Source organism: Thermobia domestica, chromosome 10 (genome assembly GCF_964235325.1).
Source record: "Thermobia domestica chromosome 10, izTheDome1.hap1.1, whole genome shotgun sequence".
NCBI lineage: Eukaryota > Metazoa > Arthropoda > Insecta > Zygentoma > Lepismatidae > Thermobia > Thermobia domestica.
The window spans coordinates 15,229,247-15,487,607 of NC_137463.1; the positions used below are offsets into that span (position 1 = coordinate 15,229,247).

The 258,361-nt window shown below is 35.9% G+C and overlaps 4 protein-coding genes across 8 annotated transcripts; 2 read left to right on the forward strand and 2 right to left on the reverse strand.

The window, feature by feature from the left end:
* Nucleotides 1-21,323: 21,323 nt before the first annotated feature.
* On the forward strand, nt 21,324-42,950 carry LOC145662307 (metallophosphoesterase domain-containing protein 1). Of its 2 annotated transcripts, none has more exons than XM_081727750.1 (6): nt 21,324-21,475; nt 28,017-28,145; nt 29,618-29,762; nt 35,110-35,377; nt 38,239-38,465; nt 42,214-42,950. In XM_081727750.1, exons 2-6 carry the CDS (start codon nt 28,023-28,025, stop codon nt 42,339-42,341), a joined length of 891 nt encoding a protein of 296 aa, XP_081583876.1. In that variant the 5' UTR covers nt 21,324-21,475; nt 28,017-28,022; the 3' UTR covers nt 42,342-42,950. The 2 variants fall into 2 exon arrangements, with proteins under 2 accessions (XP_081583876.1, XP_081583877.1); XM_081727751.1 differs by lacking the exon at nt 21,324-21,475 and adding an exon at nt 21,483-21,501.
* Nucleotides 42,951-49,897: 6,947 nt separating this feature from the next.
* Prps (phosphoribosyl pyrophosphate synthetase) lies at nt 49,898-143,649 on the reverse strand. Of its 3 annotated transcripts, XM_081727746.1 has the most exons (8): nt 143,525-143,649; nt 137,249-137,450; nt 131,142-131,325; nt 116,572-116,643; nt 68,482-68,705; nt 63,209-63,382; nt 60,143-60,302; nt 49,898-56,362 (listed from the first exon to the last, which is right to left on the reverse strand). In XM_081727746.1, the coding sequence occupies exons 1-8, from the start codon at nt 143,559-143,561 to the stop codon at nt 56,270-56,272; spliced, it is 1,146 nt and encodes a 381-aa protein (XP_081583872.1). In that variant the 5' UTR covers nt 143,562-143,649; the 3' UTR covers nt 49,898-56,269. The 3 variants fall into 3 exon arrangements, with proteins under 3 accessions (XP_081583872.1, XP_081583874.1, XP_081583873.1); XM_081727748.1 differs by lacking the exons at nt 116,572-116,643; nt 143,525-143,649; XM_081727747.1 differs by lacking the exons at nt 116,572-116,643; nt 143,525-143,649 and having other exon boundaries at nt 131,136-131,325.
* Ubc4 (ubiquitin conjugating enzyme 4) lies at nt 137,513-173,848 on the forward strand. The gene is made up of 5 exons (XM_081727752.1): nt 137,513-137,781; nt 150,035-150,187; nt 153,333-153,415; nt 160,069-160,232; nt 167,245-173,848. Exons 1-5 carry the CDS (start codon nt 137,719-137,721, stop codon nt 167,379-167,381), a joined length of 600 nt encoding a protein of 199 aa, XP_081583878.1. The 5' UTR covers nt 137,513-137,718; the 3' UTR covers nt 167,382-173,848.
* Nucleotides 173,849-186,304: 12,456 nt separating this feature from the next.
* Nucleotides 186,305-220,229, reverse strand: LOC145662309 (E3 ubiquitin-protein ligase rfwd3.S-like). Of its 2 annotated transcripts, XM_081727753.1 has the most exons (5): nt 220,085-220,229; nt 213,852-213,913; nt 205,503-205,582; nt 202,253-202,358; nt 186,305-195,007 (listed from the first exon to the last, which is right to left on the reverse strand). In XM_081727753.1, exons 2-5 carry the CDS (start codon nt 213,895-213,897, stop codon nt 193,524-193,526), a joined length of 1,716 nt encoding a protein of 571 aa, XP_081583879.1. In that variant the 5' UTR covers nt 213,898-213,913; nt 220,085-220,229; the 3' UTR covers nt 186,305-193,523. The 2 variants fall into 2 exon arrangements, with proteins under 2 accessions (XP_081583879.1, XP_081583880.1); XM_081727754.1 differs by lacking the exon at nt 205,503-205,582.
* Nucleotides 220,230-258,361: the final 38,132 nt, after the last annotated feature.

Genomic DNA, 258,361 nt, shown 5'->3' on the forward strand with positions numbered 1-258,361 from the left:
GTTTTCCGATAAAATTCAATTATAGTGCAGGGTTCCCACTCGTCCTGGAAATATCCTTGAATTGATTTTGACCTGGAAACATTTTGGAAATGTCCTTGAAAATACATTTCTGTCCTTGAAATTTACAGAAATACTGAATGTCAGATTTTTCATCATTGTCTAATGCAGAGTAAGTTCCATTTTGTGTATGTGTGTATGTGTTTGTTTGTAACTAGTCTCTTAAGACCACTCCTGTAGCGGTACCGAAGTCATGAACTGTACGAAGTTGGAATGAAAATGGCACGCATGATCTAGGGTTGCCAACTGGCCGGTTTTTCATCCGACTGGCTGGAAATATTGCTGTTATTTTGATTAAAGCCGGTGACCGGTACAGACTTCTTACCAACCCCTTTATGACCGTTTTTTCTTCTTTCTTCAAATTTGCATCTAGTTCGAAGTATAGATTTAAAAAGTAACTTTCATTCTGTAACGGTCACCTTTCACCATCTATCAACGATTAATATTTTGTTCATCTGTTTGGAATATTTTAGAGAGATGAGAGGGACTGTATCAGTTAAGATTTGAAATTTACTGAGAGGAATTTTATATTTATTGAAAGTGAAAAAGTACTTCTTAAAGCAATTTCCTGTAGTTGAAGTATAAGTTTAAAGAATAAACTTCATTTTCCGAATCCAAAATTTAATCACGTTAAGTTTAATATACTTTTGTTCATCTGTTTCGATAATTTAAAAGAACTGGCAGTTACTGGTAAATACAATAAAATGGTCAATGCCGGTTTCAGTCTCTCATTTATAGCACAATATATATATATATATATATATATATATATATATATATATATATATATATATATATATATATATATATATATATATTAAGTTTATTAGTGAATGTACTAAAGAAATGCAGAATACAGGAGCTAATACACTTTTGTTCACGATAGAACATTTCCTTCCCGTGGATGCGTCCGAACAGAGATACTTACACCTATATCATAGGGAATTTTGAGGGGGTGCCGGTTTTTTAATTTTCAAGAGTTTGCAACCCTCTATGATCCCCCAGAAATCTGTTCTTGTGACACTGTCTTCTGCTGTTAAACTATCACAATCCACCCCATCAAAGAGAAACATGGTGAGTGCATCAAATGTGGACTTGGTATTTGCAACTTCGCGAAGTATCGTAATGCATGCAAAGAGAATAACTTACTGAAAGAAAGCAAGAAAAAAACCTCCAGTTTAGAGTTGAATGCCAGACATTCCTGTGCAAATTGCTGTTGTGTGTCATACAGAAGAGTTAACTGAAATATAGGCTTGTGAGAGACTTTACATGCCTAGATCCAGATCGTGTTGTTATGCCCCACTACTGGCATCAACAGTCCTGTTTTATTTGTTACTTGTGACTTAGTTTATTTAATTAGTTTATAAGTTATTGTGTTTATGTAATGCATTTCATAATAGTTTGTTTAACTTACCAGTTAGAATTTCTTAGAATTTCCTGAGTTATTTAATTTGTTATGTTATTCTTTATCTGCACCAAAATTACACCTTGTTTAGAATATTCATTAACAAAAGATTTAATTGTCCGAAAAAGAAGAAGAAAGATTTAAGAATTAAATCGAGATATAAAAAAAAAGATTTGTAAAATGTCTTGAATATCGAATTGGACCAATGTGAATTATTTATAAAAGTGATAAATAGAACAAATTTTGAAGCAAATTTAATATAAAAGACCATCCAGAAGTTAGTTTAAAGATCGTAATCCATAGATTGTTTGTATATCATATTTATAAATTGATTATTAATTGTGATGATAGCCCTAACTGCAATGAATATGTCGTATTAGAAAGTTCGTTCTAAGGGCTTAAGCCCTTGTCTTTACCGTATGCCACCCAAAATTTAAAATGTGGAAATAGTAGTCAATATATACATGTAAAACTCCAATTCAAAATTTTAGTGTTCTTCGGCTTCTGTTTATGTGCGAATACCACCTTTTACAATGAATAGAGCATCTGTATATTTTCTCCATGTAATGGTTGATTCTAAAATATGTACATGTCGGCCTGGTATATATAATAAATATTGAATATGTTAAAATAGCTGCCTTCATCATGAAACATCTTATCCGCTTTACTATCAGCAGATTCTTTTATTTACTGGTGCTAAGCATTTTGTTTTATTTGAATTAACATGTGAAGTTTGGGCAAGGTTGTGTTACTTAGAAAAATGATTAATATGAAGTATAAATGATATATATATATATGTTGAATAAATATGAATAGTAATTGTTATATTAAATGATCGAATAATTTTTATAAAATGAAGTTTTAACCTTGTCATAATATGTATAAAAAGAATAAGGATGAAAGTACTAAGCACCTATTTATTCTGCTAAATGACAAGATACCTCTGAAACGCTATGTTAACCGATATTATAAAATTACATGGAGACAAATAAGATTTCTTGCCGATATGTGTTGAATGAATAACTACTGTATGTGTAAATACAGTTTCTAGTAATTCGTACATGGAACAGGTCAAATTTGGATGGCATCTCTATCAATAAAGCTATTATAATTGCATTTGGTTTTCTTTGAATATATATTTTAATGTAAGAAATTAACGATGGCATCATCCACAGAAATTAGTTAAGTCGCGGTGTTCATTGTCCCGCGCGATGTGATTATTTTACAGATGTGGTTACACTTAATATCCTGACACTTACCTGAATCTTCTGTGAAGACCTTTCCACGTCAGAACGCGTGGTGGCGACCCAGGCAAATCAAAATATATATATTAAAACATAGCACGAAGAATGTTACAAAAGTGGTTAAATCTAGTCAAAGCGCATCTCAGTGTGTCATCCACAAAGTTCGTGGTGTCCTTCAGTCACTGTTGCAGAAAAAATGGGCTACACCCAAAGAATGTGACCAGCTGTTTGTTTTCTATGGAAAATTTACTGAGCATTTTAAAGATGCACTTGCTGGGTATAAGTTATATTCTGAGAGGCTGAATTGTTTTTTCACAAAACAATTGGGTGGTTCGGAAGAATTTAAAGATTTTTTGTTAATCATAAAGAAGCTTCTAGTTTTGTCTCATGGAGAGACTGCTGTCGAACGAGGCACGGACGGATAGGGCTACTGGGCGGTGCACGGTGTGCCCCGTTCTGAAGCGCCCCCTAGATGAAGCATATAGAAGAAAATTTCAAACTGAACGGAAAAACCTTTAAATCCAGAAAATCGGTACAATGGAAACCAAGAAACATATTGTGTTTCAAGATAGGCACATACGTAGGAAACAAGTTGAATTTCCGGTTTTCTGAAAGTTTAATTAGGTTCCCCATCTCGACCGTAAACGCAAACACTCCGACGTCTTTGTGTAAGTATAACTTGTTATATATTATTTGCATTTGAAATTAGAGTTTGATTATTTTGAAGATTATTCCAAGAATCTTAAGTTTTTTATACTAGAGAACAGACAATGAACCAATGCCTTCATCGTTTCTATAGGATGGCCTGTAAGTTCCTTCCCATTCATGTATCACACGAATGGAATTTTTTCTGTATGCTGTTTTGCATTCTCGTTCACAACAGTAGTGTAGCGTTATGTTTCGCAATGTATACATTAATATGATGCTGAATGTTGCTTAATTGTTACGTATATAAATTTGAAAAGCTATTGAAAATGAGTTATCATGTAAGAAACAAGACAGCATCCTTATAAAAATACATTTATCGAATAGCTTTGCACATAAGAAGATTGTATTTCTCATCGTAGAAATAATTTCCAAGTTACCAACATCGACATTTTTGTAATCTTTTTTCCTATCTTTTGTTTTTAAAATGAGGTGTCTTCAAGGAAGTTCATCTACATTATATTTCTATGTGCCATATTGAATTGTTTGTTTCTTATACCGTGCATGCGTGTGTCTTCTTGCCTTAATACATATAAATGTCGTTTTGAGCATGGGTTGATTTAGGAATCGTCTGCTGTGGGAGGAGGATCTTGTTGGGGTTTGGAATATCCTTCAGTCGAGTAGGCTCTCCGGGAAATTTACCAGTGGAAATTGTTAATATATAAACTCGACTTTTGAGCATTTTGGTGTATAATTCTCTCTAGCACAACACAAGAGTATCTTTTAATTTTTTTCTGAAAGTTGGCAGCGAAGTAAGTCTCCCCATGGCTATCCCCCGTCCGTAACTACGGAGAAGCTCTCCAGTGGTTTTCAGTCATTATGTAAATAGAAATGCAATCCATCGTTTAGGTAACATACCCTCACTGTATTTCAGCATTTAGATAGCCAGCATGTCGAGTTAAAATCGTAAGAAAACATATCGCCTCTGCTTTTTTTGTTTCACTTCGAACACTGATGAGAACATTTCCTATAAAGACCTTACTTCAATCAACATCACGAAAGAAATGCTGCATCATGCCTACAATGCAAGACAGCGCTAAATGGCAGAGCTAGAGAAAATAACGACTGTTGAAAATGAAAGTCAAGTGCAGAGTAAGAAGAAAAAGGCGAGTGAAAATATACAGCAGCTGCTGAGGAAGAAAAGAAAATTGATGGAAACCAGTGAAGCTTTGGAGATTGAAGCAGGTTGGCAAGATGGCGTAGAATGTTCTACACAATGGAGCGTCATGCTCTTCAATTATTGCAATTTCATTTTTAACAACAATTTCAATTTTGGACATCATTTAGTGCATTACAATTTTTATAGTGATTTACATATTTTTTTGTATGTTCTACGCTTCTGCCTTCCTTTTTACTTCACAAACTAGTATGGAAACATAACTATTTAAAACAGGCAAATTCGTCCATTTTGGAACGGGCCATCTTTTGCAATTATAATAACTACAAAAATATTTAAAACAATTCTAGTGAAGCAGTCAACTTGGCCTTAGTGCTGTGACTTTTAATTATAAAATCTCCCGACGGAGATGAATAGAATAGAATAGAATAGAGATTGAAGCAAACTAGTTTACACATGAAGCAGAGCACAAGTTTTGCTTTACTTTATTGACAAAGTCAAATCCTATCCGTAGGGCATCTTCGCTAAGGAAGTAAGAAATTCTGTCTATAAGTGAGAAAATCACACAAATCCATACTCAGTTGAAAAACTTGTAATATAATTCCTCTTTCCTCCTAATTACATCTGTCACACTGTCACGCAATGATGATGCCATGTACGAAAAATAGATTTTTGTTGTTTGTAAATTTGTTCGGTGCATAATTAAAATGTCATGTAAAAATAATGGGAATACATGTGCTGGATGTGGGTGGATCAGGTGACTAGCGTATAATAGGAGTTGGGAGACCACACACACAAAAAAAAGCACATTACGCTCCGCTTTGTGTATTTAATTATTGTGTATTAATACTGTACTAGTATTAATATTCACTACGTAAGCTACTGTACTTTTCACTTCCTGTTGTGATTTTTGAATCTACAGTTGCAATCCTGTTATACCTTCCTGTGTCGAAGTCCTGGAAAATTGGTGATTTGTCTTGGAAACGCTTTGGATTTTATTTAGAAAGAGAGTGGGAACCCTGAGAGTGTCATAGAACAAACCAGGTACTATAAACCATGTTGGAACATTCTCCAGTTGACACCAAAATCGATCGAAAGCAACATATTTAGAAATTTTGCAAAATAATTACATTGCAGAAAGTCGCACAAATTGACAACGGCTCTACAAGCACCATCTAGCAGGCAAGAGTTAAAAATCCGTTGTCACACTGGACGAGGCATGTTTACCTCAATGGCTAACAAGCATCGGCGCAAATCTGTCTTCAACATTGGGGGGGGGGGGACGGGTAAGACCGTTCCCATATTATATATATAAGCAATGTTCAAAATATTTATGAAGTTGAAAAACAATGCTGGGAAGGATCAGGCAAGGTCTTCAGTGACGTATTTAGGAGGCTGTCGTGCTCAAGCTTCCCCCGAAATAAATTTGCTAGTTTATCGCATCCCACGTACAACAATAATCCTTCTTACCATTTCTCAGAATATCATTGACTTTCCATTTTCTTATGCTCCTTGTTCAGAAATAATACTGTATTTCTCAAATTTCATTCCATGTAAGAACTGCGTCCTTTTGTTCTTTCTTTCGTCCTTTCTCCTTTTCTGTTTCTTTTTCTTGACGATACTTTCTTTCATTTCGCCTATCATACTTTGTCGACCGTTGTTAGTTGTGATTCAAGTTGGCCGTCATCAGTAACACCAAAACTAAGAGGAGTTGATAAGCAAAACTGGTGTTCCACACCAACTTGCGCGGATATGAACATGACAGAACTTTAGTTATTATAACAAAGGAAAAATTATATCGTTTAGTTATTTTTAAAAGAAAAACATGTTTGAATTAAAGAAAATCAAAACGGAGGAATAATTAGCCCGGGAAATTAGGAAGGCCAAGAGGATGCTTCCTTTTTCTTGTATGAATAAAATAAAGGGTTAGATTTACTCCTAAATTTTTGTATTACATCATATAGGATTTATCGGTCTGCAATTCTTGCCATTATAACTTCAATTTATGCATAAAATTAAAATATATCTAATTCTCAAACTCAGGTGGGCAATTGCCCACTTCCTTCCTTGTGTTGGGCATAGCCCCTTGAAACAAAATCCTAAATACACCATTGGTTGTCTTCTACACTGGGAGGTGGACAGATTTGAGGCTTATTCTAGAGAAGGTAGATGAAACTCATATTACGGTAGATAAATCTGATCAACTGTTGTAGAGTATATTATATATTAGGCGATGTAGATGAAGTAGAAGTACATATCAGTATTACAAATCATACGTGAACACATTCTGAAATCTGAAAAAAAATGAAATGAAATCTTTGAGTTTTACGTCTCACGGTTATGCCGGTTAGGCTAAAGGAGACGGTGATTGTGAGAAATGAATAAAATGGTGGAATGAAGAAAGTGGGAGGAAACGGGAGAACCCCGAGAAAACCCACGCACACGGTGTTTGTCCACCACAAAGTTCACTTGGCGGGTGTTGGGATCGAACTCGGGACCCCATGCACCAGAGGTGAACGCTCTACCACTGAGCCACCGCGGCCCCTCTGAAATCTGAATACATGCATATTTATAATTGGTATGTTTCTAATTGGGCATCCACAAAGATCCACGTTAAAATTGTTTTATAATAATATAATAATATAAATGACTACTTCCCCAAAACTATGAAGAAAGAATATCAATTATCTATGACGCAACAATATTTTTGAGCAAAATGATGATAATCTCAATAACATTACAGGAATCATTACAGAAATCTAACTCATATCATATACTCTTTAGTTAACAGATGTAACCTTAAGATTATGGAGAAAAATATCCCAGCAATTGAATTCTTTTCTTTGCTTACGAAGCATCCTCTCTAAAAGAAAAATTGGGACACGCGGAAATACGTAGGAACAAATCATGGTTCGAACTAGCAGAGAAGAGAAACATGCAAAATTACGTTGGCTACAAAATCCGAATGAAATAGCTACACAAAATTTAGTAGACGTCAGGCGGGAAACTTCCAAAACTTTCAGGAGAAAGAAAAGCGATTTTTTGAAAGCTAAAATTTAGGAACTTGAAGATAATAGTAAAAGTAAAAACATTCGGGACATGTATAAAGGGATCAACGAATTTAAGAAAGGCTATCAACCTCGTGCTTACATTAAAGAAAGCTGATGGAACAGTTCTCACTGATACAGGTACGGATTCCATTTGTCACTGTCGGCGAGTCAACGTATAGTGAAAAATCATCAACATACTGATTAATTCGTAGTTGCGCTCGTAGCTCTCGATGCAAGGTGACTGTGAAGAGGTTGAATAATAAGGGACAAAGAGCCGAGCCTTGTGGAAGTCCTTGGGATACTGTCCGAGGTTGAGTATAACGGTGCCCAATCTTCACCGACACCTGTCGTTGAATAAGCCAGTTATCGCTATGTTAGTAATGATCACACATTATATACATGTTATACATATACAATGTGCACACTCTGGCGACACTGAATTTGACCTATTGATGTTGGCACCGTGAGCCGATAGGCCGTTAGTTATCGTCATATATAGAAATTCACGGTAGGAATAAAAGAACAGACTATTCTTAAATTATGACGATTAACACCCCGCTAGCCGTAGGATAAGTTGCCCCAAAATAGTGGTTTTGTTGTCAGATAAATATGCAGTATAGTAATCTTTAACCACAATTACCTAGGAACACACAATTAGTTTGAAGGATGATTCTTTTTATTTCACTTTTCTGAGCGTAGTATACACTTCTGGATATGTTAAGGCTATTAACGCTGCACATTGATACTTCTTGCCTCCCTCTTACAGACCATCTTACCTTTCTCTATTCTCCTTTATTAATACAACTCTCATACGAAATTTGCACTTTTACGTGAATCACACATTTAAAAAGAGTTTGGATCATTTACAGCACTAAATAAGAGTATAATTTACCACTTATGGTATTGAAATGAACAGTCACTATTTTCCGTCCTTCTCTAGCTTTACCCGCCAACGCTTTTTCTAACTATTCCTATTAATACAACAAATTCAGAGTAGCTATCTAGTGTTGCCAAGAGAAGTGTTTTTATCAAAATGTCACAAAATGATTGTTTTATATAGGTCTTTGATTAAATATATAGTTATGAGTTGTCGGATGGCAACAAATGGCGTCCGAACTAGGAATGACTAAGAATCTTTAGTCAAGGACCCTCTAGAACGTAGTATTTATAGGATTTCACTATAAAAGTTTTACACAACACATTATACTAAATACTATTTACAAGGTTTTCACAAGACACACAATACTATTAACTTTGTGCACTTAATTGTCCCACCTGCTGATGGTTGTCTCTGCTTTTTCTAGCCACTTTTGTTTAACTTCCGCTGTCGGTTCCCATAGTCGACAGTTGTCCATTGATTCTAGGGGTAATGTTTTCCCATCCTCGGGATCCCTTAACAATAATACCTTTTCGTTCATCACCTCTCTGCATACATATGGGCATCTATATATATAAAAAAATTCCGTATCTTCGAATCAGGCAAACTGCTTAACAGGTGTTGCTTCACGAAGACTAGGTCGTTCCGTTGTATTTTCTTCCTAGTTTCCTGTGATCGGTTGTGTCGGTCGTTTTCACGGTTGAGCTTGTTCCTTTTCCTTTGACTAGCTATATGGAGTTTGTTATTCCACAAGTTGATCCATTCTTCTATGCAGTCAGAATCTTCCGTAGTTTTGAAGTGTCTTCGAGCCGTAGCGACGTCGTCAACATTTAGCATGAGTGCTGCAGGTGACGTACCCATAGGATTGGAGACACTATGGTTCATCAACCAAACACATTACTGTAAATGTTTGTACCATCGTTGATGGTTGTCACTACAAAGAGTTCTTATCAGCCTCACCAGATCTGTGTTGTCGTTCTCCGTAATTGCTGCACGGATGGTACCTTGTGGTATAATGGATCTTGATATTAAGGTCTTTCATTTTGTCCACAAATCTTTGGCTCTTGAAAACTGGGGCATTGTCACACACTATACTTTCGGGTTTGTCTAGATGCTTCATGTACTCTTCTAGACTTCGTAGCACTGCTGTAGTATTGGCTTTACGATGTGGGTACGTGACTAGATAGCTGGTGAATGCTTTTGTAACCGTCAAGACGTATTTGTAGCCGTTGTACGAGGTTGGCCATGGTCCTACAAAGTCTAGACAAAATACTTATCTGATCGCTGAGGGTATCCACATTTAATAATCTTTGCTAAGAGATGATACTCCGGCTTCACCTCTACACACCTTCGGCAATTACGTATGTGTAGCTGTACGTCTCTTTTTAGATGTTTCCAATAGAATATTTGCATAATTTTTGCTGCAGTTCTTTCCGTACACCAATGTCATGCATCTTCATGATAAGTTTTTAAGATCTTCGGCATCAGACTGTTGGGCGCGAGAATTTTCCATTTGTGAGGGAAATGAAAATCACGGACGTATACTATTTCTTCATCGACTCTGTAGTGCTCTTTGATGTGATCATTGCCTAATCTATGTATGGAGTCATTTTGGATTCGCTCTTTTAACCACCTAATCTTTTCATCGTTGTCCTGAGCAATTTTGACCTCCTCTTGACTTATCTGTTCCGCTTCGTTATGGAATGCTCCAATGGAGTGTACCTGGTACTGCACTTCACCTTCATTTGGACTCACTCTTGATAAGGCATCCAGTCCGATATTTTGCTTGCCTGGGATGTGCACGACTTCGTACTGGAACTGCTGTAGTTCCACTGACCAACGTAAGAGTCTCGAGTTCCATCGTTTAGCAGCTTTTAGAAACCCTAAAGCCTGGTTATCACATAGTATTTTGAACCTACGTCCAGTTAGTATTTTAACCCACTTCCTTACTCCAAACAGTATGGCTAGACACTCTATATCAGATGAATTATAGTTCTTCTCCGCAGGTTTCAGTGTTGGACTCGCATATTGGATTACCACAGTTCTTCCATTCTGTTCTTGTTCTAAGGAATCTGCGATCGAAATGTGAGAAGCATCCGTTCGTAGTATAAATTCTTTATTGAGGTCAGGCATTGCGAGTTTCACTTCATTACAGATTTCCTGCTTCAAACTTTAGAAAGCATTCTCACAGTCTTCAGTCCATATCCATTTCTTTCCTTTTTTCAGGAGTGCATACAATGGTGCAGCCATTTCAACAAAATTCTTTATGAATTTATGCTGGTACTGTATGAATCCCAGAAACCTCTGTACCGACTTGATGTTAGTTGGTCTGGGGTATTTCATGATTGGTTCGATTGCGTCTGCATCTTTCTCTACTCCTTCTGCCGTAATAGTATACCCCAGGAATTTCCTTTTTCGGCTGCAGAAGTTTGATTTCTTTAGGCTGATATTTAGATTGGCTTCTCTAAGAGACGTGAAGATTTCTCGCAATCCTAGGAGGTGCTCTTCAAACGTATCGTGTCCTAGAGAAATATCGTCCACATATTTGATTAAATGTTCACCAATTTGTTGAAAGGTATTACCCTCTGTAAAGCACTTGCTAAGGCTGCTGACCCATTAATATATCCATATGGCACGACTGTGAATTGCCATTGTTGGCCTTCAAATGAAAAAGAAATATATGGTCTGGATTCGACATCCAAAGGAATACCATGGTAACTTTGCACTAAATCCATTTGGGACTGATATTTCCTATAACATAACTTGCTAAAGATATCTTGTATGGGTTCTTCCTCATTTTGTCTAAGATACACATGCCGATTCATTTCTCGCATATCTAAGCACATTCGGACTCTATCCGTACCTTTCTTTGGGACTGCTAAAATTGGATTGGAATGGATCGAATCGCTAGGCTCGATGATTCCTGCAGAATAAAGCTTTTATATCTCTTCTCGAAGTTGTGGTCGATATTTCAGAGGAATAGGATATTGGCGCCGGATGATGGGTTGGTCAGTGGTCACTTCCATTTTGTAAGTGAATTTGTTGCATCTCCCTGGGTGTTCCTTAAGTACATTTCGAAATTCCTGCAACAACTGACTCAGTTTCTTTTTCTCTTCCATCGTTAACGCGTCGGCCTTGTTTACTGTTTGCTGTATCTCATCTGCGGATGGACCTCCACACTGGATTGGTAAATAATTATCCGCCTACAATAACTGTATCCGATATTCTTCCTGCATCCTCTTCTTCATCTTCGTCAGGTACCACAGGTAACATCTTTAAGACTGCTCTTTCTTCGGTTGACATTATATGGACCGATTCGGTTGTGAAGTCTATTATCGTACCCATCTGCTGGAGGGCATCCAAACCCAGGATTACATCGACACTGAGTTGGTTTACCACGAACACTCGAACATTCACTGGCTTCTCAGCTATCATAACTAGAATTTCGATCTGATCTCTTACCCTCTTGGTACGGCCAGAGAAGTCTACAAGTGTGACTTCATTAGCTGGGAGAAGCTGAGGATGTGATACATCATGGCTAACTCTCTTCCACGCAGCATTTGACATTAATGACACTTCATTTCCCGTGTCCAACAAACAGCAATTTCACATTGTTCACCCTGATGTGTACCTTGCAGGTCGAATGAATTAACCGATCATCAATTGACACTCCTTCACTGAGATCATCTTCAACATCACTCTTATCCTCTACATCGTCGTACATGTGTACGCCACATATAAGAAACTTATTATAGCTAGTCCTTGTTTTTCCTATGTGCACACGATTCGGACCTTCATCGTTGCATATATTTAGTTTTCCGTGTGGTGAAAGGGTCGTTCGCATCCTTGATTCGGATTATTTAACGATACTTTTGATGAACACTTTCTGCCTTTCTTCTGGCCTTCTACTGTTCTCTTTTCTTCAGTTTCGTCGCCTTCAGATCCATCACTCTTGAATTTCCTTCATTGAGGTTTGTTACTTTTTCTTCTTCTTCTGAATCGCTCTCGCGAAGAAGCTGTCTCATTATCACTCTTTGATGACTTGTTCCCTTTCGTGACTTGGTTAACAAACGATTTCTGATTATTCTTGTTCGCCGCATTGCTTCTCTCTTGCTTATGCTTCATATCCATGGTTCGTAACGATTCGATCCTTTCGTTCGTAGCGATGAACTCAGGGAAAGTATAAACTGGTCTCACTACTAATGCTTCCTTATACTTCCATGGGAGCAATGCTACAAGATCTGACACTATTTGTGCTTCCGGTACGGTTGGACACAACTCCCTAATTTGATGAAATTTTTCTATTGCGAACTGCTTCACTATTGCATGAGCCTTGTGATTAAAATATTGAGTGCGGCACGTAGTAAGTCAACTCGCTACCACTTGCGGTGATTGGAACGTATTTATCATAGCTCGTGAGAATTCGTATGACGCAAATGGCTTTGGCTGTAGCTTAAACCAGCTTTTCGCAGGATCGTCTAGTAGTAGCGGGATAATCCTTAGCAGCTGTTGTCGGGATAAATTCACCACATCAGCTTCCTCTTCAATTCTACTAAGGGATGACGATACTAATGCTCCGTTGGGCTGGCCATCGAACCTCGAAAACTGCCTTATTTCTGATAGTTTAATAGGTAGTGGTTCTTCACGTTTCACTTCATATAAATCCTCAGCACTTCTTTTCGTGTTGCGTCTCATATCGTACGCATCACTCTCTTCACTTGATTAAATGGAGACCTGTTTCCTCAGTTCCTTTGCATTTCCCGAATCTTCTTCACTTCTGTTCCAGACTACTTCATTTTCTTAGGTAATTCTTCTGGGTCGTTTCTTCTTCCTTCTCGTTCGTCCACTGGAATGTACTCCCTTTCTGTCGTCTGTTTCCTTGACAAAAGACGATTCATTTCGCTTAGTTCTCGTTCCACACGTTAGATCTAAAGGCTGTTCATCACTTGCTTCGCTACTTACAGGACTGGTGTGCCCTCGTGCTCTCCGCTCTTGCGTTGGCAAATAGTAGCCGTGACTGTGAGCGTCCGGCACCTCATTCCGCTTCTCAGCTTCTTTCACCACTTCTACCAAATCTTGAATACGTTCTTGATGTTCTCGCTGGCGTTGTTGAATCTCCTGTATTAGGCGTTCATGTTCTAGAACCCTTTGGGCTTCCTCCTTTTGATGTACTCTTACAGCGGTAACTTCGTCTCGAATTTCCTTATTTTTCTTCCGTAAATCATTTTTCATTACTTCAACTTCAGTATTCACTTGCTCTTGAAAAAGGTTAACTTGTTCCGTTACGCGTGTGACGCGTTCATTGACTTGTTCAAACCAAGCGTGATACGTTCATTTACTTCCTTTATACGATAGTTCATTTGTTCTGTTGCTTGCGCAACGCGTTCATTTACTTGCTCAAACCCGTGCATGACGGGTTCATTCACTTCCTTTATCACTTCCTTTATACGTTCATTCATTTGCTCTGTTCCTTGCGTGACGTGTTCATTCACCTCTTTCAATCCACCTTGTAGCGTGTGCACTTAAACTGCTGTCTTTAAACAATTCTCGTATTATGTCCACATGTGAAGTGGCCTCTTCTTGGGATTCCTGTTCTTGATCCATGTTATTATTATATACCCTGCCGCTCCTTAACTGAATGATGGCGATATAGTATAAAATAGCCTTTCAATAATAATCCTTTCTTCGGTTAGGAGTACTAATTATTATTAATCACACGCTGGCAACTGACATGCAGTCACTGGCAGCCTTACACACTTGCTTCCTTGTTGACTCAAATATTGGACTTATACCCGCTGGCAACCCCCATACTCTTGTTAACATCAACACTCAGTACTTGTTGATAACATAAGCTATGTAATGACTAGCAACCCCTCTGTTCTTGTTGACGAATGCTCTGCAATGTTGAATCGTAATCACTGGCAACTCCTACATTCTTGTTGACACTACTGCATATACATTTCTAACAACGCTGATATCATGTGTACTGGCAACCCTGAGTCTCATAATCTTTCTTTATCGCTATGTTAGTAATGATCACACATTATATACATGTTATACATATACAATGTGCACACTTTGGCGACACTGAATTTGACCTATTGATGTTGGCACCGTGAGCCGATAGGCCGTTAGTTATCGTCATATATAGAAATTCACGGTAGGAATAAAAGAACAGACTATTCTTAAATTATGACGATTAACACCCCGCTAGCCGTAGGATAAGTTGCCCCAAAATAGTGGTTTTGTTGTCAGATAAATATGCAGTATAGTAATCTTTAACCACAATTACCTAGGAACACACAATTAGTTTGAAGGATGATTCTTTTTATTTCACTTTTCTGAGCGTAGTATACACTTCTGGATATGTTAAGGCTATTAACGCTGCACATTGATACTTCTTGCCTCCCTCTTACAGACCATCTTACCTTTCTCTATTCTCCTTTATTAATACAACTCTCATACGAAATTTGCACTTTTACGTGAATCACACATTTAAAAAGAGTTTGGATCATTTACAGCACTAAATAAGAGTATAATTTACCACTTATGGTATTGAAATGAACAGTCACTATTTTCCGTCCTTCTCTAGCTTTACCCGCCAACGCTTTTTCTAACTATTCCTATTAATACAACAAATTCAGAGTAGCTATCTAGTGTTGCCAAGAGAAGTGTTTTTATCAAAATGTCACAAAATGATTGTTTTATATAGGTCTTTGATTAAATATATAGTTATGAGTTGTCGGATGGCGACAGAGTTGTGAATAAAGCAAAGACACACTGTTGGAACGTGGAGATCAGAGACTTATTGACTTTACACTGCACAATTGATCTTCTTTGCTTTCTTCCTCTTCTTTTTCTTGATTCATGCAATTTTCGTTGACTTCATTTTCGGCTCTCTCTAGAATATCACTGAACTGTTCTTCGTTCACATTCTTTTTCAGAAGTTCAAGCCATTTCTTCCTAGTGGCTGGTGTTGGTCTCCGGAACTTTTTTCTTGAAACGTTCTGAAATCCAAGGTATTTACCACTTTGCGGATCTAATTCAAATACGTTTTCACCAACTTTCTTCCACAATAAGTACGGGCCACAGTACACTTCACACAGTTTCTCTATGCGTTTGTACACCAAACTACTGATGTTATACTGGCGTAAGAAAACCAACCACCTTCAACAAGAACTCTCCTCATTCTCTGAGAAACGTTTAACTTTTCATTTCGCAGCTGAATAATTTTCTTTCGTCGTAAATCAGCCGTGACCAATTTTCCATTCCAATGTATGCCTTCTGTTTCGTCAATCACTTTGTTGTTCTGCACAATACCAATGCGATAATGTAAATTCTTCTGGTTTGATGTTAAGGTGTAACTCTGCTGGCGCTATTCCTGAACTGGCACTAATAGTATAATTCAACAACAAACAGGCTTGTACAACATATTCTGGCCATGAAGAATGAGAATCGCGGCACAACACGCGCAGAATTCTATCTAAGTCAGCATGGAATCTTTCGATATTTTCTTATGCGTGGTAAGGTGTAGTACAAGTAGTCAAAATACCATTTTCCAAAGTGTAAATTTGTTTCCAATTTCTAGCACTAGTATGAAAAGAACTTTTATTTGTGCTACTTTCACTTTCACTTACATTTCCTTGTAGGTTAATAATAGGACGGTATTCGTCACATTCCCACTGTAATTTCGCAACTGTAGATGGATCTAAGTCTAACACCTCTGATTGAACAGTCTGTATGGGATTCACACTCACCATGAGGTCTTCCTGAGTTGGTAACATTTGAGATAAACAGTCACTTAATGTGTTAGATTTGCCATTGATGAATTCGATTTCGTATTCATAAGATTGGAGGTCAAGGGACCTCCTCGTAAGTCTAGCATTCCAATTACGCATGCGCCTTAACTGTATCAAGCCTTTATGATCAGTTCGTATGCATATTTTTGATCCTTTCCGCCAAACATGCCTCTTGCGAATGCACTACACGAACGCAAGACATTCGAGTTCAATAATGGCATAGTTTCGTTCGTGTTCATTAAGGATACGGCTCGCATAACACACACTTTTCACATCTATAATTTGGTAACACACACAGGCCAACCCAAGTTTAGTTGCATTGCTTTCGAGGTAGAAGGGTTTATCAAACTGAGGATAGTGTAATTTCACGTCTTTCACTAGTTCAGCCTTTAATAGCTCAAATGCTTTTTGATGTTCTTCTCACTTCCATTTCTTTTCTTTCTTTAAAAGTTCATAAAGGGGTTGAGCGATAACGTCATAGCCTTTGATCGTTCTTGAATGCCACTGAACTGCACCAAGAAATGAACGTAGCATTTTTACGTTTTTCGGCACTGGTAACTTCTCGATTACCACAGCTGATTTCGGATCCTTTCGTATACCTTCTGAGGAGACGTAGTAGCCTAAATAGTTAATTTCGTTTACACCAAAAATACATTTTGATAAACTTAGCGTCATATCCGCATCACTCAACAAACTAAGCACTTCATCTTACTGATGTAAGAATTCAGGAACTGTTTTACAAGCAAGGGCTACGTCGTCCATATACCTGATTAACTTCTCTTGTAATTGCAATGGGAACACTTTATTCAGATACAATTGCAATACAGATGATCCGTTTTTCACTCCGAAAACCATACGTGTCTATTCATATAATGTTCCTTCAAACTAGAAAGCTAAGTATTGCATGGAGTCTTCCGTAATACCACACTATTTATACAAACTGGTAAAGTCAAGAGTTCCTAATACACGTTTACCACTAAATTTAGCAAAGAGGTCAGATAACTTTTCTACACGGAGAGCTGGATTCTTAATGTGCACATTCAAAGCTCTACAGTCTGTTACTGTTCTCAGTGCTCCACTCTTCTTTAACACTACGTGCAACGGTAACAGATGACATGATGAACCAGATCGAATCACTCCCCACTTTAATAATTTGCGGATTTCTTCACGCACTCCTTCCTTGTATTTGTGCGGAATATCGTAAGAACGAGCAACAATGGGTTCACTTGTATCTACTTCTAGACGGTACTGAAATTTATTACACAAACCAGGAAGAGGAGCAAACACCCTTCTGTGTTTCAATAGCAACTGAAATAATTTTTCCTTCTCGTTCTTATTAAACAGCGTAGCGCGTGTAACTGCATCCCTTATTTCATCTACGGTAAAGTATAAATCTGGTGGGAAGTCCTTCATTTGGTCACTAGCTTAATTTGCCTTTACAGTTTCGGCACACACACTGCAAAACACATTCATTGTTTTCGCGTAAAACTCATTAAAGTCCTTTATTTCGGACAACACAACAATAGGGGCTACATAACATTTAATTTCACTAACATTAGCTACAGTGACACTTCCATTACTTTTTTGTATTAAAGGCACTTCACCACTAATTCCTTGAAATTCAACACGCAGGTTACTTCGCTTAAAATATATGACACTGTTTAATTTCTCAAGAAAATTTGCACCAAGTATAATGTTTTTGTACAGCACTGGAAGTACGAGAAATTCAACTGGTACGCCTACTTTTTCGATTCGTACCGGTAAAATGGCTTTTCCTTTCACATTTTTCTTCTTTCTTCCAAGAAAATCACACAAAATAATATGCTCTCCTTTTTGTAAATGTACATTCGTTATGCATTTATAGTCACTTCCCGAAATATGTTATATCGTAACAAGCACAATTCCGATCCACTATCTAATAAAATTTTTGGTTGTCCGTTTAACAAAATTTTCGCTCTCATAGCATTACGACCTAATTCACACGTAATTACTTCCTCTTCATTAATATTATCTACGTCATCGTCCGCTTGCATGTCTTCATTGCACATGTGTGGAAAAGTAATCTTGTTTACGCTACTGAAATCCCTCCCCTTTGCAACGAAATGGGAGGGCGATACTAGTTTAAAGGCATAGTGCTCTGCGGATAAAATCCTCCCTGTTGGTGCGTAAACTGTCGTTGTTGATTGTTAGCGTTGTTCACATTAGACCCTTTGTTAAACGCAGGAAACCAATTATCGTTTTGATTCGAAGTGATCGACGAGTTCTGTGCGGAAGAGTTCAGATTCCACTAACCACAAATAAAAGTGACTGTCAGATTAAACAAAGAATGTTGAAATCGCAAAATTTTCTGTCCGCTAGCGGGTCGATAGCAACTCCATTTTACCAAATACATTTTCCATTTGGTGAATTTCTCCAAATTAAGTAGCGACATCGAAGACTATGTAACGAGGGCTATGATTCAATCGTGGGAGTTCAATATGGGTGCTGGTGGGAAGATATTTACTCAGAATTCATTCTCTTTTTACATTCCCCTTTTTACGTGCAATCACATTCTGCATTTTGACAATTTTTGTATTAATGGAATCCTTTCCTTGTGTTTCATAACAATTCATTTCGGTCCGCCCTACAGTCGTTTTCGTTTAATCTTTTATAGTTGTGTCATACCGTTTGGAATCAGGCAATCGGTTAGTCCGTGCAATCTATTTTTTTCTTACTTTTCGTTCTTTTGCAGTCCTACTGCGAGCATTTAATCAATACTGTTTACATGATCATTTACTATACAAAACCATTTCAGTGGCAGGGTTGATATGTTTTAAACAAAATGTTTAAAACAAGTGTTTAAAACATGTTTAAAACGATTGCTGTTGTTTTATTGTTTGTTTTAAACGTTTTAAACAAATTGTTTTAAACGTGTTTTTTTAGGCTTGTTGGACATGTTTAAAACAACTAAATATCAGATTGAAGAAGCTAATTTAATTTTCTAACAAACAACCCATCCTGCGCAGGATTTGTGCATGGAGTAAATTACAAGCAGAGTTATATTCTTATTATAACAGCAATTACTGAACGAAATTCTGCACATCAGTGTGCGTATAACTAAACCAACAGAAATTCAAGTGAAGTATTTGAACATTTCTTAATTTCCAAGAATAACGGAGGTTAAACACACTATACACTATTCTAAGATCCAAATTCACAAATTCAAAACTTGTGTATTTTTTTATCACTATCATTTCCATAATAATAAGCAGTTCTCACATCATAAGCTAGAAGAAATACTTTGACAAATACAATACAACTCATAGAAAAGAGCAGTGATTAGCCTACAAGGAGCAAATAACATTTTAACTAAACAGTTTTCAAGATACATCTCTATCTGCAACATGGGTAGCTAATAATGATTAGTGTCTACGGCATAACAACACAATTAACTCTAGACACCTGCCAGGGATTTTAACAAAACGGTAGATTCTCATGTTTGGGGTTCTGGTGCCCCCCTAATTATTACAGAGTCATGAGTTATACACCATTGGAAAGCTTATACACCACAAATTCCAACGAGGTAACATTCGTGAAATTCCCACCGTATTCGTAGAAAAAGAAGAAGACATAAAAAATCATTAAAAACTTGAAAATATTGACTTTACGAGGCCCTAGCAACCCTTGCAATCACCCTACGCTGACAAAATGATGTTAATGTGTAGGCCACATACTTGGGACAATAATGTAAGAAATGGTATCCATTGCTGCCATTGCGCAATGAATTCGTTTTATGTAGGAAATATTTTTAAAAAATATGCGCAGAAAAACATTCATTGAATTAGACATTCTCTCTCCTCTCCCCACTATAGTACCAAGTCCATATGCAAATCATTTTTGCTGCACACATCATGTATACGAACAAGGATTATGCTTCTAGACCACTTCAGTGAAATATATCTTGTGTTATATGGGACCGTCCCGAAAATAAATATAAATTAACCAAATTTGACCCCCTCTTCCTCTATAAACAACAAATACACATACAGGTTATTATCATGTAGGGGTCTACTTCATTGCTTCACATACCAATTTTTATGGATGTACCACAAAGGAGGGAGGAATACCCGCCAAAACCTGATGAAAAATAATAAAAAAACAACTTCATCTTCCCTCTCTCGGCCGTACATACGTACTCCCTATATACATAAAATGCAACTGACGGAAAGCTTCATCCCTCAAAAATACTTTGGTACCAAATCATCTTTCTAGCTTAATTAAGGACTGAGCTATTGATGTTTGTTGTAAAAATAAATGTAATTAACGCCAAAAAACTTAAACTCCAAAAATTGGCCAACTTTGCCCCTCCCTGCTGCCCCATATAAGCAAGAAGTACAAATACACGATATTGCCATGTAGTGGCCTACTTCATTGCATCACGTAACAATTTTTATGAATCTATCCCCCAAGAGGGGGAATGGCTCCCAAAAAACTGTTGAAAAACAAAAAAAAAACTATATTTACCCTCCCCCATACACAAAATGCACACCAGAAAAGCTGCATCTTTCAGGAATAAATTGGTACCAAAACCATCTTCCAGCCTTAATTTGAGGTTTAAGACTGAGTCATTGAGGTTTAAAGCCCTGACACAGCAGTTGCGTCAATGGGCGTTTAAAGATTAAGAATGCAGACGACAACAAAGAAACTAAACTGCATATTCTGTGAACGGAGTTCGAGAAATACCCCATTTCTTTCTCCGGAATTGAACATTTGGGCGGATCGAGATTAGGGAATTTCCCGAAATTTGATCCAGCGGTTGAATGTTGATGGCAAGTAATTCCTAAGGCTGTAAAAATGTAACATATATGCCTATTTAGATTATTTGTTTTAAACAAAATAAACATTTTAAACATGTTTTTTGTTTAAAACAAAGTACTTTGTTTTAAACGTTAGAAACGTTTTAAACAAAAAATACATGTTTTAAACATAAAAACGTTCTTTTTGTTGTTTTCTAAAAAACGTTTTTTTTTTTTTAACCCTGTTCAGTGGTAATGTCGACTTGGTTTCATAAGCGCGACTTTAATAGTTTATTTCCTCTTCTGGAAGAAGAAGAAGATGGAGAAGATGATGATTTAACTGTGCTTTTGAAATCGTCTGCTATTTCACAATTTTGTAAGAGAAAACGAAATATGTTGTGTTAAAAACATAGTTATTGCATATTATTTTGAGTTCATACTTTAAGGTGAATATCTTTAGTGTTTAAATATAGTGAGTATTATGGGCTAGATACAGTAACGAACTTGATAAAAGGGTGTGTTATAAACATATGTTAATTATGCATTTCAAATGTCAGATTGTAAGCTTTCGCGGCCAATGTTACGATTTAAGGTAATAGTTAAGAACAGCTACTTCTCATCTCCCGTGCACGAGGATACATCTTACTGTTGCACTACCTAAACACCCTAAGTACAAGGGCAAGAACTCAGTCTATTACCTACTTTTTAACATCCTAGATAGTCATTGAATAATTCCTGAAAGTATGGCGTTTCTCGTCCTTCCCTAAATGGGAAGTACGGCTCCTTAACTATAACCCGATTTAATATATCATATTCTGCATGCTTAATTCGTTTGTCATTACTCGAGCAGGCGGTTCTACCAAATTTTGACACGTTTCTTACAGTTTCAGGTTAGGTTAGAGCTTTGTATTTCTTTCAGGAGAGCATGCACTGAATGAAGAACTCCATTACTGCTCGAAGATTAACTTCAGGAGGGCTCAGGAAATTCATAGAATAGAATATTTATTGTCATTAAACAACATTTGTTGCAATAGACATTGTCAGCATATAAATAAATATATACAAAGAAAGAAAAGAAAAAAAAAAGTTACAATTTACACTTGTCTTCAAATTCGTTGATAGTGTAAATAGAATTACTTACAAGAAAAGATTTACAATATTTTTTTGAAATCATTATCACACATCATTCGTATATGCACTGGCAATGTATTATATAATTTCATTCCTGTATATTTATAACTTCTTTGTGTTATACTTAGCCTAATATAAGGCGTATTTAAGTCATTTTTATGTCTAGTATTATATGAATGGATATTATTACGATAACCTAAACTGCTCTCATTTTCTTTAACGTACATAAGACAACTATAAATATATAGAGAGGGAACTGTCATAATTTGTAAATCCGTAAAATATTGTCTACACGATACACTATCAGTTAAACCCTTTATCGCTCTTATGGCTTTTTTCTGCCATTTAAAGACAGTCTGGGCACCTGGTAAATTTCCCCACAATATTATGCCATACTGTAGATGAGAATGAAAAAAGGCATAGTATGCTGCAAGAAGCATTGTTTCTGTAACTGTTGTTTTTAGTTTACGTAATAAAAATATCACTCTAGATAATTTCCTGCATAAATTTTCAGTATGTTCACTCTAGTTTAATTTCGGATCTAGATGGATTCCCAGTAGTTTTACGGAATGGTGCATATCTACCTCAGTCATATGATTACTAAGAGAAAAATATATAGTCTCTGTTTTAGATTGATTTATATAAAGTTTATTGTGTTTTAACCATATAGATGATATTTCAAGTATTTCGTTGCTTTTATTTTTAAAACTTACTAAATTCTTACCCGTATTTAGAAGAGTTGTATCGTCAGCATATAACACAGATTTGCAAGGTAGGAAACTCGGGAAATCATTTATATAGATAAGAAAAAGTAAAGGTCCTAACACACTACCCTGAGGTACCCCTGCCGTTACATCCAAAAATGTTGATCTTTCGTTAATAATACGGTCAGATTGACGTCTGTTACTAAGATAGGACTTAATCAATGACAACTCAGTTCCCCGAATACCATAATAATATAATTTTTCAACCAATATATGATGTGACACCGTATCGAATTCTTTACTTAGATCTATCAATGTTGCACACGTATTTAAATTATTTTCGAAGCTATCTAAAGTGTGTGATACTACGTTTTCTACGGCCTTAATCGTGTAAAGGCCAGATCTGAATCCAAATTGCGAACTGTGGATTATTTTATTTTGTTCAAAGTACATTGATAATTGACTTTTGATGCATTGTTCAAAAACTTTTAAAATAATTGGGACTAATGATATAGGACGGTAGTTATTAGGATCACTTTTATCGTTTTTCTTATGTATAGGTACTGTAACTGTCATTTTAAGGCAGTCAGGAAAGATTCCATCTAAAAGTATCCAATTGAATAAGTAAACCAAAGGATCAATTATAACATCAATTATTTTTCGAAACAAATTATTAGAAAACCCATAAAGATCTTCACTGTTTGAAGATTTTAATTTGTTAACATTTTGTAAAACAGTACAGTTTGGACATACGGCATAAAAACTACAGGGCGTGTCCACGGAAACAGGGACAAAAATTCATGAAAGAAATATAGTGATAATTTTTAATCAAGTTGTTCTTTTGATAAAAATATAGTTGTATGTGGCTGGCATCATTCATTATTTTTTCAGAGAATTATTATTTTCTTATTTTACGAAGGTTACCTTTCATCTACTAAATTTTAATGTTGATTATATTATACAAGCTTTATTTATTATTACATAGGTCTTGTTTTTTTTCTGTCGGTATCCCAAGTAAAATTTCATATAATTGATGAAACCTTTTCTTAAAGTAAAGTTCAATGTTCAACTTAATTAAACTGTTCTTATTTCAAGTTATTATAAATTTATGTTGCTTATACTTAATAATAAAAGATCGTTGACAAATGTACCGTGAGTAACTCAAATCTCTGCATATTCCACTAAAATAAGTAGTCATAAAATGTAAATAAAAATTTAATATTTTTGCTATAATTAAATTGTGTGTGTCCCTATCTTACATAATAATTTCATGCGCATATCTATGCCAGGACAAAAGAAAATGTACTGAAAAATCACAGGTTCTGAATGTAGGAAAAAAAAAATTGTAACGTGAGTTTCTATGGTATTTTCTTTTCTCCTAGGTTTGCTATATCATATCAAAGGACGATATTTGGTAATTATCTCTATAAATGTGACAGCTTTCCTTTTTTAAAAAAGAAAAAAAGCGGAGCTTTTAAGTTTATTTGTAGTTAGTATTCTTCAAAATATACGTCATTACGTAACGTGAGTTGCCATGGACAAAAGTACCCTACAGTGCATAAAATACGAACCAAGTTGTGCTAGGTGACCAGTAAAAAGCACAAATGCTGTGTAACTGTGTCAGAACAAGGGGACCCAAACGTAAACGTGGGGATGCATCCGGAGTAAGGGGGCGCGTCAGCGATGGGGGTATACGCATAAACGGTAGTGGAAGAATACACACACACAATATTTTCATTATCACGCAAAATTCGTTATGCTGTGCACTACTTATATTCCCACTCTCATTCCTTCAGAAAAAAATGTTTCACATCGTATTTTACCTATAAATTTTCGGTCAATGTTCCGTTAAGAGGGTCCATTGTCTTCCACACGAAATTTGCAATTTCTCCATAACATAATATAAGGTTAGATTAGTGGACCCCTTAACGGAACATGGACCAAATTTTCTATTTGGTAGTTTCTTCTGGGTGAGTGTGCATTTTGTGCAAACACTTATAGGAACCGATACAATACGTAGTACTACGAGCAATTACACTGTGAATTTTCACAAAATGGGTCCAAACTTCCCTAACCCTAAGCTAACCCGACGCTACCCTACTTATTCCTACCTTACTTCATGTTAGCATCATGGAAAAATCACTTGTTCTGCATAAAGTGCATTCTTGCGTTCGTCTGCTCGAGTGAACCCTTTCCCTTGTATTTTTATTATATAATCATTAGTAGCTTAATAAGAACACTTACCTCTTGTGCGAGTGGTCCCTGGTTCCATTCAAGGTCAGTATGTGCCCGTGTGTTATTTTCAGTATTCGGTGCTATCCAGTTTTATAGGGGGATACATTTGTGAAAACTATGGAAGAAACCTGTAACTTGATTTCAAAATGGGTTTTTACAGGTAATCAAAATATATCGGTATCATATCTCTTACATGTTTTATAAGGTAGAAGTATGAAGTGGAAAATGTGCTCTTTACGACGTAGTACTCAATGACAAAGACATGATCAAGTGCAATGCTATGGGAGTGTATGAAGTGATCTTAGAAGTGTCGCAAAGCTGTGCCATACGGAAGGCATGTGTTTGTGTGCCACATAAACTTTTTTTTTTTTTTTTGTATCCTTGTTTATGCGTTCATTCACCGTCGCGAAACATTAATGGGCCTAGTATAAAAAGTGATTTGCCACGTCAAAATTAATCAAATTAAAGTCTTTAACATGTATTTCCCAAATGTTCTGACACGAACCGTATAGTCCAGTGTCTATACAGTCAGTCTTGTTGGTATTTCCGAACCAACGCTGAGACTAACCTATCGTTTCGGAACTATTAATTTCTGAATAGAAATTAATAGGATTGAAACCTAGGAAACGGAATAAAATAATATGCCTTCACTGGGAATCAAACCCAGGAGTGTTATACTTCTCATGTGATTTTGAAGTTACAGTTTTGCTTTGTGTTTGTAAAATTAAGTTTTACTAACTTATTCTTCCTTTTTTTAAAAATATTCTATATACGTTGTCAGTGCTTGTGTATTAGTTTGAATATAAAATTATTTAGCACCGGTAATGTGATAAATTTTGGTAAGTTATACTTCTAGCAGCTTTTCTTATAAATAAAAAATGTTCATATGGAGTGACTAACTTAAAAGTGTGTTCCAAGTTTTGGGTGAATGGAATTGCTAGTTCTACGTCCTACGTTATATCCTTCAGACAAAGGAAATGGATGATTAATGAAAGTGAATTATTACAGTGAAAGAAAACCCGGACAAAATCCACGAACGCAACTTTGTCCTCCACAGATTTACATTAAGGCGCTATGTCCTCCTAACTCTTATAGTGTTTGTTCCAGGTAATTGTTAAGTATTTGTCTTTAAGGTATAGTAAAGACATTTCACTATCATACACACTCAATACAGTTTATCCCAAGATATTGACACTTGCATAAATGTTAAACAAATCATGCGTAATAGAATTTCATGATAGGGTACAGGACATTATAAATGATCCGCAATAAAAGACTAGGCTCTTGTTGGAAGTTAGATGTTACCAAATATGGATCTACGTACCAAGAATGTTTTATACCGTATTAGCTATCGAAGTAAAGGGTGTCGCATAAAAAACGCAACTTTTGAAATGCCCCCAATTTTTATTCTAAAGTAAGTTGGCAGCACTGAACGTTACACGATTTTCATCCGTTGTTTTTGTGGTTAGTAGTGACGGAGCGTCGAACAGCGCATGATCATCTGTTTCTGTTCGGGTAAGAACAGAGCACTTCATGACGGAACTGCATGTTGTCATAGTAAAAACTTCATTCCTACCCGTATAGAAAACAGATGAAAATCGTGTAGCATTCAGTGCTGCCAACTTACTAAAACAAATTGCGGGCGTTTCAAAATTTGCGTTCTTTGTGGAACACCTTTTATAATAATCATAATTATCATCATTAAATAAATTATTATTATTTGTGAATTTTACTGTTGTATTTGAGAACAAGATCCTGAGACGAATATTCGGACCCAAGAGGAACGGGAATGGGGAATGGCGGAAACTTCATAACGAGGAACTACATAATTTATATGGTTTACCCAACATTATTAGGATCGTCAAGTCTAGGAGGCTTAGGTGGGCGGGTCATGTAGCTAGAATGGAAGAAAGTAGAAACCCTTTCAAAGTCTTGACTGGAAGACCAATCGGAAAACAACCATTAGGAAGATCTAGGCGCAGATGGGAGGACAATATTAAGATGGATCTCGCAGAGGTTGAAATACAAAGTAGAAACTGGATGCAGTTAGCTAGGGATAGAAGTCAGTGGAGAGCTTTTGTGAACGCGGCATTGAACCTCCGGGTTCCATAGGCCATAGAGTTAGTTAGTTAGTTAATTGGACTAGACAGTTTAATGTAATCTTCTTGATTTATCCTTCATACAATCCTTGTTTTATCACAGAGAATGATCTGTATTCTTTGATTTAGTTTACATAAAAATGACTTATCTTCTCCAAATATGTGATATATTCGATATTTTGGCGTCTTTTTGTAAACTTTATTTGACTTTTCTAGTATACTGTGGGTGTTTTCTGGTTTAGAATATCCTGTAAATCCTTTAGTTATTTTAGAAATAAAACTATTTATCAATTGTACCTACTTGCTCACTACTCTTTCGACTAACTGTTAGTTTTGTTGCGGTTTACCGGCGAACAGCTCTTTGAAATGTTCACTAATAAGGCGTTAAAGCAATTGTAGAACATTGTGAATTATAAAATTGGATAAGTTATTGGGTGAACTGCATCAAAAGGAAGTTATTCGAAATACTGGGTACCAACTATGCTGTATATAATTGTGAAATAATTGAAGGATTTACTAAATGTTTTAAATAAGAAGACACTTAGAATTTATTACAAGGGTCAGATGAAAATGATAAGGATCCTTGAAATTATCACCCAATCATTTGTCAGTGGAGTACGTGAAGGGAGTGAGTCACTTTTAGGTAATTAAGATGAACTTCTTATGTTAAATTGAGTCAGTTTCTTTAGGAACATACATTTCCTTCTTCCTTTGTTTGTACATTGTTTATGTGCTTGAAAATGACCATATATACCAAAAGTGCCGAAAACTTATCTTTTTTTTTTCAAATTAATTAATTAATTAATATTTTTGTCCAGACGATAATGAAGGTGGAAGTTCATCCCCTGACATCAAACCCAACTGCAGCATGGAAGGAATTAGCCTCGACCCAGAAGGTGTATAGACTTCAGGTGAAGCCACCGAAGACCGAAGTCGGATTAGATAAGGTACGATTAAGGCGATAGCATTCATACGTTATACATAGAATTGATGTAGTTGATTCTCAGATCAAATAATCTCTACTGATTTTTTAAAAGTTACTTTTTCGTACCAATCGAATTGAAGGCTGTTAAATCATTTATTTATAATTTCAGTACTTCCTTGATGTAGATTACATTCCTTGACATCTGTAAGTAATTTAGTATTTATTACCATTTTTTAAGTACAAGGGTGTGAAGATATTCGATAGAATATTTTCATCACATTAAAATTAGTCATTTTTAAACGGCATCGGAAGTATCGCTGTTCAGCTCAGAGACACCGAAAACCGTGGATTCGACACTAATATTGGTCATTTTTGATCATTTTTAAATATCTCCCTGTCTCTCCCTCGTTTAAGTTGCACCATCAAAGTGATATGATTACCATCCCAGGTCCGGACCTCATCTATGTTGAAAATTTGATCGAGATCGGTCGGGTGGTTTAAGGGTAATGAAGTCACAAAGACAGTCAATTTCATTTTCATTTTTTAATATATTTCTCCCTCCTCCCCCTTCCCCACGTTACACCGTCAAAGTGAAATGATGAAAACCATCCCAGGTCCGAATCACATTCATGTGGAAAATTTGATCGGTCGAGTGGTTCAAGAGTTACTAAGTTTTATTTATTTTTATATATAAAAAATCCCAGGCTTGAACCTCATCTATGTTGAAATTTAGATTGAGATCGGTCAGGTGGTTCAGGAGTTATTAACTCGCAAACGTAGTCACTTTCATTTTTATATATATATTTTATTTTTTAGTATATTTCCCCCTCTCCTATGTTGCTCCGTCAAAGTGAAATGATATGACACTCCAGGTCCGAACCTCATCTATGTGGAAAATTTGATGAGATCGGTTGGGTGGCTCAAGAGATTAAGAGTCACTTTTAATTTTATAATATAAATACTTTTTAAACATACTATGAGATAAGTCTGTGAAAAACCAGTTTACGTTGGATTCAACATTAACAAAATAGCAAAACAGATTGAAATGGGGTAGGGTTTATATTCAGAAGTAACATGCCTGGTTTCTCCTGATGGAACCGAGCAAAATCCCTGGTAAAACCTCAATCAGGATGGCTGGCCACTGGATTTTAATCTGTGACCTCCAGAATGGGGAAAAAAGAATGGCAATCACTAACGTAATTTTCTTTTAGTATATCATTAATTGTCGGCATAGGTAAGTGGTTAACGCTGGCATGCAGTAATCAGGAAGCTCCGGGTTCGAAGCGTGAGGCTCAAGCAAATTTTCTTCTAAAAAAGTCACTCTCAATTTCTGCTGTCAGTGTTTCTAATAGAAGATGCCTTAATAATTCTGTGTAAAATCCTGTTAAGACTAAATATCTAAATAAAAGGAAATCTTACTCAGATTATAGGAAACAAAAGTATGTCGTTTTAGCCATTTTTTGTGACTTACTATACATTTAATGTATATTCTAGGTACGCTTTGTGTGCATGAGTGACACGCATTCGTTGACTCCTCATTTGAAGTTTGGCGTTCCAATGGGGGATGTATTCATACATGCAGGCGATTTTACGAGATGTGGAAGTTTGGAGGATGTGGTTGAATTCAATAACTGGTTGGGTAGGTAGTTTCTGATACTACACAATGAACATATATAGGTAATATTCAACTTATTATCTCAAATTCTGAATCTTTTAAAGTTGGAGTTGATAATTTCAATAGCTTGTGTCCTGTGTTTTCATGGAGCATATGGATGAATGGGTGGTATTTTTAGGATAACATCAGTTTAAAATAAATAAATAAATAAACAATAATGAAAAAGGTCCACTTTAAATGATGTCAGAAGAAAAATATATCCATTGGATTTTTTGTTCAAGCATTCTTCGGTATCCACCAATTGATAGTCCCTCATTTTTTAGTACTATCTAGTTTTAGTTGTCAGCTCTTTGGGAAGGAAGTCTGTTGATTATGAGTGAAATTTCTGCTAAGGCATAATTTTCGCTGTGTAATATAATGAATATAAAATATAATAAATACCAAAGATGAACAGATAAACGTACTTATCATTAGTTACGGAAGAAGTCGTAGTGTTACGCTACCATGTAGGACGCAAAATCTACAAAAACAGTTGCATTGCATGATAACCATACGAACAATAGACACGGTGGTGCACCATGTACTGCATCAGGGAAATAAAAATAAAGTGTTCTTTTTTTCATGTTATGATTCAGTATTTTAGGCTACTCGCTTGCATTCGCTTCTGAAGTTCTTACACTTCCCAATGAGTTATCTTTTCCAAGCGTAGGTATGAGGAATGCCAAGAAGGTTCTATCCTCACCATGATAGAAATGATGTAGGGATGTGCAATTTGGTCTACGGACGTCTCCTTCTCTGCATATTCATCTCGTGTTCCCTACATTCATCACATCTATGGATCAGTCAGTTAACACCATCTGTACAAAATCTGCGGAGTTGAAAGTAAACTAGGTTTCCACCACACTAAGGACCTCCTTATCATCTGCAAAACGCCTACTTCGAAAATGTTTAGGGGGCGCGGTGGCTCCGTGGTAGAGCGTTCACCTCCGGTGCTTGGGGTCCCTGGTTCGATCCCAGCTCGCGCCGTGTGGACTTCGTGGTGGACAAGCACCGTGCTAGTGGGTTTTCTCGGGGTTCTCCCGTTTCCACCCACTTTCTTCATTGCACCATTTCACTTATCTCTCATCATCACCGTCTTCTTTAGCCTAACCGGCATAACCGTGGGACACAAAACTTAAAGATTTCATTTCATTTTCGAAAAGTTTCTTCATGTTTGAAAAACAGAAGTATTCAGACACAACCAGGTTGGGTGGGGCAAAGGTTTTCATAGTCATATTGACCCACAAAAGTGAGTATTTCTGCTGTTCGGTGTGGCGGTGCATTGTCCGCTAGGAGCAATACATCTTTCGAGAGCAGACTCCTCTCTTCGCTTTGATTCTGTAATTTTCGCAGCCCGTTCTTATAATTATAGTTTCTTTTTGTAAATAATAAATCAAGATCACACCTTTATGGTCTCGAAACAAGGACAACATGAAATTGTTGAGAAAATGCTGCACTTTAGACGTTTGAGGGAATTGGAGACAAGGTATGTTTTCATGTTTTTACTCATTTCTTTGGTTCAAAGACAAATAGATACACCCATCATTCGTCCAATAGTCACTAATCTGTTTACAAAAACAACCCTATTCTTGTGGTGTAGGTTCAAAATGCGTTGTATACCTTACACACGTTGCTGTTTTTGAAAAGGTGTCAGCAATCGGAGAGCCCACGTTAATACGACGTTGATCATATGTCATATATTATGTCCCTCTACTGATGTTCACTTTCCTAACAATTAATAATCAAACCTCTATCTTCTAACAATAGCTGCTCAACTTTTGCTACCACACTTGGGCTTGTAGTCATTGACTGACGTCCTTCTCTTAGGTCACCCTGTAAACTTGTGCAACCACATTTGAATTCTTTTTCCTGCCGTTTCACTGTGTTATAAGATTGGCATTGCTCGCCATACACAACATACATCTCTTTATGTATCGTTTGGGTCGATTTTTCGTGAAGATTGGGGAATCTAATCAGAGTTCGGTATTTGATTTAGTCCAACATGACGCTACTGTCTAGTTTTCTGACTGTAACATCAGTTCAACAGGACTTGTAAAGACTCAATTTAGTGTACATATTAGTGAGATGCCGACCTATCATTGTGCAGATTTTTACATTATTAGCATATATCTAACATGATAAGGGTGAGAAGTTTCTGACCTTCCTTCATGGTATGAGTGGGAATTCAGAACACATAAAAGGATATCTTTCCCGCAAATGTTTGTGCTAGATTACCGAAAGTACATGGAGTTTAATATCAAGAAGTATGTGAGGAGCATTTAAAGTATCATTATTTAAAGAGACAAATTTGTGTATTTTTATTGCAGACATATAAAATTGTAGTTAATGTCTGGAAAAGTTCCTTTCTTAGAGCATAGAGATCAGTAACCCTTCCTTAAGATCTACAACACCAGTTACAAGCAATCTCTTAGTTAGATTTTAGAAATACCGTTAAAATACTTAAAAATGGAGAAATAAATCCGAGAACATTATAAAAAAACAATAAGATTCCAAATAAAAATAAACAACGCCAAAAATTGGAATGTTTACCATTATGACCAGCTATAACGTTTAACCTACAAGAATTTAGCAGAAAAGTGGAATTCAGTGTTTCCATGAAGTTTTCTGTTAAGCAGGGTTTGAAAATTACTTCACAGGCAAATTAAGTCAGTTGAGTGTTTACGAGATCGATTGCGCGTGCTCTGTAGCATATTTGGAATAACAAAACGGAACATAGAAACTAGAATTAAGAACATCAGGGATGCAAAGTATGAAGAAGCCGCTGTATCTGATTTATCAGAGCATATAACACAACCAATCACAGAATTAAAGGAGTCAAAATATTTCTAAAATCGTCATTTTCCATACAAAGAAATGTTACTCAATCTTTGTACATCCGGTTAAAAAATTTTGCTTCGAACTTGGGTAAAGAACACTTGACAAACAATGAGACTGCATCATTAATAATGACAAATTTTAATTCGACTCAATAATTTTCATTTCATCATAAAATACCATATACAGATCAGTTTCTATTAATTTATGCGAAGGCAACCATTAAATTTTTTATTAAGAAATGATTCAAACAAGAAGGAAGAGATTTCGAAAAAAAAATTGTGAACATTTGATGATAGCCCAGATCTTTCCCTATCTCCAACCGGACATTAAAAAAAAAAAAAAAAAAAAAAAAAAAAAAAAAAAAAAAAAAAAAATGCCAGATCCACAACGAATTTCGATTTCGAGTTTTCAAATCAACTATTTATTGTTTTAGTTTCTTAACACTCAGAAATAGATGCGAATCCGTCGTATTTGTTGTAAATATTTTGTCTAACCTTTTTTTTCTTGTACGTTCAACAAAATAACTGTATTACACACAGTAAATTTATATCTGATCTTGGAAATTGGTGGAGAATGCTTAAAATTATTATTATTTCGTCATTGTTAGGTACCTTATAGAAAATATAGATGCTTCCGTAAACTGTAAACCTTCGCAATCTCATATTTTTGAGTTAAAATTTACCCATTTTATGTATTATTCATTGGTTGCCTGTTTTCCGTGTTATACTCTCTGTCACATTCTCTAATAAGAGAATTTCTTTTCAAAATCCATACCTTTCTTCCTTTTCTTTTGTTTATAACTATGACTGGTCTTTTGTCAAGACTTCGGAGAACCAGTGGTAAAGCTCTCACTTCTGGCGTGAAGAGTCAGTGGTTCGGTCCCAGGCCATATGAGTTTGTGGTGGACAAATTGATGTTCGTGGGTTTTGTCTGGTTTCTCCTGTTTCCTACCACTTTATCATTTCACCATGATCATTCATTTTCATTAATTATCCGTTTCTTTTAGCCGTGGGCAGTTAAATTAAAGTTTAATTTCATTTTCTCCCAACATTTGCCTATTGGTGTATCGTCATCCCCAACTTAGTTTCTTATATCCACTTGTCGAATTCTTTTGTTCGCTTTTTACCTTTCTTTTGTAACATCAACTGGAAACACTGGAAGCCTTCGAATGTGAATCACGAGAAGAATGAAGAGAGCTCAGTAGAGCGTAAAGTTAATGATAAACTATTAGCAGAAGTTGGGAAATTAAGTGAAATTCTTCAGTTTTACGTCCCACGATTACGGTCGTTAACGAAAGGCTTAGAAAAAAATACTGTAATAAAAATGTGCGGAGAACGGGAAAATTCAGAGAAAATCTAATGATGCTAGAGGTGAATACTCTAACACTAAGGCACTGTTCTTCCCTAGCAGAGGTTGGAGCATCTATATATTAAAATGCTATAATAGCAACAAAGCTGCCTTAGGTCCAACTTATAAACTTCGATTTCTAACCTTTGATTTACGGTTGTTTGTGATTTCACGTTTAACAGAAACAAATATTTTAAACTATGTGTGCTTTAAATAAATTATTTAAGTAGATCTTTTTTATATTATTTAAGTAGATCATATAAAGTTTATTTTTTTAAAATTAAGCCTCTGTATTTTAATAAGCATTTTCAGAATGAATCCAAATGAATTTTTGTGCCATCTTTGGAGTTCTTTTAAACTATTCGTTTGTGAGCGTTTATATGTTTGTGGCTAGTCCTGTCGACAATGAGATCTCGGAAACTACAGGCTCTAGAAAGACGACGTTTTCACTGATCGATTGCAAATTTTGTATAGATTGTCCAGTTCTAATTGAATATTTAAAAAAAAAGAAAAAAAAAACACCATTATTTCTTTATTACATTTTTACGTATACACTGGAAGTGTTGAAATTAAAAAAGAAAAAAACTAAAGCACCATATCCTATACATTATACATTCCAACACCACATAATTGTATATAGGGGTTACATACCTCTCAGGCGTTTGTTTCATGGCCAAATGATAATGAAAAACGAAGGATAATCATTTCTCCAGTCTAAGATTAATCTATTGTTTGGAGTGTTTTGCCTAATGAACACCATACGTCAATGACATAATTGTGTGTGTAATGTATGTGCTTGTTACATACTGCATGCAAGAAGAAAGAAAACACTGATCATACATGAATTAGAAACTTCAACCGTAAGTAGGCTTAAATCTTGTAAGCGAGATACTGAAAAAATAATAGAAGAAATCTCCCCTTGATGGTACCCCTTGCCGATTTTTACCAAGACGTCCTGCATTTGTGTCTCTAAAGAGACATGTACAGATGTTGTGAGGAATGACAAGGAGATTCATGTTCATGTGTGAATGATGCGCTGTGTAGAGAGCGCAGGTTCAGCTAGTCTATTAATAAAACTTAAGTAATTCAGCAGAATTTGTGTTCAGTTCCTAAATTCATAGATTTCCTTCTTTCTTTCTCTTTTCAGGAAAGTTGCCTCATAAATATAAAATTGTTATAGCTGGAAACCATGAATTAAGCTTCGATGAAACTTTTTCGAATGACTATAATGTACAGAATGAAAAAGTAACTCATACAGGAAGCTTGATCGATGAAATTCCAGATTTAGGATATCCTCGGGAAGAACTCTCACAAGCAGTTAAAGCAAGGAACGTAAAACAAAAACTAACGAATTGCATTTATTTAGAAGATTCTGAATTGGTAGTGTGGGGATTGAAAATTTACGGAACGCCGTGGTAAGTTTGGTATTTTCCCCCTCGTATAGACCTATTATTTTCCAATGTTGAAAATGTGCTTAAGTTCATTAAGATACGTTATTTGCAATTTACGCTATAATAGTAGGCTTAACCGACACATCATTTTTTTTTCTCGATAGTTCTTAATTTTGTTGAGATTATTTTTTTAACGAATATTGGGATTTTATAAGTTGTTTCTTTATTTTCTTTTATTTTACTATGTTTACTTCATATTCAGATGCCATTTCCTACAAGAAAACAAATTCCTTTGGATGAATCACAAAACTATCTAACCTACTGTACGTCTTCGAATTCGAAAAGTTTATCGGCACTAAAACAGAAGTGTGCCATCCAACTATTTTGTCCGAAATATCCCCATCACGAAGATCTGATTGGGAGACCATTTTACAAGTACCACTTTAGTACATTACTACAGAAAGATTAATATATATACCAATCGAATTCTTTAAAAATATGGGAGAAAATCAAGATGGGTAATATTATTAGTGATGATATGAAGTGTGAAGGTGAAATAAAAGAAAGGATAGGGATGGCGAAAGAAGCCTTTAGGAGGAAGAAAATACTATTTTGTGGGATCTTGAATAAAGAATTTAGAAAAAGACTCATAAAATGCTTCGTGTGGAATGTTTTATTGTGTGGGTCAGAAACATGGATATTACGCAAAAATGATGAGAAACAACTGGAAGCTTTCGCAATGTGAGTGTGGAGAATAATGGAGAGAATTAGCTAGGTCGAACAGAAAACGAACGAGAGGATGTTAGAAATGGTTGGGGAGAAAAGAATAATTTTAGATATTATTGGGAAGAGGAAGAGAAACTGGTTGGGACATTGGCTAAGAAGGGACTGTATCATGAAGGACGTCCTAGAGAGTAAGTGGCAGGTAAGAAAGGGAGGGGGCGAAAAAGACTACAATTAATGGACGATATCAAAACAGAAAAATCGTACGTGAAGACGAAAAAGTTAGCGGAAGACAATGTGGAGCATGGAAACTTCTTAGCTGCTACAAGTGACCTATCAATAATGGCAGAATACCTATGACTTCAGTTCAGGTTAGGCTTGTCCTTTAACTCACTAAGTGAAAAAAATAACTCTAAAAATTAGTTTCGATTACTAATTATAAATGAATATAAATACTTAAGCTACCATAAATATTCTTTGCAGAACTTTATATTGTAATGACTGATATCAAAGCAATTATTCAGAGGCGGCTTTAACGGGTAGGACCAGGCCTACCCAACAACTTTGAAAAACATAATCGTCAGAAAGGTAGTAAATATATTTTTACTGCAAGAGAACAAAGCCAATACATCAATTTTAAATAAAAACATTGTTAATTAGGGCTATATTAATGGTAAATAATTATATAATAAATAGCTTGAACTACAAAGACCATCTCCGAAAATTAGACAGCCAAGGCCATGTGCTTTTTGCGATCTTAATCCTCTTAACGTCTAGGTAGTAGGTAGTTTGTAATAATGTGTATATTTTTTTAACCGATACGTACCCATTAAACTAGCCTGCTTTAAATTTTATTTTTTAAGTTATGCCCAAGTTAGAGCTAATGTTTTAAGGTCTTGATTCATAATTAGATGATCACCCGTACCGGGTTTATCTAACTTACTTACTCGATGGCCTAGGAACCCAGAGGTTCAATCCTGCATTGACTTAGCTATCCTTAGCGAATTGGATCCAGTTTCTACTTTGTATTCTTATTTCCGCGAGATCTATCTTAATATTGTCCTCCCATCTGCGCGTAGGTCTTCTTAATGGTCGTTTTCCGATTGGAACTCCAGTTAAAACTTTGAAAGCGTTACTATTTTCTTACATTCTGGCTGCATGACTTGCCCACCTGAGCCTCCTAGATTTGACGACCCTAACAATGTTGGGTAAACCATATAAATTATGTAGTTCCTCGTTATGAAGTTTCCACCATTTTCCCTTGCATCCGAATATTCGTTTTAGGTTCTTGTTCTCAAACACTTTCACTCTCACGTTCTTTTCTCAGAATAAGCGACCATGTTTCGCAACCATATAGAACAACAGACATGATTATCGTTTTATATATTTTGAGCTTCAATTTCTCGGCAAAATTCGCTACAACAAGGGATTTTGAACTGAATAACAGAAATTCCCTGCTTTTAGTCGACATTTAATTTCTTTATGAATATGTTTTGGTCTGTTAATATTGATCCTAGCATACTGTATTTATTATTCAAATCATAATTATAGATATGTTTTTTTTAATGTTTATATCGAAAAGTATTCAACCAAAGTTCCTCTTTCCATTTTTGTAAACTTCTAAACCTGTCCCTGTGCTGTAGGGAGTGAACGTTGATAACTAACTGGAAGGATTGACCCTGACGGTTTACGCAAACGAAGTTTTGAGGGAGGTATTTGCACCGAAAAGGAAAGAATATCTGATGACTGAAGAAGCTTATACAATAAACTCCTCTATATATACTCATTTACATAGGATATAAGCGTTGTGTGTATATAGAGGTTTAGATTGTTTTAGTGTTTGTGTTTAACACATAGGATCAATGTGAATAAGTTAAAATATTTATTATTACATTTTTTCTGCCGTACTTGTCCTTTCAGGTATGGGGGTTTGGTGGCTTAATGGTACAGCGTTCACCTCCGATGCTTGGGGTCCCTGGTTCGATTCCAGCTTGCGCCTTGTGGTGGACAAACACCGTGCTCGTGGGTTTTCTCGGGGTTCTCCCACTTTTTTCATTCCACCATTTCATTCATTTCTCATCATCACCGTCTCCTTTAGTCTGACCGGCATAACCGTGGGACGTAAAACTTAATTATTTCATTTCATTTTTTTGTCCTTTCAGGCAGCCAAAGTTCTGTAACTGGGCCTTTAATCTTCCCAGAGGAGACGCTTGTCTAAAAAAATGGGACCACATACCGGAAGACACGGATATTCTCCTTACCCATACTCCTCCAGTGGGCCATGGAGACCTATGCTGCACTGGAGTTCGAGCAGGTTGTGTAGAATTGTTGTCTACCGTGCAACAACGTGTAAAGCCAAAATATCACGTATTCGGTCATATACATGAAGGTAGGTATTTTTAGGCGTACAATTAACTCATAAAATATGTATATGAAAGAAAACATACAAATTCGGGCGAAGATGTACACTTAGGGACAAAAATTTCACCTATTTAACTGAGCCTTCCCAGCTGCCAGTTTGTATCCAAAATGCTAAACACAGATATTTGGAAACAGATCAAAAAATTATTAACATTTTTAAGAATGCAAATTTAGGGAAGGAGATCGTTAGTTCGTGGAAATATTGTTACAAATAATTATTTATATTTTCCCGGTAATTTTGTGAGTGCCAATCTTCGGGTAAACAGAAATTTATTTAAAACCTACGGTACTAGATTAAGATAATGTAGTAGGAATACCTGTGTTCAGGAATATGTGGTCAGCATTTTGGATACAAATTAGCACTTGAGATGGACCTGCAATTGGTTTGAAATTGTTGTTCCTATGTAAAAATCTACGTACAGATTAAGTAACGCATACAATGAGAACTTGAACTTAAGTTCTGTAAGAACTGTAGTAAGATACAGTAAGTGTTGAAATAAGTTTTGATTCAGGAAATCTAGGAATTAGGATCAGTAAAACAGCAAGTAAGGACATAAATCACGGATTTCTGTGACGTGATATTTTTATCCTTGCATATTTTTTTTTTCTTTTTACATCTCTAATTAAATAACGTATCTAACGGATCTTACTTGTTATCCAGTATGGTTGCGAAATATGGTCGCTTACTCTGAACGTAGACTGAAAGTATTTGAGAACAAGATCTTGAGACGAATATTCGGACCCAAGAGGGACGGGAATGGCGGAAACTTCGTAACGAGGAACTGCATAATTTATACCGCTCGCGAAGCATTGTTAGGGTCATCAAGTCTAGGAAGCTCAGGTGGGCAGGATAGCCAGAATGGAAGAAAGTAGTAATGCTTTTTTTTTTCTGGAAATCCAATCAGAAAACGTCTATTAGGAAGACTTAGGCGCGCAGATGAGAGGACAATATTAAGATGGATCTTTCAGAAATAGGAATATGAAGTAGAAACTGGATCCAGTTAGCTAAGGATGACAGAAGTCAATGGAGAGCTTTTGTGAACGGAGCATTAGGCCATAGAGTGAGTGAGTGAGAGTTCTAATTAAATATAAACATATTTTTGAGTCACGAAAATGTGCGTTTTATTGATCATACAAATACACAATTGAACCATAGTTTAGGTCATAATTGGGTTCGAAATGATATGAAAGTATATTTAGGCAAATGTCACTTAAATTCGATTTAAACTACTCGCTGAGCAAGACAATATTTCAGGAGGATAAAGAAATAATTGTTTGAGATTTGGAGATGACATGGATCTTATTACGGAATTAGAATCGACAAGTAACAGGATATTGGAAAAAGGAAAAGTTATGAAATAGGATGAAAGTAAAAGGATAAAAGAGACAAAAGAAATAGTGATTGAAAAAGTAGAAATGGAGAAAGGGTGACGTAGATAATATTATAAGTGAATACATGAAAGATGAACGAACAGGAAAATCGAAGGAAGGATAAAAATGGTAAATAGGAAGTAGAGGTTGTAGGTCATTAAGTGAAGAAAAGACTTCTCATTGTTTCGTGTGGAATATATTTTTAAAGAGCAGAATTGTAGACACTTCACAAAGCGAGATAAAATCATTATTTGGCAGGCCATGTGAGGTTGTGGTGGACAGCATTGTGTTCGTGGTTCTTCTCAGAATACTTCCGTTTCCTTTCACATTCTCATTCCACCAAATCTTTCATAATTATTCATTTTCACTTTAACCGTCCATCTCCTTTAATCTAATGGACATAATCATGGAATGATGAATTAAATGACTGGAGACTTTAGAAATGGCGTAGTTAAACAAGATCCCAGAAGACGGATAATTAAAGAAAGTAAGCAGTGATAGAAGAATTAATGGAATTAAGACAATGCGAGGAAACGGGAAGACCCCGGAAAAACCGACAGCCATAATGTTCTCCATGATTTGTTCACATGGCTTGTTCTTGAACCGAGGATCCTTTGCATCAGAGTTGAACGCTTTATTTTTGAACGATTTTTTTAGTTTAACGTTTCTTTTTTTGGATCAAAAGATCTAATATATTTCAATCAAAAATGTTCTTGTAAGCTTTATATCTGGAGAACTACATACAGTGTAGCCAAACCAAAACTATTACTTAACTCAGTATGATGTGCCTACTCCGTAGAAAATACGAAAACTCGATTTAGGGGCCGTTCAAAAATTTTCTAGTCCCTGATTCAAAAACTAATTGGCCACGATCACAATCTTTTGATCCATTTTTTGTATCATTCCTAAAATTCTTTTTTTTTTTTTTTTAATCTAGGCTATATGAGACGTGAATCTATACCTTCCCGTAAGGTCGGAACCTCACATAAACTCGTGACAGGAATAGAACCCGTGTCTATTATGCCAAGTTACGTATATAATCATATAGTCTCGAAGGAGCTCTGAAAAGTTTTCGACTTCGAAATGTGGATGTGGACGAAATTAACAAAGGAAGAGATCCAATAAAGATATATTGGGAATCGTAAGGAAGAAAAGGACAATATGGGAGGCATATAAAAAGATGAAAGATATTGAATTATAATTAGTTTACCTCTGTATCTTTCGTTGTGGTAGGATATTCAAATAAATGGAGTTATTGGATGTTAAAAAAAAAAAAAAAAAAATAAAAAATAAAAACACCTTTGTTGTTGATTTTGCTATTCATTGTAATTTGTTGTTTAATGAAAATTCTTGTTGTCAATTGTTTGCTAATCTGTAAAACTGAACTCTAGTAGTGGTTGTATATGTTTAAATGTGACGGCAAAGTATTCTCGATCAGCTTAAAGTGGAGTTTTCGAAGAGACAGCTACTTGTTATACCGATAACTTTATATATATATATATATATATATATATATATATATATACACGTAATGGCTTCGTTGTTCGATTTTGTGTGTGCAACGCAGACAACCTATTTTATAGGGTTTGTCGGGAGAATAGTAAGTTATTCTCAATTTTGACACATCGACTTAATAGTTTTCAAAATATGCCCCTTCCGCATCAACACAGCGTTTCCAGCGATCTTGACAATCACTGAAGACTCTCTGGAACTGGAATGCTCATCAGCTCCCTCGTTACGGCCTGCACCGAACCTGGTGCCGTCCTTTCATGAGCCTTTTTAGTCGAGGGAAGAGGAAGCAGTTTGCAGGAGCGACATCTGGGCTTTTTTCGGGATCACTCCCGTAATCAGTCTTGATCATGTCATGGGTCTCTCTAACAGTTTTACACAGTTTGACGCAAAACTTCACTGCGTAACGCTACTCTTAACAAACGATTTATTGTGGAAAAGAACAAGGCACTTTGAAAGGGGGTCACCTTAAACTCGATCTACATTCCGTGAAGGCTTGGAGATATTGGTAGCTAAGACCCCCCCCCCCCCAACCAGCACAGTAGCATACCTACCCCCATTTACCACGTTTTGGCGGGAAAGATCAGTCTTACTACTTCCCGGACAAACCCTGTAGGTCTGCACAAGTCTGCTTGAAACAACCTTGCAAACCATAAGACAAACTCAGTACTACTATAAATATTCACAAGTTGAAATGTTTATGAGTAGAAATTATGTTCTGAAAGACAAGAGACTAAAAGGATTACAGTTAGCGTACGGTGTAAAAAAATATATAACTGCTACGTCAGAATTGATGATAATGATGATAGATATATTAAATTATTTTTATCTTTCAGGTTACGGAATTTCTTCAGACGGCAAAATAATCTTTATTAATGCATCAACATGCGATATTAACTATCGTCCGACAAATCCTCCGATCGTCTTCGATGTTTCACTACCTCCAGGCGTCACGAAACAATGAATACTTTTTCATTATTCATTGTGTTTAAGATCTATTTATTTGTTCAATAAGCGCGGACGTTCAAGTCAGTATTGGAACTGTGATACAATGATCGAGTTTTGAGTACTTCAGTTTTGACAATACAAGGAAGAAAAAGGCATTTGAATTTGTAAACGTAACGTATACGTACATTAAAATGCTACACACCCAGTTAAAAAAAGAAAAAAAATGTTTTGTAACTTTTATAGAATAATAGTGTCAAAAGTTTGAATTTGTAATCTCGACTGAATACAGTTGAAGTATGGTGCTTCTAATTCAAAATGGCGGAAGAGTAAATACATATTACTGTTTTTGTACAAGTAAGAAATTTAGTATTTATTTGTCAACAGCAATTTATGAGCGTCTCTCTCTATTGTCTAAATGTTTTACGTGTTTTAGATATGTTGTATGTCGTTTTATAATGTTTTAATACTAGAGTATTTTTCTATAAATAGAAAGTAACACAGCAGTCAATTATTTTTTTAGTGGCAGACGGAAATATAAAACCGTATTGTTAAGTTCTTTCTGTTGTTAGTAAGTAGTAATTTCTTCACTTCTCATTGTACTTTTGTACTGAACAAAGATCTCATTCTTCCGAACTGTTGAGTTTTATTCGTTTTTTAGAATTACGAGGGTGAGGAAATATCTGCAATCAAATTTTATCATTTATTACCACAGTACTAAAATATTTTTATTCATATTTTCCCACATAGTCATCCTGCTTTTCAAATAACCTGATCCACTGTTGCACAAGCTTTCCGGTACTCTGAAAAAAAGGTTTTTTGTTGCGCAACAAGCCGTGAATGCCTGTTGATCGGAGCTGCATCGACGGCCAGGGGCGTCATTTCAGACTTCGCTTGAGGGGGGGGGGGGGGGAAAGAGCACCCCGATATAAGACTTTCACGTTTTGTATTAGTATATAACTAGACAATCGATTAAAGTATATGTATTCCTCACTCTTAGGGGGAAGGACAATTGCCCCATCCTGTCCACCCTAAAATGACACTTCTGTCGATGGCCTGTGAGACTATCTGTAAGCATCTGTAAATGGACTAAACAGATAGTAATCTGGCGAAATCGGGACTGTAAGCAGGATGCTCCAACGCCTCGAAAGCAACGTCTGAAGAGATTGAGCAGTGTGAGCGGCGGTATGTAGACGCGCATTATCATACAACACAAGAACGACTTCTGACAACAGACCTCTGCCGAATTACAGGCTTCAATTTGCTTACCAGCATATCACTGTATCTTTTGCTGTTTATTGTGTTTACACCTGTTGATCCCTTTTCCAGGTAATGTTCCAGGATTGGCCCTTGTGAGTCCCAAAACACTGTGAAAATCATTTTCCCTGTAGAAGGTTCACTCTTGAATTTCTTCTTGACGGGGGATCCAGGCTGCTTCCGTTCTATGCGCAGGCGTTTGCTGTCTGGTTCAAAGTGATGAATTCACGTCTCATCTCCGGTGATGCTTCACCTGAGAAACGCTTTACCTTCGTTAGCATAACGGTCCAGTGGGTGCTGACAGATTCTAGCACGATATCGCTTGTGCCCTTCATCGATTTTTTTTCTGGAACCCATCTCGCACAGACTTTGTGAAAGTTGACCCTGTTTTGCATGATGTCATATACAGAATTATGATTAATCTGCATACGAGTTGCCACTTCAACAACAGTCTCTCGTCTGTTATTCAGAATCAAGGCACGGACCGTTTAATAATGTCATCAGTTGTTGCTATAGCTGGACGCCCTGCTCTTTCCTCAGCCTTCGCGCTCGTTCGACCACTTTTGAACTATTCAATCCACTGGTAAACACTTCGCTGAGGCAACACATTATCCCCGTATTGTGCTGAAAGTCTTCTATGAATTTCCGCTTCGGCTACACCTTTAGACCACAAAAAACTGATGACAGAACGCTGTTCTTCTTTGGTGCATACAGAGAGTGGCGCGGCCATCTTTACTTCTGATGTAATAACACTGCAACCTATAACAGGCGAATCTAGTGGTCATACTCAGCGTTTGGTGAGAGTGCCGTAGAGCCAACCTGAAAAGAAATAGAAAAAACATTGTTGTTAGTTACTGACTTACCCTCGTAAATCTAGAACAGTTGTTAAGAAGGGTAGTTGTTTAATAGGGATTGAGATTTAAATAATAATTCAATATCTTCGCTAAGTATACAACAAAAGTGCAGTACAGTGATATAACTGTGGTAAGAACATTCCTTTAAAAAGAAAAGCTTTGAATTCAAACTCCATTTCCTGATGGGTCAACGGTAAAGCGCTGCCCTCTGGTTCGATCGCAGGCCATGAGAGTTTGTGCTGGACAACATTATATCTGGATTTTTTCGAGATTCTTCCCTTTCCTACCACATTCTCTTTCTACCAAACAGTTAATAATCATTCACTTTCATTAGTTCATCTGTGTAGAAAATTAGAAACTTCATTTTATTTCCTTTCAGCGGCACTAACAACAACGTGGAACTGGATTAACTGCTTAAAAGAAGAAATCAGTTTTAAGCTGCCCTATATGGTACTTTTTTTTTTTTTTGTTTTGTTCGCCATGCCTTTTAGGTTAAAGGAGACGGATGATTAATGAAAGTGAACCATTATAAACAAATTACTAGAATGAAAATGGGAGAACCTACGTGCACAATGTTGTCTCAGGGCTAGCTCTACCATATTTGCAACACGTGCATGTACACTCATGTCCAGAATGATTGTCGCATATCTATAATTGTCTTCTTGTAACAATATAATTTGATAATTTTAATGTAAATAATTAGGCAAAAATTGCTTTGTTGTTTTTAACTATTGGAGTAAATAATTTATGGTAATTAAAAAAAAAAAAAAATTGATAATGATTTTGCAGGGTACGTTTAATACTGATACTATGTATATAATCGGGAAATGTATATTTGTGGTAAATTCCATAGGAAAAGAATTATAAATACGAAAATTAGAATGAGTAAAACAAAATGTTGATAAATGGACAAGAAAATTTTATTTTCGTTTTATTGTTCTTATCTACTGCTCTTTTAACACGAAATTTGCCACATACATGTCTTTGTCGATTATACACATACTAACATTATAAGAAATACCAAGCAAATTCGTTATCAAATTATATTCCTAGAACAACATATTTATAGTCTTGCGACAATAATTTTGGACATGAGTGTACACGAGACGGCAAAATCTGCATAACTATATTAGTTAAAATAAACAGAATTCATGATGATGGTAGTTGAATTTTCTAAGCTGACCTATTTGAATACTACATTTATAAATCACGTTTAGGTCGCATTAGTTTGTTACATAGACAATGCTAAAGCAAATGGTCAAACAAATTCCAGTACGAATTGCTTGATTGTTGTCAAATACAAGAACTCAATTCACGAACAGTAGCGAATACCTATTCCACTTAGTTATCAGTTTTGATATGAAAACTAGCCTTGACTTTGTCACAAACTCCTTGTCACTGAAGGTGGAAACTTTTTTTTTTTTTTAATTTTTCACAGATGTAGAATGAAAATCAAGAAATAAATATAAAAGAGCTATTGTACTGGAATTGCAAACTTTAATCTCAATATTGAATTCTACAAAAAGGATTACAATCTTTTCTCTGCTGCTCTATCTTTCATTAACTTTATAGGTTTATTAGTTAAAGAAAAAACAAACACACAACGAGATTGTATTTGTAGTGTTTAGGCCTTTGAGTGTGAGTGTTCTTTTCCTCTACTTCCTTGTTCATGATGGGGTAGCATACTTAAAATTGTGGCTTTTAAGATGTTTTGTCTGTAGAAAGAGAGGGGGCAATTGCCTCTGTGTTGTCCAGTACGCTCATATGAGCTGGCATCGAACCGGATTCCTCCCACAAGAAGTGAGAGCTCTATCATTAAGCCATCGTACCCCAATGTACATTTTTCTTTAATAATTACTACAGCTCGGATTTCTGTAACAAAAACTCTAAAAATGGCAAAATATGATCAAAAACGTGACGCAAGAAACCATACAATTGGAATACTTGAATTTACACATTTTGAAACTATACATGTCAGATTTTCCGATTTCAAAATAATGTCAAATATTTCCCGTACTTGGAAATTTATTTCCGTGTTGAGTGCATTAGAAAGAAAGAAAAATCTGGTCTTATCATAAGTACCGGTGATTTTAGTTCGTGGCCGAGAGCAAAATCCCGAACTATCTCCGATTGTGCTTATTGTGGATTATTAGTATTTTCTCAGTTCCTACTTTTATGCCCGTGTATTTGAAGTCTCCATCGGATGTGGTGAAATGCAACAAAGAAATTGAACTTGTCTTATTGCAGGGGAGGAAAGAAAGATACAAGCTAAGATGATTTCTCTGTTCCAAGTGCTTCATGCTACGCCAGTTCATTCTGTAGAGTATTCCTTCCAATTCTATTACATACGGACAAGTGTTTGTAAGTGAAAAGGGTTTAAAATAACGTTATATCTTCCCTTGAGGTGAGGAGGAAGCGTTAACCGCGTTCCCATTCTGAAGTCACTGGATGAAATGAACACACTAATAAATCGTGAATCAGACTTTTCTGATCAGACAGCGATGCAGATGAAAATCACTAATAATCAGGGCCGGCGCTAGCATTTTTGTCGCCCTGGGAAGTACTTTGACATGCCGCCCCTTTAATCCGCAAACCTGAATTTGACAGAAGACGTTCAAATGTCACGAAAAGTAAGTAAGATGCCTCATTTAAAATCATGTATGAAATGGAAAAGTAAACAAAAAATTGAACTACCTCCCTCGAATGCTTAAATGCTGGAATTTAAACGACTTCATACATGACACAATATTCAGTATGTTCGATTTCGCTGTATATCTGTGACAAACAGCTGCGCATACAGAAAATAAAACAAAAAAATATGCTTAAGTCACGACTAAAAATTTTAATTTTTAGGCTTATTTTATATCAAAAGGTGTTTCCAACAGAGTATGGAGCATGAAGATAATATAGTGAATCAGATATTAGTGCAAAATTAAGTGATTAGTCTAAGCATTATAATGTACTAAAACACAATAGAGATACATAAATTTAACATATATTAATTGAAACTAACTTTTCTTGCTTTGATATGAGCAAATTCCTTTATCACATCCGTGTAGTCCAATGTTTCAGTCAAATTCGTGTTCTATTGATATCATCGCTAGACCACTCAACCGTGTTTCAGGTAAGGAAGAACGTAGATAGTTTTTAGGAAGCTTAAGTTTCAAAAAAATTCTTTCTCCACCTGCCATGTTACCGGTAAGGTTAACAAAATCCTAAGTGCAACACTGACATTGGGAGCTGAGTCATGTTCCTTAATTAATTTTAAAGTTTCTTTTGCTGAACTTTTAGGCTTAATTACAGCGGATAATAACTTCAGTTCGTCTTTCAAATCACTGGAGTTATATCTTTCGATTCTTCGTGTGTTAAAAAGCTGGCAAGTTTAGTACAGTTTTCAGACAAAAGTTCAGGTGCCATATCTTTAAGATTACTTATATGGTAAAGAAAATCGAAATACTCGCTGTGATGTTTAAGTTGCTCAAACCTTTCTCTTAAAGCTAATACAATCGCGTCTAGAACTTTATAGTAGAAATTGATCTTGTATCTTGTTTGTGGATCTTCAATAGCTCCATCCTCTGCCTCGTACTGAAACTGTCTCTTCTTTCGACTTCGAGCTTGCACTGTATTACTTATTCGTGGATCATCCATATCTAATGTTGATGCCAATTCCATCGCATCAACTAAGTAAGATTGAAACTTTGCATCATTTCTGCTCCTCTCAAATTGCTCAGATATATTTTCAAGAAACCTGACTGCATCCAACATATGAAAATCAACGCTTTGGACACTTTTATGTTTATGTGGAGTAAAAAGTGACATCAGATAACGAGTGAGCAGAGGAAAGGAAAGTCACGCAGCTGGTTTGCCATACACAGAGCATTGTGGGCGACCATTTTATCTGTTCTACTGTTGTTACTTATTTGAAGTAAGGCATCATAAACCTCCCCTATTTGATATCTAAGTGGAGTCAGAGCATCAATTCGGCTCTCCCACCTTGTGGTGCTTAATGGCTTTAAAGTGAGACTGTTAATATGTTCCTATAGTATGGCCCAATGTTGAACTGACGCTGAAAAAAGTCAAACGTTTTTAACTAAAAAAAAAAAAAATAAATAAAAAAAAGCCCATTGAGATGCTGGAGGCTAGAATGGCCTGTCTCAAGAGGGAGTGTACGTTTTGCATACTTAAGAGTGGAGCGTTAGAATATTGTTGAATAGAATATATATATATATATATATATATATATATATATATGACACCTTGATAATCGTATCCACCCTAGCTGAAAATCTTATCTACACCGCTACAAGGGAAATATTGAACGAGACACCTGTGGCTAGTAGTTTGATAATTGAAAATGAAGAGGAATGCTCTGAATTCCCTGTGGGAGCATTTTCCTGAATGTGAGTGAAGTGAAGTAAAGTAAGTTCAATTACATTCTCAGGTAAACACAATTTTATTTTTCCATGCGGGCCTATTACGAAGCATTACATTTTGATAGTATTCTTTTCTTTTTCAAATTTCGCCGCCCATTAGACTTGCCGCCCTGGGCGGTGGCACGGCTCGACCCCCCACCCCTCGCGCCGGCCCTGCTAACAATCCAAACTTTCCACTGGAAAGGAGAAAATAATGGGTAACGGACAGGTTAAGCATAACGTATTTTCGCCAGTATTGGTTTCCGCTGGCTTCTACAGTCGTTATCTGCAAATGGAACTTCAATAATCATTTTTACATGTACAAATATAACGATAAAGAGAATTAAAATTTTTGTTTTAAGTTTCTAAAAGAAGGAACTCTAAAAAGCAATAGACCAAAGATAAGCAACGGAAGGAAACTTGTTTACATGAAAATAATGTGAGACATACACCGGCCTATGCGCTCTCTCTCTATCTGCGAATTTTTCACTTTTGAGCCCTCCATTTTTTTCGCGTCACTCTCAACGTTCCGGAGATACTGGCCGAAAATTGCCGATTTCCGGAGATTTAAGGAGTCATATCTCGGGAACCGTAAGTCATAGACAGATTATATTTTGCGAGAAAGAGAATGTGAAGATACAATGATTTACTTTTACATGTAGGAACAATCACAGTTATCCCTTCCTGCTCCATTCTTTTTAAGTTCGTTCTGGCAATGCTCTAGAAGCATTCTAAGCTGGTTATTGCTTGGAACAAAGATATGAGTTTTAGATCCGTGCACTGATTTAAAAGCTGTTATGGCAAAATCACTTGCCTCATCCATACTCACAACATTGTTGAGCATGCTAGCAGGAAGTCCTTGATGACATTATCGATGGCTGTAGTGGTGATTATTCTGCTGACTGCAACAATGGAAATGATAAACAATGACAGTGAACCGAAAATCGAGAAGAAAAGGCTGATCGGTAAAGGAAACCAGCTGTTACATCTAGTCTTCAGTCCGTATAGTTCAATCTGAACACACGTAATAACACAAATAAAACAGGGATAAATATGTATATCTAGAACTTTATTTCGAAATTTTTGCTTAAAAATATTTACTCAGAAAAAAAAATGGTCTTACGATATTCATGTTCCAGCCAAGTAACCCTCTTTTATGCATCTATTACTTTCTCGAAAATACTAATACTGCATATTCCAGAAAAAAGAATAAAACATCTCATTATACACCATAAATGAATTGATTACACTTTTGATTGATTACTTACATCATAATTGTCTCATGGACATACAGGATATTTATATTGTAATAATTGTATATTATTTCAGTTTTACCATATAAAAATAAATTCACCATAAGGTTTACGAAGAGATTCTAAATAATGAATGTAAGTTTTTTTTTCTGTACACACACATATATATATTTATCCATATATATATAATATAAACTTCATTGCAAAATGCTTTTCGAAAGCTCTTTATATATTTCTTTTTATCTATAAATTTACATATTTGCAGCAAAAGTGCCTTTATTTTAGGCCTATTAATTATAATCTGTACGCTTTTCTCGTGTACGGTTGTTCACTACCACCGCATCGTACGTGGCACTGAATATCACCAAACTCATATATATAATATTTTTCATGCACTACCCTAGCTAACTGCTTCCAGTTGGTCACAAGGAAGCGGGATGAAGTTAGATTTATATCGAAGTTGCACCATCCGAGTGTACTTTTTTAAATCAATAAAGTTGTGTGTGCAAAGTGGACTAATTACAACGTGACAACAAAATTCCTCGTATTTTAAAAAGGAAAGTGTTATGAAAATTTTAAAAATAAAAACACTTCCCTTGGGCCGGGTTAGAACCCATGCCAAAAACGATTTCCATTACTAGCATGGTCGGCTACGAGGAGCAGCAGCATTTGGTATTTGATTTCTGCTATATGTATGCTACGTGGCGAGAAACGGATAACTCCAACCAATCAGAACCGTGAATGGCTAGGGTTCGAGCGTGATTAAAATATGTGTCTCTCCTCCGTGTTAGTTTTATTTCTTTATTTTTACAGGAATTTCACTTGCTGTGGGAAGTTTCGGACATAAAGCATCATCAAAGCACACGCTGACAGATAAATTATACCAGTGGAAGGGTTGGTTATTGGGGTCTTTTGGGTTGTTACAAGGACAGTCTTTGAACTTCTAAACTGTACATGAGAAAAACGTTTCTACTATACCACTTTCTTAATTTTTAAAAAAATGCATCACAATTTCTCATTTTCTCCATGAGGATGTTCATATGCTTAGATGCAACTACAGAATCTTCGCAGAATACATATTTAACAATATATCTTTAGTGTTTTACACCATAGGTTGCACTGATTTATGGATTACTTAAGTTTGTTTTACGATCGGTTTTATCCTTCGTACAACTTTTGAAGACATTACAGAGCGGACATGTATTTTCTGTTAGTATATATATATATTTTTAAAGAACAAAGTACTTTGAAGTCTGTTACATTGCAAATCCAAACACTTGACTCGCAATCTACAAAATAATGTTTTTTCAGTTGCTTTAAAACTATTTTTTTTTTTTTCAAAATTATAAACACTTGTACATGGATATGCTGATTTTGAGATTTTCATAACTTAGTCCTACTTCATAGAAGACATCTTTATATATTTTATCATGTATCAATCAGAAACATACAGGCGCAACTAAATTACACTATTTCATATTGAAGCGCATTATATGCTGATAAATTTAACAAATTTTGACTATTTCTCAAAAAGCTACGGAAAAGAATCTTCCGTAGGAATTCAAAATAGGCTTTATTTTAATCGGTAAGCTTACTATGATCTATGACATTGTTTTCTAAAATAAGTCAGCCATACAATCGTTGACTACTAAGTCCTGAAAGTAACTAGTCTCTTTTTTTAATTTTAAACAGAACAACGTTCGAAATAATGCATAAAAATATGAATCTTTCAGTTGCATAATTTGAAGTGTACCTAACCTAACGAATTTTTTCATAATCTAGACTCTAGTGTCACTATATTTTGAAAGAAACATTTTTTTTTTTTTTTTTTTTAAAAAAAGCTATAACTTATACTATAGAAGTTGCACAACCAGTCAATTTAATGTCAGATATGGCTGCGCTGGAATTATTAACTATAATATCAGAGTTCATTAAAAACATTGCAAAGCAACTAATTCTAAATAGTGAATGCTTTAAAAGCATAATGCCCTATTGAAGTTGGAAATAAAATTATTTTTTTAAAAAAAATCCAGAGTATGATTTCGCTTACTTATTTTAATTCTCATTTGTTGTACAGTCACGAACATTAATAAATGGAGGTTGGAGCCATAAGAAATAATGGCTTTAGCCTCCATTTATTAATGTTCGTGACTGTACATATATATTTCATGAATAACTAAGCACCTGGAGTATCTTTATATATAGTATTTCCATACAGAAAAACTTGGCTAATATACTACTAATTAATTTGCATGCAACGCTAATGTCATGTGTTTTGAATATCATTTTTAAGTACAAAATATTCAATAGTACAAGATGGATTTAAAACAACGAATATCAATGGTATATTAGATCAGGAAAGTAGCCAAGATTCTATATAGGAATCAATATTCAAACATATCCATACTGACTTATCGTAAATCTGCACCTTAAGAGCCAAAAGCATGTAAGTCACAAAATAAAGGAAATTTCCAAGACAACACAAGAACGGATGATTTAGAATTACCAGTATATCGCTGAAGGATTGACTGTATGTCGAAAAAACGGCCTATTTCATCCAAAATCTGTATTTTAAAAAGCATCACATTACAATAACAATTCATCATCATACCAAATATGCATACTTTAGGGACATCTGTATTAACTCGTTGAATTTTACGAAATGCAGGATGTGAATAGAATAAATCTCAAGAGTTTCTCCGACTTACATACTACGAGGCAAGCAAATATAGAAAAATCAAAGTGTATGTATACGCCTCACGCCTCTCAGACTTCTTTCTTAGGCTAGAAAGTTCCCTAAACTTTAAAGGGGTACTTTCAAAATACAGTATGTGCCAATAGATTGATACTCAATATTTATTTATTTTTTAAATGAAATGTGAATTTAGGGGGACAATTGTTTTATCTCTGTATGCAAATCGTTAATATTGTTTGTTCCTGTGCGGCCTGGGGACCAGAGGAGTGGACCGAGTTACCAAATTTTATTCTCGGGTACCTTGGTCCAGACCCCAGACCAAGACGAAGCTTTTTTTTTCTTCCAAAATTTGAACGGGGGGGGGGGCTCTCAGGAAAGAGTGTTTACCGGGACATGTAAAAGTAGTACAAATGACCGATATTAGTGTCAAATTCATAGTTTTCGCGGTCGCTGAGATCAATGGTGAAACTCCGCTCGCATTAACTTCCAAATTCACTCCATTCGGCTGAGGGCCGGGCGTTACCGGAGGTGGGGGGGGGGGATAACGAGACATGTAAAAATAATCCAAAATGACCGATATTAGTGTCAAATTCGTAATTTTTGTGGGCGCTGAGATGAATGGTGATACTCCCACAGGCGTTGACTTCCAAATATAGCCCCCATGCCAAGAATGGGTATCTTCTGCTAGTATTGTATAAAAGGATATTTAAAAAATCAGCACACGAACAAAGCTATAACGCTCCCGGTTTCGCTGCTCTTTTGAAGTTAGTAAATTTGAACTTGAAAAGGGAATATGAATAAAAATATGGAAATTTAGAACAAGAAAGAGGAAGGTAGTCAGAACGTAACATGAAAACGACACGAAAATCCTTCGAAGTTTAGCAATGAATACGATCTTTGATGTAGCTGAGAGAAGTAGTGACTACTTCTCCTGGAAAGTGAAGAGCAGAGGTTTTGGTGTCCTAGCTCTTCCTAAAGGTAACAATTCAGAACGGAGACCTATGCCATTAGTATCTTCTGCTGCAGAACCCTACTTCCATGCTAGGATTGCCAACTGGCCGGTATTTCACCGACCTGGCCGGAAATATTGTTGTTATTTTGATTAAGACTGGTGACAGGTACACACTTCTTACCAGCCCCTTCATGACCGGTATTTTGACATCTGTAATTCAGAGTAAAACATCGAACACTGAAATTCTTCAACAGTGCCTTTACAAATACAAATTTCTGTTGTATTATATATTAAGCGACATTTTTAATCCATGGCAGTTTTTTTTTTTTTTCATTTTTTAAGATAAACTTGATAACAATTAGATTTTATTGTGAAACATTGCTTTCGACAATAGATACAGAAGTGTATAATTTGTGATAATTGTGCGGCATAAATATAACGATAAATTTAAATTGTCCATCGATTGCTGGCAAATAACCCTTAGGCATTTCGTTTGTACAATGTGTGTTAGATTGTTTAGTTTCACGTCCCTAGCAGCTGCATATGACAACTTTCCTTTCAAAAGATTGGTTCCTGAAAGGGGCCTCAACCATTGTTTTGGTTGTTAACGTCGACCAGGCCGGCACTTCTTTCTGACACCTACATCGCTACGAGTAAAATAATGGTTCTTTGTTTCACTAATCTACAGATTTCTTGGTTTGTTGAAGCTTACTTTTACTTCCTCTCCCCGTTCCACTTTCTTCCCATGGATGGGTCCGAACAGAGATAGTTCATACTTAGGCCTATATCATAGAAAATTCTGAGGTACCGATAATTTTATTTTCCAGAGTTGGCAACCCTATTCCATGCCAGGATAGCTGAACAACTCCACGCTGGCTTCAAACTTAGAGGATAAAATAAGACACCCTCAACAGAACCACTCAAGGGAAAAACACCTACCATATCATTTACTCACACGATTTATAGTACTCTGAAGCTAAATTGAACATATTTTTTTTAACATTGTAACATAATCCTCAAAATCTACACTGAAAAATCTCCCTTGAATTACATACATTTGGCTCTCGTCAGGTACGAACATTGCTTTAATATCTTTGCTTAGATTTTTACATACACCTTCCAGTGGGGAGTCACTATTCATGATTAAAACATCAATCCAATGTTTAAAATCTAATGTTACCATTCCCTCTCTCCAAATTTCTATACTCATATTACTTAAAAAATGAATTAACTATAAAATAACGTCTCGAATTTCAGAAGAGTGACATTTTTCATCAAACGAAAAATGTCCATAAAGATAATAATTCCGAAAACAACAATTAAATTTACGATCCCAAATTAATTCCATTCAAATACAATATTTGGGAGAGGAACTATATTTAGAGAGCTCAACAAAACCTTAGCTAATCAGAACTTCAGTGTATAACCACTATATATCGATATCTAAACTAATAACATTCTTGGCCGACGAATATGTAAACAAAGCACAGAAACACAATGCTGTCAATCAGCTGTGTTTTCATACAATAAGAATATATTTATGAACTGAACCTATAATAAATGGTTTCTTCTAAATATAATGTACTTGCTGTGTCTCAATCAAATCCCACATTGCAAATTATTCAACAATTGAGCACATCCTAATGTATCTATATATAAAAAAAATTCTATTCAAATATAAAGTTCCCTCAACTTATTTTACACTTACCCTATATTATTACGTACAAAATCGAACTACACAGTCTTTTTTTTTTCCTTCTGGGTACTTCAATTATTTTTACCTTTCTTAAACTGAAAACTACAAATATCTCTTTTTCACAAATACAATTACACAAAAAACATTGCGCTATAACATCTATTCACTTGCAGCAAATCCCAGAATTACTGCATTTTTACCTATTTACATTCAGAAATAATAATAATAAAAATCCTTTGCATTGAGTTGGCCGCTGAATGGGCAACATTTCTTCCATTGTAACAATAATAAAACTATGGAAATAATGTAATTTCCAGTACATGTATCATATTTAATAAGGCTCTAGACTAACCAATATTATCATAAGAATACAGGTCACTAAGTAGAAACGAGGGAGGACAAAAAAAAAAAAAAAAAGTAATCTCGATTGTTAAAATCCCTTTTCATTTATTCCACGTATTCCATTTTCAAGATAACCTTTGTAGTCTACAGCCTTAATAATGCCTTTTTAGGTTTCATTTGTGGTACAACACAAATGTATCAACGAAAGTTTATATACGTTTATCTGTAAACAACAACAACCTGAAGTGCATACGGGGGATCTTTCTTTTATTTATTCATTGTGCCAAAAAAACACTATCTCCGCATTAAATACACTCCGGTTATCAATTGGGGTTGAAGTTCTTCATCTAAGGGAAGGACGAATGACGAGGTGCCAAAAAATCAAGTTTTCTTTCTTATATATAAAGCAACAAAGCACATTAATTGTGAAACAGGAAGTTGTATCCACACTAGTCTTAAACAGAAACACTACACTAGTTCAATTATTTAATATGGAACATTACTGAAGAGATATGATACTGATTCGCCGTTGTGTGTTCTTCTAACAGCTTCAGCAAACATCATGGACACATCTATACACTGAAAATATAAAAGCATTTCGTTAAAATAGAAATATCTATTAATATATATATATATATATATATCGGGTGTTTCAAAATGAATTTCCGGATTTTAAGGCTTTGTAGTATTTATTGCAATTAACTTACAATTATAAATACTACATCAAATAAAAGAGCAACTCAAACAGTTTTGTACGCATGCATGCGCATGCACTGTTTCCTCTGTCTGTTGTTAGAAAGAGCTAGTAGCAAAGATGGTGACTAGCGAGCAGAAAGCCTTTTGTGTTTTGCATTTTGTAAAGACTGGATTTGTAGTTACAATGCAATCGTCAGTGTGGAGAATTTTAAGGACAATTACCTCCTTATCGTTTGCAGTTGTTACAAGCTCTAAAGCCTACAGACTACGCTTTACGAGCCAACTTTGAAAATGAAATGTTGCTGCATGACGATCAAGACTTCCTGGATCGTGTCGTATTTAGTGATGTATCTACATTGCACCTAAGTGGTGATGAACAGTCACAATGTTCGCATCTGGAAGGTCAGCAAATCCTCACAAGATGGTACAGTTGCAACGAGACTCCCCTAAATTAAATGCGTGTGGTGCTATTTCCGACGTTAAGTTTATGGACTCTTCTCGCTATCGACTCGATTGAAGAATGGTGCTCATATTGAACACTTGTAAAAAACTGTTTGGGTTGCTCTTTTATTTGATGTATTATATATAATCGTACGTTAAATGTAAAACACTACAAATACAAAGCCTTGAAACCCCGGTATCCATTTGAAACATCGTGTATTTTACAAGAATGCCACACATATTTTACCCTCCATATCGATTTTATATTTCACTGATCCTCCACAGCTTTTAAAAACTTTTCTGACCTACTACGTATAATTTACATTTAGCTATTATATTTAAGAAACAGATCTAGCATTGCAAGGCAATGAACTCTATATTCTGGAGAACCAGATATCATGTGGGACGTGAAAATCAAACTGGCTATCCCGTACCGGATTCAGGATGCTAAGTACTTTAAAAAAATAAAAATAAGATATAACTGCCCTTCATGTACAGCACTGGTCAACGGTTTTGGACCATCTCGTATTTGAGTAAGCATCTACTGTAGACCTACTATTTTGAAGCAAGAACTTTGCCTCCTTGTGTCTGAGAGTACTCTGTCTAAAGCAAAAAAAGCAAAAAGATAGTTGGATCGAGATCCTTAAAATGGAAAAATAAACTGTAGTAGATATTGCACGGCATAAATGGAAGTGTGGAAGGTAAGGCAACATACTGATTTTGTTTGAAAGATCAAGATAGAGGGGTCAATGCAGTGACAAATTTCGAAGAACAACAGGTTTTAACATATTTTGTAGTTTTCTGTACGTTGCTGATATGTTAAGGTTTAAAATGAACGTAAAAACAATCCGTTGATAACTGTTTACGATGGGTTCATTATTTCCAATTATTACATATACGCTCTTATTGAGCAACAATTGAATATACAAGGCATATATAAACCGTCGTAAACATTTTTCGAAGTACGGTGTCTTTTGCTTTTTAAACGCTAACGTGTCAACAAGGTACACAAAGAACCACGAAACATGTACAACTTTTTTTTTTCTTTCTTTCTGTTTGTTCCAAATTTTTGGGATTTAGGATTTAGACTTCTGGGCTTTCGGCATCTATGACCATGTTAGCCTGTCACATATGAGGGATGACTTCCCTCGGTGAGCACACTATCCGGGGAAAGGGAAGGAAGAAAGCGTCCAGGGACCTATAAATTAGGTACCGCCCCGGCATTTGCCTGGTGTGAATGAGGAAAACCCAGGAAAACTTCATTCAAGATGACTGGCCTGAAAAAGCTTTATTATACTTTTTCGACTGAGTGCCCCCACCAGGAATCGAAGCCGGGACCGCTCGCAGTGAAGGCGAGAGCGTTAGCGACTACCAAAGTTAGCGCGGGGCCACGTTTCAAATTTGTTACTGCACTGACACACTATATCTTTCACAAAAATGTTGCCTCGTCTTGCACACTTTTGTTTATACTATGAAATACCTATTACTTTTTTGTCTACTGTAAGATTATAGATGTCGTATGCAGTATCTTTCAGATCTCTATCCAACTGACGTCAAATTTTATGCTTTGGATAGGAGTACTTTTGATGCATAGTTCTCGTGTCAAAATAATCGACCCTAGTATTTTTTTTTTTTTTTTTTTCAAAAATCTGGGCTGGTCGAAAACTTTTAACCGATACTATATTACTCTTCAAAACAGTGTTTTTAATATATCTAAGTGTTCAATTGCATTGGCGTCAGTGGGACAAACTAACGGGGAACTGGGGTACGGAATGTTCCTCCCTTATGAAAGCGGGGTCCTCCCCCGGAAAATTAAAAGAAAAGTCTTTGTACATTGCATTTTACAGCACTTTTTATTTAAAAACAAAAACTCTTGAAGTTTTATGTTTTATTTTTACTTTTTATAGTCTAGTTTTTTTTTTTTTTTTTTTTTTTGGAAAATGTAGTACTGAAACACACACACATATTTACACACTCACACTCTTTCTTTCTTTCTTTCTTTATTTATTTATTTACTTTACAGTTTGTTTATGCAAACACTTAAATTCAATCTTGTTTTACAGTTTTAATTAAACTTAAATGATACCAATGTATGTCAATAATAATAATAATAATAATAATAATAATGATAAAAGGTAATGTGAAGTAGAAGTAAATAATCAGGACTAATAAAAATTTGAAAACAGATTTTTGGCTCACAAACCTACAACTAACGTAAACGCCGTATTTGCCTTCCACTACGCCAGGAAAAGTGCGCTGTTTTTGTTTTCCTTCGAGTCTTCAAAGTATGTTTTCACTGTAAATTGTTTTAAAACAAATCAACTAATACTAGGTACATGCAAGCACTAAAGTAAATACAACAATAGTAACAATGCTCACAATAATAATAATTACGTCATTACATCAAATTCAAGAAGTAACTAACATGTCATCTCGCCGCGCGCGCGGTACGCAAACAGATATGTACAAATACGCTCACGCCTCCTCCTGTTCCGGCGACCAATCTTTTCCCTCACTATTCCCTGGACGTTTATAGGAGCACAGCGTACGTGGCTGTTTTTGTTGGTCCCGAAAAAACTTCTGACCATAAAGATATCTACAGTTTCATATCAATAAAATCTTGTAAGAATTTCTAAATTTTACCCCTGATTTTCGTTATTATGCCTACACTTAAAAAAAAAAACAGAAAACAGTTTTACAAATATTGGGGGACACGTTCCCGGTAGGACTGACGCCAGTGTTCAGTTGGATGACTCAACACAGGTATAGTGAAGTGGTAGCAAGACGCATGAACGAACTGAAAGAGTTTATCTGGCATCTATATCAAAGTGGTATGAGATGCCCATTTATTGTAGTTTTCAATCTGTTAACCGAGCTACTTTGTGGCTAAACGGTTAACGTACGCACCTATGGCGTGGGAGACCCGGCTTCGATTTCCGGCGGGAGCTCATTTGGTTCGGATTCCACGTTAATCAGTAGATCCACGTCTCATAGCCTCGCTGCTAAACGGGACATTAAACTCAAAATCAGCTCACCTCAGCTCAATCTGTTAACCCTTCTTTTCCCACTTTGTTTCGTGTATGAGCATCGTAAAGCCTTCAAATATAAGGCTAAATAGTACACTGAATCGTTTTCAATGTTTGTTTTTTACATTAATTCCATACACAATTATTAACAGAAAAACAACAATCATACCATTGTTCATTGCTCGATTACACGTACCTGTATTTTAGGGCATTCCTTCATATGTAGTTCCTGAGGAATGGTATTCGTTACAACCACTGCTTCGAAACAAGCGTTATTAATACGAGAAATAGCTGGACCGGAAAATATTCCATGAGTCAAGATGGCGTAGACTTTGGTTGCACCCGCTTCCAACAACCTGGAACAACAAAAGAATATGTATTTGAAGCCAACATCTGAAACTACGTTTTCTTATTTCTCGTACCACCAATAATAACAAAAAGTCAGTGCACCACGATATAGCAAATGATGCGACGGAAATGGTGGCGAATTATAACAATTAAAGCATTACATCAAATTTTTAACTGAAGAGCAACAACTTCAATAATATGATTGCAACAAGAATGCATCATTATTCTCTATCGTAAACTCTCAATTCATTAATACCTACGATTACATTACAATGTAACATGTTATATTAGAGGTCACAAGGTATAAAGATTGACACCCCGACCATAGCACCTGATTGACTTATTGTATCTATTAAAATCAGTTATTGGTTATGGGTAATGAGGAATTTATTTTGACAATCGGCACCCTGGGTTTAGATCTAAAACTTTACACGGAAAAGGGAGCGTGTTACACAGTATCTCAGAAAGTCAAATATAGTTATTTTCGACCTACAATTATCTGTTTTGGGAACACAAACCGCTTAAGTTGGGCCGATAGATAATAGTTTGTAAATCTTCCTTTTCAGGAGATTCAGCCACCAAGAACAGATGAAATAGTGCTGATGCATGGTAAATCCAGTACCAGAGTAATTGTAGCGGAACGCCTACTTCTAAAGTATTAAGAAAGTTTCAGAACAAGGAATCTCTGTGACAAAGAACCCAGTCCGTGGATACCCAAGGGTCGTCACCAACAAGAATATGGCAATAGCACTCGTACCTATCACTGTAAAACCCCCAAAAGTAGTAAAACAGAAGACCATATTACGGATGCTGCATATGCAGAGGCATCTCTCAAAGCTGCAACTGCAACAAGCTTCCCCGGTGAAGATGATCCAGACAAGAGAGCACAGTTCGAGCAATATGCACTTTCTCCGTACAATGATGTGGCCATAATCTTCGTCAGGGTGAAGTTAAAGAAACAGAATTATCATTATTCGTTTGACGGCAATTCATCGTGGACAGATCCAAGCAAAGCAGTTAGTGGGTCCAAGACTATGGTGCACTGTGGGACATATGAACTGTGTGACCTGTGGTCATCTTCGGTACACTGATTGAACGACAACTAGACATGCTTCGGAAACACATGTTTCTCCTACTGCTACCTAAGGTAGAGGTTTCCTGATGACACGCCTCCGCACTATGCTGGGAAAGTTAGAGAGTTGCTGGATCAACAGTTTTTGGGATGTTAGATCGCGCAGGCGAAAGAAAAAAAAAAATGTATTGTACGGAGCGCAAACACAGAAGGTTCACTCCCGTAGAAATAAATTGTCAGTGGCCCTGTAATTTTGTTTTATATTATATTCTCACCTTTTTGGATTATCCAAAGATTTTCCAACTAAATTCTACGTGCTATTTTTCATTCGAGTGACGTATCCAGTACAAGTCAGCCAGATTTATACTTCATAGTTTTGCACATCATTTTCACTCACATATTTCTCTCCTTTCACTTCAAATATTTTCCTGAACATGGTTTTCAGAAACAGAATCTGTGTTTATCTTTAAGTTAGAGTAAAACTTTCATATCATAAGTAGTTGTATACATTTTAACGTGATGCCTATTATAATCCAAAACCCAATAACTTTTATACTTCCTAACTCTGCGATACGGCAATAGGGTATTGTGCTAACTCTACCTTTATTTAAACCAGTAGTTGTGAAAATCTACAACTTTCGGTTTTAACACTGACTGCCAAAGTGAAATAACGAATTTTTAAAATATGAATTCAGTACTGAAAGAACAGGTCCCATCTTTGTTTCTCTACTGCAGCCGGAAGTGGTAGAAATCTACTACCCTATCACGTCTTCATATTGATCTTCATAGAACAAAAGCTGTGAGAGACAACAACAAATGGGGTTTTGATATGGTTTCAATGTCCGAAGAATTAAGTTTCACCTCGACGTTTATCCTACTATTGAAAAGGAAGCGCTGAAAATCTGCAATTTCAACTCCCACATTGATCGCCATAGTGGAAAAAAGGTAATAAATTGTTATTTTATTTATTTATTTTTAAATATTGATTCCATATTGAAAGAATACCTTTTATGTCAGACTTTATTCCTATACTGTAACAAGATAGGGTAGTAATTTATCACTACTTTTGGTTACAGTAGTGACTCCCATTAAGTGAAATGATGATAGAAGGCGACAATTTTTTAAAATATAGATCCAAGGTGTGAAGAACAGATTACATCTTATCTCTTATTCTTCTGATGAAAAGCGGGAGTAGTAGTAGTAGTAGTAATAATAATAATAATAATAATAATAATAATAATAATAATAATAATAATAATAATAATAATAATAATAATAATAATAAAAAACACCCATAACTTGTGCCTTGAATATTGATTCCCTAATTGTTACAGCGAGAAACTGTTGTTGCCATCGATTCAGAGTCCGAAAGATAAGTAACCTTATATCCCTCCATCTGTGACCTTATATTCCCCCATCTGTGACCATATATTCCCCATCTGTGACCATATATTCCTCCATCTGTGACCATATATTCCTCCATCTGTGACCTTACATCCCTCCACCTGAGACTTTATATCCCTCCGTGACCTTATATCCCTTCATCTGTGACTTTATAACCCTCCATCTCTGTAACCTGATATCTCTTCATATGTGACCTTATATCCCCATCTGTGATTTTATATCCCTCCGTCTGTGACCTTTTATCCCTCCATATGTGACACAGTACACCTTCACTGCAACCAGAAGTTTTAACCACTACTTCCGATTTCAGTGTTGAATTCACACACCGTACTTTCACAAAGTAAAATGCAACTCACTTGTCTTATGTATGAATCACAGCTTATAAGTTCGTGTTGAACAAGAAACAGATTGGAATAATACATTTATAGCTTGACTTACTTTTCTGCTGCATGACAAATTGTTCCGCAGGTGTCTGCCATATCGTCAACAAGGATAGCTACTCTATCTTTGACATCTCCGACCAACACCATCGAGGCGACTTCATTGGCCTTCTTTCTCTCCTTGTGAATCAAAGCGAATTCCACATTGAGTCGATCGGCAATAGAGGTCACTCTGAAATACGAAACATGGTCATTACAATATGCTTATGACGAAACATGTTTGATTATCAATACTAGTCCTTTATATTGTATCTATACACTGTATTGTATCTATACAATGCACCTAAAATATTCACTTCTACTAGCAAAAGATATATAAAAGATTGAGTCACAAGTCTTACAATATTCTGGTACAAAATATACCTGTATTTATTACAACACAATGAAAACAGGTTAATATTCTAAGTATGGTTCCTTGTGTTGCATTGTTTGCAGCCGTCTTCCTGACAGTTACTGGATTCCACTTCGATATAATATCTTGTGTTTAGAGCAAAAGAAGTCAGTCACTACTATTGGTTGATGAAGCATTGATTTCAATCAAGTGCACCATGGACCGAAACAGGTAGTAATCTGAAGGGGCAAGATCAGGACTAGCCGGGTATAGCACCAGCTCGATGTCATCAAGTTCCTGCATTTTATGTTGCATTTTTCGAGCCGAGTATGGTTTTGCGTAATCCTGTTGTACTAGAGCGTGCTTTAGGGTCACCAATGCAGAAATTTTTTGGCGCAGACCAGTATATATATCCGCTCGAATTGATCGGAATGCAGGGTCGACACTGATGGTACGACCGCTAGGAAACCAACTCGAAGTTGCACCACACACACAGCATGATTTTATGCTCAAAATGGTCCTGTTTGGAGACCGGTTCTGGTAGTGTCCCCTTGCTCAACCATTGTTTTTGCACATTCAGGTTTCCGAAAAGTACCCATTTTCGTCGCATGTAACAATCCAATTCAGGAAACGTACATCACGCTAATTCTGCAGCAGATATCAGCATAATCTACTCTCCTCTCAGCCTGGGCTGGGGTCAACTCATGTGGCATAATGCGACAACTCCCAATGGTTTTCCCGAGTTGGTAACGCACTACAGTGGCCTGAGATATACTGAGTTGGTTTAACTACCGTCGTGTGCTGGTAGATAGATTTTCCTCAATGGCGATTGCATAACCTCAGAATTTATCCTGGGGAAGCCGGATCTTTGCTAACAACCTGCAAGAAATTTCTGGAACCAATGAGTTGCTGTGCTGTGGTTCATTAAATTTTTCCTTTTCTCATGACAGATGTTTTGGGTTGCTGTCGCAGCCTTATCCTGTGTTCCAACTCATACAGAGACAGTTCAAGTGTTAGACGCTGTTGAGCACTCACTGTCACTGCCACTAAAAACTGAGTGAAGGTACTCATGGAATGGTAGCCTCCGTGTTTATCAGTCCGCTTCCCACACTAGCTGTTGTGGAAGTCTGTAGTTACGGTTGGTCACGGCGTATACACACACATGTTGTTTGGGTTGTGGAAATATTGCAAGACTTATCACTTAACCTTTTAGCATCAATTATAATTTCTAAATGAATGGAGTAATTCCGGTTCAAACTTCTGCATTTTTTTTTCTTGCTTACAGTGAGTATAATGCGTTGGCTATTATCAATAGACGGAAATATTTCTAATGTATTTTGTAGGAAGCGACAATATTTACAGTAATTGAATGATATTCAGGAAATGAATATTCGAACTTTGTCCAAAGAGAACTTGATGTAATTAGGATAGTTCGTGCTTTTTAAATAAATTTAAGTGGGTTTTGTTGTCGACAAACACCATGTGCGCGGGTTCTCCCGTCTCCATTCACTTTCTTCATTCTACCATTTTCCTCATTATCATAATCATTGTCTTCCTTCTCCTTGATGCATGAACGTAGGACTTTAAAAAATAAGCGTTATTTATTCATTGTTGGGAGCACTTAATTTTACTCTTCAAAAATATCCTTTGCAATAACAATGAAACTTTCTCAACAACGAAAGAAACGCGACATCAAACAACTGTACAATTCTCTGATTATCAATTCCACTTGCTGTGTAGAACTCTGAATCCTGATCTCTCATATTTGACAGAATTATTATGGATATTGTAGCACCTTACAAAATGCATTTCGAAAGACACGGGGGAAGCATATGTACAGCCATCAGTTGGCGATTCGTGTACTTTTAAACTTCCCAGAAAGGCGTTAGAATACTCATCATCTGAGCCGTTGACGGAAATACTAATTTGGATGCCAACTCTCCCCAAATGTATAGTTTTAAATACCTGGGGATTCGCATATCAATGAATAATAATAATGGTTAGAAATTAATTTGGACTTCACCAGTACCGAAGTTGATAAAACAAAAAGTGAGCGGAAATCAAGTCTTTTTTTTTTCTCTTCACAAATCTACCAATTACCAGCAAGTTTTTCATTTTATTTATTTATTTACTTATTTACTTGTTTGTTTGGGCGTGTTGTGTGTGTGTGTGTGTGTGTGTGTGTGTGTGTGTGTTAGGGATGTACCGATACCACTTTTCCACCGATACCCGATACCGATACTTTCGGACACATTTCTTATATATTGTCAGGAATTTTCAGAATAATGAAATGATCAACATTGTAACAGCGTACATTAGACATAAGGACAAAATTTCCTACACAAAGACAAAGCAAATTTCATATTAGGTTCCGCACAAAAAAATATTTTCTCTAAATTTAATCCAGCTCACATAAAATGAACTAAAAAGCAGCAAATACTTACATAGTATAAACTTATTCTAAGTTAGTGATTGATATTTAGAGTGATAATGTACTTTGATAGTTACACTGTAACGGTTGTATTCCTTTGCATTATATGTATGTAACAGAGACTAGTAAAATACAATTTTTTTTTTGTTTACAAAATTATTTGTACTGAACCAGGTGTTGCTTTGTATATCATTAATAATAATAATAATAAGAGGATTATTTAAGCGAAGTCGAAAACGCTAAAACTATTTATTAACTTTAGAACTAATGGTTTCTAACCAGTGAAAATTTTCTACAAGATATTTTCAACCGTTATATGCAGTGTTATGAACTAATTCTTAACCTTCAGTTTGCTTTTCGGAATACAAAGATTTTAACAAAAGGATTGTTCATCACATCAAGGAAGTCTGTAACATATTCATCTCTCATAAAAACTATACCACTAAAACAATGGTATACAAAAAACCTTATGAAAACTTTCTTCCAACTCTGAAATTAATGTTACTGCAAAATTAAATTTTTGTAAATGCAAAGTGTTACAAGCCATTTGATTGTAATTGTTCACGGTGGCTCAATGGTAAAGCGTTCATCTCTGGTATATGGGGTCCTTGGTTCGATCCCAACTCGTGTCAAGTGAACTTTGTGGTGGACAAACACCGTGTGCGTGGGTTTTCTCGGGATTCTCAATTTCCTCCCAACTTTCTTTATCCCACTATTTTCATTTAATTCTCATCATCACCATCTCCTTTAGCCTAGCCGGCATAATCATGGGACGTAACTCAAAGATTTTATTTTTTAAATTCTATATTCTATTCAAATTTCGTAAAAAGTTAGTAAAAATACAAACTAAAAAATCTATTTCAAAAGTTCCATTCATTTGTAGTAGTTTCGAAATATTTGAACACAATTTAGTAATTTGCGACATCACTTGTTACACTATTTTATAGTAGTTGAAATTCAGTAAACGCAAATCACAATGAAGAAACATAAATGCTTCAGCTGTTTCTTCATTGTGTATATATGTATGTCCACAAATACTAAAGAGATATTCACTTTCAACTGATGATGGGGGAACACTGCAATGTTTCTCCACAAGTTGTACAAGTAAAGGAAAACTATTTGCATGTTGTTTTCAGCACGATAGAGGATCATCATTTCTTGCGTCTGCTATCCTGACTGAGGACCTTTGGCTTTTCTTCACCACTATTTTGGCATGGAGGGACTAAAAATATCAGTTGAGTACGAGCAGTGCAAATCAAAGGCGTACACATGCATAAAGAAATCGATTGCACAATTGATGATAATTTAGATCAACTGTAAGTCTAAAAGAAATTGATGAAATATAAGTGTCAATGTTAATATCAAAGAAATTGAAAATAGTTCGGAAAATGTATCTGTAAATATCGGTGTCCATTTGCTGATAATGATACTCCCAAAAGTGGCCGATATCACCGATACCGATATATCGATACATCCCTAGTGTGTGTGCAATCAAATGTTAAACTGACTGATACGATAAAGAAAATATGAACATTCCAATGTTAAATATATATACTAGACAGTTTGTCATCAAATATTTAAGAATCGATCAGAAAATTTTCCGTATGAAACTTTCCCCTCGGTGACTAACAAAATACAAACTTGTTAAAAATTGCTCAATTTGTCTAGGAAAAGTTTAAAAACAAGAACGCAAAAAAATGGGCTACACAAAACTATGCTAACTAAATCTATATTTTGATGAACTCTAGGGTCATTGTTAAATCAAATCTTGCCACTGAATCACAGCCTATGTCAACACAGTGCAGTCCAGCCAGTATTCTTGCTACCAAGACCCCTATGATACTGATTTATACAAGGTACATCCAGAAGGTAAGTTCCGAAAGTAAGATAGCGCGAGTGGTCAGAGTGACATGCCAACACAGGACTCGAGGAGGAATACGTAGCTATAATCTGGCGTGAACGCAGTTGTGAAGTCAGTCAGTGGTACGGTAAACACAGCTGCGCATAGTCTCCCGCCGAGTGTGAGATATGCGCAATGATCAAGTTTCTCCGCGCTAAGAAGCTGTCGGTGTCAGAGGTCCACCAGCATTTGTGTGAAGTGTACGTACCGGATGCCATGCTTGCTGCCATGTTTACCGTACCACAGTTCTCTCACCATTAACTCTACACAACTGAGCTCAGGCCAGATTATGGCTACGTGTTCCTCCTCCACTCCAGGGCAGGCGCATTCTGCTCTCAGCACTCGTGCCATCTAGGAGCACTTTCAGAACTCACTTTCTGGATATACCCCGTACTATTTTGCCACCGTTTTGTTGGTCGACCTAAAGGTCCATTCTCACTAGAACTCTATAAGGCGTTCACGAAGTTCCCAAGGCCATCTCTGTCTCAACCTTACCATCTGGATGAAGTTTATTCTACATCGTTTTTCACTGCCTTTTAACAAGACATATTATGGCACTCTAAAGATTGTCTTATAAAATTACGATAAAATATTGATAAGAAAAAATACCTTTTTGCCCCACCAGCATCCGGGGATACAATGATGCTATTTCTCCATTCTGGGATGTTCTCTTTAATCCATTTGAGCACAGCAGGTTCTGCATATAAGTTATCCACAGGGATATCAAAAAATCCTTGAATCTGGGACGCATGCAGGTCCATAGTTATTATGTGATCTGCACCAGCCACTGACAGCATGTTGGCAACCAGCTTCGCAGAAATCGGAGCACGGCTCTGCAGATAAAGAAAACAATGCAATAGTTTGTTACTACACCTGAAAAAACAAGGTCCATTTGCAACGCCACGCACATAGTAATAAAAATGACCAGAAAAGGGCTGCCAAAATTGTGGCCCCGCAGAACCGCCTGCAAAAGATTTTTTTTGGAAAAAGAGAGAAAGGCATAAAAAAAAAGCCAAAACAATTTTGTATCGGGCCTAATCCATCTCTGAAAAATGTTAGAAATGTATTAATATATATATACAGAAATGAACTTGTCCGATGCGTATTGCGAAGAAGACTTAATTGATGGGGCGTCAGAGACAGAACTCAGTGCAAAATGTGTTGCAAATGCACCCTAGTTAGATTTATAATGAGTAAAAGCAGAAAAGAAAAAAAAACAAAAGTAAATAAAAGCAGTACATGCAGAAATGAAAGTAAAAACTGAAAGTTTACACAAGAACCATGTTGCTTTTAAGGTATATATAAATATAAAAGGATAAACTAAAGCATTTTTTAATTTTTTTTTTAATTACAAGTGGTTCACATTTGGATCACTTGTGAGACATTTCAAACACTGAAAGGCGAAAAAGAAGCAGAAAGGTTTTGCAAATGTGTCATTCCTAGGATAATGTTCAATATATTACACGTATCGTAAGTTGAGACATCCCAAATACTGTACAATTTTATATCCTCTTTACAGAATTTAACCTCGATATTACTAGTAGTAGATAAAAATACAATTAGAACCAAACAGTACATTTACAAGTCAAAATAATAACAATGTCTCAACTTAGAAGTAATAAATCAAAACTAAAACAGACAAAATAAAAAAGCTAAAAAAAAACCCTACAATTTCATGCACAAGACACATTTGTTCATTGTCGGATGTGAATTATTATGAAGTTCTTCTACTCACATTTTCATTCAACGTAGCAGTTTGGCTAGTTTTAGGCTACAAAAATATAAGCAAGAAGTACGGTACCATAGGCAGGTGTGCATTGGTAATGCAAAGACACACAAAAAATAATAAACATTCGAGAACATGCAAAAAGAAAGAGAACAAAATTAACTCTACATTAAAAGAAAAACATCGGAATAATTTCATGTTAGTAAAACAGGAAAGAACATTCGAATGGAATGTTTCTGAAGGAACCTTTACGTTTTTTTTTTTTTTTTTTTCCTGAACTGTATGCTAATTGTACTTTTGGTTCTCACGACACTAGTTTATATTAGTGATGGGCACAAAAACCGGTTTTACGGTTTTTTAGAAAAACCGGTTCCTTTTTTTTTTTTTTTTTCAAAATTTGTTCTATTTCTGACAAGAATAGTGTTTCGTTGTTCTTTGGAAACTGAATCTGTTTCCAAAGAAATAGTTTTGTGTTTTCCAAAAGTTTTCACCGAAACCAATTTCGGTGACAAACCGAACTGGTTTTTGGCGAAAAACGGAGCCGGTTTTGGAGAAAACCGAAATGTCGGTCATTCGGGTTTCGGTTTTTCTAGAAACCGGTTTCCGGCTTTTATAAAAAATGGTTTTGCCCATCCCTAGTTTATATACAGCAGACTCAGGGCTACGACCAGAGTAGGTAAAACTCTGTCTTTTGGAATTTTCAGCGACCACGTCTTAGGTAATCAAAATATTCTTTGTAACCTGACAGTAAATTGGATCATAAATGTCCAACAGTTAAGGCCAAGAAATTAGAAGTGATTTATAGACAAAACTGAGCAATATATGTATCTGGAAACATTCAAATGTTCTTTCCTTGTCTACAAATAATCTACGTGTCTATTACAAGCAAAAGAACAACACTTTTCTACAGGTAGAAACTGTTAGTATAAAACACCTATTACTACGAGCGAGAGTCCGAAAATAAGTTTCCCCTCTCGTTTTCCCCAGGAAAGTGAACAGCAATGGGGAAACAAGACAGACACACCCAGACACAAACAAGTGGGTATCGTTCGCCCGCGATCCTGCAGATAGTGCCGTCGCAGCGCCTACGCAAAGTGTTTTGGGACGCCTAAGGGGTGTCGTTGCTGGACTTTCTGGAGGTTGGAATCATCATTGCTGCGCGGTACGGTCACACCCTGTCAAAATTGAAGGAGACGATTCGGAATAAGTGGCTTGGTCTTCTCATACCTAGTGCTGTGTTGTTGGATGACAATGCGGGACCACACTCAGCGACGGCAACGCAAAACCGTATTGCAACTCTTGAGTGGGAGCGCCTTGCCCATCCGCCATACAGTTCTGATCTCGCACCCAGTGACTTCTGTTTCCGGCTCTGAAGAAGACTCTCGGCAGCATGCGCTTTGGAAGCAATGCTGAAGTCACAGAAGCTGTTCGACGCTTCTTTCTGAATTTTTCCTAAATGGTTTTTCAAGCTTATACATCGGTATTATAAATATCTTAATGTACCTGGTACTTATATGGAAAAATAAAGGTATTCCTGATCTTTAATGTCACGTGCTATATTTGCTTTTGCATTCCCACCTCTGTCTATAGTCGCCTGGGGAAACTTATTTTGGACTCCTTGTATTATTAGAGTACAATGAAGCGTCAGTAAATCATGGGGAAAAATCAGCAACGAATGTGGATTTTCAACTTTAAATAATTATTTTCTGTAAATTTCATGCTACAAAAAAATAGTTTTCAACAGGCCAGGAAAGTCAAGAATCATGCGACTCACAATAGAAGTGAGTAATGGTATCTTTGATGAATCTGTCTTTAACAAACACATTTCATAACTGCGCAAAAAACAGTGTTAAAATAATAAAAAAATATAAAAAATAAATAAACAAAGGTTGTGCAGAACTCTTAACTGAGTTTCACGTCTTCAAATAATCCATCACAAGTTTGTTCTGAGTGTTTATACATATTTCTGGCTTTTTAAAATAATGATAATAATAATATCTGGTATTAAATGATTTACAAGATATTATTCAAACTATTTGCAACTATTTCATTTTTAATAATTTCTGAATAAAATTAAGATGTAAAAAATGTTATGTTTGAGAATCTTTCTAAGAATTCACCGGCTCTTCACTTGTAGGACAATAAATACATAAATAGTTATTTATCCGAAGTTTCCAAATATTAACCTTTCCTTCTTTTATAGTAATACTCATGAATACCTCAAATATAGTTTTATGTAAACCGAGATAGTTTTATGTAAAATAAACGCCACAATTGACCTTTTTACACCGAAAATATCCATATAAATGCAATACATATTACAGGTCCTAAACACAGTGTTTCAAAACAACACCGACAAGTTTGGGAGGTGATTCCTGACACCAAAATAAGATGAAAAATGTAGACCAACCTGGGTGCACAAATGCTTCCTTTAGGAGTTATAAGCTGCCGAAAACAAAAAAAAAAAAAAAGAACATTAAAGGTCCATAGCTCCAATACTATGGGACCTACCATAGTCGGGTCAAGATTTCACTTAGGAACTTATATATGCGCTATCCAAAAATACATGTTGCAGAATCCTGCGGTACTTCCTCAACAATTTTTATACAGAGTTTTTCTACGGGAATATAATTTGAAGTACTCACCAATTACCTCTACGAAAATTGTTACGGAAGTACAACAGGATTCTGAAACTTGGATATACGGAAAGGGCAGATACTAGTTCTTAAGTGAAGTCTTGATCCGACTACGATTGGTCCCACAGTTTTGGAGCTATGGACCTTTAAAGTTCATTTTCTCATGTTTTCAGCAGCCTATAACTCCAAAAGGAAGCATTTGTGCACCCAGGTTGGTCTATACTTTTTGTCTTATCTTGCTGTCAGGAATCACCTCCCAAACGTTGTCGGTGTTGTTTTGAAACACCACGAAATCACTAATAACTGAGGCTTAAATTATGTAAATCGCTGAATTACAGACCATTAGTGTATCTAGTATACTGAAATAAACTGTCTACAGTGAATTCCAAACCCCTTTTATATTTTGAAGTTTGCTACAAAAGTTTGGGTCTTTGAAAGCCTCACCGACTTCACACTCTCCTTAGTCGAAAGTAACAAATTAACTTTGGATAAATTAAACTAAAAAAGTAACAATTTCATAATGGGTATTTAATTATATTTCGGATTTAAACATGCGAAGTGATCAAGTGTTACAAACACTTACATAAGAAGTGAACATAAGCTCTTTCGTGGATTTACTTCGAGCTAAAGTAAAATTGAAATGATTTGGATACTGACACATCTGCAACTCAGGGAATCGATTTAATGTAGTAATGTCTTTAGAAAATTAATTAAAAAAGATTCAATAATTTACTTTAATTTAATATTAAGATTTAATCGTACTACATTAAGATTTAATAATTTACCTTTTGATTATTTATTTTTTGTAATTAAGTTATTATTAGTTATAATTTCATTGTTACGAAAATATTGCACACCGATGTATTAGTAGATATTTATTTAAAACGCAGAAGTAAGAGAATGTTATGGAATAATATACATGTGACTGAAAACAAATGGATCCGTATCATTCACAACAGCGGAGTCAAAATGTACGGGAGCATTACAAGGATTTCATATTTAGCATGCAATTCCCCTTGCACTGATTTTGTTTTGTACAAGTAATTTGATTAATATATTATTAGTAGTAACTTAGCTGCTAAAGATTAATGGTTAAAGCAACTTCATATCATAAAGTAAGTCACGCTCAAAGTAAACCACACAAATATGGGTCTCGAAAGATTTTTTTTTTTTTCAAGTTTCTGCGGAAGTAAATCTCGGAAATTATCGCATAGACAGAGTAATCGGAAGGAACACCAAAGCATTTGGGGATATGAAACCTCATAGGAAAATATAAAACAAATCATGAACCAACATACGTCATTTCGGAGCTATAGCCCGCCAAAAATTAGAATAAGATAAAGAGCTATAATTTGAGAACTAAATGTATTAGTGAATGTGAAATAGGGCCGGTAACAAGCTAAGCTTTGAAACAGGACATTCATGAGTTTTCTAGAAACGAGAAATGATAGATCAGGAACCGAAAAGTGCTAAATACACAACCTTACCCACTAGTTACATGAATACAATTTACACTCAAAATAATAATTATGTTCTTTTAATCCGACGTTTTATTCTCCAGTTACAGACCTCTCTTTATCCTTCCAACCCCTTGTCACCGGGCTGTACCCCGAAATGACGCATTTGTGCACCCATATTATATTATATATATATATATATATATATATATATTGTGTGTGTGAGAGAGAGGATTCACTTCTCCAAGTTTTTTTGTGTGTATTGTTTCCCAACACCCTGTATATATGTCTATTATAATGAAGACTCAAGGAATTGTAACTACAGAAATCATTTCTGGCTGACTATCTGTTATTTATTTGTTTATACATATTTCTGGGCATTACGGGCACTACATCAGTTCTTCCGAATTCGCTACTTTGTAAACCAAATTGTCAAGACATACAAAGCAGTCTGAGCAACCCGCTGATCATCAAAAGGCATTGTTGCCAAGCAGACAAGAACATCGATGATTTTGCTGATACACCATTTTTCTATCCCGTTACTATTGTTGGATTACCAACACATATGCTTCCTTCTAGGCACGTCTGACGTTATAGATCAGTCAATTGGAAATAGGTGAGACAGTGTAATGTCTGTTTCTTGTTCCATTGTATGGAATGACGTTTGCGGCACCTTGCTATAAAACATTTTGCCCAATTGTCAGCCAGTGGTCCCGTGTAACGTAGTCTTGAACGCTCTCGCCTTTAGTGCAAACTAGCCCGGGTTCGATTCCTAGTGTGGACTCTCGGTCCAAAAATTGCAACAGCTTTTACAGGCCAGCTATCCTGAGGGAGGTTTTTCCTCTTGCACACCAGACATATGCTGGGATGGTACCTAACATATAGGTCCTAAGCCGCTTCCTTCCTTCTCTCTATTTTCCGATAGTGTGCTTGCCGATTAACGTTATCCCTCATACATGGCAAGCGATCGTGCACAAACTATCCTATAGCCTTGGCTGTGGCGGTGGAAGCAATACAACTGAAATTTTCAATTAAATTTTTATTATAAATACAGCAAGTACTACGAAATAAATGCGATAAGAGTTTGAACATACAGTACTACTTTTGGTTGAGAAATACGACGATATAATGACATCATGATTCACTCATTATTAACTTTGTGTTCTCCCGCGTAATAGTTTGCTGCTCCGCTTCTGAATAAACAACACAAAGAGAACAAGGAACAAGATACATGGCATTGATAATGTGCACTCATGGCATTCAAACAAGAGCATCAATCGTGGAGTCGATGTTTCTGCTGATGGGTTCATGATAGTTACGGTCTTTCCAGCCTAACGGCATGCTCTTCCGTAACACATCTCAGATTCAACAAGAACATCCTGTTTAACAGTATTTCATACACTCTTCTAGCGACTATCTCAAAATTTTACCCTTTCACATGTCTACTTTAAAAGACAACTGAGTTTAATTTTATTTTGAGCGACTCTAAACAAAAGAAAATTCACTTTGAACGTGACTGTAAAACTACCTTAAACTGACCTTAAGAGCAATTATAAACAAACAAATGCTTACTCCTTGAGTACAGAAAAATAATGCAATTTGGTTATATGTTATTGACATGTTAATAAATAAAAATGGTACACACTTGGAAGACATGCCTTGCATCCATACTAATAAGGGCTTGCTGCGTAATGGTAGTTTTAGGGGCTTTTCTGGCAGGAAATATTTACGTAAAAAAATGAAATAATAATTCAATACTTGAGTGTATTGTTTTGTACTTATTATAAGACTTATGTCGGAAGCGCTCACGCATCTGGTGTAGCTACTCACTGATACTGGATCAAGAGTGAAGTCCTGAAAATGTGTGAAGAAGGGGATTATTTTGATGACTGACTGTGTACGAGCCCCAAGACATTCCCCAGAAACTGTTAAGCATTGCATGCATTAAGAAAACTAATTCTAGAACATAGGGTTTAATTAGTTTGCTTTAGATAGTAGAACGTTTATAGTTACGGTTATGGAACCTATTATTGGCAGTATGAAATTCCTCATGATCCACATAACTGTAATTTGATGTGCATTGATAGGAAGCATATAACATAATACTTGTCCTCACATATATGTATAGTGCGTTTACTCAACAAAGTGCAGTTCGGCAAATTTCTTTCAAGTTCACATGCTGATTTTTACAACAGCATCCCATTCCCCCTCCAAATTTCTTTTGATCGCATTTGCGGGGTTGCAACGTCTTAATACCTACTGTGTTCGTTCTTCCCAATATTATGGCTAATATGAAACAGATGTCAGGCAACGTAAGAACAAGGAAGCTTGTCTCGGGAACAGGGAATCGAGAATATGAAGGACAGGACAGGACGTGGCAACTAAGACTACGTGGAGTTGACAAGAGACTGTCAATTGTTTGAAATGAGGTTTCTCGTTGACCATTTAGTTTCCGCAAGATCCTTCGGACGATGACGTATTTATAGCACGCGCGAGTCACCACACGTAGAAGGCAGCATTTTTATATGCGAACTGCACTTCGTTTGAAGAAACGACCTATACATTTAACAGTTATATATGTAGTCAAAAATAATCTCTTCTCATTGTCCAATGGTGAAAGGACATTTTAGAATATTCAATCTGGAAACACAATCAATTGTAAAATATACTACCCTCAGTAAAATTAATAATTACTCTTCTTATTACAAACAAAACAATGCTTGTCTAAGTAAGTTCGAACTCTTGTTTCATCCACAAAACAAAAATGAAAAAAATTACTACTAACATCACTATAAATACTTTATTTTCAACAAGTACTCTGAACTTAGAAGAGTCTGTACCTTTTGATTATCGTATTACCCTATAAAATACAGTCTACTTCCTGACATACATCTAACTAAAAACAGGCATAGGTAAAGTTTTTCTTAACCAGATACCAAGTCAAGTGGGAACAGGATATGCCAGGATATAACTTTCCACAGAGAGGGTTTTATCAGTTAAAGTACTGACACAGTTATTCAGATGTATCTTTTCAATTACTATCTCATAATAGATATATTAAAATACCTTATAAAATTGAGAAGCAGTTGTAAATTGGTAGAGACTACTAGGGTGTGGGCAGTGGCGGCTCTTGAGGGAAGTCATAATGGCAATAATTTATCGTTACAAGCTAATGGAAGCAAGCTTTCTTCCCTTAGCCTGTAGAAATTGAATTACCGATGTCTCTTCCCTCAAAAGCTACAATTGTGTGCAGTTAAGGAAAGCTGGCGTCTGACAGATGGACAGACCATGTAGTGCGTTGGATGCCACTGTCAAAGGCTCTGCAACAATGAATATAGAAAATCTGGCGACGTTAAACAAGCCATGATTTCATAACTGCCTGCGACACTATTACAGAAAGATGTAACGTACAATTTCAACATAAAAAAGTAACAGTACCTGGAATATTTGAAAGAATATTCAACGTTCAATTACCAGTATCAGCGCGGTTAGGCTGGTCGCACACTGACGGAACAAACAAGTAAAAGCAAATGTTGCAAATCAGTTTTACCTGGAGCAACTTAGCTCTTTGTTCCTCAGTGTGCGGGGTAACTTCACATCCACATTAAAATACGAACAACAGACGACAGGCGATTCAGGTCTCTGTTTGCGCATGTGCCCACAATTTTGCCGTGCACCAAATAAATGAAGGTAAGTGTCCGACACTGCTCCACATGCCACGCGGCGTTGCGAGTGACCCGGAGTACAAGCTCGCTCGAAGTGCGACCAACCTGTTTAAATCTGGTTTCTGACAAATTTCAATGGACCGGAAATGACGCTCAATACTTGTTTTCAACTTTGCTCCTTTAGTGTGCGGTCAGCCTTAATGACCTTAGTTGCCTAGAAAACCGTGAAAAGATACTGCAATCTTTGGTGGACGCAGTTACGCCAGCAATCCTTAACCACACAATATTTAAGGTGAAAACATACATTTTCAGAAATGTAGGTAGGCATGTGCAGATTTCATTCGCTAATAATAAACACAGTCACAACACTCAGATAACTTGAATATAGTGCGTTCAGGTTTAGCCCCAATTTCGTCTCCCCATGAATCTGACCGAACGTGATTGCAATCGATAGCTTCCGATGCGTAGAAGACAACTGTGAAGGAACCAGAGTGGTCAGATGCACCGTTCCTGAGATATCGCGTTCCAAAAGTATGGGATGCCACAAGATGACGCCAGTATCAAAGTTGAGATCGACGTGGCACTTTAGTTTATGAAACTCAATCAGAAACATCATCATCATAGGACATCTTCAATGCGAACAGAAACGTTGGACTATCGATGACTGGGCACAACAAACTCATACTTGTGGCCGTAAGAGAAGTACCAAATAATGGTGGCCATGTGTGAACTGTACGTGCTCTAGACTCGCAACAACGAGTTTAATACGATACAGTTATATCTGTGACCACTATAACGTGATACGTTCACACTTTATACAAATACCCTCGAGGCGTTGAGACAATTTCGCAGCTGCGCCTCGATACTGGCGCCATCTCATGGCATTCCACACTTTGGAACGCGATAACGCAGGAACGGTGCATCTGACCACTCTGGTTCCTTCAGAGTCGTGTTCTATGCATCGATGCTATCGCTTTCACTGAAGTTCGAGCAAATTCATGGGGAGATGAAATTGGGACTAAAGGTTAATGCTTTGCTGGCCGCAATCTTAAAAAAAAAAAACAATAAAAAGAGGGTTTTGTTTTACAAGCACCGATGCGTTTACCTAACATTTAGGCCTCAAATGAATGCTCGAAATTCACACAATTGATTTGTTAACCGCATGAACAATACATTGAAATAAAAATGCAGACTAGGTTATTGTATTGCAGCTACAGGGTGCAGCATCTAACGATAGTCATTCTGATAGTAGTATAACACATTCATTACAGCAACAGCAATAAACACAAATGAACATGGTTAATTAAGCCAGTGTCTTGCGAAAATTCGTAATACCCTGACAAATTGCATTTTAAAGACACTTGTTCGAGAGGATAGAAGCTTTCAAATAACTCCATTAAATATATACAGGGTGGCCCAAAAGTAGGTATACACCCGTGCGATCTAGTATAACATTCTAGTTTATGAGTTTATTTGCTTCGGCTGTTCTGAGTTTAAGTAAAAGGACATTGAGAACAAATAATAAAGGAACAAAGTCTACTTCATGGATAACAAAAAGAAATTATGTAAAATGCAATGTGCTGGTCAGTATAGTACTGTATACCTACTTTTGGGTCAGTCTGTATATGTTGCTGTAAGATCCGGTGAACCGGAAGGCCATTGAATGTCTTCTCGAAGGCAGTTCTCACATGCGACTGGATGATATTTGGTTGAAAGCGTGCTTTATCCTGTCCTGTAAAGACTCACAAGGGAACATCTTATGTTGATAGTAGCATTGCCTAATCAAACAATGCGCAATCGATAGAGGAGTGAAGAAGAGTGAGAAATCCAAAGTTTTACGGGCCTACACTCAGAAACATAGGAGATACATAGGAAAGAAGGATCTAGAATCATGTAAAGATAGCAATGCAAAAGATACACTAACAAAGGAAGAACTTCATGATTCTAGATCCTTCTTTCCTTTGTATCTCCTGTGTTTCTGGGTGTAGGCCCGTAAAACTTTGGATTTCTCACTTTTTTTCACTCCTCTATCGATTGCGCATTGTTTGATTGGACAATGCTACTATCAATATAAGATGTTCCCTTGTCAGGTTTACAATATTGGCTAATTAAATTTTCTTGAAAGGTGCAGCTCCACGCTATACCAATTATCATATGTCCTACGAAACTCTCACTGCACGGAGTCCAACCACTAGCAACTTCTCCAAAACCCACACAAGCATTTGGAAGCTCAAAATGGGTAACGTTAAAACACCGCACCCTGTATTTACACATTGTTTGAAAATTATGTAAGTATAAACAATTCAATAACATTTTTCTTCGATTTTCGCTTTACGTAGGTTCAAGTAAAAAGCTATTTTTTTCTTCTTAATTTCTACATTTGAAAAAAAAAAAAAAAACTGTTCAACCTAAAAATAATTTTCTTTTTGAGAACTGTTTCCTAACTAAAATGAACTAGCCGCAAGGGAATCTTGAAAATATATGGATTTATTCAAACCTGTTTTCATAACATTTTGCTTTAAGATATAGGTAAAGAAATTAAAAATTACTATGGATTTCGATGGTGCAACACATTAGACACAAAGCCATTTTCTAGAGAATACAAACTTTACAGCTTTCAGTGCTTCAAATTTGAAATCTATGTTCCTCAACCGAAGTATGTACAGACTAGTTTCAAAACAACTTGAGGAAATATAACACAGCTCTATCAAAAGTCGTAACATTACGAGTGTTATAAATAATGCTACTCACTCATTCACTCTTTGGATTAAGAAGATCTCACATTCAACGTGACAGAAACCATCGGTCCTATCTTATGCGAAACTTCCAACCTCACGTCTGGTTCGATGCTATGAGGGACTGAGATGGACAAAATCGTGTCTGAAGGTTTTCTATAGTTTTCCCGTTTCTTTTAATACTCTTGTATTACCAATTATAGTATAATCATCCCACTTCTTTAACCTAAATGGTATAGCCATGGACTGTTAAAATATTTCACTTAATTGTTTGTCTACTAAAATTTTTTTCTCAGTGCGTATTTCCTGTACGCAACGTGTCATGCTCACCTTAATACACATCAACTAAATTGTCTTCGTAATTCACAAGACACTGTCATTTCACAATTTGAAACCAGTAAGTAAGAAGCTGTCATTATAAATTTAACGATGGTGAGTACCTGCGCCATTTTTTTTAGTCCACTGATTTATATAAGGATTTATTTTTATGTTTTCTGCGAATGTGAAATAAAAGTAAGGATAGGAATGGCGAAAGAAGCCTTTAAGAGAAAGAAAATACTATTTTGTGGGATCTTGAATAAAGAGTTGAGAAAAAGACTCATAAAATGCTTCGTGTGTACTGTATGGGTCAGAAACATGGACATACGCAAAACACGACTGGAAGCATTCGAAATATGGGTGTGGAGAAGAATGGAAAGAATTAGCTGGCTCGAGCGGAAAACGAATGAGAAGGTGTTAGAAATGGTGGGTGAGAAAAGAACACTTTTAGATATTATTGAGGAAAGGAAGAGAATGTTTCGGACATTGGCGAAGAAGAAATTCTATCATGAGGGACGTGCTAGATGGTATGGTGACAGGAAAGAGAGGAAGGGGCGAAGGATTGATTGATTGAATAGGGGGTTTAATGGGGACGTCAGCATCAAGGCTATATGTCCCCGTCACGAGAAGGGTCGAAGGAGGATACAATTGATGGACAATATCCAAACAGAAACACCATACGTGAAGATGAAGAAGTTAGAAGACTGTGGAGCATGTAAGTTCTTAGCTGCGACTAGTGATCTGCCAATAAGTGCAGAATACCTATTATGATGTTCTGTGCAAAGAACGGGCATTTAAGCGGTGGGCTTAAAAAAAAAAAAAAAAAAAAAAAAAAAAAACTTAAGTACTCAACTTCGTTAAAAGGAAACAGTTCTCTGGTCGCCTTAAAAAATATCAATAAAACCACATAAAACACACACACGCAGAGAGATACAGACACTTACCTCTGAATTCCTAAGAAATGAAATGAAATACGAGCTACATTATTAAGATTATATATAAAAATTCATTATATCCAAATGAAGTTACCAAACCAGTAAGAAATAAAGTAACATCAAAATGAGAAAAAATATCTTGCAACCATATTATTATATATGATTTTTTTTCTTGCTTGTATAGATATCGATGTATTCCATATGAAATGTCCTTGTCCAGATATCGAATATTGATTAAAGATGGTAACATTATTTGCAATGTCTATTTTATATAAAAATACTCTTAACACATTGACTGTCACTGTAGAAAAAAAAAAAATACGGACCACCGCACCAAACTTTCTTGTTCCTATTTCTTGAACTAAATAATCGTGTGTTGCAGTCATTAATGAAACACTTCCTTCTGAATACTAACAAAATTATAAATTTCGGAAGATTTCGCCCGAACAAAATTCACCCCCCAAAATAAACTACTTCTTGTATATTTTTCCATAAGAAAAAGACTGATACAATATGTTGAGGATATTGATTAAACTCTACAATAAAATCGCAGAAGTCGTATTTAACAAAAGTCTCAAAAAAAAAAAAAAAAAAAAAAAAAAAAAAAAAAAACGAGAGTAAAGTATCCCTTGTGAATGTTCTCACAGAAGTGATTTATGCAACATTATTTATGAAATACTAGCAGCGTTCACCCCGCTTCGCTGGGGTCACCCCGGAACGCAATAAACTTGGTTACTTAGATAATTTTTACTTTTTCGCTTTCAAGTGATATGATAAAAACCATAGAAGATTGCAGTAAATGTTAACATTATATCGCCTGTCATTTATGTTAACCCGCCGAGTGACACGGTCATGTGGGTTGCATATAAATACGGTTAGATTTAGCTATGATGAGCTAACAAAGGATTTCTACGTTATGGACACTTGAATGGTCAATTATCTCAAGACACTGGTAATTGAAAATTAAAGTGATATGATAACCATCTAGGGTCCAAATCTTAATAACCCCCCAAAAATGAAAGAAATTGGTTCAGCCGTATTAGCGTGATGAGCTAACAAAGGATTTGTACGTTCTCTTTTATATATATAGATAACTAAAATCACCTGAGTTAGTTTGGAGAAAATAGTCTGAAAAAAAAATCCAAGAGTTTTTCTCGGTTTTTATAATTTGTAAAATGCATAATGGCTTTCGTCCACTAGTAAGAAAACGATCTAACAGGTCATGAAATATCAACGTTTCCTAAATAGTCTAAAACTCAAGTGTCCTGTTTTTTTCTTTTTTTCAGCGTCTCCTTAGGAAACGAGAATCACTGATTCCCACGTATACGTTGGGAATCACGGATCTAAAGCATCATTTAAATCAAGGTAGGTACTGTACCTTTTCACCGGTTTAGAGATTGTTACCAATGCTTCTACTACCCATCCTCCGAATTTTAGTTTAATACATCATATAATTTTTATCCCGAGTTTAATTTTCATCGAGAGGCAAAGATTGTTGGGACTTCTTTCTGGATTCCCCCCGCCCCTCTGAAATTTGTTTCCAGAATACAAGAATACCTTAAATAGCGTGGATTATATGCTAACTGGGACTTCTAGAAATAATAAAAAGGTTTATTAAGGTTTCTAATTCTAGAAGGGCCCAAACATTAACCCATGAACACACACGTTTTCTGGAAATTAAAATGAGTGCAGGCATTTTAAAAAAATATTTTAAAGAAAATTCGACAACTACACATTATATTTTATAATCATTTAGAACTAATAAGGAAGTCCCGCATATTCATTCCATCTAGTAATGAATAATTAAAGTACACTAGCTGAACCCGCGCTCTATACACAACGCATCACTCACATATATATGACCATGAATCTCCTTGTCATTCCTCAACGTCTGTACATGTCCCTTTACACAGGTGACAGACGGCTAAATAAAAATCTCAAGGGATACCATAAAGAGGATATGTTTTTGATTGTCTTTTAAACATCTCGCACCGTTTGCGTGATTTGAACCCACTTCCGGTTGGAGTTTCTAATTCATGTGTGATCAGTGTTTTCTTCTATCTTGCATGCAGTATGTAATAAGCAAATACAATACATACACAATTAATTATAATGTCAATGAAATATAGTGTTCATTGGGTAAAACAATTCAAACAGTCGAGATTTATCTTGGATTGGAGAAATGGTTATCCTTCGTTTTTCATTATCCATGAAACAAACGTCTTCGAGATGTGCAACCCACATATACGACTATGTGGTGTTGGGATGTATAACTCGTAGGATATGATGCTTTACTTTTTTTAGAAAATGAACTTTCCGGTGCACCCCTAAAAATGTAACTAAAAATAACTGTCCTGTTTTTTTTTTTTTTTTTTTAATATTCAATTAGAACTGAACAATCTACACAAAATTCGAAATCGACCAATGAAAACGCCACATTTCTAGCACTTGTAGTTTTCGAGATGTTATTGTCGAAAGGATTGGAAACATATAAATCTAGCACTTTAATATATAGACTAGCTAAACCTGCGCTCTCTACACAGCGCACCATTCGCATATGAGCATAAATCTCCTTCTCATTCCTCACAACATATGTACATGTCCCTTTACAGACACAAGTGAAAGACTTCTTGATTTAAAAAAAAAAAAAAAATCGGCAAGGGGTATCATAAAGGAGAGATTTTTTCGATTATTTTTTCTCAATGTCCCGCACCGTTTGCAAGATTTGAGCCTACTTCCGGTTGGAGTTTCTAATTCATTTATGACCAGTGTTTTCTTCTTGCATGCAGTATGTAATAAGCAAATACATTACATATACAATTAATTATAATGTCAGTTATATATGGTGTTCATTGGGCAAAACAAACAAGAAATAAAGATTTATCTTAGACTCGAGAAATGGTTATCCTTCCTTTTTCACTATTATTTGGCCATGGAACAAACGCCTGAGACATATACAACCCCAATATACAACATTGTGGTGTTGTAATGTATAACGCATAGGATATGATGCTTTAGTTTTTTTTTTATTTCAACGCTTCCAGTGTACCCTTAAAAAATGTAATAAAGAAATAATGGCCATGTTTTTTTAAATATTCAATTAGAACTGGACAATCTATGGAAAATTTCCAATCGATCAGTGAAAACGGCATCTTTCTAAAGCCTGTAGTTTTCGAGATCTCATTGTCGAAAGGATTGACCACAAACATATAAACATAGTTTAAAAGAACGGAAGATGGAAGCACAATTCACATGCATTGATTTTAGAGAAGGCTTATTAAAATACAAAGGCTTTGAACAATAATGAAAAAGATACAGTTAACTAATTTAGACTATTTAAAGTACAAATACTCAAAACGTTTGTCTCTGTTAAACGTGAAATCACACATAACCGTAAATGAAAGATTTGAAAGCGAAAGTTATAGGTTGGAGCTCAGGCGCTTTTAATTGTTATTGTAGCATTTCAATAGATAGATAGTGAGGAACATACTAACATTTGAGTAAATTGCGGGGAACCGGGATGGAGGAATATGAAACGGAAATGTTCCGTTACGATTGCATTTTGACCTTTTACCAACACACAAATTTTCCGTAAGTTTGTTCCAATACGTTAATGTTTGCCCCCCGGAAAAGTTACGGTGCCCTGCTAGCTGTTCCTCCAAGCCTTCTGTTCGCTTGCAAAATTACATGTACGTTCGCGACAACTACTAGTGCACGGTCTTTTCATGCGTTTGCAACGCGTTTTTATGGCTCATTCGTACGCTTGTAATACGCTGACCATGTATTTAAATGGGGATGGCTAATCACAACAAACTACACCCGCGAAAGCAATAAAAAACGCGCAGAATACGTCGGCTCGAGCGTATTTGGTGCGTTTCGGAATAATAGACCGCCTGCTATTTCGGAATCAGTAAAAGATGTCTAAAGGAAGTGAAAAAAGGAAAGACGTGTTGCTAAGCAAGGAGATTTTAGCCAGACCAATCAACTGAAGCAGGCCATTCTGATTCTACCCTTCCGGGGCGAAAAAAAAAAAGAAAAAGAAAAGAAAAGAAAGAATACTTAGAAACCCTGAGTGGCTCACAGTATGATTTATAACTCTGGCGAAAGTAAAATTACCGAGTAGCCACTAGATCGCGTTCGCCATAGCCTTAGCATCCTTGTTAACCATAGCCTTAGCATATACTTCGTAACGCGAAACTGAGTCCATCCTCCCTTTGTTACCTAACACTTTTTTTTTTTCACAAATTTTGCTTATTTTGGGGGTTATTACAATTTAAAAAACTACGTATTTTCAATGGTAGAACTTTTTATTACAAAATGCCTGTGTTTTGAATACATTTCTAGTATTTTTCGCTGATAAAATCTAAGTATTATAAAATGGTACTACCGTAATAATACTTTAACCTCCACACGATTGTTTAATTAACCAGTCTTAATTCTTCGAAACTGCATACAGTCGTTTTCCTAAGAAGATCGACCCATTTTTTAACTTAAACTAGAAATACAAATGCCTGAACAAAGCAAATTTTGTATTTATTTTAAAATAATAACTGTGTAACAGTTTCGCCAACTAATTGAACATATTGGCTTCACGGTTGTTGGGGAAACTGCAACACAGTTATCCAAATTTCAGAAATCTTCAAATTCAAAAATAAACAAATTCAACACAAGATGAACATTCGACGAAAAGTTTTAAATATCTTATTTTGCTCTGGAAATTGTGGATCGTTCCGTCGCGGATAATGGTTATTTTACGAAGAAGAGTTTCTTCTGTTTGAATACGAAGCCTCTTAGAAGAATAGAGTAGGTAATGATTCAAATCAAAAGTTTTAAACAATATTCTCAGAAATAGCGATACGAGTGGAAACGAGAGGGCATTTTCAAGCAGTGTTAAGGTCACCAACAACTAACTCCAGAAAAGCTTGTGCGGTAAATGCAACGCTACAATAGAATAATAATAATGTACTGTAATGCATGCTGCATTCGTCATCAGTCATACTGGTGTTCAGCAGTCTTCGAATCTCTTCTGCATGATTCAATTTATATATAGGCTATATTTATATGTATATATATAAAAGAACTGAATAAAATTATTTGTTTAAAAGACTGCATATAAACCTGAGAATAAAACTAAAAATTACAGCAAAAAACATACGTTACGTAACGAAGATGTAACCCCCTTCTCCCCCTTGTTACATTTCCTAACGCAAGGCCTAACCCCCTCTCCCCTTTAACGTGTTACGTAATATGTGGACGACCCCTTACACTGATTGTGAACTACTACCCTGAGTGTGAATGACAGACCGTGACGTCTTGATTTTATAATAAGGATTATTTACGATTTAGCAATAAGTCTGCCGCCAATTAAAATTCGTAAATAAATTTTTATTATAGCTTATTTTCCTAAATTTTTGTGATTATCTAATTTACACCCATTGTAAACAAACCTAGAACGTACAGCATCGACCACATTGTATAACGTTTGCAGTACACTACAATCCTGAAAAATACTTTTTCGTGGAATCACTAAGCATTCTCCTTCTCCTCTTTTGGTGAAAACCAGAACAAACTTCCCTCAAGTTTCAATTTACATCTTTACCTGGCTAAGTTCTTTCTACGATTATTAAGTTCTCATCAGCGTGAGTTAAAGCTACTTTAACCATTTTATAATAACAATGGCAAAATACAAATGTTAAAAGTGATGTACCAGCTGTATCAGCCGACATTTACTTTGATACCATTACTTTTTGTTGCTTTTAAAACTGTACCAGTGTTCTTATCCATTTTACTAAACAACATGTCAATCGGGTCATCACTTTTTGTATACATGTATAATCTTCCTAAAGCGAAAACAGAAATTACGTCAGGGAATATGATGCAATGTGTTTCAAATGTTTCGTTTCGTTTTTGTTCTTAGCTTGATACTATACTGAACTATACATATTTATGAATTAATTGAACGTAATACGGAAATCATACGACAAATATAGTTCATCTCTTCGAAATATTTTCAACTGAAATGTTTGGAATGAAGTATCAATTTGCTTTTGACTCTGGAAGAGTTCCACCATAAAACGTGCCATAAACGAAGTCCGCTGATCAAGTAGATAGAATTAAATGCACGGTTTGACAGATATATGCTACGGGACAATGTTTATGGGATTTGAAGGCGCGACTGCTGTGCTGCCACGTCTTTGTACATCTTGTATCTGTCACCTGCTTGCGTTGTAGTGTCTCTTCTAGCACACAGCAACGTCACGTCAAAACCTTTCATTTCATTCATCTAGCTTAGTCCACACATACGCCATCGACTGTGTCCTTCGCTTTAACCTGCGAGAAATACTCCAACAGTGTTCACGAAAAATCGCATGTTAGGTGTGGAAGACTCATCATCATTGGTACATTATGGGAGGTAGTTTGTACTAGTCATAGAAAACATGTTATCTGTAGAGATTTTCTTCTTAGAGAAAATCAGGAGTCTTAATAACTGTCCATCAAATAGATCCCAGAATAATTTCTTTGTGTATCTAAAATGCCTTTAAGTCTGTTGCAAATATTGAGAACTCTGCCTCTTCCTGAAAAATTAAAATCTTAGGAAATTAAGACCCTCCCCATAGTTTAGCATTACTACGGATGTGTCATCCGACCTGCCAAATCGATTAACACGACTTTGTTTTTGAAATTTATCGACTTTGGTATTAACCCTTGTATGCATATGCAGGACCTCTCAGGCCTTGTGGGATTTTATTTTCAAAGTTATTGCGCATCTGTTCAATCAATAAGTCTTGTTGTTTGTGTATTCTTTTAACATTCTTTTTATGCATTCATGAGTAGCTTTAGAATACTTTTTTGCTTTATCTGTAAAACAGTAATATTAGATTTAATTTAATAACCCCTTAAATGCATATGCAGGACCTGGGAGGCCCTAATGAAATAATAATGGTGTGCGAATTATTTAACACAATTTTGTAAATAAAATTGGCTCTAAATGAATACGTTATTTAGTTTTATTATTACTGTGCTTATTTGCAATTAGTCTTATTTATAGTTACTTATTTTATGCCAAGTAGATGGCGCTGCAATACATCTACGTCTAGTGGGAGATTAAATGCGAAGAGAGTGTGTGAAGATTATTTTGTCCGTTTTGTACGGTAAATGAGTGCCTTGATAGTGTACTGTGGAACAGTATTAGTGAGGAAGCTGAGGATGAAGAATCCAATAATACAATTCATCAAGGAGATCTAACTGATGAATATTTCTATACTTCTTCACGCTCTGAAAGCACCAATGAGAATTAGGCTAATCATGATTCATCTATTAGTGATTAGTCCAAAAGACACAATTTGAAAAAATAAAAAATAAACTCCCCCATCACGGACTCCAGCACAGAATATAATGAAGTTTTCCCCAGGCGTTTCAAAGGGAGTGAAAACAATACGTCCAAAGGATGCGTTTGACTGCTTCATTTCAAAGGAAATCATAAATGATATACAGAGGTTGTTCAGCCTACATTTGGCCAATTTCGACTTACCTAAACATTTAGAAGAATCCATGGTGCCAGGTCCGTAAGTGCTCGATGTGTTTCCCTTGGTTCCTAACAATAGCCCGACAGCATAATTTCCACTGTAATAGGCTTCTCTGAAGAACTGGGAGGGGAATCTTGTCCCATTCCCTTTGCACAGCTTTCCAAAGTACTTCCACAATTGTCTCACGCCGTTTTCCCAAAGCCCGCTTCAGCAATCCGAATCCACAATAGTCCATAGGACTTGCATCTGGAGATTTAACAGGTATCTCATTGAAAGGTATCACCTGTATACCACTTGCATCCTCCATCTTCCTGTACAATGTGAGGGACGATCGTGAGGTATGTGATGAGGTCTTGTCCATGTGAATCCGCACCAAATTGGAGTCATTTCCGTACATTGTTGGAATCTCATGCTCGTAGATTGGCCGCATGATCTGCTCCTGAAAATACTGCGAATTCACTTTGCAGTTCTTCGCCGCCCTACGAATCTTCAGTTTACCTCGGTAACAGTAGCCAGTAACGATCATGAACCCTTTTGGGAAGGATTCTTTACAGACACGGACCCACCTTCTGAAGTTCTTGGCACCTTTCTCTCGGTACATGATAGCTCTCGGTTTGCCGCAGTCGGAAAGATAAATCCATGCTTCATCGAGCGTTACGACGTACATCCACCTTTGTTTTGCCAGATGTCGTTCGTACAGCTTCCGGGCGTTACCCTTTTGTTCCTTTTGGTGGGCATCCGTGAGAAGATGGTCGCGAGCTTTCATGACTTTTTCCAGCTTGAGTTGATGGTGTAAGGTCCGGATCACAGTCCTCAAAGACACGTCAAGACGATTAGCCATACACCTTTGTGTTGGCGGATTTTCTTGCATTGCCATTTTGCGAACTTTCCTCTACACGGTGGAGGTGGCCTTGGTGCATTCACGCTTCCTAGGCAACTTCGTTAGTGATCCAAATGGTGGAGATCGTTGCCCTTGTACTTTTTAATAACATTTTTTATTTCACTTAAACTGATGTTGCAACCATTCTTGCACCGTTTTCTAATGACAGAAACACTAAAGTGGGCGTCATAAGGAGCCACAACACAGCCTTCCTAAAATCGGCTTAGTTTGGGCGGCATTTTGGTCACAGAGCGGAAACCCACACACTTGGAAACAAATTTAACACAACACTCACAACAATGGTCCTGTTTTGGCGTTATTGTCCGCGCGGAAAAACAACCCCGTTCCCAGGAAGCCGCTGCACAACACTGCAGGACGTCACGAGCCAGGTCGGGTGAGTCCATTCTGCCTGGGAGGGGGAAGGAACGAAATCGGCCAGACGTAGGCTGAACAACCTTTGTACACTACATACAACTCGAAGGAAGAAGGGTAGAAGTGAAACGAAAAAAGTGGAAAAATGATAGTCTGGACGAAATTAATGCTTTTCTTGGCATTTTGTTACTAGCATGAGTAAAAAGAAGCTGGGATGTGGCAATCAGGGAACTGTTCCTCTCTATCAAGTCAAACCAATGTTCAAAGCCACTATGTCTGTCAATAGGTTTGAAGACTAGCAACAATTAGTGCTATGAAGATAGCCGGAACTGAAAAGGTATCAGCAAGTGAAAAAAAAAGGCAAAAAGAAGATTATATGAATTTTGCCTATACAGTATTCATAGAAAGAGAGCATTGGCATAATGATTTGCAATTCATATGTTTTGTAGATACATCTTTTTTTCTCAAACCTGCTAAAGAAAATGACGTCGTTTGCATACAAGAATATCAGTAATTAGATAAATATTGCTCTTTGGATAATTATAGTGCCATTTCACACAAGTGTGTTCAGAATTTTAAAATAAAGTACAAAATTATGAAGTATATGAGCAAACTGAAAAAAAAGTATATTTGAAGAAAATATTTTATTATGGTGTGTTTTTTGGTATTTTTTCTAATTGTAATAAATATAAAATAATTGTAAACATTGTTTTAAAACTTATATACTTATGAAAATGCCCATTGTTGGTTTATTGTGTAATAAATTAAGCCATGATAGGGCTACAAGTAGTAATTTGCATTAAATTCCAAATAAAATTATTTAAGCCATTTAATTACCATTCAGGGCTTCGGAGGCCCTACATATGCATTAGTGTATATTTTCTGAACCATGCGGACAAGGGTTAAAGAGCAATGACGTTTGCCAGATCTCAATTGTTCAGCGTTAAACTTTTCTCAACTTAACAACACTGCTGACAGATTGCTAATAACAAAATACCTTTCCCACGTGACTTTACTAAAATCAGTCAACAGTTAGTACCTATCCATTCCATTTCAAAGATAAAGCTTCTTTAGTATATCATATCGTTATTTATTTATTTTTTTTTCCAGAATAGTGAGATGAGATCTCAAACCATCAAGTGGGGACCACTTTCATTTATCACAATATTCCATCCTAATTTTGCCTCCTCGAAAGTAGGTTTTTTGAAGAAAAAAAAGAAGCATATACCGGTACTTAAAGGTACTTATTAAAATTTCCTTAATTAAAGAATCTGGTCTTCCTGTTCATGTATGTCCAGGATGTAAGAGGGTCAATAGTTTGGAACACAGTTCGTTTAAGAAGAAGATCCAGCCAGTTGATCCCAACATATGGACAATCAAAAATTAGTTCATCATATACTTCTTTAAGAATATTTAGTATTGATAACATCCCTGCTTGATACCCGCAGTGCTCTTGAGTTTAACATTCTAAGTACAATGTTTAAGATAAAATATCCATCTCGTGACGACGCCAGGGAGGGAACTTTTTTTTTTTTTTTTTTTTTTTTTTGTATACCGAAAATAATTCATATTATGATCTGAAATACGACATATTATGTCTGGGGGTCTCCTTGTTCCTCCTCTAATGCGATCACTGTGTTTATGGAACACAACCTTAAAACGAAAGTAAACACCTCCTACTCCACAATCTAAAAACTTAAATATTTTCTATTTTCAAATGAACGGTGAAGGGAAATGAAAAAATATCTAAATTCAATTTTCAGCTTCTGCATATTGTGACAATGCACTTGTTTATTACTGGTATTAAATTAATAAGTACTACTACTAATAAAAAATAACTGAAGTGTATCATGAATATTTTACAAGAATTCACTTCCATGAAGTATTAGAGTTAGTATAATCTCTACTCTAATTAAACTGTTTAACACCCCGTGTCGTTTTTGACGATTATACACGCACATTTGCAGGTTTGTGCTGTGTGTATCTGGGTTCTGGAGTGTGGTGATAAGTGGGGGCTTATAATAACGCAATCCACTCCCTCATACTCTCGCAAATGAAACTGTCAATAAAAAGTAAAATGCGATGTCTCGCACACGTCCAATTTCAGAAAAGTAACGCAAAGGAATTGGCACAGAAACACGAGAAAAATTAACTACAGGAGGATGTGCTATTGTTTACCTAATCTACACCTGCTTTAAGATTTACAATATAATAACTGATATATACTCCACCTACTATTATTATTATTGTTACTTCTCTAGTTTCGTTTTTGGACTAATGTTTAATCTAAGAGTCTCAAGAGGATCAAAGCTTGGTAAATGTTGAAATATATTAAATATTTCTGTGAGTGTCTTATTTCACTTTTTCAAAGTATTGAACGATTTATGCAAAACGTGAAGGTCAAAGTTTTCATGTTAAGATACGAGAAAAGAGTTTCCGGAGGGTATTTTGAGATCAAGGTCACAAAATGCTCATGAAGTTATACCTGCCACGAACGGTCAGCGCTTTGTGTATGTGGCCTTCCCTCTGGTCCAAGTTGCCCACATGCCCTGAAAGCAATTTTCGGGGACACTTTTGTTTAGACGAACACCCTCACATCGCTGGGTTCGCGTCCTTCCCGCCGCCACTGTCCACATGGTGTTAATTACTGTATGGCGTAACTTATATCACTCCACTCTTCTAATCTTTCATTTCTATTTCGTTGCATCATGACTCGTACAATAAGTGAAGTGGGGAAAACTATATCGCCACGTTTTCGATAACTTCTCTTCTTGCCCTATTGATACTTTAGATGACATCTTCTTAATGACCTTGGCGAAATGCCCGGAACCACAACATACGTCATCGTCCGCTGATAGAGATGCTGACCGATAAACTTACTGAAGTCTCTTCTAACAATTTCGTTCATCACAGAAGAATCCCGCCTACTCCACTTCCCTTCCCCGCACTGGTCTAGTTACCTGTAAGATTATATTATTATTATTATTATGCAGATAATTTAAATTGACGTAGTAAATGGTAGGTGTGCCAAAAGCCATTTATTCTAACCTACCTCACTTCACAATACCCATTCCAAGAATGCATATTATGAGCAGTTTTAAGAAATGCAGTACTTGTACCATCTGCTATTAAAGCTAAATAACATGTTGCACATAACTTGTATAGGAAACAGTACTCTGATTTGCTGATAATAGAATCACGGTTAAAGATTATTTGCTACATAACCACCAAAGAATCTTTGACCATGATTATCCATATATATATATAAATCAAATAAATAAATAAATAAAATCGAAAAATTATATTATAGAAATTGATTCCACTTTCCTCTTTTAGGAGAAAGAAAAAGTGAAATTCGTATTCGCTTATGTTTAACGAAGAGTTTATAAACCAAATTTCACAAGTCGAACATAGTGAATATTCACATTCGATGTTTTAAAAATACAAATTCGGAACTTTTATAATAATATAAGTGCTACTTTTTCCTCTTTAGAAGCGGAGTTTTGTCAAAGTCTGAACCATATGATCGTTTACTTTTGAAATTAATGACATGAAATCTTTCATTTTAACGTCGCACGTTTATTCCGTGGCTACGAGAGACAATGATGAAAGCTACTGTCATGAATGAATTAAGGTGACCAGACGTCCCGTTTTAGCCGGGACAGTCCCTTATTTTCAACCACTGTTCCGTTTTTTTTTTCTGATTCTCAAACGGGACGCCTAAATGTCCCGTTTTTAAGCAAACAAGACCCAGGTGTCCCGTAATTATTGTTCAAAATATAGCCTAAATGGTCAATGCTAATTCTACACTCTTCCGTACCAACACTCGTTGGGAAGGTTCAGCCGTACCTAGAACTTCTGAATATTCAAATGAGAATTGAGTGTTCTATGATTCAAGTGGGAATTGAGTGTTGAAGTAGTTAAAAGTATTTTTGGGTAGTATTAATACATAAGTTAGAAACGCTGTGTTATCATTCTTAATTGTGTATTTTGTAAATTGAAAACACTGCTGAGTCCCAAAATGCAATGTGGAAGTCACGCCCATCACCACCACCCCCCCCGTCGCCGATTCGTATGAGTCCCGTTTTTGAAAGTAAAAATTTTAGTCACCTTGGAATGAATGGAAAAATTGGTGGAATGAGTGTGAGATGAAATGGGAGTACCCCAAGAAAACTCAGGGATACGATGTTGTCCAGGACAAAGTTAGACGGAGATTGAACCTGGGTCACCACGCACCAAAGCTAAGCAAGCGCTCTACCTCTGAGTCACCTTTTACTTTTTACAAGGAATTTATATTCTGAGATTCATCTCTCTAATTTTAGGGATACGTGAGATATTCTATTCTTTATATATATATATATATATATGTATGTATACAGTGTAACATCCTTTTAGCCCCTTCTCCTTAGGATCATGAATTTTGTTAAAATCCTTTTCTACTGCATGCTTACATTGCAAAAGAAGTAAGTATTGTTTCCAAATTTTAAGTTTCTAGCTATAATAATTTAGCCTGGACGTTGAAAAGTCGGTGAGTTACTTTATTCTGTTAGATAATAGATATAAATATTTTAAATTAACATCCTAACTGGTAGGCGTGCACAAAGTCCATCTATTCTAACGATTTTTACTTCGCAACACCCATTCTAAGAACAGATAGCACAGGTAGTTTTAAGAAATGCCATCAGACACTACACCGCAGTTGTATAGTCTGCGTCGATAGTAAAGAACACATTGTGTATGTATATATAGTTCCTTAGTGAAATACGCTGGGTTTTTTTTATGTATATACGCAAATTGAATTTTTAACCACCACGAAACTTTGGACATGTAGCTGAACGATGAACTTCCAATGACATTGCATTGTTAAATTACTTTGAAAAGAATAAATGTTACTTAAGAAACGAGTTCGACAAAGTATTGAAGTAGATGGAGTATTTCCAATTTAGGAAACTTCAATACAGAAACCCAAATATAACAGCGTGGGGAGAGATGCGCTGACCACATATACCTACACAAAACAGTGACATGTACTCGCAGTGGATGCCATTCAAATCATTTAAGATCCGGGGGAGCTCATGTGGTTCGCATTAAACGTTAATCAGTAGCTCCACGTCTCATATAGCCTCGCTGCTGAAAGGGACGTTAAACTCGAATTCACCGCAACTCAAATAATTTAAAAACCGGTTTACGATTCATTTACTAAGTTAACATGATATTAATTTTACTACTATATGATTATTATATTATTATTAATAATAATAACAATAACGATACGGTCTTTTCTCCGAAAAGAACAAAATATCCACCTGTTCGTAAGCCACTTGCAGTTTCTTTGAAATCTGTCATGGTGGAAGATGACCTAATGGATACTGAGTAGACGGTACTTCGACCACATGGAAAGGTTCGCCTTAAATGGTGATTTCTGACTTTTTTATTTTTAATTATTTATTGTTATTGTTATATATTTTTGCTGTTGTTTCTCTCATTACTATTTCTTGTTACTGATATACATACAAGGTGTTTCAAAACAACACCGATAACGTTTGGGAGGTGACTCCTCACACCAAGATAAGACAAAAGGTATAGATAACCTGGGTGTACAAATGCTTCCTTCCAGAGTTGTAAACTGTCGAAAACATGAAAAAATGAACTTTAAAGGTCCATAGCTCCAAAACTATGGGACCTACTGTAGTCTGGTCAAGACTTTATTTAGGATCTAATATGTGCCCTATCCAAATATCCAAGTTTCAGAATCCTGCGGTACTTCTGCAACAATTCTTATAGAGGTAATTGGTGAGTACTTCAAATTATATGCCCGTAGCCAAACTGCCTCTATGAAAATTGTTGAGTGAGTATTTTAGGATTCTGAAACGTGTATTTTTTGGATACCACCCATATTGATTCGTAAGCAAAGTATTGACCCGACTACAGAAAGTCCCATAGTTTTGAAGCTATGGACCCCTAAAGTTCATATCTTCATGGTTTCGGCAGCCTATAAGTCCGAAAGGAAGCATTTGTGCACCCAGGTTGGTCTATACTTTCCGTCTTGGTGTTAGGAATCACTTCCCAAATGTTGTGTTGTTTTGAAACGCACTGTATATTTACAATTTATTGTTATTCTTATATATTTGTTATTCCCATACATTTATTAATTTTATCTCTTGTTTTAAGCAATTTTTATTTCTCTTTTGCAGTAGTATATTGTTATATTTTGATACGTTCGTTTTTAATTTTATTTACGGCAGTTCGTGCTGGTCGTGACGGAGACAAACAACCTCGATACTGACGTCTTCATTAAACTTCAATCAACCAATCCGCAATCAATTTGGCGTGTGTGAACAAGAAACTTCAGATCCAAATTGAAAGTGACTATGTTTGTGACTCAATCTCTTGAACCACCCGACCGATCTCGATCAAACTTTCAACAGATTAGGTTCGGACCTGGGATGTTTTCAACATTTTACTTTGACGCCACAAGGTAGGGAGGGGGACATGTAAAGTATGTAAAAATAAATAAATAAATAAAAGTAACTGTCTTTGTGACTTCATTACGCTTAAACCACAGAACCGATCTTAATCAAATTATCAACATAGATCACGTTCGGACCCGGGGTAGGGAGAGATATATAAAAATAAATAAAACTTAATAACTCTTGAACCACCTCACCGACCTCGATCAAATTTTCAACATACATGACATTTGGGTCTGGGATAATTTTTATAATGCCGTGCCCGCAACATGGAGAGGGGAGAGGGATACATAAAAATAACCGAAAATGACCAATATCAAAGAGCGATTTAGTAATAGTAAAAACGGAACATATTACTGTTTTTCCTTAGTTTAACCCAGCGAAATCGGGGCGCGTCTTAGATTCGAGGACGTCTTAAATTCGAGTAATTATCGAGAAATTCTTAATTAAAGATATTATTAACATGTTATTAAAACTACTTTGCTAGCCATACATGTTTTAAATTTTGCATCATATTCAATCATTCAATCAACAATAGTGTCCTGCGCTTGGGCAAGACGTGCGGGTTTGCTAGTTTTTATTATTATTAGAAACCATAATGTCTCACCGGTAAAGCGCTCACCTTCGGGGTGAGGGGTCTGCAGTTCGATCTCAGGCCATATGAGTTCGTGATGAACAACGTGTTCGCTTTTTTTTTTTTTTTTTTTAACAGTCCTGCTGTTTCTTCTCATGTTTTCATTTCACCAAATCTTTCATAACTTATTTTCATAAATCACCCATCTTCTTTAGCCTAAAGGGCATAAACGTGGGACGTTGAACTAAAAATTTCATATTACTATTTACATTGGCGATAGGAAAATTGGGACATTATGTCATTTTTCTTCCCTCAGCTTGTAGTGATTACCAAATGACTTCCCTCAAGAGTCGCCATAGGTGTAATAAATCCAAAGGTGCTAGCAGTGACTAGGAATAAGTCAACGCAACCGTTTCCTCTGGAATTAAATATAGGGACATTCCATGTCAAATCAACAAGTCATCAGACTTCACCATCTCAGATTTTTGTAAAAATTGGTGCACAGCTTTATTAAGTGGAAGATGAAAAAATCTCAAATATTACCTCTCTCCTCCTGAAAGTGTCCCCATACAGGATGTTCAAAAATTGCGAAAAAGGGCATTTTTTCAGTTACAGTGATTATTAAAAATTGTCATAAAATGGCTAATATGTGCACTAGAGACGTCAAACAAACACTATTGGAAAGCTGAAAGATTGCTCTGCAAGTTGTACTATATTGAAAAAACCTGTAAAATGAAAAACAACACTTAAAAAATTCACATTCAAATTTGAATTTCGCATAGAAATGTCCCTCTGAATTTGTTCAAAATTGTCCAGATTGTAGTCTCATATGTGTATTAAACACCACAAAGTTGCATTTTGGGCACTCAATGGAATCCAATTCAAAATTCAACATAAACATTGCAAGATATTGACCACGCAAATATCTGGGTTCAGATCGATAACGATCCGCCTGTAGCTATTTATCTGCAGCATCAAAGAAATTTATATTCAACCTCATTTGTTTTTTGAAACATTCATTTGAATTTACACAATTATCCATCTTTCGAGTTATTTAGAGAGGTATTACGTTTCCGAACAATACTCAATACAGGCCATTATTCTTGTTAGTCACTATGGATATTTCTAAATTTATATTGATTACATTAATACAAGTTATTTTCATTCCTTTGTTTCAGGATTGCTGTTAAAGACATATGGAAGTGCATAATTGAAATAGGGAAAAGTATTTATTGACTAACTGTTTGTGCTGAAAGTGTGTGAAGTGATTGTGAACAGTGTCACTGTGTTTCATAACACATTTGATACAAATATCGTGAAAGGCAGGGAAATATATTCCTCCCTTTCATAATAAGTTCTGTAACAGCAATACTGAAACAAAGGAATGAAAATAACATGCATTACTGTAGTCAATATAAATTTAGAAATATCCATAGTGACTAACAAGAATAATGACCTGTACTGAGTATTATTCGGAAACTTAATACCTTTCTAAATAACTCGAAAAGATGGATAATTGTGTAAATTCAAATGAATACTTCAAAAAACAAATTAAGTTTAAGATAAATTCCTTTGATGCTGCAGGTAAATAGCGACAGGCAAATGGTTATCGATCTGAACCCAGATATACACATGGTCAATATTTTGCAATGTTTGGTTTATGTTGAATTTTGAATCGGATACCATTGAGTGCCCAAAATGCAACTTTGTGGTGATTTAGTACACAAATGAGACTACAGTCTAAACAATTTTGAACAAATTCAGAGGGACATTTCTATGCGAAATTCAAAATTCAAATTTGAATTTGAATTTTTGAAGTGTTAATTTTCATTTTACAGGTTTTTTCAATATAATACAACTTGTAGAGCAATCTTTAAGCTTTCCAATGGTGTTTGTTTCACGTCTCTAGTGCACATATTAACCATTCTATGACAATTTTAAATAATCACTGTAACTGAAAAAATGCCCTTTTACGCAATTTTTGAACACCCTGTATGGGGACACTTTCAGGAGGAGAGAGGTAATATTTGGGATGTTTTCACTCCCACTGTAATAAAGCTATTCACCAATTTTTATAAAAATCTAAGATCGTCAAGTCAGATTTTGTCATTTCATTGGTTGATTTCACATGGAATGCCCCTATATCGTTACCGAAACAAACTGATTTGCATTTCCTTTAATGAGGTACTGCAGAAAATTAAAGTGCTGTGTCTCTTCTGCGACATATCTTAATTGCTTTTTTAACACTTAGAAAAGAAAAACTACGTAATAGATCCTCAAAAATAGTAATATCTTATTTTTTGTAAGTACTGTATTTAAAGATGACGAGACAAACTTAACAATCAGTTCGGACCAACCGACTGAATGACACCATTGCATTCCCCCAACGGTGACGCAGCTACTACTTGTGAAATACCTGAAATCTTCAATTTCCTTTTCGGTTCAAGACAACACAATTCTACAATCCCATTTGCTGTCGGTAAGGTTAAGCTGAATTCTTATTAAAAAAAAAAAAAAAATCAAATGATTTTTTCAAAAATGGGGGCAAACATTCTGTGATCATTTTCAGCAAATTAATTTAACCACATTAATTCTGACCATATTATTAATCCATTTTGTTGAAAACAAACGTTATGAGAACCATACGTTCTTTTAAAGCTTTAGGAACATATAATTCTCTTCCGCACTTGAAAGTTCTTTTCCTAAAGCTGACAAAGATGTTACGGATTTTAAGGAAATGCTTCGCTTTAATCAGGGTTCTCTGATGGGATGTCTCAAATGCCACAATCAGATTGGTTGTTGCTTGAAGCTGAACGTTCCCTTCCAGCACCGAAGCTATATAAAGACGCCGACCTACAGTTTAAGGTGGAACCTAAACGATCATGATGCACCTCCCCACCGGAAATCGAACCCAAGACTGAAAGGTGTGCGAACTACCGCTGGAAGATTTGACTCCTAACAAATCAACAAACGGAAAATTAATCTAATAAAAGAATTGTTTTTTTTTTTTTAAAAAAAAAAGGAATTATCTATTGTATATCAAACTCTGACCTATATTGAAAAAAAAAAACAGAGTTCTACATTTAATGAGAAGCATGCAGAAGCGGACAAACTGTAGTCTTTCCAGCTTTGCCGAAGTGTTTCAGAAGAAGGAACTTAAAATCAACTTTCAACCCTCACCTAAATTAATCCTGGTTATGGTCAGTGGAAACCAGAATTCTCTCCACATTCCCCACCATCTCTTTCTTCCGTGACAACGTTGCACTGACCTGATTTTCATCCCTCTCAAGGGAAAAGCCTAACCCCTCCAGGCCATTAGGTAACAGCAATCCTCGGAGAACCAGTCCCCGTATCGCATTCTTTCATTCTTCCTCTTGCAATGTGGATGAAACTCATCCGCTCAGTCCCTCCTGTCAATAACAGTTCACCAGGTGCTCTTGGCTACAAACAGGATCTCGTCAATACGAGAAAAAAGAAGTTGTTTGAAAGACCCAGACAATTGACATGAATCCATATTTTAATTATTTAATAGTCGATATGAATTGCAAGAACAATTTCGCGAAAGAACTGTCAAGAATTCATGTATGAAAAGCATATGGATAGTCATGGAGTATTACCGTCGAAATAGAAGTGGTTGTCCCTTCGGTTTATATCCTGTAAAGTGAGGAAGATTGATAATAAATAGGAATAAATGCAAGAATTCGTGAAATGGAAATTGGGACAGAAGGGGACAATCCCCGGACAGGATATCCACTGGTCTGGAAAAGAACTACATTTTCTAGCTCCTTCCCTTCTTTCTAGACTTACTACTGTACTATCCATGACTATCCACTCCACGACTCTAGCGAAGGAGTGAAGGTAAAGGATGGTCACAACCTCATCATCCTAAATTAATAAATGTTGCAAACTAGGCAAAATTTTTCTCGTGCAAATTTATGTATAAAATTGACGTAGTGATTTTTTTCCTAAATCTCATCTAAAACAGTGATCGCCAAACCGTCAGTCGCGAGCTACTCGGCGACATTTTCGGTTGATCGAGTTAGCGCTCCAGTTGGCTAACCTTGATTCCTCCACTGCGCTGACGCTAACAACTGTTTGTTTCTCCCGCGCAACTGCTATTGTCAGGTGTCAGCCTTATATCACACAGGGTGGAAAAAAATCATGATTTTTTTCAAGAAAATCATTTTTGTTGATTTTTTTGATTTAAATCGATTTTTTTGATTTAAATCAAATCTTTTTCTTCGTATAATACAAGTCGCGAACTGAAGAAAAAACATTAGGAATTAGTATTAAATGTTAATTATGCCATTTAAGTGAAAGTATTGGGTTTTGATTTTGAATTAATTCCCAATCGTTAACCTATTTCAATCCCAAACAATGTTTCTTAAGCATTAAGGAAAAAGTACAGCAATGTATATCAACATGACACTTTTCTTTTCACGAAAGTTACTGATATTTGGCAGAGGCATCATTTTAAACAATTGGAACTAGCTAGCGGCACGAAATACATATAAAGTACATAAATTTCGCCTAAAATTAACTAACTCACTCTATGACCTATGGAACCCGGAGGTTCAATGTCATGTTCACAAAAGCTCTCTTGACTTCTATCTTTAGTCAACTGCTAGTTTCTATTTTGTATTCTTATTTCTGCGAGATCCATCTTAATATTGTCCTCCCATCTGCGCCTAGGTCTTCCTAATGGTCGTTTTCCGATTGGACCTCCAGTTAAAACTTTGAAAGCGTTCCTACTTGCTTCCATTCTCGCTACATGTCCTGCCCACCTGAGCCTCCAAGTTTTGATGACCTTAACAATGTTTGGTGAACGGTATAAATTATGCAGTTCCTCATCATGATGTTTTCGTCATTCCTCATTCCGTTCCTTTTGGCTCCAAATATTCGTTTCAGGATTTTATTCTCAAATACTTTCAGTCTACGTTCTTCCCTCAGCGTAAGTGACCATGTTTCACAACCATGCAGCACAACAGGCATAATTATCGTTTTATATATTTTAAAGCTTCAAATTCCTCGACACAACTCGCGACGATAAGAGATTTTGAACTGAATAATAACACGAATTCCCTGCTTTTAGTCGATATTTAATTTCTTCGTGAATATCGTTTTCTGATCCTATATACTATTAGCCGATGGCAGAACTTTCTTTGTCTATATGCAATGAGCTTTTGTAAGTCAAAAATTTTCTGCAGGAATTCCAAAATAAAAAATCAAGATGATCAGTTCCAGCAGAAGAAACACTTGTGATTATTTAAAATATGCTTTATGTGACGTGAAAAACAGTTCAAATGCGAGTTGTTCGTGCATTTAAGACATCTATACATAGCAGGCACGTTTTTATACTTTTCTGTTGGCAATTTTATTTCCTCTGACAATTTTTCCTGCACAGGCGCGGCAAATTTTCTGCGATCACATCGCAGATCGCGGCGTGTTCTGCAATGGAGTCAAGTATCCACTTTATCAAAAGTATTATTCGATATTTTAACCCATCCAAAATTTGTCGTATTACGATCCCGAGGAACTTCTATGTATTTAGTACATAAATTTCGCCCAAAATTTTAAAATCAATTTTTATTTTTTGTTTCGGAGGGGATCGGACCGCTCTAAATACGCCTCTATTATCTGGAAACAAACAAATAGACGTGGACAGAAAAGAGTTTTCATCTTAAATGTCCATGGTGATTTCCCCGTTGGAATAGAAATTTTAAAACCCTGTGTTCCAAAGAGAAGAAAGCAGGGTTCACCCGTAACCCGTTCAAACGGGATTTTCCCTGATCGTTCCCTACATGATACTCGTTTTCATACTGTGCTTACATACATTTGAGTCTCATTGTATTGTGATTATTATCTTTCATAATCGAAATAACAGAAGAGAAACGGGATTTTAGTTACTTTCACTTTAAATTAATTCATTTCGGAATTTGATTTAAATCAACGATTTTTATTTAAAAAATCACGTGATTTAAATCTTGATTAAAATCGTGATTTAAATCAGACTGATTTAAATCAATCCACCCTGATATCACAGTTGATTGTATACGCGTGAGGTTGTGCACGTTATGTCTTTCGTGTGTATATAAGATATTTGCTAACATGGAGAGTTTGATTTCATATTTACTAGAAATGTAAGTTTATAGGCAATAAATAAAAAAAAAAGTTGGTAGTTCTTTTGATTAGTAGCTCAGAGTAGGATTTTAAAACGGTACGGTAGCTCAGAAGCTTCGCTTCATAAGTTTGTCGACCACTGATCTAAAAGTTACCTGAATCCTTCCATGTCAAAAGATGATCACAGAGGGTGACTAATAACAGCAATTAAACCATACTGGAGTAGGCCTATATTGTGTTAGTATCTTGGATTTTTATTTCTTAAAATAAGTTTTATTCTTCTTATTCGTATTGTTTCCGTCTAGCACTTTAGTTCCTCCGCAGATGCACCATTAGTTAGGATAAATCAATGGTTCTTAACTCTGCAATACGCGCGCGGGCTACTATTGTAGCCCAACGTTTTTGTTTTCCTTACCGCAAAGTAGTTTGAGATGCTAACACAAGGGGTGTCTGTGTACCTTTCCATCGACTATCATCCTGCCTGTTTAATGTGTGGTCGAATGTAAAATCTAAACGAGCTCATTGTTTTTCTGATTGAAAGTTTCATGGGCTACATCTGTAGCCCGCGTGACTATTGCTGTCATCTGTTCCAAAACGTCGAAAGTTTTTTCATCATAGTTTGAGTGTTGATCAGATGGTCAATGAGTTTGCAAATTGCAAGGTCTGATTAGGAATATTTTCTAGATTGCGATAGTGATGGTGAAGAATATCTTAAGATCAAAGAACTGCATTTTTCGGACACAGAAATAGTGAAAATTCAGAAGATATGACTGAGAATTCCGGGTGGCAGGAATCACTGATAAATATTGATAGTAAAGACAGTTGTAAAGTAAATTATTATGTATCAAAAGACAATTTCAGATAGAAAAAAAAGCTCCTACTCGTAATATTTGTACTCGTGCTCATAATATTTTAGTTCGTTTTCCTCGACCTAAAGGTGAGGCCAGGTCTGCGTTGTCGCAATTTGAATGTCTAGAACTGCTTTTAGATGCAAACATTTTCAGACTTATAGTTGATTGTAGCAATATTTACATTGACAATGTTAGAAATAAATTTGTACGTGACCGTGATACAAAAGTTACAGACGAGACTGAAATACGTGCCCTTCTTGGCATTTTGATGCTTTTGATGAGTGGTCAATGCTTGAAGGAAAGTGTGCGTTGACCCCTCAATCACTTGTGTGCAGAACATGCCTCGAGGAACTTGAATAGGAAAACTGAGAATATATATATGTGAGAGTAAATAGCATATTTATAGTTATGCAAAATAGGATTCAAACTCTTGATAGCAAGAAATCATAAAAAAATATTTCGCTGAAAAGGTATGTTTTGTCGATAATACGTTTATCTTTAAGATTTGTTTGTAAAATTTTTGTAAAATAATGCGTATTTTTTAAAGAATTCCGACATATATGTTTACGATGAAAAAAGTTCGAAATGCGCCAGATTGGTGCATTTATTGCTAAATACAAATACCTTTTACAGTCCTATTCCTTTATTACTTTTGAAAAATGAATGGTGTTGATCTTCTTTGTATATACATAGCTTTCAAAATAAACATATTTCTCAAATTGGGTATAAGACCCTTAAAACAGTTTATAAATACATTTCTCTACAAGAAAGGTAAAAATATTAGCAAACTAGCCAATATAATAAAATAAAAACAAATGGGCTACAGTGGTAGCCCGCGCGACTATCCATGTTACAAAAATCCACGCGCCTATTGGAGGGTTAACGATGTGTTGCAACACACTGGTCGGTCACAACGCAATCCCCTAAAGTGTATCGCGAAATTTTAGAATTTAAAAATCATGAATTTAATAATAATTAGTTAAAATCGAAACAGACTGTATCAGTCAACACCTCCAATGGTAGTAATGATGCTAAGTGCTATATAGAGCAATTATAAAAACTAATTGGTTTCACTATTATAATATATATTATTATTATTATTATAAAAATCAAACAAGTGCGTCGCGATGTCCTGGATTTTCACCACAGTGTGTCGTGAGTGAAAAAAGGTTGAGAACCACTAGTATAGTAGATGTTGAGAACAGACTGGGTATTAAAGAAATACTAGTTATCAAGGTAGGTTAATGCCTCCATTGACCTTGGTCTGCCAATGATTTCCATCAAAGTATTAAAACCAGGATCCCTTTTTTCTTTCTCTTTCATATCTTTCTCTCTTCTTCACACACAAACACTACGCGCCACGAAGAAACCAGCTTCGTTTATTCAGACCTTGATGTCTGAAGAATCGACCTTGACGATTCCGGCTTATTTTTTATTATTATTATTTTAATTATCATACAGTTGGTCCAGACAAATTAGCCTATACTTTTCCATGAAAATGTTTCACGTGGTACATGACATTAGATACATGATGAAAGGCATCAACGATGCCAACAACTACGAAAAAATAAAACATCTACAGAACTAATAAATTTTCAACTAAAATATGTTCCGGAACAGCTGTTAAGGAGTGATTTCGAAACAATACCATTTCTTTTAACTGTCGTATTGATAACTTTTCTATGTATTCTATAGTATCTAGTCTTTAATATGTAGGCCGCGTTCTTGTATTGGTTCCTACGAATAATACATTTAAAATACCTCGGACTCTCCCATGAATTTCTATTGTAAGATTTATTATTATTATTATTTCGAGTATAAATGCCCCTGAATTTTGGAAGAAATTTTTTCTTTAAAAAAAAAAAAGTGTCTTAATAGTCCGTAAAATACGGTAAGCTCTAATGATATGCAGAATTAAGGTCAAATTGTACCCAGATCGATGTTCTAATTTATCAAATGCCAATAATAAACAAAACAATGATTAATCATACATGTTTGTCTCACAACAGATAACAGCTAAAGCACTTTTATCAATGTTTCTCTTTTTCTCTGATTATGAATGATTCAGTTACAATTGCCCTGCAGCATTCGATATCATATGAAGCAGCAGTTCTATGGCGCGTATATGCAAATTCCTTTATGCATCTGCAGCACAGTATAGCTTCCCAGGAGATTATACTTCGATTTTTCATGACCAGCGACATTAACGTAAACTGTTAATAAATGTTTGTCATATTTGCTTTTCAACATTCTCCTGTTAATAATAACTATTTTTTTTTTTTATTTAGAAAATTAAATAACTTGGGTAACTTACATGCAATTTCACAATTGTGGGAAAAGAAAAGCTTACACTCAATTTCAAGTTAACATAGATTTTTTTTTCCCTTTCCCACAATTGTTAAATTTTATATACGAAATATAACTGTAGAATATTTTTTACTAGCAAATTCCTTTGTCTTTTTTTTTCTTCTTTTGGTGGACAAATACAGTTGACGTGGGTTTTGTCTGGGTCATTCCATTTTCTCCTACTTTCATCATTTCATTATCATTTCTTTTTCTCCTAGCCTTTGTGCATAAACGTGGAACAAACCAGTGGCGGCTTTAGCGGGTAGGCACGGGCCTACCCAAAAATTTTGAAAACATATATAAACACTAAATGATACAATAGAGAAAATATATTTTCCACTATTTATATTAATGGTAGATGATTATTTAATAAACCAGTACTGCAAAAGTATTTTCCCACTGTCATTAATCAGTCAAATGTGTATATGTATACATAAGCGAGGGAGCGGGCATATCCAAAATTAAAATCCTAAAGCCGCCCCTGGGCATACTAGAAATTTTACTCCATTTCCACGTCACACTGCCAGCAATATATTTTGCATCGTCGTCTGTTCGTACGAAAATCTAACCTCTCGGGTTCCATTCAAAACGGGAGCTAACGTGGTTCGGATCCGACGCTAAGCTGTAGGTCCATGTGTTACATAGCCTCACTGCTGAAAGAGATGCTACAATTAAATCAAAAATCCAAAGGATAATTGTTCATATTCTGGCAGTTGAGACTTTCTTCTTTTCTTTTTTTTCGAACTTGCAACAATATTTTAGTATGAGACGCTTCATGAACGACATTACACGATGCTTGTTGATAAACTTAATAACTAGTTTTCACAAAAACAACAAATATAGTACTTTATGAAGCGCTTCATAGTAGCATAGCTTTTTTTCAAGTTCGAAAAACCTCTAAACTGGCAGGATATCAACAACCACACATTGAGGGCTGCTTTATGTGATTTGCTACATGTTTCACATGCATCTTATGTAGATGTAATGTTTCAACTTCATATTTGTGCGATATACTGACTTATCAACACTTACTTTTCATAAATATCATAGACGTAAAAAGGTCTTCACGATCTTCACCCACTTTCTCCCATGTCTCTAATCTCAAGGGGGGGGGGGGGGTACAAGATATGAACATCTTATTGTAATAATTGATACTTCATTTTTCTTTCCACCTTTTTCCTGCCCTTCTGGGACAACTATCACAAGATGTTGAAATATGTATCCCTTCTCAGCACCGAGACTATATGAGACGTGGACCTATAGTTTGTTTAAAGTAAAATCCGAATCACTGGAATACATTCGAATTTCAAGGCTCTCTCACCAGGAATCGAACGGGGGCCCGTGCACCAAAGGCGAACACACTAGCCACTACACCAGCGGTGAAGGCACACTGTTGTTAGGATACGGTACGGTAGCAATTCAAAGCTGATTTGTGTCGCCAGCAAATCTATTGGAATACAACGGGAACTATAAACCTGGATCACTATCGTTTACTCCCGACAGTAGCGACGCTGCGGAGGAGCTGTAGATGTTTTGCTTCCACTGGAGTCAACGCCAATATCCTCGGGAGTCTACTTCGCTGATTCTACGCATTATAGATCGGATAGGTATCGATATTTCAAGAGAAGAGAATGCAAACTACCATTTTGTTAGTTCTGACAACAACAAAAGAATGCAAACTGGTTCTTGACAACAACAAAATCGTTTTGGTCTTCTATCAACTGTTTTCTTCTTCGTTAACTTGTATCTACCTCTGAACTACTATTACTGCACATATGCAAAGATTTAAAGTTGTGGGATCCGTACCTTTCCTGAAAAATAAAAAAGAAGGTCTGCCAACTCCAGAACAATTGGAGGCTATACATACGGTTGCCAACTGGCCGGTATTTCACCGGCTTGGCCAGAAATATTGCTGTTATTTTGATTAAGGTTGGTGACCCGTACAAACTTCTTACCAGTCTCTTTATGGCCAGTAATTTGAAATCTGTAATCCATAATAAAACATCAATCATCAAAATCCTTCGCTGTTGAAGTTTGGAGTTGGAAGTATAAGTTTAAAGATTAAATTTCATTTTATAAATCCAAAACTGCCAGATAAGGATTAATATACTTTTGTTCATCTATTTCGATAATTTTTAAAGAAGTGGCAGTTGCTGGTAAATACAATAAAATGATCAATTTCACATTTTTAGCACAATGTATCTATTAAGCTTATTAGTGAATGTACTAAGGACATGCAGAATATAGGTGTTAATGCACTTTTGCCCACGATAGTACCTTTCCTTCCCATGGATGGGTCCGAACAGAGATACTTCACACTTAGGTCTACATCATAGAGAAATTTGAGGGGATGCTGGTAATTTTATTTTCCAGAGTTCGCAACCATAGCTATAAAAGAATCAGTGTTGAACGTAACCTTACTGGTTACTTGTAACTTCTTTTCTGCATGGAACTTATTAAAATCACTAGTTTTGTGCATGGAAACTATATCAAACCTGGAAAAAAATATATGAAATCTTTGAGATGTACGTCCCACGGTTATGCCGGTTAGGCTAAAGGAGACGGTGATGATGAATAATGAATGAAAAGGTGGAATTAACAAAGTGGGAGGAAATGGGAGAACCCCGAGAAAACCCACGCACACGGTGTTTGTCCACCACAAAGTTCACTTGGCGGGGGCTGGGATCGAACCCGGGACCCCAAGCACCAGAGGTGCATATCAAACCTAGAGATCCAACTACATAATCCATCTTCACTAACTCAACCTACATTCTTCACAGAACTACTTAAAATGGAATGTTTGAATCTATATGCTAACGACATAATTGCAATATCAAGTGAAACCTACTGGCTAAATGAAACAGACCTATTTGAAACCTATAATTGTTTCCCCAATAATTTCTCAAACTACCTACAAATATTTTTGGTTCTTCAATTTTAAAATGAAAATGAAATCTTTAAGTTTTTAAGTCCCACGGTTATGCCGGTTAGGTTAAAGGAGACGGTGATGATGAGAGATGAGTGAAACGGTGGAATGAAGAAAGTGGAAGGAAGCGGGAGAACCTCGAGAAAACCCACGAGCACGGTATTTGTCCACACGGCGCGAGCTGGGATCGAACCAGGGACCCCAAGCACCGGAGGTGAACGCTCTACCACTGAGCCCCCCATTCTTCTTCAATTTTAGTTCACCTTATTTCAGGTACAGAATTAGGATCAAGTATATAAACGTATCAATTCGACATTTTCTGAAAAATCTTACGAGTATTCCAGGGGTTTCCCAATAAGTATCCAATGCACCTCAGTAGACTGATACCCGAATCATCTTAAGTAAAGCTGAAAGTTCCCATAATCAATAATAGAAAACCAGGGTATCTACTAAAATTCTAAAATGAAATTTCGTGTTCTTTTCTTTACCAAACCAAAAAATTTCTTAACATCCTCAAAATCAAATTTGAGTGCGAATTAGACCGTATTTTCATGCATGCGATAGAAGCTTCTTTGCTTCCGATTTGGTAGCGTCTAAAGCCGACCACAAACATTTTTGGTGGTGAGTTTTGACGTTTTATAGAACAACAGTATCCAGTCTGTATTTATACTTGTACAGAAAAAAAAAAAAATCGTGACCCAAAAGCTAAATTTCATGACTTTTTCTTGACGTTCATGACCTTTTAGTGATTTTGTGACCGGTAGGCATAGACACCCTGAAAACGTACTTTTCCGGAATGTTGGAGATTAGCACTAACACTTTCGTTCAGTTAGAAATTAACTTCCCTTCCAGTGCGCAAGCCATATGGGATGAGGGTAGGTGATTATACGTCCCGTTTTTAAAACAAAACATCGTCCCGATTTTTTAAAAGAATATTTTAGTACACTATCAAAGATAATAGTTAAGTTTTATTGTAACACAGTTACATGTTCATTATGCAACACTGCTTTACTGTGTATTCAACTAGGGGACCGCGGTGGCTCAGTGGTAGAGCGTTGACCTCTGGCGCATGGGGTCCTGATTCGATCCTAGCTCGCGTCAAGTGAACTTTGTGGTGGACAAATACCGTGTGCATGGGTTTTCAGGGTACTTCCTCTTCTCGGGGTACTTCCATTTCCTCCCACTTTCTTCATTATACCAATTCATTCATTTCTCATCGTCTCTTTTAGCCTAACCGGCACAAACGTGGGACATAAAACTTAAAACATCTCATTCTTTACACGATGGTTTAGTTTCTCATTTTAATTTTGTAGTACAGTTTATTTAAAAAGTTATTAATCTATTCAAAAAAATCTACAGTTACTTTTTTTTTTTCGATGTCTCACAATAAGCTGTTGAAATTATAGCCATTCCAGATCCAGTGACTACAAAAAGTCGCTTTAACCAACACACCCCTACTGAAAGGAAGGAAAGAAAGTAAAGCAAGAATTTACCTTCCAGAAGATTAAGATCAAGCGGTTTCGCGTCCAGACCCCTTGGGCAACGACGTAACGAGCGTTTTTGTTTCTGACCGATAACTAAGGAATTCTTATACTCCCTTTCACGCAACAACGAAATTCGTTCAATGCCTTTCAACATGTTAGATTTTTAATGTGGCTTACCCGTCATTTTCTTTTCTTTTACACATTAAATAAAAGATTTCAAATGGAGTGCAAGTCACTTCAAATTACCTTACGGTAAGTAGTTACGGCCAGTATAATTTCACAAAAGCACAAAGCAATTGCTATATTATTGTTCATTACATTGGGGTATACTGTTTAGAAATAGGTTATGTAGTTTAAGGAAATTCATTGCTATGAATACTCGCAGGATGGGAACAATAGCTCAGTGGTAGAATGTTCAACTCTAGTGCCTAGGATTCGTATTCAATTCCAACTCAGGTGAGTTTATGGAGGACAAAAATTTTATAGGTTCTCCTGATTCCTCCCACAAGCTTATTCATATTATCATTTACTTTTATTAAACCTATTACCATCCATGGTACGTTTTCGTACCATGGAGCAGTGTTCTCTTTAACCGCTTATAACCGCTGTTCTCTTTAACCGCCTATAACAGGCATTTTAGCCATTTATTTATTTATTGATCAAGTCCAACATGGACTAAAGACACCCCAGACGCGTTCTGGAACCAGATGGTGGCACCAAACGGGGCGGGAGCGTGACATCGCACTTTTTGAGACAATTTTCAAAAATTTTACCGTCCTTAGTTTTCAAGATATATTGGAATTTTGCATATGCATTGTGTATACCTCTAACCATTTGTCAACTTTTTCGAGATCTCTACGTCAACCCAGATCCGGGCCGAAGGGGCTCTAATTTTTCGAAAAAGGTATTTCTTCGGAAAATTTCCCTAATGTGCTGTTTCTTATGTATGATATAGGCATGTGAGTGGTAATCTTTGAAACGTTGCTTTATTTTGAAGAGAAGAGGTATGAAACATGAGCATATATGGGTGATTCCACGAAAAAGGGAAATTTTCACTTGGAAAATTTTTGTTCCGTTGATGGTCGCCTATTTCGATAAAAATATCAGATGCACTTACTACTACTAAGTACATGTTAATTAGGTGTTCAGCAGAGCTGAATCGTTATTGGTGTAGTAAATAAAAAATAATAAACTTTTCAGCACCCACGGAGTTGAGACCATAGGTCACGGAGTTGAAAATTGCTGTGGAGTTGAGAAACGTGATACATCTGGGTGATAAGTTTTGGTTTATAAGTGATTAAGCTTATAATTTACATAAAAATTGAAATAATTTTCCAATAGTTTTTGTAAGTTAGAATTATTCTCCTTATGTTGAATAAAATTCTAACGAACTAGATGACACGTAATTTGTTATACAAAAATACTCCAGAAAATACTGCGAACATATGAAAATATATCTAATGAAGGTTCCAAAATTGAGTGTATATATTTTCTGGAGTACTAGTGTTAAATATATATACTCCGCAACAGGTAAACGCACCGGATTTCGACAGGTTAAGGACGTTTTTCAAAATCAATTGCCTATTGTGGCCATAATATTGGTCGGTGTTGGCCCATTTTTTTCCTTGAAATGTACAGTCTCTACTAATACTAAAAGTCACTTCAAGGCTCAAATGCTAGTGTTAAAATTTTTTATGAAACTGGAACTCGCCAATGGAACCCGAATTCGACACACTTCACCTGGTTTCGACAGTTGCGTTACCTGAATTCGACACCTTCAATTATATCCATGTAAAACATTAAGTCGGCATTATTATTAGTAGTAATCTCTTCTCAGCTTCAAATATTGTTTTATTATTATGCAGAAATTATCAGACGGGAAAAAGAACACAACTTAAATTTTCTGAACTGAGTAGTTACTTCGATGATCTTCAATTCGACATGCAGGAACCTCATTTCGACATTCCATATCGAACTGAGGTTACAACTATCGGAGAATTATGCAACAAATAGCTTTATGAAAGACTTTGAACATATTTGTACGTTTAGATATTCAGTTAAAATTATATTTGCACTACTGAGCATGAATTCGACAATCTTGTCGAAATCCGGTTCACGTTACAAATAAAGGCTCGTGTTTTCGACAACCCCCCGTTCATGTTACATCACAACCTTTGTCCTCACAGAAGAAAACAAAACGCACTGATTGAATCTCCTTTACAACATTAAAGTACTACTATTTGCTTGAAGCAAACCTAACTTTAATAAAAGTCTTTAGAAAATAACCTGCCGTCTTTCTTAAGATTATGTGTTTTTTCTCGAAGAGTGTATCACACACACAACAATGTACTTCTTTTCTCCATGCGTATGACTTATCTACTGTAACCGCACTTTTGACACGAGAAAAGACACTCCCATAATGTTGCCACTTCTATTCACGATCGGAGCGATGACATCTTACGCTTATTTCACAACATTTAAGCTCAGGTATGTCGAATTCGGGTGCCTGTCGAATTCAGGCGCGTTTACCTTATATATATATATATATATATATATATATATATATATATATATATATATATATATATATATATATGAATATGTGACGTAAATAAGAAAAAAAGAAATACACATACACTTATCGAATATTGAAAAAATATTGCGCTTTCAATATGTTGACTATCATCTGGAGAGGACAAACTTTTCACATAAGCTTACGAAGAAGTCACTAAACCTGTCTATTGTCTACTTCATTTGTTTTCTGAGCTTATGTAAACCGTCAGTCTTCTCTGTGTGATCAAGTCAACACGTCGAAAGTGCAATACCGTTGGTGTTAGGAATCACCGTGCAGTTGGTGTTAGGAATCACCTTCTAAACGTTGTCGATATTGTTTTGAAACGCCCTGTATAATGCACACTAAATGACAGTGTAAGGCACTCATCATTTCTGTTTTCTTTGGATAATTCGATGTTCTTTGTTAAGTAGCCCTCATTTTCCACTCCAATGAAGGAAATGTCTTCAGGAAACAGGGAAGGGCTGTTCTAGTCTACACAGAATGATAACTGACAACGCTTTTTAAAGTTTAGTAGGCTTAGTAGGCCAGGAGAAATTCCTCCCGATCCGCGTCATAAAATTGACTGTCCGTACATTGCCCTCAGACTCTTCGACAATCCCTGAAAAGAAAACAATTAGCTGATCATAAGATTGAGACGTCAATAAGTTAAAAACAGATACCATCCATCTTGACTTGACTGAAGTTTTACCTCTGGCTACCTTACAGCCCCAAATCTGAACTTCCGCAAAACACTCCTTAAATGGGCTAGGACCCACCAGCCGGCCTTTGAGTGTGAATGACACGTGGTCAGCGTGTCGGCTCCTACGACCGTTGCGATGGTCTGCGCGATCAGGTTTCAGTACATCTCTACTCAAATGAGTTTTTCAATTGCCTCACTGTGCGAAGTAAACACCATTAATTTTTGAGCTTCCACCGGGAAACAAACCCAGAACCACGCACGAAAGGCGAGCATACTAGTCACTAGACCATAAACGAGCTTTATTTCTATCAATATATTGAAAGAACAAATATTTGGAAGAGCATGAGCATAACAAACACTATAGGATTATCAACTCCGTGAACTTGTCTCAACACCGTGGATTCCTTAGTTTTCAGATGGACACGGAGTTGAGAACCATGGAGTTGAGAAAATCGAATATAATTTATCTTTACCGGCCCACTTTTTAAGCAGTACATGTGAGTAATTGTGTACGAATTTCCTACGTTAAGGCGTAGGTTCCTCAAGGGAAAGAAGGTATATACCATACAAATACATTCAGTAATAAATACCATGGTGTTGAGTATCAATTAATATACGCACCTGCTTTCCACACACAAAAATATTTTTCCTATAGCTTTTAACACATGCACACAACTTTTTCTGTTCTTCAGTCAAACATATCTGCCTTGTCTTTTTGTGGGTGTTGCCAATGTGGTCGACCATGCTATCTGTTGAGAGCAATGATAATTTTTTCTATTGCCATGGAGTTGAGATGAAATAGAGGTGACAGAAACGAAGCATAGTCAAGCTTTCGAAAATAATCATTATAAAGGTTTACTTTCCACAAAACCGAAACATTGAAGTGTTCTCTTCCATTTAATTACCATTAAATGATGTTTGATTTGCGACTTCAGTTGTAATTTATTGATTAAAATCAGTCAACTGTAGTCTGTGACAGCCCACGGTGTTGAGAAATTGGGTAATAATTATTTTTTTACGTATGTTTCGTGTTATATTTGCAAACTGTTATACATGGCATACCTACTTTGTGACGGTTACTACCAAACAAAATAAAAATGAGGTGATTCTTTCTAGTAGTAGTTTGAAGAAATGCCCGTGACAGAAAATTTCCCTTTTTCGTGGAATCACCCATATATATATATATATATATATATATATATATATATATATATAATCCCGCACTTGTTTTCCAAGATATCAGATTGAGATTTTGTACACGCAATGTGTACATACCCCATAGTATTTCTCATTTTTTTAAAATCCCTACGTCAACCCAAGCCCGGGCCAGAGGGGCGCAAACTTTTTGAAAAAGTGAATTCGAAAAGACTTCCGGTTTTCCCCGATTTTTCCATTTCAGGTGCATGATACGGACAATCGAGTGGTACTATTGAAAAAGGATGCTCTATTAAAAAAAAAAAAAAAAAAAAAAAAAAAAAACGAGAAATGAACCATGATCCTACGATAAATAGCAATGAAGCATTATCTACTTGACAAAGTCTAAAATTTACATAAAAAAGTCAAGATTCGTAAAAGGGTTAATCACCTCCTTTTGCCTACAAGGCAAAATCCTGGGACATAAAAATACAAATTTAATTTTCATTTTAATAATTAATAATAACGAAAAATAAAAATATGAGGAGATTCTGCAGCAGTGGAGCTTCTTGCTGTCGTGATTCACTCCAAACTGCAGTCGCGCCATAGTTGATTTGCATTGCAATTTCCCACAAGACAAACATTGTAGTTTGCAAATGATAAGTCGGAGCAGATGTAAATATTGATTAGTGCAGTCACTGACTGCGATGTTACGTTCAAAGTCAATTATCGTCCAAAGATGAATTTCATGTGAATAAGCAACAATTTTAAACTTAATATATTCGTATTAAACATGTTAAAAACCGTGTCATCTGAAAACAAAAGACGAACACAAACAAGAAGTTAAGACATGCATCGCAGACTGAGTTTTTGTAGGCCCTTTTAATATAACGGTTCTCTTTAAATAACATTAGAAATACCTTTATCTATTAACAATAAGTGCCCGCAATGAAACAAAATCATGCAAAGTCACTCTCTTATCATAACTGCACTTCATAGAGTGCCTTGCAGACGACAGATCTTGATGGGATATTCCGCATGTCTAGCTCAGCTCCTGCCATAATTAGAATCATTGAAGCAACCCTGAAACGGCCCCAAGGCATGCTTCTCTTTCCCAATAATGGTCTTACAACCTCTGACCTCATCACAATCGTATTTGCTTGACACGCAAAAAATGTAAATGCTTCGCTGATGACGTCACGTGTTCATGCTACAACCACCCAGGTTATAAAGACCCAAAAGTTATATTTGTTTATCCCTGAGAAAGAAAAAGCAAGGCAAATTCATTACCCGGAATTTCCATTCATTTGATTTCACTTCAGTCACTGGTTGACGCTTCAAGCGATCGTCTTCTTCAGATGCCTGCAGGAAGAAAGATTATCAGAAAGCTTATCATTCACTGCTTACTGAGCTGTCCTGTCCACCTGCAGATGAAAACATTCTGTATACAAACTTTTATCTGCCGTGTTGAATGACCCGTCTGCAGTAACCAAATGTGGGCGACGTCAACAGATTTGCATGATTTCCTGTTACCGAGCAGTATAATTCTATTGACAGATTACCATTATCACACAAACATGGATAAAAACGCTGTGTTCTATCCGGAATGTAATTTGCCTTCCTTCCAGAAAATTTTGTCCGGGGAAGAAGGGGAGAAGCGAAATACAAATTGAGGGGCTGCACTGAGACGTAAAATCCTAATGTAAGGGACTGTATTGGGCCACAATTTGCTAAAAAAGATGTGTCATTGAATCACAACTTATTTTTTCTTAGCTCCAGTATAGGGAGAGGGTAAACTCTGCCGGGTAATGAAGCCTAGGAAGGGTACCGCTGCCAGGAGTCATATACAAGCAGTGGCGTATTTGAGGGCTACCGGTTTTAGCCCTAGAATATTACAAAATAAAGCTATTATAATCTAAACTAAACTGTATCGATACTTTTTTCTTTTTACTTTAGTATCTTCTTTCAATGATACAAGATTCTGAGAACTGTTTTGCACGCAGTCTGTCTCGGTAACTTAACCCTTAACTAGTGTGGTACGGGTCAGATCGCTGTAACGAGTAAGACTTTGATTTTATATTTTTCATTGGGGTACGGGTTAGTATACTTTCCTAAAATTTGTATTGTAATTTGCAATTGAATAAATACACACAAATGACGCGATAGGTGCGAACAAACATTAAAAAATATTTTCACATTATTCGTGTTTTATATTTAGTATGTTTAGCTTAAAAAATTGTTTGGGTCACTTTGACCCGTACCACACTAGTTGCGTAGCAGATACCCACCACACTAAACGGCGTGACAAACATCTTGGCATTTGAAGGTGGCGCTCCAAGTTCCATTTAAATGCTGCTAGTAAATGAGAGGTCAGCGGTATTGCCACGTTCATTTAGTACACATCCACGTCTATCGCTGTCACCTGATCGCGCTGTAGCTTGTCTGCTTAGCCATAACACGCCCCTTTGCCACTTGGCAACGTCGCGCGAGCTAGCGTTTTATTCGCTTAGCTGAAATGCCAAGATGTTTGTCAAGGCTTTAGTTAAGGGTTAAAGGTTTTCGATATGACAACGCAGCAGTAACCACCCTCTAGCTACTACAGCAAGAATCTATCGGCGCATTCCCCTTCGCTCCACCTTCCCCTACAGCGTGTAACTGGCTGCCAGGTAACAGCAGTTGCCTCTAGATAAATCGGTTTCTTGGGTGTAAGCGAAGAGTAAGGGGAAATTATACGAGTAAGGCAATGCATTTTGGGAGTCTTTTTGGGAATTGACTCGGACATCGAGCCCCTTTCTGTAGCGGTTTGCATAAACGCAATGGAAATTTTGTGTTTTATACTATTTTGCGATAGTTGGCAATGCCGTTTTAAATACTTGTTTACGTTCCTTTACCAAGGCTTTTACAGACTCAGACTCCTTCGTTGGCTAATCGCCTATTTCAGTGTTCTTTATTACTCGGTCAGCTTCGATTCATTCTATTGAGTAGGGTTACCACCTATTCAAAGCAAAATGCAGGGATACTTCACGGAACAAATGAAGGCAGAAATGTACGACCGTTTTTCCGTAATACTAATGTCTTGCTAGTGAAGAGAAAATCATACTTATCTACTTGATAAAAGGAAAGTGTGTCGTAAGGTTTTTCTTATTTTGAAGACTCTTTTACAACGTGGAAATAATAATAATAATAATAATAATAATAATAATAATAATAATAATAATAATAATAATAATGCTATAATGCTTAGTAGCCCAAGCCTTCAAACCAGTATACACCACTGTATACAAGTTACTAGGATCTCCTTCATTTGTCAGTTCAAATATCACTGATGAAATAAATTTGGTCAACAATTGACTGGAGACTTTCTTCACTAATGTGAAGCGCAATGTGAATTCCCTACCTCTAAGCCACCGTCAACCGCTAAACTACAGAAATGACTCATTATTCTTACTCGACAGTACTCCTGTTCGAGACACACAAAACTCGAGAACCAGCAATGAACCACACGGCTACCTACTGAAGTAATGCTTAGTTATGAACTGAATCAATTCTTAACTACCTGACGTTTTCTATGTACAAATTTATTCTAATTAATTTATTAATAATTAATTATTAATGCTAATTTGTAAGAATTTATGTTATATTGAAACGATAAACTACGCCGAAAACTAAGCGAGAATACTGTATTGTCTCAGGATTTACGTATCTGCACAACATTTAAAAACTCTAGGTAGTATGGAAGAGTATAAGAATTGTCTCTAACATACAGAAAAGTGCATAATTAAAGTATCCCATTCATAACAGACAAACAAGTAGTAGTGTGTGTAATGTTTAACACCCTAGAATGTCATGCGACCCTACCTAACATATGGGTAATGCTGGGTGCAGAAAGATTAGGGGCACAATGAGAATTCCTTATAATAAACATTCACACTAACATGTCGTTACGTACGCGATCACTATTTCCCATGTTTTATGTAGTATGAAAATAACAATTTTCAAACCATGTATATGATGCTAATTTGAAAAATCGAAAGACAATCACTTAGTAAGATAATTTTCGCACCCTAATTAACATTTTTTTTTTCGTTGCTTGTATGTCAGTATCTTTAAAATAAATCAGGGATTTGGATAACTTTCACCTGTGTCACGTTTTTTTTATAAATTCGTGAAACCTTCTCCATTTTTCTCCTCACTGGAAAACCAGGAATCGAAGCCAGCTCTGCACGGTGGCTCAGTGGCAGAGCATTCACCTTGGGTGCGTGGGGTCCCTGGTTCGATTCCAACTCGCGCAAATGGGCTTTGTGGACAAACCCCATGTTTGGGCTTTCTCGGGGTTCTCCCGCGTCCTCCCACCTTATTCATACCATTTTCATTCACTTATCATCAACGTCTCTTTTAGCCTAGTCGGCATAACTGTGGACGTAAAACTGAAAAGATTCCATTTCATTTTCCGAAGCCAGCCCGAACAAAAAGTTACCAGCATCTTTTGATCCGGACCGACTCTAGAGCAATCGGAAAATTGTTGTTATTAACAATTTTAGTAACAAGCGTTGTCAACACGTTATTGACAGTTGATAGTAACATGTCTTATTAACAATGATACCCTCGGTGTAAACAAGTTTTTAAGATAGGCTGGACACATTGATCGTATAGGAAAACAGGCTATACAAGGTCTTAACTCCGCCAGGCAGTACGGACTACTTAATTTCAATAACAACCGCGGGCCACTTAGCTGTACTCCGGTATTTTGAACTATAAGGTACTGATTCTATTTATCAAGTTCTTATATTAAGTACTTAATTTTTCAACGGATTTAAGGTTTAAGATTTCTGGGCTTTCAGCATCTATGGCCACTTAGCCCGTCATGTATGAAGGATGACGTATCACGGCGAGCAAACTATCGGGGATGCGGACGGAAAAAAGGACTGGCGAAGGAAGGAAGCGACTTGGGACCTATATGTTAGGTACCACGCCGGCATTTGTCTGGTGTGAATAAGGAAAAACCAGGAACCATTCGCATTAAAAGCGAGAGCGTCAGCAACTACGCTACGCCGAGCCACTAATATTCCAACGCGTCCTAGGTCCGACCCGCGAGTCATGCGTTGAAGGCTAATGGTGTAAAAGTCTTTAGATAAGAGGAGTTTTATTGTTTTAGAGTAACATCTACATATGTGTATTCTGCCACTATTAGCAGGTCACTTGCCACAAACTAAAAAGCTTCTATACACCACGGTCTTCAGCTAAACCCTTCGTATTCACGTAGCCATTCTCCCTTTGAGTATCATCCAACAACTGTGGTCTCTCTCCTCCTCTGTCCTTTACCTGCCATCGTAGGCCTTACCATATTCCCTATGCAGAGTTTCTTTTCAATTACATATAAATAGAGACCGGATGTTAGGCAAAAATGCCTATTCTTTAATATTAAAGATACGAACAAAAATAAAGTTTTAAAGTCAGTTTCAATTTAAGCCAATTTTATTTTGCCTATTTCGCCCCTAAAAAATTGTTTTAATGGCTAATATTGCCTATCCTATGCAGTTTCTTCAAAATAATACTTTATTGGGAAAATATATAGTTTATATAATATATATATAGGGGTTGAAATATCTTGCTTGCAAGTACTAGACAGCCAAAAATCTACTAGCCACACTACACAAAAATCACTTTGCGACACAGTATCAATATATTTTTTTTATTGGCACGTCTCTTACAACTATAAAAACGAGTGACATCTATCTGCTCTTTATTCTTGAACATTTTGTGAATATGTGCAGCTGTATGGCGGCCACTGCTTTTGATTGATCAGACTTTACACGCCAAATGTTAAAAAGTACTCGCCACTGGCGAGCAGGTGAGTGGATTTTCCAAGCCCTGATAATACATAATATATATAATATAAAAAATATGCCTGGAATGCATGTCATGCTTCGTTTTTATATATAGAGTAAAAGAAGATATTAACAAATAGGTATGTTTATATGTTCTTTGAGCACTGTCTAAGATTTGAATTTATTTTTTAATTGTACTAATACTTATCTTCATTATTTCGAGTTATATTTTAGTACCTATTTTTTAAATTTTAAATGACTGTTTGCCTGCCTATTTTCCAGGTTTCTGATGCCTAAACATCCGGTCTCTACATATAAGACTGTTCTTTTTCCCCTATTTCTAATGCTTCCAGGCTTACTGGTTCTATCTCAGACCAAACGAGTTTGACAGGCAACATCGCGTCGATGAGTTTTTTCCAGGGCTTTTGCGTTTCCTTTCACATTCTCATTCCCCCATTAGCCCAAAGAACACAACCGTTGGACGTAACCTAAAACGTTCACTATATCGCTCTCCACACCCACATTTCAAAACCTTCTGTTTTTCTCTCCACCAGTTCTGCATAATATCCAGTATCTGCACAAACACATACAATACTCTATAATATAAAACATCTTACGGATCCTTTTAAGAGTCAAGGACCGACAAAATTCTGTTTATCTTTCTAAATGCATCTTTCGCCATTACAATAATTGCTCTTATATTACCTTCGCACTTCATGCCCTCAAGAAGACGACTTACGCCCAAAAATAAACTACCCCTTGTAAATTTTTTCCATGAAAAGTATACATAAAACACAGTCTTTGAGCAAAAGTACAATGTCTTTATTAAAATAGCAAAGTGTAACAGTTTCGCCAACTAAAGAAACTTTTCGCTAATTAAATTTAATGTGTCCGACGAAGCCAAAAAGTTAAGTTAGTTGGTGAAACTGTTATACATCAACATTTTAACAAAAACATCGTGCTTTGGTCAGAGACTATGTAATTTCTATTTTGAATTACTTAAGCAAAGCTAAAATGAACCAGATAATTAACGAAAAGTGTTCTTACTGGAACATTTATTTATGAAATACATACATTACAAAAACTGCATGAGTAGTTTTTGAGAAATTAATCTGGGAACTACACTTCCAAAAGCAAACTACCCTTCTGAATTGTTAAATGAAAAATGATTTACATCACACTAGTAGAATACCCGTTCTTCACACGGAGAGAATACGTCCCATGTTAGACATAACGGGCAGAATTTGGATTTAAACAGCATCGGAAGTGTCACTGTTTGTCTCAGCGACCCAGAAAACTATGGATTCGACACTAATATCGGGCATTTCCTATCATTTTTATGTATCCCCCGCAAGTTGAGGTTTGAATTTGGATTTAAACGGCATCGAAAGAGTCACTGTTCATCACAGCGACCAGCAAACTATAGATTCGGCATTAATATCTGCTATTTTCGATTATCTGTATATATATATATATATATATATATATATATATATATATATATATATATATATATATATATATATATATATATATATATATACACCTCTACCAAGTTGCGGGGCTGAATTTTGATGCAAACGGGTCCGGAAATGTCACTGTTATCTCAGCGACCCAGAAACTACGGCTGCGGCACTAATATCGGCTAATTTTGATCGTGTTTATATATTTTCCCCCTCTCCAAGTTGCGGGACTGAATTTGGATTTAAACGGCACCAGCATGCAATTGTTCATTTCAGCGACCCAGAAAACTATGGATTCGGCACTAATATCGGTCATTTTTTATCATTATATTTAAAAAAAAAACCTATATTGTACAGTTAAAGTGGAATGATACAAACCATCCTAGCCTTAAACCTCGTCTATGTTAAAAATTTGATCGAGCTTAGGTTGGGGGTTCATGAACAAAAACGCCTGAGTCCTTCTTGTGAAAATCTCCCTAAAAATAAATTACCACTTCTGGATTTTTCCGAGAAAAACGACTTATATAATAATATTGATATGTAAATGAACATTGATTTATGGGATGACAGTCATTAGAGCTGTTTTCGAAAAAAATCAAGTTTTATTACTATTATTGTGATCGTTTAGTAAACTAGAGGATGAAAATAATAATTTTTAGGTAAGAAGAAAATTCGAAACCCCTGCCGGAGAATCGTATAAAAACTGACACTTTAAAATTTGGTGTCGATATTTTGAACGATAGGGTCTCTAGACGAACGGACGAACAGACATTGGAAAATCACTTTTTCGACATCAAATTCGAGTTTTATTTTCACGATAACTGTACCGTCTCTCCTTAAGCTCAAAAGAAAGAAAAAAAAATGACGAAACGTGAAATCTTTCGCCCATACATATTGTATAAACTACTGCAGCTTAAAACTGTCAGTGAAGTACCAAATGAAATGAAACGAAACCTTCCCACAGTTATTTCGGCTAGGCTAAAGCAGACTGCGACAATGACGGTGGTGAAGTCAATGGTAGAATGAATAAAGCGGAAGGAAACGGGAAAACCCAGAAAAAAAGCCACGCACACGGTGTGTGTCGACCACAAAGCCCACTTTGCGCGAGCGGGGATCGAACCAGGGACCCCCAAGGAGCGGAGGTGAACGCTCTACCACTGTGTTACCGCGGACCAGTCAATGACGTACCAATCACAAGCGCGACAGTGGCTTCTTACAATCTGAAGTTTACATTATTATTACAGTTGAAAGTGAGTTATCACTACTAAGAGATAAGAACAATGCACTGATTTCACTTACTTGACAAGGCCGCCAAGTAACTCAGAACAATGACTTTCTTTGAATCACTGCGAAAAAGGTAAATATTATCTCAGGCCTATTTACTCATTACGATATGATATTACACTATGGCGGTATAGTGCAATAAAGGTATACGACATATTTTAGATAATGTCGAAATAATGGAATAATAAATGCAGGGTTGGCTGGTTTAAACCAGCTGGTTTTTTCAAACAAACCAACTGGTTTAAACCAAAAAACGAAAAATGTTCGTAAAAGTGTAAGTGTTTGTAAAATCTTGAACACATATTTGTGGGTTATCACGTTTCACTCCCGTATATTATTCGTATTATATTCAGACCTAAATTCCCCATTCATTACTCAAAAAGATTATACTACAAAAGCAACTTTTTTATATATAAGTTTATAAATGTTTGTTTTGTGATTTTTTTGTAGTTATTATAGTTGTGTAATTGCAGTCAAAGAAAAATTCTAAATATTGTTTCATTTCAATGTTTACTATTGATAAAATACATCGAAATGCCGTACTTTTGTGTGTGTGTAGGGGGAGGGTCATACAGACCCCACGAGAGGCATTTAGTGAAATGAGGAGTATCTTTGGTATATATTTATGTATAAATGAGTCTGAGCCAAAGTGGACTCAAATAATTCGTATCTTTATACACTTTTCTTACTGATATGCAAATTAAGTCGTTGTATTTCTTTAATTTGGACCAATAAATGTCGTTGTTAACTAACTTGAACTAAATTAGTTCTTCTGTACTCCGTAGTACTTTGAAATTGTCCATATGTAATTCTGTATAATGGTTTCACTTGTCCAACTGTTTATCTTTTTGTCCTTCTGAAATGACTCTTTCAGTACAACGTATTTTTATTAGGATTCCTTCGTGAGTGAGTCGGCAGACGTATCGCATTTCTGGCCAATTAGTCCTGGTTCTGAGTTCAAATTGAGGACAATTTCTCTCGGATGTAAATCGAGAAGCAGTTTTTATTCCGCTTTAAGCTTATTTGACCCCTTCCAGCATAACCCGGCTATTGCATAATAATATCAAGGCGAAACAAACTTATTTCTGTCCATATATGATGTGAATATATAGAGCAAATTATTTAAACCAAATAAACCTGGTTTAAACCAAAAAAACCGGTTTTTTTGGTTTTTTTAATAAAAACCATGGTTTTTGCCAACCCTGAATAAATGCTTGTTTATAGTGCTACGAACAGTTATGAGAAAAATACAGCGCTTTGTCAAAGTTTAAAATAAATAAATATACTTTCACTTGCATACTACAGCTATGAATTATATGTTAAATTTACAGCTCGAGCCCTCAAAGCCTTAAAATTTCAACGGAAATAATCTACTAAGGCTAACTATACACGAATATCCGCTTATCGTTCTTTAACTGCCGAATACGTACCGAAGCATAATTTAACTTATTAAATCTGAGACGAATTCCAAAACCATGAATACTAAAAGTTAAAATCACGAATCATTAAACCAAAATTTTTTCATACAAATTAAACCTATATGAAAAAGGCAACGCTTTTCTTTTTTTGACATTCTGATTTTTCGCTCTGGTAGTTGGTCATACTATCCCCTCGGGATTCGTGTAAAATTGATTCGGGATTCAAGTGTAAAGTTCTGCGCGGCACAATATGTACTGCACTAATTTTAGCAGCACATACTGGTAATTTGTATATCTATGGGGCTTCATATATCCGGAATTCAATCATATACTACTTTAATGCTCGGACACATAATTGGTTTTAGTTTCTTTATACGTAACTGGTCATGAATGTGAGCACATGCAAAACAAACTAGATCAAGTACTGCTTCTCTGACGCCTGTTGCCCACCTCGGCCGCCATATTGGATTCAGCTTTCGGTTTTTAAAATGGGAATAGGTGCACGTGATACATCAAATTCACATAAAATTTCCTCGGAAATTCATTGGTGTAGTGAGTTTTATTGTAGCTTGTACTGTTTGCAAGATAATGCATATTAGGCACTTCACCTATATTGAACTAAATAGACAATTGTGCAGGGCTCCGTATTTATCGGACAAAATATTCCCTGAACGTACATACATACTGACACATAGGCGTCAATAGGGAAATGGTAGATCTTCACAGGAATCTGGTCGTATCTGGATTTACATTAGGTATTTTGAACGTAATACAATATTTCCTCGTTATAGTGTAACATGGAAGTAGTAACAACCACTCACAGAAATGTAACAAGATTACAACACCAACACTGTAGACTTTGTTTATACCTACAGCATTTTTTCAATTAGAAATTGTTTTGATTTGTCAACATTAAAAACATAAGGGTAACTGATAATACTCTGCAATTCCTATTCGCGAAGTGCTTGGAGGGATTTAACATGCCATACCTTAAAAACGGCATAAGATACGGTAAAATTCACTACACCAGTGAATTTCCGAGAAAATCTTTCATGAATTTGATGTATTACTTGCACTTATTCCCATTTGAAAAACTGAAAGTTGAATCCAATGTGGCGGATCCAAGATGATGGCTGTGGTGAGTAACATCTGTCAGAGAAACAGTACTTGATCCAACTTTATTTTGCCTGTGCCCACAATCACGTCCAGTTATATCTAAAGAAACTAAATGCAATTTGTGTCCGAGCGTTATAATAGTGTATGATTGAATTTCGGATATATGAAGGCCCATAAATATGCATATTACCAGTATTGCCCGCTAAAAATAGTACAATACACATTGTGCCGCGCAGAACTTTGCATTTGAATCAATTTTACACGAATTCCGAGGGGACACTTCGCGAATGTACCTTGTAAGATTAATATATCAGAAATAGTTCATAATGGTTTAATTAATATTTTCTATTTGTACTGTTTGCAAGGTAATGCATGTTAGGCAATCAAATAGACAATTGTGCAGGGCTCCGTGTGTATATGTAATCTTTTACTAATTTATCGTTGACAAAATATTCCCTGAACGTACGCACATACAGACACAGACATAATTACGATGGGTGGCTGGTAAGTTCGCGCCCTGAGACACTTAGCGATTTTCCTTCTACTCATTAATAATAATACTAATTGCTGAACTTTTAGGAAATATAAACATCACATCATTTCAGTAATAAGTTCGTTATGTTGTTATCTGTGCTAGGACAAACATCGCCATGTAAGCTGAATCCAAAAATTTTCGCAATTTTGGGCACCACGCCGTGATAAAATACCTCATGGAAGAAAGAAAAATCACCTAAAGAAATTTTTGAAAACACATCGCCAATCCTAAAGGAACCTGGGGCTTCGTATACGATGATCAAAGATAAGCCTGCCCATTACAACAACATTGACAGAGATGGAAAGATAACTACCGCTCAGAGCGTCCTGTGACGGTGGTCACTGAACAAAGCATAAAAACCGAAAAATTAGTTCTGGCTGATGGAAGAATAAAATTGTGGCAGATAACAGAAGAGCTGCAGATTAGTAAAGACCGAACTGGAGAAATTTCGTACAAGAAGAAAAATTAGCACGCGCTGAGTACTGAAAATGCTGACGCCGCTCGGTAAGCAACGATGACTGGAGAGTTGTAATGAATCTATGCATTTAGCGGGAGATTCCGACGACATATCCACCACCGTAAATGTAGGTGAGACGGATTCGCCAACATGATCCGGAGTCGAAACAGGAGTCCATGCTGTGGATTAAAAAAGAAGAAAAGTACGCAAAGAAATTACAGGTGAAAAAGTCTACTTCGAAGCTTATTGCGACTTTTTTTTTTCTTTCTTTGGCAGGGGGAAGAGTATTTTGTTCATCGATTATCTGCTAACGGCGACTACGAAGAATGGTACATATTACGCAAATTTATTGACTCAGGTTCGCTCTGGAGTTTCTCAGAAGCGTCGTGGGAAACTCAGCCGCGGTGTTGGTTTTGCACGACAAAGCGCCGGTTCACACGGCGCGAAGTTCGGGGCAGACATCAAAAGACAGATTTTACAGAGATAGACCATCCAGCCTACAAAGCCCAGACCTGGTCCAAATGACAATGATTTTCTTTTCTAATCTGAAAAAGGAGTTACGAGGCCGGAGATCTGAAGATGAGAAAAAAATAAAGGCGGCCGTAGAAAGCCGTTCTGAAAGCAAAGAGAAAGCATATAAACAGTAATAGTGATATGCTGGTAAGCGTTCGTTTCGTAATAAACACAGGGGTCAGAAGTCGTTCTCGTGTTGCATGACCATGCGTATCTACACACCGCCACCCACATCGCTCAAATTCTTCATACGCTGCGTTTTGAGGTGTTGAAGCATCCTGCATAGAGTTCTAATTCCGTCCCGTCGAACTGCTATCTGTTTGGTCCACTTACAGATGCTCTCAGAGGCCATCGATTCAGCTCCGATTAACAGGTGAAGGAAGCGGTGCATTTGTAGCTTGCCGCGCAATCATAAACCATTTTTGCAGAGGATACCGAAAGCTTGTGCAATGGTGGACCAGGTGCATTGAAAAGCAGGGTGACTATGTTGAAAAACGATATGAATAAACATTGCTCTCTTGTAATAATAAATAATGAAAATATATAGTGCATTGATAGTAGTTTCAATTTAATTCATAAGGCTGCAATTTTACCGCCTGTAAAAATGTACAAATGTTTTGGCATCCTCACACAGATTCAATCAATGGACTTTGAGGAAAAAGATCAAATATTTTCAAATGAAATGAAATCTTTTGAGTTTTAGCCCCACGGTTACGCCGGTTAGGCTAAAGGAGACGGTGATGATGAGAAATGCATGAAATGGTGGAATGAAGAAAGTGGGAGAACCCCGAGAAAACCCACGAGCACGGTGTTTGTCCACCACAAAGTCCACACGGCGCGAGCTCGGATCGAACCAGGGGCCCCAAGCACCGGAAGTGAACACTATCACTGAGCCACTGCGCCCCCAACAAATGAAATGAAGTCTGTAGTTTTACGTCCCATGAGTATGCCCCGTAGGCTAAAGGAAACGGATTATCATGAACAAAATTGTAGAATGGGAATATGAGAGGAATTATAAAATTCACTCTACGAAAGGAAAGCAGGAAGCGAAACAAAGAAACTAGAAAAGGCTAAAAAGTGAACATTTTCGTTATTTCTCCACCAAAAGAGAGCCCGCTATTTCTTTTTTAAGTTCAATATTACATTTGTAGTCCAAAGGTGCAAGTTTCACAAATCATATTCACAAATACGGCAGCCTGAATACAGGGTGAGCCAATTATCTTGAAATGCTCTTCAAGTTATAGAGTAATAGAACAAAAACGTTGAAGCTTAGCTGAATGTAAATATCGGCAGAGGGCATTGTGTAACAATGCAACACTATCAGATTAACAGTATTGCCAACACAATATACATTTGTATTTTTTTCAAATGGCACTACGTTAGATTACCACGTATTTCAAATTTACATGTAAAACGAAAACTTAAAATGACACACTATTGTTTAGCGTTCAGAATTGTACACAGCGTGCTACATCACTTCCCTAAGTTTAAAGTCGTACCTTCTTGAAAGAGAGAAATCTTCATCTTACATATCGTTATGACAAATTGAGAAAACAGCCAACTTTATATCGCACCAAACCCCTCTTGGGTGCATATTCATTGATATATAAAGAATGAAGAATTGCACGACAGGATTTGTGTTCGAGTCTCGGTTCAGTCGTACATTTTTTCACTCTTCGTACGTCACTCACTTCACTTGCTGCATTTCTGAAGTTACGCACCAGCTTGTGATGTTTAGAGCACGTTCATTGCAACGAACCTTAATTGTTCACCTGTTCCAAATTACGTTAGTCATGACAATGTAAACGTATCTACAAATAAAAAGGACCACCCAAGAACGTTGCTACATACTTTCCACAAAGACGATGACTGATCTACGCACTGCTACGGTAAAAGAAAACGTTACAGAAACATCAATAACCGATGTCATAGAGAAAATAACTATGGTTATGTCTATGCTATCTAATAATACAATTGTTACGCTTCTTATACCAGATTTGGAAACAATTCTATACATATAAGCACGGAGTCTTTGCCTACATACAGCCCTAGCTACGCAGACCTACTTTCAACTGGCTGACGTATGATTAGCGAATCGATTTTCAAGATCCTGGCTCATCTTTTTATACTGTCTACTAACCTTTAATGTGATGAGATCCCATTTGGTATGACAATCCTAAATGAACGATCCACTGTTGTTGCTTTTGGTTTTAGTAGTCGTTTCGGCATTCTCGCAGACTTCCAATTAGGAATGACCCGAAAGGCTGAGTGGTAGAGCGTTCACCTCTGGTGCATGGACACCCTGGTTCGATTCCAGCTCACGTCAAATGGGCTTCGTGATGATAAACACTGTACCGTATGCATATTTTTTTCTCGGAACTTTCTTCATTACACCTTTTTATTATCATCACCGTATCCTTTAGCCTAACTCAAAGATCTCACTCTTTCATTTTTGAAGAGCAACCTGGACCTGCTACCAGTATATTATGTCAATCGTTTCCCAATAAAAACAGAACACCAACACTACTCGAAGCAGAAGCTATTGAAATCTCCATAAAACTCCCTTTTGTACAGTCTTTTCAAAAACTCCTGACACCCATTGTATTTTAAAATGTCATATTCTAATAGTCGCATAGAGAATTTTAATACTTTGACTGTAAATAAAGATCCCAACTGATGAAAGAAAACATCTATTTGTTTAACTAAAACTTCAAATTTAGAGTGCAATGGTTTCCATAGAGAGGAAGAGGCCATGCCTTTTCAAAACAAGACTGTACATCTCTGTACAATTCATTTATTTAACAGACACAAAATGCCTTTATTTGCAACTGTCTAAACCTGCTCAACTCGTATACCGAACTGCATTTAAATACTGTAATGCCTTTGTTGCTTTCATTCTCTTAGCTTTATAAGCCTCTTGCAAGTTTGAATTGATGAGAGTTTAGCGTCCATTTCAGCAGCGAGACCGTATGACGTGGACCTAAAGCGTTACGTAGGATCCGAACCTATGAGCTCTTACCGGAAATCGAACCCAGGTTTCTCGTGTCAAAACCAAAACTCGTCTCGCACAGAAGTTCTTTCCTCTTGTACCATTAAATTTAAAATCATTCTCCTGAAGGACTAAACAAGTATATTTTGATACCCTACTTTTCCAATACGCTCTTTACCATTTTTGCACTATACAAATAAATTAACAGCCGTCACTATACAATTAGATTTCTCATTGAAAAGACTACATACACTCACCTTATCCTTTTTGTCTTGTCTTGCGTACGGGAAACAAGGGATGACGGCTGTTACACGTGACGCTGAAGCGATCTTACAGGCATTTATCATAATCAGCAGTTCCATTAAGTTATCATTCACTTCTCCGCTTCCACTCTGAACAATATATACATCTTCGCCTCGAACAGACTCACCAATTTCCACACTAGACAAAAAAAGATAATGAAATAACGTAAGTTCATGGTAAACAATTATTTTTTCTCCTTCTAACAAACAGCTCATGAATCAAGGTAAATGTTAATCAGAACTAGAAAGGGAAATGAAATCTTTGTTTTACGTTCCACGGTTATGCCGGTTAGGCTAAAGGAGACAGTGATTATGAGAAATGAATGAGATGGTGGAATGAAGAAAGTGGGAGGAAACTGGAAACTCTTGAGAAAACCTACGCACACGGTGTTTGTCCGCCACAAAATCCACTTGGCGCGAGCTGGGATCGAAGCAGGGACCCCGCGCACCAGAGGTGAACGGACTATGACTGAACCACCGGGGCCCCAAGAACTAGAAAGGCATGGAGCACATTGACTCAGCAGTAGCCCTCACTCCTGGCAAGAGGGATTCCCCGCAGCAAATCAACGGTTCGTCTCGCTATCACGCGATTACATTTAGTGGATTTATTGGTCTGACTCAATCTCACGCCAAGTCCTTTCGTGCTTAACAAAGTAGAGTTCATGGGTTCTCTCAAGTTTCTTCCCCTTCTTCCCACATCTTCATCCCACCAATTACTCCAGTATCGGATACTCCCAATAACAGGGTTGGCAAAAACAATGGTTTTATTGAAAAAACAAACAAAAAGAAAACTGTCTTTTTGGTTTAAACCTGGTTCTTTTGCTTTAAATAATTTGCTCTATGCATTTATATCACATATGGATAGAAATGTTTGTTTTCCCTTGGTGTCATTATGCAACAACCGGGTTTTGTTGGAAGGGTACCCATAAGCTTAAAGCGGAATCCAAGCCGTTGCTCGCCTTCCGAAAGAAATTATCCTCCATTTGAACTCGAAAAAGGGACTAATTGGCCACAAATGCGATACGTGTGCCAACTCACTCACGATTGGCCTCCTGATAAAAAATACGTTGTACTAATCTTTACATACTTGTTAATATAACTGTGAAGAGGCATTTCAGAAGGACAAAAAGATAAACGTTTGCACAAGTGAAACCGTTATACAGAATTACATATGGACAATTTCAAAATACTGCAGAGTACAGAAGAAATAATTTAGTCCAAGTTAGTTCACTACGACTTTTATTACTCCAAGTTAAAGAAATTCAACGACTTAATTGGCATATCAGTAAGAAAAGTGAATAACGATACGAATTATTTGAGTCTACTTTGGCTCTGACCCTTTTATACATAAATAGATATCAAAGATACTTCTGATTTCAATAAATGCCGCTCGTGGAGTTTGTACGACCCCCTCCCCTAACAAAAACACGGCATGTCGATGTATTTTATCAATAGTAAACATTATTACATTGTACGGACATTTTTCGTTTTTTGGTTTAAACCAGCCAACCCTGCCCAATAATCGTCCGTCTTATTCAGCTTAAGGGTACAATCATGGGGCGTTACACTAGAAATTTCATTCATTCCTTTTAAGGCTAACGAAATAGGAATTAAGTGTTACGATAGGAAAATTCAGCCACCTGATTAGGATTTTAAAAATCTCAAGCGACAAACGACAGCAATTACTTCTTAAGGAACGAGCATCGCAAAATAATCGTGTTAAAGATTTTATGTAATATCTTATCATCATATGGTATTCTGCCATATTCATTTAGACGATATTTTTACTTACATTTAGTCATTATTAGAACCAATTACTCACGATCACGATGCAATTTTAAAACCATTGTACTTTACTGAAGACAAATCGCACGTAAACCTTATAAGTGTGGCCAACGAATGGCCAACTGGTGTAATGAATGTTATAGCGAAAGATTTATTCATTCTATGAAACAAACACAATTTAAGTCAATGATACTCTATTTCATCAAGAAACCTTATCAACGAAAACATAAATATGGGGAACTGGGTGGAAATGAAATCTTTAAGCCTTACTTCCCACGGTTTTGCCGGCTAGGCTAAAGTATACGGTGATGATGAGAAATGAAGGAAAACGGTGGAATAAAGAAAGTGGGAAGAAACGGGAAAACCCCCAGATAATCCACGCACAAGGTGATTATCCACCACAAAGTTCACTTGGAAGGAGTTGGATGGAATTCCTATTTACTTTTTTCCCTGTGTTTCTTCTTGGTCAATAAAAGTTTTCCGACAATTTCTCTTTCACCCTTTAATGTCTGATTTTTCAAGCTACTTTAACAATAGAAAAATCGAATTAGGCAGATGTTTTAATTAGAGAAGTTGGCCCTACCACAAATTTTCTAAAAGAGAATTTTTGCAGAAAGAAAAGAAAAACCAGTTTATCTCGCTAGGGATGATTAACCAGTTAGTTTTCGTGGTCACACTTTTCTTAATACCACGATCATTAACTCACAATGATAAGGAAAATCCCTTGGTTTATAAGGATTTAAGATTTCTAGGCTCTCGGCATATATGGCCATTTAGCCGTCACGTTTGAGTGATGACGTCCCTCGGAGAGCACACTATCCGGAGAAAGAGAAAGAAGAAAGCGCCCGGCACATGCCTGGTGTGAATGCGGAAAACCTCATTCAAGATGACTGGCCTAAAAAGCATTTTACACTTTTTCGATCGACTGCCCCCACTGGGGATCGAACCCGGGCCCGCTCGCACAGAAAGTGTTATATATATATATATATATAATTTTTTTCTAAATAACAACTATCATCGTAATTAACCATTGAACTGGATTTCATGTAATTTTTTTTACGTTCAATCTCATTTTAAACAAATCATTAAAGAAATGAGTAAAAACATGAATTCAATTGATTGTTTCTCTAAAATTTTCACCGAAACTGTTCAGAGAAACTCTTACAGATACAATCAACAGTCAGTATTTTCACTATCCTCTATTCCTAGTTCGAGAACACCAACCACTTCATAGCAACCTAAAGGACTGCTGAAATTACCAAACCTTTATATTTATTAAATACAACGATATAATTCATAAATAACCCTTATTAATAGCAAGTGCTCATTTTTTTTTCTTTCTTTCTTTCTTCTAATACGAAGATGTGACAGCAGCCGAACATTTAAAGATCAGTCACATCAGAAATCATTAAAAGAGTTGAAAATCAATATAATCTCATATAAAGGGTTATCTTTAGTGGAAGAGGTCCAGAAGTACGTAAAAAGAGCAAGATTTACAGGAGAAATGTGTTTAAGTAAAGGAATTGCAATTGATTTTTGTATCATTTAAGAAAGGAATCGTACGTGCTGTAGAAATGAAATACAAAATGCTGTACCGCGCATTAGAGAATATGAACACAAATACACTAGTAGTTAGCCCTAACCAAACCAAACCTAATAACCTAAAGTAAACTAGCGATATTTTATCATATTTTCAAAAATAAAGCTGGATCCTTTTAACTAAACATAGGCCGCCAAATTCCTTATAACGCAATTGCTCTAGCTGGGACTGTAGTGGTCTTTCCTTGAATCGACTCCAGCTCCCGCCAAGCAGACTTTGTGATAGCCAACACAGTTTGCCTAGGTTTTATCGGAGTTCTTTCGATTCCACCCACCTACAACTTTGTTCATCATCATGTCCCTTTGCCTCGAAGTATACAGTGGGACGTTAAACAAAACAATAAAAACTTATAACAACAATAATAAATTATTTGGTTACGGTACTGGTGACGACTATTTTTCAATGTGATCCTTTACCAAATCCTTTTTGTTCAACCATCTTCTGATAATTTGTAAACGGTGTGACAAACATCTTGCCATTCGAAGGCGGCGCTTAAGTTCCCTTTAAATGCTGTTGGCAAATGAGAGGCCAGCAGTAGAGCCACGTTTATTTTGCAGACATCCACGCCTATCCCCTGCCACCTGATCGCGCTGTAGTTTGTCTGCTTACCCATAGCTACACCTCTTTACCACTTGGCAACGTCACACCAGAGCTTGCGTTTTATTCGTTTAGCTGAAATGCCAAGATGTTTGTCACAGGCCTTAGAATCCAACAAAAGCACTGCCTGGAGATTGGGGTTCAAGCCTACACCGAACTAACGCCATAACTTTTTCGTTCTCCCATCGTTATTCTATGGCTACGTATACTAACGTGCACCTGACGTAACAGGTTCAATAACAGTACTTCTCCATAACCCGAGGCTCCTTACAACTTACAATGGGCAAGGTTCTAGAATCCTGGCCTGGATCCATTGAGTTGTAATCAACCACGAGACTAACTCGTCTTTATTCGTCATCGTTCGCTCAGCATTACTATGTGAATTGAGTTCCGATAAAGAAAGGTACCAAGTTGGCTACAAACCTACCTTCATCTATATGCCAGGGTTCTAGAGCAATGTGTCGCATCTATTTAGTTATAATCAACCATGGGACGGCTGATATTTAGTACCTTCCCCAATCTTGCACATATAAGATTTACAGTGTGTTACTTTACAAAATACAGCTGAACTAGCGAAGGGAGTTAGAAGCCTCCAGGACCCTTGTACTTCTACCTTTATCATAATTTAGACAAAAACAAGGTACTCCGTTCTGGAACCATGAACGAGTTGGAGGAGATACTAAATGCCATCCCATGGGACTAGCCCGTCTTTACTCGCTATCGCTCGCTCAGTACTGAGCTCTGATAAAGAAAGCACAATGTGTCGAATGTTCATCAAGCATACATACCCTATAGATTTCAAACGTATAGTTTCAAAGTTGCACGGATTCATTTGATGCACACATTATCCTTACTTCTGCGTTTTCGGCATCTATAGCCATTTTAGCCCGTCACATCGTCGCATGGGAACCAGGGGAACATAACTCAATTTTCGCAGGTTTACAGGCGAGAGGACAAATATATTATTTTCTTAGAATGATGTGTTTTTAATAAGATGGGGTAATAGTTAAGAACAACTACTTCTCATCTCCCGTGCACGAGGATACATCTTACTGTTGCACTACCTAAACACGCTAAGTACAAGGGCAAGAACTCAGTCTATTACCTACTTTTTAACATCCTAGATAGTCAATGAATAATGCCTGAAAGTATGGCGTTTCTCGTCCTTCCCTAAATGGGAAGTACGGCTTCTTAACTATAACCGAAGGGTTTCCTGAATATTGATCATTTTCATCAGGATGGTACCAAACAAAAGATTCCTGGCTGCTTTCTTCCTTCTTTGCTTATCAGTTTACCGCCACATCCCCCATGTTGTCGCGTAAGAACCAGAGGAACCTAACTCCAAAAATGTGGTTTTCGTTTTCTTCATGTTTGAACACTATTTTGAAGGCCCCACTTGGTGTAAATGGAACGCAAGGCCATCTGTTCTCCGTGTCGATCATCTGTTGTATTGTACCTCAATTACCAAAACTTCACTCAAGATGGCTGGTCTTTCCGACTGAATGTCCTCACGGGGAATCGAACCCGGGACCGCTTGCACCAAAGGAGAGAGCTTCTTTTTAGACAAGTCTCAACAGCAAAGGTTTAACAGCTTTGAAGAAAAAAAGCTAATACTTTAAACAGCACTGTTTAATAGTATGTTTTTAAATTCCCTTTTTTAGAAATTCCGAACCTTACCACCTAAGTAAAGTGCACGTCATATCAAATAAGATAATTCTACAAAACCTGAAAATTGTTAATACCGGTACCGATTACATTAATAATTGACAATGTTTCACGTACCATATATAACTATCACATTAAAAACAAGGTAAGAATATAATTCTGAAAGGTTCTAAGCAATTTATAGGTTTTCGTACAAGGGTAAAATTAGATGCGGATTGCACCAGTTCATATTTGCGCAGTGTTAAATCACACTTGTACATTTAGTACATGGAACTTAATATTACGAAATCCAATTCATATTTTCACACCATGCATGCAGCATTGCAACAATACATACTCTTTAAGAAATAAACGATAAAGAAATAGAAAAACAGCGTGTGCATGCATGATCGGTAACCAAAATATTTTTACTTACCATGTTTCCAAATTACTGAACTTTTTGGTTACGACTTTGCCCAGGTCTATACCTAGTCGGTCAACTATTCTTTGAGCTAGATCAGGATGAGAAGTTCCACTAAAAACCTTTATATTCGGCATTCTGGCTTGTAGTTTTCGTGTTTCTGGTTTTACGCGCACTAAGCTCTTTGCCCTCACTGGCTCCGACAGAACAGGCATAACTGTGGAGAGAGATAGAAACGAAAGAAGATAAATAAGGATTCAGCCAATCACGTAACGGCGGAAGACACTAAACATCACTTCCTGTTACTGCTGAGTCGCAAAGATGTTCGAGGCGGTGCATGGAGGAAAGTGAAGGCAGATGTTGTATAACAGTAAAGAAACTAGTATATTTCTTTTACCCCAGCTGAATTATTGGGAAAAATTTTAACTTATTTTTTCACACTAATTAGCAATGAGTTAGTGCTTCTGGAACTAAACTGTGTAAGCATGGCTAACATTGCTGCTCAGAGGATTAAGAGAGAGTTCAAAGAAGTTATTAAAAGCGAAGAGGTAATCTACAATTCTGAAAGTATTACATTTATTAACTATTTATTTTATAGTTTAGGATTGTAATTTGTATATTTTATTTACCATGTGTGAAGTTTACCTTGATTTTTTATTTATTCAAGCACGTGTAAATGCTTATCAAGAGTATAACGAAAGCGTGAAATTCTAATATGACTACGATATTCGTTGCAGATGTATAGCTTTTACTATTTTAATAGAACCCTTTTAAACTAAATTAAAACTGTTTTGAAGTACTTTATTGCTTTTTAATTATGAGGTAATATTTTAAAAGTACTGCCGAATAAGGGATATGCTCCATATAAAAATCTGGTTTGTGTCAAACTTGTTACTGACTATGTATTCGCCCTTAGCACTTACTTGTACTTGATACATTATTATATTCTTAATGACAATATATGCAAATGATTTCCGATATAAAATTGCTGGGAACACTATAACAGTGGCCTACCGTGAGAAACTTGGCTTCATTTGATTGCAGACTTGATATTACCATGACTTGCATTTACTTTTCTCTCAATAGGGTGCTATCCTATTTTATGGGGTCACAGTTTTGTAAAATTTACGGAAGAAATATGAATTGTGATTTCGAAAGAGGAGCATATAAGTCGGAATATATGTGGATCTTACCTGTAAAATGTGCAAAACACAATATGTAATCCAAGGATGGGGGTTAACTCGAGCAGACGGTTCTACCAAATATAAATTTATAGCTAGGTACAATGTGATGTGACACTTTTTTGTGAAGGAATGAGAATATGAATATAATAAGTACTATCATCAGTGCACAGCATATTGAAATGAATTTTGAGTCATAGTGAAAGTATTGTATTTGTAAGTGTGTCCTTCCATTATCTTAGTTTCTGCATATATCACCCTCAATGACGCGCCTGCTCCCTACAAACATACCCTGTCGCTACCGCTCGGGGCTTCCTGCTGCACTCCTTTCATGACGAGGTTGGATAGCATTCGTGCTTTTTAGTGGCCACCTAGTACAAGTTGGATCGTGTTTTATGCACTGTAGTTATGCCATACATCCGCATTGTATTTATACAGCTCTCCTAAAGTCAATCTGCAAGAAGTAATGGCGCTCCTCATTTAGTGCATGTTGTGCTAAAAGAAATACAAGGAACTAACCTACCCTGAAGAGGTAAGAAATGTGTCAAAATTTGGCAAAACCGTCTGCTCGAGTAATGCCAAAGTCTGCACTTGTAAGTAAATAAGAACGCTGTTAAACATGGAAGCCATACCAAGCAGTGTTGTAAATCGTGATGCTTAATGATCGAAATACGGTATCTAAAAAATGTTAAGAAGAAAACCGTGTAAGGAAATGCGGGAACTTAGTGATATACCTATTCAAATATCAAAGAAAATTCATGCAGAAATTTGAATTAGCGGACATTAGAAAGCATAAAGATAATTTCATTTTCAGGCTTAGTTACATCAACAAACTGTCCTATTTATGTCCTAGTATCAATAATTAAGTAACATACAATAATTCAATTCTCCACTTATTTTACTAGCGCAATCCAATGCTCGCAGTAGTTGTTTGGCTGATAATTTGTTTTCTGCTATACCCAGAACATTGTAACTGGAGGAGGATGGAAGTGGGCGTGGGCAAGGGAGCTGCTGGATGTAACTATTGTAATAGTGACCACTTGGAGAGCAGTCTTATGAATAAACTCAAAAAAAAAAAAGATACTCAGTTTGTTCCTCTAAATTATCATAGATTTTTGAAGGATCGTATTTTTACTTAAACAGGGTTCGTACAGGTCAGGAAACTGAGGGGAAAAGACTGGAAATGAGGGAAACTCAAGGAAATTTTATAAAACATATTTTTTCTAACATTAATTGTACATCAATTTCAGCTTAGCCAACCATTAATGATCAAAGTATGGGATGTTGCTCAGATATTTATGGGCAGTAAGTGGAATATACGTATGAGCAATTGATTATTATTTGTCTATGGAATAAATATTCACTGTTATTTATTCCGTATATTTATGTGTCAAAGTCATCCTACACCTGTCAAAGTCAGGGAATTTTCTGCCAAAACACAGGAAAATAGATTTTTCCAGATCAGTAGGAACCCTGTTAAATCTTAATAAAGCTGACAGTTGGACGTTTAATATGATTCTTTAAACAATATGAAAATTTAGAAGAGGGAAATGAGTACGTTTGAGTATACTTATCACATGACTAAACTGAAAAATTGTTACAAAAAGAAAAAAGAACGTGAACGGTTGAAAAATAGACCTAAGTTTTCATGTAACCTCTACAGAAATATGGGAGAGCCTAATCTGATACCTACTAGCATTACAAGCACTATACGAACTTACGTTCATTTGATGTGTTTGATATGATACATTCACATTTATGCATGCTGTATACAATTTTTCTCGAACTAAACAAAAATGATCCAAATTCACTTCGCTGAATCAGAAATGTTAATTATAATGAAATATTACCTTGGTTACAATTCATAATGGTAGTCTCAGTTCGATATTCTATAACATTCTTACAATTAATTTACATAATAGTAGTGGAGCATCCTCTTCGCTTTTGAAATATGAGTAATCTTAGTTTTATTTTTCATAAACATTCGTGCGTCTGCGTAGGTAGAAAACTCTTTTTATGGGATAGCATAGAATGAAGGATTTTATTTAGAAATAAAATTTTGTATCTTTAAAAGGAAATATTTTTTGTTTGTATTTAAATGAAATCAATATCTGCATATTCAGGTTTGTGTCGCGTAGGCAAAAATCAGTGGGAAACGGGTAGTATTAAGATTAGAAATCCTCAGTAGATACGATAACCTTAGTTGGGCAACGTGCAATTGCAAACCAGAAAGTAAGATAGGTTTTTCTAGTCGAGTACCTTAGTTTCACAGAATATCCACTGAATGGGTCAAGTATTGACCTTATCGTGACCGGGACAAATACTCCCTCGCTGCTCACGTCCTCATAAGTATCCAGCAAGCAGTCAATAATTTTACTGGAATATTTCTGGTAAAGTGTGAGAACTAGTTGATCTGTAAACTACTCCTATTTTCCAGATTTGCTCGGCTCTTAAAGAGCCTGCAATGTATAAGGTGAATGAAATGTCAGTAATGATGATAATATGAGACACAAGTAATTAATATAGACTGATATTGTGTGTCCTGAGAACAAAAGAAAAATCCCTTGATTTTTCTAGATGAACTTAATTGATTCTTCAGTGTATGTAACTATAAATTAAATATTGCGTAATGAACGAGTCTGCGATTCGACACGGCACACATACGTATGTGTGTGTGTGTGTTCGTTTCGCGATAACTTGTGTAAAATTCTCCACGATCCTTGCCTTGGGACTTTGCAAATGATTTCTACTTTGGGTTGAAATTGAATGAAGGGCCTCAAAAGTTTGAGCATATCAAGATGTGACAACGAACTGTTGTCTTTCGTAACTGATTTGAAAATTATTAGAATTCGATTAAATGTTGCGTATATTTCTTTCAGGCTATCCTGCACTCACATAAGTTGAGTGATAAATTTGGCTAAAACCTCTGGCGTATGCCATGAGGCTTCTAGTGGTGTATATTGCATTGATTGATTGATTAATTACTGGATGTTTAACGGGGACGTCAGCAGCGAGGCTATTTGTATTCATGGTGGTTGCTTTTAAAATTGATCAATGGTTCGGGGTTGAAGTCACCTAGTTAATAATATCATAAGTATATTACATAAATATTAGTAAACTTGTAAAATGTCCAGAAAATGTCCGGACATTCTTCTTAACATTAAGACAGATTATCCGTTTTAGAATTTATGGTAACAAAAGTTACCATAACGTAGTGTTGTATTAAACGTTTATGAAACTCATATAACACATATTTAACCCGTTTTTTATTATTATATTATTGATCAAGTCAAGCATGGAGCAAAGAACACTATAGACGCGTTTGGGAACCGGATGGTCAACTTGGCGGCGCCAAGTGGGGACGGAGGGGCGTGACATTCTTTTTTTCTAAGGCAAATTTCAAAACTTTTTAACGTCCTTAGTTTTCAAGATATCAGAATGAAATTTTGCATACGCATTGTGTGCACCTTGGAGTATTTCTGTTTTTCTTTTAACCTTTATGTGAACCCGGACCCGAGGTGCGCAAATGTTCCGAGAGGATTATTTTTTCAGGAAAAAATTGTGATTCTTCCCGAATTTTTCAGTTTAGGTGTATGATCTGGATGTTTGAATGATACCGTTGAGAAGGACACGTTATACTGAAGAAAATAACGTATGAATCATGATCCTACTCCATAGAGTAATGTTGCAGGAAATTTTTGTATTATGTACCCTATGTATATAAATTTATATATATATATATATATATTTGACCTACGGGCAAATTTTGAAAAATCCTCCCGTCCTTATTTTTCAAGACATCACATTGAAATTTTATACACACATGTGTATACCTCTAAGTATTTTTCAGGGGATTTTGAGAGGTCTATGTCAACTCTGACCCGGGCCAGAGGGTCTCCAATTTTCCCTAATTTCCCGTTTTTGGTGCATGATATCGGCATGCAAGTGGTATCCTTTGGAAGGTTGCTTTATTCTGAAAATGAGGTATAAACCATTATCCTATGATAAATAGTAATGTTGTAGGAAATTTTTTGAATATATATATATATATATATATATATATAGAGAGAGAGAGAGAGAGAGGAAGGGAGGGAGCTCACCTTCAGATTTTGTTAAAAAAAAAAAATCCGTTCTTTGTTTTCAAGGTATAAGGTTGAAATATTTACACGCTTTGTGTACATAATACGTATTTTTCAATTGATTTTCGGATCCCTGCGTAAACCTAGACCCGGGCTAAAGGGACGCAAGAGGTTTGAGAAAAAAACTTTTTTTCGAAAATCTCCCGGTTTTCCCGTTTCCCGTATAATAAGGACAAACGAGTAGTACCGTTAGAAAGGATGTATTCTGAAGAAAGAAAAAAAAAAAAAAACGAGGTATGAACCATGATTGTACAGCGGTGGGCACTTCTAAATGGTACACCTTAGCCGTAAATCTTCATATGGCTGTACCATTTAGAAGTGTCCCCCGCTGTACAATAAATACTAAGGAAGCAGTGGCTGTTTGACTGAGGGTCTAAAATTTACCTCAGAAAGTGGAAATCCTAAAAGGGTTAGGAACTGGTAACCTACTCAGCAACATTCCAGTAAAACATACCCAAAGCTTGAGAAATGATTAGTAAGATCTTTTTCTCCTCCTACCACGGGTTAAACAAAAAATTATCCACTCGTCATAATCTGCCTCCAATAACCGATAATACTCAACAATATGTTTAGTCCTGCTGCATTCCACATTAATGAGCAGATACAAATTTTGTATTATTGAAAAAAAAAAAAATGTCTCAATTGCGAAATTTTGTGTGCTCCTAAATTCTTATGTATCAAATGAGGTCTAGCGAAGCAAGGAAAAAGGATTGATGACAATGTACACTGCTTTGATTACATATCAAGAGGGCCTGTATTTTGTTGTAGCTGACTAGTGAAGGTGAAGGGGAAATAAAAAAAAATATAATCAAGGTGACCGTATGTATACCCGAAAGGATAGATGAAATGCCAATCGAAGTCTAGTACACGAGCCTCGCATTATTGATTTTAGATAAATACAAATAAAGTATTTCATTATGTGTTAGTAACAATTTTTAAAAGAAAAATCAATTAAATATTAAACGACTTACAGTTCTTCTCTTTGGCGTGATCGAGATTACCATTCATTCCATAGATTTCCTATTCTGTCATTGGATTCTCTTATGTTCCCATGGGAGAGGAAAGGACTATTTATTGTAATTTAAGCTTATTTTTTTATATATTGGAGAGCTTACATGTAAAAAAAAGAGTGTCGAAATATTGTTCAAGAATGTTAGTGTGTGGCGATCGAAAAATCAAAGTTCACAGATAAGAGGATAGCGTGTTGCTATGTCACTAGAAATAAAAAAGAAGGGGGAGGGGGAAGAGGAGTTTAATTGCATTTAATTTGGAACTGATTCAAATGAACGGCTTTTGACGTCAGAATTCAGTCCTTGAATCTGATATATTCAGATTGATAACAGAAAATTGAGTCCGTTCCCATTTCCATATTTGTAGCTTATGGTTTGTGTAGTATATTATGTTCGTTTTGTATTTCAACACTTCATACGTAAATTATGAAATTTATCATTAAATAAGTAGTATCTCAAATGAGAAGTAAACTGCTAATCCTTTTCAGTGGTAAAAATAAGAAATACTTAATGACTGATACGATATATGTAAGTAATTAAGAAATAAAATTATACTCACTAAAGCACCCAAATGGTTACTACAGACGAAGCTACGTTTCAATGACCCATTGTCTTCTTATTCGTTCGTGTATTTTCAACAAAAACATAAAAAAAAGTGCTCTTTGTAGAAATTGTGTGTTGTGACTAGTTTTCGTCATTATAGAGACAGTTTTCATAATCCTTGAATCAGCGCTTTCAATTTCTTGTCGAATAGCCCTTTCTCTATTCGGTTTTTCTTTCTTTCTTTTTTTTTTCTTTCTTTCTATCTTCAGGAACACTCACAGCGCATCACACCGTTAATAACTCACTCACTCACTCTATGGCCTATGGAACCTGGAGGTTCAATGCTGCATTCAGAAAAGCTCTCCATTGACTTCTGTCCTTAGCCAACTGGATTCAGTTTCTACTTAGTATTCCTATCTCTGCGAGATCCATCTTAATATTGTCGTCCCACTTGCACCTAGGTCTTTCTGATGGTCGTTTTCCGTTTGGTCTTCCAGTTAAGACTTTGAAAGCGTTCCTACCTTCTTCCATCCTGACTACATGACCTGCCCACCTGAGTCTCCTAGATTTGATGACCCTAACAGTGTTTGGTAAACCGTATAAATTATGTAGTTCCTCGTTATGAAGTTTTCGCCATTCCTCATTCCCGATCCTCTTGGGTCCGAATATTCGTCTCAGGATCTTGTTCTCAAATGCTTTCAGTCTACATTCTTCTCTCATGAGTGGAGATGCAAAAAAGCCGGCTTTTTTGAATCGATGGTTTTTTTTTTTTCACATAAAAAGCCGGCTTTTTTGGGAAAAAAACGAGAATTTTGGAAATTTTGGCTTTTTTCATTTTCATGATTTTTCTATCTAAATAGTTTTCTTATAGTATATTCTATGGTTAGATAAGAATTCCATGATCTAAATGCCATATTTAGCTCTGTAATTCACCATCAAGATGGATGGAGCACATGTTTTACGAATTAAAGCTAACATGAAGAATGTAGTATTTGAGGGCAATTTTACAGGCTATTTAACTTTATTTTAACTTTTGAGTTATCGACATTTTTTCCTTCTCTAGATCATTTTAGTTTGTCATCCGTGTTTCATTTCTAAGAGCTTAGTACTCTAGCTTCTAGCACAAAAGTTAAACTTACGTTTTTCTATAGCCTATATCCGTCAAAGCATACGTTTTTCAATATGTCCGTCAAACTGTACTTCCACATCTCTGTTATTCTGTAGTTGTGCAATGATTTATCAATAATTTTCCGGATACAACTTTGAATACCAATTTATACAAATAATCAGTAGCGGATTTAGAAAAGTACTTTGGGAAGGTTTCTCTGATTGTTTCGTTTTCTAAAAAGTCCTAATTTTATTTGGGAGGTGCTTGAAGTTTAGGAATAATCTTCCAGATACAACCTTGAAGATCATTTTATTCTGAGAATCAGTGGCGAATTTAGAAAAGTATTTTGGGAGGGGTTTTTCTTACTAATGTTTAGTTTTTCTAAACATTTGTAATTTTTATTTGACGAGAACTTAAAGTTTATGAGTAAAGGCATAACTAATAGATATTTCGTTCGTTTTAGACATTCCGCAACTTTGGGGAACAGGCTTCAGTCCGAAAGACCGACCCCCTAACCTTCGCAAAACCGTCACTGCTGGTAATTAGTAATAATAACGATTTAAAAAAACAATAAGAAAGAAAATCGGCCAACTTCTACACTCCTAGTCGGCCAGTACACGCACTATTTCTACATTCACAGATGGAATGAAGAAAAGCTTTGTCAGAATGATCGAATGCGGGGTTGAATCCCGGACTTCCCGATAGAAGCGCAAAAGCTAACCACTCAGTCATGTTTGTTGTGCAGTTGTATTTAGTTTAAATATATTTCGTAGTCCTTTTTTTTTTTTTTTTGTAAGGGGGGCGGGAGTTCCGTAATGATATGTTGAATCCCTCTTGTTAAAAATTCAGAAAAGTTGAGAATTGGGTAAACCGTGATGGTGGTTATATAAAACTTAACTGTAGAATTTCAAGAATATACAGAAGCAAAAGTTCTAGATGTGCAGCCTTTAAGTGTATCATATAAATCTAAGTATTTCTCTTATATTTTATTTTAATTTTATTTTGTTTCAAAAAGAGGGTTTGGAATATTTTGAAATAAAAATACTACATACAATTTTGCTAGTTATTTGTATATTTTTTTAAAAGAAGTTTTTACTTTTAGGGTTGGCTCGTTTGTACATACCAGCTGTTTTTTTTTTTTTTTTTTTTTTTTTTTTTTTTTTTTTAATAACTGGTTTAAACCAAAAAAATAAAAAGAACAAAAATGCGAATCGTGTGAACTTCATGGTGACGTTTCCACATGTCAAACCATCTGCATTAGTCTTATTTCCTTTTCACCTCTTAATCAAGGTGTCCCATGTTCAATTCTCGGTCGAACCACAACCCTTCTTTCATGTGTAGCGGTTCGGATGTCACTTTAAGCGAAAGTCTTCTCCTTGATAACCTCGGTATTACGTAAGGATGTTAAGCCTAAACATACGAAGCGAAACCAAATTGAATATTTCTGCATGCCTGTTGTTTTATAAAGAAGCCAAGGTTGCTTAAATATATTAATAAAAATTGGCAAAATTTATCGATTGCCTACGTAGCTTCCAACATTAGCTTGGATTGGACTTTCAATGATATCTACATACTAAATTTGTAATTTAATACCTCAGTTTTAGCGTACTGATTATCATACGTTGACCTTTAAATTTTACATGGAAAGCAATAACAGGATTTTCCCGTTATTTTTTACATTTAAAATAGTGACGGGATTTTCCCGATGGCTAGTGCGGGAGTTTCTCAATTTAAGAAATTTACTGACAGGGACTTCTTTAAGCTTATGGGACCTCTTCCAGCATAAACTCGTTGTTGCATAATAACACCAAGGCGAAGCAAACTTATTTCTGTCAATATGTAATATAAATACATAAAGCAAAATATCTAAACCCAAAAAAAACCTGATTTAAACCCCCCCAAAAAAAACTGGTTTAAACTCCCCCCAAAAAACGGGTTTTTGGCATTTTCAAAAACAACCATGGTTCTTGCCAACTCTGCTTGCTTTTGTATATAGGGTGTTATTTTTTTTTTATTATATACATTGGTTAATCCTTTGGAATTCATAATGTAAAAATGTTGAAGTAAAATTGTTTGAAATATCTTTTCGAAATTCATGGTTTATTTTCGAGGTTTTATATTATTATCGGCACCAACCACTAATTAAATGACTTTTTGTGTTATAGAGAAGCGAAACAAAGTCTGCTTTATCAATTCAAAGCAGAATTTTGAAAAAAGCCCAAAATTTCCCAAGCAAAAAAGCGAAGCAGAAAAAACCGAGTTTTTTTCCAAAAAAGCCGGTTTTTTCCGAGACCTTGCATCTCTACTCATGAGTATCGTTTTATATATTTTTAATTTTCAAATTCCTCGACAGAATTCGCGACAAGAGATTTTACACTGAATAATAACACGAATTCCCTGCTTTAGTCGACATTTAATTTCTTCGTAAATATTGTGTTAATAAGTATTGGTGTTATTTAATCCCTTCACGTCCACGTGACACATTTATTCCATGTCTAAGCTACAGAGATTACCTGAATGAGATTGAAGAGCCATTCCAGGTCAAATCAACACAATTTGAGAAGAAAATTTACCTTACCACTTCATATTGTCATGAAAGTTTGTACAGGGATGCTATTCATATACTAAGGAAAATACCTAATTTCAACTTTATATATCGACCGGTATTCAAGATAGGGCTATGTAAAGTTTGGGAAAATATGCCCAAAATAGCATGTTCATTGTATTTTGAAACTGGAATTGCAGATCTCCTAATTGAGCTAGCGAGCTGGTTGAGGTGTCATTTTACAGCATTTTTCACGCGCTTTCATGTGGTATAGAACATCATATAGGCTAATACAAATTTTTATTTCCAAAATCAAAATCAGATTTTTTTAAAAATTTCGAAATTAATTCCATGAATAGATAGTATTGTTGTAAAGCACCTGGCAAAATATGAATTTGGGATGATTGAAAAAAAAAAATAAAACTAACTATAGTTTTCATTAATACCCTGTACCTAGCTGAAAAATAAACGAATGCTTTTTTTAAATTGTGGGAATAAATATGAGCACTAACATGAAGAGTACAGTAATGGGTCTAAAACATATCATACCGACTTGTAATCTGCTGGCTATACTTATTACCTCATACTTTAAAAATCAACTTAAAGCGAGTCTAGAGGGCATCTATGTGCCAAATTTCATTAAAATCTGAGATGGTGAGGTTAAGTCACTGGGTTGAATTGATATGGAATTACCCTGGATAGGAATGAATATAAATACAAACTGTTGTATAATAGGTTTGAAAATCATCTTCTGGTTGTGTGGAATTTTTACCAAATATTTATGGATTTATGAAGTATATACAGAACACTACTATTACCACACACACACATTAGAACTGCCAACATTATTCAGAGGAATAAAAAGGTGAAAAAAAATCATAGATATAAAAGTTACGAGAATTAAGAGATTCTATCAGCATCTTCCCTGCTGCAAAGAGAACTTTCCGAATGACCTCTCCTTTTTCATAATAGGTCAGCCCTATCTTCAGTTTAGCCCAGTGGTAGAGCGTTCACCTCTGGTGCATGGGGTCCTTGGTTCGATCCTAGCTCGCGTCAAGTGAGCTTTTGTGGTGGACAAACACCATGTGCATGGGTTTTCTCGGGGTTCTCTCGTTTCCTTCCACTTTCTTACACCATTTCATTCATTTCTTATCACCGTCTCTTTTAGCGTAGCCGGCATAAGCATGGGACGTAAAACTAAAAGACTTCATCTCTATCTTGATTTTAGGAGGGGGGAGGATTGTCGTCAGCGTTGAACCCGAGATTTTCAGCGTACCGTGCCGATGCGTGAAGCACTACGATATCCAGCCCTTCCCGAGAACAGTCACACACTCAGTCACTCTTAAAGTCATTTGTGTGTAAAATATCGGTTGTTCCTTCCTTTCGATAATATAGTGATAATACAACCACCAGAAGTGTTGTAAATGTGGACACAGAATTGTCCAAGCACGACAGGAAAGAACATCTACTTCCAAGAATGATAGTGTGTGTGCCTGTTCTGAGGAGGACTGGGTAGTGTAGTGGTTAACGCATCGGCTCGGTACGCCGAAGATTTCGAGTTCGAGTCCCGGTCAGGTCATGCAGTTTTTCACTCTGTAACTTAAATGATTTTTATCTACGAATTTTTTATATAACACGGGAAAACCTAGAAATCTTTTGGGGAAAACACGTCCATCCACTAAGAGTTAACTGTACGGCATGCATTTTTCCAAACAGGAATGAAAAATACCTATTGTTTTTTGAGGATTGATTTTTTTTTTAGGGGGGTAATGTGTTTTTTGAGGAGTGAGGTCTACTTTTTCTCTCAGAAGAGTTTCAAACCTTAACAATGCTGCCAGTTTAGTGGGTTTTAGACATCACCGAATAAAACTTCAGAAAACACTGAAACTATATGAGAAAATCACAAATATTCGAGATACAAGGTAAAACTATTCTTACTTGTAATGTTAATTTTATGCCCTGTAATGTTTGTGCAGTTCTCTGGAGCACAATGTCTTTTGAGCTCCAATAATGAAATATTGTTGATCAAAGGATAGTATCTGTATGTAGATACATAATATTGTCAGTCAGATATGATATATTTTTTTAAGTGCAGATATTTATCTACTTATTTCTTAAGAAATAAACTTTAATGTTGTTTAATAATATTAACATATTTATTGAAGAATAGATAAATTGTTTTGATGCCAGTATTATTAAATTGTGATATTGAATATAAATGTGTGTTTACAATTTTTCTCTGTGTATTGTTTAAAACTTTTAAGTTTCTTTTCAGGTGGCAAAGTGTGCTATAAAAGTAGAATTAGTAAATGATAGTTATACTGAACTGAAAGGTGAAATTGCGGGTCCTCCCGACACGCCATATGAAGGAGGAGTGTTTACTTTGGAAATTAAGGTTCCAGAAACATATCCATTTAATCCTCCTAAGGTTAGTATTAGTATCCAGCGAAAGGGAGAAGCTAGTATCTAGTGGAATATACGTGTGCACTAAGAAATGTAAAGTGTTCTTAGTTTATCTTATATAGATAGATAGATAGATATAGGTATACCTAGCCTAGCCATAAATACTGTGGAGCATACATGGTCTGACAACAGTTCGCACCAATCATATTTCAAAATATCTGCCGTAGGACGCTCACAACTCGGAATCTGGAAGGCCACTCGTCTATGGCAGCACGCACTGTCTCCAGAAGAATTGACGCCACTGCAGCCAGTAAAGAGCGCTTCAAATTGGCAGCCGTGGGATGACGCTTCTTGCAGGCAATATCCTCAAGCACTGTCCACAGCTTGTAATCCAGTGGGTTAAGGTCAGGGCTGTTAGAGGGTCAGTTCTCAATGGATAGAAGTCAGGCACATTGTTCACCAGCCCTCCTGGGTTGATTTTGCCTTGTGAGCAGGGGCCGTCGTGCTGGAAAGTTCATGTTGGTGTTCTGAAAAGGGTGATGGTCAAGTTCTTCGCTATAGGCTCCAGCATAGTGATTTGGTACACACGGGCACTAGTTTTCACTCATTTCTCACAAAAATGAAGATGAGTGGCAGTCCCACCAAACCATGATGGACGCGGGATGATGGGCTCTCTGGATTTTCGGAACTTTGTCCCTGGCTTCCTGAGCTGATGACGCATAGACCTTATTTTGACGATTGAAACACTCTTCAATAGTGAACGACTTCTCATCGATGAACAGAATATGTCTGTGCTGATGTTGCGCATACCGCTGGAGCAGGCGTTTACTTTTACGCTTCCTTTGCTCCATCAGACGTGGCGTCAGAAGGTGTTCATCTCACGGGCCATTACTGTCTGCTTCTCCATGGGATTTCTCCTCACGCACATCGCCTTTCACAGCTTCTGGAGTCCTTGCACTTCGTGATCGGCCAGCTCTCAGGCGATTCTGAACAGACCCAGTACTAAGGAACCGCTGGATGATGAGGTACACAAACATGCGAGTTAAAAATTTCACTCGCTGGTTTTCAAACTTTGTGTAGCACTATTACTGTTTACCCTATTTTCGTAGTCATCCCATTCCATCCTCCCTATGCAGGTTACGTGTATCCTTGTCTACAGCAGCTCTCTCAATGCATAATAGCACTTTCCACCTCCAGGTACGCTCTTTCTACTCACAACAAATAGCGATGCAGCCTCTGGTACTGTTGTAATAGTATTTATGGCTAGACTAGGTATATATATATATATATATATATATATATATAGAGAGAGAGAGAGAGAGAGAGAGAGAGAGAAAGAGTATGATTTTCCAAACATCGAAAATTTTGAATGGGCACCTTGCAACAACAATGTTGATTTTAGTAACGCTAGTAATAATTAGAAATAAATTTGAATGAAATTCGTGCTTATTGCAGATTCGTAGCAGCATACGATGAATTAGGTTGTATAATTATATCTGGTAGAAGTGTGTATCCGTTTTTGTTCATAGAATATTGCAGTATAGTATATGGCACGGCTTAACCATCCTTTTTCGTCTGGAGAAGGTTGCAATATCAATAATGGGAAGTTTCTAGAACACATGTCCCCCTTTATAAAAGTAATGAAATATTGATTACATACCTTGTTTTGGTTCCTTATTTTGTCCTTTTCTTCCAGTTTTTGGACTCTTTTATTATTACCGAAACTAAGAACTCTAACTTCAATCTTTGAACAGTTCGCTACTATGTTTGTTTACTTAACCACACTAGTCATATGTAGGCCTATTGATTTATCCATGAAGTAATAATAATGTTTTAATTACTGGCAATTTTAGATGAATGAAGTTTTTAATTATTTCTTCGATTTTAAATGCATACATGTTATTTTAGTTTGCTTTTTATTTTATTCGAAATTCCATTCAGTTTCGTTCGTATTCGGAGTCGATGTTGAATTGTTCGTTGGCGGTAGACGTGATATGTAATTGTATTGTGTGAATCTATCGAAGTATTTATATATTGCAGTATATTGCTTTACACCTCGTGTGTTTTGTGTACATTTTGTAGTTTCTTTCAATGTTCTGTTTTTTGATTCTGTGTTTGTATGTGTGTGTGGGTTTTATGGGTTTACAAAATTTTTGTGGCATACAGTGTGGTGTTCTTTGAAATTCATTTGTTCGCAATGGGTAGGCTATATTGTTTTGTATTGTTTGATGTTATTTTTGTTCCTGGTTACTTTTGTCTTTGAGGCCAAGTTGGGTGAAGTACGACAAAATAAGTTAATTGAAATTATTAATTAACCAAAATTCCACTTGCATTGAAGGACTTCTTCTAATAATGTATATTCTAAAGTAGTATATATCTGGGGTGTGTGGAGGCTCTGCCCCCACTATTATTTTATAATGTAAATTATTATTGTAAGAAATTCTTTTGTGCAAGTGGTATTTTGGTTATTAATAGTTTGAAATAGTTTACTTTGTCGTAATTCACCTAACTTGGGGTGTGGGTTGTGATCTGGAAGGGGACCTGTTCTAGAACCTTGCGTCAATAATTGAAATTGTTCCGAAGACTTTAAAAATGTGAGGACCGCGGTGGCTCAGTGGTAGAGCATTCACCTCTGGTGCTTGGGCTCCTGGGTTCGATCCCAGTCCCCGCCAAGTGAACTTTGTGGTGGACAAACACCGTGTGCGTGGGTTTCGTCGGGGTTCTCCCATTTCCTCCTACTTTCTTCATTCCACCATTTTCATTCATTACTCATAATCATCGTCTCCTTTAGCCTAACCGGCATAACCGCGGGACGTAAAACTCAAAGATTTCACTTCATTTTTTCAAAAATTCGAACATTGAAGGGTGGTTGTTTCTATCATTTCATCTAGTATTGATTGGGAAAATCTTTTATAACTGAATAAATTGGTAAAATGCTAATTTTTCTGAACCAGTCATGCAAGTAATATGTCTCGTCGTGGTGATTTCAGCTGAAACGTACCTAGAGTAGTAATTTGTAGTATTACTTCATTGTTTTGAGCATTTTTCTATAGGTTTTGAAATGAGCTACATATCTAAAATTGTCTATTATCAAATTCTTAAAAAAGGTTTACATATATATTCATGGATTGATCAAGAATATATAATAAATGTTCTTTTTGTGTTGACAGGTTCGATTTATCACAAAAATCTGGCATCCGAATATTTCTTCGGTGACAGGAGCAATATGTTTAGATATTCTGAAGGATCAGTGGTAAGTATAGTACGTTTCAAGAAAATTACTCAGCATCTGGAATTTGAAATAGTACGCGTGATGTAAAAATACTTACAAATAGAATACATAGATCATATTTTTTAAAAAAAAGAGAAGTGCAAAGTACTTTGTAATCTAAGCAGCTTGGAAAGTAATCTTATCAATATACATAAATAATACTCTGTATTGCTCCTCTAAATTTTTTACGTTTTTTTATATTATTTATTTTTTTCTTTTTAATATATTGAATGTAGAGTTTTCGTTGACAATTGTCAGGATTGACAAGACTTAAGAAAGGAACGATATTTGACAGAGATAGGGTACAAATGCTAGTAAATAATGGCTGCATCCTTTCTTTTATGAGTGTAAACATTCAATTTCCATATCCCCATCAAGCTAAGGATTTCGTCTCCTTTAAATGTAATTGTAGAAGCTCAACTTCAAAAGTTTGTGTAGTGAGGCCATGGACATGCATGTCAAGAAATCAAAATACGTGTGTGGAAAAATAAACTAAACAACTGAATTTGTTTTAATGTATAAAGTAATTCTATAGCTTCATGTGCAGTATCTCAAGTGCCTATATCGCCTCTTGGTTTACCTGTCGTAGGATAAGTATGTATTCTATCTTAAAAGTCTTACCTGAAAGCGTACAATGGAGTTGACAGTGATTGCTCTCTCTTCCTAATTGCCCATGCAATGCCTCAAACCTTCAGAGAAAATGATGGCTTACGCCTATTAATCCCGACCGACTCCAAGAGCTACCTCGTGGCTAAGCGATTAGCGTACGCGCCTTTAGCGTGGGATACCCGGTTCGATTCCCGGAGGGCGCTCATGTGGTTCGGATTCCACGTTAATCAGTAGGTTCACGTCTCATATAGCCTCGCTGCTCAAAGGGACGCTAAATTAAAACCAGCTCAACTCAACCGACCGACCCCAGTCTCCTATACACAGGGTTCCCACCAGGGTTGGCTGATTTAAACCTTGGTTTAAACCAGCTGGTTTAAAAAAAAAACTGGTTTAACCCTCCTCCCCCCCAAAAAAAAATAAAAAGTTTGTAAAAGTGTAAGTGTTCGTAAAATCTTGATGAACACACATTTGTGGGTTATCATGTGTCACTCTCGTATATTATTCGTATTATATTCAGACCTAAATTTCCCATTCATTACTGAAAGAGATTATACTACAAAAACAACTTTTTTATATAAGTTTATGAATGTTTGTTTTGTGATTTTTTTTTTTTTTTTTAGATTATTATTATTGTTCTGCAATTGCAATCAAAGAAAAATTCTAAATATTGTTTCGTTTTAATAATGTTTACTATTGATAAAATACATAGAAATACCGTCCTTTTGGGGGGGGGGTCATACAAACCCCACGAGAGACATTTACTGAAATCAGAAGTATCTTTGGTATCTATTTATGTATAAATGGGCTAAAGTGGACTCAAATAATTCTTAACTTTATTCACTTTTCTTACTGATATGCAAATTAAGTCGTTGTATTTCTTTTAACTTGGACTAATAAAAATCGTAGTGAACTAACTTGGACTTAAGTAGTTCTTCTGTACTCTGCAGTATTTTGAAATTGTCCATATGTAGGTCTAATTCTGTATAATGTTTTCACTTGTGCAACTGTGTCCTTCTCAAACGACTCTTGACAATTAGGCAATTAAGTTAAAAGTATGTAATGATCAGTACAACATATCAGGAGTCCTTCGTGAGTAAGTTAGCAGACGTATCGCATTTGTGGCTAATTAGTTCCGGTTTCGAGTTCAAATAGAGGACAATTTGTTTCTGATGTAAGTCGAGAAACTGTTTGAACTACACTTTAATTTTATGTGACCCCTTCCATCATAACCCGGTTGTTGCATATTAACACCAAGGTGAAACAAACTTATTTCTGTCCATATGTGACATAATTCCTTAGAGCAAATTATTTAAACCAAAAAACCTGGTTTATACCCCAAAAAGCAGGTTTAAACCAATTTTTTTCTCTCCAATTTGAATAAAAACCATGGTTTTAGCCAACCCTGGTTCCCACATTCTGAAAAATCAGGGAATGTCAGGGAAATGAAAACATTTCAGGAAAAGTTAGGGAAATCATGGAAAAATGTCATGGAAAGTCAGGGAATGTATATGTGCAAGACAATTCATGAAGTGTAAATTATGTTTCTCCCAAATTGTCATAGCAGAGTATAAACCATTTTAAAGGAAATTCCAGAGTCTTGAGCTATTTGTTTGTTTCCTCAGAACTTCTATCTCTGTTAAGGAATCTAATGAGTTGTGTCAAACAAAGCATTATGAAACTTGCTGACAATGCAGTGCTTCTTGCTTTGGGTTTGACTACAAATGAAAATTTACTAGAAATAGAAAAATGTACATTGGTTTTAAGACAGAAAAACTAGTGAAAGCATCAGAGAAATTCTCAAGGCTTTCAGGTTTGACTGTCGAAATTTTTTGCTGACCACAATCAAGATGATTGTGGAAAGGAACCCTCTGAAGTACAAACTAGTACGTACTTTGTCAGCTTTGGACCCCAGACTACAAAAGAATAATCCAGAACTTGCTCCTACAAACTCTGCGTGATCATAACAGAATATCAGGCAAAGCAAAGTGTCAATTTATGTCTTTCTGTACTGAAATCCAGGAGTCTCTTGTAGTTGACTTAAGAGAATGCGAAGAGAAGATACAGCATCAGGTTAGGTGACTTCTTTGCAAAGGTATTGGCCAAGGAACCAGAATATTCCGATTTGTGGCATATTGTGAAAATATGTTAATATCCCACGGCAATGCCTCAGTGGAGAGCGGGTTCTCTGTCAATAGGACATTTATTGTAGAAAGCCAAATCTAAGATTCTGTGTAGTACAGAAGCAGGTGCATGATGCAATTATGTAGTATGTAGGTGTGGAATCTGTTCCTATTGATCGAAGAATGCTTCTCTCAGTTCGTTCAGCTCGGAGACGCTATGATCAATACTTTAAACAGAAACGAATCTATAGTGCAGAGGAAAGTAAAATCAAAGGTGAAAGAAGAAAACTTAGTTCTAAAGTTAAGAAATTAGAAGAAGGAAGAAACAAGTAAAATAATGTTACAAACAAGAACAAGACGCTTTCGTAGAACAAATTCAAGAACTGAAAGCAAAACAAAATCTGTTTAAAAAAGTAACTGTGAGGATTAGTATGTCTCAGAGTTGGTATATTCGGACTCAGGGAGAGTTGGCAATATATTCTTGATTGCTTTCATTGTTTTTTCAAGCAAAAAAAAAAAAAAAAAATGTTGCAATATCAAAGTATGTGTTACTGTATCATACATATATTATTATATACTCACGGCTATGGGGATGAAGAAGGCCGTTAAAAAAAGTGTATGATAGAACTTACCCCATATCTTCCCATTTATATTCAAGAATTTATGTCAGGGAAATCGATCTTAACTTTTTTGTGGGCACCCTGTATACAGGTCCTTATGTCCCTGAGTGTTTACTAGTAACACCTACTGGTAGAAGGAACCTTCCTAGCTAGTGGGAATCTACCAGCATCTGCAATGTTGCTCACCTCCTACTTGCAGTCCAGAGCATAAGATACCGAATCCCACAGCTTGGTATAGCCCTACCCGAAACCGAGATCCCCGGAAGTATCAGAGTCGTGATGATTCCCTATCTTACCTACCTCATAATGTTTGTTCTGTGCCGAGATGCCATTTCTGTACCATCTCTGGGACCTAATTCTTACCCATTGGAAGTCAGCCGAAGCGTCTCACAATGCTGAACAAGCCAGATAGCCTCAAGATTACGTGCTGAAGTATCATAAACACATTAGGTACCAAGTACCTCTTATCCATGTTAAATAATCCACTAATACATGTACGTCACCATTTAAAATAAAAATGTAAACCCTTCTTTCTCGGTAGAAGCGACAGTCTCAATCTTTACATACTTTTAATTATGACAGAGGTATTCCGTACATTATAAAAGCCTATGACTGATATAGACTCTGATAAGCAGATATGGTCATTTGGGAGGCTGAGCTTTCCCTCGGTAGGTGTCACACCCCGAGAATAAGATTCTTCAAAACACCAAAAACATTTATAATGATGATGAGGTGTCAGGGGTTATCGACTAAGAAGAACTTGGGAATGTCAATATACCGCCAACGTCCGTTGTTTCACAGTGGTTCTGATTGAAAGACTCCTCCATCTATCTACCCTCCCATATTGACACACACGTTTCTTTTAACTGAAAATCATAAAAGTAATAAGAGAAATGTACTTACTAATAAATGAGACCAATAACAGACTTTCAAACAGAAATTTAAAACGGACTAGAAAATTGTTAAGATTTTGTGATAATTCAAAAGCCACATTCATTAAAAAATAAATAAATTAACACCAATTGTTTCATGAAAAATACTTATGCAATAGGAGAAATCATCATTATAATTGAAACATATACGTAGAAATTATTATGCTAAAAGACTACAATGTGTAACATTAATGTTGATTGTATAAAACCAAACATTAAAATTAAAGACATCTTAGCAAGAACTTACCGTCGGCTTCTTCGCTGTTAGCAAGTGACTTTTCATTCATTTCTTCCTTTAAAAAATAAATAAATAAATAAATAAATCGCTGTAGAATGGGTGATTTTCTATTTAAAAAAAACACTTTGACAAGGTGGTGTTTAATTTGCACTTCTGATGTAGTACGGTATTTATTTTAGTTGCTGGGCAACAATTTTTACTGTATTGTTAAAAGAGAGACAGTACGAAAGGTGTTACAAAATACAGGATCTGCCTACAGAACAAATTCGTGAAACTATAGGTCACAGTTTCACAACCCCTACTCCGCCCAATAAGATCGCAATGTTTTGTCCCAACATTCATGGCGGAAACGAGGATAGTCAGTCAGACGTACCGATGCTCGGTTGTTTTTAGGCTTCATTAAGTTAATAGATACATATGGGCAGATCCTCTATTTTATAATATCCTTGCATAGTACTGCCATAAGTTCTTGCTTCGAGCTGGAATGTAAAAAAATACAAGGCTAAAGGAATGAAATATAACATTTATTCATCGGAGTACAGCAACGTAAAAACCACTAAAATTATTCAAAATGACCACCATTATTGTTACTACAAAGTAGCAAACAACCAGACGACGTGTCTTCGAAATCACTCCATTTGAAGGGAAAATCGCTTCATAGTTTGAGCGAAGGATTGTGGTAGAGATTGCACATTGGAGTGACGTTTAGCACATGCTATAAATGATAGTCCAGCGGATAAAGATTTGGGCTCCTATTGACCAGTTCGCACATCTGGTGAACTCTGAGATATTGTTCGTGAGCTACTCATGTGTTGATTTGGCCCTCTGTGTGAAAGAATAATCCTATTAAGAAACTCAATGTTTTTTTTTTTTTTCTTAGAGAGTTGTTACGAGGTTGACTACATCGTATAAGACATCTTGTTGATATCCTTTGCTGATGTTTTTATCTCTTGTTTACAAAAGTAGACACCTGTAAGTTAAATAACTTACTCTCTACCACACCATCACTGAAACCTACTGATGTTGCCTTCGAATCCTCTGAACATCTTCAGAAACTTGTGTAGTACATAAGGAGTGAAAAAAATGCACGATTGGACTGGGATTCGAATCCGGGATCTTCGGCCTACCGTGCCGACTACCCGGCTTCGACAATGCGTTACTCTTAAGACTGTTTAGGGAGTAGACTAAATTCACTCACTCCTGAGTTATAGATCCCGGGTTCGCGTTTCACTCCGGTCGTTCCTTTTCTCTCTCTCTCTCTCTCTCTCTCTATTTTTCTCTCACTCTCGCTCTCTCTGATCGATTGTTTCCTTCATTTATCAATATAAAACTTCTTTAGAGTTTCGCACATAGTTTTGGCAGGTGTAGGATTCCTGTATTGAGAATATCTTTTTTGTCTGTGAACAGAATCTGAAAACGGTTGTACGCAGCGTATTGGACCAACAATGCCTTTATTCTTTTCTGTTTTCTTTCCTTGTGAGCCTAGAAGCTGGAATTAGACGCTGTCGTGTTCTACAGTGATAGGCGCGCATTTCAGGATCACCATGAGATATGACATTGTTTTGGAGGATATTTTCATCTTTGGCCATATATATATATATATATATATATATATATATATATATATATATATATATATATAATATTTTATTTTACATAGGATCTCGAGAAATTCCATACAAGCGATAATGATTTTGTTTTCGTTTGTTCTCCATCTTATTTTATAAATAAGTATATAAGAAAAATCCTTCAGAAATAAATTTGCAGTCAATCAATAGTAGCTTGAAATTTGACACACTTTAACTAAGTATAAAAGTAAGGTCACATCATCATTATGTATTTATTTACGTTTTTGAACTACAGCAAAATGGCACAAATTTGTGTACACGTCGTATTTTCATAATCAAGCGTCGTGTAAAGGTTGAAAATCAAGGTTGCGAAGTTGAATTATAGAAATTTCAGAACACACAGAATAAGTTACAGCAATTTGGCACCTAATACTAATACTACTAAGGATATAATTGTGGGATTTTTTTTCTATTACAGAAGCATTAATATACAAACACAGATATGTTTTTAACTTCTGAGTGATGCATGTGTATTTTCTTTTAATCAGGGCAGCAGCCATGACCCTCAGGACAGTCCTGCTCTCCTTACAAGCTCTTCTTGCCGCCGCAGAACCAGATGATCCTCAGGATGCTGTAGTAGCGAAACAGTTTAAAGAAAATTACGATATGTTCAAGCAAACGGCTCGGCATTGGACATTTGTTTATGCAGGAGGTAATGTAAGATGGAGTACATATTAAGCGTTCCCGGTAATAAGGGAGAACTCAACAAACGTTATACGAGTAATGTACAATTACATTTGAAATGTTCGGGTAGTAATAGCAAACTGCTCTGTAGCAACCATATAGTTTGTGGAATTCGTTCCTTTTTCGTTAGAAAATACAATTTCAGAATAAATTGATGATTAATTTGACCATTCCGTTTTAGAACATAAGCCTTTGTTGGGTTAGCCGTTATTATCTGAAAGGCTACGTATGTTTTTCATTATACTATAAGATGGGTTTTATGGAAGTCGTATATTCAGCGAGAGCGACTACCACGGTTTCCTTTGCCTTGTAGTTGAGTGATTAATACACGTACCTCTAGTGCGCATTGTCCACGTCTTAACTTCTGGTTGAAGACGCGTTTTCTATTGCTGACCCAACATAATGAGACAATTGGAGAGCCACTTGCATCTCGAGATCAGTGGAAGAGCGTTCACCTCTGGTGCATGGAGTCCTTGGTTCGATCCCAGCTCGCGCCAAGTGAGCTCTGTGGTAGTTAAACACCGTGTGCGCGGGTTTTCTCGAGGCTCTCCCGTTTCCTTTCATTTTCTTGATTCCACAATTTCATTCATTTTTTAATCAGCGCCGTGTCCTTTAGCCTAGTCGACATAATCGTGGGACGTAAAAGGCTAAGATTTCATTTTTGAATCACGAGATGTCGAACTCTGATATGGAAACATAGAAATAATGGCGTTTCAAGCGAATGTGCTAACCAGTCATCGCTCACCTGATGGTCTGCTATCAAGCCAGTTGTATCCGTTTACAGATCAAGGAGATTAATTATATGTATAGATGTATATGTGGGTCTTGCTTGTTCCACAAATTTCTCATCAAATTAATTCACTGATAAAGCATTCACATATAGTGCGAAGGATCGTTAAGTGTGATGCCAGGTCATGTAAGCTGAAAATTGTCTCTGTCCCGAGATCGTCCAGTTTCTCTCAACTTCTGCATTATCTTTCATCATCATTCAATTGCGTTTCTGTTTCTTTAGCATAAAGAACATAAGCATAGAACGTTAAACTGAAGATTTACTGTTTTACCTAAGATTGAAAACAGCATCAACAAATTACTAGCTATATATTAAAATACTAGGTTTATGGGTTTGTGCTCAAGAAAAGTTTATATGTTTGTGGCTAATCATGTCGACAGTGAGTTTTCACTGATCGTTTGCAAATTTTGTGTAAATTGTTCAGCTCTAATTGAATACTTAAAAACCGTAATTTCTTTATTACATTTTTATGTGTACACTGGAAATATTGCAATTTTTAAAAAGTCAAGCACAATATCCTACGAGTTATACATCCCAACACCACACATTTGTATACAGGGTTAGTTAGTATATCCAGCGTTTCATGGCCAAATGAGAATGAAAAAGGAAGGAAATAAAAAAACATTTCTTCAATGTTTGGAGTGTTTTGCCCAATGAACGCCATATATCACTGACATTATAATTAAATATGTGTGTAATGTATTTGCGTATTACATACTGAATGCAAGAAGAAAGAAAACACTGATCATACACGAATTAGAAACACCAACCAGATGTAGGCTCAAATCTTGCAAACGGTGCGAGATATTGAAGAAATCTCCCCTTTATGATACTTCTTGCCGATTTTTATCAAGACTTCTTTCACTTGTGTCTGTAAAGGAACATGTACAGATGTTGTGAGGAATGATAAGGAGATTCATGCTCATATGTGAATGATGTGCTATGTAAAGAGCGCGGGTTTGGCTAGTTATTATTTAATTTGATAGTGTACCCCAGAGAAGTACATTTTTAAATTCTGCCACCTCGTCTTTTGTAGATAATTATTGACATTTGGCATTGATGCTTCAAATTTGGTAATAACATTTCTACCAAGATGATTCTGTAATTCCTTGACACTCTTTTCCCTGCTTTATCCTCGATTCTTCATCATTATAGAATCAGTTTGTTCTTTTAGGTGCGGAATGCCAAGGTTCGATTCCCGGTGGGTGTTCATGTGGGTTTGGATAACACATTAGGGTGTAAGTCCATGTCTCATACAGCCTCAGTGCTGAAAGAAATTCTAAATTTGACACAAACTTGGACTCCACTTCATACCTAGCTATACAAAAGATAAAGTATGACGAGTGAAAATGTATCGTTATTAATGATATACCGTACAGAGTGGGGAAAAAAAAGAGATCAGTTGTGGACTGAGTGGCTGTGCACGAATTTCAAGTGTGACAGAAATCATGTCCGTTCAGGAAGCAGATGGGGTAGCGTAGTGTATTGGCACAGTAACTTGGAGAGTTTTCAATATAATTCGTACTTCTAAAGAAATTGTACGTTATAAAATCGGTTATTTCTTTCATTTATCGCTTATTATGATTATTCATGTAGTCGAATGGTTTTATAGGCTCGTACTTAGGTGCTCATAGTTCCAGAAATTGAATGACGTGAAATATGTAGTTTTTACTTCCCACACTTATGTCCTTTAGGCCAAAGAAGAAGGATGGTTAATGAAAGTGAATGGTTATAAAAGAATTGGCGGAATGAAAATGTGGGAGAAAACGACAAAACCTTGAGAAAACCCACATACACGATATTATCCACCACAGACACGCATGATCGAGGATCAAAGCAGGAACCCTTCGCACCAGAGGTGTGCTCTCTACCACTGATCCAGTTTTAGGATGTGAGGAAGTGTTGTGTGTGATTTAACGCCCCTTTTCAACACGTTCTTTTTGAGATGTGGACCTACTACAGGTAGAATCCGAACCGACGTAATATGTTCAAATTTTAGTGGTCTTATCACAAAAATCGAACCCAGGACTACGTTCACCAAAAGTGTACGCGCTAGCCACTAGACTAGCGTGAAGGCATAAATGTTTATGCTTTGAATTGAATGTGGTCAAATTACGTACGACAGAATATAGACCATAGTGTTGCGTTTAGCTTTTAATAATAATAATGAATGGATAAACTCTGCAAATTATCTCACCTCCAATTGTGATTCCTGAGTAACCTTTGCACTTAAAAGCTTTCTGTTTTCCCCTGAGGGTGCACTCAAATTGCGCAAAAAATGTTTGCAACGTTGCCATCATTACCATAAGCATTTTGACTAATTAAAGCAATGCAATTTGTTTTAGGTAAAAAGAAAAAAAAAAGTACAAAGTACAAAGTAATGGATGACAATAGCATTTTCAGTTATTGCTATTATGTGTGTGTTTGGGTGTCGTTAGAGAGGGAGACGGAGCTACATGTTCCAGTCGATAATTTTCTGTATCATGTCTAACTGTAAGGTTGCCTGTAAGATTAAAACTAAGAAAATATTTATTGGAAGTAAATACTTATTGAAAAAGTATAAGGAAAATAAACTTATAAGAAAGAAACAAAAAAATATAAATATTCCTGGAAGTTCCCTTTAAATATCGTGGACAGGCGTTCGACCAGAGATAAGGATTTGATTATATTTTCCAGTTTTGGCCAATCACAAACAAGCATTTGTTTACATGTTTCAGGTGTGTCTATCACGTATCCTTTCCTTTCTATAAATGATCCTTATATTTTCATTTGCGTATATATGACTCCAAAGTTGAATCTTGAATCTGGGGATAACCTATATATTTCGTGAAAGGGTTTGTCGAGCAGGTTCAAAACAGGTTTCGATTCCTTGCCCGGAAGCGACCTCACCTTTTCAGGGTTGGAAATAAATAGAACAACTTGACCTATATATCCTATATATCAAAATACTCCGCATGACTAGTAGATTAAGAATATAATATGCACTGCCCAATTATATCCTATATCAAGTTAATAAACCCAAAAAATGATTATTTCACTCTGAATATCCTATATTAATGAACCTCACTATCACGCCGTAGAGTGATTGTGAGACAGTATGAGTTACGTAGCCGTCACACCTTACAACAAAGGCCAATTCCTCGTAGCACCATCTTGCTGTTACGTAACTCTCACACATAGCCAAAAACTAAAACCAAGCATCCAGCCGGAGCTTTCTTCCCTCTCATCACCCGAGCCTTGTCGTGGCTAGAGGGCTTAAACCCTAAAGGGCGACCAATCTGGTATATATAGCTACAAAGGAAGAGCTTTTCGGATCGAGTAAATGAGCTCAAATTACCACCACGACTAGTTTTCCCTAATTAGTAACTCAAAATCTATTGAACGTTTTTGTACCGTGTGACCTATCAAACAACTCGTCTAAATGAGCAGTTGACGAATATATAATGAACGTACTGGTCTGACAACGTATATAGGTGAAATCATTGAAAATGTACAAATTGAAATATGTACACCGAATGTGTCACATCTAGCCCAGGAATAAAAGTGAGTGGGAACGCGGGGGTACGTCGTCCCCCATTTCCAGAAAATATCTGCGGCGTCCCTCCCGCTTTCTAAAAAATTACAATGGCCAAAGATAGACACGGGGGACGGCTTGACCTCATGCGTCCTCCTACCTTTTCAGATCCACTTTAACCTTGATCTAGCCATAACAGTGAGTCATATTAGTTGTTATACCAGATGACGTACTGTTGACTGGAAATTATGGATATGCTTTTCTCAACTTTATAGGTCCACTAACATAGGATATAATTCAGTAGTTCATATTATATTCTTAATCTACTAGTCATGCAAATCACTTTGATATATAGGACATATAGGTTAAGTTGTTCTATATATTTCCAACCCTGAAGGAATGGGGTCACTTCCGGCAAGGAATTGAAACTTGTTTTGGAACTTGCTCGACAAACTCTTACAGGAAATGCGACAAGTGAACTTTGTGGTGGACAAACACCGTGTATGTAGGTTTCCTCAGGGTTCTCCTACTTTCTTCATTCCACCATTTCATTAATTTCTCATCATCACTGTCTCCTTTAGCCTAGCCGGCATAAACGTGGAACGTAAAACTCAAAGATTTCATTTCATTTTCTTTCAGGAAATATATAGGTTATCTACAGATTTAAGGTTTAACTTTGAAGACATCCCTGATTAGTTACTGTTCTTGGGCTGTAAGGAAAATGTCTTATATATTATTACCATATAAATTGTTACAGAAATGAGTGGTCAGTGTGCTGGTGGCGGATATAATAAGAATAATGTAAGAAGCCAATGAGGAACGAAAATCACAACGAGCCAATTAGGATCGAGAATTAATAGCAAATTTTAATGAGATGGGTACTATAAATAAAGAGCAATAGACTGGAAAATTATTAGTGAAACTATCAGGATGGAGTTTATATTGACGAAAACAGAAAAAGGTATACCTTGTATATTAAAGGGAAGCTTTAAGTTTCGTTTCTTTCGCCAAGGAAAATTTCACGAATCATGTTGTTGGTGGAAATTTGCGCAATTTCAGCACTTTCTGCTCTCCGTTAATAAGTCCTAGATTACAGAAATTATCAAAGATCTAATCCCTAGAAAAATTTACCCAGTGTTGTTGCACCGTCTCCTGGAGCCTTGTTCACATGAGTAAGAAAGAGTAACGGAAACATCAAGGAAATATAAACGAATGAATTCACCAGGAAGAGCAGTGATGATATACTTTATCTTTTACTTTGCTATGAAACATCAAATAGCGTTGCGGCACAACTTAGCTGCTTCTCCATTCTATTGAATCCTCTTTTTATTATTCCATTAAAAATTCGAGTAAACCATATCATTCCTTTACTTAAAATGTTCCATGCTTGTCGATAAGAATATTATCTAGTCCTGGGGCTTTACTACTTTCCATCTTTTTCATAGCGTTTTCCATGTCTACCATAGTAGTCACAGGCCGAACTGTTGTGTTTCTTCTAAATGTTTCTAAATGTCTTCTGAAATAGCTCTTTCACATGCTACTTTTTAATAACAAATTCTTGTGTAGCTTTTTTCCTAAGTATTACTAATAGCACTTCATTAATTTTTAGTAAATAATTCAGGATATGTATATTAGATTGAAAGTTACTACGAGAGTTTTGACATTCTTGAAGAGTTTTCGGATATAAAATCGTGTAATTCTGACTTTAGAACTGGCGATCGTTTCAGTTACCTTGTTTTCATCTTCCTATTAGAGAACAGCATTCTGTTGTGCCGTCGTTTATAAACTCTGACTCTGTGTTACCTAACGTAAAGATCCCAGGTCGCTTTCTTCATTCCTTCAATTCGCCGGGTAGTATGATCACTGAGGGACATCACTCATACATGACCAGCTAAAATGGCCATACGTACCGACAGCTCAGAAATGTAATTCCTAATTCCCCTAATGAACTCTGATTGGCTGCCTTTCTTTCTGTCCTGATATGGGTATTCCAATTAGGATTCAGTTGGCCAAATTTAAGTTGTTGGAGTGTTTTTTTTAATTTCAGTAGTTTCTTTAGTTACTTTTAGAGTAGTGGTTGCTATTACGAAGCACTTCCATAATATGAAATTGTATCCGGTGACTGTGTTGGAAGAAGTGTTCGACTACAACTATTTTTGTCACCTTTCTCGTGTGGCAATATCTTCTTTTATTATGGTTTGAATTATTATGACGTGATAGTAATGTTAAGGTAGAACTACATATTTTTATCAATTCCCCCCCTGAATGGCAATTATTTTAACTTGACCGGTTTTAAAAGTGCTTGAGTATTCAGGTTTCTATTTAGTGATCTTTCGTATTCAGCTGTTATCAGGACCAGTACCGATGTCATTGCTTCTTTACCTGCGATTTATTTTTTCTTCCTTTTTTTTCGTTTTTTCCATTCTTTCTTGATTTATTTATTTATTTATTTACTCACTAGCTGCACTTTTCTCTGGAAGAAACTAATAAAAATGTGTAGTTCTACAAACAGAATAATTTCTTAATAAAACACACTCATAAAGAATATGACAATTGTTTAGTGAAACTAGCGTCGATTTGCCGTTTTTACCACTTCGATACTTACTTAAATACAATTCCATTATCAATATCCATCCTGTTACGTCATTAATTTTCTTTTTAAAAAAAATGTTTCAGGACCTCATAAAAATCCAGATTTTGATGCCAAAATTCGTCGTTTGACCGATATGGGAGTTGAAGAACACACAGCGAGAGTTGCCTTATCCTCGTATAGTTGGGATTTGGAAAGAGCCACGGAGCAGCTATTTAGTTAGTGTTTTTAAAGAACACATTCTAGGTTAGAAGTTTACGTTTATAAATGAATAATTAATGAAACACCTCATTCAGTGGTAGTGCTCAAACTGAAAGACACAACAATTAAGTTTCTGTAAGATTTTTTTTTCCCGAAGACTGCAGGCAGTGATATCATCTTGCTAGTGATAAATGAAACATTCATAGAATGAACAGAAAAGACGTGGTACTTGTAAAACATAATTTCTCCAAAATTCAGCTTCTTATTTATTTACTATGTTATGTATCCAGAAATGTTAATATAAATTGAGTCAATTGCTGGTTTATGAAAATTATTCCAATTTTTTTTCTGCCTCTAAGATAATTTTGAACATAAGATAATATGTAAAAATGTTCCATTGGCGATTTGTTTTTCACGAAGCCTTAAGTTATTTATTATATTGAAAAGTAAAGAGATGGTGTTGATTCCATTAAATTAATCCATGTGTATGTATATATTTTTTTAAAAAAAAAGTTTTATATACATGTATAAACATGTTACTAAACAAAATTAACATCATTTGCCATGTACATTGGGGATAGAGAGGTCTGATTAAAACAACGCCATTGCTTTTTTTTAACCTTTGTTATTATTTACGAAAAACTGTTATTGTTTTGTGTATGTTTCTTGTGGGTGGGTTTTCTCGATAATATAAATTTGAAACATTTTGTGTATTTGTAAGAAAAATTATCATGCCATGTTTTCTTTTTTATTGTAAAAAATAAGTGTTGTGTAACTTTTTTTAAGAAAAGAAATATAACAGCACCAGGTGTATATTATACATTCCTGTTGTTAGTTTACGTGAGCTTCTGATAAATTGCATTATATGTAGAGTTAAAAAGAAAGTACTCGCAAGTGGTCAGTTCTATTGTACTTACTTAAAATTCTGATTCCTGAAAATATTTTACTTCTTAGGTTTCGGTTCCCCTCTGGAGCCTTATTCACGGATGATCAAAATAGGTTGAAAAAGGTTAATGCATCAAGGAACGGATTCACCGAGGTGGAACAGTGCGAAAGACACCTTGTTGATTGCTACCAGCCACACTTCAAACGGTAGTGCATCACACTGTGAATTGGCGGGCTCAAGATGTACGTTCTTTTGTTCGAGGAGAGAATGTTGCCAGCTCATGTTAATGTTTTTGTTGTAGTGCCAACACTATACATTTTTTTAAAAATTACTCTCTCGTTTATCATTTAACCATCTAATTTTCAACGTACTAAAAAGTTTATTACTGATTTCTCTGTCGGTGAATGTGTGTGTGTCTGTTATTTGTGATTTTTTCAATTTTGAGCCCTCCATTCGATAGAGCATAAAAAACTATCTCAAGGAAGTGATGGAATTTTTCGCGTCACTCTTACCGTTCCCGAGATATTGGCCAAAAGAATTTTGAAAGTTGCATCGCTCTATCTTATTCTTGGCTCCAAATAAATTTCTTGAGTCCATATTATATGATAAAAATAACTTTTAAAAGAACAGGTCAAGAAACATCTCGGAAATGATAAAACAAAAATACCCAGTTTCGGTTCTTTCGACAGGTTTAAAAGTAACACAGCATAATATTATTTGAATCTAAGGATTTTACTTGGAGCCAAGAATGGAATAGAACGACTTTTTTTTTTTAATCAAAACAACATAAACGAGAGCCGGCTAAGTAAGGAGTAAGAGAGAAAACTTTAAATAAAAAAAAAGTACACTATTGGCACAAATACATTAACATGAGCTAATAGCCTTCCTTGCGTGAGCACAAGAACATATGACTTGAGCCAGTCTTTTCACAGTTTCCTCCACTGCTACTTGACGTGACCGGCAAAAATCCTAGTTTTTCACTGTTCTAGCCTGGTGAAGACAATTATTATTATTATTATTATTATTATTATTATTATTATTATTATTATTATTATTATTATTATTTGCTTGCCGTTTTTACTGCTTTTCTCCTAGTTTTATACTGTGAACAAAACGCTCCAGGGCAGAGTCGCAAGGTAAGAAGTGAAAGATATTTTCAGAAATCAAAATTTTAAGTTAGTAAAATGTTCATTAAAATTATGTAGGCGCATGAGAGGATGATTCAAATTAACAAAAAATTGGTTACTTGCCAATATATCTTCCCGTGAGAAAACTAAATATTCTCCAAACGTATTGGAACAATAAGCTAGTTCTGTCTTCAGTGGTAAGGTAACAAGGATAAAAACGAATAACAGAAATATGGTATGGGAACAGGAATACCAGCAAATGAGTATAACGTACAATGGGGACTAGAAACGTGAATCTGGTAGCTTGCTTTTTTTTTTTTTTTTTTTTTTTTTTTTTTTTTTTTTTTTTTTTTTTTTTTTTACTGATATCCGATTGCATAATAAATTTATAACAAAAGTATATCGAAAACTCACTGCAGACACTATTTACATACATCAACAGTCAGCCCTTCAATACAAGGTCAATACTTGGAAAAATTTCTTTCGTAGAATATTACTAATTTGTCATTGGCTAACTGATCTCGATGATGAAATACAGATTTTATATCAAATCGGACAAAAGAACAGTTACAAAAATGGTTTAACCAAACACGGATATCGGTGTAAGTTATTAAAAAATCTATTCCCAAAGAAACAGGAACTTGAGTAGGAATTCCATACTTTCCACAACTATCGACAAAAAAATTCAGCATATTCTTGCTAAGCATGACATATCTATTCCCAATATCCCCCAAAAAGTTTAGAAAAGCATCTGATCGGCTTTATATGTTACTTTATTGATCCGTGAAATAAGTCAGGTGTATTTATCATGCTCAGTATCAATGTTATTCTTCATATATAGGACAAACCAAGAGCAGTATTAACACTCTTGTTAAAGAACATACTAGACAATCAAAAAAGTCACAAGAAGAGGGTATGTCAGGATTGTTACTTCACCTAAAGCACATAGACATAATGTAAAATAGGTTAATGTGATTATTCGGCAAAAACAAAATACAACGGGAGATCAAAGAATCATTCTTTATTCATAAATGTAAACTGACTTTACGTCTGGATTCTGGCAACATTGATAAAATCTGTCTACCTACCTTTGATGTGTATATTGGTCCTGGCAACGTAACATAAACCCTACGCTTGTTTCAAACTCAATTCTTTCTTTCTTCCACTGTGCTCTGCTCATTCTTTTTAGTCCCTATTTTTAAGTTATGCTCATTTGATGGTGTGTATTCCTGTTCACATATCATATTTCTCTTTTTCATTTTTATCCTTATCTTACCACTGAAGACGGAACTAGCTTGTTGTTACGATATGTCGGAAGAATATTTAATTTCCCACGAGAGGATATATTGGTAAGTAATCAATTTTTTGTTAAAGTAAAATGATCATTAAAATTTCTGATGGTGTCAGTACATTGTCTCGTCAGTTTTAGTTATATTGGAATGTGGTAAGATTCTGATATGATGCCAGTGGAATTTTCAGGGAGCTGATTTTTAGGTAAATACTTTTTTTTTTTTCTTTCTTTCTTTCTTGTCGAAAATTCATTCCACATTAGGGTTGAGTTTTGCATATGGTTGTGATGTAATCTGTGAAATTTAACTTAACATTTAAAAAAATATATATATTATTATTTTAGCTCAATCATAACAAATCCATCACCAAATTTGTACAGAACGCATATTTACTGCTAAAGACTTGTTAATATGTATATGTTTGAGATATTCTACAGAAAATGGTGGATTGAGTAAAATGTTCTTACTTCAATTTAAAATTGAAAAGACGTTAAATTATTTCGATATTCTTTGATTTCTTCATCGGCACATTCATTAGTTACATCAGACTCCTTCAAAAGTCATCGTAGTATGAGAATATCGTAGAAGAGCTAAAGTAACGTAAATTATAAGAAAATAATTAAAGTATACACAATATTCTAGAAACACTTAAAGATTACTTGGCACACTTAAGCACTTTCTTCCGTTTTCTTGGAAGATAAGTCTACACATGAATATCACTGATTTGTAAATGGTGAAGTCGCAATTTATTGTCGATAATAGTGCATTTTGGATCAAAAGATCCAACATATTTCAATCAAAAATTTTCGTGTAGGCCTTATATCTGGAGAACTACAAACAATGTAACTAAACCCAAACTATCACTTAACTATGATGTGCTTATTCCGTAGAAAATACGAAAATTGGATTTAGGGGCCGTTCAAAAATTTCGTGGCCCCTGATCCAAGAACTAATTGTAGACCAAGATCGCAATTTTTTTATCTTTTCTTGATCTTCCTAAAATTCTTGTTATGAGATAATACGAAAGAATGTACAGGGAAACCTCTGAATAACGGACACTACTGGGATATGAACTTTTGTCCGTTACTGAGGTTATAGAAATTTAATTTCTCACAACGGTAATTATATGCAGTAATATACAGTAAATATATTATGTATGAGCATAAATACGTAAAATTCAATATGAAAATACTCTATTTAGTACGTATTTGAACTACTGAGAGGGCTGAAGGAGAAATTTATTTATGTTAAATAATAATATTGCTCAGGGATGTGTTAATATATTCGTATTCTGGAACCCGATAAACTCCTTTGTTTACCGAAAAATGCATGATTTTTCCTCTACAAGGGTTTAAAAAAAAAAAAAAAAAAAAGCAAGTGTCCTCTGAGAATCCTCTGTACGGTTGCGAAGAAATGTGTGTGGGGGGGGAAGGTTGGGGGTGGGGGGAGGAAAGAGACTTAATTTGTCAGGGTGTCTATCGGTCACGAAAGTCATGAAATCAAAAAACGGTCATGAAAGTCAAGAAAAAGTCTCGAAATTTAGCTTTCGGATCACGATTTTTTAAAATTTGTACAAATATAAGTACAGACTGGAAAATTTTGTTCTATAAAACGTCAAAATCCATCACCAAAATTGTCTGTGTATCAGCTTTAGACACTACCAAATCGCAAGAAAAGCATGCCTCTATCACATGTATAAAAATTCGGCCTAATTCGCACGCAAATTCGTTCTTGAGAATGTTGCGAAATTGTATGCTTTGATTTGAAGCTGTTCTGTTTGATGGTTCACCAGGTCTAGACTCATGACAGATACATTTGTGGGGAAAAGACATTTCTGTCTAATTTATCGCAGACCCGAGAATAATTCCTGTCCGTTATGAAGAGGTTATTGAAACGTTTAGAGGGAAAAGGGATTGTCCGCGTCCGTATCTGTGTGTGTCCGTAAAAGGGAGGGTTTTATTCCATAAGAGAACATATATTTTTGCCGGGACAAAAAAATCTGTCCGTGTTATAAAGGTGTCCGTTAAGGGAGGTTTCACTGTAGTTGATACAAAAATGTACTGAATTCACTGATCATATATCACTAAGTTTTTCTTGGAACAGACTATGGAAATGAAAGCGCTTGTGCTAAGTTGATGATCCTTTTGTAGTAAATTTAAATTGTTTTGGCTAAATATTCAAATATATACGGGTAAGTATTCTTATACGTAGAAAATGTTTCAAGGAGTCTGATGTAACTAGGCGGTGGAAACATCAGAGAGTAGTGAAATGATTTTAAACGTCTTTTCACTTTTAAATTTACGCTAAAGTAAGCACATACTTATTCAATTATTTAATAAGTATCCTATAAGATCCATAATTAGTAAAGATTTGGTGGATTCTTGATATTACGATATATGTTAGAATTGGCACCTAAAGTTAGATGCTATGGAAAGAAAAGTTGAAGAAATTGCCACAGAGGAGTTAATATTTAACGCGGAGTTCAAGAGAGACAATGTGTAATTAGGTGAAACTTACGGTGGATGTAGTATATCTCGACTTTTCAAATGTCCGCGCCTGCCTAATTATGTAAGGCCACTTTTGCAATATACAGGCGAGCTTTTCAAAGACAGTGAAGCATACATTTGCGATTATAAATAAGTATTTCTTTGTGCATTGTAATCAGAATACATCACTGATTCTGCTGTCATTGATTAGTAATTACTTGTTTTTCTGAATTTCCAGCACAAATTATGCTATTTCTTAGCAAAATGATTTTTTTAACGATTTATCTATTTGTAGCTTCTAAAAATATGTATTTAGTTTTAATACCTAAGAATCGGCTCCAAAGTAATTGAGTGTATTTTAAAATCCTTTGTGCTTCTAAGCAAGTGAAATGTGGGCCTTTCACTCAACCAGACATAATAGTTTTTGCATGTTAAGAGCAGTAAGACGAAGTGGAACGAATTGTCTTGCATACTATTATTTAATATTGCTCTGTGTATTGTTACGAATGACGTTCAGTAATCTCAAGGAATCCTGTTTATATGTAATAATATTGAGAAAGGTTAAAATGAACTAATTTTCTACAATATATTCGAGATCAGTGAATAATACACAGATACACACATGTTTTTCGAAATTTAGAATGTTAATTGTAAACCTTTGTACCCATTTTTATTATTATTATAAATAGTTTGTTTTCAGACTTTTGCGCTTGGTGTTTTAGGTGCGTTAAATACGGCTATTATTTAACGAAAATATCTAAACATTAGTGCTTATGGTTGATCTCAGAGCAAGAAACGGTGTAGATATTTAAAACCATGTTAATTAACTCTTGTGTATAAATTTCTTAAACCTTTGTCACATTTCAGCAATGTAATATCTGTTCTCACAAATGTTTTTTTCTTAATCAATTGTGCAGTGAATGGAGATCCTGCTTCAACCGTATTCCAGGTAAATTAAGGGAGATAAAAATGATGTTTTCTCCCACTATATACCCCGCTACATATGCGAGGCCAAGGAAATTCATAGTAAGAATTTTCCACTGAACCGGGAACTCAATTTGGGCCTTTGGTTTAACCACTGTGGCCAGCTCCCTTCCCAGCTACATATCTTCACTTCTGAAGTAGGTTTTCACCCATTAAACAACACAACTGCTGTTGTACTTGGACAAGACGCTGTCTATTCATTAACACTTTTGACGATTGAATTAGGTATCGTCTGATAAACAATAGAGGCAACAACCGATTTTTAAGGCGTTTGGTCTTACCAAAATCTTCCTTATATTATTTACTCTGTGTGTCCGAGAGACTCAAAATTTCAAGAACTACTTCATGGATCCAAAACCGAACCACTTGGCGTAACGGCCCGATTTGTGGGCCTGAGTCACTCCACGCCATCTGTTAGCGATTTGGGGTACTACATATAGGCTAGTGATGAACGCGTGGTCAGCGCGTCGCGTCGCTCTATCGCTAACCGGCGTATCGGGAGCCTTCTAGACGTAGTGGCTGTCTTTTATTCATGTGACTTCCCAGTTTGCCTCACGACGCTGAGTGGACGCCGAAAATTGGGAAGGCACCGGTCGGGAATCGAACCTGGGACCACGCGGACATGACTCCAACGCTCCAGTCACCAGACTATGATGTCCCCACTGCTTCATGATCACCAATTTTGGCTAGGATGTAGAGGTCAACAGTTAGGAGTCGAATTCTTTGATGGGGATGATGTATTTAGTTGATCCCAAGATATCGACAATCAAAAATCAGTTCTCTATATATTCCAATGGGAGTAATTATGGATATCATCCCTGCTTGATGGACTGCCCGCAGTATTGTTGAGTCTAGCGGGACAGTATAATGCTCAGGATACAAAATACTAATATTTCCGTAGAATAAAATGCGAAAATTGAAGTAAATGATCTTCTGCTCTACAGATCTAAAGACTTGATGATTTTCAAGTGTTCATTCTTCTTTAAATCTACTTAATTCCAGATAAAATGCTATATTTTAAGCCTAGACTTGGTAAAATTTAAGTTAAGGAGTTTGGTTTACCAAAAGCCAAATCGAACCAAACTCTTTCGCGTGGTGTACACTGACACAGCTGCTTGTGAGTATTAAACAGTGAAAACACGTAAGTTTATATATATATAAGACTGTGCACACAATTCGGGATCCCGGAATGGTTAGTTCGATTTCCAATGCAGTTACAAGTATGATGCACAAACAAGGATTTAATGGGACATATGTTCACCTAATATTTGTATAGTTTAGCGTATATTCATCTTAAATTTACGAAAGAACAAACGTATATGGGGTGAATATACTGTGTTTTTGAAAATGAACGAGCGGTATACCCATCTAAAATTCGAGCACTATATCACATCACAATGCGCTTATATATATATATATATATATATATATATATATATATATATATATATATATATATATATATATATATATATATATATATATATATATATATATTAAAAATGCAGTTTATGCCAAAGAGAATGACTTTATTCTAAGGTTATGTAGCAAAATAGTTGTATGCGAGTTTTGCTTGTACCTTTCATTATACTAAATTAAGAGTTTGTGATGATTTTAAGTTGCCTGTTGTGTTGGATGGTTGCAAAACATGGTCTCTTCTTTAAGGGAAGAACGCAGAGTGAAAGTATTTGAGAATAAAATCCTGAGAAATATTCGGACCCAAGAGGAATGGAAATGAGGAACTCATAATTTAGACCGTTTATCAAACATTGTTAGGGTCATCAAATCTAGAAGGATCAAATTAGCAGATCATGTAGCCAGAATGGAAGGAAGTACGAAAGCTTTAAAAAAGTGTCAACTGGAAGTCCAATTGGAAAATGGCCATAAGGGAGATCTAGGCGCAGTGGGAGGACAATATTAAGATAAGAATACAAACTAGGAACAGGATTCAGTCCGTTAAAGACAGAAGTCAAGGGAGAGCTTTTGTGAACGCGGCATTGAACCTGTGGGTTCCATAGGCCATAGTAAGATAATTTTAAGTGCTCATTAACGTAATGTTTACTAGTGTCTTGCTAGTGATATAATGAAAGAATTAATTATTGTACAGATGTGTTCAAGTTATTAGACTCAACATTCAGTTTCTGAATATTTTACTGTTCTTACAATATTACGTAAGAAAATCTGTGCGAACTTAGTCCAAATTACTACTTTGTCCTAATTTCTAGTGGGTGTGGCATATGCTTTTCAATATCAATAAAACAAATGCGTACGTATCATTCAAATATAATTACTATAAAGTGTATATATCCAAATTGGAAACAAAAAATGAAATGGAATACTTACAAAAAAATTCTCTTTCACACAAAGATTAATATTTCTTATGAAAACCCTTATTCTTCATTAAGTCTTTCATCCTTTGTAGCATCCTATGTACGAGTTTAGCATATTTTGCCTTCAATTCAGCATCGTGATACCACAAATTGTTGATCTCCTTGATCAATTGAAGTTTGGTTCTAATGTGCTTCTTCTCTAGCTTTTCTTTTATGAAGCTCCAAAAGTTTTCAATCGGGTTCATATCAGGACTAGTGCCTGGCCACAGAAGAACACTAATTTCGTTGTCCTCGAAGAATTTTGTCACAGCTTCGGCCCGGTGGCATGGGGCTCCATCATGCATATAGATGAATTGTACGTCATCAAACCAGAGTGCAGTCTGGGGAAGCAGTTCTTCTTGAACTTGTTGGTATTGGGCGTGCTTCATTGTCCTCTCTACTATATACAGTCTTCCAGGCCCGAAGACAGAGATCACACGCCAGACCATGACTGAAGTAGGATGCTTCACGGTTTATTAGACATTCCAACTTAAATTCCTCCCAGGTCAACGTCGCACATATTGTGAACATTCATCAAACACAAAGATACATGATTCATCACTGAAACACTATTCTCCAATCGTCAGCAGTCCAATATTCTAGGCCTCGTGCCCATTCGAGGCGATTCTTTGCCATGATTGGAGTAGACTTTAATTTTTGTTTTCTTTCTTGACCGTGTGCTTTTATTCCCTTGGCACAAAGAATCCTTCGAACACTTTCAAGCCAAATGTCTGCGTCATACTCAGCCATTTTTATGCTTAAGTCTATTAGAAGTTGCACTTCTGTTTCCCAGAGCCAATGTTTTTAGTTTTCTGATACCTCTTAGCGATAGCTTTGGTTTTCGCTCACACTTCCCAACCCTATTTTGGCTCTTGTTCATTTCAACAGAGATTCTACTCACAGATTTTTGTTCTATCCCAACTCTGCTAGCAATGTATTGCGGTGTATATCTTATTTTGTTAACTTCCATTTTACGCGGAGAAAGGTCTTTTGCTTTTCCCATTATGTTGCAATTACAGGACTACACAGAATAAAAGATTGATACACGAAACACGTCACGATCATCTTAAACTAGCCCATTCGAACTGTTGAACACTGTCGTTAACTTCTTGCGACAGCAACCACAACACTTCAGACTGTAACTTGTTGATAGGAACCACAATAGCTATCTACAGCTGAAATGCCATTTTCAGAATTCCCCCTCACTAATACCATCTATTGTTCAACTGTGATATCACCACTTCAACTGTACAGTAAACAAATGAAGGATCCTATATTTGTGGTTTAACCATTAAATTAAATGTTCTAGAACTGTGAAATTAGGACTCCTACATCAATTTTGCATTTTTCGAGCGTGAGTCTAATAATTTGAACACGTCTGTATACACCAGTGCCAGTTTAAACCAGAGAGCCTTTAATTTTTCTCGCAAAGTACGCATTAGAATTTCATTTTTAGTCTATGAGATCTATTGACTTTTATTATACGGTGTAAAATTATGGATTAGCTTCTTCGCTATGTCGTTGCGGGTCAATCCGAATGGGGAAGGGGCAAATAGAGCTACATTACTGAAGCCCAGAATGAAATTGTCAAAAAAAAAAAAAAAAAAAAAAAAAAAAAAAAAAAAAAAAAAAAAATCAGTCTAATATTAACTAGGATATTTGATAGAAGTCTGTGAAAAAGTTGTTGATTCGGGAATCACATTTTGTGGTTACGGAGACTACACTGCTTATTGCTTAATATGATGTACTTCTTGGATTACTGGTGCGCTTAGTAAAAACAACGAGCTGAAATGTTCAAATAACAATATGTACAAGGTAACCAAAAAAAGTTGCCGTTCTAGAGCAGGGATAAACCAAGAGCAATACAGTGCTTTAACTCAACGTAAGATGGTGTTACGAGTAGAAACAGATCGAATTTCGTGGATATTGAAATGGCAGCAAAACAATGTTCTATTGTCCACAGCTTCATGGCTTAATTTGGAAATGAAATGATGTAGAATGAAATTGTAAGACTTCACGAACCTAATAATACCTTCCGCACATCTACCACTCTACCTATTTTAAAAATGTCCGTCCTCTCTGCTCCAACCTCTAGATTTCAATTTCTGATGAAAGTTCATATGGTTCAGATCGCACGTTAAGTTGTAGGTCCTTGTCTCGTTTTGTCCCGATGCTGAAAGAGTCGTTAAATTCAAATTCAACGAAGTATATTGCATGCCTTTTAATGGCGTTTTAATGGAAACTTGGCATCTATTAACAATCGCACATTCTTTCTTATAGTTTGAAAAAATCATTGCAGGACTTATCGAAATTCAGAACAACTACAAGTTTTGCTTTTATTAATTCACAGGAGCTTCTATTCCTAATATCAGTACACGATCGATCGAAAACTTATAATCGAGAAGGCTAAGATGGTAAAAACCAAATTATTCTTTAACATAAGGTTGGGGTGCCGATTAGATAGATAAAAACGCAGTCTGTGAACAAAGAAAATATTTAAAATCTGTAATTTATAAAAACATTTTAAAACTCCCCAAATCTTATTTCCTTTATTAAAAAAAAAATGAAAAGAAAGAAAACTCTCTACGGAGAAAATAAAACACGGGAAGAACGTAAGGTCTGGTAACCCTACTTTATACCAGTGGCGGCTGGTACTATATGTTGCATGGTTGTGCAACCGGATATTTCTTTAATACTAAAGATATTTTTAAGTATTAAAGTAGTGTATCAGTAAAAAATAAACCTTTGCTCTTGAGCGCAAAACAGTATTGATGCATTTCTAAAAAAAAATAATTTTAAAAAACTGAAAGAAAGAGAGTGATATACAAATCCAGTGGCAGCAAGCGTTGCCACTGGAAGCAGTAACATTGAGCATATGGCAGCGAGCTCCTATCTCTTAACATGACGAAGTGGATTTATTCTTGCATCGCTGCTATCCTCCCGTATTACGCGTTTGCAGTTGCTATTTCGTTGCAACTGGTATGTAGTCAGCTTCTGTAAGTAGTTACGAATTCCTCCGTTTGGCAGCGCTTGACTCAATTGATAGGTTGAGTGAGATAGACGCTTGGAAGAAAGAAGTTGGTCACCAAACAGAAACTCGCAAAGAGCAAATATGCGTCTGGTGATAGCAGGGGCGGATCCAAGCTGAATATTTGGGGCAGGGCAGTCGTTCGAAGTCAATAGATTTTATTTTACATTTATAATACAAAGGTAAAAATTCTTTGGATGGATTTTATTTTTAAAATAAAAAATATCCTATTCTGGGGGGGGGGGGGGGCGATCGAGAATCGAAGAAGAGAATGTCTTACCACTGGTCTAAATTCTATCTGTGTGTCGCTCGTGCACATGATCCCGTGTTCAATTTCCGGCGGAGAGCATAAAAAATTAATCTCAAATTATTCACTTTCAATACTCATCTGTCTTCTTTAGCCTAAATTGTTGGAATGTTAAACTATTATTATTATTATTATTATTTCATTTTCGAAGGAAAAAATCTTATATTTCATGCTTCTTTATAATAGAACAGCAGACAAAAATACGTAGTTACTGAAAATGAACTCTTTGTCCCTTATATTCATACAAAGAAATGCTAACAAAATGCATATTGTCGGAGGAGATAGGTGTTTCTGTACCTTAAAGAAAATAAACCGGAAAATATTTGCAGTAGCGATGCTTTCTATTCAGAAAAACTTGGCGAGCAGCATTTCAGATTTCAATGAAGTCATAGAAGAATTTAAAGCTCGAAAAGAACGAAGAAAGACCTTCCATTCTAAACTAATGCATAGTTTACTTAATTAAATAATTTTGTTTAACTGTGTGCATGCATGAATATATGCATTTTTTTTCTTCTTTTTCCTTCTTTTTGGCAGCTCCTCCGTGGCTAAGCGGTTAGCGTACGCGCCTTTGGCGTGGAAGACCCGGGTTCGATTCCCGGCGGGAGCTCATGTGGTTCGGATTCCACGTTAATCAGTAGGTCCACGTCTCATATAGCCTCGCTGCTGAACGGGACGTTAAACTCAAAATCAACTCAACTCTTCTTTTTGGGTTAACGATATCATTCATGGCTCACAGCACATGCTATATATTCGATTTATCTCTTGTTCAATAACATGAACGTAGAAGTTTTTGTATATAAATAGTGTATAAACGTACGTTGATAGTGGTTGTTTGAAAAACAGGAAATAACTTATATATCAAATCAACATTAGAGAATACACTTTAATCAATAAATATACAAATGGAGCTTATAAGGACTTTCCTCTTCATACTTCCTGAATACTTTTTGGATAAGACTCAAGAATGCTGGGGGGAGGGAACACTTGCGCGTAACTACATACCTTTGACATTGCAACATTGCAACCGGTACTTCTACGGACCACGAACCGCTACTGCTTTATACCACTTCTGTTCCATCAATAAAATTGTGATAATATGTCTGATGAAGAAAGTGATATATTTCCGAACCATAACACAGGGTAGTAAGTGTTTGCTGTGGTAAGCTTTGTTTTAAAGAAGTTCTATTTTGGTAAGTAACACTACAGAGGATGGACCATCTTGAACCGCCGCTGTAATTTAATAACTTTACAAGGTTATTACAAATGATTGACCCAATTTCATAAATTCACTGAAAAGTTTCTCACAAAACCCATTCTTTTCCGTGAGCTGTTGCAACTGTGTCGAAAATTGAAAGCGTCTGACTTTGTCATCAGTCGCCAGGGTGTAACAACTTCAAGCGGTAAGGTTGAATCATTTCCGTAAGATCTTCCAAACGGTAGGCTGTGGAATATTCAGCTTTCTGCCTGCTCTGTTCGTCAATTTCTTTAAGCTTCGTGCAAAACGCTCGCACGCGCTCAACCGTTCCTCACTGCAGGTCGACCAGTTGATTTGCCCTTACAGAGATTCTGAAGTTGTAAACGGTGCATACCTCGCCAAAGGGACTTGGTAGTTAGTTGAGCTTTGTTGAACTTCTTTCGGAAGTGTCGTTGCAATTAGGACAGACTGATGTGAATATATCTTGAGCACAACGTAAACTTTCTCTGTGCTTATTGCCATCTTGAATAAAAATGCGTCTCTCAGGTTTTGTAACAATGTCCAAAAATAAAGCTACAATTAATTTATGAAATCGGGTATATTATTGGTAATAAACCGGCAGAATTAAAAATAAATAAATAAATTTTGTACAATGTAAGTCTCAATTGATTGGTTAATATCAAGAAAGCTGATTGGCATACTTGCGAAATTAAAGTATTGGCAACCGAACGTAGTTATATTTTTTCAAATGTCACTACATCTGATTATTACGTATTTTTAAATATTCATGCTAAACAAAAACTTACAATACTGCATTTATTAATTATTATTACAAACTAGGAACGCTACAGTATAATAACCATCCAAATTTTGGGGGCCTGTACAACAGCAATAACGAAAGTATGACAACGGGCCAATGCATGTCTAAAGCATTTTAATGTTCAATAGTATCGTCAGGATGTGATGCATTTCGAATAGGAATGAAGTTACAAAAATGAACGGAAGAAAAGTTTCTTCCGAAAAACTGCTTAGATAAGTATCGCATCCAATGACCCAGGTTGTTTTCAATATACACAAAGGTCCTAATACCGTTACAACAATTTGATATATCAAACCGTTCCGAAGATACGATGAACGTTATAAAGGTCGGCAACACTGCTGAAAATTATGTAATTACGAGGATTTGTAATGAAAACTACTAAAAGCTATTGTAATGTTTTTCGAAATGTCCTCCCTTGGCCTTGATGCAGGCGCGAAGTCTGTCCAGCCACTGGTCAATGGCATTACGCACCATGTCCATGGGAAAATTGTTCACTGCTCGGGTCAAGGATTGTTTCAGACTGTCGACAGATGGATGCCGTTTATGGCAGACCTTTGCCTGAAGGACTGCCCAATGTTTGTAGTCCAACGGGTTAAGGTCCGGGCTGCCAGTAGGCCAATCAGTGGTAGTTATGTCGGGGACGTTTCGTGCAAGCCACTTCTGGGTTGTTTTCGCTTTGTGGCCTGGAGCGGAATGCTGCTGGAAGGTCCATCTTTCTCCAGAGAACATAGTAGCAGACAGTGGTTTCACTATAGGTGTTAGCACTGTCCTGGTACACCTTGGCAGATGTTTTAACACCTTGTTCGCAAAAATGCAGCTGGGTTGTGCCTGAGTAGTTCACTCCCCATCAAACCATTACTGAGGCAGGATGATGTGCCCTCTGATCCCTTGGAGCTGCCTCAGCAGCTGCAGTAGATGACGTGACATACACACGGTCATTTTGGGCGTTGTAATCCTGCTCAATTATGAACACCTTTTCGTCAGTGAACAGAATCTTTCTGTGCAGATGGTTGGCGTAACGCCGCAACAGTCTCTTTGATTTAAGGACCCTCTGAGATATTAATGTTTGGGTCAGAAAGTGAACAGCCCGCCTCTTATATGCCCGTAGATGTAGATTACTCCTGAGCACACGAGACATGGAATTTCTGCTGATGTTCATCTCAGCAGCCACCACACTTTGTGTTCGAAAAGGATTTCTTCGAATTCTTGCTGCGACTGCTTTCTGGACTTGCGGGGTTCGTATCGTTCGTGGTCTGCCATTCCTTGCACGGTCAGCTGCCGTTCCAGTCTCGGTGATCACTGTATGGCGCGATACACGAATCTCTTGCTGATTTGTAGGGGTTTCAGGAGGTTGAAACTCTCACCTACTGTCTTCCCGACCTTGTGTTGTGCAATTACTGCTACACGATTTTCGTAATCGCCCCACTCCATCAGAACTCAGTACAATATTAACGTATGTCATGAAGAGTGAAACACGCACTACATGCATCTTCCGCTTTGTACACAGATGGCAGCACTGTGCCACTCTGGATGCCTACAGCCGCAATCCATACTTTGTGACAGTATTTATGATATAACTAGGTATGTATGGAGTGGATTACGTCATAATCATTACATAGTACATATTTACAACGTTCCGACAAGTACAAATAATTAACTATTTTCGTATACAAGTTAATAATCACCTTCACACTATATACATGTCGCCCTGCGCTCCAGACAGTAATCCAAACCTGGAAATGACATTTGATATCTTATATCACTAAGTACCAGGCAGTTTTTAGGATAGTTTGAGGAGACTTAATATTAAAAAAGTAGAGATTTTTGGTCAGAAGGCAGAGATAGGATCACTAGTATACATCTTATTTTATGCTTTCATACCTCTACTTTTTTTATAATAAATGAGATAGTTCCGTAATTTGCATGTTTCTTAATTGTTATGCTTGCCGAGAGGTTGTTTTTTTTTTTTGTTTGTTTGTTTGTTTTTTTTTTTTTTTGGCCATAAGGAACTTTATCTGTTGCCTCCTCATTTGAGGATTCATCAAGAACCTGGATCTGCTCACTTAACGAAGTATACCTGGAGGAAACCGTTTCACGTACCTGATGATAACTTAGTTTTTCAGGTCAGGATTAATCAGTGCTAATTCTAAAAAGTCAGGAAGGTTCTGGGGCCTGATAAAAACCTTTTTATTCCATGAAAGTAAACGTGTTTGAGTTTTCATTTTTTCTAGATCAGTGATCGCGAACTACTAGTAGCTTCCGTTAACGTTCCGATTGGCTAAATTTATAGGCAATAAACAAATGTTTTTTCTTATAAAAAAAATGTTGGTAGTTCTTTTGGTTGGTAGCTCACAGTAGGATTTAAAAACGGTACGGTAGCTCAGAAGCTTCATAAGTTTGACGACTACTGTTTTAGATCTTTCCTTGTGTTTGATTCTATTTCGTTTCAGTATTAATTACACTAACCCTTTAGCGCGCAGCTTTGCACATATCCGAAGTTTACTTTAAAATTGTATTGCAGTATGTGCTTTCTAGTTCGGACATAGAAAAGCAGCTTTGCGTATCAGCTAAGATGCTCTTTCACTAATGAAGTTCTGAATTTCCCGCTAGATGTCATAGTAAGCCAACGTTGGTCTCTTTGTATCACTTGCTGCACGCGGAGTTGTCATCTTTGAGCTTTCTTTGATCGTTTACGTAGACACGTTTTGAACCGTACTTTTTCTTTCTATGTTGGACAGAAGTGTAATGAGTGCAAAAGTGCAAGTATGCTGATATTCGTCGTGTTTTATTAGTTCTACATGGTTTTAGTGGACTTTGCAGATGTCAACGCGCAACTTTGTATAGACCCTGTATGCAAACACCATAAAATATCCCATAGACCACATATTATTTGTATTAACTATTTTTTTAAAAAAATACCTTGTTTCCTACACAAAAAACACTCCAAATTTAAAAAAAATCAGCTTGATCGGAAAAAATGGTGCGTTAAAGAGTTAACTTGCAAATTTTGTGTGAATAAGTTCAACAGACTGAAAAAAACTCACTGACGTTTACGATCTAACAATCTCTTGAGAAGGATGGAAGTTCTCCATGAAGTATATAGATTAATGGCTCGTTCTTCTGGAACAACTTTAAAAACTTCGCTGTGCAACTTGCCACGAATTCTCAGAGGAGGAGGCCTTTTACATACTGCAATATCCATATCTACATTGAATGTTTGGGATCTACCGATCGCGGATCTGTAATTTTTTTTAAGTCGATTTTTTTAACCTCTTCTCAAAAGTTTCGTCTAACTTGTAATAATATAATTTACTGATCACAAGATTAAATAAATTTCTGTCGCATAATTTATGAGAAAAAACCAAATTGAACATTTTATAGTAATCTTATTGATTTAAATGGAATTTCAAGAATTTTCGTTCCCAAAAATTCTATAGGTTTACGGAATAATTCACTATTTGCGAAATTCTAAATATAGGCGTGGGCAACAAATTTTAGATCCCCCCCCCCCCCCCCAATAATATCTAGTACTAGTTCCATGCTGAATATGATTGTAGTTTCTGTTGTGTTTTAGTTATACTTCATTCGATTCTCAGATCTGTTTTTTAGCGCTCATGAACCCATTAACAGTTCATTTTGAACATTTATAGTGTTGCTATTATGTAACACGTGCATTCTTTATATTTACATTACTGCATACTGTTTTGTCTGCAACTCAAACAGTAAGGATAATATATCAGCCTACAATACGATTGTAATATTGGAACAAAGAACACATTTAGTGAATTAAGTGATCAGTGTGATAGTATAAAGCAAGTAAGCCTAGGAAATAGGCCTATGGAAGTGAGACGTCTAGATCATTTAACCCTGCAGAATCGTCCAAGAAGTCGTCCACAGCGTTCAAATAGTAAGTCATGTTTTAGTGTTAAAAATGGTAACTCTATTTCAGTAGGTCGCGTAAAAAAAAGTGCAAGGGGAGTGCTCAATGTAGTAAATAGTCATGGTCGTGGTCTTGCTTCCAGATTAATGCAGGAATGTGATGATATGAACGTAGTAGGTATTGTTAAGACTGGTAGTGGTTATTTGTAAAGAAAAACAGTTCCGTTACTTTTCCGACATACAATATATCAAATACTGATGTATAACATAGTATCAATTATTAGTCCTATATTCATAGGGGTAAAAGTGGATCTGAAAAGTTAGGGGGACGCTTGACGTCATGCCATCCCCGTGCCTATCTTTCCCATTGTAATTTTTTTAGAAAGTGGGGGAACGACGTCCCTCACGTTCCCACTCACTTTCACCCTTGTATATTCACAGAAATATTTTTTTAAAAAATACGTTTCAATTCTCCATTTTGCTAATAATTTGTCGACGTCTATATGAAGTATCCGAGATTCCTCCCTGGATTGCTCACTGAATGGCTGATTTATTATTAATAATAACAACACTAATTGCTTTCCTTGTTTCTTGTTTATTTCTAAAATAGCTAAAAAATTTAATTCCATACAAAACTGAAGAAAAAAACTATTAAAACGCATCCTTCTCGTTCCTTTATAATAAAAAAAAGTACTTTGAATATATACAAGTATATAAAAGATACGGTCTCTGAATCACACTATTTCAAAGATATTTTTTCTTCACAGATATACATTGGGTGGGCTACTAAATACATCTAAGACCAATAATAATAATAATAATAATAATACACAGCTGTTCCAAAATAGTCAAGAATTAACAGTAAAAAATAATCAATACACAACCATGCCACAGCACCTGAAATTCAGAATATAAAATAGATACATTGTTACAAGTGTTGTCATCGAAATACAGAAAAGTGCTTTAGTTTTCGATCGCATTGAACACAATTCTTTTGTAGTCTTTCCATTAAAATAAAAAAATGATCAAAAACAAAACAAAAAAAAAAAGTAATGATCAAAAACCTCAACACGTTTTTAGTTGTTCCTATGTATGATACTCAAACACGTAAGTACTTGAGTAAATTTTGACTTTTCACACACACACTTGTGGCATATTTATACACACACATACTATAGAACGAATTTAAGTTCGAGATAGAGCACAACTGTTATTTAGTTTTGCCTTTTTAAAAATACATATTAGTAATAAAACTGCATACAACTACTGGTCATCTTAAGAACATCTTTTGAATCTCGTTTCGCTAAACTCATATATAACTGGGAATATGACTATTTTATTGTTCTTTGTACCTAATTATATGCTATTTACCATTGTTACTTGTTGTTCATATTATACAGTTGCTAATCACTTTGTACAGTTTCTGATTAAAAAAATTCTTTACATTTGGTAAAATTTATTTCGAGAATAACGGTGGTATCACTAGAACGTACAAATAACTATCTATCTATATCTATCTATCTATCTATATATATATATATATATTCTTTTAATTTACTGAAGACTGTACTCAAATTGTCCTTCCATTCTGAAATTATTTACGAAAGTAATTTGATCAAATGGAAAGAACTTTTGTCGCTGACTGTACAAGCATGTTACATGTATGTATTGTATTTTGTAATCTTCGGTTTTGGAAGGCAATCACACACACACTTTTATGTTGACTAAACAAAATCGAATTATTTCTCACTTTCAAAATCTATCACAGACTTTTAAATGAAATCAAATCTTTGAGTTTTACGTCCCACGGTTATGCCGGTTAGGCTAAAGGAGACGGTGATTATGAGAAATGAATGAAATGGTGGAATGAAGAAAGGGGAGGAAACGGGAGAACCCCGAGAAAACCCACGCACAGACTTTTAAATTATAATTTTATATCTAAGAGCTAGTTTCAAGTATTACTGAAACATAAAACAACATTGTGTACTTTTTTTTAAATTTTACATTATACTTTGGTTGACAAATAAATTCCTTCAGATAACGTTACATTTACAGATTTCTTACTGTAAAAGTCAAGCCCACCAATTATCAATACATGACCATATTTTACCAATCTTTTCATTTTTTTTTTTTTTTTTCTCAACAACAAATATTTCAAATAATTCAGTTGCGAGGGAGGATAAGAAACTAAGGTTACAAGGCCGATAATTCTGGAGTTTCCTCTGTTATAGAGGAATGACGAGTGTGCGGTACTTTTAATACATGGAGTTGACAACTGTTCAGAATTTCAGCCACCTACGGTGTTAGTTGTAGATAAACAAATGGCAACTCGTTTGGGAAACTGGTGTCGGGAAGAAGTCCGCTGTTATTCGATTTCTATGGGCGAAACATGTAACCGCGGTTGAAATTCAGCGGCAGTTGGTAGAGGTTTACAGAAAGACTGTAATGTCTCGCCAGCATGTCGCGGCATGGTGTCGAAAGTTTGCAGCTGGTAGAGAAAACGTCACCGACGAGGAGCGCAGTGGCCGACCCAGCATGACATCAACAGATTTGAACACAGTAAGCGTGGAGATGATTTAGGACAACAGGAGAATCATGTTACGGCATCTGATGGCAGAATTGGGAATGTTCGGAAGCATTCGTCACATTGTGCAGTTGCTTTGCTTCAGCCGAGAAGGCGAAACACTTCGTACAACGTGGCTGAAAACGCAAGGACAGGATTTTTAACAGGAGGGAATCTTGAAACTCATCCAACGATGCGACAAGTGCCCCAACCGATATGGAGAATGTCAGAAAATAATCTAATGTATGTACTATCTGTTGGCTGTATGAAATAGTACGTTTCACCAGTGTTTGTAACCTTACTTCTTGATCACTCCTCGTAATTAAAAAAAAAAAATGTTGAAAACTTAACCAAACAAATCAATAATCAACGGATAATCTGAACTCTTACTAATTTTGTTTCCCGTATTATTGAGAGCAGCTTAACTCCTAGTATTAGGCATTTATTTTTATTTACATTTTGTACCTCTTGTCTTACATTTTAGTTGTGATGGAAGCCATGGAATGGCGCACACCTAATATTCGCTGTAAAACCGTATCACAAAAACTATAGTTACGCGGAGCGGGAACATTTTAATATTCCACGCAATACTGTCGGTCCGTGTCATCGAAGCATGGATTATGAACTTTGAGGAGACATGTTCTAAAGAAAGAAAAAAAAATGGTAATGCAAAGCGTGTGCGTACGTCGTATTATACTGCTCAAGTGGAAGATGCTGTACAGAGAAGCTCATCCAGAAGTCACTGTTCTTGATGTAATTTTTAAAACCTAATGTCATTATTTTCAAATCGCAACAGTTTGATGAAAAATTGTAAGGATTCTATTTTCAATTAGTGTTAAGTTTTATCAACACTGTTTGACTTAATTTTTAATTATTATTACAGTAAAAAACCTGTCTTTAGCGGAACCGAACAGGACTCGCAAAAATTTCCGTTAACGAAGGTAGACTTATGGGGAAAATAATGCCTAAAATGGACATACTGGCTAAAATGTGATAAAATGCTGTACAGTATCTTAGTCAATTTACAGTATTACTACGAATTAATACACGCAAAACTTTGAACACAAAAGAATACTGTACACAACTTAACTTAATTTTTCCAAAAATCTGTGTATACTGCTTGCTTGCTCTACTCTCCACAAATACTTTAGCCTGAGAAACCATACTAAGCATATCAGTTCATTCTGGCGTAAGGCAAATGTTGCAATACCTTCATACAGAATCTTGATAAGTCTTTATCCTTCACTCTCCTTCCAATTCAATGTCTTATTTCTCTTTTTCTTTCAAACTTTTCATATAATTTTCAATTAAAGCATGTATATCCGTCGTGTCTGCTTCGGTTTGCATATCACTGTCTGTTTTGCTAAAAAGTATATATCTAACCTCTCATAGGATGTGTAAAAATTTTACTGACTTCGAAACTTGAAAATTTCCGTTAAGAGGTTTATTTTGATTTCCGTTCTTCGTGTAAAACAGTTTTCGTTTAATGAAAGAAATTTAACACGATTTTCGCCAGTAAATTCATGAGATCTTGAAATATTTCCGTTTAAAAAAAGAGTCCGTTGAAGACAGGTTTTCCTGTATTATATTTTATTTTATTTTAAATTTCCATTTAGTGTAATGATAATCAACCAACTCACTGTTACACTCAAATACAAAGTACCTGGATAATTCTTTGACTGATTTAGTCTTTGTGCTTGATCTCAACATCCATCTCTCGACTTTGAATGAGTTATTTCAAAATTGTCGCTTCCTTAAAATACATCAAAATCATAAATAGTGGTGTCGTCGTTTGGAATTGGCAGGCGATTATAACCATCATAATAACCTCCGAACTGATTGGTTTATTTCCGCATAATATACATCAACACAAATAGGTTCGAAACCGTGGAATAACAAAATTCTGACGACTAAAGTGACTAGGATTCATATCTCGAATTCTCGCTTGTTCAACTGGCTGATCTATTAATTACACTACTACCAGGTCATTGGTTTTTCGTGACGGCGACAAATAGCTTCGAAACTGACGTTCCCATTAAATAATATATAACTTGACCTACAGTGTGCAGGGACACTACGTTAAAAATTTTCATTTCAAGAAATTATTATAACGATACTGAAAGTTATTAAAAACGTATGCCATTACTATTTCATTTCTTAAACTGATGCTTGCGACCGTTTGACCGAGCTCATCAATAATCTCAAAAGGTACTCACCTAAAATGTAACAGACTTCACTTTACGCAAATTGTACTATATAAATACAATACGTAAAGCTTTGTAGTTTGTGTTTGCGCGATTATTAACTTGTTCAATATATTTCAATCACCTCTTTACTATGGCTGTTCTCCCGATAGAATCTTCCACTTTACAGATAAATCCGAGTTTTCTTAATCTTCACAATTTCGTTTTTCATTTTCCTTGTGTAGCTTATTTATATATTCATTTTTTATAGAGTGCGCCTTGTTCTGAATAACATCATCTTGGATTCACATGATCAACTGCTTACACATGTAATGTTCTTTTACAGCAGTGTGGACAGAACAAAACTTAAACAAACAAACAAACAAACAACAAAAAAAAACCTCTGTGTAACAAACTTTATTTCGTTGAGGTATCTTTTAATTTGAAAGTTAAAGGATTTTAGATATCTGCAGAACTTTTAAGACATCTTGTACATGCGGCATATTTATAGCAGTGCAATAACGTTAACATCTCTTTCTGATATATACAATATTTGTATATCACATAGGGAAGTTTATGATAATTTTGGTGACACTATTTTCATGATTTTATTGTATAAAATGTTTAAATGTCAGAGATATTTTATATTCTACTATATATATATATATCAATAAAGCTACTCTATTTATCTCGAGGCCGCGGTGGCGCAGTGCTAGAGCGTTCACCTCTGGTGAATGGGGCTCCTGCTTTGATCCTAGCTCGCGCTAAGTGAGCTTTGCGATAGGCAAACACCGTGAGCGTGGGTTTCTCAGGGTTCTCCCGTTTCCTCCCACTTTCTTCATTCCACCATTCCATTCACTTCTCATCATCACTGTCTCCTTTCACCTACCTGACGTAAATCTTGAAGTTTTTTTCTTTATTTCTATCTTGTCTCTTGCAGTATTTGTGTATGGAGCTATTGGAGCTGAGAAAACGTATATTATGCTTGTAAACCCCACTACACCGGGGCTCTATAACTCAAAACTACGGTACTAGTCTTGTAATATGGTTTTTATAAGTGAAAAAGTATCGTGAAGCAGAAACAGTATAAGTCATTTCTAAACACTAATGCTGATATCTTTAATTTGTCACAATTTCACAGTATATACAACTGTACAATATTTGATTTGGTTTTACACTAATAATCTTGAGAAATCACATATTTGACAATGTGGAACTATACAGAAAAATTGAAAAAATAAGTAACGAAAAATCTTGTGAGCTAGCAATATCCTATATTGATTCTTCAGTTTCTATGCATTTTGTGATAAACGATGCAACACAAGAAAGAGATTTACTGCGAACCCTACTTTCTACAATACAAGGAAAATCATAAATTCTGATATTAAGGGAATATGAGTGTAAGCCTGAACGGCCAGAGGCGGGAGTTGACGTTATTTACAAATGATAAAAGGCAGGTTAATAACATTTCTAATTTGTTTGAAGGATAGTGCATAGCTGACCCACATGTTTTTACTGTTTCCGAAACTTTTGATCACCAAGATAGCGTGAAACTTTATCGTAAAGATACTCATCAGTTTCTTTTCCTGTATCTAATAATTTTACTTATTTCGAAATATTCAAGAAATCAAAAGAATGCCCGTATAAGAGCGAATCTACTAAATCTCATTTTTAAAAGTCGGTATTAACGGAAAAATAAAAAATGTACCCAACATAACATATTACAAGGTTAACAGGGATTTTTACATGTCTACTGGCACAGTACAGCATCCATAGACATAATTAAAAACTAAAAACAAAGGACGTATTGTTTTATATTTAAACTACTTACCTCACAAATGTTTCAGGAATGTTGAAGGCTTAGCAAGTACCAATTATTTCAAATGGGATGCAGTCATTCTTCGTCAAAGACACATAGATGGGGTATTTTTAAAGCAAGCTGGATTATCACATTTTGAAGAAATAATCCAATGTTGCGTCACTATTATAAATGTTTATTAGACTTCAACAAGTGAAACCGCATTTTTTTCCTCAGCATGTGATAATCTAATAAAAAATATCTCGTCTATGTGCTCTTGACGAATGATATCCGCAATGCATTCGAAATAATTATCATTCAATATTCCCGAATAGTTTAAATCCATTTGTATCCTGTTCATGTAATAATGCATTCTAAATAACCGGCACTTATTAATCCTTTAATATTCCTGGAAACCTTATGTGGTAAGCAATGTAAATCCATTGGTATACTTATAATTATGTAGCAACGAGTTCTCGAGTGTCTTGAACCAGATAGTAGTGTTTTTGGCGCGCGTTTCCTCGGAAATGTGAAAAGACCACCAAAGACGAAAGGCCACTAAATATTCTAAAGGAAATGGTAAGACATATATACTCTCTAAAGGTTTAGTTAAAATCAAACCCGGGGTAATATGTACACAGTACTATACCTTGCGATGAGAGAAGCAAGGAGTCGGATGAATTTACAAAAGGGAGTTCTAAGAAGTAAAGAAAAAAAAAAAAAAAAAAAAGATTGTGCACTAGTTCAAAGCCTTTTACATATAAATATACTTACTATTTCTCTTTATATTTGGAAGTTAATGGAAAACATATTACAACAGAAATTGAGTAACCACCTTTGTTATGGTAGCTTTGCTACTGAATGTTTTAATATCATTTTCTTGGCTCCTCTAATTCTCCATAGTGGCCCCGCTTGAAATAATAACTGTCCCCGTCTTAGCAAATTTGTTAATTACACCTTAAATTTAGTTCCGCCTAATAAAGATTGTATACTAATTAAATTAGTTACATTTTAAATTAATTACCGGACGTATTGTTTCATTTGCAACAAAATACTACATATAAACTCAGTTATTCGTCCATATTTCATGCATGAAGTACCAATATACCATAATATACAAATCTTTTTAAAAATATCATATCTACATTATATATATGTACACAATGCATAGTGACTCAAAGGCAAACATGATGCACTGTTTTCTTCTTCTTTAACTGGGCAATACCTTATTAAGGATAGATTGTTTGCGTTCAACTGGCTTGATAAATGTAAAGAGAATTTTCAGACAATGCTGCCAGATGATTGCCTTGGTTTACCACTACATGGCACATGTCTATGATAGGTTCTGTGGCTGGAATTGTGCGCAGTTGCTGCCCGGAAGAAACACTCCACAGAGCAATGCTTCGAGTGCTTTCTTGATGCGCTGACACCACTATATCACCCACCATCGGAACGAAACATGACCGCGATAGGAATTTTTGAGTATTGCCACCAAGAAAAGTGTGAATTCTATTACAAATTGGTTTGAATGTTTCATTGGAGTTGGCATTGCTTGGCGCAAGTTGATAAACTACATGTTGAACATGGGGCACTCGAATCGTTGGCCGGGTTGAAATAAGCACGTGATTTGATTCTGGTTCATAACGTAATGAGGTTAATGTACCCTCAATAGGAATTGGCGTCCTCACGTAGTTTTCACCTTGAAATTCATAACCCCAACACGAATTTAAACTTCCCACCAGCAGTCCTCCCCGAGGCATTGCTCGTCCGAAGCTGGACCCCACAGCCGCAAGTGAACTCACTGGAGAGCAATCTCCCTCATTAGACAAGCGTCTGATTGGTTCTCTTGTGTTGCGTATGTCAAAATGATGCACAATACCATTCTGAGATCCAACATAAAGCACATTACGATCGTTTGCGTCCCAACAACAACTCCACAAAGGGTTGCTTGTGTTGTAGGTCTGCACAATAGAATTACTAGATGTGTTCACCAACTTTGCACATTTATCTAACGATACAGTTAATAACAGATCTCGTCGCTCGGGATGAAAGCACATATCTCGAATAGGCTTCGGGTGAACAAACACAAACTGCGTGGGTCTAAACTCTACTGTATCTATCTTCTTTATACCAAAGCCAGGGAACAGAGTATTTACATTACGTTGAGAGACCAACAAAAGATGTAAAAAACTACTATAAGCGATAACTCTACAGCCACCGTCCTTAGAAATTTCCAGTTTTTTCACCAATGCAAACGTGGAGGACGACTGCGATGCTTGAGCCTGACTACAGGAAGGACCTTGGGAACTTTGAGCACCATATTTACAAGAAGCTTTCAGTAGATTTAATTCCGCCTGTAATTGACTAATTTGCTGTTGATGCAACGTTTTATTAAGCCTCTCTCTTGCTAGTTCAAGTTCTAGAGAATTCTTCTCTTGCCGAACTTTATCCAATTCCATAGCTAATCGGTCCCGTTCCGTTGTATCTATGGCTTTCAGTGTTCTTACATACAAAGGACGAAGATCTCGAATTCTCGCTTTGGCATTGCACTGTGGGCAGCGTGCATCTCGACCATTACCCATCCAGCGTTCAATGCAATTCTTACCAAACACATGTCCACATTTAAGAGCACACACGCGATGGTTTCCACTATTATGCCAGGGTTCCATACATATTGGACAATTCTGGCCATCGTCATCGTCGCATTCTGACGTGGCAGACGTTCTATCCGGATCTGTGAAAAAAAAAGACAATACATAAACATTAAAATAAAATATTTTTGAAAAACATGCTTTCTTCTTCTTCTTCTTAATAATAATAATAATAATAACTTTATTAAGTGCTGTGAACAGATTATAGGTAAAAGTACAGCACTATATATAATCATTTTAAACAGACCACAACATTTATAATGTAGAATGACTGATTAGAGCAGGTTAAGGCTTTTGTCAGAAAGTTAATAATATTAGAATTATATGGTTCAAACTGATATATAAAACAAAAATAAATAAACAACAGTCAATTTCATAATATACAATTAACAGAACTATGCAAATTAAGAGTCTTACGACTACCGTTTAAAAGAATGAGTCAACCTTGCTTAAAACTGCATATCCAGCATACTCACTTATTGTCATATTTTAACATAAAAGATTGGTTCTTTGAATAAAATATTATAACATAAGAATACACTGAGAATACACAATAACAAGAAAATCAATATTGGCAGCTAGAACACTTGTCATATAAAGTTAAAACAGTTTAATTTTTGTCAGAATTGCTGTTTTCTTTACCTTAACATATGTTCATTTTAAATTGTAAGACATTGTCACTCTTCTCAGTTTTTCACGTTTAGAATTTAGTGCTACCAATGTCGATCGATTCCTGACATTCTAAGTCGGCATTCTTATTCCTATATTTTCTAAGCAATATTCGCTACCATCCGCACCGACTAAATGGGTGCTCCGGGGCTTCAGCACCCACAAGAATTATAGTTTGCACCCAGGTTTGAACCCGTTTCTCTTGCGTTTAAGTCAGCCGTGTTACCGACTGACCTAAGGCAGCCCTAACTTATCCTTACAGCACCGGTATATTTTACTTTATACCACAGCACAGGCTTTTATGACAGTGTTCATAAAAGATTTTAACTAAAAATAAATTAATCAAATATCGATTTAGGATTTAGATTTCTGGGCTTTCGGCATCTAAGGCCATTTAGCCCGTCACGTTTTGAGGGATGTCGTCCCCCGGCGAGCACACTATCCGGGGAAAGGGAAGGAAGAACGGAGTGGGGAAGGAAGGAAGCATCTGGTACCACCCCGGCATTTGCCTGGTCTGAATGAGGAAAATCCAGGTAAACCTCATTCAGGGTGGCTGGACTGAAAAAGCGTTTTACAATTTTCCGACAGAGAGCCCCCACTAATCAAATATCGAGACTTTCCTGAAAACATATAGGCTAACATGTCCCACCATTGATATGCACGCACATAAATTTTGGAAAGTCGGCGCCGTTGTTCGCTACTATATTAATAATAATAGTAATAATAACTAAAATAAAACAAATCGTAATAGAAAGTAAAAATAATTCTGTTTTGAAGAAAATTACTTTAAAAAATTCTATTTATGGATCACTAGAAAGAAAGCATGTAGAGCGCTTTCATACACCATCACTTGATATATTTCTCAAAACTGACGTTAATATTATAATATAACGTTATCTGAGAATTGAAGAATTTATAAACTTTTATATGAGAGCGCTCTCCATGTTTTTGTTTTTAGCCTGCATTTTAAAAATAAGTTTCTTGAAAATAGAATTATTTTTGAAGAAGACGAACTAACAAGAAGACTGAAAAAGCATTAGACGCTCTTAAGTGGTTCGCTATAATCCATTATAATCAAGAAGAATGGGAGTAGGACTATAATGTGGGAGGAAACGGGCGTACCCCAAGAAAACCCATGGAAACTTACTTGGCCGGGGATCGAACTAGGGACCCTACGCAGCAGAGGTAAGCGCTCTATTACTGAACCACTACGTCTGAAATGCGAACAAGACCATACTAAATGGAATTCCCTATTAAAAGAAAAAAATACTGAATCACTCCATATGCCTTTTCCACCAATAAAATCCAGCCGAAATTTTCATTCCGTATTCGATCAGCCATGCTTTCCATGGCATCCAGAATTAGCAAGTGCGAATCCAGAGCATCGCCAACTATTCATTCCAGTAAAATCAAAGAATAAGTGTAACCGACCGAACAAATCACATATTGTTATAAAACAAGGGAACTTAGTTACGGTGAAGAATCATCCTCTCTCGGCTGCCATAAAGCATAAAACATATAAATATGCATATAACTATATAGGTTCGTTAGTAGTAACAAGCATTTTGAGGAATTGTGCGGCTTTGCAAATTTTTGAAGGGGAAAGCATCGGGACACGAAATTTTAAGGATTTGATACTTGTTAACAGTTCCAAGGATAAAAGGGTACAACGTTTGTCGAAATATAAGTGCTAAAAAATCTAAAATTTTTTTACTAATGCCATGGTAAACTGTAACAGACTATTTTGGTCTTTGTTACAGATAATTTGATTTTAATCAATGTTCAGAACCTTCAACGAGTTGACCATAACAACTCTTAATAATATTTTGACCCGTTTGCCTCACATGTTTCACTTGCATTTTGATTTTAAACGTTTTGTTAATATTTTTTGTATACATTAAATCCTGTCTATCCTCTGTTTCTTTCATAACGTTATCATAATTTTATTGTAGTTATTTAAACGTAATCTAAAATATTTGTGCAATGTTTAGGGCAAAAAAAGATCTATATGTTAATCATATATACCATACCATTTTCTTCTTGTAAAAAAAAATCTTGCTTCATATTCTTTCGACAAAAATATTATTTCGTTTTGAAAATCTTAATGAGGATTTTCATGTAAAATCCAAACATGTGTGTTTGATAATCCAGATCAGCTGTTTGTTTTATAATTCCTATATCTTCAAAGTGATATTTATCTATTTTAAAATACCTATACAATGTACAAGATATGTCCGGGAAGTAATGTCATACATTTTATTGTGAAGCGACTGTACGCTGCAGCGCGCTCTATCCGCTGGGATCGATGGCGGTATAAGTCAACTACCGAGCGAATGCTTGCTTAGTTGTCTCCGAGCTCTCGGAAGTGAAAAATGGGTGATTTCGTAAACCTCTGTTTCGACTCTTGTACAAGTCGCGATGCAGCGATCACTGGAACAAAGATAAGCGATGAAGTTTTGTGTGAAACTCGGTAAGTTCGCAGACTTTTTAATGGTTCAACAGGTCTTCAGGGATGATTGTTTATCACAAAGGCAAGTCTACAGATTGCACACGGAGAAGAGGTTGACGTCGTTGGACGCCCGTCAATCTCCTCAAAGACGAGAATGTCACTTATGTGAAATAAATCGAACATGAGTGTTCGTTTAATGGTCGACATGTTGAATATTTCAAAAATATCGTCCACGAGACTGACCAAGGATTTTGCACATGAGAAACGTGTGTGCGAAGCTTGTCCGAAGAATTTTGACCAACAACAAAAAAATCTCGCCGAGTGGAAATTTGTCAAGACTTTTAGGAAATGTGTAAAAATGATTCTCTTTTTGAACAATGTTACGTGAAACATGTATATTCTAGTACGACCCCGAAACCAAGAGGCAAAGGGCTGAGTGGCACACCTCTTCGTCCCCTCGCGCCAAGAAGGTTTGAATGAGCAAATCAAAAATCAAGACCATGCTCATTGTGTTTTTTGACATGAGGAGAATCGTATCGTCCACCGTGCGTCTGTATCTCCAGGGACAATCGTAAATTTTACTTAAGAGTTCTCAAGAGACTGAGAGCATGGATTCGACGCTTCAGATCAGACATCATTGACGATTGGAAACTTCATGACAAAGTGCCAGCCCATATTGCCTTCGTCCTGACCAGCTACCTAATCAAATCGTAGCTAGTGGTATCGCTGCCCCAGTCACCTACAGTCTCGACTTGGCTTTTGCAGACTTCTTTTCGTTTCTCCTTTGAAATATTCTGAAAGAACAACGTTACAGAACAACTCACGACGTGAAAGCAGCTTGTGAAATGACTTTAAACGCACTTTCTGAACAAGCTTTACAGAATGCCTTCGCAGATTGGAAATCCCGCTGGCAAAGATGTATCGACACAGGAAAAAAATATTTTGGAGAATTTTAATGTACAGGTATTATTATTATGTAAATATTTTTTTTTTTTTTCATACTTGCAGACATTACTTTTTGGACAACGCTTGGATAAAGTTAATATAATGTTGCATTAGAGCTTGGACTTCGGGTCCTAGCCTCCTTCCCCTATTGCATATCCAAGATGAAATTAAACGTTAAAATGGATGGGAAAATAGTGTATTGCCCATTGGCGGATTAAACCAAACGTCTTGGAGGGGGCTCTTTGTTGTGGAGTGGGATATGTTCCCCGAAATCCCCCCCCCCTCCCAAAGAAAGGTAAAACGGATTCAGGAAAAGAGGGTAAAAGATATAATTGCTACGGAATTTTCACCACAATGCCCCCTCCCCCAAAACGATATTCTGTGTACAGGCCTGGTCGTGGCTATGCTTTACTAAATATTTCGCTAGAAAAAATATCAGGTTAAACATTTTTTAGAACGCTCATAATGTTTCTGTATTTTAGTAAAATGAATTAAACAAAAAGACAAAAGAGCTTGGAAGTTACACTCAAAACACGCTTTTCGGTGAATACTACCCAAGACGTATCTGTCGATATAATATTGTCGCTATCTACGACAATGTCCCTATGACATTTAAAAGTGCTAGTCCTTTCAGCCGCTTTTCGCCAGAACGAGATCGCAACCACGTTTTCAGTCGGTGCAATGTGGATTAAGATCGTTCTGCACTGACCACGCACGAATGCAGGATTACAAGTTGATTTAAAGGTCTATTTTAGCGGCGAGGCTATATGAGACCTACTGATTAACGTGGAATCCGTACCACAGGGTTACAAGTAAGCGCAGCAGTTTTCGAATAGTTACGTGAAGATCTTCTTCGCTGGTGGACAAGGCCTCGAACGCAGTCCGTGATAGAATTCCACCTTCTTCTTCCTCTTCAATTTAGAAGTACAGATTACAAATTCAGAACTAAAGAGGGAAAACTGCATTTTTTCTTGAGTTCCGATAGTTTTGTAAAATCTTTCTGCTAGAATGCGGAAGTTGTTGCTCAGAGTTTAGTCAGCTGCGCGTGTTGGCAATAAAATGTTTAGTCCGTATACATTGAAAACTTCCTGCGCAAGACGAGTTTTGAGGTCCTCTACAACCGACTCTAGAAACGGAATGTAAACAGTTCTTCAGTAGTAAGATGTCGTGTCATCTGCCCTGAAGTTCGTACGATGTGTTTGTCTTTGGGTGAGATGAGGAGTTTGAATCTGCACGTCGACACTAGCAGCCATTCTGGATATTGCTTCGAAAGTTGCCTTGAATTCTTTGCTGTTTGAACGCTTCTTGTTTAATGCTGCGATAGTGTCCTGAATGGCATCTGACGCTGCCTTCATGTCTAAATTTGTCTTCTGCAAAAGTCGATTGAGGGGAGGGTTATTGTGAGAACACCCTGAAGACACGTAATAGTTACGATAAACTCGCTGTCGTGCATGGCAGAAGGAAGTGTTCAGGCTTTGGCTGCTGTATCTAACTCGGACTACTTGGAACACACTGTAGAGCCTCACTTATTAATTGAAATTTCATGTGAAATTGTAATACCGCGTCGTTCCGTTCAATCCATCCCGTTTCACACAATGTCTCCAACTGGCCACTAACCGTAAGCTTAAGGACAGTATTACGTTTTGAGATGCGGTGAAAAACGCAATGATCTCTTTCGTTGTTCCCAGACAGTTCCTCACACACTGTACTGACGACGACCTGAAGATGGACAAGTTGAGGCTGTGACTACAATATGAACAGTGCAGCACGTTTGAACCCTTCTTCTGGATCTCCTGCACTGCCAGGCGACTTTGAGAAGTCGTGACGGCGCAACCATCTGTACCAATATCAACGCAGTTTATCGGGTCGAGTGAAAAATCTCGTAGCAAAGATAGAACAATTTCTCAAATTTTCCCTCCAGTCAGTGAGAGTTCGGGCGGTTCTGCGTCTTCGGATTCCGAACTCAAACCAATGTCCTCACCTTTCAGCTCTGCTGGTGGAGGATCAATGAAACTTTCTTCTCTTTTTTTCACCCATGTGTTCGTACCTTAGAATCAAAGACAGCTGAGATGTGTGCGAAACGACCGTAGTCTCATCAAACATAATAGAATAAAACTGATCCTCTCGCACTCGATTGACAATTTTACAGACGTGATTTCTCATCCACAACCCTCAATGAGGGCATTTTGTGTGGTTTTATTGGCAAAAATGGTTCTTTTCGATGCTTTCTTCCAGTGATTCTTCAAGAGATCGTCACTACAAGCCATTCTAAATTTGAGCAATTCTCGAAAATTGCCCTCGTTGAACTTAGTTTCTGCACCGTCACCATCTGAGGTCCAATTATCCGCACAAGCATCGTCCCCGTGGCCTTGAAAAGCAATGCCTTGCCTTCCAAGGAATATCACATTCCGCAACATTAATTTCAGTTTGTCGTGATTTTGGATGACTTATCTTCTTGACGAGTTGATTTGATTCTCAACTGATTTCACTGGTTCCCAGTAGTTTTTCAGAAACGCTTTTCCGACCTCAAGAGCGTTATTGTGATATTGTGCCTTCTTGTGAGTTTCTAAAATACCGTAGAAAGTAGCGAATTTCTTCAAAGGTTTAGTCCCAAGAGTTTGGAGGGGCACGTTTCTTCGATAGCCCCCCAAAAAAACCCGTTGCAAAAAGTGAGCAATATTTACAAAAAAGATCCCTTTCCTTATGGGAAACAACCAGCCGTGGATAGTTTTCCAGATATTCTAGCCTCAAATAACACCGTCCTTCTTCCTGAGATTTATCTGATATTATGACTTGAGTTATCGTTAGCGTAAACACGTCATGCCGGATAGAGACTATTTTTAAATAGAATTTAAAGAATTAACCCTCCTTTGAAATAACGCAAGAACGATCCCAAACTTTCGTTCTTGTGGCGGTAAGCTACAAGCGGCAGTGCGTGTAATTTTAATATTTTAGAGGCTTCTTGGGGGGGGGGGGGGGGCGATCGCCCCCTCCTTTAATCCGTCCCTGGTATTGCTACTCTATTATCGGTTGATGTTTTACTTTTTGCAATTTTGTCTTGATGCAGTTTAATCTTAAGTGAGTAATGTCAACAGGCTATATTAACAAATGAAAGTAGAATGATGCTAATGTATCTCCAATATGTTCATTTGATATGATGATACGTATTGATTTCAGTTGAGATTTAGTAACGCCGATGACTGTATAGAAGTCGGACATTAAAGCGTAACACTATTAGTGAACTATTATAGTTGTTTTTCTATACCTGTTGTTTTAACTTCTTCATTTTCCATTTCTGCCGTGGACTTCGATCGAGACAAGCTATTGGCAGTCGGTTGGAGATTTCCATGATCGGAAGCAGATGTAGTATTCTGAAATAGTAAAATAAAAATGCAAAAAATAAGAAAATAAATAACTTATGGTAAAACTTTATTGACCAATGGAGCTAAAAACTGTTTTCCAACCAACATAATGATACAAATAGCAACGGGCCTATCGTTGCAATGATGTGAACAGACTTTGGGGGAGATGGCTACAATTCAGCTCAAATATAGAAGGGACTACGTAGATTTTATATTCCAAAAGCAAATTGTTCTACAATGGATGCAACAGTCAAAAAAGCACGAAACATTAACATTAATGGCAATGGAAAATCAATAAAAAACAAATAATTCCTCCATTTATCTCTAAAACGTAAAGAGAGAGATGGCTGAAATTCAGCTCAAATTTAGAAGGGGTTATATAAAATTATAGACTCTATATTCAGAAAAAAAAAAATGTCCTAAAATGGATGGAACATACAGGCTTTCCAATGCTAATGGAAAAAATATAGGAAATCAAGCCGAAAAAATATTCGTAAAGCTGTAAAAAAATTAACATTTCAATTATCCAATAGGTAGAAATAAAAAAATAATAAAAAATCACATGGAAATTACATCAATTGTTATATGAACATACATTCTACTCTAAATATAACTAAATAAGCAATTATCTCGGTTGTAAAATTTTATACGAGTTTCTTGCTGTTTTCGTACGTAACTTACCAGCACTAAGCAAACGATAAGGAAAGTAAAAAGGATCTGTATCAGAAAACCAGTGTTTGAATTGTACGTTTCCAAGATGTGAATAATTTCATGACTTGCAAGATCCTACCATTCCTATGTTAATCTTTTTTTTTTTTTTTTTTTCAAAAAAATAATAATAATAATATACATATATTGTAAAAATCAATACAAAATTCAATTTTTAAAAAAATCAGAAAACAGTTTCTAAATACACAATTGTACACAGAACTTAGTGCATCTAAGGAAATATAAACACTGATCGTACACCAAAATAAATTATTTAGCTGTTTAAATCACTACTCCATAGAACTTTTTAATGAATATGACGAAACAAGTTTATTTTTTGTTCCATTCTGTAGGTGTACGAATATTTTTAGCGCTAATTGTATATTGTTTAGTGTAATTATCTTTAGACAATAAGCAGGAGAGGACGAAACACAGAAGAGTTTCCATTCAACCATCCTACTGTGGAGACAAAATGCCCTCCAACTACCCACACCTTATTTCCTTACGTTATTTTCACAAGTAGAAGTAGCAATGCCACAAAAATATAGGAGGTTTCGTTAAAATGTAAGGAAATATAGGAGCTTATAGGAAGAGACGCAAATATATAGGAAAAATACGAAATATAGGAGCATTGAAAAGCCTGAACATAGTTAAAAAAATATTAACATTAATGTCAATGGAAAAGCAATGAAAAACAAATAATTCCTCCATTATCTCAAAAACCAAAAGAGCAAGATCGTTGAAATTCACACACTGTTGCAAACTATCAATAACACAATATAAAAACCTTTTAATGAAATACATGTGTTTTCGAAAACTGTGGTGATGTGGGGAAAATTGTGCTTCATATGATGTTTACAAACATTAATGAATACCAAATATCAAATAAAAACCACGTAGTGTCATTTGGAAACAAAACTTCTACCAAGCTGATAACACTGACAACCGAATTGCATCACCCTTACCCATGAAAAAATCATCATATTGATACAAATCAACTCTGAATTTCATCATAACTTTAACGCATAGTTTCTGATTTAACGCCAAATATATATTTTATTTTCCATTGTCGATTTTGGGTTCCAAGTTAGAAAACTTGTAACTCGAAAACGAAGTGAAATTTGACTTGATTTGATAGGAACTTTTCTACTTGATTTGATGTCATGATAAAATTTTCATACTGCTTTTCAAATCCTCTTGTGTACAGGAGCTAAATACCCATAGGAAATATTTATATTCGAAGTGCAAAAATCGAAATTTCAATAATGAATTGCGAACGTTAGGGACTGCAGCCGCATGAACTGTTAACGGATTTTAAATACTTAGGTACTTCTCCAATACATGTAAAAAATTCAGATTTTTAAAAGGTGGGGTTTTTGAGAAAATGGCGTCTTAATAAAATTTTCAGCTTTTCATCATACTATAACGTAGGATGTAATAATCAGAAACGTAAGTCTTTTACATTTTCAAGAGAATTTATCAAGTAGATTTTGATGCTAGAAGCAGGTGGTTGATATCGCTCGTGAGGACAGAAATAAAAGTGTTTGAAATTAACAAAATGTTCACCAAAGTTAGTAACATTGCGAGTGAAATGCGAGATTCCTATTGGACCAACAGAGGAATTTTGCTCCTCCACCAAAACATACTACTTTATATTTTATTGCGATTATGTTACTAAGTACGCTCGTTTCTCTTCGATAAAACTTTTAATTTGATATGTTTTTTCAGTTTTTTCGAGCAATCCGAGAGGAGGGCAGCCATTTTAAAAGGCTGTATATCGAAGTAATTTTTTTCAGCAAACAAAGAAAAAATAAGTGTGTAATAATTTTGAATGTAGTTTCTCATTTTAAAAAATAAACTAAATCTGAGACAGTTGTGTGAATCACCCTGGACGATTTGAAATGGACCATCGTTCACGATGAAGATCGGAGTGGGAGGCCATCACTTGTTACGGAGGAACTGAAGGAAAAATTCAAAGAAAAAAGTGATTTTCACTTATTCCCCTAACTTAACGAATTTTTGGGTGGAAAATGTTCGCAAACGATGAGGAATTCAAGGAAGCAGTGACAGCCTGGCTCAAATCTTTGGCGGCAAATAAGTATAACATCGGCATTGAAAAACTGGTCCCACGTTATAACAAGTGTCTTGACAACTACGGCGATTACATAGAAAAGTAGAATAAGGTTCTGTGGCTTCGTAAACAAAGTTTTGAACTGATATCTTTTGTTTTTATATAACCATGCAAACACGTTCTTTACTTTCTGGACGACCCTTAATAATAAGGGTCGTAATAACAAAAAATAAATAAATAACAAGAGAGTAACGAGGGAAGCTTACACTTTTGCTAACAACTATAAAATGCAAATAAAAACCCATTAGATGGTAACTGAATTCACTGCTCAGGTACTGTTTAGTTGATTTAGCCCCAAATCAAGATATACTAACCTCTACTATAACATGCCTTTCTTCTGCATCATCTCTGTCAGGATTATGATCTATTGGCTCATCCACGTCCGTATCCGACGCTAAAGAAAGGGTTTTAAAGATATTACTATAGAGCAATAAGAAATACAAAACAAATTAGGTTGAATTTCAAAGAGCGAAAATGTGCCACTGTCTCGAGGATTGAATCACAAGCTTGAGTTTACCTTTACGGTGCCTATCTAATATGTCCTCTAGACCAGCTATACATGTTCACTGTCTTGAGGGTGGTTCTCCATGTCTTAACTTCTAAAAGACTGCTACTGCCTCTACGGTGTCAGATGTAGAGCAGTATAACACGAAAGAAAATGTGTGCTGCCCCTACGATAGGAAGGGTACTGTAATGGATAACGAGTTAAATTGGATAGCCGGGTTCAGTTAACGGCTCTCTCGCAAATTTTCACTCTTTTAAATGCGATTTGATTTCAACAATAGTAAAAATTTATATGATGAAAAAAATCAGTTGCTGGCTGGATTGTCTGATATATATATATATATATATATATATATATATATATATATATATATATATGAGAGAGAGAGAGAGAGAGAGAGAGAGAGAGAGAGAGAGAGAGAGAGATGGTCATGCATTTTAAAATACCCATTAGCAATTCAAGGACTTTCTCCAAAACTGATAGACAAGAAGATGATGGTACGGTAGTAATGAACTCAACATGGCACAGGTGGGACATCCTGGGCAATTACTCAGTGTATTTACAAACATGTATTTACGTAGTAAGTACACGTAACCATACCGTGTAACCATACAAAAAACAATTAGCTGAATAGATGCTGAACGTTTGCCTGTGGCATGGTATCCTAGGTTCAATGTTCTCTTGGCATGGTCATCGGGTAGCGACCAGGTGACACCCTACCATATATTACACAGCCACTATGGAGAATGAAACAGGCCAGTAGAAAACCTATACAGAATACAGATGGGAAAGACCGGTTTACAGAAAAACAGAAAGAAAACGATATTTCGGTTTCTCGAAAAATCGGTTCGGTTTTTCACCGAAACAGAGTTGCTTTTTCTTTAAAAAAAAAAAAAAAAGTTCAATTTATCACCGAAACAGTGTTGCTTTTTCCTATTTAAAAAAAAAAAATTGAATTTATCACCGAAACGGTTTCTCCAGAAGAGTTTCGAATTTTAACTGAAACCAGTGTGATTTTCGCTCAAGGTGGTATCTGTTGTTCTTCTTGTAGTACTTATTTTCATACAAGTTAGAAAGACGCTAAAAAAGTTTTTGAAAGAAAACCGAAGCGGTTTTGCTTTCTCTAAAAATCGAAAATCGATTTTTGTGCCCATCGGCACACTGCGTTGCCCTGATGATATAAAAACGCGTGGTTTCCCGTCGCATGACAGGATCTCGCAAAGTGTTCAGATAAAACAGAACAGATTTGCAGGACACACAAAATCTAACTCCATTGAATTAGAACCAGAGGCGAGCCCTTCAGGATGATTAAGGCAAATGAGTGATAATGGAGGAACTGGGGGAATGAGACAGTGAGAGGACACGTACCTTCCGGCTAAGGAAAACGATGATTAAGCCAAATTAATGATGATGGAAGAAATGGTGGAATGAGACAGTGAGAGGAAACGTACTTTCAGGCTAAGGAAGACTATGATTAAGGCAAATTAATGATGATGGAAGAACTGGGGGAATGAGACAGTGAGAGGAAACGTACTTTCAGACTATGGAAGACTATGATTAAGGCAAATTAATGATGATGGAAGAACTGGGGGAATGAGACAGTGAGGGGAAACGTACTTTCAGACTATGGAAGACTATGATTAAGGCAAATTAATGATGATGGAAGAACTGGGGGAATGAGACAGTGAGAGGAAACGTACTTTCAGACTATGGAAGACTATGATTAAGGCAAATTAATGATGATGGAAGAACTGGGGGAATGAGACAGTGAGAGGAAACGTACTTTCAGACTATGGAAGACTATGATTAAGGCAAATTAATGATGATGGAAGAACTGGGGGAATGAGACAGTGAGAGGAAACGTACTTTCAGACTATGGAAGACTATGATTAAGGCAAATTAATGATGATGGAAGAACTGGGGGAATGAGACAGTGAGGGGAAACGTAAGTACCCTGAGAAATCCCACGGCCACGATGTCCACCATAAACTTACTTGGCCGGAGATCGAATTAGGGACCACATGAAAAAGAAAAGTGATATTAGTCATTACGTGGAAATGAAATGACTTAAATGCTATTACGTGAATATTGTCATTTGTACTTGACTAGTATTTAAAGGTGTCTCTTCGTATCCCACTTCCTCTATATATTTTTTTGCGCCTTTACCGGAGTATTCTGAAACGAGAATATTTAGATAGAGAGTATAGTAGTTTCCTTGCAATTCCTTCAGCCAATTACGACAGGTCTCATAGTTTGCGAGGTATGTACCTTTAAAGTTTATTTTTCATCATTTTCGGCAGCTTATAACTTTGAGATGAGACATTTTCCGTCCGATGTTTACAAGACATTTTTTTGTTCTGCCAAGGTTTTCTACAAGATGGCTATCTCCGTTTTCGCCTTTATTTCAACATCTGGAATATATATGATGTTAATCAACTACACCTACAAACTAAATGAGGTGATTCCTCACATCAAAACAATAAAAGAAAGAAGAAGTTCAGATAGATCTGCGGGAAAAGTGCATAGTTTCGGAGCTAGTGACGTCTGAAACCGTGCGAAAATACTTTCTTTTCTTTTCTTTTCTTTTTTTCTTTTTTTTTTTTTTCGAACACTAGTGAATCTAGAGCTGGCAGTCCACAACCGCATACAGCAAGTCACACCTAGAAACAGGTGCGCAAGGAGCTCTCGAGACATGCTGGGACATAACGGTGGATTCAATGTAAGCAAAAACGAAGCCTTGACAACAATGAACACGAAATGAGTTGATGGGAAGTTGATATTGTAATTAAAGGCAAGATGGGGATATTTTGTTCGAACTATTCGTGATTGCATAATAATAAGGTGGGACGACAATTAAATAATTCCGACTGAGAATTTCCGTTGTTTCTCCCAGTCACACTAGACAGACCTACGCCTGGAAGGACACTTGATCATTTCGGAAATGCATGTGGGTTTCGTTGTAAACATGTAAGTAGTACTAGGAAATAGGACAGGTGATATTGGTGGTCATGCGATAGTCAAAAGAGTATCAGATGGTTGGATTGTATTACGGATTATTCAAAATATACGTTTTGCAACTCCCATTAGTTTCGAAGTCATTTATAGAACGATACACTCGTAAGTTAATAGTACATATCACAAGTCAATTTATTTCTGTTCTGGCCATGAATAATTCATATAAACCAAAGAAAATATTATATTTAGTAAGAATAAAGGAGTCTTCACTAGTTTATAATGTTTTGTTATCATTGCTAGGAAGGGCTCTATTTAACATCTTTGCCACTCCTGTCTATTAAAAAAAGTTGCTACTCCCTCGAACATCGGGGTAGAAAAGTGAATAATCAATATGTAAGCGAAATGTGAAAAAATGAATCACACGCAATAAGTACAACAATGGTATATTATAGGATAATAACAATATGCCGTATAATAAAATATAAATAAACAGAAAATAATATACTGTTTCGGATAATATTTGGTCAAAGAAAATTTACCACCAAGGGTCATGGCCCATGCGTAAATACGGTCCTGCTGCTAGGATATATTGCGGTTGTCTAGTGAATGTCTAAATGTAGGTGATCATCTTGTAAGAAAGAAACAAACAAATTTGAAAATAACTTAGAATTTCTGTTATGATTGTACAAGCTCAATATAATGAACTAGGATACTTACATAAATAAATAAACTTACTCGTTTATGTTATAATTATTTTTCGTATGTTTGCATAATCAGTATTTTTGGTGTATTTGTTATTAATATTTTGAACCTAGGTGGACTAGTACATTATGTGAAAGAAGTGCGAGGGAGGATCAGAAATTAAGGTTACAAGGCTGATATTTCTGGAGTTTGGTCTGTTATAGAGGAATGAGAAGTGTGCGGTATTTTTAATACATGCAGTTGACAACTGTGCAGAATTTCAGCCACCCGCCACCTACGGCGTTAGTTGTAGGTAAACACAAATGACGACTCGGGAAAACTGGTGTCGCGAAGAAGTCCTCTCAGTTATTCGATTTCTGTGGGCAAAACATGTAACTACGGCTGAAATTCACCGGCAGCTGGTAGAGGTTTACGGAAACACTGTAATGTTTCGTCAGCATGTCGCAAAATGGTGTAAAAAATTTGCAGCTGGTAGAGAAAACGTCCCCAACGAGGAGCGCAGTGCCCGACGCAGCACGGCATCAACAGATTTGAACACAGCTTACGTGGAGGAGATGATTGAGAACAACAGGAGGATTACATTACGGCTTTTACTTGTTTCCGCACTTGAAGGAGCACCTAAGAGGCCGTTCCTCCGCTTCAGAGGAGGAAGTGAAACACTTTTTGACAACGTGGCTGAACATGCAAGAACTGGATTTTTACCAGGAGGGAATCTTCAGACTCATCCCACGATGCAACAAATGCCTCAACCGATGTGGAGACTATGTCGCACAATAACCTAATGTATGTACTATCTGTTGGCTATATTAGCCTATGGTCACAGTGGATCCAACTTTCACCGATTTTTTAGTCTGACATACTCTGACGACATCGGTGAAATAAACAAATGCATTGAGAGAAGAGTACGTGGTCAGACTGGCGACTACGGCCGACTTCGACCGACCACCGACCGGAAACAAATTATTTTGTTTTTGTCGTCAGACTACGCCAGAGTAGCGGGTGGTTTACAACTCATCGCAAGTATTGAGACTCCCATGTACATGTTACAGGAATCCGTTCTTCTGCTGATATACATTTTCGAAAATCACTTTGCTTCTGCATGCGTCCTCGGATCTTCTGTAAAATGTGCCAAAATGTATCCTGTTATATTCTGAGGTACTGAAAAAACTTTTGTGGCTGCTCCACCAACTTTGGAAATAGCGTGTGAAACTCGCCATATTTCTCTCTTTCTTCAAAAATAGTATGCCTATTTACATATTCACTCCTACCTTCCTCTAAAACTAATATTTTAAACACAGGATTATCTATAGCAGCAATTCCTCGTCCATACTGTATCCCACAAGAAGACAGACTGACGACGGATCGGTTGCAGTGTGACCAAGCAGTTGGCAGAGGCGGTCGGCCGACCAGTCGACCCTAATCACCAGAGTGAAAAATCGGATGCACTGACCATAGGCTTAGTTGTATAAAATAATATATACGCGTTTTACTGCAGGCTTATCACCCCTCGTATGTATTCACACGTTAGCAAAAATAAATAAATAAAAAATTAAAAAATCACTTTTTTAAATAAAAATGTATTAGTATTTCTCTCTTTCAGTGAAGATCATTAAGTGTTTTTTCAAATATATGCATATTGTTGCTTTCTGTCAATAGTTTATAGTGTTTTTTTCATTTAAAATATATACAGTGAAAATTGTTGATATGAGTTTGTGTACATCACTCATTTTGGAAATAGTACTAAAGATTCCGACGTTGGAAGAGTCGAACAGTCAACTGACTTCTATACTAAGAAAAAAGGATACTTACCTATTGAGACATCTCAGTTATTTAGGCAAAAAATTGTTTCAGTGAAATCTGTCACCTTCCTCAGTTGGCGAACCTTCGTGCAATATTGCTTCTCACATCCTTTTAGCACGAAGATTCGCCAATTGAAGAAGGTGATTGATTTCGCTGAAACCGTTTTGGATTGATTTTAATAAGTAACACGTCATATTAGGTGAATTCCCTTTCTTATTTCTTTTAATTTAACAAGACACGGCAATTATGTACCGTAAGTTAGAGTTCAAAATCAGTTTAATGTGTGTTTCATACTATCTATTTCTAATTATTTTATATATTACTTTCTATAATTCTAATATTCTTATTTGTTTCTGTGTAATTCAGGATTGAAAATAATAATAATAATAATAATAATAATAATAATAATAATAATAATAATAATAATAATAATAATAATAATAATAATAATAATAATAATAAACTTTAGGTGCTGAGAACAACTGAAATGCAGCAAAAATAGAACATTTTGTCATATTCTACATTATTTTAACATAATGTAGATGTAATAGTAGAAGAGATAAATAATGATTAACTTTTCAACGAATTGATAATAAGATAAACTCTGACAGTGTAGTTCCTAGTTTATGTACATTTTTAAAACACTAAGACGTTAAAAATTAAAAGATGAAAACAACTACTAAGATATATTAAAAATTCTAAAATACATTCAAAGATATGCGTCTATTATAGTTTGTTAAAAGTCTAGAGATTAAAATATATTTTCTATCATGTGGCTGCAATAAAACTTTTAACCTTGTATCGTATGTTGGAACTTTCAAATCCACAGTTTTCAAAATATCGTCCGAGTTACATCGGTTGCCAAGTATCTTTTCTACAAATACAGAATCAATTAAATTTCTCGTGTCAGCCAGTGGTTCCAATTCAAAATATGTTTTCCAGTATTCATACGTGCTAGAGTTAATCCAGTTCTAATTTAAAACAAAGTATTTCTAAGAAAACACTTTTGGACCATTTCAAGTTTGCTGACGAGAGTATTTGTTACGCTGTTCCAAATCATCGATGTATATTCTAGTTTTTGTCTTACTAGTAATTTATATAAAAGTACATAAGTATCTGATTGACAAAAACCAGGCCATTGATTAAATAGGTAAAAAAAATAAATAAAAAAATAACAATAATATGTACATGTTATGGAGTATGTTGTGGAATGAAGATTTTAAAAAATATATACTTTCATACTTTATTTAACTATAGTACGAGACGCTACGTTGATGCTTAGTTACCTGCACGGGTATGAAGACTATTTCGAACATTTACTGAAACTTTAAAGTTCAACAGCCAGGAATGTAGGCCACTTTGTTCTCTTTGTACATCGATTAATCAGAGAACGGAAGACGAACAAGTTTGGTGGCATATGTTCGGAAAGAAATGTATTATTTTGGTCCAAATATTCTGTGCCTAATAATAAGACACCTTTTAGTGATCCTGCATGAGTAAAGAAATTCAACGTAAACGCGTAAACGAAACGACTAATATTAAAATACAATTGGAAAACAACTTATAATTAAGAACTGTATCTTTCTATATATATATAGTGTGTGTCTCAAAACAACACCGACAACGTTTGAGAGGTGATTTCTGATACAGAGATAAGACAAAAATGTATAGGCCAACCTGCGTACACAAATGCCTCTTTTCGGAGTTATAGGCTGCAGAAAACATGAAAAAAATGGACTTTAAAGGTACATAGATCCAAAACTACGGAACCTACCGTAGTTGGGCCGACTTCACTTAGGAACTAGTATGTGCCCTACCCAAATATCAGTTTCAGATTCCTGTGGTACTACTGCAACAATTATTATAGAGGGAGTTGGTGCCCGTAGCCAAAGTACCTCTACAAAACTTGTTGTGTGAGTATCTTAGGATTCTGAGGCATGTATTTTTGGATAGAGCACGTATTGGTTCCTAAGTGGTCTTGACCCGATTACGGTAGGTTCTATAGAATTGGAGCTATGGACCATTAAAGTTAATTTTTGCATGTTTTCGGCAGCCTATAGCTCCGAAATGAAGCATTTGTGCATCCAGGTTGGTCTATAGTTTTTGTCTTACCTTGGTGTCAGGACTCACCTTCCAAACGTTGTCGGTATTGTTTTGAAACACCAGATATATATATATCACTTTAAAAATCTCTATTACTTTTCTAATATGTGAGTAAAATAAAATCTTTAATTTTTGCGTTTCATAATTAAGCACATTAGGGTAGTTAGCAAAAAAATTAATGTTTATGAAATTGCTGAGATGAAGATGCGGGAGAAAACTAGAGAACCTCGAGAAAAAATGCAGACACGACATTGTCCACAACAAATTGGCGTGGCTAGACCTCGAACCAGGACCTCAAGCACCATAGGTAAGCGCTCAACCACTGAGCACCGCCTAGCTATAGACTCGGAAGAAGATGACATCACTAAATCACTGGAAATTCAGCAATCTGTTTCAAAATAATATACAAGGAAATAAAGTAATTACAAATTACTAAAATAAATTTAAAATATTTCTGAAACACATTGTATGTCTGCTGAATGTCTATATTCTACTAAAAATGCAGTTTTGATTCGTTACAATCTTAATCGGCATATTCTACTCTGATGTACATATAAATAAAAGTCGATTGTAATCAAATAAAAAAAAAAAGGAATACCTTCTACAACTTCAGTTTCACCTTCCATTTCCTCCTCATTCTGCATACTTACATCCAGGTTCCTGAAAGGACAAAGTATACAGTATTAAAGAAAGAAATATTTATATTTTAATATTCCCTTATTATGTCCCCTGGAAATACTATTATGTTCCTGCCAAAACGTGGAGAGGGATGTTATTGAACTAATTGGGGAGGGGGTGTCTTAGCTACCAGCACACCAGTCGCCAGTCGTCTCCAAGCCTTCATGAAATGTAGATCACGTTTAAGGTGAACCCCTTTCAAGGTGCATTGTCATCTTCACAATGAATTGTTTGTTAGATCAGCGTTACGTGGTGAAGTTTTATGTCAAACTGGGCAAAACTGTAAGTGAGACCCATGACATGCACAAGAGTGTTTATGGGAGTGATGCCATGGGTCGATCAAGCTGAAGTTTAGCAACAGTCGAAAATGAAATTGATGATCATCTTTTTTGACTGCAGAGGCGTGGTTCACGGAGAGTTTAGATCCCCTGGTCAGACTGTGAATGCTGCATTCTACGTGGAAGTACCTGAAAGACTCAGAAAACCAGTCGCCCGCGTCCGTCCAGCAATCGCTGGATCATGGAAGCTTCATTACGACAAAGCGCCGAGCCACGCCGCCTTTGCTGACATGGACTTCCTGACCAAACATGGCATCACACAGCTTCCCCAGCCACCTTACAGCCCAGATGTCACTCCTGTAGACTTCTTCCTCTTCCCCCCAACTGAAAAGCGTCATGAAAGAACGCGACCATGGCTCGGTCCAGGCCATTCAAGAGGTCATTTAACGAATAAGCTGAAGAGCATTCCAGTTTCTACTTTTCAAGGAGCCTTCAGTAATTGTGGCAGAGTCGCTGGAAACGCTGTATTGATGCAGAAGGGGAATATTTCGAAAACTATTAAGTTGATAGGCCAAAATTGTCAACACATTTTTTGAAAAAATTCAGTGCTACTACTTTCCTCACAAGCCCTGTATATCTATTACGATTTAGGCAACCAATTTTGTGGCCTTTACATTTTATTGAAGTTGATCCTTTCACAGAAAATACTAAAATCATCATTCTTAACTCCGAAACACTTTATAAGTATATCTAAGATGATGGAATTTTGTATGAATCTAAAGTCGTGAGTCAAATAAATTATTACGATAGCATTTGTTCTTCTTAAAAGTCAGTATTAACACTTATTATTCTGCACCCACATTGCAAATCTCTAGGAGGCTAGAATATGATTTGATTTTGAGTTTAGCGTTCCTTTTAGTAGGACGGCTATATGAGACGTAGAGCTACTGTTTAACGTGAGATTCCAACCACATGAGCTCTCGCCGGGGATCGAACCTGGGTCTACCACGCAAAAGAAGCGTCAATCGCTTAGCCACGAATGAGCCGGAAGGCTAAAAGTAAGAAAGTATATGAGCCAATAGAAAAATCTTTATTCTAAAGGCACATAAGCACCTGAATATCTTATAGGGTATTGGTATAGGCCAGCGTTTCCCAACCGCTGTGCCGCGAATGGGCCGCTGGTGTGCCGCGAGGAAATCGAAACAAATTATTAATTCTGTAGGAACCAAATTGCAAGACAATAGAAAATGTATATTTGTATTTCACATTACTAGGAACCTCTACTATAAATCTACAATTTTAGGTTTCATAATGTGTTACTTTTCTGTACATTTTTAATGCTGAAAAACGTATTTATCATTGTCATGACCATTATTGCTTCTTTATTGTTGCAGACTATTTCGTAACTTGAAATTTTAATATCATTCAATAAATTCACAAAGCAAACATGTATACAAATTACCTACATTTGTGTTTTAAAAGTAACGGAGATTTGTTTATTTCTTCGTTATTTAGTGATCTTCCCTTTTAGTTAAAAGTTAGATACAGTTTTCGAAAGAAAAAGTGGATCTTTAAAAACCCGAATCCTACATTTCATTGCAATTGTTTTCCATTTTAAAATTAGAATAAAAAATAAGCCTAATGATTTACCACGGGGGAAAATCAGTGATCGAGCTTTCTTCTCTGTAAGAGATCAGTAATCACATAAAAATACCACGGTTTTTTATATTTACAAATAATAATAGTAATTATATATATATATAATATGGGTGTGCCGCGAGAATTCAAGTTACACCTGTAGTGTGCCGCAAGTTGAAAAAGGTTGGGGAACGCTGGTATAGGCTGTTGTTGGTATTATTTTGGGTGGACATTGTGATGTAATGAGGAAATTAATTCCCAGCATTCAAAGACGGTAGTTGCATGTGACGGAAGTGACATTTCGATTGTGTAAGTTTATAACAACTTATGATACTGAAGGAAAAGTTATTACGCTATATGGAATGACACAAATTATTGAAATTGAGCAGAAAATGTGGCAAATGAAGAAGGCATTGGAAAGGGGTTAGTCAAGTGCTGCATCGCCGGACCAATTTCAGAACATTTATCGGAGAATTTATTTTCGTTTTTGAGGAAGAGTGAGTGAAAGCAAGATGAGAGGAATTATTGAAGTTAAGAAACTGTTTTTGATGTAAGTGGTTCTGAATGTGGACGGGAAGGAACTATTTGGGGCGGAGAGGTACACTTATGATTTAGTGACAAGAAGGGGAGTGTGGAAATGGCGTGTATATGTCAAGGATATGACATATCGTGTTCGAACTTCATAGAATTATACAAAAATAACGAGCGTGTAACCTAACCAACCTAACCTGCTAGCTGTCCACTATGTTGGTGTGTTTCTGCAGTGTACACAGGGTGTCTACTAAAATTCCAAAATGAAATTTCGTGACTTTTTCGTGACCTTTTCTTTACCAAATCATAAAATTTTCTAACATTTTGAAGAGTGAATTTGGGTGCAAATTAGGCCGAATTTTAATCCATGCGATAGAAACTTACTATGCTTGCGATTTGGTAGCGTTTAAAGCTGACCATAGACATTTTTGGTGGTGAATTTTGACGTTTTATAGAACAAAATGTTCCAATCTGTACTTACATCTCTACAGTTAAAAAAAAAAAAAAAAAAAAAAAAATCGTGACCTAAAAGGTAAATTTCGTGACTTTCATGACCATTTTCTGATTTCGTGACCGATAGACACCCTGTGTACAGAACCTCTATTTTATGTTTACAAGTAGACTGTTACTAGTATGATACCATGGCAGGTAGTAATGAAACACGCATCGTTACCAAAATTCGTTTTCACTAACCTAGCTTACGCCCGTACCTAGTGTCGCTGACGCGCCCCGCTGCCTTTGGACGCACCCCGTAACGTCGCGCGGCCAGCTTTGTCCTGCTTTTCAGTGGCCACATATCACAGGTTGGTTTGTGTCTTTTTACACTGTAGTTTTTGTGGCATAGTGTCGGACACACTATTTACATGCAAAACGGTAAAGTTCTCTTAAAGTGAATGTGTACCGAGGAATTCTTAAGAAACATTTTTAAGGTAATGACAATGAATTTCTTCCCCCATGATAAAAATTTCACGTTTCTTAGCCTAAAAATACTGGATACTCTACGGCACAAAGCCCGTAATTTGAGATTCACTCGAGCAGACGGTTCTAACAAATTAAAAATTTATTGGTAAAATATAATGTGAAACATTTTTCGTGAAGGAATGAGTGTGTGTGACTACACGGTAATTACTCTTAGTGCACAGCATATTGAAATGAATTTTGACTGAAAGTATTGTATGTGTATGTACTTCCACTACCCTCGTTTATGCATATACGCGCCTGCTCCCTACAGACTCCGTCGCTACCGCTCGGGCCCCCTGCTGTCCTCTTCCTCTGACTCAGATATAGGGTTGCCAATGGCCGATTTTTCACCGGCCTGGCTGTTATTTTGATTAAATCCGGTGACCGGTCAAACTTCTTACAAACCCCGTTTTGACCGGTTTTTCAAATGTGTAACTAGTTCGAAGTATAGATTTAAATAGTAGCTTTCATTCATTAAATCCAACTGTCATTGACGTATAAGTTTACAGAACAAATTTCATTTTCCAAGTCCAAAATTGTCACGTAAAGATTAATATACTTTTGTTCATCTGTTTCCATGATTTTAAAGAAGTTGCAGTTACTTATAAATACAATAAAATGACCAACGCCGATTTCAGTTTCTCATTTATAGCACAATGTATCTATTAAGATTATTATTGAATGTACAAAAGATTATGCAGAATACAGGTGGTAATGCACTTTTGTTCACGATAGTACATTTCCTTCCCATCGATAAGTCCGAACCACGGGCGTCATTTCAGACTTCGCTTGAAGAGGGGCAAGTACACCACCGACATAAGACTCCCGTTTTGTACTAGTATATTAGTCGACAATTGATTAAAGAATACGTATTCCTTAAACTCTTCGTAGGGGGGGGGGGACATCGTCCCTCCTCCCTCCCCTGGTCCGAACAGAGATACTTCACTTAGACCTATATCATAGTGATTTTTGGGGTTGCCGGTTTTTTTATTTGGCAACCTCACTCAGATAGCATTCGTGCTTTTAGTGACCATCTAGCACAAGTTGGTTCGTGTTTTATGCACTGTAGTTTTATACAATATGTCCACATCGTATTTACTGAGCCCTCCTGAAGTCAATCTGCAAGCAGTAATGGAGCTCCTCATTTAGTGCATGCTCTTCTAAAAGAAATACAAAACTCTAACCTAACCCGAAAATGTAAGAAATGTGTCCAAATTTTGTAGAACCGTCTGCTCGAGTAATGCCGTACTCTGTGCTAGAGAGCTCTTGATTAAATATGTATTTAAAACAGATTCTGAAACTAGGGTATCCTGACTCCTGACGAACACGATTAAAGAACGCAATTATAATCACATTATAGGTGCCATTTCAATACACGTTTTGTGCCGCACACTAGATCCAGCATATTACGACTTAGGGTAGGGTAGGTTAGCTTCGATTAGCTTTCACATTCCTGGAAGTACTCTCGCTACTTAACCCCTTTGGGGGAGTGTAGTTTTCGGGTTAACTTTACAACGGCCGCTCCAGCAGGTATACCCACTCAGAAAAAGAGAAATTACACAGTAATAATTTTATGAAAATGGATCAAAACTTACTTAATCTTAAGCTAACCCGTTCCTAACCTCTACCCTACTTATTTATATCTTACTCTACTCTACTATACTATTCTTATTAAAAGGACCCTACTTATCATTGCGCAGCTGGAGCGTGTCTTGTAAAGTTTCCCTTAGTTTTCTTTTTATGTGGATTTACCCAATACAATCTACTACATACTTTTGGGCTGGGGAAAATTCCAACAAGACCAGTACAGAGCAATGTACTTTTGGACTTTATATTGTAGGACTACGGTTTGTAAAATTACATTATACGATGTAGAAAACTGATATACCCAGAATTTTATTTTGGATATAGTATACGTAAAGCCGCGTCAGTTCCAGAAGGAGCTGGACGCTTATACTTTTAGGGATTATTCATTGAGTATCTACGAACTTACCAAGGGGGTAACAAAGCGACTTTGATTTACTTCTCGAGTGATACGAAAATAAAAAAGAACGTGACTGTACTTTATATTTGCATGTGTAGTGTCCTTGTACTTTATCTATGACTATGTGTATGTATGTGGGGGGGCAGGAATTAACGCATATCGCATGTCTTGTGCACATGGATACTTCTTACTATTGCACTACGTAGAAAATTTATGGTATTTCATGTAGAAGTGGTAATAGAACACAGAAGAAACGCAGATCAGGGTGTTCTCAGGTATACTATTACCTTTATTTTTTCAGCGATGAAAGAACCGTTAACTGGCTTAAGACATTAATGTTTGGATTACATCGAATATATACTGCATGACAAGGTTCTAGAACACAGGTCTCCCTTCCCCTTTAGCTGTAATAAAGACAGTAAACAACGTACCCTGCGGGGCTCTAACCCGCCTTTACTCGCTAACGCTCGCTCGGCAATACTCTGTGATTTAAAATTTAAACTCTGGTACAGAAAGAAACCAACCTTGCTACTAACCTATATGGGGGGAGGACCTGTGATCTAGAACCGTTCAGATTCCTGAGTGAAGTATACGTTCGCAGGTATGATTATAATAGGAAATGCAATTGAAAATTAAAATTGCATATAATTGGCAGGTACTTCTTCCAGGCAGCTAACTTGTTTTCACTCTTCAAAAATAAATATATATTAATCACATCTTAAAAGATATTTAGCAGACAAGTAATATAGCAGATTTACTCACCATGAACTAAGGAATTACAATATGGAAGTCAATTTTCATTCTAAATTAGTATGCTTTTAGTTTTAACTATTTATTTGAAAATACAAACACGATTAATAAAGCAAAGAACAAACACAATATATGGAAAGCCTGGTATCATGGTTGCCATCTTATTAAAAAAGCTACTAAATAAGCCTTGCCAGCCAATAGTTCTTAAGAGTTACCAAATTTATTCAACTTTCATATTATTCTGCACAAGGTTAAATCATCATAAAAACAGGGGTGCCCACAAGGGGGGGCTATGACGCAAACTGAGTCAATGAAATATTTGGGGGGGGGTAAAAATCTATATAAATATGTTTGAGAGGGTGTAAAAATTAATCGAAAAGATTTTTTTTTCATGGAAGAACACCTACGGATAGGCAATTGAGGGGGGGTGCGTCATGGACATGAGGGGGGTGGGCACCACTGATAAAATAGCCTTTATTATAAATTAGTTAATTAGAATTTAAATTCTGAATTCGAATAATAATATTTGTTATGTAGGATTCAGAGGCGGATCTAGAAGGTAAAAACTGGGAGGCCAACCAGAACCCAGACTATGTTAGATGTAGCCTAACGTGAGGTTACTGTACTTTGAAAAATACATACAATACCTTAAATTACATTAATTACTCGAAAAACTATGGGGGCCTAGATCTGCCATTGGTAGGATTTAAATTTTGGTTTCATGAAATCAACAACTTTACACAAGGACATCAAACTATCAATCCATTAACAACATATAGGCCTAGCTTATAAAATCTAAGATAATTGAGGCATTCCTTTAGTTTTGTTCTGCAATTTAATTAACCATAGAAATTAACAGATCACAAATCCATTGTACGTTTAGACGTCTTTTCCGAAATATCGAATTCATCCAAATGCACCGTTTTAAAGTTAGCTAACGTACGAGTAATTTTATTTTATTTAATCTATTGGACACATGTAAAAACAAGGTATATGGCATTGAACCAATGTATATAAAGTACTATCTGAAGTCCCCGGCTTTGCACGACATAATAATAATAATAATAATAATAATAATAATAATAATAATAATAATAATAATAATAATAATAATAATAATAATACAACCATTGGAATAATTAAGGAGATCAGTAAAATTTGTGGCGTTCTCACAAGGGAGAAATTGACACCAAAAACTAACACGAAGGGATGGGCATGAAGCCCTTAAACCAATCAGAATGGAAAGAATGTTAACAAGAAAATTAGTTTTTAAATTGTGCTGAGTAATAACGATACAAGGAAAATTTGTACCGTTATTACAATGGAGATATTTGACCAGAATTTATAAGGAAGGAAGGGCGAAGGGTGATCCTAGCCCCACCTACTTAATGACCTGAATGGAAACAACGGCAAAACCTAGTGCTGAAATTGTGCTGATAAATGAGCATAAAAAGAAAATTTGTTTTGTTATTACAACAGAGAAATAGGCCCAAAATTTAAAAGGGAGGTGCGTGAGCCTAGACTTTCCCAGTTGAATGATTTGACCAATTAGAATAGAAATCATGCCAAGAATTAGTACTGATCGATAAACATAAAAAGAAAATTTGTACTTATATTACAATGGGTAAATCCTGTCTCCTCTTATCCTAATATTACTCCCATTCATAAGTCTGGTAAGAATAAAAATGGCGTGTCCTCCTATCGACCTATTTCTTTATTATGACATCTCTCACTCGTTTGTGAAAAGATAATCAAAATCAGGATCTTTCACTTTGTTGCTCCATTTATAAACTCCTCACAACACGGCTTTCTACCAGGAAAATCTTGTGTTACTAATTTATCTGTTCTTCTGTCCGATGCGTGGACAGCATCTCAGAAAATTCTGAACTCCACATTTTGTATTTGGAACTGGCTAAAGCTTTCGATTCCCTTCCACACCATCTTCTTATATACAAACTCAATTCTAGATTCAATTTACATGGGAAATTGCTTAGTCTTCTGGAAAACTATCTCAGTAATAGAATATAACGAGTTTCAGTTTCAGGTTACTTTTCTGATTTTATTCCCGTAATTTCTGGAGTTCTTCAAGGTAGTGTTCTGGGTCCACTTCTATTCCTATTATACACGGACGATCCGCCTTCTTTGTTTAGAAACAGTTCTACCAATATCCTTCTATTCGCTTATGATTGCAAACTCTACAGACAAGTTAAATCCGAGTACGATGTGCTTGCTCTTCAACATGATACTTCAATTCTTCTCAAATGGTGTAACTCTTGGAAATAGCTTAAACATTGAAAAATGTGCTTCTCTTACGATTTCTCTAAAAAAGGAACATATAAAACACATTTACAAAATTGGTCATAAGAACATAAATCCTGTCTTCTCTTTCAGAGATCCTAGTATTATCATTCACAGTAAGCTTACTTTCGTGGATCATATAAACACAATATCTTGTACTACTATGAGAAAACTGGGACTCCTTTATCGCTTCACTGACAAAAAATCCTAATTCCTTAAGCTTGTATAATAAATCATATATTGCTCCCACTATTGAGTACTGTTCTCCTATCTGGTCTATGGCCTGCCCTACTCATTTAAAAAAATAAATTCCGTAATTAATTTCTTTTTAGCCATTGTATCCTACCGAGTACATCACCTTCGAACACTTCCAAAAAATGACGTTTTAAAATCCCTCAATATCAAACCTCCCCTAGTGAGAAACGTAATTTCTGACCTAATATTTTAGCAAAAAAATGTAAATGGACACATATCATGTGAACAGTTGTTGAGTCAGATTAATTTTCGCGTACCCACTAGAACAACACGTTCTAGTGATCTCTTTTACACTCGAGCGGCGAGAATAAATATTGTTCAAAGGTCCTTTCTAAACCGAATTGTCAGTACCTATAATCAGTTACCAGAAACTGTAGACGATTTTTCAAGTGAGTATACTTTCAGATCATCTATAAATAAGGTATTTTTGTAATGTCGCTGTTGCGTTGTACTATCTCCACCTCAAATTGTTATTGAATTGTTAAGTTATCAAATTGTTAAAATGTTTCAGTGCAAAATGGCCTAGTGCTGTATCTGAAACCTGTTATAAGTAAATAAATAAATTGATGTCAAAATTTAGAAGGACGAAAGAGGAACGTAAACCTGACCTCATCCAATTAACTGATCGGGATAGATTTGGTTTGATTTGAGTTCAGTGCTCTTCCAGCAACGAGGCTATATAAGACATGGACCTACAACTCAATGTGGATCCGAAAGACATAAGCTCACATCGGCAAACGAATTCAGATCTCCTGCGCCTTCGGCGCAATTGCTGTACACCAGCCACAAGGAATCTCTCGAAGGGATCGGAATGAAAACAAAGAAATCATAGTAAAAAAACAAATCAAAAATTAATCTTGAAGCAAGACTTTTTAAAACATAGCTGATGATAACTCACTGACAAAATTATGAAAGAACGTCTTTTTATGGGGGACCACAAACGGAACATACAGCATGTAATCAGAATCTACTTTCGACATAACCTATTTTAAAAAGAAATTCCTGCATCATCTCATTGTAAAAATTGGAGTTCAAGTTTTTTCTTGTTTTAATTATGCCACCATTAGATTTTTGTATATTCTTTGACTTCCTCCTAAGATTACTAATGTTATTTTATGCAGTATCGCCAGCACTATTTCAGCATTAAGTTTTGGCATACTTTCCAAAATTAGTTCTACATTAACAAAAGTGGGTGGTGCTATCTTCACGTGAAGATGGCTCCACTGACTTCTAATAACGCAGCACTAAGTTCGTAATATGTGAAAAAATTAGTGGTGACGACACTGTATAGAAAAAAACATAATTAGTACTGTTTATCTCATCATGAAGATGAGGGATCGTTTCGCCATTATACTTCTCGTATATTACTTGATTTTCTTCTAATAACATTGATTTTCTTTTTTATGGTATCCACAGCACTAGTTTAGCAGTAATTTTTAACATATTTTCCAAATTTATTGCTCCAATAACAAAAATAACTAGTATTATATTCAGGTAAAAACAGCAGCACAAATTTTTAATAACGCAGCACTAATTTTCTAACCTACAGGCATAACTGGTGCTGCCGATACTGCATAAAAAGGAAAATTAGCCTGTTTTGTGGAGTCGGTTGATTAAGTGAGGAGACATCACTGAGCTCCTTCAAGAATAAGTAGTTTGCGTACGCGTCTTTGGCGTAGTAGATCCGTTTCTATTCCCGGCGGGGGTCATGTGCTTCGGATTCCACGTTAATCAGTAGGTCCCGTCTCATATAGCCACGCTGCTGAAAGGTACGTTAAACTCAAAATCAACTCAACTCATAGAGAGTATCACTAATTGAGCAATAATATCTTTTAGCATATACACATAATTTTTGTCCCCAAACTTGTTTGTTTATTTCCCACCCATGTCTTAGTTTATCGGTTAATTCACCCAAGTAAACTCATAATGTAATCCCGGAAATTTTGTAACGTCATTTTTTGTTACCTTTCGATGTTTAAATCCTAGGGCTGGAAAGCCGAACTTGAGACGATTAAGTTTACTCTAAATTTAAATTTGAACTGGAAAACTAAACTTGTAACGACCTTATGATCTCGTGGCTGGAAAGCCAACTCAGCAACGTACAAGTTTGCACTAGTTGTTTACACTCTCATTCGTAGCTAACATTACAGTAAATAGGGGAAGAAAGAAGGGGAAAAATGAATTGGGTCGTCGATATTACTTCCTTCCTTAAGCTACGATTATGGACCAGTAAGCGCAACGCTATTCAATTCCAGACTTTTGCACACTAATGGTATTATCGGTGCCATGAAAGGGAAAGAAAAGCAAAAAAATCATTTCAAACCAACACCACATACTTTGCATATTGTATTTATTTAACTCTCTTGCAAACAGCATATAATGGTAAGAATTGTGTCGATGTTAGCGATCATGAACAGCTAGACTCAATCGCCAGAAAAAAATCATACGTATTTCAGTCCTTGAAGATTCCATAAACTTCTTACGCCAACACAACTAAGTAATTAGTAACAACAATGTTTAAACATTACCCTTAATAACAATAGAAGAGTTGTTTACATTCCTCGACCAAGTATTGTGACAAAATCTTTAGTAGGCTTCATCACAGCGAATGAAGGGAGATTACAAAATACATTACTGTTTACAAAATATCTCACCACAGACGGAGTAAGTGCGCGGCTGCGTCGACTAACCTTCCTCCCCACAAGCATAACGTTTCCACTACTTTCCCTCAACCAACTGTTAAGAGGGCGCTTTCCCTCGACATAGCTTACAACTAAACAGCGGCGGTAATAATAATACATACGGTAGAAACATTTATAGGAAGTACAAGACCAGCCAGCAAATTAGACTCTACCCCTGACACCATCACACCTAGGCGTGAATGCAATCGCAATGCCCACCGTCTTCGAAGCGACCAGCTGAACTATTTAAGTAGCTTTATAATTAGAGATAAGACATGAAGACAACTCGAGGATTTACATAGATCTTTCCTTGCGTGGCGACTTAATACTTAGACTATGAACTATATATTATAGTAACCAATACCGAGTGCCCACTACTGGACAAACATGAGCTAGCTGTCGCTAATCAAGCTTTAACTTCACCAAACCTAATACTTATAAAATAAACAATACGGTGTACCCACAACTGGGGCGAACATGAGCTAGACGGTAGCGAGTGATACATTATACATCTACGCAAATCGGAAGCATAATTTCATTTAAAGCAAGAGAGAAATGGTGTTGACATCAGACTATCCCGTCAGGGTATGAATTGACTTACTGGATAGAGGCTCACTTCTGTCTACTCAGACATGTTACGGACAAAATTTACATGAGACAACATTATGGACATTGTAGAATCAATATACGTATATTAGGTAAACTCACTGAGTAGCAAATGATTAGTAAGTGATATATTGTCCTTTACTTTATAGAGTGACTCGAAACAATATAATAGACACACGACATTGCTAATATTGCACCAGATATTATGAACGGAGACAAACACTTGAATGAATTATATGAGTTATAAACAAAGTTCCTTTACAGTTCCCGGAATGGCGTTACTTCTTCCATGGATTGAGACAGAAATAATAAAGACAGAGTTATCTGAAACAGTGACCAAAGCTCACCCAGCCGCTACTTTCAACACCTACTGGTAAACAATACCGGCACCACGGGCCAGTTCAAAGAGCACAGCTTCGGGCAGCGACCAGTCTCCTACGACCTCTCAGGCAGCTCAACACGCGGTAATCGCAAATTCTAGCCACAGGTACAGATTAACCAAATGGCGACCTTCTTTGTAGTTAGCAGCAACTAGAGACACATCATCAACGTTCACCAGATAGACATAAGTTCACCGTATAGGTCGTTGTAGCACCTCTGCTCACAACGACAACCACGGGCGACGATCTAACAAGGCAACAGGCCTGGGTCCCACTGAAGCAGGTGGAGTCAGTCGGCAAAATAATAAAGGACCAAGTCCCCAATCAGGGAAAGGAAGACGAGGAGTCGCTACGGAGAATAACCACGTTGACAACGTTGTAGGCACTATATCCAGGAAAGAGGCAGCAGGCCTAGTTAAAACTTAATCAAAGAGGTGGTTCCCGATGTAACTGTCATATTTCCACCTATGACACGACGAACTGTTATCAATCAGTAAGCCAAACTCAATAGTAACCGGAGTAGGCACAAACTGAGTGTTTGCAGGCAAATTTGTTATAGTTCATCACACGTTACGCAGACTTTCTTATCATTGTTCAGTTATGGCATCTCCTATCGAAAGGTTTGTGATAGAGAACAAGTCACTTTACTGCATAATATGGAGGAACTCCATGTATAAAGGACAGGAAGAAACACTATCCCTTCTTCCTCGTCGCCATGATGTTTTGTTCAGTGAGCTAAGACAAAGGAGAACGCGCTCGTAGATCCCGCTCGTTCTCTGATTGGCCGCTCCTTTTTACGCAACAGAGCGTAAAACTAAAACAACGATGTTAATATTAGCATATATATAACTAAATGGAAATAAAAATTACGTAAATTAATATTTATATATATACGTCCATAACAAATTACTCAGTTTAAACGAAAAATAAATTACAGTTTATTTCAAACAGCCAGCGTCATCTACCGAGATTGAGAGATATCCACCCGATGCAGGCCATAGACGTACAAAGAAAGTAGCATATTTCGATTACACATACTAGTCCAATTGTCGACCGTCTTGAATCCTTCATGAGGGTCGAGAATTGAAAGAATATAAAGAAAGAAATAACACTAACTAAGAGTTGATTAAATATTTCTATAAAGTAATCTCTTTGAGAAAATATAACGCTCAAAGAGGAACGTTACAATTTCTCATCACGGCACTGTACCAACATGATACTATCAGTATTGCATTACAACACCTTATCACGCCCTGTACTTGTCATAAATTTAAACGCGCTTATGACGTAATGAACGCTGCAAGAACAACGTTCAAGAATTTCCAAGGCTTATTCTTATTCTCCGTATTATGATAAGAATAAGATGTGTACCTCTGGTTGAATATACGTTTTACCATTCTAGAAATACCCATTTACTCAGGGGTACAATGCTGTTACATCATAGTACGCATTGAACTCATCGGAAGTACATTCGTACAACGCATTGGATCGTTCGACTAAACCACCATGAAAGACGTCCTTGGGTACAAGGTTATTAACAAGGTCAATAAACTGAGTTTGAATAAACTCGTGCAAAGTCTTGTCATTCTCCACAATGTGGTATCAATCACATTCCCACATTTTAACGAGATTAACACTTCGTTTCTTGAGATAATTAGCTTTTCTTATAATCTTTTCGTAGCGGTCTTGTAGGGATGTATTATCTTTAGAGGTAGAATCGAGATTGACGTGGCGCAACGCTGTAAAACAAAGCTTGAAGCCGTTGAAAAAACATCCATGAAATTCATAAACTGTATTAGTTTTACTATCATACCCATCGACTTTATGCTTGCCAATAATATTTTTCAAATCCATTCAGGGAGTGTCAATTCTATTACTTTTGGTACGTTACAAATATCGTACCAATACAAAGTCTTCAGATTTTGCCGGTCAAGTTGACCGAAACCACAATGAGGAATAATTGGAATAATCTCTTTAAGTATAAGGACCGATAGGTTAGTATTGAAAAGCCTGCAATCGTAGGGGAGGAGATAAAACATTGGATACCATGCGTTTTCTTCTCGATTAAGTTCGAAAATTTAATTACAGCCTCTGCAAGAATTTTAACATTGCTCCTAGAGTATTCCATCATCTTGTACTGGAGATAATATCCCTTGCCGCTCAAGGCACGTTCTTGGTGCCAGGCGAATAACTGTCCACGTTCTTTCGGGCTGAGACTACCTGCATTAAGATACTCTAGAGACGGAATTTTGCCTTCATAATTTTCGTTTTCGGCTGTATTGAACAAATATGGGAAATATCCCTTCCGCAAACTGCCAGAGAATCCTAATGTTTCCGGGAGTCTGAACAGTTTAACTCCCATATACAAATATGGATCGTGAAAATAGATCTTATTAACAAGTCTCATTTCTACATTTTCGGCCCAGCTTTGTTATATCTGGTACAAGATCATGTTTTCTAATAAGGTTTTTGCACCAAACTGCTTGTCACAGTTATTTCCATTATTGAGAAAGTACTATGATCTTTTTGAACATTGGCCGACTTATTAGCACGTGACTAATAAATTCTTCAATGTCCTGGAAATCTAACTTACGGGATCCATTTATATCTCCGCATACAAAGCATGGATCTTCCAGCTTTGCATCTTTGCCTTTATGGCAGATATTACTACAGCTCACAAAATTTACATGATATTCTCGTTCACCTGGTTCGACCTTGGATAATAACATGGTTTCCACATCAAAGACGATGTACAAGGTGTCGACATACTCAACTTCGGCAGCCTGAACATAACCAGTATGGTCAACATCCATATCTAACGTAACATGATTTGAAGAAATGTTCATAATTTCTGTCTCACATATCGAACATATCATCACAATGGGGACAAACTCTAACTCACACATTGTCTAGCCGCGTGCATTTACGGTTTTATGATTGGCTAGACACTCATGCGAAGAAAACAATCGTAAACAATCACCACAATAGCGTTTAATATCATCATTACAAACATCATGATATTTCTCACACATAGGACACTTATATTTACACTTGTGTTACTGTGCTTCAAGATATCCCCTAAGGCACTACAGACAATATCCTTTCTTGTCCAGAACGGAGTTAATATTAGTGATTAACTCATAATGCCCCTATTTGAAAAATATTAAGATTTGCTTGGATGCATAATATCTTGGATATATTACATTATAATCCCAAGTCATTTTATTCTTTTCATAGATGACAATTTGGTATTCAGCGGTTAGTTGTTTTGGAACTTTTTCGCATCAGCAATAGTGCAACCATTTTAATGCTCAATGGCAATATCAGCATCATCACACAAATCCTTAGCCTCTTCCAATAATCGCTCCGGATTTTTTTAAATTCATACACGTCGTTACGACGCTGATCAATCCTACCCATTCCAAGAATGATAGCCTTGGGAAGATAATAGGTATTTTTCCATTCGTATAGTACACTTTTCCAAATGAGAAACATAATTCTCCCTAATTTTCGGATCAACGGGTTAGACCTCTTCCCTTGGTGAATTAGCAATATGGATCTTAAAAACCACCTTCTTCCCAAAAAGAAATTGTTCATTACTATTTAAGATATTTTCGATGGTATGGAAGAATATATCGAGGTTCAGTTCCTTTTTGGACCCCATGACATGTACACAGGTTTGTTTAATTTCGACGCAGAGCTTTCAATAGTGATATCATCATCGACGTCATGTAGCCCATGCTTCTGTACAAATTCAAATAATGAGCGAATATATGCTTGTGCTCATCAATTTCGGTAGTGCGCCTACGCTCAATGGTAACTTCTGTTCCTCGCAGACCAAAATAAGCATAGTGTTTAATTTTACTATTGACAATACGAAAATATTCATCGGTTCCAGCAACATACAATGTAGGTTCCAATGTAGAACTTGTACTATGTTCTGATTAAGATCTCGTACTAGCACCCGGAACAACACCCAATAACTCATCGGAATCATCTGCAGCTAAATTGCAAATTTTCCTTGCAGACGCAAATTCCCTAAATTTTTCACCTGCTGCTTCCAGCATATTGTCTCGACGAAAGAAACGCACACGATATAAATCTATAATATACTTTGCGGACTTACAACTTTTCAATTCAATAGCTGGTACATAGCCAAAATGAAGTAATAACTCTTGCAATAACTTTGCATATAATTAACTGTTTACCTTCACACCCGTAGCATGAATTGCATTAGCACTTCACATGTAAAGAAACCTACCTTCGCTTTATCATACCCACGCGCTTCTTGGGCTGCCAGCGTGGTGCAAATAACATTACGACCTTCCATTATTCATGACTGTTGAAAGAAATGACTACTTTCAGTTTTATTATTGTTTTTAGAAATTTTAAAACATTCTTATACACGTTTAACATTGTAATAAAGTTAAGTGATTTATTTACTAAAGAAGGTAATTCGTTACATTGTAATAATTCGTTTGATGTGAAAACTGAGAGCAAAAGACTTGCGAGTATATTAACATTCCTGGGGAACGTCCCTTTATTCACTTTACCTGCTTCGTTCGTTACACAAACTCGTTAGAACAGATATACTATTAACTATTAAATAATTGCATAGTATACCCGTTCTTAGAAACGCTGTGAACATATACATAGTTCGCTGCTTGTAGAAGCTCATAAGGACACTCGTTAAGTGTGATTATTTTATTCGTTCGTTTCTTATTTTTAACGGTTCGTAATAAACTATTCAAATTGACCAACTTTGTTGGGATCTAGTAAGAAGCAATTTGTTAGGAATCGTTTTCTGTGAAAACTCTCTAGAACACCATTAGTGTGAACATACTAAAATTCGTACAAAACTCATCCTATTTCTTCTAATAAAACATTCGATGAATTTAGTTAGATCGATTCCTGGGGAATCTGATTTTTTTCATATTCTACTAATATTTTTATGGATCGCTTCCATAGAAAGCTCAGCTTATTTATACTTTCGTGTATTTTATATCATTCGTTGCTAAAATTATTCCGAGAACAGTACAATTGTGAACGCGTAATTAAGTTGTAGTAGTAAAATCGCGTCAATCATTGTTAATTTTTTAAAGTGTATGATACCGAAATAATTTCTTTGAATGAATACTTATATTGGTATGTTTTAGGTTAAACCTAACTTCCTGAATTTATAAGAACATTGCAAACATTCGTTGAACTTAGTTAAATCGATTCGTGGGGAATCTCAAATTTCTTATATTCTACTAATATTTTTATGGATCGCTTCCATAGAAAGCTCAGCTTATTTATACTTTCGTGTATTTTATATCATCCGTTGCTAAAATTATTCCGAGAACAGTACAATTGTGAACGCGTAATTAAGTTGTAGTAGTAAAATCGCGTCAATCATTGTTAATTTTTTAAAGTGTATGATACCGAAATAATTTCTTTGAATGAATACTTATGTTGGTATGTTTTAGGTTAAACCTAACTTCCTGAATTTATAAGAACATTGCAAACATTCGTTGAACTTAGTTAAATCGATTCCTGGGGAATCTCAAATTTCTTATATTCTACTAATATTTTTATGGATCGCTTCCATAGGAAGCTCACCTTATTTATACTTTCGTGTATTTTATATCATTCGCTGCCAAAATTATTCCGAGAACAGTACAATTGTGAACGTGTAATTAAGTTGTAGTAATAAAATCCCGTTGATCATTGTTAATTGTTTAAAGGTGTATGATACCGAAATAATTTCTTTGAATGAATACTTATGTTGGTATGTTTTAAAATAAACTTCCTGAATTTATAAGAACATTGCAATCAAAGGAACTTGAAAGTGGAAATCGAACTTCAGGTGTTCAGAACTTCAGAACTTCAGGAATCAATTGTTTAAAGGTGTATGATACCGAAATAATTTCTTTGAATGAATACTTATGTTGGTATGTTTTAAAATAAACTTCCTGAATTTATAAGAACATTGCAATCAAAGGAACTTGAAAGTGGAAATCGAACTTCATTTCTGATAAGAATTTTTTCTATACATTTTGTCACTGAATCCTACAAGAATATCAAATTGTTATCATTTTTAAAATATAAACGTTAAATTTCAAGAAAACAAATTCAGTATATTGTTTCTCTAAATGAATGAACATTTTAATTTTAAACATATTGTAACCAAATTTATTAAAAAGCAATTGAAACAGATGATATTATATACATTACATTGCCATTAAACAAAATTACGAAAATAATTATGTAATCAAATATTTTACATTGAAACGAAGTATGCCTTTATAAGTTTTTTATTGTCCCACTATTCACGTGTTTCACAATGAACTGTACTTCTACATACCCAACTGTGAAAGCGACAGTCAGATTTGTTAGTGTCGGTGATGAGTGTTAACTTTTTGTTTATACAGAATTTTATTTGATAAAAACTTTTAAAATTGTTACAAGATTTAATATAAAATATTTTATTAGTAAATAAATTGATAAGCAAAGAAAACAGAACATTTTAAATTAATGAAAAAACAAAATACGAAAAAATGCAATTTGCAACTAAAGAGCTTAATCACACAAAAACATAATTAACTTAAATTCGAAGAATTGTATTTTACAATTTATATAGTTACACGAACGTATGAAGATTTACAATAAAAGAATTTCATTAATCACACCAACATATTAAGTATTGCATTCTAGATTAAAAGAGATTTACGAATGAAACGATCAATCAAAGAATAGAAAATTTCAATTTCGTTTCCAACTACATTTTGAAGCAAAGAGTTTCATATAATGAAACGAACAAATTAAAAATTCCATTCATTTTTAAACTTGTATTTTAATTTTCGTTTATGCTTTTTGTTTTACAAAATGGCATTTTCATATTTAACTTGTATTTTTAATTTGAAATTACATTTTCGTTTTTGCAGCATATATTCTTAATTTTCCTTTATGCCTTTGTTTTACAAAATTGCATTTTCATTTTATAAATTTCTATTTTTAATTTTGAAAATTACATTTTCATTTTGCAACTTGCATTTAGAAATAAAGAGCTGTATGTAATGAAAGGATCATATTAAGTATTGGATTTTTATTCTTATATTCAGCATTTTCTTTTACAAATCGCATTATAGTTTTATTTAATGTAAATATATTCTTTATTCGTAGATCATTTTCTAAGTACCGTCTGAAGTAAATTATAGATAGAAACGTTTTACTAATACAAGAAATTCTTAAAATAATTTGCTGTAATCGTTAATATAAATGAGTATCAAAGTAGAAACAAATTTATTCCGACAGTTACTTAATAAAGTAAACTAACTTTACAGGTAAACATTTTAGTAATAAATAAATCATGCTTTATAACTAATTTGCAGTTACAAAAATTAAGAATGTATATTAATGTTATATTAATTTGATTTATTATCACGGGATATTTAATGCATGTATTACTTTGTTTGATGATCCATTTCCTCATTGCTATTTTATACAACATACTGTGATTAACAAAGTAGCCATGTTTTTTATTTCTTAAATTCTTCCGTTTGTTCCAACAATTCCAGCAGGCAAGTGTTAGGATGGTACCTTTTATAAGGTTCTGGCTCATATCTTGACTTTCCTAACCCTATTCTATCTCAACCTGGGCCAAAATGCAGAAAACGCCATGATTAAAATGTAATTCAAAATAATATTAACTCATAATAATAATAATAATAATAAAAATAATAATAATAATCCCTTCGCAAAATACACATACTCATTTCCGTTCATTGATTCACACATTCATGCATGTATCTAATTAATTGAAAAATGAAAAAACGTTCAAATACGTAAGAGGAAAGAAACTATATATTTATTCTTCATTTCAGTAAAAGTCGCTGTCTTTCTGCCTATTGAAAACATAATTAGAGATCACCCACTTCCATAGGAAAATCCACACCTCACACTCATGTGTACATTTGAAAAATGAGGGACTTTGGATACCTACAAGCCGATATCGAAAACAATAGTATAACTTTATCTTGTGTCTCAAAATTCCGGACAAAGTTGGATTTTGACATTACTTTCGACATTACATTACTTTTGTCAGTTGAGGACATATGGTAACAGGCAAATCAGGTCGTATTGTATACCTTCAAAATTCATGCGGAATAAATTGTTTGTTTTCCCTGTGAAATCTATGATTGTTTAGATGACTTATTTACCTCATTTATATCAGAATCGACACAATCATTTCATTCCTCCTTCACACCAATACAACATGACCTCGACATTTGACGATCTAGATCAGTGATGTCCAATTATAATAAGCCTGTGGGCCATAACTGTTTTTACTAGTAAGGTTGAGGGCCGCAGCTAATAATAATAATAATAATAATAATAATAATAGTAATAGTAATTATTATTATTATTATTATTATTATTATTATTTTACACTACAAAAGAAAAATATAAAAAAAATATTTGAAATATTACATACCTATTCAATGTGACTAATGAGAGTGACTAGCAGCGTTTACAAGGGCTGGGGTATCTACATACATTCCTCTTGTTGTAAAAGATGTAACCCGCAGAAGATGTAAAAGAGAAGAATCTCCAAGGCAGTTTCTGGAGCGATTCTTTGCAATTTTCATGGTGGAAAATGCACTTTCACACAGATAAGTACTACCAAACATTGACACTATTTTCCGACACAACACACAAAAGCTAGGGAAACGTTTGTTAGAAAGTAGTCTGAAAAATCTACTCCTTTCTTTGTTCTTGTCTGAAACAATGGGTCAGCCTGAAAGTCACAAAGTTCGAGTTGTAAGTTTGGAGCTTGTTCTTCGATGTTTATTGAAAATGGATTAGTAAATAATGCAATGCCGTTTTTTGTTTGTCAAAATCTGAGAATCTCGCATTAAATCCATTCATGATACTCTCGATGTTTCTACAGAACTCAGAAAAATTAAACGCTTCCTTTTCAAACTCTAATGTCAGACGATTGCAACTTAGAAAGTATGCTAAATTGTGTTTATCACAAGAAGTGGTGTATTTCTTGCGTAGGCAAAGTTCGAGGAAGAAAGGGTCTGATTTAAAAAGCTAGATCAAATATAAATTCGTTCATTGAATTAATCGCCCCTTTCAGCAACGATTACATTACCGACTCCAGTGTTGTCTTGGATGTCTGCGCCTTTTTGTTGTATAGAAGCGCTAAATGGATGCCTTATTCCGAAAGAAGAGTGGAAACATTAAATGAATGAATGAATATAAATTAAAATATTATCAGTTATAACAATCGTAAATCATGAAAGCTTTGTGGGCCGCATGCGGCCCGCGGGCCGCCATTTGGACAGCCCTGATCTAGATCCATTGTTTGGCTTCTACGCGCGTAAGTAATGTATCATTCTATGAGATTGATGTGGACGAACAGTCTAATCATTACATGGGGAAATTGCTTGAATTATTATTAGATTCATGATTATAAACACGTAGTGATTTCAAAACTTATTATCGGGATGGAGAGGTCATTATCTTGATCAATTTAATATGCACTCTTTTAACCATTCTTCTTCATTTTCTTATTTGGTTTAATCAGCTATGTTGTTTTAGTTTCAGCTATTTTCTATATTTTTGTCTAATATAGTTCTGATCCTACGGCCTTGTCTTTTTGTGGTCAAGTTGTTATAATTTTTTTTCAAACATTTTTCTCTCTTGTTTGTTTGTTGCTAAAGTTATTTATTGTTTATGTTAAATTATTTTTTCTCTTTAGTACTATTTTGTTGCTCGTACTGCTTTATTCTTATTGTTATTTGTTAAAATGATTGTAATTTTTATTTTTTGGAAAGTTATTCCTCTAAGTTCACATGAAGGATGTTCATTTTAGTATGAATATTAGAAGTCCTGTAATGTTCGGTTACGTTCGGTAAACTTCGTGAAACTAATATGACATTACTACGATTACCTTTTCAGTTACGCATCATGATAATTCCTAATTAATTTTAGTATAAAGGTTTTTCGTTAATACATCATTTTAACGCGTCTGGTTACGAGACTATAAAGACTAGGTGCGTCTGGGTATGAGATTTTAAAGACTACAAGGGTCTGGGTGCGAGATTACATTTTCAAACTATAAATTTCGTCCCGTTAGCCTGCGCAATCACAATAGAAGGATTAACAATAGTCAACAAGTTTTAGTCGTATTTACGGTCTTATCTTACTCACTAGAAATATTGAAGGATAGTGTTAAACTTTCATCGATAAACAGTATAATTACATGACTGATATTTTAGAAAGTATCGTAAAATTTTGGATAAAATTCTTGAAATTGTGTAAAATTCTTAGAATTTATAATCTCTACGTTTATATAACAATGAAAATTGACACAACTCAATACACAGTAAAGACGTTCCTGATTTTGCTCCTCGTGGTGTGATCATTACTTTTATTACGGGACTTATAAATTACTATTATCTGAAAATACTAAAGGATTTAACGATAAATTTAGAACTATATCTTCAGTAAATTGAGAAGGAATAGGTTGTTAATTTGACTTTAACAATATCTTTAGTAAACTTTAACTATATCTTTAGTAAATAAATCACTTAATTTTTATACAATGTTAAAAGTGTGTAAGAATGTTTAAACATTTCTAAAAAAAATAATAAAACTGAAAGTAGTCATTTCTTTCAACAGTCATTAATAATGGAAGGTTGTAATGTTATTTGCACCACGCTGGCAGCCCAAGAAGCGCGTGGGTATGATAAAGCGAAGGTAGGTTTCTTTACATGGAAAGTGATAACGCAATTCATACTACGGGTGTGAAGTTAAACAGTTAATTATATGCAAAGTTATTGCAAGAGTTATTACTGCATTTTGGCTGTGTACCGACTATTGAATTGAAAAGTTTAAGCGGCAAAGGATATTATAGATTTATATCGTGTGCGTTTCTTTTGTCGAGACAATATGCTGGAAGCAGCAGGTGAAAAATTTAAGGAATTTGTGTCTGCAGGGAAAATTTTCAATTTAACTGCAGATGATTCCGACGAGTTATTGGGTGTTGTTCCGGGTGCTAGTACGAGATCTTAATCAGAACATAGTACAAGTTCTACATTGGAATCTACATTGTACGGTGCTGGAACCAATGAATATTTTCGTATTGTCAATAGTAGAATTAAACACTGTGGTTGTTTTGGTCTGCGAGGAACAGAAGTTACCATTGAGTGTATGCTCATTACTAGAATTAATGACGCACAATCATATATTCGCTCATTATTTGAATTTGTACAGAAGCATGAGATACATGACGTCGATGATGATATGCATATCGGTATCACTATTGAAAGCTCTGCGTCGAAATTAAACAAACCGGTGTACATGCCATAGCCTCCAAACACGAATTGATCTCCGATATATTTTTCCAAGTTTAAGGATTAAGTTTCTCATTTTAAAAAGTTTACTATCCGAATGGAAAAATATCTGTTGTTTCCCAATGGTATCAACATTGGAATAGGTAGGGTTGATCAGCGTCGTACCTAGGTGTATGAATTAAAAAGAATCCGGAGCGATTAATGAAACAGGCTAAGGATTTGTGTGATGATGCTGGTGTTACCATTGAGCATTAAAATAGTTGCACTATTGCTGATGCGAAAAAGTTCCAAAACAAACTAACCCCTGAATACCAAATTGTCATCTATGAAAAGAATAAAATGACTTCGGATTGTAATATAATATTTCCAAGATATTATGCATCCAAGCAAATCTTAATATTGTGACAATTACGCTCACACACTTAATTAATTGTTCTTATATTCAAATTAAAACATCTTTATATGTAAATTCAATTTATTTTAAAAAAGTCAAGGAAAATTTTATTTTGTTTCATTTAGCAGCCAAGCGAACCTCTTTCATTTGTCCCAGGTAAAGAAGTTTCTCTGCTTTTCAGAAAAAAAACATAAGACGGTAACCGCACTAATAGACCACCCATTTTTCTACCTCGCCAGTAAACGGTAATGGAATTTGCTATTGTTACTCCAGCCATACTGTCGCACTACCTAAGTACCTCGATATCGCAAATATCACGTCACAGACACACAGGAACCAAAATTTTTTATCTACAATCTTCGCAAGTGCTTATGAAACTCTTTAACATCACGTACTAGCCCAGAAGAGACGCTAGAGACCCAAGCCAAATTATCAACCGATTTTTGGGAAATGGTGTCACGAACTTAAAGCGGCGAATCAGAATCCGAAATTCAAAATTCACAAAGAGAAGAATGAAGCGTCTATTTTTTTTTAAAAAAAAATAAAGAAAGCTGGGAGAACGCCCACACGGAAGAGAGGTTACTCTAAGTCGACACTTCATCGTGAAAACATCACCAACACGCGATTCATAAGCGTACGTCAACTCATATATACATATATATATATATATATATATATATATATATATATATATATATATATATATATATATATATATATATATATATATATATATATATATATATATATATATATATATATTTAAGTGTTTAAATTTCAGAAAAAATGGCTAGCTAAACACCCGTTAGCAGCCAGTTACTTAAATCACGCGTTATCCACAGCAACTTCGTCGTTACAAGATTATTTATACAAATATTTAAAACATCGACAGATAGACATAATTCTTATCATCTTACGGTAACGCTACATAAATGGTGATGTTGAAGTGAGTCTGTGATTCTATATACGTTGATTTCCCGCATAAAGTGCAAAGACAGGAAAAGTAGTGCGATGTATGGCGGATATATATATAAACTGTGCGAGTGAAATTTAAGTGCAGATGGATTTGATAAGTGACGCATCGTTGCATTTCAACAACATGGAGATGAAGGACGGAGACACGGGTTCGATCCCCGATACTCGAGACAGATGCCTTGCCACAGGAAGACCCAGACGCTTCAGACAAACGAGGACCTCTTCTCCGGGAGTTGAATCCAGAGGAAAGCGGGGTCTGAGAAGGGACATTAGGAAGCATTGTGACGGTCAGTTAAGTACAGTGCAGTTTTCTTCTGAAGTGTGGAAATATAAGCGGAAGGACTTATTAAGGTAGGACAAAGTATTCTGTTATTTTCGTTATTGAAGAAGGACTATGGCCAATATTTCCGTGATTCGTGATCTCCATACTCACCTTTTTCTAGAAACTTCGGGACATTGTCTATTCATACGGAACTGTCCGTAAACATTTAGAGCATTTTTTTTCTTTCTTTTTAAAAGAAGTAAACAAATAGCCTAATGCCTTGGTTGCATTTCCAAAATTAATTCACGGATATAGGAACTATTAATTTCATTCTTGAATAAGTACCATGAATTTTTCTGTGAATATTATACTAGTGAAATTTGTATACATTGATTTGATCTTCAATCATGCATTTATTTGTAATCGTCATGTGTCAATATTTAGATCCTTGAAGCCGTCATTATAATCATTTATATGCAATCCAATATTTATTTATATCAAGTATGGATTATTTCTCTTTTAAACATAAATCGCGTTTAAGATGTGTGAATGTAATGTAGTTTCTGTCTTGAGTAAACCATGATTTAGCGTCAAAGTCTAGTTTTTCAAATTTTAACATTTGTATAAGTTGTGTTAGGGAAATATGTGTCAGAACGGTAAACAGGCTTAATACCATTTTATTGTAACTTGTCTTTTTTTATTAGACTCATTCTTAAAAGAAACAATCAATATAAAGCTTCCAAAGACGTGCTATGTTGAGTAAGTTTCAGACAAATAAGTGTAAATATTCTTATCCCGTAATATCGTTAGAGTCTCGTAAATAAGGTAAACAACTTAAGATACTCGAGTAAATCCCTTCGGAGGTACCTATCTGAGCAACGAACGCAGATAGGGTCCATAGCTATGGAGAAACGTGTATTCGCAAAATAAGGAATCAGTGAGAAAATCAGAAAGCGTCGACAATATAATTATTTTGATCAATTGGCCAAACTATAATAATGGTAGTACTATGTGTATATATATATATATATATATATATATATATATATATATATATATATATTTCTGTGTAGTGTACTTGAATATGAAATATTTGTGTAGTTAGTGTTGTGTAACGATTTTTATTGAGAATTGTATTATTTACCAACTGATATAGTATGTGTACAAAGCTATGTTTTGTTTATGCAAATCTTTTAATATTGAAAATTCATTAGCGTTCATTAGAAACAGTGCACTAAATTTTCTCAAAAGCATACTATCGCTTCTAAACTATTTCTCCAGTAAGTCTTGCAAGCAACCTAAATCATTAATTCTTTCATTCCGCAATCCGATTCTTAAACTTATTTCCATTTCTTTTATTAATAAAAAGAGGTAGTAACTGTGGGCGAATTACTTAATAGTCGTTTATGTCTAGGGGGAAAACAATAAATCATTTTGCTAATTAATATTCAGTTTAATAGAAATTTTTGTTTGTATAACTACGTCATAGTAATTATAAAGAATCGAATATTGTTAGTTTAGTTGAGTAGAAATAGATTGTTGCTAAATTTTACAGTCAAGATTGAATAATTTGAATATTACGTTGTACAGTGAAGAATGTGTTAAGAGAAATCATATTATTTGGTCAAAACAGTCAAAAGTCTGATTCATTTGCAGTAAAGTCAATTAATTCATTTTTTTTGTAAATCCAAATTAACTTTCTTGTTGATTTTTGTAGATATCACCTTATTTCTTGTTAAATTTATTAAAAGTCTATTTGACGTTAGAACCAAAGCAGTTATGTGGTTATCATTTCAAAGATATGCCTATTTCTTTAACCGTTATTAGCATACCTAGAAGAACAGAAAAAGTTGAAGCACGGTTACATTGACCATCAGAAATTTTTATCTAAATTAACTCATTTTTTTAACTTTAAATTAAACTTTCCTTGTTTGTTGCTTTTTAACTATTTTTGCTATCTCCACACACTTCGGTGACAGAGTGAAAGTCAGTGTAGCCAACTGAACAAGCCATTAGCGAAAAATCTTTCTTTCAGCTTTGCAGCTTGTGAGATTTTTGCTCCGCATGTTTAAATCACTTAACTATTAACTACGCACCTGTTTTCCTAGCGCCTTGGAGACACCGTTATGGGGAAAACAGGATCGATTAGACATTAGGTCATCTTTCGTTATATATATATATCATTTTTTTAAATTCCAAACCATCTTAGCAAAACTGTATTTTCACCTTGGAGAACTGAAGTTGAAGCCCCGTGGAGTCAACTTCAATTCTCCAAACTCTCATTCATTTTTTTTTATTTGTGTAATAGGCAGATGAGTTGTCGCTCATCAATACCATTCACTTTTCAAGTACAAGGTCAGGTATTCATTTCTCTGATGCATATTAGGCTCATCCGTGAGTGCCTTAATTATTCATTCTAGTTCAGATTAAATATGCAAATTAGAGATAAGGAATCGAATTCCGAAAACAATACGTTTCATATTCTTCGTCGCCCAAATACGTAAGATCTGCTTATTCATAATATCACGCAGTAATTCTATTTGGCAGCCCGAGCAGAAATTTTCCTTTAATTATTAGTAATTTTCTATCGTTGCAAAACTTAGCGCCCGAGACAATAGCATTATCATTACCAAACTTGGCTTCCAATACCGGAACCCCCAGTGTCACAAGAAATGGCGCCCGAACAGGGACCAAAGTACAGTGTCACAAGAAATGGCTTCCCGAACAGGAACTCGAATGCGTAGTTAATCTTATTTGAAGGACCAACATGCGTAGTTAATTTTATTTCAGGACCGAAAAGCGTAGTAAGCGTTAAAAAAAAGTAGGAAATCTAGTTTGGAGAAGCATACATAGTAAATTTCGAAGAGCGGACGAAAACAGTAATCAAGTCTATTCCACAATACTAAACTTAAGAATGGGAAGCGTGATAGGAAATTAGGTAACTTTGTATTCAAAGAATCATTATTTCGAGATTACCCGTAGGGAACGATTAAGCGTTCTACTCCCCCTCGCAACCAATTTTATTTCATTTCAGCACATGCGTAAATAATAATAATAATAATAATAATAATAATAATTGTTCTTACCTCATGTTTGTTTGTTGGTTTGTGTGATTGGAAGAGAAAAGAGATACACCATTTTCTTTGTTAAAAAAAAGAAGAAAAGAAGGAAAGAAGAAAACAAAAAGGTAATGCACCAGGTAAGCGATTAATATAAGTGAACATGCAAATTTTTGGCATATTGATGCATAAATTTAGCTAAGTTTGTTTCTAGTGAATAACATTAGTATTAATATAATTATATAGTCATATATAGATATATGTTTAGAATAGGTTAGATTTAATACTTTTATTTACACGTGCATTTTATTACTTAAATATTATTGTGTTTTAGATATTTTATCTGTTAATTAATACACTATTTGTATATGCACATGAATATACATGTGAACAAAAAAAAGAAAAAAAATGAACTAAGTTGTTATGGAAAACGTGTGGTGATAAAGTAGCTTGGCATGCTACATTGATGAAATAGTAATATTTTTGCGTATTAAGGTGAACTTAGAGTACGAAATTTAGAGTGATTGACAGCATAGGTCAGACAATTAGAATTCATTTTAGACAAATTTTAATAAGAATCATTCTGACAATCCAGTTATTTAAGTCTACTTGCAGATGCCACAGTTGAGGCCATCTACCTTGAGGCAACGACCAAGAAACAATATGTCTGCAATGGAAGAAGCACAACGTTGTCGCACGTGTGGACGTGACCTATGGGAACAGGATTTGGATCCCACGGATGAGGCTCAAAATTGTCCTGAATGTGGTGACCAGAGGAATACAAGTCCAGTTATGGAAAATGATGTCACTCAAGGAAGTAGAGACAACATTCAACAGCATCACAGGCCGAACAGCACTAATGGCGATTTTCAGGAATCTCTTCTATCAGCGTTACATGAGTTCATGAGACAACTAAAAGAAGAAAACAAGAAAAACGAAGAATTTAGAGAAGAACAGAGGAAGAAAAACGAAGAATTTAGAGAAGAACAGAGGAAGAATATAGAAGAACAAAACAAGAAAATCGAAGAATTTAGAGAAGAACAGAGGAAGAATATAGAAGAACAGAGGAAGAATATAGAAGAACAGAACAAGAAAAACGAAGAATTTCGAGAAGCACAGAGGAAGAAAATAGAAGAACTAGATAGAAAACTTGACAAGTTCATGGAAAAACAAGACCATTTGGCAGAATACCTCTCGAGGAAACGACAGGAGCAAGCCAGGAGGCTGGACGAACACGAGAAGTCAAACACGGAAGTACTGGAGGAACTTCCATCAGAAGCAATTGTGCAGGATACACACCAGGAGGTCAAACAGACCCCCACACCTGCAGAGATAAGCACAAGTGTTTCCAACGCTGTGAACGCTCCAAAATTCAAGAGCAAACGTAAACTGTGTGGAAGAATGATCCCTGGTAGGACAAGAATACAACCAAGACGAAACAAAAATACAAGAATGAAAGGTTTCCACGACAAACGTCCAGTATGGCAACGCAGCCATAACTATTGTAGGAGGAATAATCACCCGAAGGCACGGAGAAAATGGGCAGAAGACTCCAGAAATGCAGAAGGAAAAGGAGTACTTGAGTTCGAGGACCAAGATTCATGGAGAACTTACAACGGCCAGAGAAGTCCATGTGACCGGCAAGTTATACACAGTCAGGCCAGAGCAGTAGAGACACAGGAGATAAGTGACGATAACTGGCAGAACGAAGCAAATCCGCCAAGAAGTTATTTTCATGATGAAGGCACCAGAGAAGACCACAAGTCAGAAGCAGAATGTAAAAGTGGCCAACAGGATACATTGATTGCCAATAGGAAAGTGGTGAGCACTCAGGAAATGAGCAATGACAATTGGCATTATTCACATTGTATCAAGGAAAGCCTGGAAAATGACAAGAATGGTATCGGCATTGTCACCATTCACCCGGCTATGATATTTGTATACTAAAAATTGACTCCAACGGTCCAGGTTCGAGTCAAGGTTACGTGACAGCTTGCTGGAAAACAGACTAAGATACACAATGGCATGAAAGCTAATGGAAGTACAGAAATACAATGATTGTAGGCAAGAAGTAAAGAAAAATTGCGAGAATATACTGCAAGAAAAGTATAAGTCAAGAATAAAGTAGTAGCGCGAAGAAAGAAAACTTAGCAGGAAACTGATGAAAGAAATATAAGAGAATTTTATCTATGGCACAACCCAGTTGAATGTACCTGCATCTCCTATCCAAGCAGCTAACCCTAGAAGTTAAACATAAAGAATAAGAATATGTACTATATGGAAGCATAATGCCCAGAAATGAATTTGTTTACCAGCATTTGTTTTAACTTTATTTCAGATATCGGATGTGAGGCAATCAAAATTACAGAGGAAGATTGGAAAAAGATGTTCACGAATGTGCGCCACCCAGCATTGAAACCGGCCCAGGAGATGTAATTTTTGTTATGCACGAAGAAGTGCCTGTATACGGAGCAATCGGTAGAGATGGATTCCCGATTTGAGCTCTCTGAAGTGGAGTTTTGCGTTTAGAGCAGAGACTCAACGCACCCCTTCGCCTTGGTGATGATACCTGCGAAAACGCGCCGAGCCTAAGAATAGTGAGCTACGAGCAGCGAGCAGATGACAAATCCACCAAGATGTTTGCAAGTTCCCACAATTGGATGTTCGCGACATGGAACTTTGCCTTGATCATTTTACTCTCCTTATATTTTAAAGTTATGTTACTGAAGAAAAATCATGGCCGAAGAAGAAAAGCAGAAGTGCGAGCAGTGGCCTTGCCCTCGCACATGGAAGAATTGAAGCTCCATGCCACCCTCTGTAACCAATGCTCTCTTTCCCGATGATACAAGACGCTAAAAATTATATAATATTGTTGTTTTGTTGTTTTGTTACCTAGGGCAGCCAGCACTTTGGAAGAAATATAAGAAGTCGTATCCCGCGCAGAGAAAATAAAGAACAACTCCAAGAGACAATTAAGAATAAGGTCATATTATTTAAAACATGCCTCATAAGCTTGTGTCCAGCAGCTTGAACTGACCAACAACTCAATACCTGAGACCTCTCATCTAGATTGAGATTATCTCTCTCAGCGTGCACGAAATTTTAAAATTAGGGTTCGGATTTTTTTGTGAATATTTAAATTTTCTTCTTCAACATAGATTAGGGTTAGGACTTTCATGTATTTGTACTTTCTGTCAGAATTTGAACTTTTATATTTATCAAATGTTACTTCTCCTTAGATGCAGCCGTGCTTCACTCTGTTGCAGCACTTGCTACATCTTGGGAGGGGGGTATTGTGACAATTACGCTCACACACTTAATTAATTGTTCTTATATTCAAATTAAAACATCTTTATATGTAAATTCAATTTATTTTAAAAAAGTCAAGGAAAATTTTATTTTGTTTCATTTAGCAGCCAAGCGAACCTCTTTCATTTGTCCCAGGTAAAGAAGTTTCTCTGCTTTTCAGAAAAAAAAACATAAGACGGTAACCGCACTAATAGACCACCCATTTTTCTACCTCGCCAGTAAACGGTAATGGAATTTGCTATTGTTACTCCAGCCATACTGTCGCACTACCTAAGTACCTCGATATCGCAAATATCACGTCACAGACACACAGGAACCAAAATTTTTTATCTACAATCTTCGCAAGTGCTTATGAAACTCTTTAACATCACGTACTAGCCCAGAAGAGACGCTAGAGACCCAAGCCAAATTATCAACCGATTTTTGGGAAATGGTGTCACGAACTTAAAGCGGCGAATCAGAATCCGAAATTCAAAATTCACAAAGAGAAGAATGAAGCGTCTATTTTTTTAAAAAAAATAAAGAAAGCTGGGAGAACGCCCACACGGAAGAGAGGTTACTCTAAGTCGACACTTCATCGTGAAAACATCACCAACACGCGATTCATAAGCGTACGTCAACTCATATATACATATATATATATATATATATATATATATATATATATATATATTTAAGTGTTTAAATTTCAGAAAAAATGGCTAGCTAAACACCCGTTAGCAGCCAGTTACTTAAATCACGCGTTATCCACAGCAACTTCGTCGTTACAAGATTATTTATACAAATATTTAAAACATCGACAGATAGACATAATTCTTATCATCTTACGGTAACGCTACATAAATGGTGATGTTGAAGTGAGTCTGTGATTCTATATACGTTGATTTCCCGCATAAAGTGCAAAGACAGGAAAAGTAGTGCGATGTATGGCGGATATATATATAAACTGTGCGAGTGAAATTTAAGTGCAGATGGATTTGATAAGTGACGCATCGTTGCATTTCAACAACATGGAGATGAAGGACGGAGACACGGGTTCGATCCCCGATACTCGAGACAGATGCCTTGCCACAGGAAGACCCAGACGCTTCAGACAAACGAGGACCTCTTCTCCGGGAGTTGAATCCAGAGGAAAGCGGGGTCTGAGAAGGGACATTAGGAAGCATTGTGACGGTCAGTTAAGTACAGTGCAGTTTTCTTCTGAAGTGTGGAAATATAAGCGGAAGGACTTATTAAGGTAGGACAAAGTATTCTGTTATTTTCGTTATTGAAGAAGGACTATGGCCAATATTTCCGTGATTCGTGATCTCCATACTCACCTTTTTCTAGAAACTTCGGGACATTGTCTATTCATACGGAACTGTCCGTAAACATTTAGAGCATTTTTTTTCTTTCTTTTTAAAAGAAGTAAACAAATAGCCTAATGCCTTGGTTGCATTTCCAAAATTAATTCACGGATATAGGAACTATTAATTTCATTCTTGAATAAGTACCATGAATTTTTCTGTGAATATTATACTAGTGAAATTTGTATACATTGATTTGATCTTCAATCATGCATTTATTTGTAATCGTCATGTGTCAATATTTAGATCCTTGAAGCCGTCATTATAATCATTTATATGCAATCCAATATTTATTTATATCAAGTATGGATTATTTCTCTTTTAAACATAAATCGCGTTTAAGATGTGTGAATGTAATGTAGTTTCTGTCTTGAGTAAACCATGATTTAGCGTCAAAGTCTAGTTTTTCAAATTTTAACATTTGTATAAGTTGTGTTAGGGAAATATGTGTCAGAACGGTAAACAGGCTTAATACCATTTTATTGTAACTTGTCTTTTTTTATTAGACTCATTCTTAAAAGAAACAATCAATATAAAGCTTCCAAAGACGTGCTATGTTGAGTAAGTTTCAGACAAATAAGTGTAAATATTCTTATCCCGTAATATCGTTAGAGTCTCGTAAATAAGGTAAACAACTTAAGATACTGGAGTAAATCCCTTCGGAGGTACCTATCTGAGCAACGAACGCAGATAGGGTCCATAGCTATGGAGAAACGTGTATTCGCAAAATAAGGAATCAGTGAGAAAATCAGAAAGCGTCGACAATATAATTATTTTGATCAATTGGCCAAACTATAATAATGGTAGTACTATGTGTATATATATATATATATATATATATATATATATATATATATATATATATATATATATATATATATATATATATATATTTCTGTGTAGTGTACTTGAATATGAAATATTTGTGTAGTTAGTGTTGTGTAACGATTTTTATTGAGAATTGTATTATTTACCAACTGATATAGTATGTGTACAAAGCTATGTTTTGTTTATGCAAATCTTTTAATATTGAAAATTCATTAGCGTTCATTAGAAACAGTGCACTAAATTTTCTCAAAAGCATACTATCGCTTCTAAACTATTTCTCCAGTAAGTCTTGCAAGCAACCTAAATCATTAATTCTTTCATTCCGCAATCCGATTCTTAAACTTATTTCCATTTCTTTTATTAATAAAAAGAGGTAGTAACTGTGGGCGAATTACTTAATAGTCGTTTATGTCTAGGGGGAAAACAATAAATCATTTTGCTAATTAATATTCAGTTTAATAGAAATTTTTGTTTGTATAACTACGTCATAGTAATTATAAAGAATCGAATATTGTTAGTTTAGTTGAGTAGAAATAGATTGTTGCTAAATTTTACAGTCAAGATTGAATAATTTGAATATTACGTTGTACAGTGAAGAATGTGTTAAGAGAAATCATATTATTTGGTCAAAACAGTCAAAAGTCTGATTCATTTGCAGTAAAGTCAATTAATTCATTTTTTTTGTAAATCCAAATTAACTTTCTTGTTGATTTTTGTAGATATCACCTTATTTCTCGTTAAATTTATTAAAAGTCTATTTGACGTTAGAACCAAAGCAGTTATGTGGTTATCATTTCAAAGATATGCCTATTTCTTTAACCGTTATTAGCATACCTAGAAGAACAGAAAAAGTTGAAGCACGGTTACATTGACCATCAGAAATTTTTATCTAAATTAACTCATTTTTTTAACTTTAAATTAAACTTTCCTTGTTTGTTGCTTTTTAACTATTTTTGCTATCTCCACACACTTCGGTGACAGAGTGAAAGTCAGTGTAGCCAACTGAACAAGCCATTAGCGAAAAATCTTTCTTTCAGCTTTGCAGCTTGTGAGATTTTTGCTCCGCATGTTTAAATCACTTAACTATTAACTACGCACCTGTTTTCCTAGCGCCTTGGAGACACCGTTATGGGGAAAACAGGATCGATTAGACATTAGGTCATCTTTCGTTATATATATATATCATTTTTTTTAATTCCAAACCATCTTAGCAAAACTGTATTTTCACCTTGGAGAACTGAAGTTCAAGCCCCGTGGAGTCAACTTCAATTCTCCAAACTCTCATTCATTTTTTTTATTTGTGTAATAGGCAGATGAGTTGTCGCTCATCAATACCATTCACTTTTCAAGTACAAGGTCAGGTATTCATTTCTCTGATGCATATTAGGCTCATCCGTGAGTGCCTTAATTATTCATTCTAGTTCAGATTAAATATGCAAATTAGAGATAAGGAATCGAATTCCGAAAACAATACGTTTCATATTCTTCGTCGCCCAAATACGTAAGATCTGCTTATTCATAATATCACGCAGTAATTCTATTTGGCAGCCCGAGCAGAAATTTTCCTTTAATTATTAGTAATTTTCTATCGTTGCAAAACTTAGCGCCCGAGACAATAGCATTATCATTACCAAACTTGGCTTCCAATACCGGAACCCCCAGTGTCACAATATTGCTCAAATAGGGGCATTATGTGTTAATCACTAATATTAACATCGTTCAGGACAAAAGAATATTGTCAGTAGTGCCTTCAGGGGTGCGGTGAAGCACAGTATCATAATTATGAATATGAGTGACCTATGTGAGAGAAATGTTTGATGTTTGCAATGATGATATTAAAACGCGATTGTGGTGATTGTTTGCGATTGTTTCCTTCGTATGAGTGTTTAGCCAATCATAAAACCGCAAATGCACTCGGCAACACAAAGTGTGAGTTAAATAGAGTTTGTCGCTATTGTCGTGATATTTTCGATATGCAAAACAGGAAGTCTGAACATTTCTTCAAATCATGTTACGTGTATGTGGATGGTGACCATTCTGGTTTTGTTCAGGCTGCCGAAGTTGAGTATGTCGACACCTTGTACATCGTCTTTGATGTGGAAACCATGTTATTACCTAAGAATGAACTAGGTGAACGAGAACATCATGTAAATTTTGTGAGCTGTAGTAATATCTGCCATAAAGGCAAAGATGCTAAGCTGGAAGATCCATGCTTTTTATGCGGAGATAAAAATGATTCCGTAAGTTTGATTTCCAGGACATTGACGGATTTGTTAGTCACGTGCTAATTAGTCGGCCAATGTTCAAAAAGATCATAGTACTTTCTCATAATTGAAGTAACTATGACTCGCAGTTTTGTGCAAAAACCTTAAGAGAAAACATGATCTTCTACCAGATATAATAAAACCGGGACAAAAATTGTAGAATGAGACTTCGTAATAAGGTGTATTTTCGCGATACATATTTGTGTACGGGAGTTAAACTGTTCAATCTCCCGGAAACGTTAGATTTCTCTGGAAATTTGCGGAAGGGATATTTCCCATATTTGTTCAATACAGCCGAAAATGAAAATTATAAAGTCAAAGTTCCGTCTTGAGATTATCTTAATGCAGGTTGTCTCAGCCCAAAAGAACGTGGACAGTTATTCGCCTGGCACCAAGAACGTGCTTTACGCTGCGAGGAGTATAATCTCCAGTACGAGGTGATGGAATACTGTAGGATCACGGCAAGTTTCTTGCAGAGGCTGCAATTAAATGTTCGAACTTAATCGAGAAGAAAACGCATGGTGTCCAATGTTTTATCTCCTCCCCTACGATTGTAGGTTTGGCGATACTAACCTATCGGTCCTTATACATACTAAAAGAGGTTATTCCAATTATTCACCCTTATGGGTTCCATCACCGTAACCGGCAGATTGAAGGCTTTGTATTTGTTACGATATTTGTAACGTACCAAAGGCAGTAGAATTGATCATTCAGGGAATGGATTGGAAAAACGCATTGGCAAGTATAAAGTCGATGGGTATGATAGTAAAACTAATACAGTTTATGAATTTCATGGATATTTTTACCACGGCTGCAAGCTTTGTTTTACAGCGTTGCGCCCCATCAATCTCGATTCTACCTCTAAGGATAATTCATCCCTAAAAGACCTCTACGAAAGAACCATCATAAAACCTAATTATCTCAAGAAACGAGGTGTTAATCTCGTTAAAATGTAAGAATGTTAAAGTGGACCCCATTGTGAAAAATGAGAAGAGTTTGCAAGTGCTTATTCAAACTCAGTGTAACGACCTTGTTAATCACCTTGTACCCAATGATGGCTTTCATGGTGGTCTGGCCGAATGCTTCAATGTTTAGTACGAATGTACTTCCGATGGGTTCGTTGCATACTATGATGTAACATCATTGTACCCTAGGGTGGTGGCACGTAAAACAATTCCAGTAGGTTAACCAAAAATATACAAAGGGCCAGACTTCCTAATTGTGGGAAGTGTTCATGGGTTAGTAAAATGTACCATCTTGCCACCGAAAGATCTATATTTGCCAGTGCTGCCATATACGTGTAACGGTCGACTTATGTTTGGCTTATGTCGCAAGTATGGAGGAAGGTATCAATGATTGCACGCAACTCGACGCCGAGCGTGCCTTAACAGAAACGCATTCTACCCCTGAACTACACAAAGTGTCACAGGCGGGATATAGAATTCTGCAAATTATTGAAGTGTGGGTGTTCGAATTGGTTGGATGTAAGGGGGATAATTCGGAAAGTCTTTTCAAAGACTATGTGAATACCTTTCTGAAAATGAACAAGGAATCTTCAGGCTATCCTACATGGCTAAAACTAATAATGACGAAAGTAAATACGTAGCAGATTATTATGCCCACAAAGGCATAGAGTTAATGCAGTGGCGTATTTAGGGGGGTGGCTTCCGGGCTTAAGCCCCCCCGAAATCTTACTTAGTATAGTAAAGTAAATTAAATATCTTGCAGAATTTTCACATTTCCAGGCAAAGCCCCCCCGAAAGTTAGCAAAGCCCCTCCCGAAACAAAATCGTAAATACGCCACTGAGTTAATGGAAGATAATATTGGATTGAACCCTGACCTGATGTATATTTTTAGAATATTCCTGAACTCTCTTTGTGGGAAATGGGGAAAAGAGCAGACTTGCCGCAATCTGTCATCGTTGACACAACAGAATATGAGGTGCAAAAGATATTGCCAATCGAAGATAAACATTTTATTCTTTGTGCCATAATACGGATAATAAGAATAAGCCTTGGAAAGTTGTTCTTGCGGCGTTCATTACGACATAGGCGCTGTTAAAATTGCATTACTTGATCACAAGTCCAGGTCTCATAAGGTGTTCTTTTATGATACTCTAAGTATCATGCTCGTAACGGCGTGATAAGAAATTTCCACTTACTTAGGACCGTACATAGGTGAATTAACTGAGGAAGTAAAACATGGGTGGGAAATAGAAAAATATATAGTTTTGGGGACAAAAATTGTGTATAGGCTAAGGGAAATCGGGACTGGAAAACTAGATTTTGTATATAAGATTAGGGGCACCACTTTGGATTATAAAATACACAAAGAAATTAATCTTATCATTTTTATGATATAGTTCATGGTAAAATTGAAAGAAAAACAATAAACATTCCAGGTTGGATTACCCGTAAGCGGAGACTTGTTATCGTTTTACGTCCTGAAACGAAGACCCATCAAAAGGTAGGCAACAAGAGACGACTATTAAATTCCGACAGGACAACCGACTACAGGACATTCCCCTTTGGGTACCGCGCCTAAAAGTTGGCGAATGTGTAAATGTGTTTAAATGTAATGTAAATATTTGTATATATTTTGTTAATATGCAATAATAATAGATATAAATAACTAAATGAATGAGTGAAAAAGAAACACGTTGCAATTATACATTCTCTTATGTTATTCTCGGGTATGTTATGTTATCAAATTTTAAAATTTTTCACGACCCCTTAAGCTTCTGGTGTAAATAACATTTTTAAATAATTACAAATAATATTTTCATATCGTATATATTGTATTTTTAAGTCACATATTGTATTGTATATTTGTATATATTATTGTAAATAGTTTTCATATATTTGTAAATATTAAATTGTTTATTGTAAATGGTATTATCAAATATTAAAATTTTATATATTCTAAATAACATATTACACAATTCATATTTCACATAGTAAATTATGTAATTGAAATTAGTGTACAAACATATATAGCCAGTTATAAATCATTGTATAATAAATCAGCATTATATGTATATCCTTTTACCAGTTTTCAGATACTTTTTAATTTTATTTTCATATTTATAATTTTTATTTTTTATTTTGATAGAATTTCTAGAAACATTTTTCAAACAAATTTCTGAATATTTTTTAAAATTAACATTCCGGCATTTTATTCCTGCATCCTGTAGAATTACAAACAAATAATCTTATACGGTATTTAATACAAAGTATGTGTATTTTATATAAGATAAAGGAACAATACATATGCTTCATATAGTATGAAATCCTTTCAGGGGCGGACTGGGAACCATAGGGCCCACCCTGCTAAACTGAAATGAGGGCCCACTGTATAAAAATGTAAAAAATGTACTTGGCATTCTTCATATGTATTACATATAAAAGTCCATCTTCGAACCCATAAATAGTATCCCATATATTACAAAAGCAAAATATTAATTACAAAAAATCTGAAGTAGGAACATTTTAATAGTAACTCATACAGTGTGTAATTGGCATTATCATTTTTTATTGTAAACACGCACAATACCGGAATTGGTGCTTTCAGTTATTTATATAGTGCTATTGCTTTTTATGTAACTAATTTAAACCATTTATTTAAACAAATGAATGTCATGTTTTAGAAAACCCAAAATATATACATGTGCAATAAGTAAAAACTAATCTCAAGTCAACTTTGAAACACTAAATAATTAAAGCACTGACAGAAATAATGTAAGTTTCTTTCCTCATAAGTCAGTTCTAATATCAAATTGGTTGAAATTATCTACTGAATATGCATACTGTAACCTAAGATAATATATTAATATGAATGCCAGAAATGTATCCTAATATTAATATCTTCATTATGCCCCAGTTACACTCACAATTTCAAATATCTACCTAATTCTTTGGAGCTAGATACAAGATCGTCAATCACTTTGTGTAATCAAACGTATATGATCTTTCTATGTATAAAAGAATAAAGTCTTCCAACAAATATTGTCCAAGCGATGAACGCAACCGATTTTTGATCACTTTCATAATCGAGAAAATTCTTTCACATGATACTTGGGTACACGATAGAGTTGGAGTCGGCGTCAGTGTTGGAAACTTGAAAAAGCTGTAACTTTGTGGCCTCAATACAACACAAAGAATGCGATTGGAGATTGGAAATATGAGATAGATTTCGAAACGCAAGATTTTCCTTGACATAAGTAAGTCATAATATCATATCTTCATGTCGCAGAAAGATTAGATATCGTCTATCGTCTAGTGTAGTCCGCCCATTCCTCGGCTGGCCCCAACTTCTCTTTTCATATGAATACCTACTTTGCACATCACAAATAATTTTTACATTTTACTACACTTTTATTTTAAATTAACTTTAAATAACTAAAGGGAAGTGCATCTTTTAATATTCTTTTTGATTATTGTAGTTAATGACGTCTTCTCTTTCTTTTCTGTTTTTTTCTTTTGTAATAATATTTTGAAACATATGCTTGTACACCTATTGTAATTGGGGAAAACCCCTGTTATAGGTAATAATAAATAATAAATAAAATAAATAAATAAACATTTACACGATATACACACTTTGACTCACAACATAAGTGTTCAGCACTTTTAGAAGTTACACCAACGCTTACTGAGCCCAGTGCCGGCAGCTAGTGCTCTCAAACGGGCCAGGTCAGGCTTCATCGGGTCAGGGCTCGAGTCGAACCTCCTTGAGTCACAGGTTGGGTCAGGGCTACTGTAGCCACGGGTCGGCTCGGGTCAACTTTCTTATGCGTCATTTCGGCTAAAACATATTCGGGTCATGAGTCGGGTCGGGTCGACGTTCAACTCGACCCGAGAAGGATTTAGCCGAAACGGCGTATAAGAAAGTTTACCCGAGCCGACCCGTGGCTAGAGTAGCCCTGACCCTAGCGTAGGTGACCTGACCCGACCCGTGTCTCAAGCAGGCTTGACTCGACCCCTGACCCATGAAAGCCTGATCTGACCCGTTTGAAAGCATTATGCGGTAGCATACAGCTCAGTTAATTTCGTGTTCGCCTGTTAAAATTGTGTAATTTCAAGTAAAAATAGCCATAAAAATAAGCTATAATTGACGGAAATCATCCAAAGACGTGGCGTATACATTATAATTTATAAACACCTTGGACAGAAAAACAAAAAAATACCTGGCAACTGTCCTGCAATGCTCGAATGAGTCACATCACGCTCATTTGTTTCTTGGGGCTTCACAGATTCAAATAGCCTACGTTGTTTTGGGTCAGATGCAGCTTTTTGTAAATCACATCTTCGTTTGTGTTTTCGCTTTTTAGCACCACTTTTATATTTTTTTCTTTACAGTAATCTTATAATCACTCCTACTATCCATACTGACACAACCACATCTGTCTTCCACGACAAACGACACGTAACTAATGTTCCAATAATTTAATTGCTGCTATCGGATTTGCCCTTCGATGTAATATACAAATAAAGCATGAGCCGAGGGCAGCAACTTCATAGTAATTGTTTGAGGTTTATATAAAACAATCGTTGATAGTGCGACTAATTTCTTTTCGCTTTACCGCACTGAAAAAAAACGAAGCCTGATCCGATTTCTTTCTTCGAAGTTTGGTCTGAGGACAATGCAGTTCAAAAGCGTTCCGGCTCCACCTCCACTTTCCACAATAACAATATCTACGAAACTATTGTTTCTTTAAAACATCGCCACTCGCCGGCTTGTAAAAGTACCGGAGTAGGCAATGGTACCCAAATCCAATAACAGCCTGAAATTTACCGTGTTTCTTATATTAAGAAAAGTAGTAGTTAACGTGCTCGTTCTTAACAGCTGCTGTATCACAAACCCCGCAATGTTTTAGGGCCTGATTGTCTCATAGACGGAACCTTTTCAAGTCGATAAACGTGAAGAAGAATAAGGTCTGTTCATGAAAGTTTAAATTTACGTCTTTTTTTAATGCAAAACACAAGTTTGCGGGAGTTACCCTGCCATATTTTTGATGCTGGTAGATTTAATTGAGCACATCTTTTTAAAATTGGTGGAGGGGACCCACCTGTTTGGGGGGCCCACCCTGCATTTGCAGGGTAGCAGGGTGGGCCAGTCCGTTCCTGAATCCTCTGACAAACATTTTGGCATTTCAGCTAAACAAATAAAACGCAAGCTCTGTCGCTACGTTGCCGAGTGCTAAGAGGTGTGGCTATGGTTAAGCAGACGAACTACAGCGTGATCAGGTGGCAGAGGATAGACGTGGATGTGTACAAAATAAACGTGGCAATACTGCTGGCCTCTCATTTGCTAGCAGCATTTTAAGGGAACTTGGAATGCCGCCTTCAAATTGCAAGATGTTTGTCACGCCGTTTATATAAATTTATTTACATGTATTAATAATATAAGTATGTGTATTCTGTATAAGATAAAGTAGGAATACATATGCTTCATATAGTATTATATAAGTTTATTTATATGTGTTAATAATATAAGTATGTGTATCCTCCGTAAGATAAATTAATAATACGTATACTTCTCATCTGCAAAATAGAGTATAATTATTGTTATAAAATTATTAGACATGATATTTCACCTAATTTAAATTGCGATATAAAATTCGTTAAATTTGTATTTTATTAAAAATTCTAAAACAACATGGTTTATAAACATAGTCGTGAGAAATAAAGATTCGGAAACTCCGAATCTATTTCGTATATGAAGTATCCGCCTCAAAAATAAATCAACCAATCAGGAAACGAATTTTTACCACCAAATATAAATATATGTAAGGTAAATAATTAACAGTACTATAAGGTAATAACGTCACGTGTATGATTATATTCGATTAAATTAATTTTAGGAAATCATCTTTGATTAAATAAATTATTAATAAATGTTTGATTAAAGGACCAATTAAATTTGATATAATTAAACAATACTATAAGGTAATTACGTCGTGCGTATAATCATACGCGATTAAATTAATTCTAGGAAATCATCTTTGAATAAATTATTAGGTGTTTGATTAAAGGGCCAATTAAATTTCATAAGTGTGTGATTAAAGGATAATTAAATTAGTGGAAATTTGATATCAAAATCTAATTAAATTATATATTACCGTGTTGCCTAATTTACACTATAAATAAACAAAATATATTAAATTTCAACCCTTTTAGCGCGTAAATTGGCAACACCGCAGTACTAGAAGTCCGTAATACAGCGTGATTACAATTTAATCAAACGCCCGCCATCTTGCAATTGTGACGAGTGATCTAGTAACTACTTAAACATGTTTTGAGATTTTCTTAGGGAAAATGTATTTGGTAAAAACTGTTATTATTGTTTTATATAAATTATGCAACCAATCTTGCTGTTAACTTTGATTATGTATTAATGAGATCGAAGGCTTGTCTTGAGAAATGTTTGTGAATAAGATCAAAATATCCTTTTTCGTGAAGATCTTGTGACTGAAAACCTATATCCTAAACTTGTCTAAGTGGGATTATGAAACAGCAATTTATATTTCAAAATATTTGTTCCAAAATTTCTCATTAAGATGCACATATAACTATCAGTATGGATCAGCATATGATATAGGAATATCTGTGTGTGTAACATCGGCAGAATTACATTCCATAAGGAGATATAGAAAATTAAAATCCATGCCTCCCTTACTCCATGGGCTTTATAAATAAAAGTGAACAAATGCTTAAAACTCACAAATTCGGAGCAAATGCTGAGTTTCGTATAAATAAAAATAATTCTACTCATGCTACTCGTGAGCAAATGCTCATTGTCCGTACCTTGTGAGCAACAGCTCTAGATTTGGTATAAATAAAACCAAGTAAATGCTCATTTTCTGGAGCAAGTGCTTAACATTTTTTGAGGTTCCTCAGTACCTTGCTCAGCTCATTCAGCAAAGTTTTTAAAATCAAAATTGCGAAGTTTATTGTGATTCCCGAAAGGAGACGTAAAGAGTATAAATTGCGCAGGGACTTTGGTTTTCTTAACTATTTAGAATTGTACAGATGTAAGAAGGAAAATGTTAAATGGCTTGCACAACATTTCCTTCTCGAATCAACTGAAAGGCGAGGTGGTGCTCTGACGAATTATGAAAAAATGACAATTTTTAAAGGTATTTAGGAGATCCTGGTTTTCAGGTGGGTGTTGCAGAAGATACTGGCGTTACTCAGCCTACCGTGTCAAATGTCTTCTGGGAAGTTGCACAGGTAATTAAGCAGAAAACAAGTTTATGGATACAGTTTCCTACAACAACTGCTGCTC

What these genes read in the sequence shown, in the direction of transcription:
- Ubc4 (XM_081727752.1), top strand. Translation starts at nt 137,719, where the DNA reads ATGGCTAACATTGCTGCTCAGAGGATTAAGAGAGAGTTCAAAGAAGTT. An exon ending in AAGTTATTAAAAGCGAAGAG is followed by an intron (nt 137,782 to 150,034) that starts GTAATCTACAAT and finishes GTTTCTTTTCAG; the next exon opens with GTGGCAAAGTGTGCTATAAA. An exon ending in GACATTTGTTTATGCAGGAG is followed by an intron (nt 160,233 to 167,244) that starts GTAATGTAAGAT and finishes AAAATGTTTCAG; the next exon opens with GACCTCATAAAAATCCAGAT.
- Prps (XM_081727746.1), bottom strand. Translation starts at nt 143,561, where the DNA reads ATGAATGGTAATCTCGATCACGCCAAAGAGAAGAACT. An exon ending in TCACGCCAAAGAGAAGAACT is followed by an intron (nt 137,451 to 143,524) that starts GTAAGTCGTTTA and finishes CTCTCTCCACAG; the next exon opens with TTATGCCTGTTCTGTCGGAG. An exon ending in TTCAGTAATTTGGAAACATG is followed by an intron (nt 131,326 to 137,248) that starts GTAAGTAAAAAT and finishes TTTTTTGTCTAG; the next exon opens with TGTGGAAATTGGTGAGTCTG.
- LOC145662309 (XM_081727753.1), bottom strand. Translation starts at nt 213,897, where the DNA reads ATGCAGAATGAGGAGGAAATGGAAGGTGAAACTGAAGTTGTAGAAG. An exon ending in TGAAACTGAAGTTGTAGAAG is followed by an intron (nt 205,583 to 213,851) that starts GTATTCCTTTTT and finishes CCCTTTCTTTAG; the next exon opens with CGTCGGATACGGACGTGGAT. An exon ending in TGAAGAAGTTAAAACAACAG is followed by an intron (nt 195,008 to 202,252) that starts GTATAGAAAAAC and finishes TTTTTTTCACAG; the next exon opens with ATCCGGATAGAACGTCTGCC.
- LOC145662307 (XM_081727750.1), top strand. Translation starts at nt 28,023, where the DNA reads ATGAAGGTGGAAGTTCATCCCCTGACATCAAACCCAACTGCAGCATGG. An exon ending in CCGAAGTCGGATTAGATAAG is followed by an intron (nt 28,146 to 29,617) that starts GTACGATTAAGG and finishes TGTATATTCTAG; the next exon opens with GTACGCTTTGTGTGCATGAG. An exon ending in AAAATTTACGGAACGCCGTG is followed by an intron (nt 35,378 to 38,238) that starts GTAAGTTTGGTA and finishes TTGTCCTTTCAG; the next exon opens with GCAGCCAAAGTTCTGTAACT.